Source organism: Oncorhynchus mykiss, chromosome 7 (genome assembly GCF_013265735.2).
Source record: "Oncorhynchus mykiss isolate Arlee chromosome 7, USDA_OmykA_1.1, whole genome shotgun sequence".
Classification (NCBI taxonomy): Eukaryota; Metazoa; Chordata; class Actinopteri; order Salmoniformes; family Salmonidae; genus Oncorhynchus; species Oncorhynchus mykiss.
Window position 1 is genome coordinate 53,515,736 of NC_048571.1, and position 288,358 is coordinate 53,804,093.

At 42.7% G+C, this 288,358-nt stretch overlaps 13 protein-coding genes and 1 pseudogene across 52 annotated transcripts in view; 6 read left to right on the forward strand and 8 right to left on the reverse strand.

Moving 5' to 3' along the window:
- Window positions 1-11,112: 11,112 nt before the first annotated feature.
- LOC118965356 lies at window positions 11,113-14,365 on the reverse strand (annotated as a pseudogene).
- A 132-nt stretch (window positions 14,366-14,497) lies between these two features.
- Window positions 14,498-30,456, forward strand: LOC110527990 (putative homeodomain transcription factor 2). 2 transcript variants are annotated; one of them, XM_021609710.2, is made up of 18 exons: window positions 14,498-15,481; window positions 15,783-15,853; window positions 16,079-16,192; window positions 17,881-17,937; window positions 18,021-18,090; window positions 18,199-18,357; window positions 18,549-18,723; window positions 18,844-18,961; window positions 26,824-26,979; window positions 27,067-27,306; window positions 27,386-27,514; window positions 27,719-27,988; window positions 28,096-28,227; window positions 28,354-28,440; window positions 28,614-28,769; window positions 28,857-28,952; window positions 29,085-29,210; window positions 29,950-30,456. In XM_021609710.2, exons 3-18 carry the CDS (start codon window positions 16,163-16,165, stop codon window positions 29,968-29,970), a joined length of 2,022 nt encoding a protein of 673 aa, XP_021465385.2. In that variant the 5' UTR covers window positions 14,498-15,481; window positions 15,783-15,853; window positions 16,079-16,162; the 3' UTR covers window positions 29,971-30,456. The 2 variants fall into 2 exon arrangements, with proteins under 2 accessions (XP_021465385.2, XP_021465384.2); XM_021609709.2 differs by having other exon boundaries at window positions 15,786-15,853.
- Window positions 30,457-36,572: 6,116 nt separating this feature from the next.
- On the forward strand, window positions 36,573-47,456 carry LOC110527992 (6-phosphofructo-2-kinase/fructose-2,6-bisphosphatase 2). Of its 8 annotated transcripts, XM_021609718.2 has the most exons (17): window positions 36,575-36,756; window positions 37,404-37,531; window positions 38,255-38,380; window positions 38,727-38,823; window positions 41,253-41,319; window positions 41,418-41,492; window positions 41,680-41,736; window positions 41,888-42,012; window positions 43,028-43,235; window positions 43,546-43,692; window positions 43,918-44,022; window positions 44,118-44,247; window positions 44,334-44,396; window positions 44,553-44,617; window positions 45,134-45,289; window positions 45,920-45,942; window positions 46,604-47,456. In XM_021609718.2, exons 2-17 carry the CDS (start codon window positions 37,444-37,446, stop codon window positions 46,668-46,670), a joined length of 1,599 nt encoding a protein of 532 aa, XP_021465393.2. In that variant the 5' UTR covers window positions 36,575-36,756; window positions 37,404-37,443; the 3' UTR covers window positions 46,671-47,456. The 8 variants fall into 8 exon arrangements, 6 of the variants coding, with proteins under 6 accessions (XP_036839421.1, XP_036839420.1, XP_021465393.2 ...); XR_005052609.1 differs by having other exon boundaries at window positions 45,134-45,942; XR_002474178.2 differs by lacking the exon at window positions 45,920-45,942 and having other exon boundaries at window positions 36,576-36,756; window positions 44,516-44,617.
- Window positions 47,457-53,773: 6,317 nt separating this feature from the next.
- On the forward strand, window positions 53,774-58,672 carry LOC110527995 (ubiquitin thioesterase OTU1). Of its 3 annotated transcripts, none has more exons than XM_021609729.2 (3): window positions 53,774-53,924; window positions 54,736-54,959; window positions 55,080-58,672. In XM_021609729.2, the coding sequence occupies exons 2-3, from the start codon at window positions 54,752-54,754 to the stop codon at window positions 55,778-55,780; spliced, it is 909 nt and encodes a 302-aa protein (XP_021465404.1). In that variant the 5' UTR covers window positions 53,774-53,924; window positions 54,736-54,751; the 3' UTR covers window positions 55,781-58,672. The 3 variants fall into 3 exon arrangements, with proteins under 3 accessions (XP_021465404.1, XP_036839423.1, XP_036839422.1); XM_036983528.1 differs by lacking the exon at window positions 53,774-53,924 and adding an exon at window positions 53,940-54,032; XM_036983527.1 differs by lacking the exon at window positions 53,774-53,924 and adding an exon at window positions 54,074-54,615.
- A 7,527-nt stretch (window positions 58,673-66,199) lies between these two features.
- On the forward strand, window positions 66,200-73,735 carry LOC110527993 (specifically androgen-regulated gene protein). Its single transcript, XM_021609723.2, has 4 exons — window positions 66,200-66,285; window positions 68,888-69,059; window positions 69,320-69,515; window positions 70,972-73,735. Exons 2-4 carry the CDS (start codon window positions 68,955-68,957, stop codon window positions 72,159-72,161), a joined length of 1,491 nt encoding a protein of 496 aa, XP_021465398.2. The 5' UTR covers window positions 66,200-66,285; window positions 68,888-68,954; the 3' UTR covers window positions 72,162-73,735.
- Window positions 73,736-74,102: 367 nt separating this feature from the next.
- Window positions 74,103-86,418, reverse strand: kif17 (kinesin family member 17). Of its 2 annotated transcripts, none has more exons than XM_021609706.2 (14): window positions 85,575-86,418; window positions 85,098-85,244; window positions 84,761-84,862; window positions 84,303-84,492; window positions 77,577-78,029; window positions 77,351-77,445; window positions 77,097-77,262; window positions 76,810-76,913; window positions 76,567-76,691; window positions 76,248-76,476; window positions 75,803-76,061; window positions 75,592-75,659; window positions 75,375-75,495; window positions 74,103-74,692 (listed from the first exon to the last, which is right to left on the reverse strand). In XM_021609706.2, the coding sequence occupies exons 1-14, from the start codon at window positions 85,962-85,964 to the stop codon at window positions 74,502-74,504; spliced, it is 2,640 nt and encodes an 879-aa protein (XP_021465381.2). In that variant the 5' UTR covers window positions 85,965-86,418; the 3' UTR covers window positions 74,103-74,501. The 2 variants fall into 2 exon arrangements, with proteins under 2 accessions (XP_021465381.2, XP_021465380.2); XM_021609705.2 differs by having other exon boundaries at window positions 75,592-75,662.
- Window positions 86,419-97,831: 11,413 nt separating this feature from the next.
- On the reverse strand, window positions 97,832-108,171 carry LOC110527994 (SH2 domain-containing protein 5). Of its 4 annotated transcripts, XM_036983529.1 has the most exons (11): window positions 107,857-108,170; window positions 104,583-105,295; window positions 104,125-104,239; window positions 102,769-102,849; window positions 102,537-102,611; window positions 102,306-102,452; window positions 101,981-102,181; window positions 101,642-101,837; window positions 101,399-101,504; window positions 98,854-99,013; window positions 97,834-98,751 (listed from the first exon to the last, which is right to left on the reverse strand). In XM_036983529.1, exons 3-11 carry the CDS (start codon window positions 104,176-104,178, stop codon window positions 98,545-98,547), a joined length of 1,227 nt encoding a protein of 408 aa, XP_036839424.1. In that variant the 5' UTR covers window positions 104,179-104,239; window positions 104,583-105,295; window positions 107,857-108,170; the 3' UTR covers window positions 97,834-98,544. The 4 variants fall into 4 exon arrangements, with proteins under 4 accessions (XP_021465402.1, XP_036839424.1, XP_036839425.1 ...); XM_036983530.1 differs by lacking the exon at window positions 104,583-105,295 and having other exon boundaries at window positions 104,125-104,265; window positions 107,857-108,171; XM_021609724.2 differs by lacking the exon at window positions 104,583-105,295 and having other exon boundaries at window positions 97,835-98,751; window positions 107,857-108,169.
- A 357-nt stretch (window positions 108,172-108,528) lies between these two features.
- Window positions 108,529-120,543, reverse strand: LOC110527991 (heterochromatin protein 1-binding protein 3). Of its 4 annotated transcripts, none has more exons than XM_021609712.2 (12): window positions 120,443-120,543; window positions 113,555-113,630; window positions 112,554-112,749; window positions 112,302-112,461; window positions 112,069-112,206; window positions 111,819-111,890; window positions 111,392-111,543; window positions 111,074-111,164; window positions 110,807-110,966; window positions 110,546-110,657; window positions 110,140-110,301; window positions 108,529-110,022 (listed from the first exon to the last, which is right to left on the reverse strand). In XM_021609712.2, exons 1-12 carry the CDS (start codon window positions 120,500-120,502, stop codon window positions 109,599-109,601), a joined length of 1,803 nt encoding a protein of 600 aa, XP_021465387.2. In that variant the 5' UTR covers window positions 120,503-120,543; the 3' UTR covers window positions 108,529-109,598. The 4 variants fall into 4 exon arrangements, with proteins under 4 accessions (XP_021465387.2, XP_021465386.2, XP_021465389.2 ...); XM_021609711.2 differs by having other exon boundaries at window positions 111,392-111,546; XM_021609714.2 differs by lacking the exon at window positions 120,443-120,543 and adding an exon at window positions 114,159-114,615 and having other exon boundaries at window positions 111,392-111,546.
- A 504-nt stretch (window positions 120,544-121,047) lies between these two features.
- On the reverse strand, window positions 121,048-188,222 carry LOC110527996 (eukaryotic translation initiation factor 4 gamma 3). Of its 18 annotated transcripts, none has more exons than XM_021609735.2 (36): window positions 187,669-188,222; window positions 171,008-171,080; window positions 147,238-147,405; window positions 144,666-144,758; window positions 144,254-144,310; window positions 144,006-144,038; window positions 141,601-141,621; window positions 138,925-139,104; window positions 138,703-138,814; window positions 138,378-138,484; window positions 136,441-136,575; window positions 133,900-134,077; window positions 132,980-133,750; window positions 132,559-132,647; window positions 131,993-132,254; window positions 131,757-131,878; window positions 130,525-130,674; window positions 130,039-130,203; window positions 129,644-129,841; window positions 129,229-129,372; window positions 128,814-129,050; window positions 128,215-128,319; window positions 127,726-127,864; window positions 127,348-127,490; window positions 126,281-126,371; window positions 124,924-125,050; window positions 124,617-124,819; window positions 124,389-124,504; window positions 124,102-124,274; window positions 123,877-124,002; window positions 123,456-123,537; window positions 123,144-123,242; window positions 122,885-123,031; window positions 122,602-122,683; window positions 122,350-122,496; window positions 121,048-122,070 (listed from the first exon to the last, which is right to left on the reverse strand). In XM_021609735.2, exons 1-36 carry the CDS (start codon window positions 187,830-187,832, stop codon window positions 121,889-121,891), a joined length of 5,421 nt encoding a protein of 1,806 aa, XP_021465410.2. In that variant the 5' UTR covers window positions 187,833-188,222; the 3' UTR covers window positions 121,048-121,888. The 18 variants fall into 18 exon arrangements, with proteins under 18 accessions (XP_021465410.2, XP_021465416.2, XP_036839427.1 ...); XM_021609741.2 differs by having other exon boundaries at window positions 147,298-147,405; window positions 171,008-171,107; XM_036983532.1 differs by having other exon boundaries at window positions 133,900-134,026; window positions 136,441-136,566; window positions 171,008-171,107.
- Window positions 188,223-188,988: 766 nt separating this feature from the next.
- On the reverse strand, window positions 188,989-217,053 carry LOC110527997 (endothelin-converting enzyme 1). Of its 3 annotated transcripts, none has more exons than XM_021609749.2 (19): window positions 216,899-217,053; window positions 203,108-203,194; window positions 201,519-201,657; window positions 200,024-200,236; window positions 199,713-199,837; window positions 199,347-199,493; window positions 198,920-198,985; window positions 198,334-198,522; window positions 197,887-198,029; window positions 194,606-194,720; window positions 193,396-193,506; window positions 193,199-193,297; window positions 192,594-192,671; window positions 192,172-192,275; window positions 191,732-191,842; window positions 191,460-191,527; window positions 190,927-191,117; window positions 190,300-190,395; window positions 188,989-190,119 (listed from the first exon to the last, which is right to left on the reverse strand). In XM_021609749.2, exons 2-19 carry the CDS (start codon window positions 203,192-203,194, stop codon window positions 189,943-189,945), a joined length of 2,259 nt encoding a protein of 752 aa, XP_021465424.1. In that variant the 5' UTR covers window positions 216,899-217,053; the 3' UTR covers window positions 188,989-189,942. The 3 variants fall into 3 exon arrangements, with proteins under 3 accessions (XP_021465424.1, XP_036839429.1, XP_021465423.1); XM_036983534.1 differs by lacking the exon at window positions 216,899-217,053 and adding an exon at window positions 203,503-203,715; XM_021609748.2 differs by lacking the exon at window positions 216,899-217,053 and having other exon boundaries at window positions 203,108-203,715.
- LOC110527998 (alkaline phosphatase) lies at window positions 216,220-234,704 on the forward strand. Of its 4 annotated transcripts, XM_021609751.2 has the most exons (13): window positions 218,173-218,296; window positions 218,539-218,616; window positions 220,748-220,870; window positions 222,002-222,121; window positions 223,020-223,135; window positions 224,582-224,756; window positions 225,225-225,400; window positions 225,610-225,750; window positions 225,936-226,005; window positions 232,129-232,263; window positions 232,429-232,620; window positions 233,306-233,425; window positions 233,575-234,704. In XM_021609751.2, the coding sequence occupies exons 3-13, from the start codon at window positions 220,765-220,767 to the stop codon at window positions 233,838-233,840; spliced, it is 1,617 nt and encodes a 538-aa protein (XP_021465426.1). In that variant the 5' UTR covers window positions 218,173-218,296; window positions 218,539-218,616; window positions 220,748-220,764; the 3' UTR covers window positions 233,841-234,704. The 4 variants fall into 4 exon arrangements, with proteins under 4 accessions (XP_021465428.1, XP_021465425.1, XP_021465426.1 ...); XM_021609753.2 differs by lacking the exons at window positions 218,173-218,296; window positions 218,539-218,616 and adding an exon at window positions 216,220-216,326; XM_021609750.2 differs by lacking the exon at window positions 218,539-218,616 and having other exon boundaries at window positions 218,144-218,296.
- Window positions 234,705-250,330: 15,626 nt separating this feature from the next.
- LOC110527999 (guanylin) lies at window positions 250,331-256,145 on the reverse strand. The gene is made up of 3 exons (XM_021609754.2): window positions 256,002-256,145; window positions 255,209-255,395; window positions 250,331-250,736 (listed from the first exon to the last, which is right to left on the reverse strand). The coding sequence occupies exons 1-3, from the start codon at window positions 256,071-256,073 to the stop codon at window positions 250,666-250,668; spliced, it is 330 nt and encodes a 109-aa protein (XP_021465429.2). The 5' UTR covers window positions 256,074-256,145; the 3' UTR covers window positions 250,331-250,665.
- A 2,474-nt stretch (window positions 256,146-258,619) lies between these two features.
- On the reverse strand, window positions 258,620-259,776 carry LOC110527121 (guanylin). The gene is made up of 3 exons (XM_021608275.2): window positions 259,569-259,776; window positions 259,057-259,252; window positions 258,620-258,840 (listed from the first exon to the last, which is right to left on the reverse strand). Exons 1-3 carry the CDS (start codon window positions 259,650-259,652, stop codon window positions 258,782-258,784), a joined length of 339 nt encoding a protein of 112 aa, XP_021463950.2. The 5' UTR covers window positions 259,653-259,776; the 3' UTR covers window positions 258,620-258,781.
- Window positions 259,777-285,582: 25,806 nt separating this feature from the next.
- LOC110527122 (neuromedin-U receptor 2-like) overlaps window positions 285,583-288,358 on the forward strand; it is a 14,602-nt gene continuing 11,826 nt past the window's right edge. Inside the window, exon 1 of the mRNA XM_021608276.2 lies at window positions 285,583-286,441. Coding sequence (XP_021463951.2) covers window positions 285,583-286,441 — 859 coding nt within the window. The remainder of the gene's footprint in view (window positions 286,442-288,358) is intronic.

The window sequence follows — 288,358 nt, forward strand, 5'->3', positions numbered from 1 at the left end:
TAAAATGCACATAGAAATGTGAGATATAGATCTGTAATTCTCATTGAAAGCAAGTCTAAGAAGCGGTAGATCTGTTCTATGTGCTTCAGAAGTTTAGTTTTTGCATCTTTTACATTCGGTACATTCGCTTACATTCGGTGTACACCAGCTTAAAACAGCTTAAAATGATATATTTTTGGTTGTTGAAAAGATATCTCACAGCTGTTCAGATGGTACAATGATTCTCTACACTTGTTTTGTCACATAAACTTAAATTAGTTGAACTATTCTAATTTTATCATATTTCAGTGATTTCTGCATATTGCACCTTTACTCAACATTAGAGCACATGGCATGTATGTGCTACACATTAAACTGCTGTGTTGTCTTGAAAACTGATGCTGTTTCATTCTTATGCTCCAGGGGATCACAGGAGGTTGGTGGCACCTTAATTGGGGATAATGGGCTCGTGGTAATGACTGGAGTGGAATAAAGGGAATGGTATCAAATAGACCAAACACATGGTTTCCAGGTGTTTGATGCCATTCCATTTGCTCCATTCTGACCGTTACTATGAGACGGTCACCCCTCAGCAGCTTCCTGTGCAGGGGATGTAATATAATGTGCGACTGAGGACCCATCAGATATCCATTATTCAGGTTTGAGTGGGCAGAGTTGGCTCCTCTTGCTCTGGGACAACACTAGCAGATTCACTTTTCCATAATATCTTCATGTAAAGCTGTGTGAGGCTCTCAATCTCACCTACTCCTGGTGTGTTAATGTAGCCTAAAGTACCTGTACCAGTGATTACTGTGTATTTGTGTTAGAGAGCTGTGATTTAAAACACTTTCTTTGAAGAATCAAAGCTTCATATTACTTATGCTGGTCTAGTTCCACACTGTGTGTATATGCAACAGTAATATCTGAGTGGCACAGCAGTCTAAGGCTCTGCATCTCAGTGCTTGAGAAGTCACTACAGACCCTGGTTCGTTTCCAGGCTGTATCACAACCAGCTGTGATTGCGAGTCCTATAGGGCGGAGCTCAATTGGCCCAGTGTTGTCCAGGTTAGGGTTTGGCCAGGGTAGGCTGTCATTGTAAATAAGAATTTGTTCTTGATTAAGGATCCACCCCTTTTTTTCAATTTTCACCTAAAATGACATACCCAAATCTAACCGCCTGAAGCTCAGGCCCAGAAGCAAGGATATGAATACTCTTGGTACCATTTGAAAGGAAACACTTTGAGTTTTGTGTAAATGCAAGAGAAAGGTCCAAATGTATTATTCCAGCCCAGGTGCAGTTTAGATTTTGGCCGCTAGATGTCAGCAGTGTTTATGCAAAGTAACAGACTGATTCAATGAACAATTGCATTTCTGTTCAAAATGTTGTTTTCAAGACTGTCCAAATGTGCCTACTTTGTTTATTAATAACTTTTCATGTTCAAAATTGTGAACTCTCCTCAAACAATAGCATGGTATTATTTCACTGTAATAGCTACTGTAAATTGGACAGTGCAGTTAGATTAACAAGAATGTAAGCTTTCTGCCAATATAAGATATGTCTATGTCCTGGGAAATGTTCTTGTTACTTACAACCTCATGCTAATCGCATTAGCCTACATTAGCTCAACTGTCCCATGGAAGGGACACCTATCCCAAAGAATTTCAACTGACTTGCCTAGTTAAATAAAGGAGCAATAAAATCACCACCCCCATGGGAGCAGCCTTACGGATGTACCGCTATGCCATCCTGACAATGCTTTACATAAAGCACTTTGCCATTTTTGTTTGGCAGTGGTGGAAAAAGTACTCAATAGAAAATGAAAAAAGTGAAAGTCACCCAGTAAAATACTACTTAAGTAAAGTGTAAAAGTATCTGGTTTTAAATGTACTTAAGTACAGTGGTGGAAAAACTACTAAATTGTCATACTTGGATAAAAGTTCAAAGTAACGTTAAATGCTAGACATCAAATTCCTTATTTTAAGCAAACCAGACTACATGATTCTCTTGTTTTTTTTAATTATTTACAGACAGCTAGGGGCTCACTCCAACACTCAGACGTAATTTACAAACGCAGTATTTGTGTTTAGTGAGTCCGCAAGACCAGAGGCAGTAGGGATGACAGCGCGTTATATTGATGAGTGCATGAAATAGACCATATTGCTGTCCTGCCTGAGTATTCGAAATGTAACAAATACTTTAGGGTGTATAGGAGTAAAATGTACATATTTTCTTAAGGAATGCAGTGAAGTAAAAGTAAAAAATAAATTACAGATACTCCAAAAAACTACTTGAGTAGTTCTCAGAGTATCTAACTGGAGGAAAATGTAATAGTCAAGATAGATATTCCAGCTGCAGCATACTTTTAGTGCCTCATGTTTTACATTTTGGCAAGTATGGTCTTGTTGTGCCACATTTCAGTCTGTTTAGGGGAAATAGTTGAGAATCTGTGATTCTGCTGCTTCTTTAAGGTCTCGACCTTTCCTTAAGGTCTTCCCTTTATTTACCTATAGGGGTGGTAGAGGAGGGGAGAGAGCGATGTGGTTTTTAAATGTATCAAATGTATTAAATGTATTATTCCAATCCAAGACACTCCATTTAGTATGACATGTTACGTTCCGCGTGGCATGTATTAATTTGTGGATGTCGATCATCCATTTCATATGATATGTCACGAATTGCAATTTGTACAATATGTTATGAATTTTTTCAAAAACAACAATATGTTACGAATTTGCAAAATGTATGACATGTTAGAAAAAAAATTATAAGTAGTTGTAAAGTTGATAATTAGCTAAAATGCTAAGGTTGTCCGTGATGAGGTTCAAACACACAACCTTTGGGTTGCTAGACATTCACGTTATATACACCCACCCATCCACCCCGACCAACCACCTTCCTAACCTTCTGTCTTATATAACCATACCAAACTTAACATATCATACTAATTTGAGTGTCCTGGAGTTACGTTTACTATGTCATGTCTAGTCTATGAGACCAGTCTGGAGAGAGATAGAGAGAGTTGTGAGGCTGTTGCTATGTCTGCACATGCCCTGCCCATGATGTATAACTTTACAAGTTCAGATTTTTTGCTCCAAGGCGAATATTACCATCTCTGACTGTTCATAGCGGAATCGTAAATGTCTGTATCAGCTCTGTACGTCAGCATATGTGTAGTGTAAAGACATCCTCTCATCTGTGTTTTCATGGTATTTGCAAGACCAATTCCTTGTGGTAAAAAAATGCTCCTCAGCAACTTGTTTTAACTAATATGGTACAGTAGTTGACTGCTGTAAGACCCTCTGGGCAACAAGTCAGTAGCCCCAGTGACTAGTGGATGTAGCCTACATTCTGAGTAATTGACCACCCCTTTGGAAAAGGATTCCCCTTTATCAGGCACTGGATATGATGTGCACAAGTAAAGTACTACACGTACTTTCGTGTTCCATCTTGTCTACATTCCACACCGGTCTATGGAGCTCCCATGGTGGAAAATTCCACCTCGGTGGATTGAAAGAGAAGAAGGGGTGGCCAAGGGACCACAATAACTCAACCTAGTACTGTGTGGAATAACCTGTTTCTGTACAACTGGCCTCTATAAAAGTTTTAGTTTCAAGAACATGCTGTATTTTATGGCTATTCCTCTCTTCTCACCACATTTGTTGCCATGGTGAAACACTATGTAGCCAATGTTATACATTTTGAACTTTATTTTTGTATTTTTCCACCTTTTTTGATCGTGTCTCATCGCTGCAACTCCCCAACAGGCTCGGGAGGCAAAGGACGAGTCATGTTTCCTGCAAAACATGACACACCAAACCATGCTTCTTAACACCCACCTGCCCGCTTAACCCGGAAGCCAGCAGCACCAGTGTGTCAGAGGAACACCGTTCACCTGTGACTGAGGTCAGCCTGCAAGCTCGCAATCTGCCACAAGGAGTCACTAGAGCGCGATGAGCCAAGTAAAGCCGTGCGCCGCCTTATGGGACTCCCGATCACGGCCGGTTGTGATACAGCCCGGGATCGAACCCAGGTCTGCAGTGACGCCTCTTGCACTGCGACGGAGGGCCTTAGACCGCCGCGCCTTAGACCGATCCTACATTTTGAACTTCTGACCATGCTGCCAGGCTGTGTCTCTTCTGTGTAATTGCTGGAAGACAGATGAGGTGACATCCTAATCCCAAATAAAATAAACTTCAATCAGGGCCAGACTCAGGGTCCCTCAGGAGTTACAATCAACCCTCCCCAAGCTTCAGCCCTTCAGCCTTCAGCTCTTAACCACAATCATTAAATGAGATTAGAATCTTGGAGCTAGGATTTTGTATTCAAGGAGCACACAGCACGCCACAGTCACCCCCAAGGGAGAACACTGGATTGGCTCATTGGTTTTCATCAAAATAATTGATCTCTGTAAACTGACACCCTAATGTAGATCAGCCCTTCCAGATATTGATTAATTTCACTTCCCGGTTCCAAATAAACTGACCAAAAATGTTCCATACTCACAAGAAGCTTATTTCTCTCAAATTTAGTGCACAAATTTGTTTACATCCCTGTTAGTGAGCGTTTCTCCTGTGACAAGATAATCCATCCACCTGACAGTTGTGGCATATCAAGAAGCTACAAGCATTTCGCTACACCCGCAATAACATCTGCTAAATATGTGTATGTGACCCCTGTTACGTTCCCCAGTTTATGTGTTGTAGTTTGTTTGTGCATGTGTTTATTTCAGGAAATGGCTTCCTGAAATTCCTCAAGCAGCTGATTGGTCGACTCCAGGGCTAATTGGAGAGCTGACCCCGCCCCCTCGTCAAGACACAGCTGTCTCCAATTACCCATTCAATCTGAAGCTATATAAAAGCCAGTGTCCTGTTCAGAAGAGTGAGATTTTGGAGGTAGGGATTGCTGAGAGAGATTTTGCTAGAGAGATTTTTGGAGGTAGGGATTGCTGAGAGAGATTTTGCTAGAGAGATTTTTGGAGGTAGGGATTGCTGAGAGAGATTTTGCTAGTGAGATTTTAGAGGTAGAGATTTTTGCTAGAGTGAGATTTTGGAGGTAGGGATTGCTGAGAGAGATTTTGCTAGAGATTTGCTCTGAGGTCATTGCAGAGCGATTGTTTGTGATAGAGATTTTTTTTTGCTGGAGATTGATTGTGCTGGGAGTTCATTGCTGGGAAGTGGTATGTTCTATGAGTTTGTTGCTCAGATGGAGCTTATTTGATGTCCTTTGTTAGTTTGAAATTGCTTAATATCCTGTTTCATTTGTTCCCAGTGGGGAAGGGGAAGGCACCTTGGGAGTGTTTAGGTAAGAGGCCCGCGGGCATACATATACCCGTAGTATATTCACTGTCTAGGCACACTAGGTAAGACCTGGGCGGACCACCCCCTGTATTTTGGTTAGGGCACCAGGTGGTGCTAAAATAGGTAAGTAGTGGGTAGGCAGGTAAGATAGGAGAGGGGGGCTTTGAGATTTACTTTCTTTGCTTTGGTTCCGTCCAGCCCCTTTTCCCCATATTACCGTGTACAGGAATGAAGTCCTTGTAAAACGGTACCACATTCTGTCTGTCATCCTTACTCACACCTACAGTCCATACCTCTTTCACTTCACAGAGAGTTTAGTTGTAGCAGGGTGTTGCGTTCCCTCTTCATAGAGGCGTGCGTAACATAATAAATGATATAAATAAAATATTTGATTAAACAGCATGATCATTACATAGGTACACATTGTGCTGGGGACAATAAATGGCCACTCCTCACAGGTGCAGTTTTGTCACACAAAACAATGCCACAAAAATCTCAAGTTTTGAGGGAGAGTGCAATTGGCATGCTGACTGCAGGAATGTCCACCAGAGCTGTTGCCAGAGAATTGATTGTTAATTTCTCCGCCATAAGCTGCCTCCAACGTAGTTTTAGAGAATTTGTCAGTACGTCCAACCAGCCTCACAACCAGAGAGCTTGTGTAACCACGCCAGCTCAGGACCTCCACATCCGGCTTCTTCACCTGAGGGATCTGAGGAGTATTTCTGTCTGTAATAAGCCCTTTTATGGGGGAAAAGTCATTCTGATTGGCTGGGCCTGGCTCCCCAGTGGGTGGGCCTGGCTGCCAAGTGGGTGGGCCTATGCCTTCAAAGGCCCACCCATGGCTGCACCCCTGCCCAGTCATGTGAAATCCATAGATTAGGGCCTAATTAATTAATTAAAATTAACTGATTTCCTTATATGGACTGTGTGTTCATCTACTGTACTGCCAGGTGGGCTTGTCACAAATTTTCACAAAGTGTCTTCTTGCCTTGTGATTGGGTTCTGCTTTGCTTCCCCGCCTTCCCCTTCTATTTTGTCTCTGCTTGTACAATATTTGGCATTGAGTAATGTGTTGGCTAAAGGTGAAACTCAGAGCTGCACTCTCTCTGATCCAAAGCGTTTCTGGGGAAGATTACAGCCAGCCTTGAATGTTGTGCAAGTCCAGACAGAGCAGCACATATCTCACCTGAAAGTATAGGCTGGGAGGAGACTGGCTGTGGCTGGCCCCGGGCCCTCAGAGGGCTCTTGCAACTCCACATCCCTCTATCGACTGTGTGGCCTGTTTCACCCAGGGGCTCATCTGATATTCAGTCTCCTCAACTGGATCAGAGTAATATGCTCTCACCACATGGTTGCATTAAGACATTTGTCAATATCACTATTGTTTAGAGAATCCTGCATGATAGACCTCAATGCGTTATTCGGGACTCTGGAATAGTCCTGTTAATATATTCAAACAGGGCATGAAGTCAAGATAGAGACAGCAATTTCTTTACACATTACATGAGAACACACCAAATAGAATAAACTGGCATTGCAAAAACTGTGCATTCATGTTGATGTGATATCTACTATCACAGAATTGAAACATGTTCTCATTCAGGCAGGAAGCAGAATATAGAGGTGTTGCTGTATTCCTTTCCCGCATTGCAGCATTCCAGGCATGTTGAAACATTGTCCTCTCCTCTCCCTCTGGAACTGGGGAAGTGGAAATAGAGCTATGGGCCACATACGTACATTGGGGTCCAAAATTGTTGACACTCTTGATTAAGATGAGCAAAAATGACTGTGTGAAATATTGTAAATAATTCAAACACTGAGCTATATTGTATGGTCAATATTTTTTATTTTTTTATTTTAGACTAACACAATTGCTCGGAGAAAGATATTTTGTTTAACAAGTGATACAATTTTTCTCAAAAAATGTAGGGGTCAATGGCACTGAGCCTCTTTCTAAAATGTTTTATGAGTTGGACAATACATTGGGAGGGATCTTAGACCATTCCTCCATACTTGTATTTATTTTATTTAACCTTTATTTAACTAGGCAAGTCAGTTAAGAACAAATTCTTATTAACAATGACGGCCTATCCCAGCCAAACCCGGACAATGCTGGGCCAATTGTGCGCCACCCTATGGGATACCCAAATATACAGAATCCTTCCAGATCCTTGATATCCTTTGTCTGTGCATATGGACTGCCATCTTCAATTCAAATCACATGGCCATTGCAAAATGTTGATTTTATGGTCAATTAACTATTTATTGGTGGACTTTAATGTGTTTTTGAGGTTATTTTCTTGCTGGAAGATCCACTTGCGGCCAAGGCAACTAGGTTTTTGGCACAACATTTCCTGGTACTGGGTAAAGTTCATGATGCCGTTTACCTTAGCAAAGGCCCCAAAACCAGTGGATGCAAAATAGCCCCACAACATTAAAGTTCCACCACCATATTTTGCAGTAGTTATGGGGTTATTTTCTGTTCATGCGTTCTCATTTCGACGCCAAACCCACCACTGGTGTGAGTGGCCAAAGAGCTCTATTTTCATGTCATCTGATCAAAGCACCTATTCCAATCAAAGTACCAATGCCGTTTAGCAAACACCAGACAATTACAATTGTTGGATGACATGAAAAAAGAGCTCTTTGGCCACGCACTCTTTAAGGGGCTACCTGTGTCTATTAAATTACTGTTATTTTGCATATAAGTTTGATGCATGCAGTTTCATTTTTTATCTCCATGTTCTCTCCCCTAGTTGCAGTCCTTCAGTAAACCAGTAAATTCCATTGTCAACCTGTCCAGACAGGTTCCACTCTGGTGAGAAGGTAAGGAAGGTAAGGGAGGGGAGGAGGGGTAGTTGAGGGATGAGAGGGAGGAGTGACGGGCTGGGTAGATGATATCACACACATTTCCATAGAATTTCTGACCAAGGATGCACAACTTACATCTATAGATGCACTGTTGTCAAGCATAAACAGTCAAAGACAAAGCTATTGAACAATCTACTGTATTGACCTATAATAGTAATAGAATAAAGCCAAAATGGTCTATCCATTTCAACAGTTTATGATTGTTAATGCTTTGAGTATGATAATGTGTTATTATAATTTCTTATACTGTATTGTACAAATGGATGTGGAAGGAACGATACTATTAACTAATGTTAGGTGTTTGTTGGTGGGATAGTTTGTTTCTCAAGGGAGGGGGATACATTTTATTCGGTCATTAGAATTTGTCCAGGAGGGCTATATTAGGGCATTGGCGAGTTTTAAAATAGAGGGGGCGAGGCTTGCCCTTTTTGCTGCAATGCCATTGGTCCATGCTGTAAGCTAAAATGCCTCTACATAGGGCAGGTAAAAAGACAGTGAGACTGACATTAGGCACTGCAGAAAAAGGATTCATCTGGATTACTTCATTTTATTTATCTTTCAATGCAAATTTACAGAAAACTCTCAGACACATCTTGACTTTTTTTTGTCTTCAATGATTACTCTTAAATCAGTCCTCAAATATTTGTAACAATCTTTTGATGAAACTTGCTCATAGTGTTTGATGACTGTTGTTTGATGTTTTGTATTTGTATTTGTATTGTGTTTTGTTTTTAGGAATGGATCAAACAAGAACCAAGAGTTGAAAAGTCAATCTCCAGTAAGGTGAGTCAGATTTGAGATGTACAGTATCGATGTAAAGGGAGAGTATGCAGTGACCCAGACATTCAACCCGTTGATTGACAGGTAGCAGTCTTGATATTGAAATGTTATATTCTACTCAGTATTGCAAAAATAAAAAGACAATGTTCCTAGTCCAGGATTACATACAAAACTATGTGATTATGTACCATAGAAGCATCAGTGCTGTCTCTACATGTCTAGCAGGGCTAAGGCATTCACCTGGGCCTGGAACACACTGGAGGAATGGAACAGAACAGGAGCAGGTCTCATCTTGTGCAGGGAGAGGCTGGCACACCCTTTACACACGCACAATTAACAGATACTTGGAGTCAACTGGCTCTTGCACCCTCTATAAGTATGTCATTCTTCTCTCCTCAGTGTTTCCTCAGTGTTTAATGTTCCATTTTGACTCATTTTGTGTTTTGTTTTCTGATAAGGTTCCAAGGAGTACTCAGCTATGAATTGGGGCAAAGGAAAGGACTCATAGGCTGACTGGAATTAGCCATGCATTCTATCCTTCATTCCACCGGAGTCTGTGTCATGAACCATTCAGATTTCAGTGGTGTGAAGAGTAAGAAACATGGACTTTATCGTCAATAGAAAAGATTGGAGAATTGAATTCTCTACTCTGTGACTATGGACTCAAATCAGTAACTGAATTTAGTATTGTTTCCAGCATTGTACTGCAGACATACTGTATATTAAAAAACATTAGGAGTATTTTTTTTATACATAGATCAATAAAGAATCAAAGCCTGACGGAGCGGTGCAAACATGAATAAAGTGTTACTACCTGCATTAGATTTCATTTATATTTCTGTTTATGGTTTGGTGTATGACACAGTTGCAATCTCTACAAGAACATGGTGGGTCAGATTCTTGGTCATTAATATTTGCAACTCATGACCATTTCTGTGACCTATGACCTACCAGGTCATAGGTCAGTTCAGGTTCATCAAAGCTGGGCCTGAGAGACTGAAAAACAGCTTCTATCTCAAAGCGATCAGACTGTTAAATAGCCATCACTAGCCGGCTTCCACCTGGTTACGCAACCCTGCACCTTAGAGGCTGCTGCCCTATGTACATAGACTTGGAATTACTGGCCACTTTAACAGTGGAACACTAGTCACTTTAATAATGTTACATACTGCTTTACTCATCTCATATGTATATACTGTAGTCTATTCTACTGTATTTTAGTCAATGCCACTCTGACATTGCTCAATCTAATATTTACATATTTCTTTATTCCTTTCTTTTACTTCTAGATGTGTGTATTGTTGTGAATTGTTAGATACTACTGCACTGTTGGAGCTAGGAACACAAGCATATCACTACACCCACAATAACATCTGCTAAATATGTGTATATGACCAATACAATTTCATTTTATTTGATTTTTGATTTGCCATGCAGTACCTCCACTGATGTAATGCATCTAAAAAACAAGTTGCATCTAAAATGAAAATATATGTGGCCAGGCACATAATACAAAGCCCTTTAAGAATACTACAAATGTTTGTTGTATTTGCCATATAAAACTAATCACTCACTCTTTGTACATAAATGAGGTTGTGAAATCACAAGTTGTCATTCAGACACTCTTAACCCCACCCCTCCAGGTCCCTTTTACTCAGCCCTGGATTTTCCTGAAGTAGAATACAACTACATGCAAATGGGAATATCACCCATAGTGAATAACTTTATCAAGGGCATATCTTTCCTCATGCAACTTCTTCTAACTTGATATGGCTTCATCTAAGTAGATACAAATGTCTACATGTATAATATCAACCAATCAGATACTTTTATCTTAGCCTTTAGTCTTTAGTATTTGGCCTTAATTGAAAACCATCCCTCTCTCACATTTCCATCAGATATTTCTATTCAGAGATTGAATGTATCATTCTTGTTCTAAAGATAGCTGGCTTTCCCATGAGACCATACCTGGGTCTCTGTGGGGCAATTAACTATCTTCATTAGCAATGAGACATTTTGCAGACCCTATTCAAAGTGTTAATTGCTTCGAAAGAGACTGCTGGAAGTCACTTGACAGCTATTGTCTGCTTTAGTCATCCAGTTATAATTCTTCCACCCAATTAAGATGAAGGAGCATAATGAATGAACAAACAAAACAATAACAGGACAAATCTGGAATGATTAATATCCTGGTAATTTCACTAATTGGATCGTGTGACAAAAAAGGCTCAAACTCCGCTTCGATGCATCTTTTTTTATTTTCTACGCACGTTCATTTCTAGCAACATATTGGTTTCATGACCTTCCAGTTCTGTAATTCCAAGCATGCCATCAACTTTGGGACATAAGTCAAAACAGCTCAAACAATAATGTTATATGCTGAAAAATATTAACCAGGATAAAAATCTAATTTAAAAACTAGAGTACATGAGTTCAAGATACTTTTGCCACACATTTCACATTGTACAATGTTAGCTCTATATGTTTTATGATCCATATTCTAATAGCAACATAATTCATTAATAATCAACATTCCTCATCTTTGTAACCATATCTGACCACAATAATGTCCCTCACTCACACAGTAGATAGTGTAGTGGCGCTGTCCTGAACAGGCCTCTCCTGCACCACACACCTCAGCCTGCTGTTCATCTTCCTGTTGGTGGTTATGATCAGCAGGGGGCTGAGTTCTGCATACAGCGACAAGAATAATATGTGCACAGTCCATTATCCACCCCATAGAGGAACATGTACAGGGTCACCAAGGCCACTACAGCCTTAGCTGTCCGCTGCTCTGCCCCACCACTGGCCCCAAATCTGCTGCAGAGTCCCTTCACCTGCTGGCTGTGGCAGTACAGAAACACAAGGATAACCAGACTGGCCATCAGGGCCATGGGCACCACGTCCCTCCCCACCTGGACAGCCCCGTTCACCTGCGTGGACTGCATAGAAGGGAAGCGAACAAATTAATGCTGTGCTGCATGAGGCCCGAGTTGTTCCAGGAGCCCAGGGACAAGGCTATGGCTGCAGGAAGCTCGCCAGGGTCTCTAGCGGGCAGCACTCACCAACCACAGGCAGGTTGGCACAGGCCAGGTACAGCATGATTGCATCAGCAGGAAGGAGCAAGTGCTCCTGGTACAGTGCCAGGAGGAATGCCAAGACGACAGCAGTGTTTCTTGGGACATCAACCACAGTGACAGGTACAGCACTCCCCAGACCACCTCCTCTGATTCTGTGGTTGCAGAGATAAAGGATATGAAAATATATGTCAAATCAGTATTTGTCAATATATACAATCATCTCAGATGGCCGTTGCATACATCAGTTCTTTTACCTGAGAGGAATTCTGTATGTTGGAGTCTGATCACTAGTGTGTTTGTAAACCAGACCAAAGTCCCCTTGGCTAGTGAGTTTCCTTGTGTACTTATACTCTCAGAGAGATTCAGTAACTGTAGGTGGTGATCAGCATGGTCCACTGACTTTAGGCTCCTCTTTCATCTCCCTCCAATTACCTGAGATCAATACAGATGACTGCATCTGTTCCAGCTGTGGCTATATGGCACCAGAACATGTAATCAGGACTGAGGACAGAATGACACCAAATAAAAGGAAATTGAGGTCTCAAGAAGTATCTATATGTCAAGTTATTGTGCAAAGAAAGCATTCGAATTGGGACAAAACCCTTTGTCTAATGCTCAATGTATTCCCAGCCATAATTATCACTTTAAATTCTCATAGACTAGGCATACTGTTCTATTTCGTTCTTTTTCTATGGTTTCTTTGAATCGCTTTCTGCTACAGTCCAGGTAAGGACTAACAACAAGCCTACAGTGCCCCCCTCTGGAGAATGATGTGACAAGACAAGTGTATCATTTTTGCCATTCAAAAAGGTCTGACATAGGAGTAAAATAGTTACCCCAAACTGAAAAATGAAGTATGAGCAATGTGTGTTTGTTTTACTTTGTGAATGATGTTTTATAATGAGATGCATAACAAGTCAGATAGACTTGAGCTTGTTTGATGTCATTGATGTGAAACACGCCTCACTGTCACGCTGGCTCCTCTGTCGGAGATAAAAGTGCTGAAGCAAAGACCTTGGTCCATAAAAACAGACTGGAATTCCACTGAAAGGTATATTTACTCCTGGGAGAGTATACTTATTTAGATGTTCAACAGTCGTCAGTAGTTTTTGACAACCTGTTTGAGGCATTGAAATGAAAAATAAATCTATAAAGAAATTCGAAAGGGGAAAAAACAAGTCTAGTCTTTGGAGGAAACTTATTAAAAACCCTCTGCTTACTATGTAGAATACATGATAGAATCCCTAGAGAAGAACATGCATGAGCTTGTGCTCTAATTAGTCCTGTACTCGTGTCAACATATTGATACTAACATGGGGAAATTACACCACTTCAATTTATTGATCTCATAGTGGGTTGAAAATGAGTAGCAAGTGAAATTCAAATGTCACCTTAGCCTATATCAAGGATCCTTCAGCATGAGTCGACTTTATTCCAAGTTCGACTTATAGTTAAGGGTGCTGTCTAAAATACACTGTTATGTCTTAAGCACAGCTAAACCACGACATTACCATCTTTCATTCATATGTTGAGAATGGAGCAACGCTGGGTTAGAAATGTACACTGTCAGGATTGTTACTCCCCACTGTGCAGCAGAGGTTTTGCGAAACAGGATGATTGTTCTTGTAGGTTAATAAAGAAGTGTGAAGAGTGGATATCAGAATAGAAGGCTACTTTCCCAGTGCTCCGATTTAGACTAAACATGCGTTATTGCTAGATAATGACCTTTGCTGCTGTGGCCCTGAAGACATACTCCCAGGACAGGAGAGAACAGAAGTGAGCAGTGCAAGGCGCCAGCTGTGCACGTTGAATGACTAAATCAAGCTGCTTTTACATCAACAATAACAAAAACCACTGCTGGGTTATGGGTGCACTAATAATGAATATTACCCCATTGAACAGGCCATCCTAAAACATTACTGTTTGTTGCGTTATGCCATAGATTTTTTAATTGAGGTTTCTGTTGAATATGGCCATTATTGACATTAATGCTGTCATCTGAAAATAAAAAAACTCTTACTCTTGGTTACATTTTGTAGTGAGTCTTAGGAGGGGTGAAGTGAGTGTTCTAATGTTGTGCCCTAATAATCCCTACAGAGTACAACATGCTTTATACTGTAATTAACCACACTGAATGACCAATACTGTGTTCACGTTTCTTTATTAATAGTCACAGGTAAGGATATGCTTTCTGCAATCATTGTCCAATAACTAAGAGAGTGCAAGGTGGTCATTTACCCCTACTGCATCGCCCGGGCCCTGTCCACTTTCATCACTTGTATGCTCAGTGTGTTCCAGGCGGTGACCATCGCCCCTGCAGCTTTGTCCAGGCTTAAGTCCTGTCTTCCCAGCCTCATTTTGTGCCCACCTTAGCACGGCTGTGGCTCCTCAACATGGATGCATCACAGCAAGAATTTTCTCTATTGGCCCGCGCAATGGCACCATGCCTGCCTTCACCCTGAATGTTATATTCTTCCGCATAGACAATGTCATCTGGATTTACATGCTGACGGTAGCCAAGTTGTCTCCAATGGTGGCTGACAAGAGGGTCTTCTTCTCCTCCTGTTATGCCTCTCTCAGTCCCATCTTCATCATCAGCTCCAATAAGAAGGTCAAGAGCAAGTTGGTGTGTGCTGCAGCCGACCAAGAACAACCATCAGCCAACACCCAGGACTTCAGTGACAATATCTCAATTGTAACCCAAGCTCTGGATAAACGTTATTTCCTTCTGGGGCTATTATACCACATGGATGGTCTTCTTGTGATTATTTTGTGTAATTATGCCTGTGTAGTCTACTTGTTATAGGCCTTCTATTTATTTGTGTAAATCATTGCAGTTTTCAGGATTTTAGATTGAACTAATTTTAGATTTAACTCATTTAACTAGTGTGACATGGTGTTTGAAACAGTAAGGGATTTATCATTCTATTGGACAAGCAGGAACTGTGAGGATAGATGACAAATACAGTACAATACAATAATGTGGACAAAAAACAACAGTGACAAAAAATGTAAATAGTTATAAGTAATGCTATGGAAATCAACATAATGTAAAAATCTTTATTTTACTATGCATTGATGTTTATTCTACAAGTCTAGAGTGGTAAGGCCTACACTCTAGCCGAGCTGTAACAAGTTATTTATTATAATGTGTATTTTCCACAGACCACACGCGGCACAGATTTGACAGTTCTGAAAATTGTCAACAAGCAGGCTGAAATGAATCGGATTAACCCGGAAAAAAAATAATCGCAAGAGCCATGTCGGTGTGCATTCCTATGAATTCGACTTGAAATGCAACTGACAACGAAGTTTGCATTTGGAAAATCGTTTAAATAACTGAAATAAAATAAATTGCTCATAAATCTTTGCGATTCCCGCAGTCGAGATGCTGCTAGCTAGCTAGTTTACCCCGTCGAGCTACGCGCCACTCCTGGGCTGAAGAAAAGCTGGCGAGCTAACTTTGCTTAATGGTAGCTAGCTAGCTTCTATTGCTAATATAGCACTACTGTACTGGTTTCTAGATTAGCTAAATGTGCCGCGAATCTGTTTACCTATTTTGAATGGTGGCAAATGTAGAAGTTGAAACGTGTTTTGTTCGAGTTGAAAAGTATAGCCTAGCTGAGGTTGCTTGAATGATGATGATGATGGCGGGGCAGAGCTAGCTAGTTTGCAATCCTACAACGTTACTGCGCCATCCCACTTGATACTGCTCCTGGATGATGGTTCTAAGAGGAATGATTGATCTTTTAATGTTTTTGGAATGATCTCTAGTAGAGTTTCACCCGAATACAGTAGGATCATTGTATCACCTATCTTCAACCACATTATCCTTTGGCTTTGGGGTAAGTTTTAGTCAGTTGACTTTCTGTAGCCTATACAGCTAACAGTAGTTTTGTATTGAGTATAACAAATGTACATGCAGCACAATTAAAAACAGTAAACTACAGTTATCAGTGATTATTTCTGGTATTGAGTGAACATGATATGTGTGAATGCTCTTTGTACTCCACAATGGCTTTGTTTTTGCTTTATCTCTAATGTTCTTTCCTTTCCTTTGTTTTGACAAGCCTGGGTTGCAGTCAGATCTTATCTGCCACTGTGGCCCCTGCAAAATGACCTGACACAATCTTCATCACAGTCATAAAACAACAATGGCAAGAATAGCTTGGTATCAAGAGAAGGTAAGGGCCTCTTTACACTACACTACTTTGACAACACAAGCTAGGTCCAGGAGAGATACTTGTGTAGTGTAAAGAGACAGATCTAGATTCAAATCTCTTTAAGAGATGTCCCACATTACCACAACCGGCTGTGATTTGAGAGTCCCATAGGGCGGAGCACAATTGGCCCAGCGTCGTCCAGGTTTGGCCGGTGTAGGCCGTCATTGTAAATATGAATGTGTTCTTAACTGACTTGCCAAAATAAAACCTCCGGAGGTATGTAAAACCAGTAGATGATATGCCATGTTCAAAACATCTGGGAACTGGTAACTCGGAAATCTCAGACTTTTGACTTGAGTGCGTTCAAGACAACTGGGAACTCAAAAAAAAAACTTGCTCCGACTGAGGAAAAATCCTTTTGAACAGTCATCCAACTCGGAATTCCAACTCGGGAACTTGGGCCTCTTTCTAGAGCTCCGACTTTCCCATCTGTAGATCATGACGTCATGATTTGACCTCGTATTATTCTGAGTTACCAGTTGTCTTGAATGCACCAATAGTGATAGCGCTGACGTCATCCACGTATTCCTATGGAAAACTCCCAATGGCGCCTGAAGTATTTGAATTTGAAGCTTGCCGTATTGGCAAAGATATTTATAACTAACCTAAGATGGTTCATCTGTGTTGTTTACAGTGGGCGCAAATGAAGCATAGTGGGCAGATAAAACAAGGGGGTGGGCAAAGCCAAGCACGAGCTAGCGAGATCCTGTTGGCTCGTTGTAGCATATATTTGCATATTTCCATTTGGGAACGCCTCTTCTGTGAAGTGCGCGTGTGCACAAACTCAATTCAACCTTGCACTTTTTCTAAACAATGCCATTTTTTAAAACTTTGGCAAAGTGTCAAGTTTATAAAGCTCAATGGGGAATTCAAACTTACACCGCAAGTGGCAGTAGATGTCAGGAACTCGCCGCCTTACCACTGTGAGCTAACTGTGCAGAGATGTATTTTCTCACGATGCACATTATTTTATTATCAGAGTGCCAGTGGACTTCTGGTAAGTAAGCTTTAGTGAGAACATGGTGGGATCAGGTACAACTATGTTTACCCACCCCCAAAATGAATATTCATGAGATATTCCCCCCGCCCACAACATCTCACCTGAATTAATATTTGTTAAATTTGAACAGGTCGGGCAAAGGCTGAAATTGGGGTTGAGAGTTACCCTTTAAGAAAAAGTCTCTCCCACACCACATGTCCCTGCCCGAATTACCGTAATTGCCTTAATACAAGTACACAGCTTTCTTTCTCTGTTAGACAAATTGAAAATGAAAGGCTTTTAAAATATCCATATATGTGTGAATCATTGCATTAATCAAGTGTGCAACACTATGTGCAATATGGTTTAGATGAGAAGCTCCCGTATAGTTTCAATTTCTAGCCTTATTTTGATTGTCTAAATACTATGGTATTTACGATATGCTAATAGTTGCACTCACATGACGCAGGAATGTGGCTTTGGCCACACTACATCCCAGGCTGGTGTAAATAGAAAAGTTGCAAATCTGATGTTGAAGAGAGATCTCACTAGACATATTTTACTAATGTAAATGGCCCCTAAGACATGCTAGACTTACTGACAATGTAATGAGGGTCTAAAATCCCCTACATGAGATGATACAAACTGAAGTGTGTGCATGTGTCAACAGATTGGTGCATATGATCAGCAGGTCTGGGAGAAATCTCTGGAGCAAGCAGAATTTAATGTAAGTTCATGACATTTGGCCTAATATGCACACAATTCTTATATGATCAGCATTTGTCACTAAGATAAGTGTCACCCCCACAGGGTATTGACAGTAAACCAAAGAGGTCTGGCCACATCAAGACAGACCTCATTGATGTTGACTTAGTAAGAGGTGAGTATCCATTTATTACAAGGTGTTATATCTTATATCTTACACAATGTCGCTTATTGGATGGATATGGTGCATGCAACGCTATTGATTGGCTCTCTTCTATTCCAGGATCCACATTCAGCAAGGCAAAGCCAGATAGTCCATGGACAGCATTGACTCGTAAGGGTCTTGTCAGGGTGCTCCTCTTCCCCTTCTTTTTCCAATGGTGGATCCAGGTGACCTCCAGGTCCATCTCCACCTGTATCCTGGTGCTCTACTTGATGCAAGGTAAACTCGCATCTCACATTAACATTGCTTTAGGCATGGGTCAGATCATGCTTGTTGTCTACTGTTAAGAAGTCATACGATATACTATTTATCGACTTAAAGTAAATAATTCTGTCATTCACTAACTCTCTAAAGAGCAGGTTTCTACCATTTTTGGGTGGCCTGTTAACTTAATGGCTTTCTCTCTGCAGTGGCAGCATCAGTGTTGTACATGGAAGTTCCTGCAGCCAGTGCTAGTGAGCTATTTGGGCCCATGTGTCTGATGTTGTTGCTGGGGACAGTGCACTGCCAGATAGTGTCCACTGAGTCCAACCGGAGCCCCTCAGACAGCCCTGTGAGCAGCACCAGCCCTGCACGAAGGAGGAGGTTGGGCTCTTACAGCATGTAACACACACACACACAGCTGTGTGCTCACCCTTTTATACACTCTTGCAAACTGCTCTCACACTGTATAACATGTTCCCTCATTTCTCAACATTCATTCAGGCCAAGGAAGGGTAGAGGATTGAAGAGAACAGAAGGACAGGGGAACGATGGGGACACTGAGCTGCAGCCTTGGCAGCTGGAGGAAAACCAGAGGTTATACAGATCAGAGGAGAGAAGGGTAAGGCCATACAGACAATGACCAGATCCTCTACCTGAACATATAGCAATAATTCATGTTTGTGAGTCAAGCAGTCGTTAACCCTTTACACTCTAGGAATTGTCCTGTATGGATGGGGCTAAATTGAATTGTTTCTTACAGAAGAAATATGAAATGCATAACCATGGAAGCAATAGAAAGGGAATAGTTTGAAGATAATGGGAAAATTATTACACCAAATTTGAGGACACAACAGTTCACCTGACACAAGACTGAATCCAAACATTACACTGTTGATTTTATGTGCATTTTACATTTACTGTACTTTTCGCCACATTTGTTGATAGCAAAGTCTGAAAATACTCTTGATACATTCAGTAACATGATAAGAATATTCCTGCAAAATGTGTGGTAGGTGCAACATAAGATAACAAAAATGACAAGGGTTTGAATGAGAGGACTAACTGGTGTCTCCAAGTGGTCACACACCTCTCCAAAGTTCCTTAATTTAAATGCACTTTTATGACTCAAAGAAGAGTCTTCAACTACAAGGTGCTTTTTTGAGCTCTCCTAGCTGTGCCGTTGAGGAACTAGAACAAGCACACTTGTAGTTGTTTTGTTTGGAGCACAACGCTGCATCCCTGCCATCACACAATCACTGTTGTTGTTTCATGCAATACAAAAACGGCCCATTTTATAAATCGCAGTCTGGTTCAGTTGGGCATCATTTCAAAACGTGTTTTATTGCCAACGTGACTAGCTAAGTTGTAAAATACGATCTTACAGTGTTAGACTTTCACAAGGCATTTCAGATAAATAGATCGTAATTTTGGTCCCCATAGAAAGGAGTAATGAGTGCATTCAGGTGCATCTCTTCACAATAGACAAACAGGCTCATTCTGTTCAGAACAACCCAGGGTATGACGCCATGTCATCTTGTAACTGAACACCAAACATAGTGATCATAAACGTTGACACTGTATTAGGGCTGACCCCATTTAGTCGACTGGTTGAATGTTTGGTCGATAGGCTGTTGGTCGACCGAGATTTCTTTAGTCGAGCGTTTGCAATTGTATTTGTTTTCAATGTGCACAAAACACCTGTCTAATTCATGCCTGTCTCAGTTGACTAATCCACTGCGGTGGTCGCACGGATGGCACAATCCATCATTCTAAGACGTGATACTGAAATTGTATATGATTATGTAAGAATAATGGAGCCACACTAATAAATCTAATTTTAGTCCTGTCCAAATCTGCCATGTCAATAATTTGTACATGACAGGGAAAGTAACAATTCCAGCCACAATAACCGACTGTTTTTTGGTGAACTCCAAGGTCCTCTGACAATACTAGTCCCGTGCAAATCGGCATCCCTGTGTTTTGAGAGAAATGTTTGAGTTTGACAGGTGTTGCTCACGGTTTGAGCAAGAAAACAATAACTGTGCATAGGCTAAAAATGAAGGGCCTACATGTATCAACTTTCACAGTGAATACTTTTGTTCATATGTTTTGTGCGTATGAATTGAATATTGCCAAATGTACCTGTGAAAAATATTGCACCTATTTAATGTAACCCTTGTGGTTAATAGATCGCAAAGCAGCATACAACTGACCTAAAAATTTGAGAATGATAAGTTCACTTTTACATCCATAGCCTTAAAACACATCTACAGTGCAAGTGCACTGTTCAGCTCACATCTGAAGGCTGGGGGGCATTTAGGAGGTCTACTGCAGATCGCTAAAATATCCTAATGATTATCACACTTCCTCAATTCAAATATTATGGCGACACTGTTATCACCTGGACTTGTTGAAATATCTTTGTGTAGAAAAAAAACACTCCAGGCTTCTGTCATAACTGTCATTTTTTTTGAAAAGAATAAAGAATTACAGGGGGCAGTTTGGAAAAAATTAATCCCGTCCTAATCGTCCTCTGGAATAACAGACATTCTGAGGTAATTATTACATAACCAACGTTCTCTAGTAATACTAGTCCTGTGCGAAATAGGGCTTAACCTAATTGTCTAAGAAAATTGACGAGCCAGCAAACCCCAACTTAATTAGGTCAATAATCAACAGCCTAACTGTTAAATGTGCCAGGCTTTATACATCATCCATATACAGGATGAGACCCAGATGCAGACCGTTCGAATCACAGATGTTTATTAACAAAACAGGGGGCAGGCAGACGACAGCTCAAGGGCAGGCAGAGGTTGGTAATCCAGGGCAGAGTCAGACTGGTACAGAACAGCAGGCGGGTTCAGGGCAGGCAGAGTAGTCAAAACTGGAAAAACTAGAAAAGGGCTAGAGAGAAAAGTGAGTATGGAAAAACATGCTGGTAGGCTTGATGAGACCAGACAAACTGGCAACAGACAAACAGAAAACTCGGGTATAAATGCACAGGGGATAATGGGGAAAATGAGCGACACCTGGAGGGGAGTGGAGACAAGCACAAGACCGGTGAAACGGATCAGGGTGTGACAGTACCAGTCAAACGTTTGGACACACCTACTCATTCAAGGGTTTTTCTTTATTCTTACTGTTTTCAACATTGTAGAATAATAGTGAAGACATCAAAACTATGAACTTACACATATGGAGTCATATAGTAACCGGCAATGTTAAGCAAATCGAAATACATTTTATATTAGAGATTCTTCAAAGTAGCCACCGTTTGCCTTGAAAGCTTTACACACTCTTGGCATTCTCTCAACCAGCTTCACCTTGAATGCTTTTCCAACAGTCTTGAAGGAGTTCCCACATATGCTGAGCACTTGTTGGCTGCTTTTCCTTTACTCTGCGGTCCAACTCATCCCAAACCATCTCAATTGGGTTGAGGTCAGGTGATTGTGGAGGCCAGGTCATCTGATGCAGCACTTCATCACTCTCCTTCTTGGTCAAATAGCCCTTACACACCTACTCTGTTTCACAACGTCATGACTGTTGTAACCAAAAATATCCAATTTGGATTTACCAGACCAAAAGACTGGTGGAAATCTGTCCAATGTCCATTACTCGTGTTTCTTGGCCCAAGCAGGTCTCTTCTTATTATTGGTGTCCTTTAGTAGTGGTTTCTTTTCAGCAATTTGACCATGAAGGCCTGATTCACGTAGTCTCCTCTGAACAGTTGATGTTGAGATGTGTCTGTTACTTGAACTTTGTGAAGCATTTATTTGGGCTGTAGTCAGAGGTGCAGTTAACTAATGAACTTACCCTCTGCAGCAGAGGTAAATCTGGGTCTTCCTTTCCTGTGGTGGTCCTCATTAGAGCCAGTTTCATCATAGTGCTTGATGGTTTTTGCGGCTGCACTTGAAGAAACTTTCAAAGTTCTTGAAATTTTACATATTGACTGACCTTCATGTCTTAAAGTAATTATTATTTTTTGCTTAATTGAGCGGTTCTTGCCATAATATGGACTTGGTCTTTTACCAAGTAGGGCTATCTTCTGTATACCACCTCTACCTTGTCACAACACAACTGATTGGCTCAAATGCATTGAGAAGAAAATACATTCCACAGATTAACTTTTAACAGGGCACACCTGTTAATTGAAATACATTCATGAAGCTGGTTGAGAGAATGCCATGAGTGTGCAGAGCTGTCATCAAGGCAAATGGTGGCTGCTTTTTTGATTACTACATGATTCCAGATGTGTTATTTCATAGTTTTGATGTCTTCACTATTATTCTACAATGTAGAAAATAGGAAAAATAAAGAAAAACCCTTGAATGAGTAGGTGTATTCAAACTTCTGACTGGTACTGTATATCTACAGAAATAAGGCAGATCTTTCTTCTGTTTGAGTGTTTGTTTAATAGCCTACTGATTCCGTGAGCACCAAGCCTCATACAACGGCAAAATGACGGATAAAGAAATTTCACAGATTTGGCTGTTTTTAATAATTGCCATGCCGTAATAAAGGCTTTACAATTGTTTTCCGTTAGAACAGACTGGTATTACTTATAATTTATTTAGTGTTGTTTACACTGTTCCAACAGGCAGAAAATTAATATTGTAATCTAACAGCACCTGATTGTCACACACAATATCCACGCAGCTCTTGCTCCTATACCCTCCTTTTTCTTGATTTCCTTCTAATTGTTATTATTACAATTATTATTATGATCATCTTTATAATAATAACTAATGTCGTTATCATTAGTAGGCTTTGTAAAGTAGCCTTGTATACTCAGCCATCTAGCTGTAGGCCTAAGACTGTGTCCGGTTCAGTCTTAATAGCGTAATTTACTTAGGCCTATATTTCAATACAGCCTACTGTATCAATCAGTCATGCTGTGTGATGACATGAACAAATTAATATGAGACATTCATGCTTTGAAATGCAATCAAGCATTTTAGTTTTAAAATTGAATAACAAAGGGAGCTTTGAATAATTAGCATATGCAATAAATAAACCGCAATTCACGAATGCATGCAACTGTTTTTAGTCTGCTGTAATAAAGGCTTTGTATATCTTTTTTTCCTTAGAACAGACTCTCTGGTACACTTATTCATTTAGTGTTGTTTACATTGTTCCAAATGGTCAGAAAAAATATTGTAATCTAACAGCAACTTTTTGGCAATCCTAATACTCATGCAGCACTTGCTTCTATACCCTCCTTTTTCTTGATCTCCAGTAGTTTACATAACTACGTCAAATGTCTTCCACAGATCTGACTTCCCCTTTCCCTCCTGAGCAACCAGTAAACATTTGCTCGTTTCGAGTTTCTTTTTCACATTCTCTGCATCCATTTTGCTGTCGACATTACTGTGTTCAGAGTTTATAACCAATTTATTGATGTGATTATGATAGGCTATAGGTCAGGCACTATTGGTCACACGCATGTGATGCTTACATGTTTCATGTAAAGAGAGCAAGGATCCTAAACAAATTGGGATTTCGGGAAAGGACATTTTAATTCAGAAACAAGTAAGAAACTAACACTTGCTGTGTTGTGGTGCCAGATTATTTCACTTATAATTCACTGTATCATAATTCCAGTGGGTCAGAAGTTTACATACACTAAGTTGACTGCCTTTAAACAGCTTGGAAAATTCCATGATGCCATGGCTTTAGAAGCTTCTAATTGACATCATTTGAGTCAATTGGAGGAGTACCTGTGGATATATTTCAAGGCCAACCTTCAAACTCAGTGCCTCTGCTTGACATTATGGAAAACTCCAAAGAAATTAGCAAAAACCTCAGAAAAAAATTGTAGACCTCCACAAGTATGGATCATCCTTGGGAGCAATTTCCAAATGCCTGAAGGTACCACATTCATCTGTACAAACAATAGTATGCAAGTATAAACACCATGGGACCACACAGCCGTCATACCGCTCAGGAAGGAGACGTGTTCTGTCTCCTAGAGATGAATGTACTTTGGTGCGAAAAGTGCAAATCAATCCCAAAACAACAGCAAAGGACCCTGTGAAGATTCTGGAGGAAACAGGTACAAAAGTATCTATATCCACAGTAAAACGAGTCCTTTATCGACATAACCTAAAACGCCACTCAGCAAGGAAGAAGCCACTGCTCCAAAACCGCCATTAAAAAAAAGCCAGACTACGGTTTGCAACTGCACATGGGGACAAAGATGGTACTTTTTGGAGAAATGTCCTCTGGTCTGATGAAACAAAAATAGAACTGTTTGGCCATAATGACCATCGTTATGTTTGGAAGAAAAAGGAGGAGGCTTGCAAGCCGAAGAACACCATCCCAACCGTGAAGCACAGGGGTGGCAGCATCATGTTGTGGGAGTGCTTTGCTGCAGGAGGGACTGGTTTACTTCACAAAATAGATGGATCATGAGGAAGGAAAATGTGGAAAATGATGTGGATATATTGAAGCAACAGCTCAGGAAGTTAAAGCTTGGTCGCAAATGGGTCTTCCAAATGGACAATGACCACAAGCATACTTCCAAAGTTGTGGCAAATGGCTTAAGGACAACAAAGTCAAGGTATTGGAGTGGCCATCACAAAGCCCTGACCTCATCCTATAGAACATTTGTGGGCAGAACTGAAAAAGCGTGTGCGACCAAGGAGGCCTACAAACCTGACTCCGTTACACCAGCTCTGTCAGGAGGAATGTTCACCCAATTTATTGTGGAAGGCTGCCCGAAACGTTTAACCCAAGTGAAACAATTTAAAGGCAATGCTACCAAATACTAATTGAGTGTATGTAAACTTCTGACACACTGGGAATGTGATGAAAGAAATTAAATCTGAAATAAATAATTCTCTCTGCTATTATTCTGACATTTCACATTCTTAAAATAAAGTGGTGATCCTAACTGACCTAAGACAGGGAATTTTTACTAGGATTAAATGTCAGGAATTGTGAACAACTGAGTTTAAATGTATTTGGCTAAGGTGTATGTAAACTTCCGACTTCAACTGTATGTAGATGGTTTTAAAAAGAGTGGGAGGCCCCGGTGCACAACTGAGCAAGAGGACAAGTACATTCGAGTGTCTAGTTTGAGAAACAGACGCCTCACAAGTCCTCAACTGGCAGCTTCATTAAATAGTACCCGCAAACACCAGTCTCAACGTCAACAGTGAAGAGGTGACTCCGGGATGCTGGCCTTCTAGGCAGAGTTGCAAAGAAAAAGCCATATCTCAGACTGGCCAATAAAAATAAAAGATTAAGATGGACAAAAGAACACAGACACTGGACAGCATCCCAGAGTCGCCTCTTCACTGTTGACATTGAGACTGGTGTTTTGCGGGTAGTTTCTTGGCAAGTTCTCGCATGGAATAGCCTTTATTTCTCGGAACAAGAATAGAGTGACGAGTTTCCGAAGAAAGCTCTTTGTTTCTGGCCAATTTGAGCTTCAAACCCACAAATGCTGATGCTCCAGATACTCAACTAGTCTAGAGAAGGCCAGTTTCATTGCTTCTTTAATCAGCACAACACTTTTCAGCTGTGCTAACATAACTGCAAAAGCGTTTTCAAATGATCAATTAGCCTTTTAAAATGATCAACTTGGATTAGGTAACACAACATGCCATTGGAACACAGGAGTGATGTTTGCTGATAATGGGCCTCTGTATGCCTATGTAGATATTCCATTAAAAATCAGCTGTTTCCAGCTACAATTGTCATTAATAATGTCTACACTGTATTTCTGATCAATTTGATATTATTTTATTGGACAAAAAATGTGCTTTTCTTTCAAAAACAAGGACATTTCTAAGTAATCCCAAACCTTTGAACAGTAGTGTATATGGAAATATAAATTTAAAACATTTTCAACCAATCGATTGGTCGAAAGAACAGGACGACTCTCGGGGACAGCCTTACACTGTATATGACATGAGTTTAAATTAAATGTAAATGTGAAGTGCACATTTGGATTCACGGGTGTTTGGCTTGCTTGTATGACATCAAAGCGGTATTAATGTAATTTATTAACATCTCATCAAGTCCTCTTAATTTACAGCGTTTCCCTCACTCAGCAGGGAGGGATGTGTGCAACTTTTTGATGCACTAGGTGCTCAAGTTCAGAACAGCTGTCAGTCAAAACCTATAAAGCACTGTGAAGTGCAGAGCCTGAGCTCTGACATAATGTATAGCATGTTACTGTACAGCCACTGCATTAAAATTAAGGTGCTTATCACTGCCTAAATCTGCTATTTTTACCCGTATAAGGTTCAAGTGTTAAGGGCTACCAGAGTTCCAAAAGTTCCTATTTTCATGTGTGTGGGGAATCTCAGAATGCATTTGTTACCTTTTGGGTTGCCTGAGCAAATTTGTTTAGCGGGTTGTAAGGCTGGGCGGGGCTTTTAAGATGGGGCTTTGTCTGTGATTGACATTTTGGCTACCAAGGTTGTGTTGCTGTTTATCCTGCGGATTCTATTGTTGATTGTGATGCTGTTCCAGAACCACCAGAGAAAGTCAGGCTTTGGGGCCTCTGACGAACTTTCAAGTGAGGAGGATGAGAAAGAAAAACTACCTACTGGTGTAGCTGGAACTATACCTGCCTCTGTCCTCAGGAAGAGACGCCTTCACTCCTTCTCTAACCCCTCATCACCTCAGGTAAACCTGAAGAGGCAGTGAGTTCTGTTCTGTTTATTGTAGCCAGAGTGAAAGGGGGGCATTTAGTTTGACCTATTATTTGCACAGGAGGAAAGTAGTGGAGGTGCCATGGACACTAAGGTGAAACCTCATGACGTGGAGCGCCTTAGGACCGAACTGGAGCGCCCGGCTTCTGACACAGATGACACAATATGGGAGGAGCTTCTTCAGGGGCCTGACACCGCCTCCACTGGCAGTAGTGACAGTGAGGGGGACGGGCGATACGGCCCTGGCCTGACCCTCCCCCCGTTCACCACTCTCAGCAGTGATGATGAGACCCTGCTGCAGGTTGGTCCGTCCACAAGGACTCACTTTAATCACAGAAAGGGTAAGTATATATCGGCTCACCAGCTTTCTCTCCCCACAGGGCCATCTATCGTGGCTGCAGGCGTGCCACCCATCCAGAGACCGGGTCAGTGTCATCATCTGGGAGCAGGGGGAGTGCAAGAAAGCAGATATGTCAGTACTGGAGATCAGTGGGATCATCCTCACACGGGTACACCTCCTATGACCACTTCATTACACACTGATGCCTTTTTGGTAGAATTAACACACATCCAATACAGAGGGAATGCAGGTCTGTAATCTTTAGGACTGGAAAGGGGTTCTGTCTGATTATATTTATAGAAACACTATTAGGGCTGTGTACTCTGTGCTCCATGCCACTGTCCTCCTAACAGAGGTAATTTCTTCTGTGTAGGTGAAGGTGGTGGAGCAAGGCATGGGTTACCTAGCCCTGGGGGGGTTGTTCACTGCCACACTGGCACTGCTTCCTTTTGTCTTCCGCCTGGCACAGCAGCTGGACATGAAGCGCCTGAGCTCCCTGTCTCTGGTAGAGCTGGCTGTCATGGTGGTGGGGCCGCCCAACACCCAGATCTACGCCTTCTTCTTCATCACCACCGTGGAGAGGCTTTGCCTCACCGGACTCTTCTTCTTCATGATGTGTGTGGCAGAGAGGACCTACAAACAGGTCAGCATGTTAGTCCCACTGTACTGGAGTAGACATACCACTACAAAACAAACATGCTGGAAATGGTGTGGTTGACATGTTTTTGCGTGGTTCTCTTTCAACAACAGCGGCTTGTTTTCGCCAAACTCTTCAACCACATCACCTCAGCACGAAAGGCTAAGAAGTGGGAAATCCCCCATTTCAGGCTGAAGAATGTGCAGAACATAAAGATGTGGCTGTCGCTCCGCTCCTTCCTCAAGGTCTGACTTACTCTCACTACTCCTATGACTTTTTTAGGTATACTTCAGTGTATGGCTTTGACCAGTAGGGGGTGATTAATTTCTTACCCTCATTGATTAATGTCTTACCCTTTTTTTTCCCATCAGAGACGTGGGCCCCAGCGTTCCGTTGATGTCATCGTCTCCTCCATCTTCCTCCTGGCCCTCTCCATCGCCTTCATCTTGTGTACACAGGTCAGACATATCTATAAGAAAGAGTGTCTGTATCTCTGATAAATACACAGGATTCCAGGAAACACCATGATTTACCTTCCCCTTGTTATGAATGGGCATTGGTTAAGGTCCAACCTGTAGAAACTCAATCGATGAAAGATTGAGTACTCTTTTTTTCTATCTCTAACTCCCAGCTCCTGAACAGTCACCACACCTTCCTGGACTCTGAGACCAACTGGGAGCTCATGGTGTGGGGTTCCTCTCTCATCCTCTTCCTGCTCCGCCTGGCCACCTTGGGCTCCGAGACCAACTGTAAATACAGCAACGTGTCAGTGCTGCTGACGGAACAGGTGAGGCTCCCTACAACACACACACACGTGCACACGCAGACAGACCACTTTAATACTTTCAGTAATGCATCTCCTCAATTCTTTCAGATCAACTTGTATCTTAAGATGGAAAAGAAGCCCAACAAGAAAGAAATGTTGAACATAGTGAACAATGTTCTGAAGCTTGCAACAAAATTAATGAAAGTAAGCATGTCTTTAAACTTTAGCCACATTATGAATATTTGGATTTAGTCTCGTCTTCTGGGCTGGTGGTAGTTTATTCAGCATAACGTGCAGTGAAAGCATCTCTAACTTTTCATGCCAACCCTTTTACAGGAGCTTGACACCCCCTTCCGACTGCTGGGTCTGACTGTGAACCCTCTTATCTACAACATCACACGTGTGGTCATCCTGTCTGCAGTCTCCGCTGTGGTCAGCGATCTGCTCGGCTTCAACATCAGAGTGAGTGGAGACACTTCTAATACCACAGTGCTGTAGCAGAACACTGAAATGTGGTGGAGCACAATTGGCCCAGCGTCGTCTGGTTTTGGCCGGGGTAGGCCGTCATTGTAAAAAATAACTTGTTGGGAGTCTCCCGGGGGCGCAGTGGTTAATGGCGCTGTACTGCAGCGCCAGCTGTGCCACCAGAGACTCTGGGTTCGCGCCCAGGCTCTGTCGTAACCGGCAGCGACCGGGAGGTCCGTGGGGCGACGCACAATTGGCCTAGCGTTGTCCGGGTTAGGGAGGGGTTGGTCGGTAGGGATATCCTTGTCTCATCGCGCACCAGCGACTCCTGTGGCGGGCCGGGCACAGTGCGCGCTAACCAAGGTTGCCAGGTGCCCGGTGTTTCCTCCAACACATTGGTGCGGCTGGCTTCCGGGTTGGATGCGCGCTGTGTTAAGAAGCAGTGCGGCTTGGTTGGGTTGTGTATCGGAGGACGCATGACTTTCAACCTTCGTCTCTCCCAAGCCCGTACGGGAGTTTTAGCGATGAGACAAGATAGTAGCTACTAAAACAATTGGATACCACGAAATTGGGGTAAAATTCCAACCCCAAAAAATAAATAAATAAAAAATAAAAAAATCTTAATTGACTTGCCTCTGTCAGAGTTGTTTTCCTCCTAGTACATTTGTATTAACTTCCAAAAGTGAGTATATGTGCTGTGTTTTTAAATGCACCCTCCTTGTTGTCTCTTCTACAGCTGTGGAAGATCAAGCCTTAATGCTAAACCACTAACTGTTGGACAATGGAGACTGCCAACTCCTACCATCCACAGCTTGCTATCTGTGCAAAGTGTGCAATTCTACTGAGTGATCGCCTATGCATTTCAGTGCCTTCCCTCCCAGGAACATTGAACTTTCAATCACACAATACCATTGTGGTCATACACAAGCATGAACTCTTGACAATGAATGATATACACATCCTTGACTACTACATCTGCTGCAGCAGTTCCAGTAACCCAGTGCCTGAATCTGGAATGTCCCTGGACCTGACCACTTCCTGGCTCTCACATGGAGAAACAGTAGCCAATGGGTGCCTTCTGAACACTGAGAAATTTGCTGGACATTTGAATGTAAACCATTTTAAGACATGGAGAAACTATGGAATAGGAAACGAAAATTAACTAATTCTTATAAAATAATTGGACATTCCAGTGTGGTTTGATATGTACATGGAACAAAAATATAAACGCAACATGCAACAATTTCAAAGATATTACTGAGTTACAGTTCATATAAGGAAATCAGTCAATTGAAATAAATTCATTAGGCCCTAATCAATGGATTTCACATGACTGAGAATAGAGATATGCATCTGTTGGTCACAGTTACCTTAAAAAAAGGTTGGGGTGTGGATCAGAAAACCAGTCAGTATCAGGTGTGACCACCATTTGCCTCATGCAGCACGACACATCTCCTTCGCATAAGAGTTGATCAGGCTGTTGATTGTGGCCTGTGGAATGTTGTCCCACTCCTCTTCAATGTCTGTGCGAAGTTGCTGGATATTGGCAGGAACTGGAACATGCTGTCGTACATGTCGATCCAGAGCATCCCAAACATGCTCAATGGGTGAAATGTCTGGTGAGTATGCATGCCATGGAAGAACTGGGACATTTTTAGCTTCCAGGAATTGTGTACAGATCCTTGCGGCATGGGCCATGCATTATAACTCTGAAACACGAGGTGATGGCAGTGGATGAATGGCATGACAATGGGCCTCAGGATCTCATCATGGTATCTCTGTGCATTCAAATTGCCATTGATAATGTGCAATTGTGTTCGTTGTCCATAGCTTATACCTGTCCATACCATAACCCCACCGCCACCATGGATTTCACATGGTTTTCTCTCTGTTCACAACGTTGACATCAGCAAGAAACTCACCCACACAATACACGCTGTCTGCCATCTGCCCGGTACAGTTTAAACCGGGATTCATCTGTGAAGAGTACACTTTCCCAGTGTGCCAGTGGCCATCGAAAGTGAGCATTTGTCCACTGAAGTTGGTTAGGACGCCAAACTGCAATCAGGTCAAGACCCTGGTGAGGACGACGAGTTGTACAACTGATTGCATTCAACTAAAACGTCTTCCGCATTTAACCCAACCCTTCTGAATCAGCGCTTCCGTGATACGGTTTCTGACAGTTTGTGCAGAAATTCTTTGGTTATGCAAACCCACAGTTTCATCAGCTGTCCAGGTGGCTAGTGTCAGACGATCCCGCAGGTGAAGAAACTGGATGTGGAGGTCCTGGGCTGGTGTGGTAATACATGGTTTACAGTTGGGAGGCCGGTTGGACATACTGCCAAACTCTCTAAAACGGCATTGGAGGCTTCTTATGGTAGAGGAATGAACATTAAATTCTCTGGCACCAGCTCTGGTGGACTTTCCTGCAGTCAGCATGACATTTCCTGGTCTTTATATTGTCCCCAGCACAAGGTGTGTAATGATCATGCTGTTTAATCAGCTTCTTGATATGCCACACGTGTCAGGTGGATGGATTGTCTAGTTAAAGGAAAAATACTTACTAACAGGGATGTAAACAAATTTGTGCTAAAAATTTGAGAGAAATAAGCTTTTTGTGTTTTTTTTATTTCAGATCATGAAACATGGGACCAACACTTTTGCGTGTTGCATATTTTTGTTTAGCATACATGTACTCTCTCAAACATAGCTGTTAGATTATATAGAATACTTTTTCAATGAAAAATGTATAGATTTTAAAAATGGATTACTGAACTAACTTAATTATGTATTTTCTTTTCAATAGGATATATTAAACTCTACTCTAAATGTATTTTTGTGATATTTAAGGGAATTTAATATAGATTTTATGGGGGCTTTATTTATTTATGGGTTTTCAGTGTTTCATTACTGACATACAGTGCATTCAAAAAGTATTCACAGTCTTTGACTTTTTCCACATGTTGTTGTGTAACAGCCTGAATTTAAAATGGTTTAAATTGAGATATTGTCACATTGGCCTACACACAATACCCCATATTGTCAAAGTGTAATTATGTTTGTAAACATTTTTACAAATTAACAAAACATTTAAACACTGGACTGTCTTGAGTACATAAGTATTCAACCCTTTTGTTATGGCAAGCATAAATACAAGGGCACCTATTGATAGATGGGTAAAAACCAAATGAAAAGCAGACATTGAATATCCCTTTGAGCATGGTGAAGTTATTGATTACACTTTGGATGGTGTATTAATACACCCAGTCACTACAAAGATACAGGTGTCCTTCCTAACTCAGTTGCCTGAGAGGAAGGAAACCGCTCAGGGATTTCACCATAAGCCCAATGGTAACTTAAAACCGTAAGTGTTGAATGGCTGCGACAGGACAAAACTGAGGATGGATCAACAACATTGTTTTTTTTAGGATAAAATAAATGGAATAGAGGCTAGTTCAGTCTGCTTTCCACCAGACACTGGGAGACCAATTCACCCTTCAGCAGGACAATAACCTAAAGCACAAGGCCAAACAAACACTGGAGTTGCTTACCAATACCACATTCAGTGTTCTTGAGTGGCCTAGTTACAGTTTTGACTTAAATCGGCTTGAAAATCTATGGCAAGATTTGAAAATGGTTGTCTTGCAATGATCAACAACCAACTTGACAGTGTTTGAAGAAATGTAAAAATAATAATGTGCAAATATTCTACGATCCAGGTGTGCAAAGCTCTTAGAGACTTACCCAGAAAGACACAACTATAATTGCTGCCAAAGGTGATTCTAACATGTATTGACTCAGGCAGTTGAATGCTTATGATGTAATCAAGTTACTTTTATATATCTAGTGTATGTAGACACGCCTTCAAATTAGTGGATTCGGCTATTTCAGCCACACCCGTTGCTGACAGGTGTAAAATTGAGCATGAGCCATGCAATCTACATAGACACACATTGGCAGTAAAATGGCCGTACTAAAGAGCTCCGTAACTTTCAACATGGCACCGTCATGGGATGCCCCGGTAAACTCGAAGTGCTGTTTTTGTGAAGTGGAAAGGTCTAGGAGCAATAACTGCTCAGCCGTGAAGTGGTAGGCCACACAAGCTCACAGAACGGGACCACTGAGTGCTGAAGCGCGTTGGGCATAAAAATAGTCTGTCCTCGGTTGCAACATTCATTACCGAGTTCCAAACTGCCTCTGGAAGCAACGTCAGCACAAGAACTGTTGATCGGGAGCTTCATAAAATGGGTTTCCATGGCCAAGCAGCCGCACACAAGCCCAGATCACCATGCGTTGGCTGGAGTGGTGTAAATCTTGCCGCCATTGAATTCTGGAGCAGTGGACGCTTTCTCTGGAGTGATGAATCCCTTCACCTTCTGCATAGTATCAACTGTAAAGTTGTGTGGTGGAGGAATAATGGTCTGGGGTTGTTTTTCATGGTTCGGGCTAGGCCCCTTAGTTCCAGTGAAGGGAAATCTTAACGCTACAGCATACAATGACATTCTGGACAATTCTGTGCTTCCAACTTTGTATCAACAGTTTGGGGAAGGCCCTTTCTTGTTTCAGCATGACAATGCCCCCATGCACAAAGCGAGGTCCACACACAAATGGTTTGTCGAGATCAGTGTGGAAGAAATTGACTGGCCTGCACAGAGCCCTGACTTCAACCCCTTTGGGATGAATTGGAACGCCGACTGCGAGCCAGGCCTAATCGCCAGACATCTGTGCCCGACCTCACTAATGCTCTTGTGGCTGAGTATTTTTATTTTATTGTATTTAACTTTATTTAACTAGGCAACTAGATGCAAGTCCCTGCAGCAATGTTCCAACATCTAGTGGAAAACCATCCCAGAAGAGTGGAGACTGTTATAGAAGCAACGGGGGAACAACTCCATATTAATGCTCATGATTTTGGAATGAGATGTTTGACGAGCAGGTGTCCACATACTTTTGGTCATGCAGTGTATCTTTCCTCATGCAACTTCATCTAACTTGATATGGTTTCAAAATGGATTCAAATGTCCACATGTATAATATCAACCAATCAGATACTTTTATCTTAGCAGTCTCATCTTTAGTATTTGTCCTATAATTGAAAACCATCCCTCTCACATTTCCATCAGATATTTCTAGTCAGAGAAGGAATGTATCATTCTTGTTCTAAAGAGAGCTGATTATCCCATGAGACTGTACTTGGATACTTTTGGTCATGTAGTGAATATTAGTTTTTAATTTTTCAATAATGTTTTGCAAATGTTAGAATTTTTCTTCCACTCTGACATTACAGAGTAGTTTGTGTAGATCAGTGATCATCCCACCTTATGAACAACAAAATGTAAAGTCAAGGGGTTTTAATGTCTAGGAATGGTACCCATAGATTGTACCCTTTGGACCACCATCATCAGCAGTGTGCAACTGCAGCCCGCAATTCGGGGTGTTCCTGCATGTGGACATTCCTGCACAGTGGCGGTCAGTGCCGTGTGTGACGAGGGAGACCAATTTTTTTTTTACATGAGCATGACCTTATTTCTATTACAACATGTTGGATGACTGTCGTTCATATTCCATTAACCCTGTTCAATATAACATTGATAGGTTTAGGCTACTACATGATACTTACATTTTTCCTACACCCATCATGAGGTTGCTACAACCTAGCCTATGAATGAAAGTTTACAACGTAGGTGCACACAGGTCGAGAGAGAAATTTGAGATGACAGACAGTGACACATTCAATACTGGTTTGCACACTCTTGCCTACATTTAGTTTATATAGGGTGTAATAATTAGTCCAACAGTTGCAAACGAGAATTTCTATTGGACAATTTAATTTTTATCCGTTTTGTTTGCTTCCGTATAAGAAACGTTTTTTCAACAGAATTGGCGGAATGAATACACACCTGATCACCATAAACACAGTTCACTTTCATAGCAGCCACATTGTATTCCTTCTCGCCTCTATGCACTCTCCTCCTCTCACCTTTTCCCTTCGTTTTGTGGACTTCCATGAACAACTCATCAGCTGTATGTGACCAGGTGAAATAAACCTTTCCAAGCCAAACCATGTCATAACCGCTACACACAGCCTACATCGTTGTCCCCATATTAGATAAAGTAACATCCTAGTCAACATAGCTAATAGAACTAATACATTAGTAAACCTGCTACAATCATTCAGTAAAGTTAGTGTATAGTCAGTAAGCAGTTACACCGGCGGCCCCTGGTGGCAGTACATTAATAAAACCAAAAGCTTACCTTGACTTGGTAGAGTTCCAGTGTTGTGTTGGATAGACATAGCCAGTTAGCTAACATAGCATCCCGCTGTTTGAGCAGTGTTTGAGTAACTAAACTAGCCAGCTGCCTTTGCTAGCTAAGTAGGTGAAAATGAAAAAATGTACTCTCTCTCTCTCTTGCTTCTTCATTTTTGAAGAAATTAATTTGTTGAAAACTGTTCAACTACTGTCTTTCTCTCTTTGAGTCAACTACTCACCACATTTTATGCATTGCAGGGCTAGCTAGCTGTAGCTTATGCGTTCAGTACTAGATTCATTCTCTGATCCTTTGATTGGATGGACAACATGTCAGTTCATGCTGCAAGAGCTCTGATAGGTTGGAGGATGTCCTCCGGAACCTGTCATAATTACTATGTAAGTCTATGGAAGGGGGTGAGAACCAAGAGCCTACTAGGTTTTGTATTGAAGTCAATGTACCAAGAAGAGATTGGAAGCTAGCCTTCCCCTGGCTACACCAAGGTGCTACCCAAGAGTGCTGTTGAGGCTACTGTAGACCTTTATTGCAAAACGGTGTGTTTTAATCATTTATTTGGTGACATGAATATGTTTAGTATAGTTTTATCTAACTTGTTCAATGTTTTACCATTTTTATAAAATTCACTGAGGAGGATAGTCCTCCCATTCCTCTGAGGAGCCTCCACTGTTCCTGCAGGAACTCCCCCCTCGAGCATCCCATGTTCTACTAAGCAAATGCACAAATAGTATAGTTTGATAAAGACCTTCAATAGGCTGATGATTGTATTATTACTGCTATCTGGTCAATGCATATAATCAGATTTGTACTGCCTATGCGCTTCAGAGGTCTGTATATTATGAAGATTACGGTAAGGAAATTGTGACTCAGGCACACCTCATGCTTTTCTGGTTTGGAAGGTGTAGTCAATAGTTACCACAGCCACAAAGTAATAAACCCCGTTTATTTCTACAATGTATCTTAAAATGTGATTTCAAACCTAATGTTAACGACACTTCTAGTCTTTTTCCTAACTCTATCTTTAAATTAATACCAAAAAGCACATTTTTGTTTACATGAATTACAATATATTCGAACTGTGTGGCTGTGGTAATTAGTGGAGGGGCATCAACCGGGTCCGCGCCACCAACATACGAAGGACAGCGTCGACCTCGACCAGACCTTCGCAACAACGCAGGCTGTAGTGGGACAGAAACCTCGTAGAGCCAAAGATCGCGTATCCGTCGTCAGATTAAAATTTTCAGTTCTAATTGCCTCATCGTCTCGTACATTGCAGGTAAATTGCAATAGCTTTGGTGAGTGTATGTGTGCGAAACAACCAATAAGCCTATTATCAGTGTTCCAGACAGACATTTTAAGACCCCGGCCCGAGACTACCATTGCACTACAGTAGTGTCGTCGCTTAATAATATTGCATAACGTGCTGCGGTAAATGGCTTCCTTTAGCATCATTTAGTGATGTCCGTTTTTAGTGCGTGCCCTATTTTTGATGATAGCCTCAGATATGGTCGCCCAGTAGGCTACATACAGTGCAGTGGCTGTGAAAATCAGATGTCAGTCTCCCTCACTTTGCTGTGTTACTATGTTCTTGAAGGCTGTGGGCAGAATATAAAAGTAGCCTATATTACAGCAATATGTCAAGTCGTATACCATTACTTTGTCATATATTTGAAAGTTAATATCAAACTCATATTACTTAATGTATTTAAGTGCTTTTACATTTTATACCAGTACATCAACTTTAATTGAATTTAATATTGTTCAGATAGTGAATATATTAGTAATTCTTATTCAGGGAATAGACATGAAAATGTTATGAGTTACTAAGAAATGAAATACTAAAATACTCAGTTACTAGCCTAGACCTACTGCTACAATAAATCAACCTTCTGTTTCTGATTGTCTGGGGTGATGCTCCTCTAGAGCCTTTGGAAACCTGGCTCAACAAGGACACAACTTCACCATGTCAGCAACCATTCAGAGAAAGACTGGCTTGGCCGACTCTGTTGAAGCCAAGAAAACAGAGCTCAGAATTAATGAGAAGAAATGCTGTAAGTACTGATAAGTCTCCCAGAGAAAAATCTTCAATGCAGAAGAGCTGTGCACAGGCAAGGTCATGAGCAGGACGGGCATCAATTCCTCTGCAGTCTGTGTGATTGCCTCAGGTTGTTTTGACCGGCACAGAATGAGTCTGCAGGTGTTGTTTTGGCTTTATCTCTGAAAGCTGTCCCTATGCCTGACATGCAACACATGTAGCTGATGCACACATTCTCAAGCAAATGAGTTTCAAAGAAATACAAGTGCATCAATAATATTGTGAGATTAGCCTTCTCTGAAAATGATTCCTTTGGCATATTTTGGACAAATTATTCATTCTCTTTCCACAACATATTTGTATAATGCATATTATAGTGAAATATGATTATAATTAGCCCATATTCTGAACAGTATTCAGGCCATCTGCAGTCCTGTTGTGTTCGTAATTGATATGAGAATAGCAAACTATGGCTTGCCAGTGCACTTTGATCTATCCCTTTTCATCTGAGTATACAGTACATGGGAAATCAAGGACAAGAAATGAATCCAGTGATGTTTGATCACACCAACCAACCACTTTGATAGTTCAATTGTTCTGCCTTATCTACTGTATCTCATTTCATTGTAAGGGATGTGTATCATTTGTAGGTATACTGTATAGACAGTATACAGTAGTATCTGATTTAGTCCAATGTGAATACACTATAGTATGTATGTCTGTCTGTCTTTTTGTTCAGCATGGGCATCCTACATGACAAACTCTCCCACAGTGATTGTAATGATCGGCCTACCTGCCAGGGGAAAGACCTACATGTCTAAGAAACTGACACGGTACCTCAACTGGATAGGGGTGCCAACCAAAGGTGAGTGGGGAAAGAGCCTCTCTACAACGTTACTTTTGAAGACATTAGACATGTCCATTTAAGTCTTCCATTATGACAGCCTATTGACTATTAACCCTCTGGTTTTTGAGAGATCTTTAAATAAGCACATGACTCAACTTTAAATCACACGTGTATTGTGGCCTACGAAGTAAGGTACTTTCATTAGTTAGGCAAATGTAAAATTTTAAAGCTCCTGAGAACTGAGACGCCCCATGTTGAAAAGGATTCTACTTTAAACCAGTCCCATTTCTATGAAAGGAGACAGTAGACACTGATAAAAGCTAGTCATAACTCTATTGTTGATGCCATTTTGTTTGTTTTGCAGTGTTTAACTTGGGTGTCTACCGCCGAGAGGCCGTCAAAGCTTACAAGTCCTACGACTTCTTCAGGCACGACAACAAGGAAGCCATGGAAATAAGGAAGTAAGTTACATTTGTTTTATTCATATGCATGAGTCATAATGAAAAAGCAGTCAGAACTGTGTTGCACACTTTAGTTCACAGATGAGAGCCAAAGTTTTGTATAAATGGTCAAATGTCAGGAAGAAAATCATTAATCAAGTATTGTGTCTCCATCAGCATGGTCAGATCTGAGTCAATCTCATTACTCCAGCAGTACACCAGGTTCTCTCATGCTTGATTTCACCCATTTACTTTGCAGCGTTGGCTGCTGCGTCAATGGCTAATGCGTTTCTGAATCAACACACTGTCTGCTGTGCAAGCAGTTATTCAGTGTACAAAATACTCATATTCTATTAACAGAATACAGTGGACTCAAAGTATTCAGACCCCTTCCTTTTTTCCACATTTGTTACAGCCTTATTCTAAAATTGATTTATGAGGAAAAAATGTATTCAATGTATCAAATACCCCATAAAAACAAAGCAAAAACACATTTTTAGATTTTTTTTTGCAAATTTATTGCAAATAAAAACAGAAATACCTTAAATAAGTATTCAGACCCTTTGCTATGAGACTTGAAATTGAGCTCAGATGCATCCTTTTTTCATTGATTATTCTTGAGATGTTTCTACAACTTGATTGGAGTCCACAAGGGGGGAAATTCAATTGATTGGACATGATTGGACATGACCTCTATATAAGGTCCCACAGTTGATAGTGCATGTCAAAGCAAAGACCAAGCCATGAGGTCATAGGAGTTGCCCGTAGAGCTCAGAGACAGGATTGTGTATAGATAGGCACATATCCAGGGAAGGGTACCAAACAAATTCTGCAGCATTGAAGTTCCCCAAGAACACAGTGGCCTCCATCATTCTTAAAAGGAAGAAGTTTGAAACCACCAAGACTCTTCCTAGAGCTGACCACCAGGCCAAACTGAGCAATCGGGGGAGAAGGGCCTTGGTCAGGGCCTCGATGGTCACTCTGACAGAGCTCCAGAGTTCCTCTGTGGAGATGGAAGAATCTTCCAGAAGGACAACCATCTCTGCAGCACTCCACCAATCAGGCCTTTATGGTAGAGTGGCTAGATGGAAGCCACTCCTCAGTAAAAGGCACATGCCAACCTGCTTGGAGTTTTCCAAAAGGCACCTAAAGGACTCTCAGACCATGAGAAACAATATTCTCTGATCTGATAAAACCAAGATTGAACTCTTTGGCCTGAATGCCAATGTGGAGGAAACCAGGCACCATCCCTATAGTGAAGCATGGTGGTGGCAGCATCATGCTGTGGGGATGTTTTTCAGTGGCAGGGACTGTGAGACTTGTCATGATCGAGGGAAAGATGAAGGGCGCAAAGCACAGAGAGATCCTTGAAAACCTTCTCCAGAGCGCACAGGACCTCAGACTAGGGCGAAGGTTCACCTTCTAACAGGACACCGACGCTAAACACACAGCCAAGACAACGCAGGAGTGGCTTCGGGACAAGTTTCATTGTCCTTGAGTGGCCCAGCAGAGCCCAGACTTGTACCGATCGAAACGTCTCTGGACAGACCTGAAAATAGCTGTGCAGCAACGCTCCCCATCCAACCTGACAGAGCTTGAGAGGATATGCAAAGAAGAATGGGAGAAACTCCCCAAATACAGCTGTGCCAAACTTGTAGCGTCATACCCAAGAAGATTCGAGGCTGTAATCGCTGCCAAAGGTCCTTCAACAAAGTACTGAGTAATTGTGATGTTTGTTTTTTTTATACATTTGCAAACATTTCTAAAAACCTGTTTTTGCTTTGTCATTATGGGGTATTGTGTGTAGATCCATGAGGGGGGGAAAAAACAATTCAATCCATTTTAGAATAAGGCTGTAACAAAATGTGGAAAAAGTCAAGGGGTCTGAATACACACACACACCAGCTGCAGGATTCAAACTGAAATTTGCTTCGTTTTTCATAGTAATTTGTGATGGATTACTATTTTCCAACTAGCTGAATGTTTTCTAAGCAAGCACAAAAATGTATCCAGTATAATCACTGAATGAGAACAGCATCCAAATAGGCTCATAAAGTGAATGTAGTTGTCTGTGTAGAGAATTGCCCTTTATGGACCTGTAAACGGCTGTACTGTTCTTGACATCACAGAATGCTGATCTAAAATATACTGCTGCTGCTGTCACTCTTCTGCTCGTATGAGCCTTGCAAAATGTTGAATCGGTATTTTCTGTCACTGTTCCGTCAGTGTTACTATTCAGGTGTCGGTACAGAAGAAAGATAGGCATACAGTAGATCACTCTGGTCTTCTGGCCCGCTTCCCTTACAATCAAACACGAAATGAGCAAATAAATGATACAGGGGCCGTTAGGATAAAGTATCTAAATAAATAAAAAAGTATAGTAGTTTGGATTGCATACCTGCCCCCTTTGCCTCAGACAACTGTAACTGTATTTCCCTCCTCTCCCACAGACAGTGTGCCCTGGTAGCCCTGGAGGATGTGAAGGGATATCTAACTGAAGAAGGTGGACAAATCGCTGTACGGCATTTACTCTCTCATTTTGGTTATTTTTTTGTCTGCTCAATATATTTGACATTTATCCACCAGTTTTGTGATGTTTGCTTTGCTTTGATTAGGTATTTGATGCAACAAACACAACAAGGGAGAGGAGAGACCTCATTCTTGATTTTGGGAAAGAGAATGCATTCAAGGTAACGTGCAATGTGCTAAATTGCCAAATATAGTTTTGTGTTTGAATTGTATCTCCATATAACATTACTGTATTATGGACCGGCATTTAATATTGAGAATCTGATAGTTTGTGGTCATGGGACTCTGCATCTAGCCCTGTGGTGAGACAGTATATTGTTGTAGTCTGAGCTATTTTCTTTCCAACAGGTGTTCTTTGTGGAGTCAGTGTGTGACGACCCAGAAGTCATTGCTGCTAATATTCTGGTATGTTCCGATGTGAGATTGTAATGCTTTACTATGACCCCACGCCACGGTCAAAACTATAACCTATTTATACACTGACTATATCCCTGCTATGTGACTGACGACTTTCATTGTTTCTTTGCCCACATTCTAATGTGTTATCTCTATACAGGAAGTGAAGGTATCCAGTCCAGACTACCCAGAGAGGCACAGAGAGAGAGTGATGGATGACTTTCTCAAACGCATAGAGTGCTATAAGGTTACATACCAACCTTTGGATCCCGATGATTATGACAAGTAAGAATGACCAAAGCATATTGTCTATCTCAGTGTTTTGCATTTGAATAGGAGTTTGCCAGGGGGGCTCCGTAGCCTTTTTTGTTTGGGGTCCCCCCACCTCGTGGCAACAAAATATAGCTGCTCCCCCTCTTGATGGTGGAGAGATAAATGTACTATTTAAAGGTAATTTCCTACAATTCTACCCATTTTGCCTTGGGTGGAGAGAATTGTTTGCAATTGTATAACACATTTAATCTAATTATACTCTTCTTTTTTTTTAATGGGGCAGAGAGAAAAACAATGCAGTTTTAAAGCTAATAGCCTGCAATTCTACACATTTTGCCATGATTTATGCCATGTTAATATATCTGAGTGGGAGTGACTAACAAAATCAATGAGTGCCCCCTGGCGGTCAGGGCACGTGCCCTGCGTGGTATTCGGCCATGATTACTGCAAGTTTAGATTGCTGTCTATGTAACCGATGTGAAATGGCTAGCTAGTCACTCACTCGCTCTGAGACCTTGAAGTAGTGGTTCCCCTTGCTCTGCTCTGCTCGGCTTTTGTGGAGTGATGGGTAACGATGCTTCGTGGGTGACTGTTGTCTGTGTGCAGAGGGTCCCTGGTTCGAGCCCGGGTATGGGCGAAGGGACGGATGTAAAGTTATACTGTACTATACTAGACTAACTACAAATTCAAAAATTGATAGCTGACATGGCTGAGTGACGTAAGAGAGAAACTGCTGATGCATAACCAATTTTATATATTTCACCTGGTGTTTTTCTACAATTTCTCTCAGTTGAAACCATAACCAAGTTTTTTTTTGTTTTTTGAGTTAGGGCCCACTAGCGGCCGGGCCCCTAAGCGACCTCTTGCCTCAATTAGAGGCAAGAACTGTTCATACGGATAATTTGTTATACCTAGTAGGCGTTAACAGTAATTCTCCAGAATTCCTGTAAATTTGCTGCAACAGTTCAGATGTAAGCCGCCAGGTGGATACAGAATACAGACAATTGTGTTACTGTGTATCCCGTAGGGACCTATCCTTCATCAAGGTGGAGAACGTGGGCCGGCGTTTCCTGGTGAACCGGGTGCAGGACTACATCCAGAGTAAGATAGTGTACTACCTCATGAACATCCAAGTGCACTCTCACTCCCTCTACCTGTGCCGGCATGGAGAGAGCAATCACAACATGGAGGGCCGTATCGGAGGTGACTCGGAGCTCTCCCCAGGAGGAAAACAGGTATGTGTCCTGTCTGCCATAACGGTTAGGCCCGCTCTGGAGAACAGTCAGCATGACACTGACCCCTGTATTTGAGTCAGTGGACCCTACCAGTTTCTATTTCGATTTAGTTACAGCTAATGGAAAATACTAATTAAAGCTCCTGTACTTTGAATTTGAGTAAACACTGGTAATCTGATCATGTAATTATGATGTACTCTTAAATAGTTAATGTACAGTAAATCATACCCTGATGGATGGGCTTGTTATTGAAACTAATCTCTCTTCACTAGTTTTACTGTATCTTTCTCATTTGCCCCCTCTGGTCCAGTTTGCTCATGCCTTGCACAGCTTCATTGAGGAGCACAAACTGTCTGACTTGAAGGTATGGACTAGCCAGCTGAGACGCACCATCCAGACTGCTGAGGAGCTGATTGTGCCGTACGAACAGTGGAAGATCCTCAATGAGATTGATGCTGTCAGTGCTGACTTCACCTCTGATCTCTCACTTATCACTGGTCTAACATAATTAATACCATGGGGGTTTCATTTAGGTAGACACCTTTTGTGATGAAAACGAACTTGTTCTGTGATAAAGGACTTGTAATATTCCATGTTTGTATAATAATGAATGATTTATCATTACCTGTCAACTCAACTGACAAGGCACATTTTCCAGAGTTTTCTCTTTCCTGTTTGTTAGGGTGTGTGTGAGGAGATGACCTATGATGTGATCCAGAAATCCTTCCCAGAGGAGTTTGCCCTGAGGGACCAGGACAAGTACCACTACCGCTACCCAGGGGGAGAGGTAAAGTCCTACCCTCTTACCACTTTTCTGGGGCCCTGTTCTTGGCAGGCTGAGGAATCACTAAGGCTCAGTGTGTCCCCTCTCCCTCCCTGTAGTCCTACCAGGACCTGGTGCAGCGGTTAGAGCCTGTCATCATGGAGCTAGAGAGACAGGGCAACGTGCTGGTTATCTGTCACCAGGCTGTCATGCGCTGCCTGCTGGCCTACTTCTTGGATAAAAGTGCAGGTGGGTGAGCACACACCGCACAGTACACTTTTACTGACAGTTTCACAAACACCAGAGGTAATGACACTTTATTTTGTCTTTCATAGATGACCTGCCCTACCTGAAATGTCCACTGCACACAGTGCTCAAACTCACTCCTGTTGCGTATGGTAAGTCTTTGTGTTCATTAGACTAAATGCTGAACAAATTGTTCTGACAATTATTTTATGCATGTTCACATCTGAGTTCCTGTTCCTCTATCACCACGTGTCGTTTGTATTGCAATTAGGAACGGGTCACATCAATTTCTCTGCAACTTTCCCCAGGCTGTAAAGTGGAAATGTTTTATCTTAATGTCAAGGCAGTGAACACACATCGCGACCGACCACTTGTGAGTAACATTGCACGTTATCCTCAGTGGCAAGGCTCTGCTCTGTTCTGCTCACATATCACATGCTTCACTGAACATATTTTTTGTTATTTTTCCTCTTTAACCAAACTAGCTCAAGCTACAGTATGTCTGGTTAAATGAGTAGTTAGTGTGACTTTATATTTAACTTGGAGGCAGTTATAACTGATCACATTTCCCTGCTTGCAAACACCACCACCAATGCTCTGGTCCCCTTTAATAACTGACTTGTATTGATTGGTATACAGCACAGTGTGGTGCAAAGGACAACAGTCTTTGCACCATAATCTTTGCCCCCTGAAGTTGCTTTTAGCTTGTATTTTTTTTGCAGAATCACCTTTTTCTTGTCTAATAGCATTATTTTTTTTGTGTGTGTGTGGTGGTTGGTCAAGGAAAACTATCGTTTGATTGCTGTGTTTTGGGGAATTGTCCCAGTAACGCTGGGTGTGCCCGGGTCTCTTTCTTTAATGCACCTGGTGTTTCCCCATCTCCAACCAGGATAATGTCCCTAGGGACCCAGCTCCCATGCTGCTCCGACGGAATAGTTATACTCCCCTGTCCAGTCTCGACCAGTTCAAGCGGCCCAGGCTCTACAGTGCCGGCAACCGGCCCTGGCTTCCTGAGATGCCAGAGGGGATGCTGCAGCAAAGCCAAGTTAGTGTCAAAAATTGGCGCCCACTTAATGAATCACTCTTAATTCAACTCGGTCACCTCCCTCTTCCCACCTGCCACCCCCACCCCAAGCCAATCCCTCTTTATCCTTAGCATCCCCTCACCCTTAAATCCCCTTGATAATCCAGACATGTTGTGGTCTTGTTGGTGGCTTCTCCTCTTTATTATTATGTCTGTCTCTCCTCCAACATCAGCTGTTTGTCTTGCATGGTCTCCCCTTTTCTTCATAGGCTGTATGTCTCCAGCTTGAATATGCATAGCACTATTCCTATCCCAAACAAACTGCACCTCTTATACTCATTTACGTCTTCTGAATACCATTCCAGAAGATACACAGTTAAAACGTCTTCCAGTAAGCAGGTGTTATACATTAGTCAGTTAAATCCAGCTGGTGATCCTAGGAGAAGCATGCTCTGTACAACAATTAGCTTCAGAGCTCAATACCACACAAGGACAGTAAATATAGACATGTTGATGTTTTGAGATGCATATTCAACGTTTCTTGTTGTGGTGCAAGTGTGTTGTTTCAATTTGGTTTGTTGCGAGTTCAGTACTATAGCTAGTCCCCCCATTTGTGTCTCTTCCTTTTGTCCTGTCTATCTTTCATTACAGCCTCGTATAGGAAGCTGTTTTCTGTGAGTATTTTAGATATATTCCTGCAGAAGGTTTCTGTTTAAGCAATCGGGCCCAAGGGGGTGTGGTATATGGCCAATATACCGCAGTTAAGGGCTGTTCTTAAGCACGACGCAACGTAGAGTGCCTGGATATATCACTTAGCCATATATTGGCCATATATCACAAACCCCAGAGGTGCCTTATTGCTATTATATACTGGGTAGCAACATAATTATAACAGTAGACAAGTCATTTTGCTTCTACGCATGGTATATTGTCTGATATACCACAGCTTTTAGCCAATCAGCATTCAGGGTGCTAATTACCCAGTTTATAATTTCATTTATTCACAAGACGTAATCTCAAACAATGGATTATGTATCACCTTTAAATAATATCGGCATATAGTATGATGGGATGCTGTATCAAAATGTTCAGTTACTGATAGTACTAATCATTTTGTTCCCTATTTGTAGTATAATGATAATGGTGTATCATGAGAGAATTTCCCTAGCAGAGATCTCTGTGCGTTGGTTTTTCTGAAGCAAACCTCTAGTAGTAATGGAAGACCTGTCTTTTCTTTTTAAGACAATGATTAATCAGACTGCTCTGAAACGCGTTAAGACAGTGATAGAAAAGAGACCAGGAATATTATATGAGTCATGTCTGTTCTGTTTGAAGGACTCCCTGTGTGAAGGAGTCGACTATGACAGCCCAGAAACTAGTGGCTGTTTCCGCTTCTGAGTGACTACGAAGTCACCTTCATGTTCAGCTGGTGCCTCAGGTTCTCCCTGTGACCTGAAGCTCATCATCATCCTCTCCTCCATTTCTCTGCATGCCAAACCTCTGGAACAACTGGTGGAATACTGTAACAAAAAAAAAGCAGTTGTAGAAACATCTCACGGATGATCATTGGAAACAGGATGCACCTGAGCTCAATTTCGATTCTCATAGCAAAGGGTCTGAATACTTATGTAAATAAGATGTTTCAACCTGTTTTCGCTTTGTCATTATGGGGTATTGTGTGTAGATTGCTGAGGATTATTTATTTATTTAATTCATTTTAGAATAAGGCTGTAACAAAACGTGGGAAAAAATCTAGTGGGTTGAATAATTTCCAAAGGCACTGTGTGTATATATATAATATATATATCATTTTAGATTAGAAGTTAGTCCAGTGCTCTTTAAAAATTAAATTATTGTATACTGAAATGGTCACATTTCTTAATGTTGCAAGTTATTTCCTGTGCCTTTTGGGGCATGCTGCCTAATAAATATGTGTATAATCATACACATGAAGGTTCCAAATAAATGTCAAGAGGTGTGACTATATATTTGATAGTTTTCCAAGGATAGCCTGCTCTGCTCAAGAATGTACTGTATTCAATACACGTCTGCGTGAATTTTAACATGCCAAATGTTGCCTGTTGATATGGACTTCATTGCATCAATCAGCTAGTTTAGCATTGTTGAATTGTATTTAAGACGTTTCTCCAGTAATTGTATTAAAGAATCAATGAAGATATAAAACAGATGTAATTGTTCTCCTTTTTGTGTGTGAGTTTAGGGGAAGGAGGTATCAGGTTTCAAGTTAATTTCCTACTCGTTGTAGGACTCAAGATAACTATCAAGCACTACACACAAAACTCATGTCATGTCACTTCAAATACATTATCAGAATATTAACTATATGAGGCTTTAGTATTTCACTGTACTTTGTATTTGACAGATGTACAGTGCCTTGCGAAAGTATTTGGCCCCCTTGAACTTTGCGACCTTTTGCCACATTTCAGGCTTCAAACATAAAGATATAAAACTGTATTTTTTGTGAAGAATCAACAACAAGTGGGACACAATCATGAAGTGGAACTACATTTATTGGATATTTCAAACTTTTTTAACAAATCAAAAACAGAAAAATTGGGCGTGCAAAATTATTCAGCCCCCTTAAGTTAATACTTTGTAGCGCCACCTTTTGCTGCGATTACAGCTGTAAGTCGCTTGGGGTATGTCTCTATCAGTTTTGCACATTGAGAGACTGAAATTTTTTCCCATTCCTCCTTGCAAAACAGCTCGAGCTCAGTGAGGTAGGATGGAGAGCATTTGTGAACAGCAGTTTTCAGTTCTTTCCACAGATTCTCGATTGGATTCAGGTCTGGACTTTGACTTGGCCATTCTAACACCTGGATATGTTTATTTTTGAACCATTCCATTGTAGATTTTGCTTTATGTTTTGGATCATTGTCTTGTTGGAAGACAAATCTCCGTCCCAGTCTCAGGTCTTTTGCAGACTCCATCAGGTTTTCCTCCAGAATGGTCCTGTATTTGGCTCCATCCATCTTCCCATCAATTTTAACCATCTTCCCTGTCCCTGCTGAAGAAAAGCAGGCCCAAACCATGATGCTGCCACCACCATGTTTGACAGTGGGGATGATGTGTTCAGGGTGATGAGCTGTGTTGCTTTTACGCCAAACATAACGTTTTGCATTGTTGCCAAAAAGTTCAATTTTGGTTTCATCTGACCAGAGCACCTTCTTCCACATGTTTGGTGTGTCTCCCAGGTGGCTTGTGGCAAACTTTAAACAACACTTTTTATGGATATCTTTAAGAAATGGCTTTCTTCTTGCCACTCTTCCATAAAGGCCAGATTTGTGCAATATACGACTGATTGTTGTCCTATGGACAGAGTCTCCCACCTCAGCTGTAGTTCTCTGCAGTTCATCCAGAGTGATCATGGGCCTCTTGGCTGCATCTCTGATCAGTCTTCTCCTTGTATGAGCTGAAAGTTTAGAGGGACGGCCAGGTCTTGGTAGATTTGCAGTGGTCTGATACTCCTTCCATTTCAATATTATCGCTTGCACAGTGCTCCTTGGGATGTTTAAAGCTTGGGAAATCTTTTTGTATCCAAATCCGGCTTTAAACTTCTTCACAACAGTATCTCGGACCTGCCTGGTGTGTTCCTTGTTCTTCATGATGCTCTCTGCGCTTTTAACGGACCTCTGAGACTATCACAGTGCAGGTGCATTTATACGGAGACTTGATTACACACAGGTGGAATGTATTTATCATCATTAGTCATTTAGGTCAACATTGGATCATTCAGAGATCCTCACTGAACTTCTGGAGAGAGTTTGCTGCACTGAAAGTAAAGGGGCTGAATAATTTTGCACGCCCAATTTTTCAGTTTTTGATTTGTTAAAAAGGTTTGAAATATCCAATAAATTTCGGTCCACTTCATGATTGTGTCCCACTTGTTGTTGATTCTTCACCAAAAAATACAGTTTAAATCTTTGTTTGAAGCCTGAAATGTGGCAAAAAGTCGCAAAGTTCAAGGTGGCCGAATACTTTCGCAAGGCACTGTATGTACTTGACATACAGACTGTACAGACAGTGAGTCACGTGGCCGTGGCTTGCTGTATAAAGCAGGCAGACAGGCATCGGGGCATACAGTTACTGTTCGATCGAACTTTAGAATGGTCAAAATTAGTGATCTAGGCAATTTTGAGTGTGGTATGAGTGTCGGTGCCAGGCGTCCAGGTTCCAGTATCTCAGAAACGCACGGCCTGCTGGGCTTTTCACGCATGACAGTGTCTAGGGTTTACCGAGAATGTTGTGACAAACAAAAAACATCCAGTCAGCAGCAGTCCTGTGGGCGAAAACGGCTTGATGAGAGAGGTCGAAGAAGAACGCTAACAGCGGGCTGCAAATAGGCAAATAACATCTCAGTACAACAGTGCTTTGCAGAACGGAATCTCAGAATGCACAACTCGTTGGTCCATCTCACGGATGGGCTATTGCAGCAAATCAAATACAATTTTATTTGTCACATGGGCCGAGTACAACAGGTGTAGTTTAAGGGTAGACCTTACCGTTAAATGCTTACTTACAAGCCCTTAACCAACAACGTAGTTCAAGAAATAGACTTAAGAAAATATTTAATAAATAAACTAAAGTCCAAAAATACAATTAAAAAGTAACAAAGTTACATAACAATAACGAGGCTATATAAAGGGGGTACCGGTACAGAGTCAATGTGTGTGGGTACAGGTTCGTCGAGGTCATTTGTAAAGGGACTATGCATATAGTAGCAGCAGTGTAATAACAAAGGGGGTGGGGGTCAATGTAAATAGTCTGGGTGGCTATTTGATTAATTGTTCAGCAGTCTTATGGCTTGGGGGTAGAAGCTGTGAAGGATACTTTTGGTCCAAGACTTGGCGCTACTGTACCACTTGCCGTGCGGTATCAGAGAGAACAGTCTATGACTTGGGTGACTGGAGTCATTGACAATTTTTTGGGGCCTTCCTCTGACACCACCAGGTCTATAGGTCCTGAATATCAGGAATCTTGTTCCCAGGATGTACTGGGAGATACGCACTACCCTCTGTAGCACCTTACGGTCAGATGCCGAGCAGTTGCCATACCAGGCGTGGTGCAACCGGTCAGGATGGTTCATCTGTTTGAAACATGTAGGTATTACAGACTCGTCAGGGAGAGGTTGAAAATGTCATTGAAGACACTTGCCAGTTGGTCCGTGCATGCTTTGAGCACACGTCCTGGTAATCCGTCTGGACCCGCGGCTTTGTGAATGTTGACCTGCTTAAAGGTCTTGCTCACATCGGCTACAGAGAACGTGATCACTCAGTCATCCGGAACAGTTGGTGCTCTCATGCATGCTTTACTGTTTCTTGCCTTGAAGCTAGCATGAAAGGCATTTAGCTCGTCTGGTAGGCTCTCTTCACTGGGCAGCTCGTGGCTGAGTTTCCCTCTGTAGTCCGTAAAAATGTTCAAGCCCTGCCACATCCAACGAGCGTCAGAGCCGTGTAGTAGAATTCAATCTTAGTCCTATATTGACACTTTGCCTGTTTGATGGTTCGTCTGCGGTCATAGCGAGATTTCTAATAAGCGTACGGAATAGTGTCCCGCTCCTTGAAAGCGGAAGCTCTAGCCTTTAGCTCGGTGCGGATTTACCTGTAATCCATGATGACCAGTCCTATCAGCTAAAAACAAGAAGTAGTTACAGTGGGCAGGCAATCGAGGAGTGGAAAAACATTGCCTGGTCCGACCAATCCTGGTTCATGATGCATAACACTGATGGCAGAGTCAGGATTTGTCTTAAACAGCACGAGCCCATGGCCCCATCCTGCCTAGTGTCAATGGTACAGGCTGGTGGCGATGTAATGGTAATGGTGTGTGGAATGTTTTCCTGGCACATGTTAGGTCCCTTGATACTAATTGTGCAACATTACTATTCCTTGAAAAACTCAGGCTGTTCTGGAGGCGAAGGGGGTTCCGACCTGGTACTAGATGGGTGTACCTAATAAACAGTCACAGTTAATGTCACAGTTTATGTCTATGTCACAGTTAACATTTATTTTTAAAAGAGACTTGGTATCATAGCTGTATCCATCCACAATGGAAACAAGTCTCTGACTTTGAAGTGATATCCCTGCCACGTTTTAGAAATGTTAAACTGTGTGAATACTTTTTTTTTCTCACTAATTGGTCTTATGACGAATCAGATCAGCTCTGAAAAAGTGAAAAGATCTGATATGATTGTTCAAAAGACTAATTAGTGGAACAAATATCAGAATTGGTCTGCCTGTGTTATCGCAGCCTGTGTTCTCAATGTCAACACAACTAAAGAGCTGATCGTGGACTTCAGGAGACAACAGAGAGAGCACGCCCCCAATGGGGCTGCAGTGGAGAAGATTAAACTTTCCTCGGCGTACGAATCACTAACAATCTGAAATGGAACGGAGTCTTATCAACCGCAAGAGGCTGAAGAAATTTGGCTTGGTCCCTAGACCCTCACTTGCTTCTACAAAACCACCATTGAGAGCATTCTGTGAGGCAGTATCACCGCCTGATATGGCAACTGCACTGTCCGCAACGGCAGGGCTCTCCAGAGGGTGGTGCGGTCTGCCCAACGCATCCCCGGGGGCACACTGCATGCCCTCCAGGACATCTACAACACCTGGTGTCACAGGAAGGCCAAGAAGATCATCAAGGGCCTCAGCCACCCAAGCCACAGCCTGTTTACCCCGCTACCATTGAGAAGGCGAGGTCAGTACGGATGCATCAAAGCTGGGACTGAGAGACTGAAAAACAGCTTCCATCTCAAGGACATCAGACTGTTAAATCGTTACCACTAGCCGGTCTCCGCCCAGTATCCTGCCCTGAACTTTAGTCACTGTCACTAGCCAGCTACCACCCAGTTACTCAACCCTGCACCTTCGAAGCTGCTGCCCTATGAACAAAGTAATGGAATACTTTAATAATGGAACACTGGTGACTTTAGTAATGTCTACATACTGTTTTACCCACTTAATATGTACTGTATGTACTGTATATTCAGATTTCTAGTCGAGGCCTATCCTATTTAACTATTGCTGTATACTATTCTACTCTACGTATTCTTCAGATATACTACATATTCTATCCATATACTGTCTATAATGTCTATAAATCCCATCATATACTGTGTATATATACAGTACCAGTCAAAAGTTTGGACACACCTACTAATTCAAGGGTTTTTCATTATTTTTTAAACTATTTTGTACATTGTAGAATAATAGTGAAGACATCAAAACTATGAAATAACACATGGAATCATGTAGTAACCAAAAAAGTGTTAAACAAATCCAAATATATTTAATATTTGAGCTTCTTCAAAGTAGCCAGCCTTTGCCTTAATGACAGCTTCACACACTCTTGGCATTCTCTCAACCAGCTTCACCTGGAATGCTTTTCCAACAGTCTTGAAGGAGTTCCCACATATGCTGAGTACTTGTTGGCTGCCTTACCTTCACTCTGCAGTTCAACTCATCCCAAACCATCTCAATTGGGTTGAGGTCAGGTGATTGTGGAGGCCAGGTCATCTGATACAGCACTCCATCACTCTCTTTCTTGGTCAAATAGCCCTTACAGAGCCTGGAGGTGTTTTGGATCATCATCCTGTTGAAAAACAAATGATAGTCCCACTAAGTGCAAACCAGATGGGATGGCGTATCGCTGCAGAATGCTGTGGTAGCCATGCTGGTTAAGTGTGCCTTGAATTCTAATTAAATCACAGACCGTGTAACCAGCAAAGCACCCCCACACCATCACAACTCCTTCTCCATGCTTTACAGTGGGAACAACACATGCGGAGATCATCTGTTCACCTACTCTGCGTCTCACAAAGACATGGCGGTTGGAACCAAAAATCTCAAATTTGGACTCATCAGACCAAAGGACAGATTTCCACCGGTTTAATGTCTATTGATTGTCTTTCTTGGCCCAAGCAAGTCTCTTCTTATTATTGGTGTCCTTTAGTAGTTTTTTTTGCAGAAATTTCAACCATGAAGACCTGATTCACGCAGTCTCATCTGAACAGTTGATGTTGAGATGTGTCTGTTACTTGAACTCTGTGAAGCATTTATTTGGGCTGCAATCTGAGGTGCAGTTGAACTAATGAACGTTTTTGCGACTGCAATTGAAGAAACTTTCTTGAAAGTTCTTGAAATGTTTCCGTATTGACTGACCTTCATGTCTTAAAGTAATGATGGACTGTAATTTCTCTTTGCTTATTTGAGCTGTTCTTGCCATAATATGGACTTGGTATTTTACCAAATAAGGCTATCTTCTGTATACCACCATTACCTTCTATATTTCTTAGTTCCATTATTTTTATTTTTAGATTTGTGTGTATTGTTGTGTGTTGTTAGATATGATTACACTGTTGGAGCTAGGAGCACAAGCATGTCCCTACTCCCGCAACAACATCTACTAAATACTGTATATGTGTATGCGTCCAATACGATTTGATTTGATTATATTTTAATTGATAATAAAATGAATCAATAATCTCTTCATGCCAAAAGAAAACAAGCTTGTGTATACGTCATATTTGGGTAGAGTAACAACGTTACGAACGACACAGTTGTGACGTTGTACACAATTAGAGACTGTCATTGGATATTGATTGTTCGCGACGCCGCAGGGTAACACTTTTCATCAGGTAAGCAAATAAATAAAGGTCCAATTATTAATTAAACAGGTTCATTACGTAGCATTGGTATCTATGAAGCTAGTTATGTAAAGCAAGGCTGCAATGTCGTTAGTTAGTGTAAAGTACCATATTTATATATTTCTTAATTCCATTATTTTACTTGTAGATAGATGTGTGTGTATTGTTGTGAGTTGTAGATACTTCACCGTTGAAGCTAGGAACACAAGCATTTCGCTACACCCACAATAACATCTGATAAATATATGTGACCAATACAATTTGATTTGAACAGTTTAGCCAGCTAGCTTAGTAACGTTAGCTGTTTATGGTAGCTAGTTGTCAAGCTAGCTAGCTAACTACCAATCAGTTCATCAATGATATTGCTCATTCATAAATATTTGTGCTTGTGTGTAGCTAGACAGTTTGAGTTTACCATTTTAATTGAAGCCAGATAGCCAGCTCGTCTAGTATTGTAGCTAGCAGAAGAAGAAGGTGTCCATAACATGCTAGCTAGCTTGCTAACTGGTGACTGCTGCTAAAACAGAAATACTCTTGGGAGTGGCAGGACAAAGAAATTGTTGCAGTCAGTTGTTTTGCTCTCACTGCTGTGATCAGCAGTTTAGCATAGCCACTTGTTTAGTTCCACCAAAGTGTCATCAGCATGGTGTGATCTGAAACAAATAACTTTTTCATTAGAAATGTAAGTAAGTCTAGCTTTAAGGTTCCTTGGCCTGAATAAACTAGCATACACTTCACAGGCTTGTAGGTGACTAACAACTGAAGATGATCCCTTGTTGAATGGTGTTTTTTCCTCCCACAGTTTAAGGACCCCCAGGATGTTGCGTCTGCGTTGTAAGACCAAAAATGGGAGCCACATAATGCAGGGCCTGACCCACCAGTCCAGTGTGCAGGAGCTGAAGAGCAAGGTAGAGGAGCTGACTGGTATTCCCTGTGATGTACAGAAGATCATGATTGGCTACCCTCCCTCCAGCTTGGACCTCCGAAACGGAGATGCTCACCTAAGGGACTACCCTATCAAATCAGGTAGGCTATGGTGTCTCTTCTTACTTGAATAAATCAAATGTTACTTTCACACAGCTGGATAGACTTCACCCTGCTATGTCATGGCTGCATTTGATTAAAAGAATGACACATTTGTTGCAGGAGACACTCTCATTGTTGAGGAGGAGAAGAACAAGATGAAGACCCAGACCACAAATTCAGCTGTAACCAAGGGACCTCGTCTGGAGTTTCCCCCGGTGCTGGCCAGACGGGTCGTTCCAGCAGACAACTCCTGCCTGTTCACCAGTGTCTCCTACGTGGTAGAGGGAGGGGTATACGACCCAGCTTGTGCCCCCGAGATGCGAGGCCTCATCACCCAGATTGTGTCCAGCAACCCCATGGCTTACTCTGAGGCGGTGTTGGGAAAGACCAACGAGGAGTACTGCACCTGGATCAGACGTGACGACACCTGGGGTGGAGCCATTGAGGTGTCCATCCTGTCTAAGTTCCACCAATGTGAGATCTGTGTAGTGGACACGCAGACTGTGCGTGTGGATCGATTTGGTGAGGACGCTGGCTACCACAAACGCGTGCTGCTCATCTACGACGGCATCCACTACGACCCACTGCAAAAGGAGACGCCCGGCTCCGACGCTCCACCCCAGACCATCTTCTCCACCACAGACGACATCATCCTGGCCCAGGCCCTGGAGCTGGCGGATGAGGCGCGAAGGAAGCGGCAGTTTACGGACGTCAACCGCTTTGCCCTGCGCTGCCTGGTGTGTCAGACAGGCCTAGTAGGACAGAAGGAGGCCCGGGAACATGCCAAGGAGACGGGCCATGCCAACTTTGGAGAGGTGTGAGTCAGAGCACTACCTCACAACCACCACAAACCCCCATATCTTACAACGCTGTGTGTCTGTATGATCCTCTACCTCACTTGATCCAGCATCAGACACTGTGTTCAGTCTTACCCATTCAGTATTACAACTACAGCTGTCAGCTCACAGGCTACTTTACTGCAAGGTTATGAACTCATGAAAAATATTCTGTACAATTGTTTTGGGGACATTTTTAGTCTCACCCAATACACAATGGGTGATTGTTCGTTGAAGTGTTGTTGCTCAGCAATGTAGCATGTGTTCAGTTTGTCGACACTAATGGAGCAGAAAGCTTTCTTAACAGAACTGGAGATGCCTGAAAATGCCTTACTTTGACAGTTGACTTGTGGCATAAAAGGTTTAGTATGGCTAGAGTCTTCAGTACTACCACAGAAATCAGAAATCTTTTTCTGGGGCCATTGTGGCATGATACACGTTTGGTTTTACACATCAATAACAATATTCATTTAAAAGGTTTTGTTTGTAGATGCCTCACCAGTACTTGAAAAAAGTGAAAATGGCAAAAGATCAAATATAAACCCAGTTACTTGGTAGAAAAGGTGTTCTTTCATTGTTTTACAGTGGCAATGTCTTTAATATTAGATAATAGCGGAGTTTAGCTAGATTCCTTATAGGTCAATACAACCCTAAATTCTTCAATGGTGCTGTGACAAGCTTATTTTCCAAATGTAGGCTATTGCTGAATTAGTTATTTTATACAGTGTGAGGTGTCTGCATCTTGGTGTGAAACATAAATATTTAATGCAATTATTATTATGCCATGACACTCTGCCATTAAAAGGCCTTGGCATTACCTATAGTGAGATTGGTTTTTCTTTATTTTTTTGTGTATTTTATATGGTGTAATTCTTTTTAATGAACATAACCTTTGAATTGTTGTATTTTGGAGCTTTTAATCTTGAAATTGATAGATGAATAGACTTTATGATGTATAATGTAAATCTAAGGGATGAATCCTCTTACATTTGCAGTTCAGGTACTGTCTACACAATGTGCTTTGCATCTCAACATTCACTTCATGATTGTGTTGTTTGTTTTTTATCCCCCATTACCCTCACTCATATTGTTGGACTATTGTGAGGACCACCAAGTGTTGTCATGTTGAACTATGTATGTTAAATCTAAATGCATGTCAGAGGAAGACTGAGACTATTATACTTTCACCAATGAAAGCCACCACGGCCTTGCTCTTGCCTGGAAACCCGATGTTGAGTTGAATTGAATTCTACGTTGGGCAGAAATTACTGTTTTAATCAGGAATGTTTCTTCCCACGACCTCTACCAGCCAGAATGTTGAATAAGATGATATTTTTACATACTTTACTGGTTGTCCATGCGGTTGGTCCTTTTGGCGGTAGGAATGTGAGACTATATTCCACAGTAAAGTATAATTACATAAACTTTTCAAAGCACTGGTAGTGGGTTCAGATTTCTATCACCTGAAGCATGCGCACAAAATAAAAATGCATGTACAAGATGCATGCATACTTGCCAAGCTCATGCATGTGTTTACATGGTTCTGTGCATGCTTCAGGTGATAGATATCTGAACCCACTACCAGTGCTTTGAAAAGCTTATGTAATAATACAGTCCTGTGGATATATATTGTCTCACATTCCTACCACCAAAGAACAAATCGCACCGACAACCGGTAAAGTACGTTAAAATATCATTTTATTCAACATTCTGGCTTGTAGATGTCGTGAGAGGAAACTTTCCTGATTCAAATGCTCATTTTTGCCCGACGTAGAATTCATTGCAATTCAATGTTGGGTTTCTTGGCAACCCTTGCTATTGAAACGGAGTGTAGAAGACGTTGATATAGATAATTGAACCCTTTAAACATGAATTCTGACTTTTCTTCAAGTGGTTGGTAATGTTACTGGCAAAAAGATTCATCCCATTATTTTTGTTGGCAGAGACCAGTGTAATGGTGAAATGCTGGTGATTTGGGTTTTTTCCCCCATCAGACTACTAATACAGTCTAAAAGCTCTCACACATCTATTCCCATTTTTCTAAACAAAATTGTAAAAAATTTGCTTTTGTCAGCTGGTCATAAATAGATACCAAAGTGTCCCTTTCAGAAAACGTGTGACTTGTTATTTATAGAAAATGTATCAGCACTAGAAATCTTGTCTTACAATGAAATACTCTGGGTCAGGGCCGAGTTTGTGTGGTAGCCTATACTGCCCTACAAAGGCAAAATGCAGTAACTACGAAGTTGGTCAAAAATCTTTGATCTATTGTAATGGCCAGGTATGTTTTCTGATTAATGTGGTATTTCGTTTCCTGACACAAGAACAAGTCAATTGATCAGAATATATAATGGTGTATCAGAAATTGCTGTCTCTAGACAGAAAAAGACTGAAGACAGATTTTGCAGTAAGAAAAATACATAGTTTCTGCATTTTTCCTTTGTAGGGCAGTATATGTTGCCTGTTCTTGCTGGGACTTTCCAAAGCCTTTGACATGTAAGAGGTATGGGTCTGGGGCATGGTTTTAGTGCAGAGCTCTCCAACCCTGTTCCAGGAGAGCTACCTTCCTGTAGGTTTTCACTCCAACCCCAGTTGTAACCCACCTGATTCAGTTTATCAACCAGCTAATTATTAAAATTAGATTAGGTATGGAGTGAAAACCTACAGGACAGTAAGTAGCTCTCCATGAACAGGGTTGGAGAGCCCTGTTCTATTGGGTGTTGATGTGACTAAAATATGACTTCTCCCACGTTCCATTACATGGATGTTCAAGGACACTTTCAATGAATGTTGCACACAAAGCACTACAGAGAAACTGGGTTTACTTGATTTTTCACAATAAAAGTCACCATTTAGGAGATTATTTGAGTGAATGTGTTTTTGTATTTAGTTTCAGATTCTAATGTGCTTTGAGCCCTGCAAATTGATACCATGTTGTCAACCAATGAATGATCTCTCTTAGCAACAGTACCGCTGCCATTCACTGTTAACCTTTTGCGATGTAGGCTACTCTGTTCTAACAGTGTATGAGGATCTCTGTTAGGCTTTAGTTTCATGTTTAAAGCATATCTCTCTGATGGGAGAATGTAATGTGGAGCTATATGACAGTAACCCGAGACACCATCAGTAACTGAATACAGTAATGCATATATCTGTTTTCCTTATGATAAACTGCAATATACAGATGGGATTTATTTGCAGGATGTCAGCAAAAAGACCTAGCCTAGGCCACCTCTAGTGGGCGTTAGATATCGGAGAACTAGTGGCTGCCTAGGGAACAAAAATGGTAATGCTATTGTAGTATACTTAAAAAATATATATTACACAATTTAGGGCTCTATTCACTCTGTAAAATTGAAGCGTCACAGATTCTGCGATATAAATTTAAAGGTAATTTCAAATTGAGCCAACATATGCCGTGTTTACCGTGAATACTGTCTCTGCTAAAGCTGAAACATTGCCTTTAAATTTCAATCACGTAAAGCTGAATTTCTGCAATGCGGATTGAATAGAGCCCTAAATCTTGCTCAATTTAGTTAGTAGACTAACTTTATAATTATACAAAACAAAAATATAAATGCAACAATTTCAATGATTTTCATATAAGGAAATCAGTCAATTCAAAAAAATGATATGGATTTGGGACTTAAGGTTCACGTGACTGGGCAGGGGCGCAAACCTGGGAAGGCATAGGCCCACCCACTGGGGAACCAGGCCCAGCCAATTATAATGTAGTTTTTCCCCACAAAAAGGCTTCATTACAGACAGAAATAGTCCTCTTTTTCATCAGCTGTACGGGTGGCTGGTCTCAGACGATCCTGCAGGTGACGAAGCCGGATGTGGAGGTCCTGGGCTGGCATGGTTACACGTGGTCTGCGGTTGTGAGGCTGGTCGGACGTACTGCCAAATTCTCTAAAGTGATGTTGGAGGTGGCTTATGGTAGAGAAATTAACATTCAATTATCTGGCAATAGCTCTGGTAGACATTCCTGCAGTCAGCATTCCAATTGCACACTCCCTCAACCTGAGACATGTGGCATTGTGTTGTGTGACAAAACTGCATATTTTAGAGTGGCCTTTTATTGTCCTAAGCACAAGGTGCACCTATGTAATGATCATGCTGTTTAATCAACTTCTTGATATGCCACACCTGTCAGGTGGATTGATTATCTTGGCAAAGGAGAAATGCTGACTAACAGGGATGTAAACAAATTTGTACACACCATTTGAGAGAAATAATATTTTTGTGCCTGTGGAACATTTTGGGGATATTTTATTTCAGCTCATGAAACATGGGGCCAGGGTTCAGTGACCAAAAGCAGCTATAATGAATCCCAATCCTGCAAACAGGATTAAATCAATTTAATCATTGCCAATTTGCTGGATTAGACATGTTATTTTAAAAGAACCTTCAACCTCCAATAATAGGATTGGAAACCTGTGCATGACTACAGTGACACACGTCTACACTCATTTTCAAACAGGTATTCTGTGAATATAAGACATTAGTGGTAGGCATTATTTTAAATACTGTAACAAAATTGCTTACTGCTTCCAGGATCAAGGTTAGCAGCCCTAAAACATGTAGTACACCCAGTGAAGGAAGAGAAAGTGATGCACCCCACTCGCTGTTCAATTAATGTCAATGGGCTTCTTCGTCATTGCAGGTGACTGCCTACTGACTGATCTACAAATCAACTTCCATCATCAATAATGTTAGGGTTGCGTCAATTCGAATCTGGTATCAGGATAAGTATGACACTGAGTCACCGATTGTATACTATGTATTTTTTATTAGCTAAGCAATAAGTGGTAAATGCAATTTTCGTATATACTCTGTCCCACCTCGCAGGGCAAACAGAGAACTGACTTGTTCTTGACAAAGATATTATAAATATACTCTGACAGAAATAGTTCCTGCTTCCGAGCCGGCCTGTCAGAGTAGAGACTGGGGTGGTTTAGACTCACCCAGCCTATCGTTGATTGTTGGCGCAGAGCTGGTCCCGGCCTCCGGGCGCTCCAGTTGATAGATGTAACTGTTGCTGTGAAGAATATCTATGCGCTCATGCTTGATACCGTTATCTCGCACCTGGCTCCTGTTATCTAACAAAAGACTGTTTGTTCTCGCAACGCTACGTTCTGAATGTGCCCCCCCCCCCCAACTCATTGCACAGTTCCTGTCTTGATGTTATTCTGTATTTTTCTATCATGAGACAGGCCCATGGCCCTGAAACTGTTAACAATGTTTCAAGTCAGCTATGTTCCATAACACATACACACATCCACACAAGCCAACAGCAGATAATATTCAATCACATATATGGTAACGGGCAATAGTGCACAACACAGAATCCTCATAATCCCCCTTTTTGCACCCCTGTGTGGTGTAACCACACCATCCGATATACTAGGTTGCTGATGAACCCAGGAACTTTAAACCTTTATTTTGTGAATATATGAAGTGATGCACATCCCTTTGTTGATTAACATATATATAAAATTGAGTTTTTGATTCCCCCTTTTGACACCCACAAGGGTGTCACTCATTATCCTTTATTTCAGTGGTCCCAACATAGTTATATGTTAATAGCATTTCATGAAAATAATACAAAGTGTATTATTAATAAAACTTTATTTTTTTTACATTTTACAGAAGAAAAGAAAAATCAACCAAGAAAAAGAGAAGAAAAAAAAATCAACATGTGATATATGCTTTTGTCTCCCCCTTTTGACACCCATAAGGGTGTCACTTATCAAAAACAGGATAAAACTTTACTGTTTATTGACATGTAAGATATAGGATAAAACTTTGGTCATGGAAAACAGAGTAAAGCAGAGCAAAGCATTATTATAAACCATCTGGTCCTCTCAGCTACTCCTATCCTGTACCAGGTGGGCTCCATGCCATCCAGGGACTCCAAACCTTCACAACAGGGAGAACAAACATACTGGAAAGAAAACTTATCATAAAGCAAAAATGTAAAAGAAGGAACTGTGGTGGTGTAATATTTATTCTACTACCTCACCCACAGCATACCATGGGTCATCCTCAGTCAGTCCCATCCGCCCCTGAAAGCTTGATTCAGTATCAGCATCTCCAACTGGAGCATCAAGCAAAGGCATCATGCCTGAAACCTTCACCACATCTGTAACAGACTTCTTAAAACACGATATGACGCAAGCAGCACAACACATCAATAATAAAAGTACAAGAATTAGGGTCAGAAATCCAGTAACCACCATACCAGTGTACTTACCAAACCAGGCTCCCAACCAAGAGAACAGTCCAGACTCCTCCACCCCCGCCATGGTCCTCATCTCAGCAGATAGTGCATCAAGCCCACTAAGGGCCTTAGATATACTACCATCAGGACTGGTGTTATTAGGAATAAACGTGCAACATTGTTCACCGAACATCTTACAAACACCCCTCTTACTGGCAAGAAGCATATCGAAAGCAGGTCTATTCTGGCTGGCAACCCTAGATGTGGCCTCCAGCTGTTCAGACATACCAGTGAGTGCATCATGAGTGTCATTCACAAAACGCTGTTGATTATAGTATATATAATTAATCCATGCAGTCTGTCTTGCATCCACTATGGCTGGACCTATAATAGGTAGTAAGTGCCAGAGTCCGTCATTCCTACCCAAGGCCTGAAACTCATGAGGAACCCCCACTGGCACACCCAACAGATTAGTGTGTATGTCAACTACATCCTCCGTCCATGGAGCACTACGTCTATGTGTCCCATGGGATGGAATGTTTTCAGGCCCCCTGGATACAGAACCCAACAGCTGTTCAGCAGCAACATCAACAATGGTCAGTGGAATTATCAGACTGGTCAGAGCACACATACCTTGCCAGTCTCCTCTAAGAATGGGTCTCAGTATTCTTTTGGGTCCACATATCCACCACACATCGGCCAGACCACTAGTTTGGTTTAGGCCTGCAACTGGCCAAGTGGCATTGATGGTCATGTTACTACTGCAATCAGCTTCAGGCAATCTCCCATAGTCTATGCCATTACCTGTACCAGTGATGCAACTGTAATTGCTTCCATATGCCTTAACACCCCAAGGGGCCCGATGAGGAGGTATTGTAGGAAACACAAGGCTCAAAGAAGAACAGAGGGTTGAATTGGGCTTAACCTGGTAAAAACTTCTCAGAATACACAACCACCCCTCTCCTCCTATAGCAAATGGGTGTGTATCCAGAACAGGTCTAGCATGACCACATATTATGCAGTCCTTTCTTTTCAGGGTCTTAGCTGTATACCTCATATAAGACAGCCACAAATTGTCCCTACCATCAAAACCAGTCTCAGTGCCTAATTGATCAATAGCTGAATAGTCTCTAACGTTAATTACCTGAATGGGATTTGACACAGTGGTGGTGGGTGGCAGGCTCGGTCCAGGGGTGGTAGAGGAGTGTGTCTGGCTCTGGTTCGTCTGGGACCTCTGTGGTTTTGGCAGCACCTTCATAGAAAACACACCCATCGTGTCTGTCCCGGTCCTTTGTAGTCCGAGGGTGTAAGTGTCTGCATCAGAGAGCTTAATGGTTTTGATGGTTAGTAGGATTTCATCACCTTTACAGAGTTCAACAGTGCTCCCAGGTTTCCCCCAAATCATGGAAAACCTATCCACCTTTGTGGGATCCCCTATGCTATAAGGATACCCACTTCTCCAATCCCAGAACTGTCCCAAGTTGGTTATCATGTAATTCCCATATGGACACCCTCCCCCATTACACAGGTACACTGGCACTCCTGTACACAGGTGTTAAAACCAAACACAAATATCTCAATTTCTTCCCTGCCCTGTTGGCTCAAAATATGTCCCAAATACTTAACATGAGTCTACCATAATTAAAACATATCCTAGCTAATTTTCACACCACATTCATCAGAGAAAATATAATGACACTATAATGTAAATTTCACTGCCTTTTTGTATTAAATTACCTTAATATCAGTATTACAAATGACCCTAGATTCTCCATCCAAATGGTTAATGAGGCTGATCAGACCACAAAGGAAAGTTACAATGGAGGTCATAAGTCATACCACCCCTCCAAAGAAGTGTTTCTTACTATATTAAACAACATTCCTTTATCAAAAGATTTCACCTATTTAATTAAGACTCAGAAAATAAAAACGTATAATATTTCACGTGAGTGTACCCCTTTAAGATATCATGTCTCTGGGAAAATGGAAATGTACTCCCTCCAATCATTAGTTTTAAATTTACTCGATGTTTCATGTAACTCATTCAATCTTTCTCCAAATTGTCTCCCCAAAATACTTCTTAAAAACCCTGCCATTAGACACACACAACTGTGATAAATGTGCACTGTCCCTTTAACATAAAATAAACTCAGCCTGCAATCCACTTTGCGGGCCTTTCATTGTTCCCCATGATGCAAAACCTATAAATATTTGAATTACAATCAGAATGAATTTTAGTCTATGGTTTTCGTTATGTCACCAGTATTTAAGCAGGCTCCCCGTCACTGGGAGCCCGTTGGGCGCGGCATGCCCTCTTCTATCCATCGTCTGTATAATTTCTCCTTTCTTTCTCCATCTTTTCCCTCTTTTCCTCCATTGGTCTCCAATACTGATTTCAATGTTTTCAACACATTCTCTGCCTCCTGATTAGCCATTGTCTAATGTATTTCAATTACTTGTTTAATTTGAATACAATATAAATTATCAGGTTCAATTGTGTGCTGCCTTAGAGTGTGTCCCAATCTAGCCACTGTCTAGTAAACACCGTGCACTTCTCCTTTACCGTTTCAAAACATAACCTAGGTCTCACACCTGTTATTTACCCGAAGGTCATACAAACTTGGTATTAGTACATCGACTTAATACCTAATGTACCACAATCATACGGTTCGACTCTCTCAAACCTTCAAACACACATCAGTTCGAATCACTCAAACTTGCAAACATACATCAGTTCGAATCACTCCAACCTGTAAACATATACGGTTGAATCACTCCAACCTGCAAACATATACGGTTGAATCACTCCAACCTGCAAACATATACGGTTGAATCACTCCAACCTGCAAACATACACGGTTGAATCACTCCAACCTGCAAACATATACGGTTGAATCACTCCAACCTGCAAACATACACGGTTGAATCACTCAAACATACAACAGTTCGAATCACTCAAACCTGCAAATATATACGGTTGAATCACTCAAACATACGTCAGTTCGAATCACTCAATTTAAATAATACAAATGCGCAGTTATTTATCCTCCCTTACTCTTATGCAATATAACCAGGTACTATAACCCTTATAAGAATCTATAAACCTTTCATTCAAACTTGATACCAGCTACAACTGAAATATCTAATGTACTACATATGCTTCAGCAACCATCCAATGTAACACAGGTCTTTTTAATTTGTTGGCCTGCAAATTCTATCCGTAGATCATTCACTCTGATACAGCGCGCCCACTTATATCCCAGTTTTACTGCACTCACTCTAAATTTACCCAAAGTAAATATCCATTTATACTAGAAACATTTCCTCATGCATACCAGTACACAGCATTCATTGTTACATTGCGATCCTGCTCACACACACACACACTAGTGAATTCCTTTAACCAATCCGATTCACCGTCATTCAAACAACTGGGTACGCGTTACACCAACCGACCCATTTAGTATTACATTCGTTGTTATACCATAAGAGCGATCGATCAGTTCAAAATTGCATTTACCACTATGTATTCCTCATGATCCTTTAACGATATTAATTAATAGAATTTGGTTACTTACATCAAACAGGTGTCTCACAAAACTAAATTCAGCTATGTTGCATAACACATACATACATCCACACAAGCCAACAGCAGATAATATTCAATCACATATATGGTAACGGGCTATAGTGCATAACACAGAATCCTCATAATAACTACTTGTTAAAATTCGTAGATCAGTCAGTCCTTTACAATTGACCAATAATACATACGGTTTTGATCCTCTCGAATTTGGCAATTTAACTAACAAGACCAGCCTCGATGTATCTATGGAAGACACACCAGTTAAGTAGACCAGAACTGACCATTTTTTTTCAACGGTAAACGGCATCAGTGAACTATCTTCATTTATCCACCATCTTTGGTAGACCTACAACTAAACTGGCTGCATTTAGGCAGCAACAAATATTATTATTATTTATTTATTTTTACACTAATTGGTCTACACTAATTGGTCTAAAATACCAATATCAGAATTGGGTTGCCTGTCTAAACGCAGCCATAGATGTGCAGCCTGAACGAAGCCTTAACGGCTAGGTGTACTGTGCTCTGATTGGTTAATAATGTGTGGCACATGGTATATTTTCACCTGTAGTAGCGAGGTTCTGAACAGAAGCACAGACGGAACAGGCAACAGGTCAGATGGACTAGACCTGCGCGATTAACGGAATGTGGTGTTACTAGCACAAGCCTGTAAAATTACAGGTAAGCGAAATTATAAAACAATAGTGAATAGATTACTTGTATATTTTATTTGATATTAAACTGAATGATTCTTGAAATTAAAACAAATGTATAGCCTTCATATTTTGCTGTAAACTATTTGCATGGCTGCTGTATTTTGCCAAGATTGTATGGCTACTGTTAATAAGACACAATGCCATCATTTACTCATATGAGCTATATCCTCATTACAATTGCCTTTGTTAAAACATAACTGAAATAGTCCTATGGGAGTGGCAAGATCAGAAAAATACTTTGACCCTGGTGTTGAATATCAGTTAGCAAATCTTAACCTGCCTTATGACAATGAAGTGTTATTGCCCATGTTACTTTAATGCCCCCAGCGTATGTGTATGTCTGAACAATTCCTGCAACAATGTTTACAGTGCAGTTTGTCCTAAATGGATTGGGAATGACACATTTGTTTTTCATTGTGTGTCAGGTGACTCACCATCAAAGTCATACTTCTATGTCAGAAGTGGTGAGCTGAAGTAATGATTAACTAGATGATCTGTGGTCTGTCATTCTGAGGAAATGTCAGCAGGTTTTTACCCCACCGGCACAATAGCTATTAAAGCTTTGTACACGCAGTACAGCAACTGAATATACTGTGTGGTGATAACCTGCATAGATTTATTTTCCCTTCTTGTGAACCCTCAAACAATATTTTCCAAGACTTTGCTTTCAGCCATAGAGCAGGCGGATCACACACATTGGCATGCTAGGGGTATGAGGGTTCAAGTATTTTGTGTCTCTTAGTTAAACATCTGTGAAATACATAGTACAAGACACAATGGAGGTTATTAATTTAATATATCAAGCGCTTGGGACTGGAAGGTTCTATCTGCAAAAAGCAGATTCTGAGATAAGATAATTGACTTAAAAGTGGCGGCCGGTAGCCTAGCAGTTAGAGCCAGTAACCGAATGGTTTCTGGTTCAAATACCCGAGTTGACAAGATGAAAAATCGACCGATGTGCCATTGAGCAAGGCACTTAACAATAATTTGCTCCAGGGGTGCCATACTACTATGGCTGACCCTGTAAAACAACACATTTCAGTACACCTATCCGGTGTATGTGACAAAAATATTTTTGCCAGTAAAGTAACTGAGTGGTTAAAAGTGTTGGGCTTGTAACCGCAAGGTTGCTGGTTCAAATCCCCTAGCTGACTAGGTGAAAAAAGTCTGTGCCCTTGAGCAAGGCACTTAACCCTAATTGCTCCTGTATGTTGCTCTGGATGAGAGTGTCTGCTAAATGACGTAAATGTAAAAGGTTCTGTATCCTCATTGGTTTGAATGGTGTCAGCAATTTTTATATGGTATTTCTTTGAATTTAACATGAATTGGGGGTATTTACAGTATCATATACTGTAGGTGACAAATATGCAGTTAGAATCTTAAGTCCTAATCTCTCGATATTGTGCATATCTCACATCTAGTGAATCATGCATTGGAACATGCTATACAGTAGGAGACTGATAACCACTGATAAGGCATTTTATTACTTTTCTATCCAGTATCGACTGTATTGTTATTCCCCTTTAGAACACTTGTCTTTTGAACCAGAATAGATGGTGTCGTGTACTATCCATTGTCTGAATGGCCTGCTACTGCCCTGCTATTTGCATGAGATCAGTCTAGATTGTGCCAGGTTGAAAGACAACAAACGTTATCACGAACTTCACATTCAAATTCAGAGCTCAAGAGCTGAAGATTGCAGGTTGGATGTATACTTTACATAAATGCTTGTGGATAGGGGACTTAACTTCCACAGGGAAATGGCCTGGTCAGGATGGAGCACTGTAACGTGACAAATCCTCAGCAGTGAACAGAACAGGACTGCTATTGTGTATACTGACCTACTTAGTAGCCCCACTCAGGTGTTGAAACCAGAGTAGAGGCATTTCTTATAAATCAGGTATTACTTTATTATGGTCTCAGTCAAAACACCACAAGAGCTACTTCAATATAATATTTGAGGTTTTTATCTCACATTTGTTTGTTAGTTGTGCATTCATTCACACAATATGGAAAAAGGTGTGAAGAGGGATGTTCAACAACATCGTTACCTACATTATTCTACATTTTTCAAAGACATACAGGAGAGGCTACTCTATCTATACCAACGGGTATATGGTTCAGTAGGATGCAGCGTTAAGGAGGGATATCATTTGTATTGTCTATTATTCTCGCTGAAATTGATCCTGCTGACGGAGATTAGAGTAGCGTGCTGTAATCTGAGTCACGTGTGGCCAGGAGAGTAGTTAGCTAAGATATCGCACAGAACATTACTTAGCTACGATACCCTGTTATTCTCCACTAGCTCTGCTACCCATTCATCAGGTCCGTGTGAATCTGACAGTCATATAAAAAGGTTTAGAAAAGTGTGTGTGTGTGTGTGTGTGTGTGTGTGTGTGTGTGTGTGTGGGGGGGGGGGGGAATCAAATTCTATTTGATTAGCTAAGTTTTATTTGTGGACAATTAGATATAGTAATTAGAAATAGTAATGAATGATATATTCAAAGTTCCAAGTTTAGTTAATGATTTTATTCATACATCAAGTTGTTTGTATTTCTTTTTGACAGGGAAAGAACGGTTCTCCACTACCAACTTCTTTTATTACCTTGGACTTGAGAAACCTTCATCTTTACAATGCCAAAGAGTGACACATGGCCCGGTGGCGTCACCATAGGGACGATCACTGGCATGGACAGTGTGGGCAGCTGTGACAGTGTTTTCAGTATGAACTCTGGATTTGTAAGTACATTTGGTCATCCTCACATTTCTCAAGTTGTATTCCTGAACCTGCATAGGAAAGCAAGCTGTCCCAACAAGATAATAGATTTTGTGACAAATGACTGTATCTCAGAATGAACTGAATTGACAATAGCTTCAGGGATTTGTGGGGGACAGTTTGACATTTTGGCAATGAAGCCCCTTTTTCTACTCACTCAGAGTCAGATGAACTCATGGCAACGATTTGTTTGTCTTTTAAGTTGGTCTGGTGTATCTTACAGAGTGACAATAGCCTCAAGCACCTGTCTGCTGAGGAGAGGGCATGTCTCATGTTCTTGGAGGAGACCATAGAGTCCCTAGAGACTGAGGAGGACAATGGACTGTCCAATGATGAGCCTGACTGCCTGCCCACCACCGGCAACGTGGCCACCAAGATGGCCCACCTCTCTGCCTCCATGGGCCAAAACAAGCTCAACAGTGAGTGACCTGCCCAGGAGGGAATTACATCCTCTTAAATATCAACATACTGTATTTTAGTGGTGTGCATTCATGGATGCCAAAGGAAGCCAGTCTTTCCTAAAAAATTGACCAAGAAAAAGATCTACAAATATTTATCTTTCATCTCTCTGTGTTTTCATAATTTCCTTTAATTCGGAAGAGGCTGAATGTACACTATATATACAAAAGTATGTGGACACCACTTCATATTAGTAGATTCGGCTATTTCAGCCACACCCATTGCTGACAGGTGTATAACGTTGAGCACACAGCCATGCAACCTTCATAGGTTGACTTTCAACGTGGCACCGTCATAGGATGCCACCTTTCCAACAACAATTTCTGCCCTGCTAGAGCAGCCCCAGTCAACTGTAAGTACTTTTATTGTGAAGTGGAAACGTCTATGAGCAACAACGGCTCAGCCACAAAGTGGTAGGCCACACAAGCTCAAAAAACGGGACCACCGAGTGCTGATGCCCATAGCGGGTAAAAATTGTCTGTCCTCGTTTGCAAGACTAACTACCGAGTAACAAACTGCCTCTGAAAGCAATGTCAGCACAATAACTGTTGGTCAGGATGAAATGGGTTTCCATGGTCGAGCAGCCGCACACAAGCCTAAGATCACCATGTGCTATGCTGGAGTGATGTAAGGCTTTGGCGGATGCCAGGAGAGCGTTGCCTGCCCCAAAGCATAGTGCCAACTGTAAAGTTTGGTGGAGGAGGAATAATGGTCTGGGGATGCTTTTCCTGATTCGGGTTAGGCCCCTTAGTGGCAGTGAAGAGAAATCTTAACGTTACAGCATACAATGACATTCTAGATGATTCTGTGCTTCCAACTTTGTGGCAACCGTTTGGGGAAGGCCCTTTCCTGTTTCAGCATGACAATGCCCCTGTGCACAAAGCGAGGTCCATACAGGAATGGTTTGTCGAGATCGGTGTGGAAGAACTTGACTGGCCTGCACAGAGTCCTGACCTCAACCCCATCGAACACCTTTGGGCTGAATTGGAACACCGACTGCAACCCAGGCCTAATCGCCAAACATCAGTGTCCAACCTCACTAATGCTCTTGTGGCTGAATGGAAGCAAGTCCCCGCAGCAATGTTCCAACATCTAGTGGAACGTTTTCCCAGAAGAGTGGAGGCTGTTATAGCAGCAAAGGGGGACCAACTCCATATTAGTAATCATGATTTTGGAATGAGATGTTCAATGAGCCGTTGTCCACATACTTTTGGTCATGTATTGTATCACGGTCACTAGGCAAATTAACTAACAGGTTATAGAGCAAACAACACAATTATCACAAGACACAGGTTGTGATATGGCTTTTTTTCCTGGCTTCCATAGTGATTTTTACCCACACACCGCTACTGTAGTACATTCATCCATTTCAGCAGGGGAAAAAAGCATCTAATGATCATTTTGTTTGTCTTTTAGATGTATCAAAATATCCCAGTGATGAGTACGGTTACCTTGTTCCTACTCCGTTCATCCTGGCCAACAGCACCTCCTGCATCCTGTCCAAGCCCAGGCCAGGAATACCCCCAAATAATGAGAACTCTCACCCAAAGCCCCAGGTCATTGCCTTGGACAACACGCCATCTCAGAGCCATCCCCCTTGTGTACCCCCTGAGGTCAATGTTGTGGTGATACCCCCTCCATCAAAGCCCAAAGACTACCCTTGTCAGAGACCACCCCCTTCACCCAGGGGCCCTCTGTCCTATGAGGCCCTAGTGCAGCTGAGGAAGAGTGCGTCCATGAAGAGAACCCTTCAAAGTGCCACAGCTGAGACCAGAGACTGGAACAGGCAGCCCTCTTCATCAGCCGTTCCCATTGACCTGCACCATGGGAGCACACCCAGAGACCCGTCAGTCACCCCAGCCCAGGTCACACTCCCCCAAGAGCCCAGCAAGCAGAATGATAGTCCTCCAGTAGTGTTCCCAAAACCCCCCAAAATACCCTCCCACATTGCCCTGAATACCCAAAAGGTTACAGCCAACCCCACCACAGACTCCAGTGCCCCTTCCTTGAGCTCATCACCCACTGACAGGCATTTGTCGGACTCCCAAAAGGTGAGAAAGGAGGCCCTGCAGAAGCTGGGGCTCCTGAGAGACAATAATGAGTCCCAACCTAAGTCTGTTACGCCACTGTGCTCCTCCAAATTTCACTCCACCTGTGACCCAACTTCAGCCAGTGTTGGAGTTAAAGCTCAACCCCACGGTAACTCAACAAGAAGCCAGCCCTCATCCACCTCCCAAGGACCCAGAGAACCTAGCAGCAGGCCGGTACAAAGCAGCAGCTTCCTCCATCGCTCTAGGAGTGAGGAGCAGCCCCCCATACCACCCTCACACCTGACCAAACCCAGTGGGGTCAAAGCTGTCACCCTAGAGCGTTCTGAGGTGGGGCTTGGGACCTACGTGGCCGACCACCGGAAACCTCCCCAGGGTGGACGTTGCACCCCACCTGCTCCCCCCAAAGCCCCAGAGCAGGAGAAAACAACCCTCACTGCCCAGCCAGTGTCCACCCACAAGACCCCGCACTGCCCGGGCTTCAGTGTGGTGATGGTGCCCAGCATGGGAGAAGACAGACGAGAGGCTCTTAGGAAGCTGGGGCTGCTGAAAGACTAGGCCCGGAGAGAAGGTATCTCTTCCCAGTGGTTAAATGGATATATAAAAGGGGTATCAAATGGAACAGACTTCCACCACCGTAGGCAGAGAAGCAGCATAAAGAGGGAATTGAATGGATTTCTGTACATATTTTTTAGCACTGAATGTGCTGGTTTATCAGGAAAATACCTTCTTTCTTCCTTTTCTGTCTGTAAAACCTCTTACTGCAGTTTAGTTTTCATGTCAGTTGTTTGTTAACATGATATTTGCAAATTGTTTTTAAAGGATTTTGCTGTTACAGAATCAGTCACTGCACACTCATACAGTAGATCAGAGAAATGAATGCAACAGGCTTATTCAGAGAGGTTGGGTTAAATGCGGAAGACACATTTCAGTTGAATGCATTCAGTTGTACAACTGACTGGGTATCCCCCTTTCCTATTCATCATATTTTTGGTATAATTGCTGTGCAACAGACTGCGTTCATGGTATGCTTGAGATGAGAACATGTATTTGACCATACATATTTTGTCTTCTCTAATGCATATTTGTTTTTGGTCCATATCTCTAAAGGCCATACATGCAATTGTGTTAGGGCCCATTGTACCTTTGAGAGGACATTCTGGGCTTTTCAATGATATCACTTGTGGGGGTGTGACTTGATTTTTTTTCTGCCTGGTTCTTCAAAAATGGCAACCATCACAATTAGCACATTTTATAGTAAGGGTAGCATTTTTGTGATTTTGATATTCAAATAGTTTCTAATAGGTAAATATAATTTCTTCACATTAAATAAGATATTGTTAATAAAGTGGACATCAAGATGCGCTGTTTTTCACGTTCTGTCCCCATTTACTGTAATTGACTATAAACAGAGTCCCAAAGAAACATTTATTCACCCAAAACACCTTTCCACCTGCCTTACCTTTCTCCCCCTCGATGCACCCTCCTCTCTTACAGACTACTCATTTTACACATGCCACTTTCGCAATGAGAAAGCCTACTCAGCTATCTGTGTGTTATCAGATTATCTTGGACTGCACCTCTATGAACTTGTCCTACTGAACAGACCGACCAGTGCTTTCTTTTCTGTGCTGGTCATTCTTGATGTCCAAAGAACTCTTTCTTTTCATTTAACGGTATAAGAGAAAGGTCAGTGTCTTATATATTGTTGGAATGCTCTCTGGTAATTGTCATATCATCAGTAGTACCACTGCAGTTCTCTCTCAGTGAGGTATTATTATAGTGGAGCCGTATCCATGTCTGAGCTGAGTACTTTGCATACGATGGTGTCACGTCTCGCAACTGAAAGAACCGCGGTCAGTCAAGTCGTATTGAACAATAGATGAAAAAAATCTAGCCATTGCCTAAGTGGGAAACACGATACGGAGATTCATCGATATTCAGATGAAAGGGACACACAACCCTGAATGATTTTCCATTGTGATGGTAATGTACGTGGTTAGGGACATTAACTTAAATGTCATATTCAGAATTGTCAGAGGTACTGGAATTTGTCTTTTTCTGGAATGCTAAATAAAAAAAATTGCCGAGGAAGCCGGGCTCAGATTGCTTGTAAAAACCAATTCAAGTTGGCTGTGTCACTCAGCTCCCTGGAGATCACAAGGTCGCTCCACACTTGTCTTTTTTGCAGACAACAGGGAGGTTTGTCTTTGACACATCTTTTCAGAGGCCAGGAAACCGGAGGCTAACCTACACGGTCATCTGTGGCCTGTTAACACTCTGCTAATATGACAACACCACCCTGGCCGCAGAGCACTCCTTGAGTCATCCATCTGATGTCACATTGAAACTGGTCTAACATGTTTGGCTCTCGGATCTAATTTCTTCCCTGATGGTGAAGATTACCTTCCTATTACTGATGCTCACAGCTAAATATTTTACAACCAGACGCATTCTGTGAAGTGATTGAGAACTAGACATGAAATGAACAAGATCTACAGAAAATATATTGTATTAACAGTTCATCCAAAAACCACAACAGTGATAAATAATACATTCAGGGTTGGATAAACCATATCACAGCATTAAGAGTCAGTGCAAGCACTATGGTGTGTGGCATTAGGTAGTAGCATAATGTTAGCTAACATTTAAAAAGGTACTAAAAAACAAACACACCAGTAACATCACATTGCCAGACCAAGTGTCCATGTAAATGTGACATTATATTGCTGGTTAGCAAAAGTTCAATAGTTCACCAACACCACAGGGTCAATCACAGTGAATTAACGAGATACTCTACCTAAACAAGTCAACAAATAGTGTGGTCTCTAGGAGTCAAAAAGGGTGGCAGGTAAAAATTGAGAGGTTGCAGAAGAGTTCCCCTCTAGCCCAGCTCTCTCAGTTCCCCTCATAGGGGATGTGCGTTTTGCTTTTCTTCCTCTTCACCTTGCCATTGGATGGGGTGATCCCCAGTGACTCGAGGCGGAAGGGGCGAGGGAGGAGGGATTCAGTGCTGAGTGAGGGGCCGATGTTGGAGCCGCTGGAGGTCAGGTGAGGCGTCCCGTTCCCCTGGGGTGCTGAGTGAACTGCTGCAGGGGAAGAGGTCATCAGTGGGACAACAGCAAATATAGAGCAAAGGATCTGTTGAAGTTAAGTGGGTAGCAGGCTAGATCTTTTTAATGTTTCCAGTAACTGACTTGGACCCTTATAAAACAATTGTATACTAGCAAGCAGTACGTTGGTATTATATGTGGTGCTATAATTGTCACATTTTATTTGAATGTTCATTCCAAAAGTATCTGAGTTGTATTATTTTCTTATAATTTCAGGCACCTCCCCCTTCGACCTGCACACCTTATTAAATACCAATTCATAGTTTGCCTGTTTTTATGTTAACATTAACTACACCTCAGTCACAGTTGTGCTTCTACATCTGCATTGCTTGCTGTTTGGGGTTTTAGACTGGGTTTCTGTATAAGCACTTTATGACATCTGCTGATGTAAAAAAGGGCTTTATAAATACATTTGATTTGAGTTGTAACTCCAGTGACAGTTGAACTCAGATAAGAGTGCCCTCTGCAGTTTTCCGTAAGAAAAAAACCCTATCCATGTATAACATTTACAGTAAGAGCAGTGAAAATGCACTGGGCTGGGCGAGGCTAACATAGTTTATTTGTGTAAATACAGTACATTTTTAGTGAGCAGATCTGCTCTCCCTCCTGTAGCCTGGGCTGTGGGGTCAGGGGAAGGGCCTGTAGCGCCTGGTCTTACCCAGTCCCTTCAGTGGCTCACCGCCCAGCAGCTGGTTGGCTCTCTTAGGCTTGAAGTAGTTGCTGGCAAAGTTCTCGCTGTCGCTGCGGTTCAACATCTCCTTATATCGGTCCTCGTCATCCTGCACAAAACATAGGCAACAATGAGGGACAATAGACATTTTATGTTTTAATTCTCATATCCCATATGGAACGTTTTTAAAAAGATGAGTACCCACCTGAAAGGACTCTCCTGTGTCAGCCACTGAGCTCCTGCATACAGAGAGCCTCTGAGCTGAAGGAGCTACTGCTGAAAGAGAGACGGGACAGAGGATCCACGCAATCTCAACATATAAATCTACACAAAAAGTCCATCCACTAAAAATGTGAACATTAATCCTATCTTCAAAGAAATCCTCACAACATAATTTCTCCCGGTCCTACACTCACCTGATGGCAAGGCCATTTTCTGCACCACCACCTCAGGCAGCCTCCAGGTGGCACCGTCTTCATCCCAGGTGGCCTCCTTTCGCAGGCGGTCCAGGTTGCTGTAGTTGCAGTCACGGCGGACCAGAGGGGCCATGCGCTCCAGCAGTGCCTGCAGCAAATGGCCCTCCCTCTCCAGCCTGCGGACGGTGGCCAGGTAGTCGTTTCTCTCTAGTTCAAACTCCGCCTGCAGGTCCCGGATCTCCAGCTTGGCCGCCTTCAGCTGTGAAATCACATCAGGAGAACACCACTTAAAACTAGACCATACAGGCCTAGGTTTACTCTTAAATCTTATATCTATATCACAGTTCATAATGTATTCTTAACAGAATCAGCAATCAGAATCAATAATAAAAATGTGCAGTAGATAAAGTATTAATCTGGCATTTATTTGCCATGAAGATCCCACCTTGCCCTGGGTGTTCTCTAGGAGCCGACTCTTAGCATGGACCTCTTCCTGGATGGAGTCATAGACATTGAGCATCACATTGTCACTCTCCTCACGGTTCTCTGCCAGAGCCTCAATCAGCTGCTTCTTCCTCTGGTCTGCCAGGGTCTTCCTCTGTCGGTGTCTCTGCTGTAACTCCTTGTTCCGAGCCTGCTCCCCTCCCACCACTTCCTGCTCCAACTGCTGCAGCCTGGAGACAGGACAGGGCACCAAGTCACACTATCTCACCACTGGACATGATGTTATACAAAGGGTATATTGTGGGTGTGTGGTCACTCACCTCTCGAGGACATGCTTCTGGTCCAGAGGGCCTGGGGTGCCAATGGGAGGGGAGTCTGCATTCTCCTCCCCCTCAGACTCTGTCTGAACACTGGTTACCTGGCGAGATGTCTGTGTCTGGCTCACCTACAAGAAGAGAAGTTACACACGTCATTAAAGGGACCGCTCCATTCTGATGTGTACTACTACAAAATGCATGCATAACCTGTTATCCACAAGTACTGGGAACTTGAGGCATGTGTACCTTGGCCAGGGCTGGTTCCAAATCCGCATGCTCATGTGGGGCAGCAGTGACACAGCATGATTCCTCCTCAAGAGCTTGTTTCATTAGAATGGGGATCTCTGACTCTAGGCAATGAGAAAACAAGGCATAGTATCATGTAAAGTACTAGAGCAACATCTATACACTTGAGTGCTAAAGGTATTTATCTTAATAAAATATATTATTAAAATCCTTGGCTATGGTTGTCTAACTGTGTGATAATGAATTGGTTGGTTATTCTAATGTAGACAGGAATGTTGTAACGGTACCAGCCGTGGTAATATTGTGCCCTCTGCTGGCCCTAGACTTCTCTAGACTGGACAGCTTGGTCTCATATGAAGAGCGCAGAACAGCTATGTCTTCCTGTAGCTTGGCCTTGGACTCCTGCTCAGCGTTATACTCAGCCTGAAGCCTGGCCAGCTTCTCCTCGTATTCCTGGAGGTCACAATTAGGTCAGTTCATCTACCCCTCCCACTCAACAGCCTCTCAGTCAACTAACCCAGTGGAAGAGTACCCTACCCACCTCTTTAATCTTCTCCTTCTCCCCCTCAGTACTGCTAGACTGTGGCCTTGATGGACCAGCAGAAGTCCCCGCAGACAACTGACCAGCCAGAAGCGCTGATGAAAATGGTACAATTGAGAATAATCAAATTTTAGACTAGACATAATAACCTAGCAGTTTGATCTTCTATGTGAAAACTCTTACTCTCAATGGTAAGACAAAGTGTGGAGAAAAACATGGTTCTCACATGACAGGTTGCCACTGCCCAGCTGGCCAGAGATGAGGGCGCGTAGTTGCTTGATTTCTTCCTGATACTCTCGGAGCAGGGCATCCTTGGGGTCCTCATTGATGCGGGGCCTGTTCTGGATGTTCTTGGCCCTGTTGGCGTAGCGCAGGGTGCTCAGGCTCTCCTCATAGTTGTTGTCTGCAGGCGAGAGGCAGGCCACCATCAGGGTGCGCGTGTTCCCTCCCAGGGAGTCTTGCAGCAGCCGGGTCAGCTTGGAGTCTCGGTAGGGGATGTGTTTGGAGCGGCCATCCACCAGGGCAGAGATGACGTTGCCCAGAGCCGACAGGGACAGATTGATCTTGGTGGCCTCACGGAGCCGCTCCCCGGTGGCACCAGTCTTAGACTGCCTCTCACTGCCTGCCAGGTCCACCAGGTTCAGTTTTCCAGCACGCAGGTGGTCCTCGCCAGCTGAATCTGAGACCACAGGACACAGACAGTGAATGTTTGGCCTCAAAGCCAAGTGCTAACACAGACAAGAACACGCATTATGGTTGAGTTAGCTGTCATAATCTGCCATACTAGTTCCTCTCCCTTCTTTTGGACCCTGAGATCTAGTGCAGTGCATTCGGAAAGTATTCAGACCCCTTCTCCTTTTCCACCTTTTGTTACATTACAGCCTTATTCTAAATTTGATTAAATTAACTTTTTTCCTCATCAATCTACACACAATGCGCCATAATGACAAAGCAAAAACAGTTTTTTTGGAATTCTTGCAAATGTTATAAAATAAAAAACAGAAATACCTTATTTACATTAGTATTCAGACCCTTTGCTATGAGGCTCAAAATTGAGCTCAGGTGCATCCTGTTTCCATTGATCACCCTTGAGATGTTTCCACAACTTGATTGGCGTCCGTCCACCTGTGGTAAATTCCATTGATTGGACATGATTTGGAATGGCACAAACCTGTCTATATACGCCCCCACAGTTGACAGTGCATGTCAAAGCAAAAACTATGCCATGAGGATGAAGGAATTGTCCAAAGACCCCCGAGACAGGAGTGTGTCAAGGCACAGATCTGGGGAAGGATACTGGAGCACTGAAGGTCCCCAAGAACACAGTGGCCTCCATCATTCTTAAATGGAAGAAGTTTGGAACCACCGAGACTCTTCCTTGAGCTGGCTGCCCAGCCAAACTGAGCAATCAGGGGAGAAGGGCCTGAGTCAGGGAGGTGACCAAGAACCCGATGGTCACTCTGACAGTGCTCCAGAGGGACAACCATCTCTGCAGCAGTTCACCAATCAGGCCTTTATGGAGAGTGACCAAACGGAAGCCACTCCTCAGTAAAATCGCTGGCAAAGGGGCGTCAACAAAGCACTGAGTAAAGGGTCTGAATACTTATGTAAATGTGAAATTTCAGTTTTGTATTTTTTATAAGTTTGCAAAAATGTCTAAAAACATGTTTTTGCTTTGTCACTAAAGGGTATTTATTGTATGTCGATTGATGAGGGGGAAAAACTATTTCATAAATTTTAGAATAAGTCTTTAACATAACAAAATGTTGAAAAAGTCAAGGGGACTGAATACTTTCCAAATGCACTGTATATAAGGTTTAGCTTGTCAATCATTGTGTACAACATTGGCAGCTAACAGCTGAATTGCAGCCCATAGGGTGGAAGTCGGAAGTTTACAAACACTTATTTTGGAGTCATTAAAATTTGTTTTCAACCACTCCACAAATTTCTTGTTAACAAACAATAGTTATGGCAAGTCGGTTAGGACATCTACTTCGTGCATGACACAGGTAATTTTTCCAACAACTGTTTACAGACAGATTATTTCACTTATAATTCACTGTATCACAATTCCAGTGGGTCAGACGTTTACATACATTAAGTTGACTGTGCCTTTAAACAGCTTGGAAAATTCCAGAAAATTATGTCATGGCTTTAGAAGCTTCTGATAGGCTAATTGACATCATTTGAGTCATTTGGAGGTGTACCTGTGGATGCATTTCAAGGCCTACCTTAAAACTCTGTGCCTCTTTGCTTGACATCATGGGAAAATCAAAAGAAATCAGCCAAGACCTCAGAAAAATAACTGTAGACCTCCACAAGTCTGGTTCATCCTTGGGAGCAATTTCCAAACGCCTGAAGGTACCATGTTCATCTGTACAAACAATAGTATTGAAGTATAAACACCATGGGACCACGCAATCGTCATACCACTCAGGAAGGAGACGTGTTCTGTCTCCTAGAGATGAACGTACTTTGGTGTGAAAAGTGCAAATCAATCCCAGAATAACAGCAAAGAACCTTCTGAAGACGCTCGAGGAAACAGGTACAAAAGTATCTATATCCACAGTAAAACGAGTCCTATATCAACATAACTTGAAAGGCCGCTCAGCAAGGAAGAAGACACTGCTCCAAAACCGCCATAAAAAAGGGGGAGGCTTGCAAGCCGAAGAACACCATCCAAACCGTGAAGCACGGGGGGTGGCAGCATCATGTTGTGGGTGTGCTTTGCTGCAGGAGGGATTGGTGCACTTCACAAAATAGATGGCATCATGAGGAAAGAAAATGATGTGGATATATTGAAGCAACATCTCAAGACATCAGTCAGGAAGGTAAAGCTTAGTCGCAAATGTGTCTTCCAAATGGACAATGACGACAGGCATACTTCCAAAGTTGTGGCAAAATGGCTTAAGGACAACAAAGTCAAGGTATTGGAGTGGCCATCACAAAGCTCTGAACTCAATCCTATAGAAAATGTGTGGGGAGAACTGAAAAAGCTTGTGCGAGCAAGAAGGCCTACAAACCTGACTCAGTTACAGCTCTGTCAGGAGGAATGGGCCAAAATTCACCCAACTTATTGTGGGAAGCTTGTGGAAGGCTACCCGAAACGTTTGACCCAAGTTAAACAATTTAAAGGCAATGCTACCAAATTCTAATTGAGTTTATGTAAACTTCTGACCCACTGGGAATGTGATGACAGAAATAAAGCTGAAATAGATCATTCTCTCTAATATTATTTCATTTCACATTCTTAAAATAAAGTGGTGATCCTAACTGACCTAAGCCAGGGACTTTTTACTAGGATTAAATGTCAGGAATTGTGAAAAACTGAGTTTAAATGTATTTGGCTAAGGTGTATGTAAACTTCCGACTTCAACTGTATGTAAATATACAGTACCAGTCAAAAGTTTGGACACACCTACTCATTCCAGGGTTTTTCTTTATTTTTACTATTTTCTACATTGTAGAATAATAGTGAAGACATCAAAACTATGAAATAACACATTTGGAATCATGTAGTAATCAAAAAAGTGTTAATCAAACCAAACGTCAATCTAGAAAATGTCAATAACTTTTAAAGTTTCTTCAAGTTCAGTCGCAAAAACCATCAGGCGCAACGATGAAACTGGCTCCCATGAGGACCGCCACAGGAAAGGAAGACCCAGAGTTACCTCTGTCGCATAGGATAAGTTAGAGTTAACTGTACTTCAGACTGCAGCCCAAATACATGCTTCACAGCATTCAAGTAACAGACACATCTCAACATACACTGTTCAGAGGAGACTGCGTGAATCAGGCCTTCATGGTCAAATTGCTGGAAAGAAACCACTACTAAAGGACAGCAATAATAAGAAGAGACTTGCTTGGGCCAAGAAACACAAGCAATGGACATTAGACCGGTGGAAATCTGTCCTTTAGTCTGATGAGTCTGAATAAGAGATTTTTGGTTCCAACCGCCATGTCTTTGTGAGATGCAGAGAAGGTGAGCGGATGACCTCCGTGTGTGTGGTTCCCACCATGAAGCATAGAGGAGGAGGTGTGATGGTGCTTTGCTGGTGACACTGTCTGTGATGTATTTAGAATTCAAGGCACACTTAACCAGCATGGCTACCACTGCATTCTGCAGCGATACGCCATCCCATCTGGTTTGCGCTTTGTAGGACTATCCTTTGTTTTTCAACAGGAAAATGATCCAACACACCTCCAGGCTGTGTAAGGGCTATTTGACCAAGAAGGAGAGTGATGGAGTGCTCCATCAGATGACCTGGTCTCCACAAACGACCGACCTCAACCCAATTGAGATGGTTTGGGATGAGTTGGACCGCAGAGTGAAGGAAAAGCAGCCAACATGTGCTCAGCATATGTGGGAACTCCTTCAAGACGGTTGGAAAAGCGTTCCAGGTGAAGCTGGTTGAGAGAATGCCAAAAGTGCAAAGCTTTTATCAGCAAAGGGTGGCTACTTTGAAAAATCTAAAACATAAAATATATTTGGATATATTTAACACTTTTTTGGTTAGTACATGATTCCATCTGTGTTATTTTATAGTTTTGATGTCATCACTATTATTCTACAATGTAGAAAATAGTAAAGAATAAAGAAAAACCCTTGAATGAGTAGGTGTGTCCAAACTTTTGATTGGTACTGTAGCTAAATTAAGAAATTAAGAAATGTGATAGTTAATAGTCATTGAGAGAGGGAGGGAATATGATGTCACATCCAGGGGGAAGCCTTTGAGACTAGGTCAGAGTAAAATACATGTCCTCTGAGAGTAATTGAACAAGGCACCTTGCAGCAACTGGTCTCCATTGGTAGTACGCCAGCTACTCCACGATCACAACCAATATGCAGAATAGTATGTTATGTACACTGAGTGTACAAAACATTAGGAACACCTTCCTAATTTTGAGTTGCATCCCCTTTTGCACTCAGAACAACCTCAATTCGTCAGGGCATGGACTCCACAAGGTGTCGAAAGAATTCGACATGGATGCTGCTCCATGTTGATGCCGATGCTTCCCACAGTTGTGTCAAGTTGGCTGGCGGTCCTTTGGGTGGTGGACCATTCTTGACACACATGGGAAACTGTTGAGCATGAAAAACCTACCAGCTTTGCAGTTCTTGACACTATGAAACCGGCGTGCCTGGCAGCTGCTACCATACCTGTTCAAAGGCGCTTAAATCTTTTGTCTTGCCCTTTCACCCTCTGAATGGCACATATACACAATCCATGTCTCAATTGTCTTAAGACTTATACATCCTTCTTTAACTGGTCTCCTCCCCTTCATCTACACTGATTGAAGTGGATTTAACAAGTGATTTAAGAGATCATAGGTTTCACCTGTTCAGTCTCATGGAAAGAGCCAATGTTCCTAATGTTTCACTCACTGAACAGTTTATTAGGTACACTAATCTAGTACTGGGTCGGACCCTCCTTAACTCATAACAGGATGCAGCCACCACTATGCTTGAAAATATGGAGAGTGGTACTCAGTAATGTGTTGTATTGGAATTGCCCCAAACATAACACTTGTTATACCATGAAATTGTTGAATACTCCTTTCTGATTAGCTTGAAGGGCATTCTAGGGCGTGCATTATTTCCCACAGTAGAATTGAATGGCTATAGTTCATTTTTACATGTTTTGTTTGAGCTGCTTTTGAAAGTAAGTCGGATTGAAAACAGTATTGTTGAATTCGGATTTTCATAATAGCAAGCTAGGACTGATGATTTGTTTAGCTAAACTAACAAGTCTCTTTGTTTGGTTACCACAGCAACTAGTACTTTAGCTATCTAGTAAACTTGCTAGCTACTTCAATGGACTTTGAACACATTTCTACAGGCAAATTAACACATTTCTAGTGGCAAATGTGTTAATAGTATAAAAGGGATAATCAACTCGGGGCTCTATGCGTTCCCTGGAAAATAATGCAACTCCTTGGAAGCTCAGTTCCTCTCCGCTTGCGCGTCATGGAACACACCTTCCACATCGTTCATTCTTTTCCATAGAACGCATAGGTTAGTATTGTGGAGTAACTACAACGTCGTTGAGACATCCTCAGTTTTTTCCTATCACAGCCATTAAACTCTGTAATGGTTTTAAAGTCACCATTAGCAACATGGTGAAATCCCTGAGACGTTTTCTTCCTCTCCGGCACCTGAGTTAAGAAAGACACCCTGTATCTTTGTAGTGACTGGGTGTATTGAGACACCATCTAAAGTGTAAATAATAACTTCACAATGCTCAAAGGGACATTCAATGTCAGCTTATTTTACCAATCTACCAATAGGTGCCCTTCTTTGTGAGGCATTGGAAAACCTCCCTGGTCTTTGTGGTTGAATATGTGTTTGAAATTCACTGCTTGACTGAGGAACCTTACAGATAATTGTATGTGTGGGGTACAGAGATTAGGTACTCATTAAAAAAATAATGTTAAACACTATTATTGCACACAGAGTGAGTCCATGCAACTTATTGTTACTTGTTTTGCAAATGTTTACTGCTGAATTTATTGAGGATTGCCATAACAAAGGGGTTGAATACTTATTGACTCAAGACATTTCATCTTTTCATTTGTTATTCATTTGTAAAAATGTGTGTACATTTTTTCCCCACTATGACATTATGGGGTATTGTGTGTAGGCCAGTGACCAAAAATCTAAATTGGATCCATTTTAAATTCAGGCTGTAACAACAAAATGTGGAAAAAGTCAAGGGGTGTGAATACTTTCTGAAGGCTCTGTATATGGTTTTTGAGGTTATTTATGCAGCTGATAGGTCTGTTTTAGTTCCATGGATCGCAAAGAGACAGAAATATGACTCAACATTCCAGCCTCCTCACTAGTTTCTGTTTAACTCACTGAATATGTGTGTATTAGTGGCACATCTGTAGAGGCAGGTTGTGAATGACTGAGTTTGTGTGTGTTGATGCACAGACAGAGGGGTGATCTCACCTGTGTTGCAGATCTCCATGTGAATGGTAAAGATTGAGTGGGAGCGGGAGGAGTCCTTGTTCATCAGGGTGTAGCCCACAGATCGATTCCCCCAGCCCTGCACCATAATGCGCTCACACTCCCCCACGCTGTGCACTGTGTGCAAGGAGAGGTCTCGCACATATACACCATGCTCTGGGTGCTCCTTCAGCTGACATCCGACAACAAGCACATGCACACAAACAACAAACCTGTCATCATATGAGGACACATTAACAAACTCACAAACAGGCACACACTTCGCTGTCCTGTCCCCATGGTAACAACCATTGTGCCGGAAATACAAATGCCCACTGCACAATGAAGCGGTTCCTTTCCTATCATCCCATGGCAAGAAACAACCTCTATGTCAGAAACATAAATGTGCACTACTTAAAAAATGAATACCCCTCTAATATTCTGGTACTATGCTTTCTTACCTCCATTTTCTGTTTGGTGTCATTTCCCAAAAGGTCTCGGATTTCTTCATTGTAGATCTCTAAGTAGGAAGCCCTCACCAGGAACTTTGTATTTTCTGCACACTATCTTACACAGAAGACAACTAATGAATAAGAACCTATTCTTGAGAGGAAACACTTGATAATGAAGCACATTCATGTGACCTACAGTAATACAACCTGGCCACTCAAATAGGCCCTGCCAGTCATACAAAGGCCTTGTCTGAGGTCAGCTTTTCCAACCACAGCAATTCTAAAAATAATGATCCCCACCAACTTATCCTTGGTGGCATTACAATATTGAAGGTGAAGACTGTACCTGAATGCTCTCGAAGATGTGCTCAAAGGCCCTTGGGATGACCCCTCTCTGGGCTGCTGGCTCAGATACCCCCTGCATGGTGAAGGACTTGCCACTTCCAGTCTGGCCATATGCAAAAATTGTTCCATTGTACCCTTCAGTCACACCCTGTCAGTAGAAAGAACAGTCTGTTTGCATCAACCATCACATTTTCATCACATTCAGTGCAAAGACAAATGTACATGCTTGTAGACTTTTTTAAGCAATATATGCCGATATGCTTACAATTAATTTCAGCAGTAGATTGATAGCAGCATCTTCTCTAAATGATGAGCTCCAAGGTCATTAGCAAGGGGATATACTGTAGCTTAGGTGGCAGTGGCACACTTGGTTTCCTAACTGTGACATGTATTTCGTTTCACATCTCTACTGGAGGTGTCCAATAACCTAAACCAAAATCAAGTTGTGGAAATGTAGTAGGATTTATTGTAGGCCTACCTCAACCAAAGGGTAGGCGATCTCGTTGTACATCTGCTCAGTGGTTTGGCCAATGAAGTAGGTTCCATCAAAGGTGAATTGTTTTGGTGGCTCCTCCTTCGCCCCTGGCTTCTTGATCAAACACTGACACCTACTCGTCTCTACTGATACTACCATCTTACAATTCAGGATTTGCTCCCTATCATTCATCGGCCGACACCTGACCACTACCTTCACTGCCTCTGAAGCCATTTTTGCCTCTGTCTTCTTGGTATGTCTGATATCAGGCAAGCACTGGTGACAAGTTAGCAAGGCAGTCTGACACCAATGTTTGTCTATAAGAATTATCTCTTGATATTGGCAACAAACGTCAATATCATCATTGATATTATTGGCTACCAATGTCAACATCAATCATCAGTTGTTGAATCCATTTCAGGCATTGTGCAAGCTAGCGGCAAGAAACAATAATTGTCGTTACAATAGTTTAGATTACTGTTCATTTGTAGCTAAACAATTAATCTCACTGGCAGCTATGACATACTTCATGCAGCTGACATACTATCTGATCAAAATAGTAAAGTCTAACATCAACCTGTTGATCTGGTCACAGAAGCAGGATAGCAAATCAGCATGATATAGTCAGTCGCTAAACTAGCTATTTCACATTGACCAAGTATCAAAGCAAACACAACCTGTAACATTACCGACGTTAGCTAACATATCAGGCCGCTTATCGGTTGGATTGGCAGATGACATGTCCTTCAATGAATACAATCCGTGCACAAAAACAAAACAAAACTGCTAAACAGAGACTATTAGATCGCCCGCTCGCTCTGTCTGCCTGTCTTCCCACGGCGTTCCAAGTTGCTAGGCAACCACACACTTCTGCGATCAAACCACGTCATGTTATAAGTGCCCAGAAGAATCGTCCAATCTTCCAAATCTACCCAAAACAACAGATTTAGATCAAGTTCATAGAAATATGTGTTCATTTATGCATATGTACAGTACCCGTCACACCTACGTTCTACATTGTAAAAAAAAATTGTGAATACATCAAAACTATAAAATAGCACATATGGAATCATGTACCAACCGAACAAGTGTTAAACAAATCCAAATATATTTTAGATTTTAGATTCTTCTAAGTAGCTGCCCTTTGCCTTGATGACAGCTTTGCACACTCTTGGCATTCTCCCAACCAGCTTCATGAGGAATGCTTTTCCAACAGTCTTGAAGGAGTTCTCACATATGCATATGCATATGCTGAGTACTTGTTGGCTGCTTTTCCTTCACTCTGCGGTCCAACTCATCCCAAACCATCATCTCAATTGGGTTGAGGTCGGGTGACTGTGGAGGCCAAGTCATCTGATGCAGCACTCCATCACTCTCCTTGTTGATTATATAGCCCTTACACAGACTGGAGGTGGGTTTTTGGTCATTGTCCTGTTGAAAACAAATGATAGTCCCACTAAGCGCAAACCAGATGGGATGGCGTATCTCTGCAGATTGCTGTGGTAGCCATGCTGGTTAAGTGTACCTTGAATTCTAAGTAACTCACTGACAGTGTCACCCCCACACCATAGTAGTAGTTTATTTGCAGCAATTCAACCATGAAGGCCTGATTCACGCGGTCTCCTCTGAACAGTTGATGTTGAGATATGTCTGTTACTTGAACTCTGTGAAGTATATATTTGGGCTGTATTCTGAGGTGCAGTTAACTCTAATGATATCCTCTGCTGCGGGAGGTAACTCTGGGTCTTCCTTTTCTGTGACAGTCCTTATGAAAGCCAGTTTCATCATAATGCTTGATGGTTTTTGCGACTACACTTGAAGAAACTTTAAAAGTACTTGACATTTTCTGGATTGACTGACATTCATGTCTTAAAGTAATGATGGGCTGTCGTTTCTCTTTGCTTATTTGAGCTTTTCTTGCCATAATATGGTCTTGGTCTTTTCCCAAATAGGGCTATCTTCTGTATACCACCCCGTCCTTGTCACAACACAATTTATTGGCTCAAACGCATTAAGAAGGAAAGAAATTCCACAAATGTACTTTTAACAGGGCACACCTGTTAATTGAAATGCATTCCAGATGACTACCTCATGAAGCTGGTTGAGAGAATGCCAAGAGTGTGCAAAGCTGTCATCAAGGCAAAGGGTGGCTACTTTGAATAATCTCAAATCTAAATATATTTGGATTTGTTTAACACTTTTTTCATTACTATATGATTCCATGTGTTATTTCATAGTTTTGATGTCTTCACTATTATTCTACAATGTAGAAAATAGTCAAATAAAGAAAAACCCTGGAATGAGTGCTACTGTATACAATAGTGGTTCCCAAAACTTTTTATAGTCCAGTACTGTTACGGTGAGTGAATGAGGACCCAAAAGCGAACTAACTTAAACAGAGCTTCTTTAATAACCAAACATAGGTAGGCTCAGATAGACCGGCAGATTCCGACAGGACAGGACAAGGTTACAGCAAACATGACGATAGTCTGGCTCAGGCATGAAACACAACAAACAAGAATCCGACAAGGACAGGAACAAAAACAGAGAGAGATATAGGGGACTAATCAGAGGGAAAAAGGGAACAGGTGGGAAACGGGGTGACGAGGTAGTCAGGAGGAGACAAGGAACAGCTGGGGGAAAGCGGGGGAGAAAAGGTAACCTAATACGACCAGCAGAGGGAGACAGGGTGAAAGGAAAGGACAGAGACACAACATGACAATACATGACAGTACCCCCCCACTCACCGAGCGCCTCCTGGCGCACTCGAGGAGGAAACCTGGCGGCAACGGAGGAAATCCTCGATCAGCGCACGGTCCAGCACGTCCCGAGAGGGAACCCAACTCCTCTCCTCAGGACCGTACCCCTCCCAATCAACGAGGTACTGGTGACCACGGCCCCGAGGACGCATGTCCAAAATCCTGCGGACCCTGTAGATGGGTGCGCCCTCGACAAGGATGGGGGGGGGGGGGGAGACGAGCGGGGGCGCGAAGAACGGGCTTAATACAGGAGACATGGAAGACCGGGTGGACGCGACGAAGGTATCGCGGAAGAAGAAGTCGAACTGCGACAGGATTAATGACCCGAGAAATACGGAACGGACCAATGAACCGCGGGGTCAACTTGCGAGAAGCCGTCTTAAGGGGAAGGTTCTGAGTGGAGAGCCAAACTCTCTGACCGCGACAATATCTAGGACTCTTAGTTCTACGCTTATTAGCAGCCCTCACAGTCTGCGTCCTATAACGGCAAAGTGCAGACCTGACCCTCTTCCAGGTGCGCTCGCAACGTTGGACAAAAGCCTGAGCGGAGGGGACGCTGGACTCGGCGAACTGAGATGAGAACAGCGGAGGCTGGTACCCGAGGCTACTCTGAAAAGGAGATAGCCCGGTCGCAGACGAAGGAAGCGAGTTGTGGGCGTATTCTGCCCAGGGGAGCTGTTCTGACCAAGACGCAGGGTTGCGAAAAGAAAGACTGCGTAAGATGCGACCAATAGTCTGATTGGCCCGTTCTGCTTGACCGTTAGACTGGGGGTGAAAGCCGGAAGAGAGACTGACGGAAGCCCCAATCAAACGGCAAAACTCCCTCCAAAATTGAGACGTGAATTGCGGACCTCTGTCCGAAACGACGTCTGACGGAAGGCCATGAATTCTGAAAACATTCTCGATGATGATTTGTGCCGTCTCTTTAGCAGAAGGAAGCTTAGCAAGGGGAATGAAATGAGCCGCCTTAGAGAACCTATCGACAACCGTAAGAATAACAGTCTTCCCCGCTGACGAAGGCAGTCCGGTGACAAAATCTAAGGCGATGTGAGACCACGGTCGAGAGGGAATGGGCAGCGGCCTGAGACGGCCGGCAGGAGGGGAGTTACCGGACTTAGTCTGCGCGCAGACCGAACAAGCAGCCACGAAACGACGCGTGTCATGCTCCCGGGTGGGCCACCAAAAACGCTGGCGAATGGAAGCAAGCGTACCCCGAACGCCAGGGTGGCCGGCTAACTTGGCAGAGTGAGCCCACTGAAGAACGGCCAGACGAGTAGGAACGGGAACGAAAAGAAGGTTCCTGGGACAAGCGCGCGGCGACGGAGTGTGAGTGAGCGCTTGCTTTACCTGCCTCTCAATTCCCCAGACAGTCAACCCGACAACACGCCCCTCAGGGAGAATCCCCTCGGGGTCAGTGGAGGCTACTGAAGAACTGAAGAGACGAGATAAAGCATCAGGCTTGGTGTTCTTAGAGCCCGGACGATAAGAAATCACGAACTCGAAACGAGCGAAAAACAGCGCCCAACGCGCCTGACGCGCATTAAGTCGTTTGGCAGAACGGATGTACTCAAGGTTCCTATGGTCAGTCCAAACGACAAAAGGAACGGTCGCCCCCTCCAACCACTGTCGCCATTCGCCTAGGGCTAACCGGATGGCGAGCAGTTCGCGGTTTCCCACATCATAGTTACGTTCCGACGGGGACAGGCGATGAGAAAAATACGCGCATGGGTGGACCTTGTCGTCAGAGAGGGAGCGCTGAGAAAGAATGGCTCCCACGCCCACCTCTGACGCGTCAACCTCGACAACGAACTGTCTAGAGACGTCAGGTGTAACAAGGATAGGAGCGGATGTAAAACGATTCTTGAGGAGATCAAAAGCTCCCTGGGCGGAAACGGACCACTTAAAGCACGTCTTGACAGAAGTAAGGGCTGTGAGAGGAGCTGCCACCTGACCGAAATTACGGATGAAACGACGATAGAAGTTCGCGAAGCCGAGAAAGCGCTGCAGCTCGACGCGTGACTTAGGGGCGGGCCAATCAATGACAGCTTGGACCTTAGCGGGATCCATCTTAATGCCTTCAGCGGAAATAACAGAACCGAGAAATGTGACGGAGGAGGCATGAAAAGTGCACTTCTCAGCCTTCACAAAAAGACAATTCTCTAAAAGGCGCTGGAGGACACGTCGAACGTGCTGAAGATGAATCTGGAGTGACGGTGAAAAAATCAGGATATCGTCAAGGTAAACGAAAACAAAGATGTTCAGCATGTCTCTCAGGACATCATTGACTAATGCCTGAAAGACAGCTGGAGCGTTAGCGAGGCCGAAAGGAAGAACCCGGTATTCAAAGTGCCCTAACGGAGTGTTAAACGCCGTCTTCCACTCGTCCCCCTCCCTGATGCGCACGAGATGGTAAGCGTTACGAAGGTCCAACTTAGTGAAAAACCTGGCTCCCTGCAGGATCTCGAAGGCTGAAGACATAAGAGGAAGCGGATAACGATTCTTCACTGTTATGTCATTCAGCCCTCGATAATCTATGCAGGGGCGCAGAGACCCGTCCTTCTTCTTGACAAAAAAAACCCCCGCTCCGGCGGGAGAGGAGGAGGGGACTATGGTACCGGCGTCAAGAGCTACAGACAAATAATCCTTGAGAGCCTTACGTTCGGGAGCCGACAGAGAGTATAGTCTACCCCAGGGGGGAGTGGTTCCCGGAAGGAGATCAATACTACAATCATACGACCGGTGTGGAGGAAGAGAGGTGGCCCTGGACCGACTGAACACCGTGCGCAGATCGTGATATTCCTCCGGCACCCCTGTCAAATCACCAGGCTCCTCCTGTGAAGAAGAGACAGAGGAAACAGGAGGGATAGCAGACATTAAACATTTCACATGACAAGAGACGTTCCAGGAGAGGATAGAATTACTAGACCAATTAATGGAAGGATTATGACAAACTAGCCAGGGATGGCCCAAAACAACAGGTGTAAAAGGTGAACGAAAAATCAAAAAAGAAATGGTTTCGCTATGATTACCAGAAACAGTGAGGGTTAAAGGTAGCGTCTCACGCTGAATCCTGGGGAGAGGACTACCATCCAGGGCGCACAAGGCCGTGGACTCCCTTAACTGTCTGAGAGGAATGTCATGTTCCCGAGCCCAGGTCTCGTCCATAAAACAGCCCTCCGCCCCAGAGTCTATTAAGGCACTGCAGGAAGCTGACGAACCGGTCCAGCGTAGATGGACCGACAAGGTAGTGCAGGATCTTGAAGGAGAGACAGGAGTAGTAGCGCTCACCAGTAGCCCTCCGCTTACTGATGAGCTCTGGCTTTTACTGGACATGAAGTGACAAAATGACCAGCAGAACCGCAATAGAGACAGAGGCGGTTGGTGATTCTCCGTTCCCTCTCCTTAGTCGAGATGCGGATACCTCCCAGCTGCATAGGCTCAGCTCCCGAGCCGGCAGAGGAAGATGGTAGTGATGCGGAGAGGGGGGCAACGGAGAACACGAGCTCCTTTCCACGAGCTCGGTGACGAAGATCAACCCGTCGCTCAATGCGAATAGCGAGTTCAATCAAGGAATCCACGCTGGAAGGGACCTCCCGGGAGAGAATCTCATCCTTTACCTCTGCGCGGAGACCCTCCAGAAGACGAGCGAGCAAAGCCGGCTCGTTCCAGCCACTGGAGGCAGCAAGAGTGCGAAACTCAATAGAGTAGTCTGTTATGGATCGATTACCCTGACATAGGGAAGACAGGGCCCTGGAAGCCTCCTCCCCAAAAACAGATCGATCAAAAACCCGTCTCATCTCCTCCTTAAAGTCCTGATACTGGTTAGTACACTCAGCCCTTGCCTCCCAGATTGCCGTGCCCCACTCACGAGCCCGTCCAGTAAGGAGAGATATGACGTAGGCGACACGAGCAGTGCTCCTGGCGTAAGTGTTGGGCTGGAGAGAAAACACAATATCACACTGGGTGAGGAACGAGCGGCATTCAGTGGGCTCCCCAGAGTAACACGGCGGGTTATTGATTCTGGGCTCCGGAGATTCGAAAGCCCTGGAAGTGGCCGGTGGATCGAGGCGGAGATGGTGAACCTGTTCTGTGAGGTTGGAGACTTGGGTGGCCAGGGTCTCAACGGCATGTCGAGCAGCAGACAATTCCTGCTCGTGTCTGCCTAGCATCGCCCCCTGGATCTCGACGGCTGAGTGGAGAGGATCCGAAGTCGCTGGGTCCATTCTTGGTCGGATTCTTCTGTTACGGTGAGTGAATGAGGACCCAAAAGCGAACTAACTTAAACAGAGCTTCTTTAATAACCAAACATAGGTAGGCTCAGATAGACCGGCAGATTCCGACAGGACAGGACAAGGTTACAGCAAACATGACGATAGTCTGGCTCAGGCATGAAACACAACAAACAAGAATCCGACAAGGACAGGAACAAAAACAGAGAGAGATATAGGGGACTAATCAGAGGGAAAAAGGGAACAGGTGGTGGAAAGCGGAGGAGAAAAGGTAACCTAATGACGAGGTGACGAGGTAGTCAGGAGGAGACAAGGAACAGCTGGGGGAAAGCGGGGGAGAAAAGGTAACCTAATACGACCAGCAGAGGGAGACAGGGTGAAAGGAAAGGACAGAGACACAACATGACAATACATGACAAGTACCCCTTCAAACATTCAACCTCCAGCTGCGTACCCCCTCTTGCACCAGTGTCAGCGCACTCTCAAATGTAGTTTTTTTGCCACCGTTGTAAGCCTGCCACACACACACACTATACGATACCTTTATTAAACATAAGAATGTGTGTGTTTTTTTCACAACCCGGCTCGTGGGAAGTGGCTCTTATAGGACCAGGGCATCAATAATAATCATTAATAATTTCTATTTATTTAACAATCTTACATATAAAACCTTATTTGTTCATCGAAAATTGTGAATAACTCACCACAGGTTAATGAGAAGAGTGTGCTTGAAAGGATGCACATAACTCTGGAATGTTGGGTTGTATTCGAGAGAGTCTCACACTTAAATCATTTTCCACACACAGTCTGTGCCTGTATTTAGTTTTCATGCTAGTGAGGGCCGAGAATCCACTCTCACATACAGTGCCTTGCGAAAGTATTCGGCCCCCTTGAACTTTGCGACCTTTTGCCACATTTCAGGCTTCAAACATTAAGATATAAAACTGTATTTTTTTGTGAAGAATCAACAACAAGTGGGACACAATCATGAAGTGGAACGACATTTATTGGATATTTCAAACTTTTTTAACAAATCAAAAACTGAAAAATTGGGTGTGCAAAATTATTCAGCCCCCTTAAGTTAATACTTTGTAGCGCCACCTTTTGCTGCGATTACAGCTGTAAGTCGCTTGGGGTATGTCTCTATCAGTTTTGCACATCGAGAGACTGACATTTTCTCCCATTCCTCCTTGCAAAACAGCTCGAGCTCAGTGAGGTTGGATGGAGAGCATTTGTGAACAGCAGTTTTCAGTTCATTCCACAGATTCTCGATTGGATTCAGGTCTGGACTTTGACTTGGCCATTCTAACACCTGGATATGTTTATTTTTGAACCATTCCATTGTAGATTTTGCTTTATGTTTTGGATCATTGTCTTGTTGGAAGACAAATCTCCGTCCCAGGTCTTTTGCAGACTACATCAGGTTTTCTTCCAGAATGGTCCTGTATTTGGCTCCATCCATCTTCCCATCAATTTTAACCATCTTCCCTGTCCCTGCTGAAGAAAAGCAGGCCCAAACCATGATGCTGCCACCACCATGTTTGACAGTGGGGATGGTGTGTTCAGGGTGTTGCTTTTATGCCAAACATAACATTTTGCATTGTTGCTGAAAAGTTCAATTTTGGTTTCATCTGACCAGAGCACCTTCTTCCATATGTTTGGTGTGTCTCCCAGGTGGCTTGTGGTAAACTTTAAACAACACTTTTTATGGATATCTTTAAGAAATGGCTTTCTTCTTGCCACTCTTCCATAAAGGCCAGATTTGTGCAATATACGACTGATTGTTGTCCTATGGACAGAGTCTCCCACCTCAGCTGTAGATCTCTGCAGTTCATCCAGAGTGATCATGGGCCTCTTGGCTGCATCTCTGATCAGTCTTCTCCTTGTATGAGCTGAAAGTTTAGAGGGACGGCCAGGTCTTGGTAGATTTGCAGTGGTCTGATACTCCTTCCATTTCAATATTATCGCTTGCACAGTGCTCCTTGGGATGTTTAAAGCTTGGGAAATCTTTTTGTATCCAAATCCGGCTTTAAACTTCTTCACAACAGTATCTCGGACCTGCCTGGTGTGTTTCTTGTTCTTCATGATGCTCTCTGCGCTTTTAACGGACCTCTGAGACTATCACAGTGCAGGTACATTTATACGGAGACTTGATTACACACAGGTGGAATGTATTTATCATCATTAGTCATTTAGGTCAACATTGGATCATTCAGAGATCCTCACTGAACTTCTGGAGAGAGTTTGCTGCACTGAAAGTAAAGGGGCTGAATAATTTTGCACACCCAATTTTTCAGTTTTTGATTTGTTAAAAAAGTTTGAAATATCCAATAAATGTCGTTCCACTTCATGATTGTGTCCCACTTGTTGTTGATTCTTCACAAAAAAATAGTTTTATATCTTTATGTTTGAAGCCTGAAATGTGGCAAAAGGTCGCAAAGTTCAAGGGGGCCGAATACTTTCGCAAGGCACTGTAGGTACATGGTTGCAAAGGGAATTAGCGACTTAACAGCGCGGTTTTCCAAAGCAGGATACTCTGAGCACAGCCCGATCCATAAATCTGTCAGTGGCTTCTGATTAAAAAACATTTTCACAGAACTGCTTGTTGCAATTTTGATGAGGCTCCCTTGTTCAGATATCGGTAAGTGGACTTGAGGCAGGGGATGAAAGGGATAACGAATCCAGTTGTTTGTGTAATTAACTGACTCAGGTGCATCACTGTATCACATTTGACATTGTCTGTAAGCTTGAGTTAATTTGCGCACAACAAATCATACAACGATGGAAAGACCTGTGTGTTGTGCAGACAAAGAGCTCCAACTTCTTAATCATAGCCTCAGTTTTGTCCCGCACAGTTGCGGAGCGTCACTGTAATCCTAGATTCAGATCCTTCAGGCGAGAAAAAACATCACCCAGGTAGGCCAGTCGTGTGAGAAACTCATCTTGCAAACGGTCAGACAAATGAAAATGATTGTAACGGCTGTCTTGGGTGGAAGAAGGAAAGGACCAAAGCGCAGCGTGGTTAGTGTTCATCTTTTTAATAAACAACTGAACACTTCAAAACAACAGTGACAACCAAAACAGTTCTATCTGGTGCAGCCACACAAAGACTGAAAATAACCACCCACAAAACACAATAGAAAACAGGCTACCTAAATATGGTTCTCAATCAGGGACCACGATTGACAGCTGCCTCTGATTGAGAACCATATCAGGCCAAACACAGAAATAGAAAATCATAGAAAAACTAACATAGACAACCCACCCAACTCACGCCCTGACCATACTAAAACATAAGACAAAACAAAGGAACTAAGGTCAGAACGTGACAATGATGGTCAGTAAAGAAAACTTTAAGCTTTTCTCTAAATAAAAAAAAAATGGGTCAATGTCACGCCCTGGCCATAGAGAGGCTTTTTATTCTCTATTTTGGTTAGGCCAGGGTGTGACTAGGGTGGGCATTCTATGCTATTTTGTCTATGTTTTTCTTCTATGTTTTGTATTTCTGGTTTTGGCCTGGTGTGGTTCCCAATCAGAGGCAGCTGTCAATCGTTGTCTCTGATTGAGAACCATACTTAGGCAGCCTGTTTTCCCACTATGCGTTGTGGGTAGTTATTTTCTGTTTAGTGTGTTTTGCACCTGACAGAGCTGGTTCGGGTGTTCGTTTGTTGCTTGTTTGATAGTGTTCAGTTTTACCATTAAAATGATGAACACTTACCACGCTGCACCTTGGTCCTAACCTTCTTCCACCAATGAAAATCATTACAGTCAATACTTTGCCCCTTGACAACCAGCGTACTTCTGATTGTTGTAAAAGCGTTACATGGTCGCTGCCCATATCATTGCATAGTGCAGAAAATACATGAGAGTTCAGGGACCTTGCTTTAACAAAGTTAACCATTTTCACTGTAGTGTCTCCAAAACATCTTTCAAGCTGTCAGGCCATTCCCTTGGCAGCAAGAGCCTCTTGGTGGATGCTGCAGTGTACTCACCAAGTGGTGTCGGGAGCAACTGCTTGCACGCGCATTACCACTCAACTATGTCTCCCTGTCATGGCTTTTGCGCCATCAGTACAGATACCCAACACATCTTGACCACCAAAGTCCATTTGATGTCACAAAGCTGTCCAGTATTTAAAAAGTATCCTCTCCTGTTGTCCTGGTTTCCAGTAGTTTGCAGAAGAGGATGGCTTCCTTAATTGACCCCCCACAAACATAACGGACATATACCAGGAGCTGTGCCAGGCCCAACACATCTGTTGACTCATCCAGCTATAACGCATAGAATTCACTGGCTTGTATGCGAAGCAGTAATTGTTTCAAAACATCTCCTGTGTCATGAAACAGTGTTTGATGAAAACATAATCTGTATAGTTTTTTTTGCCTTTTCCAACCAGCATTGTCCCAGCCATATCCGCAGCAACAGTAAGAATTAAGTCCTCCACAATAGCATGGGGCTTGCCTGTCCTAGCCACTTGGTAGCTCACCATTAATGGTATCTGTTATTTTTATACATGTCTTACTACTCGAAAGTTGTCTTAATTCTCTCTCAAAAAACTCCCGTGGCTTATTTTTCAAATTGGCATGTTTTGTTTCTAAATATCTGCACAAGAGTGAAGGTTTCATTGAGTTGTGGGATAGTACTTTTGCACATATAACACACTGTGGCTGAGGAAAGGCACTACTCCCAATATAAGTGAACCCCAAATCAATGTAGTTCTCATCATATTTGTGCCTCTTCAATGGTCCAACGTCCCGGTCTGTTGTTTGATGCTTTCCCGGGTAAGGGGGCAGTAGCTCTTCGGCTGCATCAGATTCACAACTGCAAGTGTCCATGCTAGCTGGGCTAACAACAAATGTAGAATTACTGATGCTAGCATTGGAGGTTCTCGTGGAAGCAGAACAACTTGTGTAGTCAACTTTTGCAGGTGTATAACTGCTGGTAGTAGCAGTACTACCTGTAGAGCTGATATGTGTCTCTATGGACGCGGGCCTTGCTTTTTATTTGTATTTTTTACCATTTATCAATTTTCAAACAAACTAAATGAGCAGCAGATACGTTAAGGTTAGCTAGAATTCCCACGAGAGAGTAACGGTTAATGTGATTGGATGTTAATTATTTGACTGGACTACCTGTATTTGACATTGTGTTGTTATTTCACTGAACACTAGATGGTTTCATTTTATTTTTGGCAGTGAAACGAGGCTACTCAGGTGAGAAAAAGAGTTCACCCAAATGTATAGCCCTGTTGGAAAATATAAATGGACTGTTTGAAAATTTGAAGATATATATATATATATATATATTTTAAAAATATGTGAATCACATTTTTATTTGGCGTACCCCAGTTTGGGAATACCTGGTATACAGTATACAATATGGCAATGCATTATGCTTACAAATATAAAACACAACAATACCCTTTAATTCAGGAAGTACATTTATCTGTAATCAAAATGAAGAAATACTGCTAGTTCTCACAGAACACTTTAAAAGACAGCAGTGAAAAACACAAATTCAAAAAGACAGCTTAACATGAGTCAGAGTTAATGTACAAAAAAACCTTAGTCTGCTTAATCTATAAAAAAATGTCCCTATATAGTCTATACAAACACACACATAATATTCCTACGTTTTAAAATAATGTAATTAAAATGTATTAAAATAATTTAATTGAAACGTAGGTGAAGTAAGGTAGGTGCAGCTAAAACATAGAAGAATATACTCAAACACACAGCTTTTTGACATTAAAACAACCCTACATCCCAGAGGCTAAGTGTCAAAATGTTACTCTACTCATCACAATTCACCTGCTGGAAGTAAATTTGATAGTTAGAGTTGTGTTTCTATCAGAAATCTGAAAACAATAACAAAAGTGAAGCATGCAAGTTAATGAATTATATATTTAAGGTGTCAGTGTAACATATGGTCAGTGTCTTTTAGAAAATGAGATACATCGATCAATCCAATGATCAGAAATTACTTTTAAACCCATTGTTTCCTCTGGGTGTATTTTGCATTCTTTCTTTTGAGGCCTTGGTGTAAGGCTAAAGGCAGTGCCTTAGCAACGTTCTCCTCCCACTCATAGCAGTGGTTCACACGGGCACAACTCAGCGGACAGTCCAGCTCCCCCTTGATATCGGTGCAGTGCTCTATCAAGGCAGCAATGGTGCTAAATTCTATGTGGCAGTTCTAGTATAACAACATAAAAAAATACAAATTACTACATTGCTAGTGGAAAATACATTAAACTTAAAAGCAAGTCAAATCTGAATAACTGTCAAGACTGCTCACCTCAAGCAGGTATTTCCCGTTGGAGGTGTTGTTTATTAGGTGGGTGACCAGTCCAGAAGAGAAACGAATTATGAGAGAGCCACAGCCAGTTCTCTTAGGATGGGGGCACAGCAGGTACGACCCCAGGACATCCTCTGCAAGCAGGGAGGAGCTGCTGTCACTGCAACACATGATAAGGATTTAGAGACCACTGACAGTTCAGATGAGTTCTCATCAAGTGACAGTGGTGGAAAAAGTACTCAATTGTCATAATTGAGTAAAAGTAAAGATACCTTAATAGACAATGACTCAATAAAAAGTGAGTCACCCAGTAAAATACTACTTACAGTGGCAAGAAAAAGTATGTGAACCCTTTGGATTTACCTGGATTTTTGCATAAATTGGTCATAGCATTTGGTCATAGCATTTCATCTGATCTTCATCTTCAACCACAATAGACAAACACAGTGTGCTTAAACTAATAGCACACAAATTATTGTATTTTTCTTGTCTATATTGAATACATCATATAAACATTCACAGTGTTGGTTGGGAAAAGTATTTGAACCCCTAGGCAAATTACCTCCAAAAGTGAATTGGAGTCAGGAGTCAGCTAACCTGGAGTCCAAACAACGAGACGAGATTGGAGATGTTGGTTAGAGCTGCCTTGCCTTATAAAAAACACTGACAAAATGTAAGTTTGCTATTCACAAGAATCATTGCCTGATGTGAATCATGCCTCGAACAAAAGAGATCCCAGAAGACCTAAGATTAAGAATTGTTGACTTGCATAAAGCTGGAAAGGGTTACAAAAGTATCTCTAAAAGCCCTGATTTTCATCAGTCCACGGTAAGACAAAATGTCTATAAATGGAGAAAGTTCATCACTGTTGCTACTCTCCCTATGAGTGGCCATCCTGCAAAGATGACTGCAAGATCACAGCGCATCATTCTCAATGAGGTTAAAAAAATCTTAGTGTCAGCTAAAGACTTACATAAATCTATGGAACATGCTAACATCTCTGTTGACGAGTCTACGATATGTAAAACACTAAACAAGAATGGTGTTCATGGGATGACACCATGGAAGAATCCACTGCTGTACAACAAAAAAAACATTGCTGCATGCCTGAAGTTCGCATAAGAGCACCTGGATGTTCCACAGCACTACTGACAAAATATTCTGTGGACAGATGAAACTACAGTTAAGTTGTTTGGAAGGAACACACATCACTATGTGTGGAGAAAAGAAGGCCCCAACTGTAAAGTATGGTGGAGGGAGCACATGGTTTGTGGCTGATTTGCTGCCTCAGGGCCTGGACAGCTTGCTATCATTGATGGAAAAATGAATTCTCAAGTTTATCAATACATTTTGCAGGAGAATGTTAGACTATCCGTCTGCCAATTGAAGCTCAACAGAAGTTGGGTGATGCAGGACAGGACAACGACCCAAAACACAGAGGTAAATCAACAACAGAATGGCTTCAACTGAAGAAAATACACCTTCTGGAGTAGCCCAGAAGGTGAGTCCTGACCTCAACCAGATTGGGATGCTGTGGCATGACCTCAAGAGAATGGTTCACACCAGACATCCCAAGAATATTGCTGAACTGAAACAGTTTTGTAAAGAGGAATGGTACAAAATTCCTCATGACCATTGTGCAGGTCTGATCCACAACTACAGAAAACGTTTGGTTGAAGTTATTGCTGCCAAAGGAGGGTCAACCAGTTATTATATCCAATGATTCACATACTTTTCCCACCCTGCACTGTGAATGTTTACGCGGTGTGTTCAATAAAGACATGAAAACGTATAATTATTTGTGTGTTATTAGATTAAGTAGACTGTTTGTCTATTGTTGTGACTTGTCTATTGTTGTGACTTGTCTATTGTTGTGACTGAAGATCAGATCAGATTTGATGACCAATTCATACAGAAATCCAGGTAATTCCAAAGGGTTTACATACTTTTTCTTGCCACTGTAAGTAAAAGTCTAAAAGTATTTGGTTGTAAACATATTTAAGTATCAAAAGTAAATGGAATTGCTCAAATATAAAAGTATAAATCATTTCATTTATCATTTCATTCATTTCATCATTTCAAATTCCTTATTTTAAGCAAACCAGAAGGCCCAATAATAATTATATATATTTTAATTTACATTTAGCCAGGAGCACATTCCAACACTCAGACATAATTTACAAACAAAGCATTTGTGTTTAGTGAGTCCACCAGATCAAAAGCATTATGGATGACCAGGGAAGTTCTCCTGATAAGTGCGTGAATTGGACCATTTTCCTGTCAAAATGTAACGCGTACTTTTGGGTGTCAGGGAAAATGTATGGAGTAAACTGTACATTAATTTCTTTAGGAATGTAGTGAAGTAAAAATTGGCAATAATATAAATAGTAAAGTAAAGTACAGATACCCCCCCCCAAAATACTTTAGTAGTACTTTAAAGTATTTTTACTTAAGTACTTTACACCACTGTCAATTGAACACTCCATAAAATACACTAGGAACTAGCATCAGTGTGAGTGAGGTAAATGCAAGAGAGAGGACTCACGTGGCAATGCCAGCCCAACACCACACTGCTTGAGCCAGAGCTTCTTCTGTTTCAGCAAGGCTCGGGGCCCGGGCTCTCCTCACTGGCATTTTGTCCTGCCCCTTCCCTGTTTCACACATAAGAAGAGAGATTCCTTAGCATCTTGTGATGATCCCATTCCAAGTGGTCCCTCTAGGGAATGATTTCAACATTACCTAATGAATTGTTTCACTCTTGAAAGTGCTCTCTGCACATTTAGCCCACCTTCTGGAGAGTTTAGCTGATCCTGAAGGTGACGTTGTTTGTGAGGGCTGTAAGTGAAGGAGCGATAGGCTCCTGAGCGCAGTACTTTGTTGCGGATGGCTCTCTTGCGCACCAGGGAAGGAGAGGAGTTGAAGACCTCCTCTTGGCTGCTCGGTTGTTCCTCAGTTGTTGTTCCGTTGTTCTTCAATGGGAAGACCTACAATAAAGACCCATAGGAAGTATTAACTGGCCAACTGCTAAGCCAGCAAAATGTACGGGCTCAGCAAAGCAAATAAAAATAGCACAGTGAAATAATACTTTCACAATTCAGTTAAAACATAATCACAAGTTTGTCCTGACCTTTTCCCCTGGGAGTAAGCCCTGAGTGGGGGCCCTTCGGAATGACACAAGGGCACTGACACAGAGAGGGAAGCCCTGGTTGAGGAGGGAGGGGGCACGGCTGGGCAGTGGGCCGACAGACTCATCCTGCGCCTCCTCTGGGTGCTTTGCCAGGTAGGACAGCTGGAAACAGCGGCACAGCAACAGGTTCAGGAACTGGGCCTGGGAGAAAACAACATACCAACAGAGAGACAAATCAGATACAAGAAACTGCAGCTTAACAGACACACAGAGGGATTTTGTTGACAATCATCTTGGGAGATAAAGATCCAATACAGGTTCTTACTGCTCTGGCATGCCTAGCCTTGAAAAGGTGGCAGTATAGCTGGGCATCAGGGCTGCCGGGGTTGTGGGAAACAAAGGCAAACTGGGCGTCCGAGGGGCGGGCAGTGGAAAGGGAGACCCTTCGTAGAGCATGGGCCATGAGGAGGGTCTACAGACAAGGAAGAGGAAAGTAATTCACAAAAGGAAAGAAATTATGTTGATGACTTTTAAGACTGGGAATTTCAACTCTTACCGTCTCATCTTCATCATACATCTTCACCCCTTTGATGGAAAATTTAAGGGACACAGGCCTCCTTTTCTTGCATGTCTGTGAAAAAGACATTTCAACACCTCAGGCAAAGCTTTTCGTGTTTGCCTTTGCATTCGGGCTGTCTACAAATTCTCCACCATAATAAGTTGTGAACAGTCAAAATGTGTTTTAATGTACTGCTGCTGCTTTCTAGCCTGTCACTACCAGCACCTACTTTGAGAGACTTTAGCTGTGTGTGCAACTGCTGCATCTGATCGTCCAAACAGCAGTCGTCCACATGAAAAGACCCAACATACTATATAAACAAGAAAGACTATGTTACACATACTATCAATTGTTGATTATAGATAAACACGTAATGTAACTAATTAACAAGGTCTTAAAAGGGAAGTAGAGTCCACTCAGATTTCATCCTCTTAGGATACATTTAAAAAATTAAAAAATAATATACTGAACAAAAAAATAAACGCAACACGCAACAATTTCAAAGATTTTAGTGAGTTACTGTTCATATACGGAAATTAGACAATTTAAATAAATTAGTTAGGACCTAATCTATGGATTTCACATGACTTGGAACACAGATGTGTTGGTTACGGATAACTTATTTTTTTTAAAGGTAGGGGCATGGATCAGAAAACCAGTCAGCATATGGTGTGACATCTCCTTCGCATAGAGTTTATCAGACTGTTGATTGTGGCCTGTGAAATGTTGTCCCACTCCTCTTCAATGGCTGTGAGAAGTTGTTGGATATTTTCAGGGACTGGAACACGATGTCATACACATTGATCCAGAGCATCCTAAACATGCTCAATGGGAGACATGTCTGGTGAGTATGCAGGGCATGGAAGAACTGGGACATTTTCAGCTGCCAGGAATTGTGTACATATCCTTGCGACATGTGGCTGTGGCTGTGCATTACCATGCTGAAACATGAAGTGATGGTGGCGGATGAATGGCACGACAATGAGCCTCAGGATCTCGTCGTGGTATCTCTGTGCATTCAAATTGCCATCGATAAAATGCAATTGTGTTCGTTGTCCGTAACTTATGCCTGCCCATACCATAATCCCACCACCGCCATGGGGCACTCTGTTCACAACGTTGAAGTCAGCAATACGCTCGCAAACACGACACCATACACGTGGGCTGTGGTTGTGAGGCTGGATGGACGTACTGCCAAATTCTCTGAAACAGCGTTGGAGGCAGCTTATGGTACAAAGTGCCCTAAAAAGTACATTATTTTAGAGTGCACATTACACAGGTGCCCCACATATTAGTGGTGCATCTGAGTAATGATCATGCTGTGTAATCAGCTTCCTGTCAGGTGAATGAATTATCTTGGCAAAGGAGAAATGCACACTAATAGGGATTTAAATAAATGTGTGCACAGAATTTGAGAGAAATAAGCTTTTTGTGCGTATGGAACATTTCTGGGGTCTTTTCTTTCAGCTCATGAAACACAGGACCAGCACTTTACATGTTGTTTATATTTTTGTTCAGTGTAGTAACCAACTCCTATATGGGGAGGAGGAAGATGTGTTTTGCTATGTCAGTGGATATGGCTTACCTCAGCTGACCTTGTAACTGTGCCATCCTCCCTGACCGGTATCTCACCCATCATTTTCACTCCTGAGTTAGCCTACTTCTTTATGCTGCTGTTTCTGGAGGAGTTCCCCTGAGTTCTGCAGAATCAGAATATAGCAGAGAGCTTTACAGCACCCAGTATGATGAACATTAGACATGTGAATGATGTGTCATATGCACTAGCCGGTAGTGTTATTTTCCCAATGTAAAAAAAATGCTTTTGTAGGCAGGTAGAAGTGCTAAAATGAGCTGTGAACAATTCAAACATTTTAATTTTAAGCTAGAAACAGGTATGTTTGGTGAAATGGTGTAAAGTACTTAAGTAAAAATACTTTAAAGTACTAATTAAGTACTTTTACTTTACTACAATCCTAAAGAAAATAATATACAGTACTTTTTACTCCATACATTTCCCCCTCACACCCAAAAAGTATTTCTTACATTTTGAATGCTTAGCAGGACTGGAAAGTTGCAGGGGTCCTGCTGCAACATCATCTCTCAGAGCAGTCATCCCTCAGGGTCTACAATGTCATCTCTCAGAGCAGTCATCCCTCAGGGTCTACAATGTCATCTCTCAGAGCAGTCATCCCTCAGGGTCTACAATGTCATCTCTCAGGAAAAGTGGGGGTTTCGAAAGGAGTGGACATTTTGAAAGGAACCATATAAGGAGAAGTGTGGGTTTTGAAAGGTGCCACTCAAGATGTCAGTCATGTTCTGCAGAGATGACAGTTAGGAATGTTAGTTATCCCCAAAAATGTCTATTCACTATTCCTTTCAAAATTCCCACTTCTCCTTATATGGTTCCTTTCAAAATCCCCACTTCTCCTTATATGGTTCCTTTCAAAATCCCCACTTCTCCTTATATGGTTCCTTTCAAAATCCCCACTTCTCCTTATATGGTTCCTTTCAAAATCCCCACTTCTCTTTATATGGTTCCTTTCAAAATCCCCACTTCTCCTTATATGGTTCCTTTCAAAATCCCCACTTCTCCTTATATGGTTCCTTTCAAAATCCCCACTTCTCCTTATATGGTTCCTTTCGACACCTCCACTTTTCCTGAGCGACACACTGCACTGAGAGATGACATATCAGTAGATGGCAGCATAGAGACCCTGAGGGATGACTGCTCTGAGAGATGATGTCGCAGCTGGATCCTAATGGAAAATTGTCCAATTCATGCACTTATCAAGAGAATATCGCTGGTCGTCCCTACTGCCTCTGACCTAGCAGAGGTCACTAAACACAAATTATGTCTGAGTGTTGAAGTGTGCCCTTGGCTATCCATTGAAAAAAAGGAAGGAAATTGTGCCGTCTGATTTCCTTAATACAAGGATTTTGAAATGATTTATACTTTTGATACTTAAGTATATTTGAGCAATTATATTTACTTTGAAACTTAAGTACATTTGAAACCAAACTATTTTAGACTTTTGCTCAAGTAGTATTTTACTGGGTGACTTTCACTTTTACTTGAGTCATTTTCTATAAAAGGTATCTTTACTTTTACTCAAGTATGACAATTGGGTACTTTTTCCACCACTAGTGTGGTGGTAGATAGGAAGGCTTCAGCAATTTCCAAAACTCGAGTCTGTCAGGTTATTATCTGCCCCTTCTCCTCTTGGCCATATTATGAAAAGGCTATATGCACCTGCAATCTGATAGGTTGTTGCATTGTTGTGTTTGAATCTTCTAATTACTTACACGCCACACATTTTGAGTAGCATACAAATCACTATTACTGGTATGGATTTAACCAGATGTAAAAATGTATTCCATAACCTACATCATTCAGAGCATGCAGGTATCACCCATTAGTCTGCAGGGATGGGTAGGTTACTTTCTAAATGTAATCAGTTACAGTTACTAGTTGGCTTTCCATAATTGTAATCAGTAAAGTTACTTTTGGATTAACCAAACTCAGTAACGTAATCTGATTACATTCAGTTACTTTTAGATTACTTTCCCCTTAAAATGCATTAGAAGAAGACAAAAATGTATGTTACCAATTGAACTACATCTATTGCAGGATAAATCAATGTTAAAGTTTACATAGCTGTCCATATGGATGTTAAATGTTACTTTATGGGTTGGTTATGTAGGCTTCTTCTAACCAATCTCTTCCCCACTACATATAATAAATAATACAATTAAATTATATATTTACATTAAAAACCAAAGTCTATCAGAATTCCAGTCATTCCAATAAATGTTATACCCCTTGGTCTTCAAGAATAGGATTTGGAAATATGGAAGTAAAGATTAGCCAAATGATTTTGCTTGAGCATAATCCCAAAACTAAGGATTTATTAGCCAGCCCTACTCTGTTGTTTATGATTTTGTTGTCATGGAGGACTGGTTGGGCTCATTGATTCGAGTTGAAAAAGAAATGCTGCGCTCATGGAATGGCATGCTGTGAGCACTACTGAAAAGTGCTATTTACATGTGAAAAATTAATGCCATATGCTGAATTTGCTATAGGCCTATTTTTGTTGGTGACACTTTGATATCTTGATAGCAGTTTAAAGGGCAAATCCACCGATGAAACAAGAACAACATCGTTTCGCCGCCTCTGTTTTGGTAGGCTGAGGGATGGGCCTGGAGAAATGTAACCACTCTCAGACTAATAGACAGAGCTATGGATGCAAGGACTGACCATCCATGATATCAAAATGATTGTTTTAACCATATTATGAGGCTATACAGTGTTTGTTTACATTTACAATGTTTACAAACATTGGATAAAAACAAGGTTATATTTTGGGTTCTCATGGAGTGTGAAAGTTGAATTAAACTCATGAGCTCATCATTTATAAGTCAAAAATTGGATGTAGCAACAACATATTGCCCCTTTAAGTATGTCAAAAGTGTGCGAGTTTGAACATGTGTCCATTAGGCCTATGGGGGAAAACAACTATTTTTATTCCATAGGCTGGGATCCGCACTATGCAGCTGTTGCAAGAGCGCGTTTTTCACTGGCAGTCCACTGGTTTCAAAAACAATGATTAACGGGCAGTTTAAACTTCTTGAATTCAACCATTATCGGGTTCAAATACACGTTTGGATTTGTGAACAGCCATCCACAACAACCACATTCCGTAAGGCACAAATAGCTAAATGAGAGAGCAGCAGTGTGATTCACATCAATGCGCTGTGTAGATATCAATAAGAAGTGATATCCGTATCGCCGTAGACTACACTGCTGTCATCCTTAGCTCCAAGCGTTGATTCAAATTAGATAATCTTTGGATACTGACATCAGTCGCACCATTGGAAGACATACCTTGGACTGTAGCCTACAAAAGCCTATTCCTGCGCTTTTCCCGCAATCGATCAAACACATTTCGTGTGTCATCATAGTGGTCTCTGACTTGTGGTCAGACTCGCTCAGGTGGAACTAACTTAAATGTGTGCCTTTTTTTCAATGCTAATTTGAGTGTCATTTACAAAACAGAGAAGTGTCACAAAGATTGTTTTTGCAAACATCCTTTCTGAATTTAAAAGTAATCGTTGAAGTAATGATCTAGTTTTTCAAAAGTATCTAGTTAAAATATTTTTGCTGGTAATATATTACAAGGATCGTTTTTGTAATCCGTTACTCCCAAACCTGTTAGTCTGTTCTATGAGCGCAAACATTTATGCAGGGATTCAGTTAAACGCATGTACAGCTTTGGCAAAGTAAACATGTCAATAAATCAATGCTAATCAAATATCTTACTTTAGGGCCACAACAACGCTCTTTTCACTTCCGCACTCTTGTACTCCGGACCCCGTTCCACTGTTCCAAACTCTGAATTCCTCTCCCAGTCAGTTACCTCATCGTCAAATTGACGCCCGCCCCGACTCAATTCAGAGTTGGCTATTCACCGGTGTGTTTGGGCGGGACTAGAAACGTTTTACCTTTCGAGACATATTTGAGATGAAAAAAAAACCGTTTAAACGCACGATGCGCCGATATAAATCAGGCCATACTTAAAAGGCATTTCTGCAGCCCATATTGATGGTCCATACACTCATTGCGCAACATAGGTGTAGACCTAGATATGGGAAGTATTCATTACGCGACTTCTGTTGCAAAACTTTTTTTTTAACGGAAGCAAACGGAACGAAATGGAGTGACATACCTGCAGTTGTCTGAAAGACACTAGTTTTAACTAATGATTAATACACCCTTCACTGATTTGCAGCAGCCCATCCATCCTGAATTTAAATGTATGTTAATTTCATAATTTCCCCCTTGTTCATCAACATGCTCAACATTTGAAAAGTAAACAGTTGTTGCATCTCTCTGAATGAGAGGATCCACTTAATGCACCAAATAATGATTTATAAACTGTATGGACATAGGCCTAATAAATTGTAACGTTCTAGTCTATTTAATAACCCTTTACTCAAACTATCCAGCACTTTATTCATGAGTGAACCAAATTGACATTATGGATTTGTATTGTGTAGTATTTAAAATATATACTTCAGCTCCACCAGCAGACACACTATTTCGTGTTTGTCTCCCTTGAGACCATGACAGAATGAAGGAAGTACAAATATAGCCATTTTAATAATGACTTGGGAAAAAGCATACAATAAAGAGTACACGCATGCATGCAGGGTATGAGCTACGCTCCTTCAAAACAAAGTGTGTTATTCACAATCTTTCACTATTACACAGAATGTAGAAGATTGTATTGGTCTGTTTTCTTTTCGCTTTATAGGACACAACCAATTCACTTTGATTAGCTTGTTTGTTTACACACACAAAAAAAATCCCCTAATACTATGCAGTAGTACTGAAAATCACAATGACAAACAGTGCTTCCTGATCAGTTAGTCTCCAATCATATTAACTATTTTAACCACAGGCCCAGCGATGGATATGTTTCACTCATACGATCATTTAAATAACAGAATTCGTAATAAACAATAATTCATTACATGAAAAGTTGGCTGTCATTATGCTCTCAAATTCACTTAACACAAATCTCAATATCCTTTAAGATGAGTTCACTCCAGATTAAATGTAGAGAAATCAAAAATGTTGTAGAGGAAGAAAGTTTCCAAAATGCTAAACAAATGATTTGATAAAAGGAATGTGTCCAGGTAAAACATGGTAGAGTGGACTGGGACAAAATGCAAAAGTCACTGATTCTGGATCTCTGCCTATACATTATCAAAATTAAGTGTGATGGAAATTTCACAATTCTTTACCTAGGCAGTTTTACATATTTTAAGAGGCCATTCTACACAATGGAGATTAAAACTTGGGTTCACAGAAATAGAACAGTTCCCAAGTACAGTAAATTGACATGAACTAATAACTGCCACATCCCAATCCTACAGAGAAAATAATTCTATAGCCCCAAACTGGAGGAAAACAATGATGCGAAAGAGAGCATGGAGAGAGGCAGAGCACCACTGTCTTCAGAGCTACAGTTAAACTTCCACTGCTGGGCAATAGGAAACTCACTTCTTCCCCCTCAGGGACTTGCGAGCTGCTGGCTTGGCCTTCACTGCAGAATTGGCTGCTGCCTTCTTTGCAGGAGGTGACTTTTTGGGCGTTGGCCGCTTAGATGCCTTGCTCATCAGCTTTTTGATGATGGGCGTTTTGGGCTTGCTCGCAGGTGCAGCTTTCTTGACTGGTGGGGGTGCCTTGACTGGTGGGGATACCTTGACTGGTGGGGGCGCAGACCTCTTTGCTGGGGGCGCAGACCTCTTTGCTGGGGGCGCAGACCTCTTTGCTGGGGGCGCAGACCTCTTTGCTGGGGGCGCAGACCTCTTTGCTGGGGCAGCTCTTTTTTTGCCCTTAGCCCTTGACTGACTTGCCGGCCGAGACTTCTTGCTGGGGGGGGGACGACGCGCTTTAGGTGGTGGCCTCTTCCCAGCTTTCCTAAGGATCGTATTGAACAAATACACTGTTAGTGAGTTACAAATGGTTCACTGCTATGTATGACAATATCAACCAAAATATTCTCATTGGATTTTATCCACTTGACCTTTGACTCACCTCTTAGGAGGGGGTTCATCATCTGAGTCCTCTTCCTCGGACGAGTCCTCTTCCTCCTCATCAGAGTCCTCATCAGACAAGTCAACCCTCTTTCTGCGTTTGTCCTTCTCCGCCACTTTCTGCTCCTTCACGTTCTGTTTTTCAGGGAACAGAATGGCTGGGCTGTGGAATAAGAAGAGACAGTCTGATCTTTAACCTTTCGGTTCCAGGTGAGTGAACTTCAGGAAATACTGTTCCTGGTATAGCACATGCAATGCAATGATGTAGAGGGCAACAATATACGTCACATAGTAGCAATGCAATGATGTACAGAGGGTAGCAATATACGTCGCATAGCAGCAATGCAATGATGTACAGAGGGTAGCAATGTACATCACATATTAACCTTCCTATAGTGGTGTTCTACCTGGGGTAGTAAGGGTAGCAGAGCTGGTAGGTTCCGTTTAGCCCATTCCCAGTGATCTGATCCATCCAGCCCATCATTTTGCACTTCTGCAGGGTCCTCTTCAGGTTGTTCACTGAGGGAAGAATAGTGCCTGGGTTCAATAAAGCATCTTTACATCTCTGATTTAACCTAGCTAACGAGAGCGCTCCTGCAGTTGAAGGTCGGTATTCACATCTTGCCAAAGCAGTGTTTCTCTTAAGAGAGTCAGGGAGCAGGTCTTACCCACACGGTACTCCATGCTGTCCTGGTTTGTCTCTAACAGGAATTTGCGGAGTGTGGTGGTGCTGCAAGTCTTGGGTTCGTTCATTGCCACAATGGATGTCATGATAGCGTCCTCCAGGGGCCCGCCTTTAAGCAGGAACTTGCCCCCTTCCCGCTTCAGCTGTAAGAGAGTAAGAGGGGCTGAGATAAACACCTCATACAACAGAGATCCAACATCAGACTTCATGAAGTACACTGAATTGTGCATTCCTTTAGTATAAGGCTAACCTGAAATGTTCCAGAGGCTCCTTTTCCAGTGATCTGCTCCAGGTGACCCTTGTCCACAGCTCTCACCAGGGCACTCTTTAGGATATCTGGCCTAGGAATGAAATAGTGACTGCATTGGAAATTCTATTTAACCTACACCAATACACACCACGAACATCCCATAGTTCAAAGGTACTGCATTAAACATTCTGTAGATTTGGGTTGTGCACAGGGTTGCATTGCTATGTCAAGTAATACTGTAAGTTAGCATGTTAAACATGCTCCAAACAGAATAAGAGACCCCACCCATCCCAATATAACAGTAAAACAGGTATTTACCTATGCTCCACGTTGAGTTGAGGGAAGTGCTGCTCCACATATTTCTTGATCAGGATATAAGACGCCTCTTTGGGCTCACATAGCCGTGTGATGATCAGGGGCAGAGCATCCCCAAGGGTCTCTGCCTTCAACCCAGGTGCCACGACGATCGGCTTCTAGCACCAAACCATCACAATCAGAATCACTGTCAAACAAAGTGGTGCTCTGTAGCTCAGTTGGTAGAGCATGGCGCTGGCAACGCCAGGATAGTGGGTTCAGTTCCAGTAAACAAAAAAAAATGTATGCAAGCATGATTTCACATAAGTGTCTGCTAAATGGCATATATTATCCAAACTCTGCCTACTCAAAGCCAATGGAACAATCACATAATAGTCAATTGTAATTGTTAGTGTTGAAGTTTGTAGATCGGCGACTGAAAATTACCTACCCCTTTAGCAGTTGGTTTATTAGAGGACTGCTTCCCAATGGTAAAGCTCCCAGAAAGGCCTTTACCTTTTAGCTGTGAGAGTGAATAAAAAGGTAAAGCAACAGTAGTACACAGGCAGGTAAAACACCAGACAAACAGGATGTAGGGCACCACAACAAGTAACCCACAGATCAAAAACACCAAGACTGCTGCCTACCATTTGCAATTCATGTTAATACATGGTAAGCTTTGGTCCGTGATAAGGACTCACCTGTTTGACGGTGCCCTTCTCCAGCTGCCTCTTGAGAGCCTTCTTAAGGAGGAATTTCCTCTTCTCTAGGTTAGGGTATTTCTTCACAATGTACTTCATGACAGAATGGGCTGAGGCCCCAGTCTTCTCCTTGCAGGACTGCAGAGGAAATATGATGAGTTGCAGGTGTTGCATTCGTGGGGAATAAGGGAGAACTACATAATACAAAGGTAAGTGTTTTGTGGTGTACAGACCTCAATGGCCTCGATGAGGATGTCGTCCATCTTAGGCAGCTGCATGGTGGAGGTGCTCTTATTAGTGAGAGTTGCACGTTTGCTGGCAGACATGGTTGCCCAGGCGGGAATGGCCCTTTTCACTGGCTTCTTCACTTTCTCTTTCACGCCATCCTTCTCTCTGCAACAAACCAACAAAACAAAGAGCAATTAAACATTTATCTGCACCAATATGGAAGCAACAACCACAGGGCATGAGCACAAGCAACTCACTCTTTCTTCTCAGACTCTTCCCCCTCAGCAGTCTTCTCTCCAGTCGATTCATCACCTTTCTCTCCCTCAGGTTTCTCACCATTCTCTTTGGTCTCTCCTTCACCTGTGCCCTCCCCCTCCTTGGCTACTAGGGCAGCGGATGCCATCTCCTGCTCCTCCTCAACAGAGGCAGACTCCTCAGAACTGGCATCAGGCTCTGGAGAGAGATGTGGGGGAGGGAGAATGACATAAGTTTGAATAGGTTAATTCAGCAAGCAGATGTCATGCTTTATTCACATACCACTCAACAAGAACTCATTGTCAAATATTTGGGAAGTCCGATTCCACTCTTAAACCACTAATATGAAAGGATTCGATAAGTGACTATGACAAATGGGACTCAATTGGGGGAAAGAACCAAGTCCTGCCAAGTGGTTACCATATTCACCCCTAGCTTGTCAATGCTGGGTACATATGAACCAATGATAGATAAATAGATCTATATATCTATCAATCACACACACTAGATGACACATGGGGGCGCTGTGTTGAAGCCACCTTGACTCCATCATCTTGGCACTCCCCCACAATTTTAAATAATAGTTTGGAAGCCATAGCAATAAAATGTATTATTGTCAACATTCATTTTTGCCACATTTATTCTATTACAGACATTGCCAATCCCCAGTAGTGGGGGCAGTAACATTAGTAATCTTAAAACACATATACTATAGATTTTTCTATGTTTAGCTCACATAATATAATAAGTAAGCATTATGGTGAATGTGAGCTAAATATATATATATATATATATATTTGGTAATCTCTAAAAATATATATATATATTTTTTTTAGAGATTACCAAATTGTACCGTTTCCACTACTGTGGAGCCCCAATATGATCCACCATTTGCTTCAAACCTCTCAAATGCCAATACATAGCATCAGCAATCCAGGGTTTATATACATCATTGATATGAACACCATAGAGTTCCTGTTCATGTTGAGATTATTGAACTCACCTCCCTCTGGTGCAGCCGAGGGGGGCATCTCCTGGGGTGGTGTCCTAGCTGCACGACGTATAGGCATGACTCCAAACTGGTGACCAGAAATAGGAATTAAAACATTTCCTTTGCATGTTCAGATAAGTTATTAACTCTATTATTAAAATCACAATACAGTTTGATACAAAGCAACTTAGCAAGACCCAATGGTAACATCATGCAGTCGTAAAAGTCACCCACTGCTTCTGATATCCATGTGCGAGGCAACATTAATCATGGCCTGTGCACTCATCAAATGCAAGTTACTGCCCTTTGCAAAAGTACATTATCGACCAGAATAAATCAAAATCAAAATAAATAAGGAGTGTGTATGAAGTTTTGGAATGGTGGGGGGCATGGAAATAGTTAGCAAAAATTCATAACGAGGAAGATGCACGTCCTCAGTAATAATATGGCCATTTTGTTCATTTACCCTACACAGTAATGGCGCTGCAAAGAGCTGATGGTAAATGCATCGAAATTGCATTGGCAAAGGAGAAAACGGTGCATGCATTTATGCCAGAGCTCTATAGTCAAACACTTTTTGCAGGAACTAATAATGTACAATTATTAATATTCTTACCTTTCGACTCTCTACAAAGATGTTGAAATAAAAACTGATTCGCTCTCCTTTGTTTAGAATTCTGTTTACGTGCCCCTCCCCCTTGAACGTACACGTAGCGTCGTGGTAAGGTATTGGGCGCGTTCCAAAATAAGTGCAGTCATCCTGCGCAGATTTTGGGCGCGTTCCTCTGCCCAGGCGTTGCTGACGCCTGCCAGATCTTACAACGCCTCCATAGGTATTTTACGTATCAGCTAAAGGCTCAGACACACCGGTACGTTTGACGTTCACCGGTACATCGAATGTTTCTGAACAGTGTTGGTAGTCAAACTTTTTTTCCTTCCAGACGGCAGATCACCGTCCGTCAGCCTTGTTAAAATAGTCCAAACCAGAAGGTGGCAGTAGCGTCGCTTTCTTAAGCTTTATTGGGAATGTCCCTCGGCGTAACGCTAGTGGTAGCCAGAAGAATTAGCCAATGTATTGAAGTGTGAAGCATCCGGTTGGCGGTTCCACTCATGACCAAATATGGTCATGAGAGGAAGCCTACTGGCCAGAAGCGGGAGTAGATGAAGCTAGTTGCATTTTGGCCAACATTATGCTAACTTTCTCATCGATGAAACGTTTGATCTCAATACAGTTTTCGGTTACCAAAATCTCTTAAACATTGGACAAAGTTTTGTGGATTTTACTCTGCGTTGTTTAGGAGCGCAAGGGTGAATTGAGTTATTGCACACGCACACTTCAGGGTAGGCCTTCTCTAAAGAAAATATGCAAATACGTGCTACATCGCGCCAATAGGATCTCACTGGCCCATGCTTGCCTCTGCCCCCCTCCTTGCTTGTTCTGCCCACTTATGACTGATTTGATCCCACTGGAAACGACAGGCTGTGGTCTATCTTGGTTTAGTTATAAATATATTTGTTCTGAGTCAGCCACATCTGTAGCCGCATCATTTGGCTTTGTTCACCTAAAAGAGCTCCTCATTCAAAATGCTTGAAAATCGACCTGGAAACACAAAGAAAATGCATATCTATTGTAAAGTCCGAACAGTATGCTACCAGTATGTCAGCTTGTGATAAGCACCTTAAAATACAATGTTTGTTAGATAGCCAGCAATATGTATTATTTACTGTCTTCAGAGAAGAATTTTGTAATTTATTTGCAGATAGTTGTTTGAAGCTCAAAAAGTAGTAGCAGCAGTTTCTAAACCCAGATGCGCATCGCGATACTTCCTGGAACGCTCGCGAAACAGACCAGTCCGGGGTTTGAGGAGTCAATGAGAAGTGAAAAATAGTTCCTTAGTTGTTAACTTTCTTTAAATCCAAAGGCACAACCTGGATTCGAGCCAATGTCTTAAGTAGTTGAATATGTTATTACTCCAACCTCATGAGTGACAAGCTAACGCGCTTTTATTTTCAGCAAAAACAACTATATCGGAGTGCCTTTGATTTGACACATGCGCAGTTCGGCCTGAGATGACCGTTAGACCTAATTTCGTGTTTCTGCACATGAGTTTAGCTAGCCAACGTCTTCATGACATCGCCTACAAGCGTTATCCGGGATTCATATCGGGAAAAGCAGTTTCTGCATATCTTCATACTGTACTGTCTTTGGTAGCAGTATGCAAATCATGAAGGCAAATAAATGGATCTTTCACCGATGCGATTCCCAATATTCAAATTCGCGAAAGACTTATCACTAGTAGCCAGTTAATTAACAAACTAGTTGCGCTAATGCGGCTACTGTTGTACAAAGCCCTTTTTATAACTAGCCAGATTGTATTTCTATTAATTTAACCTTTATTTTATCAGGGAGTCATACTGAGACCAAGGTCTATTTTACAGATGAGCCCTAAATTACAGAAAATACACACATCAATATATAAATACAGAATGCAAGCAGAAACAATAACATGGTCATAAAAAACAAACATCAGTAATACGATCCTCAATCAGCTTTCTGAATTGTCCTAGAGGCACCAGAACATCAAATTTAAGAACATGTTGAAGATTGGTCCACAAATAAGGTGAAAGAAAACTAAAAGCTGATTTACCTAACAGTAGAGACCAAATACGTTTCCAGTGTTAGCCATCCCTGAGACCGGTTGTGGTAACTCATCTGTCTAGTGATGATGTTTAGTAATGATGTTAAGTATAGTGGGACTTTTTGTTAAAGGGCTTTACAAATTAAAACAAAGCAATGTATCAACCCATGTGACATGGAAGAGGGACAACAAACTTTCTGGTAGAGAACGCAGTGATAAAACGGGTACTATGACTAACTGAATCTAAGGCTAAATGAATGAGGCTGCCACTTCATTATACAGTGCATTTGGAAAGTATTCAGACTCCTTGACTTTTTCAACATTTTGTTACGTTAGACTTATTTAAAAATCCATCAAACCAAAAACAAATCCCTCAATCTAGACACAATGACAAAGCAAAAACAGGTAATTTTCTGGTGCAAATGTATTAAAATAAAAAACGCAAAAATCACATTTACATAAGTATTCAGACCTATTACTCAGTACTTTGTTGAAGCACCTTAGGCAGCGATTACAGACTTGAGTCTAGGGTATGACGCTACAAGCTTGGCACACCTGTATTTCTGGAGTTTCTCTCATTCGTCTCTGCAGATCCTCTCAAACTCTGTCCGGTCGAAGGGGGGGCGTCGCTGCACAGCTATTTTCAGGTCTCTCCAAAGATGTTTGATCGGGTTCAAGTCCGGGCCACTCAAGGGCATTCAGAGACTTGTCCCGAAGCCACTCATGCGTTGTCTTGGCTATGTGCTTAGGGTTGTTTTCCTGTTGTAAGGTAAACCAGTTTGAGGTCCTGAGATCAAGGATCTCTCTGTACTTTGCTCTGTTCATATTTCCCCCCCCAAAAAAAATATCCCCACAGCATGATGATGCCACCACCATGCTTCACCGTAGGGTTGGTGCCAGGTTTCCTCCAGATGTGACACTTGGCATTCAGGCTTAAGAGTTCATTCTTTGTTTCATCAGACCAGAGAATCTTGTTTTCCATGGTCTGAAAGTCTTTGGGTGCCTTTTGGAAAACTCCAAGTGGGCTGTTATGTGCCTTTTACTGAGGAGTGGCTTCCGTCTCGCCACTCTACCATTAAGGCCTGATTAGTGGAGTGCTGCAGAGATGGTTGTCCTTCTGGAAGGTTATCCCATCTATATAGAGGAACTCTGGAGCTCTGTCAGAGTGACCATCGGTTTCTTGGTCACCTCCCTGACCAAGGCCCTTCTCCCCTGATTGCTTAGTTTGGCCGGGCGGCCAGCTCTAGTAAGAGTCTTGGTGGTTCCAAACTGATTCCATTTAAGAATGATGGAGGCCACTGTGTTCATGGGGATCTTCAATTCTGCATACATTTTTTGGTACCCTTCCCCAGAGCTGTGGCTCGACACAATCCTGTCTCAGAGCTCTACAGACAATTCCTTCGACCTCATGGCTTAGTTTTTGCTTTGAGATGCACAGTCAACTGTGGAATCTTATATAGAAAGATGTGTGCCTTTCCAAATCATGTCCAAACAATTGAATTTACCACAGGTGGACTCCAATCAAGTTGTAGAAACAATGATCGATGGAAACAGGATGCACCCAAGCTCAATTTCGAGTCTCATAGCAAAGGGTCTGAATACTTGTGTAAATAAGGTATCTTTATTTTTAATAAAATTACCAACATTTCAAAAAAATATGTTTTCACTGTTATTATGGTGTACTGTGTGTAGATTGATGAGGGAAAAAAAGCTATTTAATGGGGTCTAAATACTTTCCGAATGTACTGTAGATGGTTACCATAGGACCAATAGGAATGTCGACTGAATAATCTGCTTTCTACCATTTAGCGAGAGGCAGGACCTATTTCTATAGAATAAGCCGATTTTTATTAACTAATGAATATGCTTTTAAATAGTTGAACATATTACTCCAACTTCGTGAAAGTGACAAACCGACACATTTACAATTTGATGATATGGCCTCACATGCGCAGTTCGTCGCGAGACGACCTAGACTCAATGACCTGTTTCTACGCATGAGTTTAGCCACAGATAGAACAATGAGCGGTTTTGTTGTAAAACTCGTTTGTTTAGCTAGCCTGTGTCGCCATGCCATCGCCTACAAGCGTCACCGGGAATTTCTACTGAAGAAGCAGTTTATACCCATCTTCATATTGTACTGTCTTTGCTAATTCCTGATGATTTAATAATAATGTTACTAGCTGCAGCTAGCGAACTAATATGCAAGTGCCCATTATCAAATTTAACAAAAATGCTTCTAGAAGCACGAAACTCCCTTATCTAACAGATGTAAAAGTTGTAAAGACTTGCTCTACAAAAAAAGATGTAGCTATTATCCAGTTAAATTGTTTTAGTTAGCAATTCCTATGAAAAAGGTGTGGAATAAACAGTGAAAAGGCCCTATTTTTTAAATTGTTTTTGCAGAGGTCTGTGCTCTCTGATTGGCTAATCTCTACTGACAACCGAGTGGGCCAAAACATTCTACTAGTAGCAAAAAAACAAACAGCCGAAAGTCGGAAGCTAACTGGTTTTCCAACAGCAAGGTTTAGATCAACATGGCAGTGTTGTTTATTAACTTTTTGGGGGTGGGGTTTCCAACCCCAATATCATTAACTCTCAAACTGAAATCCTGTGTGTACATTGTAAAATCAATGAATGAAAGCGCCTCAAATATGGCATCCATTTGTTTTTATCCACTAGCCTGCTATATACAAAAGATCCTCCCACAATGCAGGCGATGTAGGGATATCTGTAGGGATCACCTGTTTCAATGTGACACTTAGTCTGACCAATTTTTGCTGGTATCTTGACTCTCTTGGTAGGAAAGACGATTATCCCATCTCCAAATTTGAAAGCTCTGTTTGGTGTCAATCATATTTTGTATGACATAGCCATCAAGGCATTTTGTGCCACACACTGTGCATGTAAATGCAGTATCATTCACAGCAGATCCTAAGGATTCAACTATAAAGATCTCAGAAGCAGATGTTTGAAAGCAGTGTAATGTTACACTGCTCTCTCTCTGTTTACATTTTCCTCTGTTAGTTAAACGTGCTCATTTTTATGAAGAGTCTTTAACCCAATGCTAAGTGCTTTGACAAATAGCACATTTTGATCTCCATCCATACCTGTCCAGTGGATTTGTGCCGGGCAATGGCGCCCTCGTCTGGTTATCTTGAGAACGTGACTTGTTGGCGCCTTTTCTCTGACGCGCAGTGTAACATGCTGCGTCACTCACTTGCATTCCTTCTGTTATTGTCGCGAGACGACTTTTCACCAAAGTATTTTTAGTGCCGAATTCATTGCCTGAAGTCAGCACAGTACAAGCAGTCAAAGCCAACCGTATCACTCTACCATCCAGGCAGGATCGAGCAATTTGAAAGCTGCATCCAGGAGAACCATGTCGTACTTGCGCATCCTTTTGTACCGCTATTCGAAATAAATTATGTAGTCCGTCAACGCAACCGAAATGTCTCTAGTAACGTTAACTGTCAGTTCGAATATGCCTCGTAGGCAGTCTTTCGCTTTAAGAAACACAGAAACCAGTGCTCTGATCAAAGTTCCCATACCATCATCCTTGTTCAAATCCTCAGAGGGATAATACCACTTGCGGTGGTATTATTCATCGAGCGATAATACCACACGTGCTTGCTTTTTCTCGTCCAGATTAGTAAATAATCAGTGTCCAGATTCCAAGTAAATTTTTCCAACTTTCATACGACCTCTCCTCGACGAAGCGAGGTGGCACATTGTAGTTATTAGCCATCTTCTGCTACTAACGTTAATTTAAAATGACAACGACTAGGTTCCAGATTAACAACGTTCACTGAACACTATTTCCACAGTACATGGTTGCCATTGCCCTCGGGCCAGGTCCATCAGCAGACTTCCTCACATGCGTACTAATAACAGAGTGATAGCACCGTAATAACATAATATAGGAATAGTTAAAACATTAATTTAACAGTTATTTGCGATCCAATATGATTTTTAAACCAGTGATTTTGCACTGCGATGTGCTTAACCGGTTCCCATAGAATGCCAAATGTTGAAAATTCTTCTGAACTCCTGAAAGTGACAACGTAGCAATTCTAATTGAAATGTTGCAGTATAGTATCTGGGATATTGCGCTCCCAGATATGCTTACCGGTCACCAACCTTTGTCCTGCAGAAGCAAGACTGTAGACCACAGGTCCAATACCATACTGGTTTCCGGTCTGTCAGAAGGTGAAATTGTCTGAAATGTGATCAAAGAATGGTGTGATACAGGCTCTCTTACCCTCCTACATTTCTGCAGGCTGTATGCGAATGCTTTCTGCAGATGTTTGTGCTCATCCATTAGTTGACTGTCACTTCATTGACTCTACACCTGAATCACAGGTCAAAGATACAAGAGCATTACATAGGAATTCTGGCAAACATCCTAAGGCAATTTAAGACATGCAAGATATGACTTGTCCTACATCATTCATGCCGCATCAGGCTCAGCTAGTTCGTTACAATATTTCCTCACTCGTCTACGGGGTATAACATAAGATGTAGGGTACATTCCTGTGGAGGAAAAGATACTGTCGATACTTCACTTTTCAACCAAGACGCACTAATAAAAAGGAACAAACTGGCAACTCTTGGAAGACAATGGAAGTTGACTCAAATGCTTTGTATTTATTAGAAAATAATTGTTCTAGTTAACTTCCATTGTCCTACAAGAGTTACTCAATATCTTTCAGAATCCCTATACTGTAGCCTCATTTTAGAGATAAATGCTTGACACTGCCACAACTTTCATCTTCAGACTGTATCGCCAGCAATGCTAAAACACAGTAACAAATCTTCACATTGCAGTGCAGACATCACACTCCACAAAATCACCATTGCATTTGCAATATTTTTTAAATACTTTTTTTGTCTTTAATGTATTTACAAGCTTTTCATTTGCTCGGTAGGTCTTAAGTATTACAAGCACTTCATGTTTAGCAACCTTGGCATTTTCTTTTTAATCTTGCATTTTATCCATTGTTCATTGTTGTTTATTCACGTTCATTTAAATGTTATTTTGTGGACTGATTTGCATTGCTTCTTGAATGCATATCTCTTCCTCTTGGGAGGTTTATGTACATATCACAGAGTGCACTCCCTGTGGTTATTTACTGATAACCTTTGACCTCTGATGTCTTACAATGTCAATTGTCTCTGTGCATCCACCCTTTCTCTGCCTTCCCCTTCATCCCAAAATAACTTTTTACCCTGTTTTCAACCAAACATGGAATCCAGGGAGGCTATTTATTTCACAATTTTATTATTGTTATTATAATTAATAATATTGTTATTTCTATTCGTCATCAATGTTCTCCTCATTATGAGCATCTGCAAATGTTAAATAAACTTCCATATTTGCAGTCCTTTAAAAAAATAATAAATTAAAGAGTCTGGAACCTATGTATCTTTAAGTCTCTTCTTAAAAAGTAACAAAAGAAAAGTTAAAATTTAAAACAAAAATATTTTCTATGTATAATACAGGTATTTAGTGCTTCAGCCGTTGGAATTCAAACTCAAAATAGTCTCAGAACCGTACCGCAGAAAAAATTCCAGCCGTAAACATGTCGTCCTGCCCGCGCTCATTTTGTAGGTTTGTCTGTTTGTTTTGCTATGAAGATGCAGTTATTCTATGTAGCAACAGCTGGCCTCTTGTCCTGGGGGCTTACAGCGGCCGCCTGCTCCCTTGTCAATTATCCTCCGACTCCTCCTCGGCTTCCCTCAGCCAGGTGAAGAAAGCCGTTACAGACTTGAGAGCCACACCCTTGCCCAGCTCCTCTGCTGGGTCTTTGCTGGTCTCCCACTTGTAAAAAGCATCCTCCGAGATGACGTCCTCATCATACAGACAATCAAAGAACATCCGGAGCAGGTCTGGAGAAAGAGAGACAAGAGGGGAAAAGTGCTATGATAACCATCAAATCCCATGGCTTAAATTAAATTAGTCTCTGCTTTCAGAGTGTGTGAGGGTATAGATATGCATGTAGGTTAATGAATAAACTTTTTTTTTATATATAATAGCATGAGATAAAACCACGAAAGGATGTCTGCTGTCAAGAATAAAAAAGTAAAATGCAGAGCAGGAGACAGAACCGTGCTTATATCTTTATCGTGAATATTGAGGTTGAAGGGTCTGATTGGGATGCTACTTACTAGGAGGCTGATCCAAAGTGACTATCAGCGCCTGCAGTGCATAAAGTGCTTGAAGCTGTCGCTCAGTGTCTGAGTTAAGGTACTTGAGTAATACGGGCAATCTCCTCTGAATGATGGCTACGTCCACTCGACAGGAAGCACTTTCATCTACACAAGAAACAAAAGATGGAAAGAATTGTTGAATTCCTCTAGCTATATAATATATAAAAAACAACATTGATCTGTTCCTAGCTAAAGGAATGGAGAGCTTACCTTTCACCGCTGCCTTACACACAGCCGTCATCAGAGCTCTCAGGAACGGAGAGGAGCTCATCTGAGATTCATCTAGATTTGCCTGGGATGTGGATGATAACAGAGGAGCACAAAGGAGCTCCGCTTAGACAGAGGTGAAAGCTTCTCGATATCACTGCCTGCATCTGTGACACTTCACTTGAAATATGCAACACTATGCATGTATAAACACAACATGCGTATGACATGAAGTCAAACGTGGCTGTGCTGAGCTGTGTGGCGGGCGTAATACTACAGTCCGTACCTCTACCCAGTCAAAGATCTGCTCATCACTGGCCATGTCCTCCAGCAGCAGTCTCTCTAGCTGCTGGTTGAGCACCACAAGGGACAGTGCTGTCGTGGCGAGGGCTGCCTCATGGCTGGAGCAGTCCGCCTCAGTGAACTGGAGCTTCTGACAGGAGGAGGACATGGAGAGGAGGGGAAATTAAGAGGGTTAGGTTTCTGTGAACCTGTTTCTGTTGGGATGCCTCCATGTCGTAATACAGAGGGTTTATCTCACTAACCTGCTCTGAGATGAAATCCTGGACATCCTCTCCCTCTGGCAAGAAGTCACTCCAGCTGAGGCCCGACTCTCTCCACAAGGTGCCCACTTTCCTATGGCTCTGTGTAGGAGACAGACAGTTAATGGGTTTGTTGACTTGTTTACTTGATATGCACTATAACGCACTCACACCCAACTCGTTTATACCTCTCGTCTAAATCACACAAAAGTCATGCAACAATATCTGACAGCTATGTTAACTGTTCTCTGTGAGGGACATGTTGTTTGAAAGCAGTAAAGGGGCTAGGAGTAAAACCGACAAAATGTCACTTACCATTTGTTTGCATAGTATGTGCAGTATTTCAGAAAATAAGATCCCAGCTCTTCCCACAGGAAGTAAAGGTTTGCTTAATTCACTGTGGACAAACAGAGAAAACGATTAGATGTCTCCAGCGGTTCCATCCCACCCAACTGTTTTTCTTCATATCTCAGTTTACAGAAAGCCACAGCAGGGAATGGAGGTGTGAGAGCCAACATCAACACTCCATAATGAGAACTGAGATAGCCAGTCAGTAATATTTGAGAGAAAACGAAATGGAGTATATTTGTCATCCTGTGAGATCTTAATAAATTTGGGTTGCATGTGGACTGATCTGATAAGCTCTGTTGATGCAATAGTAACCCCCTCTTGATCTCCATAACTTTACAGGGAGATAACAATACAATATTGTGGTGCTGTAGAGTAGCAGTGTTACCTAAAGAGCTCTCTCATAGAGAAGCCCCTGTCTCTCAGCACAGGGCTGAGCAGCTCGGCCAGATACAGCCAGATATGGGGAATGTCAATGGCCATGTCATCCGCCAGCTCAAGGGTGTCAGCAAACCTGGGAAAGATAATCTGATGAGACGGCCATTTTAGATACAGGACAGTTGTTATATGACACATGTTGAATGAGAGCAGATGGATATGTAGGCAGGCTGACCCTTTGAAGAATTGGGACCTGGCCAGGATGTCCTGCTGCACCAACTGGAAGAGGAGCTTGCCCATGTGGTCCCGTGTGATCTGACTGCGCTCCAGAGTGGACTCCACCCCCACACGCACAAACACATGGAGCTGAGAGGACATGTCCAGCTCATCCACACACTGTACAGCCTCCTACAGAGAATACAACAAACACATATCTTTGTTTTACAAACTTCCTTTCGAGAGTAAAACACAAAGGCATTCACATACAGTATGCAATATAATAGCATTATTAAATGACTGCACCTTATAATCGTTGATGTGCAAGAACTCGTCAATGATAGCTCTGGACTTCCTCTCCATCTCCTCCTCAGAGAGGGCAGGTCTGTCTGGAGACTGGGCCACCACAGGCTCTGCTTTCACTGTAGGGGAAAGACCACCATTACAAGAGTGCTCCCATTATAGAGTGTGTGAGTGAGTGTCCACTGACTCCGTATGTTTAGTCAGTCTAGAACTGTCCTCCTGTTCCCTCACCAGGCTCCCTGGCACTGCTGCGCTCTGGCCCAGTTTTGTCCTCGCTTACGCTGGGGCTCTCCAGCTCTCTGCGGGGCTCCTCAGGGCTCAGGGCCGGGCTCTCCAGAAGCTCCTTGGCACTCCCGCCTCGGACGAAGGAACCGGGCCTCGACGGAGCTGGGCTCAGGGGCTTCTCACTTCGCTCTCTCCCTGCACTGCTTCGACTGGGAGGAGAACACACACACGAGAGAATGTTTTGCCCTGAAATGGGACGTTCAGAGTTTGAGACCAAATCCATAATACAAAAGTTTCAAAATGTGATCATTACCTGCCCAAGGTTCTTCTAGTGTCATACTCTAGGTTCTGTGCCGGTGGGGTGGTTTGATGAGATTGAGTGGACTGGAGTGCAGAGTACCGGTTTAAACTGGCACCACCACCACCAGACCGGGATAATTCTGATAGGAGACATAATGAAGCTGCAGAAATTACATTTCAACCAGGACACGAGTATGACTAGTTCACCTGCATCACCAGTGTGTGTGTGACGGTTAGCCAAGCAGGCCTGAACCTCTGTGGCATATCTAAAGCTATAGCTTGTGTCTGAGGTCGAGCAGATGGTACATAGACAATACAGTACAACATTTAACCAACCTTTACTTGGTGGTGTCTTAAAAACACCTGTTACTAGTTGCAGGTGGAACTCCAAAAACCAGAGAATATTCAGAAAAATATAAAATTCACTTTTTTGCACCGAGTGAGGTTTTTTGCATCCTTGCAATTTTAGCTGCTGAACTTCTCGCATTTCTTGACATCTTTGCAGGAAATATTCAATTTTAAGCGACGACGCTGCAGCCACATATAGAAGATGACAGTGATTCACACAGGATGACCAAAACAACTATCTACACAAATGCAAGAGGCACTCGGTACAGAAAGTGAATGAAGTCTGAGTATTTCCTCGTTATCGAAGTTCCACCAACAACTGGAAACAGACGTTTAAAAGACACCGGTGCTTTCCAAATGGAGAATGAAGGAAGTGTCGTCAAGGAAAGGTAGATTGAAAGAACGTCCCCGATCCATAACCCATCCTATGCTAGAACCCTGTACAGAGTAAATGGATATATGTGTGTGTGCGTCCATGTGTGTGTGTTAACTATTTAACTGTACTAGAATGCTTAAAGGCCCCTAAAATGTTAAATATCGGTTATCGTATCAGCCAAAAATGTCACATCACTATCATTATAAAATACACTGCATTTCAAATAGTCAGCAATAATCTAATGAATTCAGGTATCGTCAGAAAGGTTAAGTTCTCATGTATTACAGTTAAATGATGTCTTAATGTGTTTCAGAGTCAATATGACCGATTCTGTTGGACCAAACCACAAATAGCGAGTTGAAACAGCCTGTTGTCAGAGAGGAAACAGTTATTTTCCATCTTTGTTGTTGTGAGTGGCAGGGGGAGGGCTTATTGTGCATAAATGGGAAGGTGCACAGTCACAGCAGAATGAGCGAAGGAGATGAGACCAAAAGACAACACGAGAACAGGATGTACAGTACAGAAGTGCTCATAAAAACAAGAAAAATAATAAACGTGATTATTGCGATACAGGCATTTGGAATATCGCGCTAAAATAAACAAAACAATATTCTATACATCGCCCAGCCCTAATATGTCTCCTCACCGGAGTCACTAGCCTTGGCCCCTCCGCTGCTGCCCTTCATCCAGTTGAGTGAGGCTCGTGGTCCTAGTTGGATCTTCTCATCCATCTGAGGCTAAACAGGATGATAACAGACAGAAACAGTTTTCCTTCCAATACTCATATCATGTGATCTGGGCCTACAACGCTATAATGACCAACAGTCTCCGAGGAGAATGGAGAGCTGCCTAATACATCATTGGTACTGACACACAGATGTGGGTTTATAACAGCTCTGTATGGCATGGGGAGCCATGCTCCAGTATACAAGGCTGGGTGTGCTTGTACACCAACTATCTGGCATTTGGACCTGTATCATTTCAATACTACATTTACATTTTAGTCATTTAGCAGAAGCTCTTATCCAGAGTGACTTACAGTTTGTGCATTCATCTTTAGATAGCTAGGTGAGACAACCACATATCACAGTCATAGGAGGCACATTTATTTTCCACAAAAAAAACTCAAATGGGAGTGTTAGGCTTTTTGTGTGTGTGTGTGTGTGTGTGTGTTTGGGGGGAGGGGTATTTTTAAAATACCTCTTTGAAGAGATAGGGATTGGGACTATCAGTATCATTTGAGGACAGGGATGAAGAACCACAGGAATCCTGTGCGTGATGCGATGCCTAATGCAGTATATACATTACAACACAGTAGTTTAATCTACTATACTGAGCTGAAATAAAATATACTAGAAATTTTCCATACACACAAGGGTGGGCCTGGCTCCCCAGTGGGTGATGTGAAATCCATAGATTAAGGCTGAATGAATTTATTTAAATTGACTGATTTCCTTATATGAACTAAAACTCAGTAATCATTTTGAATGTTAAGTTGATATTTGTCCATAAAGACTTGTGCTTATAGACCAATGAGAACATAACTCTTGTCATCCAACTTCTACAGACTTGAAGGAAGCAAACATAAATTATTGACAAATGCCATTTTGTAATTAAAATTGAGTACACTTAAAAACACCAGTGAACCTCCATCGTAAAACACCCAAACGAGTCAGTCAAAAGATGAGGTCTACAGGTGCTTTAGTGGCTGACCTTGGAGATCTTGGGGATCTTGGTGGGGTCGATTGTCCTGCTGTTCTTGGTCATGGGCACAGTGTTCCAGGTCTCATCTCTCTGTTGCACACGCTGCTCCCTTTGCTGCTCCCTTTGCTGTTCTCTCTGCTGCTGTTGTTGCTCTGGAGGACAGAGGAAACACACACAGGAGGGATGACATGTCAACAGGTTTATTAAAGACAAATCAAATAGTGCCCCAGGTTTAAGAGAATACTGTGGGGTGAGTTGACAGATTGGATAGTAGGGGAACTTTCTGACCACTGTGGGCCACTGTAGTGTCTCCGTCTGCAGGCTATGGGGAGGGAATGCCAGTGTAGCTCTAAGCCTTAGAGGATGTAGCCCATGGGCCTGGCTGACCTGGCCTTCTCTTGGTGTCCTTGGAGAGCAGCTGCTGGTGCACCTTCCTCTGCTCCTCCTGCTCCTCAATCTTGGCCTCTTTGTGGATCTGCTCGATGGTCTTAGGGCCCTGGTCAGCTCTCCTGGACACCCAGTTGTGCTGTTGGAACGAGCAGTGTTAGACTTACGCAGGGAGTTTCCAATTACTGAACTGCGTACAACACAATTAGCCTACAGTCAAGGAGCCCCTATGGCACAGCAGTATTTTGTTGATGGCTATTCATGCATTTTTTTTTATTCTATGCTCAAATTTAACTGATTACAGTCTGTTGTTTTCTTCCTTAGAGTGAATTACTGGTCTGCTCAAGGAGCCTGCGTGAAGAACTGAAAATTAGAATGTTTTCTCCTATTTATTGTAATAATAATTTTAAAAAAAAAGAACCCTCACTGGTGGGCTGAGCTGCACAGACAGCACACAACCACAAGGCTCGAGTATGTACACACACTTACCAATCGGAGGTCTATCACGTCCTGCAGCATAAACCGTATCCGAGATGATGTCTTCCGCTCCTTAACAATTTTCTCCATCTGGTTGAAATACTGATCCATGCGAGGCTATGACAAGAAAGAGAGAGATGAAGGGTCATTGCAAAGTGACGTATGAATACAAAATTCTCACTATTCCCTCCAGTGGACAGCCAGACACTCATGTCATTTCATTCCACTCCATTTTACAATTCAGTGTGATATAGTATTGCCTCAAAGTAAACTGAGCAGTTTGGGAGCAGGTACAACAAAAACATTTTTTCTTAGCCTATAAAACACAGACTACTAAATGTGATTTCCTGTCTCAGTGTTAATCATGCCAGATATACACCATTACAGTATTTGTAAATATGAGGACCACAGAGTCGTAAAACTCTGGTAGAGCCCAAAGAGGGTGTACACTGGTACGTGTGTAGGAGTCTTTCCTTTGGCCAGCAGCAGGTTAAAACAGGTCAGACAACAGCAGGCGCGAGGGAGCAGTGAGATGTCTCCTCACCCATGTCCTCCCAGGCCTCCTCATACGACCAGCTGGAAGTAATTTAAGCTCCCTCCCCATTGCTCACCTTGGCCTTCTCAAAGTCCAGGTCCTTGCCGATGGTGGTGAGCAGCCTGCAAAGGCACTCCAGCGATTCCTCGTCATGGTTCTTCAGCAGCTTGACCACGCAGTCGTGCATGATGGCCTCTGTCAGCATCTTGAGCTTGAACAGCTCCCCGATGAACTTGATGTTACCTATGGAGCGCCGGCGGGCCTTGTCCTTGGCCTCCTCCAGCTCTAACCGTAGTCTCTCTTGATCACTGGACTAGAAAGGAAATGGAGAGTAGATTGTCAGAACTAAGTAACTAGCAACAGCTAACAATGAGCCCCCACTAACTCTTCACAATACATCAGTCCCATACAATTCTCTGCTCTGTATTCCCCTAATACAAGGTGACAGACAGATTAGTGACCTGAGCAGTGTGTGTGTGGGGTTTAGGTACCTGTGCAGAGTCAAGTTCCTTCTGTTTCCTTTCAAACACCACATCATCCACCTTGTCCCGCTCAAACTCCTTCTGACAACGGTTGAGCAGCAGTTTGCGGAAGTTCACTGTGGTTCCGGGTTTGTCCGTCATGGGCACTTTGAGCTGGAGAATAACAGAAGTAGTAACAAGCTATTTGGTTAGAGGTACAGAGATATAGGGGAAAGAGTAGAGTAAAGAAAAACTGAGAATTGAACGGAAGATGTCTAGAAAGAGTGAAAGGGGGGCAGAAAAATATACCTTTAGGGACATTTTGCTGAATGTTTATGGGGCTTAAGAGGACCCATGTACAGTTCATATTTTGATGTTGACTAGCAGCATTCAGAGGAACCACAGATAATCATGTCCGAACAATAGTGAGCTGAGCTTAACATACCGTGGTGAGGCAGCGACACATGTTCCCGTAGGCCACAGAGAAGCCGGGCTCGTCGATGGCCTTCTCAAAGACCAGGTCGATGACGCCCTTGAGGCGCTCCTCCGTGTCGATGGTGAGGTCTGTCACCTGCTTCATCAGCTGGTTGAACATCTGAGGCGTCAGTTTGTTGAGGATACTGCGCACCTTCCGGAAGAGCTCCTGGCACGGCAACAACATCCTCATCATTTATTGATGTGAGAATTCACTCACTTCATTTGATCTTCGGTCTCTTGACAACTCCTTGGTCACAATATTTCTTTCCTGTGTGGAGTCACTGCTGAAAAAACTCATCATCGTTTTTGATTTCACTGTGTGGGTGTGTCTGGGTGTCAGATGAAAGGTTTGGCTCCTCCTACCTGTGTTGTAATGACCTCAGGGTCATCTGATGGCCCCGCCCTCTTCATGCCGGGTTTCCAGGCATTCTCAGCCTTCTTCAGTTGCACCTCTTCATTCGCTGACACGTTCAGGATAATCTTCCTGGGCGGGGGCCGCCGGGCACCCCCCCCCATGTTCATCATCTGCTGGAGGAGACAGAACAACATGTCACTTCTACAGCTCGCCACCAACACCAAACACATCGCCAAGACTTGTGTGCTGAAGTCTAATTCACAACTTTCCTTGAATGACTTTGGGAAATGAGTCATCCCTAGTAAACAAACCCGATGCAAATCATTCCCCATGATTCATTTATCTCACTATGATACCAGTAATATTCTGTGAGTGTGTGCGCGAGCGAGAGCCAGAGAGAGAGCGTGAGTCCGTGAGCAAGAGAGAAGTAACAAAAAGAAGAGACATTATTTGAGAAAGAGATTGGTGTTTGTGTCGGGAGGGGTAGTAATTACGTGAGCCTGGGAGTGAGTGTGACTCACTGCAGCTCCGCCGCGTCCTCCACTCATCTGTCTGCCAAAGTCAGCAAAGGCCGGTGTGAAGTCAGGGCCTCGGGAGATCACCCTGGATTCTACCGCCCGGGTTGGCAGCTTGTTTTGGTTTATCTGCAGAGAAACACAGGGAGAGAGAGCGATGGACAGTGAGACAGCTGACCAGCAGGGGGAGCAGTGATCCTTTAACACTGTGGGCCTAGCCATATGGGGAGAGCTGTGGCCTGGTCCAGAAACAACACCCTACTAGCCCTGATTCCCTAAGCACTTGTGGAGATCTGAAAGGATGATCGGTATAATCAATATGGTGAAAGTTTTACCAAGCCATTCAGAGGGTAAGGTAGGGGGGTACTACCATATTGCGTAGATATATCACCTCAGATCTACATGAAGTGCCTGAGGTATGGGCTGGAATCGGGCCTACCACTGGGGCGAAAGAGACAGGTCAGACCCAGCTCCTTTCAGGTCCATCCTACTGTTGTTCACTGAGAGGTGGTGGATTCCCAATCCTAGTCTTAGTTCGCCACTGTGTATGCTGTTTTATGTGTATCAGCTATGCATTTGATAAATTCTGTTTCACTAATTTTGTGACTGGCGCAGTGAGTGAAGTCCGAACCACATGTGGAAGGAGGACTGAAGGGAACATTGTGAGGGAAGGGGGATAACAACTCCAGCACTCCCAGCTGTCGTTGACTTCCCTTAGTGCTCTCCACTAGTGAACATTTTCTCAGGGAGAAAAATATGACTCCCAGGGACTGTACATCAATCGTTGCCAGTCTCTATTGCTCCTTTTCTGGGGCTGAATTATCAACACTGCCAAGTGTGACATAATAGCTATGTGATTTTAATCAAAACAGGATGTCTATGGGCTAGCCGCTATTGGCTCGGTCAGAGTGCAGTAGAGGGAGATGAACTTACCAGAAGCATATCATTTCATAATGAATAGCTACTTTTTTTTTTTAAATGACATTGGGCCATGTATTTACTAAAGGGATCAAATAAGGCTACTCACACTGTTTGCTCCATTCAAATAATCCCTTCGCTTGAGAGCTTTTTTCAAAAGCAACTTACTTTGCTAACATCTTACACTATCCATTTATAGTCATGAATATTTATTGTGGGATTTAGGGCCTTGCTCACAGCTAACTCATTCTGACCACTAGGTTGAAGCTCTGCTCAGCCCACTCTTCACACACCTTGTCCAGCACAACGTCACTGATCTGAGGCAGCCCGTCTGGCTTCTGTGTACATGCAGCCATGAACTGAAAGCCCAGCAGGAAGTCCCGTTTGTATTGACGCTTCCCATTAGTCTCCAGATCTGGGGAAACAACAAGAGAGAGGTGAGGAAAACAGCCCTGCTCATTTCATACTGTGCAAAGGTTGATAGTGAAAACTAAGCGAGAGACACTAATGAATAATAACCACCACCTACCGTCCTGGAAGAGGTCTGGGGGGGCTCCTGTGGAGCCCTCATTGTCCCCAGGGGTGGCCCCGCTGTCACTGCTCTCAGTCTCCGAGGTGTGTCCTGCTCCGTTCCTCATGGGCTCAGCCTCCCCGTTTTCCTCAGGGGCTGGGGGCCTCTCCTCTGCCTCCAGGGCTGAGGGAGCTGCTGAGGGTGGGGGAGAGGTGCTGCAGCTCCTGGCGGGTGGCAGGGCCTGGTCTCCAGCAGCCTCTTCCAAAGGCTTGAGCTCCTCCTGGGGGAGGGAGGGGAAGCAGAGGGGGTTAGATAGAGGGACAGAGCTGCCTTCAAAGAGTCGGCTGGGAACACTGATCATGATGGATAACTCCTTGCCAACGTACTCTGACGATAACACCACTTCAAGTCATTCATGTCTGTGTTCCACCGCCACACATGTGGAAACATTTTCCATTTGAACTATTCCCCATATAATCTCTCTCCCTCTCCCTTTTCTCTGTCTACTCTGTTTATGCTTCCCCCCCCTCCATCTCCTCCTCCTGTTCCCCCGCAGTGAGTGAATAAGAAGGGTTGTTGCTTACCTCAGTCTCCCTCTGTTGGGCATCTCCAACAGGACTCTCTTCATTTGGTTTCTTCCAGGTCTTTGGTGCATCAGGAGCAGCCTGACATCCTGCAGCGAAAACAATAGAAAATACATTTTAAAGTCGGCTGTAGGCTAACGATTTACCCAAAATTGTACCCACTAAAAATCTATGACTAGATACTTTTACTAGCAGAAAATAGTGGCCTTCCTCTCAGAATAATCATGAACTCCAGCTGTTAGTGTAAGCACTGATGAGCTCAGCACTGATCCTGTTTGAAACAGATTCTATAACCGTGGACAGTCTTAGTTGTGTCCAGCAGCAACATTTAACAGTTTATATATAGTATACACGCAGGCATCCATGTGACATTCATCTGTACCCATGGTTATGTCATCTGTACCCATGGTTATGTACATACCTGTAGTGGGACTCTTTCTGGAGAGGGCTTGTAGCTGTGGTTCAGGCTTGTTGTCTGGTGTTATGAATGCCTCTGTCCCTGCTTTGAGAGGGACGTCTTTAGTGTCGGCGGGCTTGCTGGCCTCCGCTGTGGCCTGCACTAGTGGTGGAAGGCCAGGGGGAGGTGCTGGAAAAGCAGGCGCAGGTTTGGAGGTCAGAGTGACTGGCACTACAGTGATGGGTGCGATAGAGCCCGTGACAGCAGGGGGAATCTCTGCTCTCACCTCACTGGGCACAGCCTCACTACAGTCTTCTCTGAAGGCCGGGGTTGAAGCCTGGGGCTGGGGTGGGGAGGGAGAGGGATCTAGGGGGGAGGGCTCCTGGGCCTGGGTGTCCAGCTCAGCCCCAGTGTCAGCATGGCCATTCAAAGCTTTTGGGGTTAGGGTGGGGGAAGCAGCCAGGGTGTGTGGGGCTTCTGGAAGAGGCTCCACTGTGTTTGGGGTCTGGGAATGAGTCGTGGGAGGCAGGGTCTTGGGCTCAGCTGCAGAGGGAGTGGGAGTAGCAGGCTCCACTGCAGAGGGCTGCTCAATGGGGTTGGGGCTGGCAACAGGACGAGGGGCAGTGATGGGCGCCACCATCACTGGGGCAGGAGAGGGAAGCTCTTTTTCTACAGGGGGAGATGGGGCAGTTACAGGTGCACTGGCCTCTTGCCACGCCATAGAAGGTTCTGGTTGTCCAATCCCGGGAGAGGAAGGCTTCCGGATAACCGGCTCCAATTTTGGCTTATCATATACTGAAAAAGGCGAAGAGATAACACTGACATTAAACACAAAAGAGAAAATTATTTGTGCTATCTCTTTACTGAGTCAACGTCTTGCTCAGGGCTCTGCTCTCAGAGCAGAGCTGTATTGTGCCTGGAGGGTGGAGGGGTGAGGGTCAGACCTGGCCCTGGTTTGCTGTCTGCAGCCCCAGGCGTGGGCTGCTGCTGCTTGGGGGGCTCCAGGCTGTAGGCTGGGTGGGCCTGGCCTTGGCCCTGCTCCGGAGTCTGGCTGCCGCTCGGCTGCTGCTGCTGCGATTTGAGGTAGAAAATGTGAGGATAATGAGGGTGCGGCCATAAAAACTAGCAACATGGAAAGACAGCCAAATAAGCACAAACGAGCACAAAAATAGAATTAAGCGGAAACAAGGAAACCAGTGGGTGTGGTTAGAAATATTGGCAACGGAAAAGACAGGGGAAGACAAGGAGAGACAGCAACCAAGGAAAGCAGGCAAAAAGGGGAAAGGAGAAGAGCGCAAGAGTAGGAGAGAATGACAGGGAAATGGAGGCACGTAAGGTAAAACAAAGCAACAAAAAAAAGGGGAGTGTAAAAAGGACAAAAGACAGAAAGAGAGGAAAGACACACTGTTAACGTCCAAGGAGAGGACAGGAAGGAAGTGTCACAACAAAAGACTTCCCTCCACAAAATCCAGAACAAGAACTGTCATTTAAGATGATTTCCCCTTTCTATTAGAATGCATTCAGCAATGACTGCTTTTTAAAAAAATAAATATATATTATAATATTATAATTAATATTATTTCTGGATTCTTCATGGAGGGACAGAAAGCAGAAACGACATGTTCCATAAGAACATTTACTGTACCATAAGAGAGGGAGGAGATACACTGATACATGTAGATACAGTGCATTGCGAAAGTATTCGGCCCCCTTGAACTTTGCGACCTTTTGCCACATTTCAGGCTTCAAACATAAAGATATAAAACTGTATTTTTTTGTGAAGAATCAACAACAAGTGGGACACAATCATGAAGTGGAACGACATTTATTGGATATTTCAAACTTTTTTAACAAATCAAAAACTGAAAAATTGGGCGTGCAAAATTATTCAGCCCCTTTACTTTCAGTGCAGCAAACTCTCTCCAGAAGTTCAGTGAGGATCTCTGAATGATCCAATGTTGACCTAAATGACTAATGATGATAAATACAATCCACCTGTGTGTAATCAAGTCTCCGTATACATGCACCTGCACTGTGATAGTCTCAGAGGTCCGTTAAAAGCGCAGAGAGCATCATGAAGAACAAGGAACACACCAGGCAGGTCCGAGATACTGTTGTGAAGAAGTTTAAAGCCGGATTTGGATACAAAAAGATTTCCCAAGCTTTAAACATCCCAAGGAGCACTGTGCAAGCGATAATATTGAAATGGAAGGAGTATCAGACCACTGCAAATCTACCAAGACCTGGCCGTCCCTCTAAACTTTCAGCTCATACAAGGAGAAGACTGATCAGAGATGCAGCCAAGAGGCCCATGATCACTCTGGATGAACTGCAGAGATCTACAGCTGAGGTGGGAGACTCTGTCCATAGGACAACAATCAGTCGTATATTGCACAAATCTGGCCTATTTGGAAGAGTGGCAAGAAGAAAGCCATTTCTTAAAGATATCCATAAAAAGTGTTGTTTAAAGTTTGCCACAAGCCACCTGGGAGACACACCAAACATGTGGAAGAAGGTGCTCTGGTCAGATGAAACCAAAATTCAACTTTTTGGCAACAATGCAAAACGTTATGTTTGGCGTAAAAGCAACACAGCTCATCACCCTGAACACACCATCCCCACTGTCAAACATGGTGGTGGCAGCATCATGGTTTGGGCCTGCTTATCTTCAGCAGGGACAGGGAAGATGGTTAAAATTGATGGGAAGATGGATGGAGCCAAATACAGGACCATTCTGGGAACTGAATAATTTTGCACGCCCAATTTTTCAGTTTTTGATTTGTTAAAAAAGTTTGAAATATCCAATAAATGTCGTTCCACTTCATGATTGTGTCCCACTTGTTGTTGAGTTTTATATCTTTATGTTTGAAGCCTGAAATGTGGCAAAAGGTCGCAAAGTTCAAGGGGTCCGAATACTTTCGCAATGCACTGTAGGTACTAGTAGGTATAGATGTGTAAGCCATAGATCTGTGTCCAAGATTAACGTGATAACCAACTATGACCAATGAAATACAGTGTGTTTAGGTCACTGTTGTAAAATAGCCATGCCTTCCTGTTACTCAAATTGAATAGCAAAGATTGTGAACCTAAGGCCAGGTTAGTGTGCTAGGTGCAGATCAGTGGGTCAGGGACAGTGGCTGAAGTCTATGTGGCTGGCTGTGTCTAACGCAGTATATGGCAGAGGATGGATTAGACACAGACTGAGGAAAATGTTTCTGGTCTGGTGCATGGCTCTCTGTATGTTGTGGTGTCCAGGCCCTGGTGGTCTGGCCTAATTGCCCGCTCCCTCCTAACACCCAGCAGTTTGTCCTAAGCACAGGTTTAACACAGCCATGAATGAGAGGCTAATAGCTCAGCTCAGTTCAGTGGGTCAGTGGCACACCATGGCACCCTTTGTGTGTGTGTGTGTGTGTGTGTGTGTGTGTAAGTGAGTGAGAGAGCATTAAGCCTAAGAGCAGGAAGCATGAGAGTAGATGTGTACTTACCTGCGGAGGGGTGGGGGTGGAGGAGGGTCGTCCGACAGGGGGAGTTGGATTCCGGCTCCCTGTGCCCCCTGCCATGATCTCCTCTGTGATGTCCCTGCCTCCCTGATTGGGGTCACGGATACGGATCTGGGAGGACAATGACACAAAAGGAACGCCGTCTCACTAAAGCACCAGTGTCTCAGAGCAACCCTCCCCCAGCCATTTAAAACAGTGGAGCGCGTAATGTACAGGAGTACTGACTGAGTCTAAAGAAGCATTAATGTGACCAAACGTTTCAGACATTCTTATTAATCTTGTGCAAATGGAGAGAAAAAGCTTAACACTTGACTTTTTACAATATCTAATTTCAGTTAAGGCATTTAAAAGGGTTTCTGAAAAGATAATGTATTATCCGACTCCGGATTGAAGCCATTTTTAAAGTCATCGCCCTTCCGTCCTTGACTTTTCCAAAATAAGTATATTTAACACACGTATGTTGTTAGAATTTCGATATCACAAACATAATGTGTGTATTAAGCAGCTTTATGAAGCCATTTTCCCCCTCATTCATCGCCAGTCAGCCTGTGCAGCTGATGGCACATCAAACTACAGTTAACTGCCAAAATAAAGAAAACACCAACAAAAGTGTCTTAACAGCCACCAGAACAGCTTCAATGCACCTTGGCATAGATTCTACAAGTGTCGGGAACTCTATTGGAGGGATGCAACACCATTCTTGCGCGAGAAATTCGATCATTTGGTGTTTTGTTGAAAGTGGTGGAAAACGCAGTCCCAGCCGCTGCTCCAGAATCTCTCATAAGAGTTCAATCCTCCCAACTGTCACGCAGGTAAGACGTTTTGATTTATATAAAATGTGCAACCCAAGCAGGGATGGTGTTAGACGGGTGATGAGCTGTGCCTGGTTTTCTCCAGACATAGAGCATAGCATTCTCATCAGACCACAGAATGTTTTGCTACTCTGCCATAAAGCCCAGATTGGTGAAGTGCTGTAGAGACTGTTGTCCTTCTGGCAGGTTCCTTCATCTCAGCCAATGAAGTCTATAGTTCTGTCATTGGGTTCTTGGTCACCTCCCTGATCAAGGTCCTTCTTGCCAGGTTGCTCAGACTGGTCGGACGGCCAGCTCTCGAATATGGGTAGTTACATTTTTTGTTAATTTCCCAATGATTGAGACCACTGTGCTCTTAGAAACTTTCAACACTCTCAAAATGGTTTAACACCCTTCCCAAGATATGCCTCAAGTCAATTCTCTCTCCCAGATCTACGAACAGATCCTTGGACTTCATGGTATAGTTTCGGCTCTGATGCACTGTCAACTGTGGCACCTTATATAGACAGGTGGGTCCAGCTTTCTGGTGTTAAAGAGCTAGATTAAGGCCTGGCATACATTAAGGCTAGGGCTCCCGAGTGGCGCAGCAGTCGAAGGCACTGCAACTTAGTGCTAAAGACGTCACTACAGTCCCTGGTTCGAATCCAGGCTGAATCACATCCGGCCGTGATTGGGAGTCCCATAGGGAGGCGCACAATTGGCCTAGCGTCGTCCGGGTTTGGCCGTGGTAGGCCCTCACTGTAAATAAGAATTTTTTCTTAATTGACTTGCCTAGTTAAATAAAACAATTCAAACAAACCGTGCTTCTACACAGAAAAACTCTACTGTCAACCTAGATCTAAATTAAACCATGTCATCCCTCATATACCTTCTCTGTAAAATAAATATTCTGTTTCAAAATGCAAGTTAAAGGGGCTCATGGATCCAGACACATCTATTCATCAGGGATCATTTCTCATATCCTCTCACAGTATGCATGTGGAAACAGAAGATCTGGTGCCTAACTGAGCACAGATGGCCTACGCTAGTGTGTATCCGTATGTGTAATGCTTACATACATAGGGAGCGTGTGATGTCTGTGTTGAGATGGCAGCTTGCTGAGATACTCACTGGTTTCTTCTCACGCTTGGCTGGTGGAGGTTGCTGCGGTGTAGGCACTATGATGGGGGGTGAGGGGGGGTACACCTGCTGTCCTGGATAGAATTGAGGTCCGGGAGCTGAGTCAGGAAGGAGGAAGAAAAGCTGAGTATAGTGTGTGTCACTCTCTGTGTGTGTAGCTGAGGAACAAACAGAATTGATGGGGTCTGTACAATAATATAATTGCGCTAGAAAGGACAGATGTGTGCTTTGTGGAAGGAGACAGCTATTTTAAATCAGACTGGTGGGGTTTGAAGTGGTGTGTGTGTGTGTGTGTGTGTGTTTGGCGGAGACTCACCATACTGAGCAGGGTACTCCCCCGGCCCAGGGCCAGGATAGAAGGTGCCAGACCCCGGCGGCTGCACTGAAAACGGCTGGGGCGGCCCCACATAGGGCGTACTGTGGCGATACTGTAGAGGGAGAAATAGAGGGCATAGAAGAAAGGGTTAAAAGCTGCGTGGGGGAAGTGGTAGAGGAATGCCTACTGGAGAGCAGCAGCAGCCTGGTCAGTCAGTCCCACCTGTGGGATGTAGTACTGGGCAGCCTGTGGGGAGGGGAAGGGCATGGGGGCCATCATCATCATGGTGGGCTGGTTGGGGGGGTATACCGCCGCTGTGGGGTTCTGAGAGCCGGGCCGCAGAGATGAAGTGTTGGTGGGGATGGTTGGCCGCGCTGTCTGCATCTGAGCCCTCTGGAAAAACTGAGAGGCGAGAGACACACACACAGAGATCGATATTACATGTGAGAGAACTTAGTCCCAGAGAAGCAAGAGAGGATCCACAACTTTCTCAACAGCAGTTGCAGTCTTCATGTGTGTCCTGTGCAGTCTCATTTCAGCTTTGTGGACGCAGGAGCTCAGAGAGATGAAGCCAAGGAGACCTCAGAGACAGAGAGCATTATCTCAGAGGACCAGGTGGATGGCACTTCCACTCCATTGCGCTCAAACAACACACATTTCCCCAAGCAGCATAAACAAACCCACAGGACACAGGCCTGCAGGGTGAGTCCTGACTCCTCCAGCTGGGTTCCCTCTGCCCTCATCAGAGAGAGATCAAGGTTGTGAAAGGTCTCAGAACACAGCGGTCTACCAGCAGCCTCCGCCACCCAACCTGCTGTGCTGTTACAACAGGGCTTAGAGAGCACGGTTCCATGCTGCCAGAGTCAACCACCAACCAGCGCACAGCAACACATGCTGTTACACGCCACACACGCTGACTTTATATGCAACCACATTAGTTTACAATGCAGTGTGCACAAATTTGTAAAGTGCTCATGTTTATGCTATATAGTAGCGGTTCCCAAACTATGGGTCACTAGTAATTGTGTCTCCCTCTGCCATATGGACGCAATGTATCATATACAGAAAGCAACTGGCAGCAAAAAATATCCAAAGAGACATACTGCAGCAACTCCGATTGTAAAATACATCAAACCACATCGACTGCGTGCACGCCTGTTCGCAAACTGTGTGGAGATATGGGATCAGAGCATGACAACTTGCTATTTCACACAGAGGCTTGGTGGTTATCAACGGGGAGAATATTGGAAAGATTTTTCTAAATGAGAAACGAACTGGATGTAAAAAAAAAAAGGTTTAAAAAAAAAGACGACTTTCTTTGTGATGAAAAGAAAATGGTGTCTCCTTGCCGATGTAACAGACATAGGCTATTTTGAAAACTGAATGCAAGCATGCAGGGGAAATACAAAAACGTGCTACAGATGTGTATTCAGAGGAAATATTTCTTATACATAAGCGAAACCATGCCCCCTTTCCTTGGCTGTGGAAGTTTCTAACAGACAACAGCAGAAGTGAGTGTCCCACAGGAGTGGCGACTGCTCACCTCCAACGCTTTGAAGAGCACTTTGGGACCTACTTCCCGGACTTGGACATGACGTTTGACTGGGTGTAAAATCCGTTTGACTGTGATCCTGGCTCAGTTGGCATGCCAGCAAGTGAAATCACAGCTGATTGAGCTGTCATGTGACTGAATGCTGCAGACAACGCATTCACAGGTCATGAGTTTTGGTTCCTGACTCAAAGGGAATACCTTGCCATTTCCCCCCGAGCATTACAACTCATGGTACCCTTCGCCAGCTCATATCTGTGTGAAGCTGGATTCTGTGATCCCGTCTGAATTAAAATAAAATATTGATCCAGGACAGCAGATATGAGGTGCGTTCTGTCGACCACGTACCCTGACTTTGAGAAGCTCCGACGTGACATGACACCCATCTCATTAGTGGTGGTGAAATAAGAGAATCAGAAATGATGTCAGACTGATTTGCAATTGACTGCCATAGCTAGCTAGCCAGCTAGCCAGCCAGCCCCCCCCCCCAGCCATTGTTAATTTCAACAACAAAACATTTACATGGTTGGGGTCATGAGAATTTTCTAATTGGATCATGGGCCAAACAGTTTGGGAACTCTTGCTACATAACTGGGGCCACAATGTATTATAGGGCTGTTCTGTGTTGTTTTGTTAAATGAAGTGAGGTTTTATTTACAATGTGGAAACAGAGCTCTTCTTCATGCGTCATAAAACACAGAATCATAAAAAATGTTCTCATGACTGCAGAAGTTATGTTTGCAGGAAACTAAATATCACAATCAATGGGGTGCTCAGTGCTGCCAAGCTTTTTCTGGGGAGCTCATAAAATGTTATGCAGCAATCAATGTACTCCAAGCAAGATGAAAGACTCCACACAACAGCTGTGGCCTACATCCTTATGACTAGAGCTCAAGGTTACCACAAGCAGTTGACTCGGGTTCAATAATTCTTCAGCGATCAGATACCCTGAAGTATACACAATCTTTATTTAAAATGCAGTTCATTTCATAAAAATGAAAAACACTTTTGGAAAGAAGTTAACAGTTCTAATATTCTGCATGCTGTTCATCCAAACTAAGCAAACATGGGATTTTAAGAATGGTGAAGAAGAATGAAGGGAAATGATTGAATGATTGCAAAAAGACAGGTTAAAAAGAGAGAAAATTAGTGAGTGTGGTGTTCAGGCAGTATTATATTGTTATGTTGGAGGGAGAGAGAGGGGTTTTCTACTGAGCATACTTTGGTTAAGATGATGGCCACTGGAGGGCTCTGGGGTTAGAGGTTAAAGGTAAAGGGTTAGGACCGGTAGGTAGGGGTGTTCCTCATGCCATGCATCTGCAGAGAGTTCTGACAAGAGTCATTATTACCTGGATGGGCCTGAATCCTCCCTTGAGTATTGAAGCAGGAAAGAGAGAAAAGCCAAATGGGAGACTGCACTGATGAGTGTGGAGCCCAACACGAACACAGTGAGCGGGCAATCATTCACAACACACTCGGGTTGGGCGATATTTGGGGAGACCTCTCCTACGATATGCTACTCCAAATATCGCGATATTCGATATAGTTTTGCGCAGTTAATGACTGGATAATTCTAGACTATGCAATTGTTGTGCTTATTTAGATATTATAGTCGCAGTGTAATTAAATAACCTTATTATGGTGAAACTTCATTTTCAACTGCTCCGTTTTGATTTGTAAAGTTCACATAGAGTATTGTCTTGCACCTCACGACATATCGTCTTGCACGTCACAATATCAAATATCACGATATTCGATTTATATATTGGCCCAACCCTTCAACACACACAAATACACAAGGGTATATATCATAAGGCTTTCCACCTGTCACAATATTGTGCAGCCTGTGGGCCCTTTTGCAGGTTGAGCTGTTCTCAGTCCCAGCGTGGAGCCGGCTGTATTCCCACAGAGGTGACTTAGCAACACAGACAGAGTGTGGAGGGCTGTGAGTCTGCGCCACCCTCTGGAGGGAGTTATGTGACATCACCGAGCTCTGTCTATCTAGCTGCTACCATTCACCAAGGACTAAACTCAGCCAGGCTCACTGGTGGTGTCATCACAGTGGTATTCCCAACACCTCAGGGTACAGACAGAGGGCGGGAGTCTGAGTCAGTCCTGATTGGAACGCTCTTCTCTCCCCTTTCACTTTGCTTTTCTCTGGCAACATGCACGGTAGAATAATTAAGACTTTGCTCCACTTTGGCAGTCAGACATGAGCTTGTTGTTAGTATCAGGGAACACCAACAATGCTAGCTCTGCTCATTTCAAACAGAGTATAAAGTTATGGAATCAACTGCTTAAGTTAAATCTTAACTCAAAATGTTAATATGATGCTTATATCTGGCTGACATTTGAACTCTTACTGGAAACCTGCTGCTCACAGGTTTCTGCTGCTGCTCAACTGCTCACAGTAAACACGCTCAAAAACAAAACACTTATTATTTTTGATGTCTACACTGGACGTATAGGCTACAACTAACATTGTCAAATCAAAAAACAACTATCCTTTGTTTGACCTCTTGGTTTGCAGCCCTAAAACAGTGAAAGACTGAAGTTGCTTTCGCAATGAGAAATCAAGATAACATGGAGAGGGTCGGCTGACGTCAGCAGGCTGAATAAAGAGAGGTTTTCGGCAGATGAATGAATTTCCAGATCACTATGTTGCCCCCTTTGTGCGGGGGCGATTGCAACTTATGTCAGAGACGAGGCTCATTTTCTCTGGATGTATAATAGCCCTTTTGTTCTGCTTCATCTGCTTTCCAACTCCACTTCCGTGGCGGCACAAGAGAGGCCAGCACCAGGACAGAGCAGAGCCCGTATGTGACAGTGCATGTACTGTGTACTCTGTGCCAGTAAACAGTTCAGATTCTGACACACTGAGCCTGACTGACCTAGGAGGCTGCCTATTAATAGTCTGTCAAAATGGTCAACACAGAATCATCCAGAAGGATGTTGGACAACAAGTTATGGATGGGGTGGGGTGGGGGGTGCATGTCTGCCTGTGTGACCCAGTGTCTTCAAAGGGCATCTGATTCTCATTACGACAGAGAAATAAACTATTTCAACAGGGAGGCGCTGGGGGATTCTCGTCTCTGTGCCCAGGCTCATCTCAGCAGTCACATAGTTATGTTCAATCACAAACAATCAAAAACACAAACAATTCAAACAAAACAACATGCAATCATATTTATACAAAACAATTATTCATCAGATAATCTAAAACACAAATTGACTCGGAATAACCCTTTCAAAAAGGAGAAGCATCGAGAACATTGTGTATGCCAATGTCCGATAAACATCTGAGCAACAGGGCATTAGATGTTCCTAAAATGTTGGAGCAGTGCCATCAGCACCACACTTGTTAACACCAAGTCTGACCAACAGTGTGACAAGCAAGTCCACAACAATGCAACATGAGAAGAGAGTCATCACTATAGTATGGTAAACATCTAGCATCGTTGTCTGACTGGCAGTCAGGCAACTGTCATCTTAGATATGCCTTTAACGACTATGTGGAAAAAATCTCAGACAATGGCTGTTGACAAACAAATCACTGTTGTGTGCCTGGGTGGAAAGCAGGCTGAAGGGGAGACATTATCATTAACTTAGGGGACACATTTCTGTATAAACGGGGCCAATTTCCACTGAGAGCAGAAGCTCTTTGCCGACCAATAACAGTGGTGTGATGATGTGCACAAAGCAGCTCTAGCTGAGGGAGCAGAAGGGAGAGGACAGAGGAAATGGGGTTTAATACCTGATGGTGGGTTGGTCGAGGGCCCGTCGCAAACTGATTGGGTAGAGAGTGTGAGGTCCGGCAGAAAGAGATAGGGTAGCAATGTCAAAGCAGAGACAGGAAGAGAGTGATAGAGAGAGAGAGAGAGATACAGAGAGACAAGATGAGCAATGAGGGGCACACTGAGGCATGGTAATACAAAACCACAGAGAGAGCAGTGGAGCTGCCACGTTGTCATGTTTACTGCCATTAGAGGAGATGATGCAGACCTGGTGGTTCCATATGACAGGGGGGCTGGGGCTGGGGCTGGGGCTGGGCATGGATGACTACATTGAAAGTGCAGATAGAACAGTAAAGTACTTTAAGTATATCATCTTGAAGTCATGGGCATACTGAATCCACACATTATGAATGGGTGACATTTTAACATTAGGTAACACACAATTATCACACTTAACTTGAACGGCTATCTACAACTTTTAGATAACTCAAAGACTGGAAAGCATCACAGACGTCCAAGTGTGTACAGGACTGCCTGGCAGACACATCAGGGCTAATCATTACTGAACAATCACTACCTCCGATGACATTGTACCCCTCTAGGCCAATCAAAATGTCTGGATTTCCAAAAGCACAGCAGTCCTAATACATACGCATGACACAGAGAAAGCGGGCACTTACCGGGCGACTCTGTGGTTGTGCATTCATTTGCTGGGTCTGAGGAGAATACACTAGAGGTGTGGAGCCAGCATTCTGTCCAGTGGTGTATGGAGACTGTCATAGGGGGAGGGACAGTGGCGTGAACGTAGGAGAGAGAGGGATAGAGAGGGGGATGTATGAAGGACAGAGAGAAAGGGGGGATAAACGGAAATGGTGGTTAAGAACAGGTCGAGGAGAGATTTGATGAATTACAGCGGTTTGAACATCTTACCTGGGTCAAAATCATTTAGACCAACCAAACTGTTGCTCTCCTCACCAATTAAGAATAATGGACAGCGTGTGTGTTAGCATCGTAATCTAGAGTAGTAGTTTAGTGAAACACCATTGTCTTACGTCATATAGATTGGTGCAGAAGGCCATTGGGCTATATGATGACTTGCAAACACTCATGGGATAGATTTTTTAAAGTATTGTGTCTACAATACGCAGTCATAACATAAAAAAATGTTACCAAGGTGACATTGTCTACTGAACCTCCATCCTCAGAGTCAAAAATCAGTCAAAAATCAGTCAAAAATCTGCAGCTAATTTTTATGTTTTTATCACGAGCAAGTCTTAACTACCTAATTATATATCTAGCTAATAAGTATTGTGGTTGTAGAATCAGTATTATAAATTGCTTGCTAGCTAAGCTAGTTTGCTTGCTAGCTAAGGCAGTGAGTCTCATCAATCCATACAAAACGAAAGCGATGCTAACCCAGCGCCAGTAAACACACTCAATGCTTAATAAATACTCCCTCAAGGTAGCTAGCTAGTGTAGTACAATTATATCTAATAGCACAATGAATATGTTTTCATGATAAGAGTCAAATACATACTTCGGTGCAGTACAACTTCAGCAGGAAACTGGTAAACTAGCTACGGTAATGGCCATTCCAACTAGCACTAGCTAGCTGCTAACAAGTTTGCTCCGCTGATCGACTATAGCTCAGCGTTCAACTGCTCTCAAAGCTCATCACAAAGCTAAGAACCCTGGGACAAACACACCTCCCTCTGCAACTGAATCCTGGACACATCTACCAGGCTGATCCACAACACAGGGGGGCCTCAGGGGCCCCCTCCTGAACTCCCTGTTCACCCATGACTCTATGGCCAAGCAAGACTCCAACGCCATCATTAAGTTTGCCGACTACACAACGGTGAAAGGCCTGATCACCAACAACGACGACGAGACAGCCTATAGGGAGGAGGTCAGAGAGCTGGCAGTGTGGTGCCAGGACAACAACCTCTCCCTCAACATGATCAAGACAAAGGAGATGGTCGTGGACTACAGGAAAAGGAGGGCCGAGCACGCCTTCATTCTCATCGACGGGGCTGAAGTGGAGCAGGTCGAGAGCTTCAAGTTCCTTGGTGTCCACAACACCAACAAACTATCATGGTCCAAACACACCAACACAGTCATGAAGAGGGCACAACAAAGCCTATTCCCCCCCAGAGCGCCAAGTCTAGGTCCAAAAGGCTCCTTAACAGCTTAACAGACTATTTGCATTGACCCCCCGCTCCTCCCTTTAAATGTATTTGTATTTTTTAAATGCTGTTGCTACTCGCTGTTTATCATCTATGCATAGTCACTTTCCCCCTACCTACATGTACAAATTACCTCGACTAACCTGTACCCCCGCACATTGACTCAGAACTGGTACCCCCTGTAAATATAGCCTCGTTACTGTTATTTTACTGTGCTACTTCTTTCCCCTTTATTTATACAATAAAAAATGTCTTAACTGCATTATGGGTTAAGGGCTCGTAGGTAAGCATCTCACGCTATGGTCTACACATGTTGTATTCGGCGCATGTGAGAAATAAAAATGTCATGAATATTTATGAGTCTCGGCATAATCCGTTGGGTGATTGGTTGAGCCTTCTTGAGTGTGTGTGACGTCACACAGATAGATGCTTTACAAAGAGCCGTGGTGTGGCTATATAGTTGGGATAATTCAAGTTGTGCCACCGGCTGCAGACACTATTAATAGGCCAGAAAGAGCAGCTGAACACAGTGGGATATGGGAACCCTTTCATCACACACACACTTTATGCAAAGGCTGACTCATTCTGGAATCGACAATAAGTGTTTTTTTTTGTTTGTGTGTGCGTGCACTTCAAGGCAGTAGGAGAAACTAGCAAATCCCAGGAGCAGCAATGTAATTGACTTGCTGTACCAGTGACTAATACATTAACCCTTTAGCAGGCTCTTATGGAGAGCAGAGAGAACGCGCCGCAGCAGTTTAGAAGTTGCTGATGTCCTGTGGAACTCTATCATTAAAACAAATGTCCTTCTCTTGGACTATTTATTGACAGGCAGCACACAGGACATACAGAACTACAAAAACACTATTTGACCAATCAACAGGCCACTGTGCATTTAATTCATTAAGAAATTAATGCAAACAAAGCATGCAGCAACAGGCATTTTGATAAAGATGTTACAGAAAAACAGGAGGAGAAAGAATGAGAGAGAGAGCGAGAGACAAAAATAAAAATAGACAGACAGACCAAAAGGTCATACGCAGAGAGGATGGCGGCAGAGACTCACCCCTCCGCCTGCCTCCCAGCCCTTAGGGTAGCGATATGGGGAAGCTGTGGGTACTGATACCTGAGAGAGCGCCGGTGAGTGGGCATGCCCTGGCGGTGTGCCCGCCAAGTTAGGGTGTCCCTTTGTGATGTCATGAGCCGTGTAGGGAGGACCAGGGTGCCTCGGTACCTACAGCACACAAAGAGAAAAAGATAGAGGACATCAGATAATTACAACATGAAAAGACAAAGGCAGTCGAGTATAGTGCATTCAGAAACTATTTAGACCCCTCAACTTTTTCCACATTGTTACGTTACAGCTTTATTCTAAAATTGATAAAATAGTTTTTTCCTCAATCTACACACAATACCCCATAATGACAAAGCAAAAACAGGTCTAGAGATTTTTGCAAATTTATGAAACAAAATAATTTAAATATAATATTTACAAAAGTATTCAGACCCTTTACTCAGTGCTTTGCTGAAGCACCTTTGGCAGCGATTACAGCCTTGAGTCTTCTTGGGTATGACATTACAAGCTCGGCACACCTGTATTTGGGGAGTTTCTCCCATTCTTCTCTGCAGATCCTCTCAAGCTCTGTCAGGTTGGATGGGGAGGGGCACTGGACAACTATTTTCAGGTATCTCCAGAGATGTTCGATCGGGTTCAAGTCCGGGCTCCGGCTGGGCCACTCAAGGACATTCAGAGACTGAAGCCACTCCTGCGTTGTCTTGGCTGTGTGCTTAGGGTTGTTGTCCTGTTGGAAGGTGAACCTTCGCCCCAGTCTGCAGGCCCGAGCGCTCTGGAGCAGGTTCTTTAAGGATCTCTGTACTTTGCTCTGTTAATCTTTCCCTCGATCATGACTACTCTCCCAGTCCCTGCCGCTGTAAAACATCCCCACACCATGATGATGCCACCCGCATGCTTCACCGTAGGTATGGTGCCAGGTTTCCTCCAGACGTGACGCTTGGCATTCAGGCCAAAGAGTTCAATCTTGGTTTCATCAGACCAGAGAATCTTGTTTCTCAAGGTCTGAGTGGCTTTTGGCAAACTCCAAGCGGGCTGTCATGTGCCTTTTACTGAGTGGCTTCCGTCAGGCCACTCCACCATAAAGGCCTGATTGGTGGAGAGCTGCAGAGATGCTTGTCCTTCTGGAAGGTTCTCTCATCTCCACAGAGGAACTCTGGAGCTCTGTCAGAGTGACCATCAGGTTCTTGGTCACCTCCCCGACCAAGGCCCTTCTCCCCAGATTGCTTTGGTAGGCGGCCAGCTCTAGGAAGAGTCTTGGTGGTTCCACATTTTCTTCCATTTAAGAATGATGAGGCCACTGTGTTCTTGGGGACCTTCAATGCTGCAGACATTTTTTGGCAACCATACCCAGATCTGTGCCAAAAACACAAACCTGTCTCGGAGCTCTACAGACAATTCCTTCAACATCATGGCTTGGTTTTTGCTCTGACATGCACTGTCAAATGTGGGATCTTATATAGACAGGTGTGTGCCTTTCCAAATAATGTCCAATCAGTTGAATTTACCACAGGTGGACTTCAAACAAGTTGTAGAAACATCTCAAGGATGATGAATGGAAACAAGATACACCTGATCTCAATTTCAAGTCTCATAGCAAATGGTCTGAATACTTATGTAAATAAGGTGTGTGTTCTTTATTTTTAATAAATGTGAAACATTTTCTAAAAACCCGTTTTCGCTTTGTCATGGGGTATTGTGTGTAGATTGATAAGGGAAAAAATATATATTTAATCCATTTTACAATAAGGCTGAAATGTAACAAATTGTGGGAAAACTCAAGGCGTCTGAATACTTTCCGAATGCACTGTATATGCTTGTGCGTGTTTTGAGTTATATTATATCCTGTATTTGTTAGTGTGCTGAAGCTGTAACATTTTGGCAAAGAATTGCCAAGAGAATGTACACATTAGGGTTGCAAAAGGAGGGAATGTAACTCAGAACTTCAGAAATTTACCAGTAATCTACTAGAATTTTGGAAACAACCAAAGACTAAGTTCACATGTAGGAGAGATAAAATAATAAAATATGACGTTTTGAAAATGAAATATAAAATGACAAAATCTGTAAAACATTATCCTAAATATAACCCATAAATTTAGGGAATAACGTTGATGTTATATGAGGGTATCAGCCTGGAATATAATTTATTCTTGTGCATCTTTCTCTTTCAAGACTTACACAAAAACAAACAACATGCAGCAATTTGAAAGATTTTACTGAGTTACAGTTCATATAAGGAAACCAGCCAATGGAAATAAATTCATCAGGCCCTAATCTATGGATTTCAATTTCAGTCAATTTCTAATGTGACCACCATTCATGCAGCGCGACATCTCTGTCACGTTGAGTTGATCAGGCTGTTGATTGTGGCCTGTGGAATGTGGTCCCACGCCTCTTCAATGGCTGTTTGAACTGGAACGCACGGTCATACACGTCGATTCAGAGCATCCCAGACATGGTCAACATGTCTGATGAGTATGCAGGCCATGGAAGAACTGGGACATTTTCAGCTTCCAGGAATTGTGTACAAACATATGACGGCGGCGGATGAATGGCATGGCAATGGGCCTCAGGTTCTCACCACAGTATTTTTGTGCATTCAAATTGCCATCGATAAAATGCAACTGTGTTCGTTGTCCGTAGCTTTTGCCTGTACATACCATAACCCCAATGTAGCCTGTTTTTTGTCCCCCCCACTATGGTTCTGAAATCACACACTACTTGATTTGTCATTTTTGCAGATTAAGTGTTAACTAGTATTGTAACAATATTTCTTGTTTACAAATTAGCTATGACATAGCCAATTCATATATAGTAGAACTTTTGATTTCTTTGGTCAGCACGCAAAGCTGGGCACAGTGCACAGTTTGACTTGGCTTCTGATATTAACTAGGGTTTTTATCCAAGCAAAATTAGATGCTTAGTTCGACACTGAAGGAGAGGACACATCAGTTGTCAAAGCCTGTAAGTAAGCATTTCACTGTTGTATTCGGCGCACGTGACAAATAAACTTTGATTTGACACAAAGTATGAGGTATTTTGAGAAGGAATAGAAAATATGAGCAAAACATTTGAGTGAATCTGTGATTCGTTACATTTTAATAGATTTTCTGACCGATGCATGCTACATTTGGATCGGTTTGGGGTCTGCAAACCTATGCAGTCTTATCTTAAAGATTTTAATCGGGAACAATGTGTATCGTTACATCCTTATTTTACACATTTGATTTATTTTACTAAGTCAATATGTCTGTTGTAAATGTATTGGGGTTGAACTGGTGGCAGTTGTGAAAAATAGTTGTAAGATGTCATTATTGATTAGATGCTTTTTTTCAGAAGGCTATTTTCTCTTGAACCAGTCTTTCCACAAGAAACTCATGGACAATTAGGGCTGGGCTATTTTTCTAATTTATTTGATTCATTCAAATGTATGTATGTTTTAGCACGTCATTACCTGTATTGCAAGAATCCAGGTATTTTGTGTTTTTATGAGCGTTTATGTCCGCTTCTTCTCATGTCTTTTTGGTCTAGTCCCCTTCTATGCTATGTGCATCTTATTCTCTCTCACACACGAGAGATAATTTCTTCCTCTCTGACGAGAAGTTTCAAGTCGCTATTGCATTTGATATGGACACAGAAGCACAGAGACATTTTACTGTAATACGGAAGTAAAAATGTCGAAAAATGCCCTTTTTATGTTTCAACTCCTCTCAAATTGAACGCAGCGCAGACAACTGAAACAGAAGTATTAATGAACATTGATTCTGGAAAAGTAATGCTCAGTTTGTCGCGCGGCATTTAACTACCACTTTAAAGACTTATACTATCTGTCTAGTCTGTTTGATAAATGTGCAATAAGCATAAAACACAAAAAGGAATTGGTAACTCGTTCTCATTCTGAGAAATAAAAGTAGGCCACTTGATTTCAACATCTGAACAAAGTGGACTGGCTAGCGTGCTGTTCAAACAGTTGGAGACAGACAGAAGGGTGGGTTCATAACAATTAAACGGTTCTAACTTGTTACCTAGCAAATAGATCCAAGTTGGAAGTAAAGATTAACTGGCTATTCACTAGCACATGGGCTTGTGTTTGAAAGATTGTTTACGAGACCTTTTCTATAATTCCGGCTACAAGAAGTATTAGTGAATGTGCATTATGCATGGTTCTGGTTCAATTTGAAACAATTATTAGTGGGTCTTATGGTTGTGGGAGGCTCATATTTAGCCTAGGTATAATTTCACAAGCCCTGAATTCATTAGATTATTGCTGACTGTTTGAAATTCGGCGTATTTCTCCTTTAATTGTACAACAAAGCTTATTTAGAGATGTTTTTTCTTTAATCAAGACGTAGGGGCCTCCCGTGTGGTGCAGTAGTCTAAGGCACTGCATCGCAGTGCTTGAGGCGTCACAACAGACCTGGGATCGATCCCAGGCTATCACAACAGACCCGGGAATCCCATAGGGCGGCACACAATTGGCCGAGCGTTGTCTGGGTGAGAAGAGAGTTTTGTCGGGGAGGTTTAATTGTCTCATCGCGCTCTAGCGACTCTTTGTGGTCAACTGGGCGCTTGTAGGCTGACTTCATCATCAGTTGAACAATGTTTCCTCCGACACATTGGTGCAACTGGCTTCCGGGTTAAGCGGACGGTGTTAAGAAGCATGGTTTGGCAGGTCATGTTTAGGAGGATTGCATGAGTCAATTTTCGCCTCTCCCGAGCCTGTTGGGGAGTTGCAGCAATGAGACAAGATCGTAATTGGATATCCTGAAATTGGGGAGAAAAGGGGGGTAAAATACAAAAAAAAGGAACAGATAATAATTTAAAACATTTTATTTTAAATTAAGACATACAGTGGGGTGAACAAGTATTTGATAACCTGCAAAATCGTCAGTGTTTCCTACTTACAAAGCATGTAGAGGTCTGTAATCTTTATCATAGGTACACTTCACTGTGAGAAACAAAAATCCAGAAAATCACATTGTATGATTTTTAAGTAATGTAACGTGAACCACCCATAAAAGGTTAAAAGAAAAATCAAGATATGATTTTTAGGCTATATCGCCAAGCCCTATGGACAAATATTATTATTATATTTTTTTTAAGTATAAAGAAAAATCCGGTAACTGAAACTGGTAGTTTTGCAACCCTAGCACACACACACAGAACTCCACAGGTCATTAGACTTGCTCCTGCTGAGGAATGTAAATTAACCACTTTAAGGTAGGGATCAACTCCTGTCTGGCTCTGTGCAGAGGAGCAGAGGACCTATGCTGTACATGAAGCGGGTTGTGCCTTGCTGTGCAGACTTAGGCTCTGCCCTGGGCTGTGCTGCCCGGTCTGTCCCTTTGCAGTGCTGGGCATGCAGTGTGATTCGTGCTGTATCCCTTTCCCTGACACTGTCCTACACTGTGAGCTGTAAAACACTGCAGGTGCTGCTGTAGTAGCAGGCCTGGCACAGCAGAGATAATGCAGGCTGGCCGGCTCACCTCTGCTCCCCTGGGCTTTCAGCTGTCCACACACCTGTTGCTGCTGCACATGAGCCTCTGTGAGGTAATGGTAACTCTCCCTCTCTCTCTCTCTCTCCTACGATTGTCTTCTGACAAAATTCTCTCTCAACAACCCTGGTTCACTCTTAATCCCTAACATATCTCGGTTTGGCCCACTTTCTCTGGTTGACAGGATAAGGCAGCTAATCGGACTGCTGTTGCCAGGGGATGAGTCTCTGCCGGTGACTGATTCCACTGACAGGCAGAATGACAGGAAGGGTGGGGGAGGGGCAGGACCTGCACAGCCGAGCATAGGGAAAGGAAGGGAAGGGAGAGTCCAGAAAGCAGTCCTCTCCTCGGCCACAGAGCAGACCAAAGCCTTCCAGGAACATAGTTTCCATTGATGTCATGCCTGCAGACCGCCAACAAACCCACACAGTCATTTGAAACTGACACTACTCAATACTGTGTATACATGTACCTATCAACCAGAATGATGTGATAGGTCAATTACATAAAACAAATCACATCTGTTCAACATAATAAAAACATGTTAAGTCCCCTATTTAGGGGACTTTGAGCGGTTCTGGACCGGTTTCGGCTGACGTGTTTACAGATGTTGTAACATCAATTGCTGTGTACTCGGTTAAACCTCTGGTAGTCCTGCTTCACATGCCGTGAAATCTGACACTAGGCTTGGATGGTATACCGTATATATACACACACACCATACACCGGGGTATTTGGAAATAGTCACGGGATGGTTTTTCTAATACCGTGAACGGAAACTATTTCTTTATTTAAAAAACAAAAAGTGAATATTTGTAGCTACTTTTTATGTAAATATCTGCAGTCAACTTCTGCAATACTTTAGGAGATAAAGCAGATCACGTTCTACATTTCATCGGTCACAATTTTCATTATGAAGCTTACCGGTAGTATAGTCCCATGATTTTTGTTTACAAGCACATATCCACAAGAGACCGGAACCTTGTGAAACATTCATTGTTGTGCAGCTCCTGCCACATGATCTACTTACAGTATGGAATTCACAACTAAATGTTTGGCAGCTTATAACTATTAAGTTAACTGTGCTAAAAAGTCCTGCAGTTTTGATTTGGTTTGCTAATTTAGTAGCATGTTATCTAGCTAAGCGGTTAGCTTCTTGACCAAGCTTCTTTTCATAACAGCAGAGAACCCCCCCCCCCCGCACCAAGAGCCTTGCTGTCTAATATTTGTGAGTAGCTTGTCAAATAGTTTGTCAAATAGTTTGCACCGGTTATAATTTAGCTAGCATTCCCTATGGGAATTTACATGTACAGTGGGGCAAAAAAGTATTTAGTCAGCCACCAATTGTGCAAGTTCTCCCACTTAAAAAGCAACAGCCCCAAAACATCACTGCTCTAGAGGAAATCTGCATGGAGGAATGGGCCAACATACCAGCAACAGTGTGTGAAAAACTTGAAGACTTACAGAAAACGTTTGACCTCTGTCATTGCCAACAAAGGGTATATAACAAAGTATTGAGATACACTTTTGTTATTGACCAAATACTTATTTTCCACCATAATTTGCAAATAAATTCATTAAAAATCCTACAATGTGATTTTCTGGATTTTTTCTCCCATTTTGTCTGTCATAGTTGAAGTGTACCTATGATGAAAATTACAGGCCTCTCATCTTTTTAAGTGGGAGAACTTGCACAATTGGTGGCTGATTAAATACTTTTTTGCCCCAATGTAATTGTTAGTCTCGTTAACCTTCGGATTACAGGGGCTTGAAAAAAAGAATCACTTGTGTTCAATATCGGTATTAGCGAATATCCCGGGATGTGTCGAAGTCGGTATGAAGATACGAAGGTAAGACAATCTGCATAGGGAGCGATACGTCACATTTTCTGGCCTATTCAGACAAAGGATCAATTTCCTCTGGCTGTGAACCTCAGTGCTCCGCTTTCAACACGGTATATGAAATAGGAGAGTATAGTAATTGCAGCAATAAGTGTAATCTTGCTGTGATGTTCTCTGATGGATTTAGAGCTCTCAATGTGAAAACAATTGGGCTGTCAAAGTTAAGTCAGAGTTAAAACGTGTTAACTGTAAAAAAATGCAGTGGTTAATCGAGTCACTATTTCTTCACCGCACAGAAACTTTGAAGTCCATGTGTTTTTGACAGACCCTTTTAAGCGCAGAACACAACACCAAAACACAGCTACAGTCAATGCTTGTGCCTTTACACTGATGAAGGCTGTGTGCTTCCAGCCAAAACCATTATGTTATGCCCAATATTACCGTAGCCGTTTTTTTCTTTCTACCGGATTCGTGTGCATGTCGCAGACGGTTTTAAACTACTTGCGAGTTGCTATTTTTTGGTTAGAAAACTATGTTTAGCCAGCTAGTCATGTTACCTACCGAGCTAGCAATCTGAACTTGACCACTGACTAGGCTATGCACAAATTTGGATGGCACAGGAAAAACTGAAAAGGAATAGGCTATTCAAAGAGATGCTTCAAAGGTAGGTTGCATATGCAAGAGTGGGGTGTGTATGATTGTGTGTGAGAGTGGGAGTAAGTGAGCGAGAAAGAGGATGTGGGAGGAAGAGTGTGTAGGCCTACTTGTGCAAAGTTATCTGAACAGTACAGATGGTTACATTGTTTTCGTAACATTGTTAGACAAGTTAAAAAGCTCTTTGTTCACTGTATACATAGAGCCTGTTCTTTTTTTCTAAAGTCACACTCATTTAGACTGAGGCTTTAACAGCACTTAAAGCTGTGCGTGTGTGAAAGAGAGAGACTAGTGTGTGTGTGTGTGTGTGCCAGTGGAGGCTACTCCGAGGATAAATGTTTAACATTAAATTATACTTTAGATAAAACTACACTAAATATATTTAAATGGTCACCAAATAATTGATTAAAACACAATGTTTTGCAGTGAAGGTCTACAATAGCCTCAGGGGCACTCTGTAAGTCAGCACCCTGGTGTAGCCGGAGGACAGTCAGCTTCTGTCCTCCTCTGTGAACATTGACTTCAATACAAAAGGCTCAAGGTTCTCACCCCCTTCAATGGATTTACACAGTAATTATGACAATTTCCGGAGGACGTCTTCCAACCTATCAGAGCTCTTGCAGCATGAACTGACATGTCCGCCCAATCAAAGGGTCAGAGAATTAATCTAATACTGAAAGCAAAAGCTACAGCTATTTAGCACTGCAGTGCATAAAATGTGGGAAATAGTTGACTCAGAGAGAGACAATAGTTGAACAGTAGTGAACAAATTAATTTCCACAAAATTAAGGATAAGCGATAGAACTAGCTTTATTTGGTTGTATCTTTCATTTTGCTAGAGAATGCAGCTACCTAGTTTAGCCTACACAAACACCCGGCTCAAACAGAGAGGGATGCTATGTTGTTAGCTAGCTGGCTATGGCTATCCACCATTGGAACTCTTCCAAGTCAAGATAAGCATTTGGTTTCATTAATTTACTGCCACTGGGGCCCACCGGTGAAACTGCTAAACTGTAGCTAGCGAGTTTACTAGAGCGTTAGTTCTAGTAGCAATGCTAACAATCAAATCACATTTTTATGTGTCACATGCGCCAAATAAAACCGCTGTAGACCATAAAATGAAATGTTTACTTACAAGCCCTTAACGAACAATGCAGTTAAGAAAATACCTAAAAAAATTGACAATTTTTAGGGCCTTGTTGTTTTGGCAAATTGGTTAGGACATCTACGTTGTGCATGACAAGTAATTTTTCCAACAATTGTTTACATTACTTCACTTATAATTCACTGTATCTTTCCAGTGGGTCAGAAGTTAACATACACTAAGTTGACTATGCCTTTAAACAGTACCTGTGGATGTATTTCAAGGCCTACCTTCAAACTCAGTGTCTCTTTGCTTGACATCATGGGAAAATGAAAATAAATCAGTCAAGACTGCAGGAAAAAAATTCTGTACCCCCACTAGGCTGGTTCATCCTTGGGAGCAATTTTCAAACGCCTGAAGGTAACACATTCATTTATACAAACAATAGTACGCAAGTATTAACACCATGGGACCACGCAGCCGTCATACCGCTCAGGAAGGAGACGCGTTCTGTCTCCTAGAAATGAACGTACTTTGGTGTGAAAAGTGCAAATCAATCCCAGAACAACAGCAAAGGACCATGTGAAGATGCTGGAGGAAACCGGTACAAAAGTATCTATATCCACAGTAAAACGAGTCCTGTATTGACATAACCTGAAAGGCCGCTCAGCAAGGAAGAAGCCACTGCTCCAAAATCGCCATAAAAAAGCCAGACCACGGTTTGCAACTGCATATGGGGACAAAGACTGTATTTTTTTGAGAAATGTCCTCTGGTCTGATGAAACAAAAATAACTGTTTGACCATAATGACCATTGTTATGTTTGGAGGAAAAAGGGGGAGGCTTGCAAGCCGAAGAACACCATCCCAACCGTGAAGCACAGTGGTGGCAGCATCATGTTGTGGGGGTGCTTTGCTGCAGGAGGGACTGGTGCACTTCACAAAATAGATGGCATCATGAGGTAGGAAAATTATGTGGATATATTGAGGCAACATCTCAAGACACCAGCCAGGAAGGTAAAGCTTGGTCGCAAATGGGTCTTCCAAATGGACAATGACCCCAAGCATACTTCCAAAGTTGTGGCAAAATGGCTTAGGGACAACAAAGTCAAGTTATTGGAGAAGCCATCACAAAGCCCTGACCTCATCCTATAGAAAGTTTGTGGGCAGAACTGAAAAAGCATGTGCGAGCAACGAGGCCAACAAACTTGACTCAGTTACACCAGCAAAATTCACCCAACTTATTGTGGGAAGTTTGTGGAAGACTACCTGAAACGTTTGACCCAAGTTAAACAATTTAAAGGGTATGCTACCAAATACTAAATTGAGTGTATGTAAACTTCTGACCCATTGGGAATGCGATGAAAGAAATAAAAGCTGAAATAAATCACTTCTATTATTCTGACATTTCACATTCTTAAAATAAAGAGGTGAGTCTAACTGACCTAAGAGAGTTAATTATTACTTGGATTAAATGTCAGGAATTGTCAAAAATTGAGTTTAAATGTATTTGGCTAAGGTGTATGTAAACTTCCAACTTCAACTGCACGTGCTTTCAGTCCGTCCCATTTATTTTCCAGCAATTGAACGTTAGCTAAAAGTACGGATGGCAAAGGCAGATTAGCCACTCGTCACCTGATCCTCAGAAGGCGCCCAGATCTCATTCCGCAAAATCTCTTTCTTTCTCCAGTGAATTATGGGGATGAAGGCCTGTTCGAGTGTTTGGAGTATATCCTTCCCATCAGACTCATTAAAGAAAATTCATTGTCCAATTTGAGGTGAGTAATCGCTGTTCTGATGTCCAGAAGCTCTTTTTGGTCATAAGAGACGGTAGCAGCAACATTATGTACAAAATAAGTTACAAACAATGCAAAAAAAACTAACAAAATAGCACAGTTGGTTGAGAGCCAATAAAAAGGCAGCCATCTTTCATACCATGATGTGACAATGCAGGTTGTGTGTAGCGGTTACAGGAGTCATAATATGAATGTTTGGCTTGGAAAGGGTTTTTTCACCTGGTCACAGACAGCTGAAAGTGAACTGTATTTGCGTGTGACCAGGGGTGTATTCATTCCATCGATTCTATTGAAAAAAAAATCTTAAATGGAAGCAAATCGAACGGAGATACAAATACCAGAATTTGCCCAATAGAAATTCACATTTGCATCTGTTGGACTAATGATTACTCCCTATATCAGATAGATGCAGCCAAGAGTGTGCAAGGTGGTACTTAATGTGTCACTCACTGTCACCTTGATTACTCAAAATTCCCTGTTGTAAACGTTCATAGGCTATTTCACAGGCTAGGTTGTAGCAACCTCATGATAGGTACAGAGAACATTTGAGTGTCAAGAAGTAGCCTAAGCCTATCGATGTTACATTGAGCTGGGTGACTGGAATATGAATGACAGTCATCCAATATGACATAATAGAAATAAGGCCATGCTGATAAAAATGTAATTAAAATAACTTCCCGCATCTTAAATGGCACCGACCACCACTGCTGTGCACAAGTGTTAAACTTCAAGAAGATTGATAAGAGGGAGTACTTAAACATTGGGATAATTAATGGATGTATGTTAGTGACTTTTGTGTTTATGGTGAAAATGCCATTAAAACGTTTTGATGTATATCATTTTGTGTTTTTGTTGTTACAATCAAAGCATAGTATGCCTGTAACTCAATTGCACTGTTTTCCTTTGGGGCCAAATTTGAGCAAAAATAAATAAAAAATGATTAACTAATGCCATTATCACGATAAATTATTTTTATCATTTGACAGCCCTTGAAAAAAAATACTAAACAATTGCATCGAATTTAAACAATACCACTCTTTTGGTCACAGAGGAACGAAATCACTTCATGCTTAAAGATAGTTTTAACGAGATAGCAGGCATTTGAATGGTGTCTCCACGTCGCTCAGAGAATGCTGGGCAGAACATTGTCATCAATGATATGAACTGGTACCAATTTTGTACTTTCGCCAAGTATGATCATATTTATTTAACAGTTAAAGTGAAATATTATTGTAAGTCATTTATAATTTGATTGTTACTATATTTATAAAGCATTCAAATAATTTCAAGCACCAATCCCCCACTTTTGTTGAATAGGAAAGAAATCGTGATTTTTCATATACAGCACATTCAGAAAATATTCAGACCCCTTGCCCACACTGTTACGTTACAGCCTTATTTTAAAATGTATTAACTAATTTCCCCCCCTTAATCTACACACAATATATCCCATAATGACAAAGCGAAGACTGTTTTATAGACACAAAACAGAAATACCTTAATTACATAGTGGGGCAAAAAAGTATTTAGTCAGCTACCAATTGTGCAAGTTCTCCCACTTAAAAAGATGAGGCCTGTAATTTTCATCATAGGTACACTTCAACGATGACAGACAAAATGAGAAAAAAAATCCAGAAAATCACATTGTAGGATTTTTAATGAATTTATTTGCAAATTGGCTTAGGGACAACTACCACGCATGCGCGCGAGCAGGAAAGAATATGTACATAAACATAAATGGATGAGCGATGGCCGAACAGCATAGGCAAGATGCAGTAGATGGTATAGAGGACAGTATATACATATGAGATGAGTAATGTAGGGTAGGTAAACATTATATAAAGCGGTATTGTTTAAAGTGACTAGTGATATTTATTACATCCAATTTTTTATTATTAAAGTGGCTAGAGATTTGAGTCAGTGTGTTGGCAGCAGCCGCTCAATGTTAATGATGGCTGTTTAACAGTCTGATGGCCTTGTGATTGAAAAACAGCTTCTGTCTCTAGGTCCCAGTTTTGATGCACCTGTACTGACCTTGCCATCTAGATGATAGTAGGGTGAGCAGGCAGTGGCTCGGGGTGGTTGTTGTCCTTGATGATATTTTTGGCCTTCCTGTGACACCGGGTGGTGTAGGTGTCCTGGAGAGCAGGTAGTTTGCCCCCAGTAATGCATTGTGCAGACCTCACTACCCTCTCGAGAGCCTTACGGTTGTGGGCGGAGCAGTTGCCGTACCAGGAGGTAATACAGAATAAACAGGATGCTCTCGATTGTGCATCTGTAAAAAAGTGAGAGTGTTTTTGGTGACAAGCCAAATTTCAGGAGGTTAAAGAGGCGCTATTGCACCTTCTTCACCACGCTGTCTGTGTGGGTGGACCATTTCAGTTTGTCCGCAATGTGTAGGCCAAGGAACTTAAAACATTCCACCTTCTCCACTACTGTCCCGTCAATGTGGATGCTCCCTATGCTGTTTCCTGAACAGCCCACGATCATCTCCTTTGTTTTGTTGACGTTGAGTGAGGTTATTTTCCTGACACCACACTCCGAGGGCCCTCACATCCTCCCTGTAGGCCTTCTCGTCGTTGTTCGTAATCAAGCCTACCACTGTAGTGTCATCTGAAAACTTGATGATTGAGTTGGAGGCGTGCATGGCCATGCAGTCATGGGTGAACAGGGAGTACAGGAGAGGGCTGAGAAAGCACCATTGTGGGGCCCCAGTGTTGAGGATCAGCGGGGTGGAGATGTTGTTTCCTACCTTCACCACCTGGGGGTGGCCCGTCAGAAAGTCCAGGACCCAGTTACACATGGCGGGGTCGAGACCCAGTTTGGAGGGTACTATAGTGTTAAATGCTGAGCTGTAATCGATGAACAGCATAGGAATTATGTATATACATAGGTATTCATCTTGTCCAGCAGTGTGCAGTGTGATTGCGTCATCTGTGGACCTATTGGGGCAGTAAGCAATTTGGAGTGGGTTTAGGGTGTCAGGTAGGGTGGAGGTGATCTGATCCTTGACTAGTCTCTCAAAGCACTTCATGATGACGGAAGTGAGTGCTACGGGGCGATAGATGTTTAGCTCAGTTACCTTAGCTTTCTTGGGAACAGGAACAATGCTGGCCCTCTTGAAGCAAATGGGAACAGCAGACTGGGATAGGGATTGGTTGAAAATGTCCGTAAACACACCAGCCAGCTGAGTAAAGGGTCTGTTTTTGCTGTCATTATGGGGTATAGTGTGAAGATTGATGAGGGAAATAAAACAACTTAATTTTAGAATAACGCCAAAAACCTAACAAAATGTGGAAAAAGTCAATGGGTCTGAATAATTTCCGAATGCACTGTATGTGTCTGGATTGCAAGCAGAGGTTCTGAATTTTTTTCCTATTTTTCATATGTTCTAAATTAATCCACAGCAGAAGCATCTCCAGAGAGCGGAGCTCCACTGTATGAGAGGCTCCTGTACTGTGTCTCCTCCCCCGCACAGACCCTTGCCTCCAGGCAGACAGCACGGCTCAGCACAGCAGTGGCTCTGACACACCACACACACCGCAGTGGAGAGGGGGTCAACTCAGGCATCAGAGTAAGTAGACTGGGAGAAGCAGGGTAACGGAGTGTGGGCAACACACACGGCAGCGGGTAGGTGGGGGGTGAAGCTGACAGTTATGATGAATCATGTGGCAGTGAGCCCTAAAGGTGACAGCCACATCTTCCCAGATGTAGACTGAGCTCAGTGATATGCCCTATGTTTCTGTCATACATTACACACACTTCGTTTTTAAGCTGTAAAGAATGTGTAAACTAAACAGACAGTGCAGGGCTCTAGACTAACATTTCCCCCTGGTGGCATTGGTGCCACTAAGTTAAGTTGATGGCACCAGCCCATTATTTGGTGTCATCAATTGTTTTCCACAGCATCACACAATAGGAAATCGAGTATTGTCTTATAAAGTAAAATGTATTGATAGACGAGTGGTCCCCAAATTATTTATAGTCCCGTACCCCTTCAAAACATTCAACCTCAAGATGCCTACCCCATCTAGCACCAGGGTCAACACACTCTCAAATATTGTTTTTTGCCATCATTGTAAGCCTGCCAAACACTATATGATATGCGTAATAAACATAAGAATGAGTGTGAGTTTGTCACAACCCTGCTTGTGGGAAGTGACAAATAGCTCTTATAGGACCACGGCACAAATAATAATATAATAAATCAACCATTTTGCTCTTCATTTAACCGTATCAAACCTTTTGTTAATCGAAAACTGTGAATAACTCACCACAGGTTAATGAGAAGAGTGTGCTTGAAAGGATGCACATAACTCTGCAATGTTGGGTTGTATTGGAGAGAGTCTCACACTTAAATAATTTTCCACACACAGTCTGTGCCTGTATTTAGTTTTAATGCTAGTGAGGGCCGAGAATCCACTCTCACATGGGTACGTGGTTGCAAAGGGAATTAGTGTCTTAACAGCGCGATTTGCCAAGGCAGGATACTCTGAGGGCAGCCCGAACCAGAAATCTGTCAGTGGCTTCTGATTAAATTACATTTTCACAGAACTGCTTATTGCTATTTTCGACAAGGCTCTCTTGTTTAGATATCGACTGGAGGCAGGGCATGAAAGGGATAACGAATCCAGTCGTTTGTGTCATCCGTTTAGGGAAAGTACCTGCGTAATTGCGCACCCAACTCACTCAGGTGCTTCGCTAGATCACATTTGACATTGTCTGTAAACTGGAGTTCATTTGCACACAAAAAAAATCATACAATGATGGAAAGACCTGTGTGTTGTCTTTGTTAATGCAGACAGAGAAGAGCTCCAACTTCTTAACCTCTTGAAGCTAGGGGTCACTATTTTTATTTTTGGAAAAATAAAGTTCCCAAAGTAAACTGCTTATTTCTCAGGACCAGATGCTATAATATGCATATAATTGACAGCTTAGGATAGAAAACTTTAAAGTTTACAAAACTGTAAAAATATTATCTGTGAGTATAACATTACTGATATTGCAGGCGAAATCCTGAGAAAAATCCAATCAGGAAGTTACTTTTTTTTTTAAACCCCTGTCTTTCTATGCATCCCTATTGCCCATTGAAAGGGATATCAACCAGATTCCTTTTTCTGTGGCTTCCCTAAGGTGTCTACAGCCTTTAGACGTAGTTTCAGGCATTTATTTTGACGAATGAGCGTATACGTCCACATTGCATAAGTGGTCAGTTGTTGGCTCTCAGTGTGATTTTTGCGGTCCTAGTGAAAAGCCAACTGTCCCGGTTGATACAGTATTATCGAATAGATATTTGAAAAACACCTTGAGGATTGATTATAAAAAACGTTTGCCATGTTTGTCGATATTATGGATATAATTTGGAATTTTTGTCTGCGTTGTCATGACCGCTATCTCCGGTGGATTCCTAGGCATAACGCATCAAACTAACCGAGGTATTTGGATATAAAAAATATCTTTATGGAAGAAAACAAACATTTTCTGTCTAACTGGGAGTCTCGTGAGTGAAAACATCCGAAGCTCATCAAAAGGTAAATTATTAATTTGATTGCGTTTCTGATTTTCGTGACCAAGTTACCTGCCGCTAGGTGTACATAATGTTTTACTAGTATATCGATAAACTTACGCAAACGCTTGTATTGTTTCCGCTGTAAAGATTAACCCTGAGACGACAGGGTGATTAACAAAAGGCTAAGCTGTGTTTCGCTATATTTCACTTGTGATTTTCTAGTAAGATTATTTTACCGTTGCGCTATGCTATTGTTGATGACAATTATCCCGGATCCGGGGGGGGGGGGGGGGGGGGGGGGGGGGGGTGGGGGGTGGAAACCAAACCATATCGCGCTGCGGCTTGGTCCGATATTTATTTTAAAGAACGTGACAGTTTTACTGTGGATATAGACACTTTTGTACCTGTTTCCTCCACCATCTTCACAAGGTCCTTTGCTGTTGTTCTGGGATTCATTTGCACTTTTCACACCAAAGTACGGTTGTCTCTAGGAGACAGAACGCATCTCCTTCCTGAGCAATATGACAGCTGCGTGGTCCTGTGGTGTTTATACTTGCGTACTATTGTTTGTACAAATGAATGTGGTACCTTCAGGCATTTGAAAATTTCTCCCAAGGATGAACCAGACTTGTGGAGGTCTACAATGTTGGCTGAGTTCTTTTCATTTTCCCATGATGTCAAGCAAACAGGCACTGAGTGATGGTAGACCTTGAAATACATTCACAGGTACACCTCCAATGATGGACTCAAATGATGTCAATTAGCCTATCAGAAGCTTCTAAAGCCATGACATCATTTTCTGGAATTTTCCAAGCTGTTTAAAGGCACCGTCAACTTAGTGTAAATGAACTTCTGACCCACTGAAATTGTGATTCAGGGAATTATAAGTGAAATAATCTGTCTGTAAACAATTGTTGGAAAAATTACTTGTGTCATGCACAAAGTAGATGTCCTAACCGACTTGCCAAAACTATAGTTTGTTAACAAGAAATTTGTGGAGTGGTTGAAAAACTAGTTTTAATGACTCCAACCTAAGTGTATGTAAACTTCCGTCTTCAACTGTGTGTGTGTGTGTGTGTGTGTGTGTGTGTGTGTGTGTGTGTGTATATATATATATATACACACACACACATATACATACATACATACAGTGCCTTGCGAAAGTATTCAGCCCCCTTGAACTTTGCGACCTTTTGCCACATTTCAGGCTTCAAACATAAAGATATAAAACTGTATTTTTTTGTGAAGAATCAACAACAAGTGGGACACAATCATGAAGTGGAACGACATGTATTGGATATTTCAAACTTTTTGAACAAATCAAAAACTGAAAAATTGGGCGTGCTAAATTTAGCCCCCTTAAGTTAATACTTTGTAGCGCCACCTTTTGCTGCGATTACAGCTGTAAGTCGCTTGGGGTATGTCTCTATCAGTTTTGCACATCGAGAGACTGAATTTTTTTACCATTCCTCCTTGTAAAACAGCTCGAGCTCAGTGAGGTTGGATGGAGAGCATTTGTGAACAGCAGTTTTCAGTTCTTTCCACAGATTCTCGATTGGATTCAGGTCTGGACTTTGACTTGGCCATTCTAACACCTGGATATGTTTATTTTTGAACCATTCCATTGTAGATTTTGCTTTATGTTTTGGATCATTGTCTTGTTGGAAGACAAATCTCTGTCCCAGTCTCAGGTCTTTTGCAGACTACATCAGGTTTTCTTCCAGAATGGTCCTGTATTTGGCTCCATCCATCTTCCCATCAATTTTAACCATCTTCCCTGTCCCTGCTGAAGAAAAGCAGGCCCAAACCATGATGCTGCCACCACCATGTTTGACAGTGGGGATGGTGTGTTCAGGGTGATGAGCTGTGTTGCTTTTACGCCAAACATAACGTTTTGACTGATTGTTGTCCTATGGACAGAGTCTCCCACCTCAGCTGTAGATCTCTGCAGTTCATCCAGAGTGATCATGGGCCTCTTGGCTGCATCTCTGATCAGTCTTCTCCTTGTATGAGCTGAAAGTTTAGAGGGACGGCCAGGTCTTGGTAGATTTGCAGTGGTCTGATACTCCTTCCATTTCAATATTATCGCTTGCACAGTGCTCCTTGGGATGTTTAAAGCTTGGGAAATATTTTTATATCCAAATCCGGCTTTAAACTTCTTCACAACAGTATCTCGGACCTGCCTGGTGTGTTCCTTGTTCTTCATGATGCTCTCTGCGCTTTTAACGGACCTCTGAGACTATCACAGTGCAGGTGCATTTATACGGAGACTTGATTACACACAGGTGGATTGTATTTATCATCATTAGTCATTTAGGTCAACATTGGATCATTCAGAGATCCTCACTGAACTTCTGGAGAGAGTTTGCTGCACTGAAAGTAGGGACTGAATAATTCTGCACGCCCAATTTTTCAGTTTTTGATTTGGTAAAAAAGTTTGAAATATCCAATAAATGTCGTTCCACTTCATGATTGTGTCCCACTTGTTGTTGATTCTTCACAAAAAAATACAGTTTTATATCTTTATGTTTGAAGCCTGAAATGTGGCAAAAGGTCGCAAAGTTCAAGGGGGCCGAATACTTTCGCAAGGCACTGTATATATAAAAATATGCCGATTGATCGGTATCTGCATTTTTTCGTCCTCCAAAAATCGGTATCGGCGTTGAAAAATCATAATCGGTCGACCACCATTCGTAGCCTATAGAAAGCTGATGGGATCCTCTTTAAAAAAAGAAAAAAAAGAAGATGCCATCACTGTTTTCTCACGCAATTACATAGCCTATAGAAATGTTGCGCAACATGAGCTCATGGGCTCTCATGAAGTGTTTGATTCGAATTTTGAATACATTTGCATTGATGTCAGAGTGATTGGAGGGACAACAGAGTGCTGCGTACCAGGCAGTTAGCAAGTTTGGTAGGCTACTAATGACCTTCAGCAACATCAGAGCTTGGAGAAGCCTAATTACCGTGACTAAACGGTCACAAGCATTCATGACTCACAAGTGCAATATTGCAAAACACACCTTAGCCTTCTGTTAATCCACCTGTCGTCTCAGATTTTGAAATTATGCTTTACAGTGAAAGCAATCCAAGCGTTTGTGTAAGTTTATCAATCGCATGACAAATATTAGGTACATTTAGCATCAGGTAGCTTTGTCACGAAAACCAGAAAAGCAATCAAATTAATCGTTTACCTTTGATGATCTTTGGATGTTTTCACTCAAGAGACTCCCAGTTACACAACAAATGTTCCTTTTGTTCCATAAAGATTATTTTTATATCCAAAATACCTCTGTTTGGCGCATTATGTTCAGAAATCCACAGGAAAGAGCGGTCACGACAACGCAGACAAATTCCAAGTAATATCCGTAATGTCCACAGAAACATGTCAAACGTTTTTTATAAACAATCCTCAGGTTGTTTTTAAAATATATAATCGATAATATATCAACCGCAAATGTCTTTCACAGTAGGAGAGGGAAAAACAATAGCTGTCCAAATTCTGTGACCACTTGACACAATGTTATCGTTCTGGCTCATTTTTTCAAAATAAAAGCCTGAAACTATGTCTGAAGACTGTTGACACATTAAGGAAGCGATAGGAAAAAGAATCTGGTTGATATCCCTTTAAATGGAGCAATGGGAGGCTATGGAACATGGAGTTTTCAAAATAGAAGCCACTTTGATTTTTCTCAGGGTTTCGCCTGCAATATCAGTTCTGTTATACTCACAGACGATATTTTGACAGTTTTGGAAACTTTAGAATGTTTTCTATCCTAATCTGTCAATTATATGCATATTCTTGCATCTGGTCCTGAGAAATAGGCAGTTTACTTTGGGAACGTTATTTTTCAAACAAAAATAGTGCCCCCTAGCTTCAAGAGGTTAACAGCACATGGCCCAACATAACAATCCTGTTACAACAGTCAATGCCAGGAACATTGTGAATGCTTATTTTGTACATAATGTTGCTGCTACCTTCTCTTATGACTGAAAATAACTTCTGGACATCAGAACAACGATTACTCTCCACAAACTGAAAGAAGCTTTTTCCATTAACGAGTTCGACGAGAAAGATATACTGCTCTCCCGGGAACAGGCCCAGATCCCAGTCATTTGCGTCAAGAAAAGACAGAGGAAAAGAGGACGCATATCGGGCTGCCTTCTGAGAAGCCGTAGGAGAGCAAGTAAACTCCCACTGCCATCAATTCCACTTGCTAACATGCAATCATTGGAAAATAAAATTGATGATGACCTACAATTATCTTACCAACGGGACATTAAGAAGTGTAATATCTTGTTTCACGGGGTGTGGCTGAACGACGACACGGATAATATAGAGCTGGCGGGATTGTCCATGCACCGGCAGAACAGAGAAGCTATGTCTGGTAAGACGAGGGGTGGGGGTGTGTTTTGTTGTCGTTGTTAATAACAGCTGGTGCGCAAAGTCTAATATTAAAGAGGTCTTTAGGTATTGCTCACCTGAGGTAGAGTACCACATAAGCTGTAGACCACCCTATCTATATTATTACTCGTAGCCGTCTATTTACAACCACAGACTGATGCTGGCACTAAGACCGCACCCAAACAACTCAATAAGGCCATACGCAAACAAGAAAATGCTCATCCAGAGGCTGCACTCTTAGTGGCCGGGGACATTAATGCAGGCAAACTTAAAATCGGTTTTACCAGAAAAAAAAACCTATAGAACACCTTTACTCCACACACAGAGATGCATAATAAGCTCTCCCCCATCCTCCATTTGGCAAAACCGACCATAATTATATCCTCCCGATTCCTACTTACAAGCAAAAAAACTGAAGCCGGAAGGACCAGTGACTTGCTCAATATGGAGGTGGTCAGATGAGGATGCTACACTACAGGACTGTTTTGCTAGCACAGACTGGAATATGTTCCGGGATTCATCCAATGGCATTGAGGAGTATATCACCTCAATCATCGGCATCATCGACAACGTCGTCCCCACAATGACCGTATGTACATATCCAAACCAGAAGCCATGGATTACAGGCAACATCTACATCAAGCTAAAGGCTCAAGGAGCTGGAAACTAATCCGGATGCTTATAAGAAATCCTGCAATGCCCTCAGACGAACCATCAAACAAGCAAAGTGTCAATACAGGATTAAGATTGAATCCTCCTACACCGGCTCTGACACTCGTCAGATGTGCAAGGGCTTGAAAACTATTATGGACTACAAAGGGAAACCAAGAAGCGAGCTGCCCAGTGATGGAAGCCTACCAGACAAGCTAAATGCCTTTTCTCTCTTTGAGGCAAGCAGCACTGAAGCATGCACGAGAGCACCAGCTGTTCTGGATGACTGTGTGATAACGTTCTCGGTAGCCGATGTGAGCAAAACCTTTAAACAGGTCAACATTCACAAAGCCGCATGGCCAAATGGATTACCAGGATGTGTACTCAAAGCATGCGCGGACCAACTAGCAAGTGTCTTCACTGACATCTTCAACCTCTCCCTGACGGAGTCTGTAAAAACGACATGTTTCAAGCAGACCACCATAGTCCCTGTGCCCAAGGAAGCAAGGTAACCTGCCTAAATGACTACCGCCCCGTACCACTCACGTCAGTAGCCATGAAGTGCTTTGAAAGGCTGGCCATGGCTCACATCAACAGCATCCTCCTGGATACCCTAGACCCACTCCAATTTGTATACCGCCACAACAGATCCAGAGATTACGCAATCTCAATCGCACTCCACACGGTTCTTTCCTACCTGGACAAAAGGAGCACCTATGTGAGAATGCTATTCATTGACTACAGCCCAGAGTTCAACACCATAGGGCCTACAAAGCTCAACACTAAGCTAAGGACCCTGGGACTAAACACCTCCCTCTGCAACTGGATCCTAGACTTGCTGACGGGCAGCCCCCAGGAGGTAATGGTAGGCAACAACACGTCTGCCACACGGATGCTCAACACTGGGGCCCCTCAGGGGTGGGTACTTAGTCCCCTCCTGTACTCCCTGTTCACACACAACTGCATGGCCAAACAACTCCAACATTGAGTTTGCCGATGACTAAACAGCGGTAGGTAGACCTGATCACGACAACAATGAGACAGCCTATAGGGAGGTCAGAGAACTGGCAGTGTGGTGTCAGGACAACAACCTCTCCCTCAATGTGAGCAAGACAAAGCAGCTGATCGTGGACTACAGGAAAAGGCGGGCCGAACAGGCCCCCTTTTACATCAACGGGGCTGTCGTGGAGCAGATCGAGAGTTTCAAGTTCCTTGGTGTCCACATCACCAACAAACTATCATGGTCCAAACACACCAAGACAGTCATGAAGAGGGCAAGACAAAACCTTTCCCTCCCCTCAGGAGACTGAAAAGATTTGGTGTGGGTCCTCAGATACTCAAAAGGTTCTACAGCTGCACCATCGAGAGCATCCTGACCGGTTGCAACACCGCCTGGTATGGCAACTGCTTGGCATCTGACCGTAAGGCGCTTCAGAGGGTAGTGTGTACGGCCCAGTACATCACTGGGGTCAAGCTTCCTACCATCCAGGACCTATATAATATGTGGTGTCAGAGGAAAACCCATAATATTGTAAGAGATTCCAGTCACCATAGGCTGTTTTCTCTGCTACCACGCGGCAAGCGGTACCGGAGTGCCAAGTCTAGGACCAAAAGGCTCCTTAACAGCTTTTACCCCTGAGCCATAAGACTGTTGAACAATTCATCAAATGGCCACCAGACTATTACATTGACTCCCCTCTATTTGTTTGTACACTGCTGCTACTCACTGTTTATTATCTATGCATAGTCACTTCACCCCTACCTACATGTACAAATTACTAACTAATCTGTACCCCCGCACATAGACTCGGGACCCCCTGTATATAGCCTCGTTGTTGTTATGTTACTTTTTATTATTTTTTACTTTAGTTTATTTGGTAAATATTCTCTTAACTCTTCTTGAATTGGCTAAGGGCTTGTAAGTAAGCATTTCACGGTAAGGTTGTATTCGGCGCATGTGACAAATAGAGTTTGATTTTTACATTGTTAATTGCATAAAATTTTCCTGCTGCACCGAAACCGACCCGTGACCCCAAAACCACAATAAGTATCAAATGGTGGTTTTGGTGAACTGCTACACCCCTAGTGACCATGTAGAATATGCAGCTAGCACCGATGCAACCAATTAAACATTTTACTCGCATGACCAAGTCAAAGGGTTGAAAAATGTCACAAAATGGCCGAGTCTGGCGCCCTGCAGTGTCAGACTTGAGATATGTGGTTGGAATATGCTTGCTAGGGTTCACAACCAGCATGTGTGGTATGAGCATATGTATCTGTGGTAGAGCATGAATGTGTGTGTGTGTGTGTGTGTGTGTGTGTACTCACGCTGTAGACGGCAGTGACGCCGGGCTGTGTGGGGAAGATGCGGTCATCCAGGGATGGCTGAACCCGAGGGATCCTGGGACGCGTCATATTAAGGAAAATTCTGGAAAAGGATCAACTTAAGGCCAAAACGGGTCAAAGGTGGAGGCATCAACAAGCTCAACAGCAGGGACACATTAACATGCTTTGGAACATTACTGTTCTGTACTAAACAACAATTTCTTACATCTGGTAAAAACACAATTCTTCCAATTCAAATTTTCGTACAATACAAGTTTATCACATCTTTGTACGCAAGTTCTCTAGTTCCTAGGCGGGGTTTTAGCCAATGTTTCCCAATACCCGACACCGCTTGCCCCCCTCCCTAAATGCTCAATCTCCAAGAGTACACTGTGTTCCTTTACCAGGGAGCGTGTGTGTCAAAGGGAAATCCCGACATGGATTTCCAAAACTCCCACTAAGAACGTTAGCGTTCCAGATAGACGATTCCTATTTTATTCAAGAAATTATGTTAATTCAAGGTACCAAATTCAAAAGGTAATTTTAGAATCTCTTAACTCAATAGGTCAATCATGACTGCTGAAAATAAATGCATTAAATGTACTGTCTCACATCTAGGACTAGTCTACATAAAGACCCCCTTAACCAGGGACAGGCTTTCTATTTCCAGATAGGGTTGTTGACATGTGATCATGAGTCAGGACTCTCTGTTTATCAGTGACTGCTATGAAAGAGTGACGAGACTGATGAAGGGGTGGGGGTTCCAGACAGAGGAGAGGACCTCAGTAACCTGTTCAGGCAGTTCATTGGGACTTACAGGCAGAGGCACACAACACACACACCAGTCACATGATTACAAGGAAATGAGAGCGTTTGGCTTTCTTGCTTTCCCCTCTGACACTTTTTGTCCATTCCCAAAATCCCACCCTCCTCCCCCAATCCCCCTCTCACTCACTCTTTCCTTGCCTGTATGGGCCCTCATCTCCATTGGCTTCCCGCCAAGAACACCACTCCTCCCAAAAGAAAGAGAATACGTTTTATAACAGTGGAACTGAAGACAGCAGCTATACAGCATAAAGAGGGCCTGGAAAAGGAGGAAACACAGGATACAGTTGATGTCTTAAATAAAGCCAAACAAACAGAGTCAGAGTGGAGATCCCTGTTGTGAGTGTGTCTTCACTCTAACCTTTAACATAGCCAGGGAACAGCCATAGTCACAGTCTGGGGATAAAACAGCAGGGAGTGAATATTGGTGCAGTGTTGTCTTGTGTGGTGTGTCTGTGCTTGTGTGAGGGGGCCTGGAGGGGAGCGGGTAGTGACACTAAGAGAATCTGATACGTCTGTCCGTATGGGCCCAGAACCGGTTGGCAGGGCTGTCTGTGTTGTGGAATGCAAACAGAGAGTGAGAGGGCGCTCTGTGCTGAGCATGTGAAACCAGCGAGGGGGTGGGCAGCAGGGATGTTTCCGCCATGGGTCAGAGGTTAGCAGGCTGCATGACTGCAGAGGGGAAAATGATCAGGTGAGATGAGACAGCTGACACCCCCGGGGATTTGGCAGGAGGGACCGCATGACTCTTACTGGAATTACAATCTGATCCGATTGCTGCAATTGCTATTTAGCTCGGAATTGCATAACCAAATCCCTTTGCATGTGCAAAGCAAAACTTTGTTAAAACAAAATGATTCATAAAAAATTGTGAATCCATCAATTTATTTGGCAACATGTGGCTTGTGTGGTAACATCTGGCTTAGAAAAAACTGGTGTCAACAAAAGCCAGTGTCCTAGCTACCATATTTTGTTATGAAAGCCAAATTCCACTGGGACTTAGTGACATACCTACCTACATATTACCCTCAGAGGCACTGGCACTACCCACTCAACCCTGCGAGCACAAGCCACTCAGAGTCACTGACCACACTAATCAGTCATTAGTCAAAGATTAATTTAGTTTCTGCAGCAACAGAGGAGGAAAATATATAATCTATTAGAGTAACAAAAAGGCAAAGATATCAGACAAAATAAAATAAATGCCTATACACATAGCAAAATGTGGCCAATAGGGACTAGACAAGTGGGCTAGAGCAACTGTAGTGAACATAGGCTACTTTATTACAAAACATGTCAGGTTTTGATGCAGCAGGCAGAACACAGTGAAACCAGGAAAAGGAAAGCCTGGTTTGCCCCAGACAGCAACCTTTTTACATACAGTGCATTCGTTAAGTATGCAGACCCCTCGACTTTTTCCAAATTATGTTACGTTTACAGCCTTATTCTAAAGTTAATTTTTTCTTTGGTTTCTTTCCCTCAATCTACACACAATACTCCATAATGACAAAGCAAAACCAGGTTTAGAAACTTATATATAAAAAGGAAATATCACATTTACATAATTATTCAGACCCTTCACTCAGTATTTTGTTGAAGAACCTTTGGCAGTGACAACAGCGTCAAGTCTTCTTGGGTATGACGCTACAAGCTTGGCATAACTGTATTTGGGGAGATTCGCCCCATCATTCTCTGCAGATCAGATGTCAGGTTGGATGGGGAGCGTCACTGCACAGCTATTTACAGGTCCCTCCAGAGATGTTAGATCTGGTTCAAGTCTGAGCTCTGGCCGGGCCACTCATAGACATTCAGAAGCAACAGTTGTTCTGAAGCAACTCCTGCATCGTCTTGCCTGTGTGCTTAGGGTCATTGTCCTGTTGGAAGGTGAACCTTCGCCTCAGTCTGAGGTCCTGAGAGCTCTGGAGCAGGTTATCAAGGATCTCTGTACTTTGCTCCATTTATCTTTCGCTCGATCCTGACTAGTCTCCCAGTCCGTGCCGCTGAAAAACATCCCCAAAGCATGATGCTGCCACCACCATGCTTTACCGTAGGGATGGTGCCAGGTTTCCTTCAGATGTGACGCTTGGCATTAAGGCCAAAGTGTTCAATCTTGGTTTCATTAGACCAGAGAATCTTGTTTCTCCTGGTCAGAGTCCTTTAGGTGCCTTTTGGCAAACTCAAAGCAGGCTGTTATGTTCCTTTCACTGAGGAGTGGCTTCCGTCTGACCAATACCATAAAGGCTTGATTGGTGGAGTGCTGCAGAGATGGTTGTCCTTCTGGAAGGTTCCCCCATCTACACAGAGAAACTCTAGAGCTCCTTCAGAGCGGACAATCGGATTCTTGGTCACCTCCCTGACCAAGACCCTTCTCCCCCGATTCTTCAGTTCGGCTAGGAGGACAGCTCTAGGAATAGTCTTGGTGGTTCCAAACTTATTCCATTTAAGAATTATGGAGGCCACTGTGTTCTTGGGGAACTTCAACGCTGCAAACATTCTTTGGTACCCTTCCCCAGATCTGTGCCTCAACACAATCCTGTATTGGAGCTCTACGGACAATTCCTTCGACCTTATGGCTTGGTTTTTGCTCTGACATGCACCGTCAACTGTGGGACCTTACATAGATTGGAGTTTGACAGATTAATCGGCATGGCTTATTAATTAGGTCCGATTTAAAGTTTTCATAACAATCGGTAAATCTGCATTTTTGGACGTTGTTTATTGCCGTTTACATTGCACTCCACGAGGAGACTGCATGGCAGGCTGACCACCTGTTACGTGAGTGCAGCAAGGAGCCACGGTAAGTTGCTAGCTAGCATTAAACTTATCTTATGAAAAAAAATCAATCTTAACATAATCACTAGTTAACTACAATTGTTGATGATATTACTAGTTTATCTAGCTTGTCCTGCGCTGCATATAATCAGTGCAGTGCCTTTTAATTTATCATCGAATCACAGCCTACTTTGCCAATCGGGTGATGATGTAACAAGCGTATTCGCGAAAAAAGCCCTGTTGTTGCACCAATGTACCTAACCATAAACATCAATGCCTTTCTTAAAATCAATACACAAGTATATATTTTTAAACCTGCATATTTAGTTAAGAAATTCATGTTGGCAGGAAATACTAACTAGGGAAATTGTGCCACTTCTCTTATGTTCTATGCAAGCAGAGTCAGGGTATATGCAGCAGTTTGGGCCGCCTGGCTCGTTGCGAACTGTGTGATGACAATTTCTTCCTAACAAAGACCGTAATTAATTTGCCAGAATTTTACATAATTATGACATAACATTGAAGGTTGTGCAATGTAACAGCAATATTTAGACTTAGGGATGTCACCCGCTCTATAAAATACGGAACAGTTCCGTATTTCACTGAAAGAATAGAATTTCAAAAACATAAAGTTTATTTTCCGGATTTGACAATATTAATGACCTAAGGCTCGTATTTGTGTGTTTATTATAATTAAGTCTATGATTTGATATTTGATAGAACAATCTGACTGAGGAGCGACAGGCTCGTAAGCATTCATTCAAACAGCACTTTCCTGCGTTTGCCAGCAGCTCTTCGCAATGCTTCAAGCACAGCGCAGTTTATGACTTCAAGCCTTATCAGCTCCCGAGATTAGGCTGGCAATACTATTAGGGCCTATAAGAACATTCAATAGTCAAAGGTATATGAAATACAAATGGTATAGAGAGAAATAGTCCTATAATAGCTACAACCTAAACTGGGAATATTGAAGACTCGTGCTAAAATGAACCACCAGCTCATGTTCTAAGCAAGGAACATAGCACATATAAAACTTTTACTTCTCCAACACTGTGTTTTTGCATTATTTAAACCAAATTGAACGTGTCATTATTTGAGACTAAATTGATTTATTTTTGTATTATATTAAGTTAAAATAAAAGTGTTCATTCAGTGTGTAATATATATATATATATATATTGTTGATTCTTCACAAAAAAAATACAGTTTTATATCTTTATGTTTGAAGCCTGAAATGTGGCAAAAGGTCGCAAAGTTCAAGGGGGCCGAATACTTTCGCAAGGCACTGTACGTAGAGAAGGTATTTCTGCTGTTCTTTATTTGTAATAAATTTGGCAACATTTCTAAAAACATGATTTCGCTTTGTTATTATGGGGTAGTGTGTGTAGATTAACGAGGAAGAACAAAATAATAATAATACATTTTAGAATAAGGCTGTAACTTAACAAAATGTGGAAAAAGTCAAGGGGTTTGAATACTTTCCGAAATACATGTAAAACACTGATCTGTGAAGGGCACCTATCACAGCTCAGTAGACACAGGCACTGCACACTGATGCTAACACAGACAAATAAAAAAAACTACCTTCTGAGCCAATCTGTTCCTTGGCCTCCATGCCAGGACAGCCCTGATTCTAAATTCTAAACATAACCCCGAAGTCCATCTCAAGTACATGTTTCCAGGCTCTGATATAGATCACCACGTTCTGCAACAGTTTGATAATGAACTATCACTCTGGGGCCACTGCAAGCCCCTCACACCTGTACACTGACCTGCTCCATTTAGAGCCAGCAAAAGAGGAAAAGCAGCTGGTGTCCCTGCATCATCATTAGCTTAATGTAAAGCCACTTATATATATATTTCACCTTTATTTAACCAGGTAGGCAAGTTGAGAACAAGTTCTCATTTACAATTGCGACCTGGCCAAGATAAAGCAAAGCAGTTCGACACATACAACAACACAGAGTTACACATGGAGTAAAACAAACATACTAGAGGTCGACCGATTAATCGGAATGTTTTCATAACAAATCGGTAATGAGTATTTTTGGGCGTCATTTTTTTTATACCTTTATTTAACTAGGCAAGTCAGTTAAGAACACATTCTTATTTTCAATGACGGCCTAGGAACGGTGGGTTAACTGCCTTGTTCAGGGGCAGAACGACAGATTTCACATTGTCAGCTCGGGGGATCCAATCTTGGCAACTTACATCTAACTAGTCCAACACTCTAACCACCTGCCTCTCATTGCACTCCACGAGGAGCCTGCCTGTTACGCGAATGCAGTAGAAGCCAAGGTAAGTTGCTAGCTAGCATTAAAAACAATCAATCATAATCACTAGTTATAACTACACATGGTTGATGATATTGATGATATTACTTGTTTATCTAGCCTGCCCTGCGTTGCATATAATCGATGCAACGCTGGGGGATGATTTATGAAAAAAGCACAATCGTTGGACGACTGTACCTAACAAAAAACACCAATGCCTTTCTTAAAATCAATACACAGATGTATATATTTTTAATCCTGCATATTTAGCTAAAAGAAATCCAGGTTAGCAGGCAATATTAACCAGGTGAAATTGTGTCATTTCTCATGCGTTCATTGCACGCAGAGTCAGGATATATGCAACAGTTTGGGCAGCCTGGCTCATTGCAAACTAATTTGCCAGAATTTTACGTAATTATGACATAACATTGAAGGTTGTGCAATGTAACAAGAATATTCAGACTTTGGTATTTTATCTCATGGGTGGCATCCCTAACGGTTCCGTATTTCACTGAAATAATAAACGTTTTGTTTTCGAAATGATAGTTTCTAGATTCGACCATATTAATGAACAAAGGCTCGTATTTCTGTGTGTTATTATGTTATAATTAAGTATATGATTTGATAGAGCAGTCTGAGCGATGGTAGGCAGCAGCATTCCTTCAAACAGCACTTTAGTGCGTTTTGCCAGCAGCTCTTCGCAAGCTCAGCGCTGTTTATGACTTCAAGCCTATCAGTCTAATGGCTGGTGTAACCGATGTGAAATGGCTAGCTAGTTAGCTGGAAGTGCGCTAATAGCGTTTCAAACGTCACTCACTCTGAGACTTGGAGTAGTTATTCCCCTTGACCTGCAAGGGCCGCAGCTTCTGTGGAGCGATGGGTAACGCTGCTTCGAGGGTGGCTGTTGTCGATGTGTTCCTGATTCGAGCCCAGATAGGTGCGAGGAGAGGGACGGAAGCTATACTGTTACACTGGCAATACTATAGTGCCTATAAGAACATCCAATAGTCAAAGGTATATGAAATACAAATGGTATAGAGAGAAATAGTTCTATAAGTACTATATTAACTACAACCTAAAACCTCTTACCTTGGAATATTGAATTATGTTAAAAGGAACCACCTACTTTCATATGTTCTCATGTTCTGAGCAAGGAACTCAAACGTTACCTTTTTTACATGGCACATATTGCACTTTTACTTCTCCAACACTTTGTTTTTGCATTATTTAAACCAAATTGAACATGTTTCATTATTTCTTTGAGCCTAAATGGATTTTTATTGATGTATTATATTAAGTTAAAATAAGTGTTCATTCAGTATTGTTGTAATTGTCATTATTACAAATAAAAAAATTGTCCGATTAATCATTATGGGCTTTTTAGGTACTCCAATAAATCGGTATCGGCGTTGAAAAATCATAATCGGTCGACCTCTAAAACATACAGTCAATAATACAGTAGAAAAAATAAGTTTATATACAATGTGAGCAAATGAGGTGAGATAAGGGAGGTAAAGGCAGAAAAAAAAGGCCATGGTGGCAAAGTATATACAATATAGCAATTAAAACACTGGAATGGTAGATTTGCAGTGGAAGAATGTGCAAGGTAGAGATAGAAGTAATGGGGTGCAAAGGAGCTAAATAAATACAGTAGGGGGAGAGGTAGTTGTTTGGGCTAAATTATAGATGGGCTATGTACAGTTGCAGTAATCTGTCAGCTGCTCTGATAGCTGGTGCTTAAAGCTAGTGAGGGAGATAAGTGTTTCCAGTTTCAGAGATTTTTGTAGTTTGTTCCAGTCAATGGCAGCAGAGAACTGGAAGGAGAGGCGGCCAAAGGAAGAAATGGTTTTGGCGGTGACCAGAGAGATTTACCTGCTAGAGCTCGTGCTACAGGTGGGTGCTGCTATGGTGACCAGCGAGCTGAGATAAGGGTGACTTTACCTAGCAGGGTCTTGTAGATGACCTGGAGCCAGTGGGTTTGGCGATGAGTATGAAGCGAGGGCCAGCCAACGAGAGCGTACAGGTCGCAGTGGTGGGTAGTATATGGGGCTTTGGTGACAAAACGGATGGCACTGCGATAGACTGCATCCAATTTATTGAGTAGGGTATCGGAGGCTACTTTGTAAATGACATCGCCGAAGTCTAGGATCGGTAGGATGGTCAGTTTTACAAGGGTATGTTTGTCAGCATCACTGAAGGATGCTTTTTTGCAAAATAGGAAGCCAATTCTAGATTTAACATTGGATTGGAGATGTTTGATATGAGTCTGGAAGGAGAGTTTACAGTCTAACCAGACACCTAAGTATTTGTAGTTGTTTGTTATCGATTGCAGTTAAGATATCGTTTAGGACCTTGAGAGTGGCTGAGGTGCACCCATGACCAGCTCTGAAACCAGATTGCATAGCGGAGAAGGTATGGTGGGATTCGAAATGGTCGGTAATCTGTTTGTCGACTTGGCTTTCGAAGACCTTAGAAAGGCAGGGTAGTATAGATATAGGTCTGTAGCAGTTTGGGTCAAGAGTGTCCCCCCCTTTGAAGAGGGGGATGACTGCAGCTGCTTTCCAATCTTTGGGAATCTCAGACGACACGAAAGAGAGGTTGAACAGGCTAGTAATAGGGGTGGCAACAATTTCGGCAGATCATTTTAGAAAGAAAGGGTCCAGATTGTCTAGCCCGGCTGATTTGTAGGGGTCCAGATTTTGCAGCTCTTTCAGAACATCAGCTGACTGAATTTGGGAGAAGGAGAAATGGAGAAGGCTTGGGCGAGTTGCTGTGGGGGGTGTAGTGCTGTTGACCGGGGTAGGGGTAGCCAGGTGGAAAGCATGGCCAGCCGTAGAAAAATGCTTATTGAAATTCTCAATTATAGTGGATTTATCGGTGGTGACAGTGTTTTCTATCCTTAGTGCAGTGGGCAGCTGGGAGGAGGTGTTCTTATTCTCCATGGACTTTACAGTGTCCCAGAACTTTTGAGTTTGTGTTGCAGGAAGCAAATTACTGCTTGAAAAAGCTAGCCTTGGCTTTTCTAACTGCCTGTGTATATTGGTTTCTAGCTTCCCTGAAAAGTTGCGGGGGGGCATGTGGGAAAGAGACAGAGATAGAGGTGCTGATAGAACAAGAGAAAGTGAGAAGGAGTAGTTCAGAGTTAGTAAGTCAAATAGGATTTTCTGCTGTCTTGACTCCACCACAAAACAAATGACAAACTAAAAAAGTGTTGCTGTAAGAACCCAAATTCCAGACAAAATGTTGGCAGAAATCTCTATCCCAGTCAAGTCAATGATTTGTCCGTTCCATTCCTATGCATTTAATCGTATCCGATAGGTGAATCCAGATATCTTTTGAAAACTATTTAACAAAAAAATTCCACCCAACTACCTCCGAGACACCCTCTCGGAGAGTGGCAGGATCTGCCATTATCAACAGTGACCCTGGAGCAATTATGGTTTAGTGCCTTACTACAGTCTTCTCTACCCGTCTATTAGCACAGTGACTAAACCTGAGGCTCTCTCACTACAGTTGGCCTACAACTGACATTGCTTATTCAGACCCCTTTAGCAGATCTTGGAGCAAGATTCTTGAGAAAATGTACAGTTGACTATAAATTTAATAAAACATCCATCTTTAGTAACAGCCATCAAAGAGTACCATAGGCTTTTAAATCAGTGCGAGGACCCTATCCCTCCATAACATACAGAAGAAGTTGAGGACGCCTGAAAGCACTGCAAAATTATTCTCGAGGCTAAATGTTGGGGTTCAAATGACTGCACTCTGGCATACCTATAAACTAATAGCCAGAATATAATCTAACATTCACAGTGCAAAATAGCACTAGGTCTCTCGTCTGTAAATTAAAAAATATTTATGTACAAGAATCAGCTTGAAAAGCTAGAAAAGGGGGTTGAGGAGTGAGACACTCCCAGCCTGCAAGGCATAGGCTAGACCTGAGCCATCTGAATGCTAGCTCAGAACTACTCAACAGTTTATTTTATCTACAACAGTGAGTGGGCTTATGAGAACATTTCAACATGAATACGCGACGCACCTGTCCTAAACTCTAACGGCTGATATATGGCCCTACGTGACTATTATGCTTTATTTGGATCCCTATTAGCATTTGCAGAAGCTACTCTTCCTGGGGTCCACACAAAAACAAGACAAGTAAGAAAGCACTGATATACAAGGACAGTCACACAAATTTAAAACAACGATATACAAACAATGAAAGAATTACACAAACAATACGACAAAAAAATGGTGTGTGTTAGAGGGTACTCCACTCTGTGTTTGTCCCCTCACAGTCCCCACCACTCCATGAGATATTGTTTAATCTGTTTTTTAAAAGGTAATTTTGCTGTTTGCTTGAGTAATTGGAGATGGGAGTTACACACAATCATGGCTCTGTATAATAATGTGCGCTGCCGTGAATTCGTTTTGGACTTGGGGACTGAAGAGACCCCTGGTGACATGGGTGTCTGAGCTGAATGTTATTTGATTATGCAGACAATCTGGCATTTTCATCACAGTAATATTTCTCATAAAAACATCCAACCAGGAAAAAAATGGTTATGCATGTTGTTGATGTTAGTTCCAGGGGTTGGAACCAAGATTCTTTTCCCATTGTTTTGTTCTGAATAGAATCATATTTTTGGGGGTTCTGTTCCATTGTTCCGACCAGCAAAATAAAGTTTTGAATCGGTTCTAACAAAAAAGTAACAGTTTATTAAGTTCCTTTCTTGTCCTTTTTAAACCTCTGAATTTGTATTTAGCACAACAATAAATTACTTCACCAATGGATTGTACAGCTTGCTTTGGAGGGGGCAAAGCAATATACATGCATTGGACAGACAAGTGCAGTGCAGTGTAGGGTGCGACTGAAATTTTGCAGGTGAGGAGAGGGCTGACATGTTGTTATGACGTTATCTGAACTAGGCCCACAGAATTATACCTATGGAGGAGTGGATTCTATGAAGGATGTTTTTGAACTTCAGAGATTTGGCTGAACTAATGTTGGACCAGTGCTAGCCCTTGATCATGATTCTAAGTTCCATTACATTACACATAATGCAGCTAGCGAACAAGCTTGAGTGTGCAGAGCGGCAAGAGAATTTAAAATAAAAACACATCTTACATTTTTGTAGTTAATAAATCCAACATGAAACGTGATAGCTATAGTATCCTTAACTAGCATTGAAAAAGTGAATCCATTCTTCTCTAATAAAAAAAATCTCAGAAATCTAATTTCTGAATCACGCCTGTAGCTACAGTAGACTGTGCATGCCTAGGAGGGAGGGGGAGGAAGCCTACACACACAGGCAAAGATTTTCTATGCAAAATTCCAGTTGCGGTTTAGGTCTGAGAATGTTTTTGAATCAAATACAACGCTTAAAATGTTTAATGTACTGTATTTAAGACCAGTTTATTATTAAATCACCCATTCTGATACTGACTAACTCCTTATTTAGAATTTCAGTGAGTTTACTGGCTTTGAGTGTTGACGTACAGTGTGGACATATCCACATACATAGTCATTCTAGCGTCGTTTAAGACCAGTGGCAAACCAACATAGAGAAGAGTTGCCGCCCTGAGGGACACTGCACACATTTAAGTCAAACCATGCCAATATATCCTCCAAACACCAGCTTCGAGGGCATTATACTTTTATATAACGGGTTACCAGCATATTTCAATATTTTTATTAAACATTTTGATGAATTTATTCATAATATTTCATCCTTCCACAAGATATAGACCCGACACAAATCTAGGGTTGCTACCCAAGCCAGCTGGTTGTTTGTTCTATTGGTTTGGTTGCGAGAGACACGACCCAGTCGTTCAGACCTTTTGCTCTGCATCTATGGACGCGACCCAGCAGTTCATTCTAAATGTTCCATTGCCATACTGGCTGGCAACATTCTTATCCCTTGCTTGCTAGCTAGCCAACTACAACTAACTTAAGTCACTTCAAACAGTGCAGCCAGAATAACAGCAAAGTAGCTGCATTTGCGTTTGTTTAAGCTGTTTTCTAGTGACATTTGGATACATCCATAACAATGAGATAATGATTTGCGATTTCACCTGGCGTAGAAAATGTGCTCTCTCGTCAGGACACGTGTTCAGAGGAGCTAGCCAATAACACAGCTAACACAATCACTTCAAACTGAAGCTGGAAACCTATTCCCCCTCAGGAGACTGAAAAGATTTGGTAATGGTCCTCAGATCTGCAAAACGTTCTACAGATGCACCATCGAGAGCATCCTGACTGGTTGTATCACTGCCTGGCATGGCAACTGCTCAGCCTCCGACCGTAAGGCACTACAGAGGGTAGTGCGAACGGCCCAGTACATCACCGTGGCCAAGCTTCCTGCCATCCAGGACCTCAATACCAAGCGGTGTCAGGGGAAGGCCCTAAAAATTGTCAGACTCCAGCCACCCTAGTCATAGACTGTTCTCTCTGCTACTGCACGGCAAGCGGTACCGGAGCGCCAAGTCTAGGTCCAAGAGGCTTCTAAACAGCTTCTACCCCCAAGCCATAAGCCTCCTGAACATCTAATCAAATGGCTACCCATACTATTTGCATCCCCCCCCCCCCCCCCCCTTCACACTACTGCTACTCTCTGTTGTCACGTATGTATAGTCACTTTAAAAACTCTACCTACATGTACATACTACCTCAACTAACCAGTGCCCCCGCACATTGTATCGGTACCCCCCTGTATATAGTCTTGCTATTGTTACTTTACTGCTGCTCTTTAATTACTTGTTACTTTTCTCTTATACGTATTTCTTTTTTTAACTGCATTGTTGGTTAGTAAGAATTTCACTGTAAGGTCTACTGGTTGTATTCGGCACATGTGACTAATAAAATTTGAGTTGAAAGACAGAAAACTAGTTGCACTTAGTTTTGTTTGACCCGTTTTCTATTGATAGGTTCTTTGTATATATCCATAAAAATTACACTGATTCATGATTTTCGACTGGCTGAGAAAAGCTGCCTCCCTGTCTCATCCTGACACATTAATTACTATGGGATATCTGGATCGAATTTGAATATTAAAACAATGTCGCAAATGTCGGAGAAACAGAAAGATTTACACAAATCTCCACTGTTGAAAACTAAATAGTTAGTCTGAAAGAAATGTGAGATAATGTCTAAATGCTTTTTATAGTGGAGATCAAGTTCATGAAGTGGCTGGGCTGATGAGACAGTGGATTGCACAGTCAGATGGAACAGAGTCAATTTTAACGTCATAGATTTAGCCGGTGGTAACTTGTGGAATAGACACCGGCTTTAATGCGGTTTTATATCAGACTGTATACAACGGGTATGACAAAAAATGTATTGTTACTGCTCTGATTACGTTTGTAACCAGTTTATAGTAGGAATAAGGCACCTCAGAGGTTTGTGATATATGGCCAATATATCACGGCTAAGGACTATGTCCAGGCACTCAGCGTTGTGTCGTACTTAAGAACAGCCCTTAGCAGTGGTATGTTGGTCATATACTGCATACCCTCGGGCCTTATTGTTTAATTAGAGAAGCTTCCATTGAAGAACACTCTCGGGGTTATATTGGATAAATAACTCCAACCATGTGATGGCAGGTGATGTAAAGCTATAGCAAGTGAGTTTCTTCAATAACAACTTACGATCAATAACATCAAAGGCTGCACTGAACAATAACCTTGCGGTTCCATGCTGTTTCTAATTAGTGGAACACACCCATAATGTCCCATTCATTCACTTTAACAAGTTAATTTGCTCATGATAAGAAACTATCAAAAATAAGCATGACAAAATAATGCTAGAAAATTAAAGTGAAAGACAAGAATTAAGTGATGATGGTAGAAAGAGAAAGAAAAAATAAAGAGTGAGTGAGGCCTTTAGTTCCCGGCCCAGCCAGGGCTGCTGTAGTAGGGCACTATAAAAATCGGTTTTACTTTTTGCCGGAATCTGTTTTTACCCCAAATTCTGTTTACTTGGTTTCTGTTCACCTAGGTAATTGCTCTCAAATCACACTTTATTTTAATAGAAAAACAACTAAATTCAATGTTCTAAGTCCACAACAACACTTCAACCACTTCATGTCCGGGGAAAAATGCTAAGACATTTTGATTTTGGGCACCAGCCAGAGACCATTGTTAGGTTAGCAATATTTCTATAGAGCGTTTGAGAGTTTATAGCGTTATAGAGAGTTTGCAAAACAAATTGATATCATTCTACCAGGTAGGCATAGGCTACTTTGTAGATAACAATTAATTGAGAAAGCCTTTCCATCTCGACCAGAAGATGATCATCATTACCATCATCGCTAAAGTGTACACATACATACCACACACACTCATGTTCCGTTTCAGAAAATTGCAGGAAAATACGAATCACTGATGCATTTTGTTAATGTCTTATGTTTAACTTTGACAAATTAATGCATTTTCTTCATTATTTTATATTGTTGAATTATGTCTGAATGTCTAGATTCTGTGATTGAGTCCACACCGCAGATTTTTATAAGGGCACTACTGTAGGCTGACCTGGGTCTTTGTTGTCAGACGGTGGGAAGCGCCGCCTTGGCCTCTCGTGCTGAATGCTAAGCAGCACTGCCATTGTCTGGGGAGTGCAGCAGTAGCCGCATGCACCGGGTTTCTCTCTTGCAAACAGGAGTAGCAACTAGCCCCGCCTACCCACCATCTCAGCCTACACACACACACACACACACAAATCCCTTCCATTGGGAGCAGAGGGCAGACAGAGAATAACATGTTCCCACACTCTTGACCTCAGGGAGGCAGAGGGGCAGACACCAGGAGGGTCAGTGAGTTTAATGACATTGTTTTTCTATAGACAGAGAGGAATCTGCATAGTTTGATGCATCTTATCTGTCACCTCGCAGTTGTAGCCTAAACTTTTCTTTGCTCAACCTATAACAATAATGCCTAAGTGGTGGTTATATGGCAGAATTAAGTTATGGAACCTGTTAGGTACCCAGTTGACATACAAACAAATATAGTATAAAATTGAAATATAGAAATGAAAGCTGCAAAAGGCCTGAAGAATCTTCCATTATCAGACTGTGGAACAGTCCCACCTGAGCGCCCCGGGGCATGAAGGAGACACAGTTGACCAAGATGAAAGACTAATGAATATGAATCTAGACAACAAGCAATGCAGAGATCACTGAGACACAGAGCACCATTGAACAGAGCTTGTAAATCCAACATCCTACAATGTGAATGAAGCGGTGTAGATACACTAATTAAGATCCTTGGAACACCCTGGATACCACATAAATCCTGGACTGAAGAACACCATCACTGTTATGGGCAGAAGCAGGAAGCTAATTCAACCCAATCCTCAAACCACCTCCATAAATAAAACAGGAGGTGACAGTACGACTTCACAGATTAGCATGAATAACAACCACAAAACAGCAGCATGTGCACTCTGTACACAATACTTCCATTATGACTGGACATTAGATTAAAACATCTTATGATTTCAATCATAAAAAGCCACTAGGATAGATGCTAACTTAAAAAAAATGACCATTAGCAAGTATCCATCTCAAATGGATTAGGACTCAAAGTTGATATTCACAAAGTCCGTGAAGATCAAGTAAGGAATTGTTTTTAGGAGGTCATATTTGGAAGAATAATTCCACTGGGATCAAAAGTGTTGACAGGGACCAAGGGTTTCTGAAGTGAGGGAAATGTTCTTGATCCATTTGTTTACAAAAATTATATTTGAATCATGCCACATTATGTTGAAGCTACGCAAACTGGACAGAAAGGTAGCTGTCAAAAGAATCCAAAAGCCACGAGTCTCAGTACGCAGTGATTTGAAATAGCTAGCTGGGCTTACTGAATATAATTCATACAACCATGAAATATGCACAATTAAACATATCCCTTCCTACAAATAAAATAGGTATAAAGCAAACTGGATCAGACTCGTTACACTAGTACTACCGTGCTACAGTAACGTAGCATACATTGCTACCAACAACCATATGCCTGGCGACACTCCCCTGTCAAGATGGGCATACCGGTGTTGCACCGGCTGTCATCTACTACCCGGTGCAACTACCTCCAACATAGATAAATAACAACCGGTGTTAGTATCCCTTCTATGGAAACCGGGGAGGGGATCCTAGGCCCATGTAACTTACTACTAGCTAACATTCACTCATTCTTGCTAGCAAGAATAACTCATGTTACAGTTTTAGGGTGATGGCTACATTTGGTTAGCTGGTCCACCCAAAACATTCATCTCTCACAAAGACTGCCCCCAATACTATAGTTAGCCAATAGGCTAGCGGATTAGTTAGCCGCTGCTACGTGTTTTCAGTTGCAAATGAACCTACCTCTCTAATATGAAAGTGGCTGGCTAGCTAGCTACCGCCGGTAAACGAAACAAAGCCGGTGGCCCTCTAGCAGTTAGTTGAGCCTACGCCACCTCGTCAAATTGAGTGTGATGTTAGTTAGCCAGCAGTTTCTGATCCACATATGCACACGTTCAAATTACATTGCAATTGGCCAACAAAATGCATCAAAATCAATTATGTGCAGTTTAGCTACGTTGCCTAGCTAGTTTAGCAAGTAACGTTAGTCAACAAGCTACTAATCTGTTAACTAGCTAACATTAGCCAACTACCTAGCTAGCTAATTGTTCCCTCCTGCTCTTCGAAACATCAGTCATCAACCCGCACCCAACCAATAACGTTACTAGCTAGATACCTAAATGTGTTTCCCCCGAATACCTGACCAAGAGACGCCAGGGGCATTCTTGCCGATGAAGGATACTGAGGTGGCGGCACGGCGTTCGACTGAGGAGCACCTGGGGCTCCCGGTGGTAAAGACACGGAGGTCAGGGTAGCCCGCAGTTGGCTCGACGGAGACGGGACAGTTCCAGGTCCACTTACTGCGACAGTGGCGGGTTTTTGGACTATTTTCGTCGGCAAACTCATTGCAAAAAAACAAAACAATACACTAATAAATACTGATACAAAATATATCTAGCTTGCATAAATATAGCTAGCAAGCGTTTGATATTATTGAAGCAGGCCGCAAATCCTTTTCCCGACAGGGCTAGCTATTAGCAACGCAGAAAAGCTTTTTTTCATGGAAAGTCGCTGTTCGGGTCTATGGTGTTATTCATGGGGACGGTGGGAGGTTTGCCTCCCTTGCCCGTCCAGGACCTCTGCAGATCCGGTTCAGTTCTTCCGAGCACTGTCACCGGTGTCTTTCCTCCTTCGATAATTTAACATTTGTTATCAACAACTGATTTTTCTATAGCTAGCTAATCATTTTTCCACGGAGATGAGAGACTTCGTTAACATGGCGTTGTGGCCACTTCCAGTCCGGCAGGACAGACGATTCGACAATTCTCGTCCAATTACGGGTATGTTCGGCTTACCTAGAGCGATCGAAAATGACGCTTAATTTGTTGCATCCATGTGGCCAAAAATCATCTAGTCTACTATACTGATGAGCACTGCATTATTCTTGTTCTAATAAATAACTATGCTTGGTGCTATTTTTAAAGAATGCATGGTATTTATTATTTTAACTGCAGTGTCTGTCTTGAAGTGTGTGTGTAAAATAAATCATTTTAGTAACGAGGCAAGTCGGTTAAGAACAAATTCTTATTTACAATGACGGCCTACCGGGGAACAGTGGGTTCAGGGGCAGAACGACAGCCCGGATATTCGATCCAGCAACCTTTCGGTTACTGGCCCAACGCTCTAACAACTAGTCTACCTGCCGCCCCATGCTACGTTTATGGGGTCGTTCTCAAGAACCGCTCAATAATGTATACAAATGTAATCAGGTTCAGGTACTGTAATATGTACACATAATGATAATGGTGTATTTACATTCAAAGACCGTGAAGTCAAAACTTTCTGGTGGATTGTCCTGTACTCAGTACTGCATTGTTTGTGTGCAGCGACATCTGTCGTTAATAACCATACATTTACGTACTTTTTTCTTTCTAAGTAAAAATACATAATTTTTTTTTTTGTTGATATATGGATAGTTTTTATTTGTTTTGGAATCAACAACTATAAAAAGTCCCTTTGAAGCATCAGACGAGTCAAAGAAAAAGATGGGCATACAAAAGAATGCTGACAATATTTTTATTAGATTAGAAAAATAGTTTTATGACACAAAAGCCTTGTCATGCATGAGCAGCTCCAGAATGCGAAAACACTTTGTTATGTGACTTGTTCGATGGTCAATACATCCTTCACAAGTTTCAGGAATTCTCTGATTGAAAACTATTCAAATAATATGTCCCTTATCATATCAGGCAATCAGCAATTCGGAGTATCACTTCTTTACAACATCACTACTGTATAAACTGGAGACATTAAGCAATCAGACTTTACACAAATGATGATGTTGTGTTAGGTTTGTTGATGCAGAAATTACATACACATAGCTTATTGAATCGGGTCAATCATGGGCAATAATAAAATATGACTTTTACAATCTACTTGACTTGTATTCTAGATGTGATTGACGGTTTCCTCTGGATTATATTGTTTCAGTCCAAATCCAGTAATTGCAACTCGTCATTCTTTTGCAGTCTAAAAATATACAATAAGTGAAGACAACATATGGAGGGGGATTGATCAGATACAAATTGTAACAGTTAAAAAAGAAACCGACAGAAAATAAATATCACTTCCTGTTGAAAAATAAGGCATATGACAACTCCACATAAAACCTGATTGAGAGAAGTTCCATTAGTTTTCCCTTTTTTATAACAATTTCTTCGGTTTCCAGTGTTAAAATTGTTCCTCCTTTATATAAACATAAAGGCACATTTTCATAGAGTTTAATTGGGAGAAAAGGCAGCTTTCTAAAACAAATTGTCTTTATGAAGAGAGTTGGTGCTGGTTCAACCTACAGCCCTCATAAAGACCCTGAGAAGGGTAAAGTGGGTAAAACAGATGGATTTTTAGTGGTATCAAGACAAATGCTCTCCTTCCTTAGAGACTTTGCCTCTATTTTGCTCCAAATCCCCAATGCCCATTTTGCCACCTGCCGTACCGACAAATGGGTAGCAAAGCATCACCAAAGCTCACACTTGTGTTTAGGGTTCATGGGGGAATCTGCCTTGCAGCCAAAGTGCTCAGAGAACTCATGGGAATTGGAGATGGTGCCAATAACTCGAAATCTTGATGGACTGTGTGGATCTGTGATGACGCCCTCATGCGAGCTTTCCGGAGTCCGAACTGAGCACCATACCTACATATAGCAGGATGCACAGACACACATATTAAGCATTTCAGAGTGAAAAGTCCTTAATTTACATTATCAATGTAATAGGTCATTATAATTAATACATAACACTGTTTAAGGTAGGCATGCTAGAGAATGCATTACTAAATTTGCCACAGACATGGATATACTTTAAGTGGCACAAACCTGGGCAAATCCAACAAAAAATAATTGATGATTGGTCATCCCCAGGGCAGGCAGGGTGGCCTCCTCTCCATTCTTTGCAATCCAGTTCATATAAGCCTTCAAAGCAGACAAGGGTCATATTACTGACAGCATGCATTATCCTCCTCTCGCCATAGAGAACAGTATGAGAAAAAAAACTGTAGAGACTTTCTGCTCGCCCTCAGCTTTATTTCCTCCTCAGTCCTCACTAACAGACAGCGCTCATGCAGGTCCCCCTTTCTGCCATATGATTGGCTCATCTGCTCCATAACCTATGACTTTCAGTTGACGGAAAGAATGTTTGAGAGCTCGCTCTGAGGCTGACCAAGCCACCTGTTGCATTTCCAGGCTTTGCTGTGATGTAGGCAACCCCGTTTTTTCCACCACAGAGTAAAGACGCGACCCACAATGACCCAATCAAGTGAACAAGAAAACATGAAACGTGTGTCATAGTTCTGACCTTCCAAATACTGCATCTCACATTGATGATTCCGAAATGTCTGCACATTTACAGTACGTGTGTGTATAAGTTGAATTGCTCTTGCTCTTCATATTGTCAACTCTACTTTCTTCTATCCCACCCTAACAACACCTCTCTATCATACACACCTTGTAGGCAGCCTTCAGTCCACCATTGTCAGCTATGTTCTCTCCCAGGGTGTGTTTTCCATTGAGGGGTTCTTTGTTGATGCTGTAGTTACTGTACTGCTCCACCATACACTGGGTCTGCTTCTTAAAGGCCTCCACAGACGAGTTTTTCCACCAGGAGCGGAGGTTCCCATCCTTGTCGTACTCCCTCCCTTTAACATAAAATAAAAATATGCCGTAGAACTAGATTACTCATTTAATATCGTAATGTATCACGTTCGGTGGGATGTTTTTTGGTGGGATGTTTACAACAGACTATAATATTTTTTCATTCTTTTTTTTAAGAGAAAGGGCAGACAAGATTATGCAGTCGAGATTCTGGTGAATTTGCAGGGGTCAGCTCGCCCTGTAATCAAAGTGTCTCCCCTGCCATGTAAGTATACAGCCTTTATTTAAAAAAAATAGTATTTTAGTTTGTAGCAAAACTTCTTATTTCCCATATAAAGTTATAAGAATTAAGACAATACAACTTGTATTAAAATAAAAGATCTTACCTTGGTCATCAAAAGCGTGTGTCAACTCATGTCCCATAACTACACCAATTCCCCCAAAGTTCAGGGCCCTGGAAATAGATTCAAAATCCTTTCAAGTAAATAAAAGCATTAACTTGCAATTAAATTCTTGGCTATGTGAAGACACTCAAGGAGACACACATACTGTATACAATTGATGAAGTATGGCGTGCACATGTGGTGTACCTGTATTTGTGCCTGAAATGGGGACGTATTAGGGAACTGTATAGGCTGAAGAGGGAAGAGGGACCTACTTTGGCCAAGAGCGGCTGTAAAAAGGAGCTTGGAGGATTCCTGCTGGGAGCACCATCTCATTCTTGGTGGGATTGTAGTATGCATTCACCGTAGGAGGGGTCATGCTCCACCTGTGTATGCAAGACATAGGATATAACACCAACTGAGCACAAAAGTCTGAGATCAGGGTGGTAAAAACCAGTATTTGACTCTCCCCTATCCCCTTCGCTAGGCTGTTGACTTCAGATCAGTGTGAAAGAATGAGAACCCTGAGCTACTCGGCTATGTAGTGAGAGAAAAGGATCAGTACAGCTGAGGGATATTGGTTCCCGGGGAACGTTTCTGGATGCCAGCAGTATTCCTTAGAGTCAGAATGGGAATTTGTCCCTGTCAGAGCATTTGACCTCCTCTCTGGAGAGGCGAGCAACAGGAGGGTGAGGGCTGGGTTATAGACACTCACTGGTCTCTGTTGGGGGTTTTCCTCAGCTGGTCCGCAGTCACTCTGGCAGAGAAGTTGTAGTACTGCATGACATTTTGGAAATACAGGTCAGACCCCACCTCAAACTGAGAAAGAGAGAGGAATCAGGTTAGAGAGAGAAAGAGGTTTACACACAAGCAATGCAAACAAGAGATACTGTAAGAGCAAATCAATTTCTATTGGTCACATACACATGGTTAGCAGATGTTATTGCGAGTGTAGCAAAATGCTTGTGCTTCTAGGTCCAACTGCAGCAATATCTAACAAGATTGACAACCCTCCTCAATACTAGGGTTACAGTAAGACAACAAAGAGTTGTGTATTTTTTATCAACATATGATATGACATGGACAACTTCATAAAACAGAAGTATGTATATTTATTTTAATTACATATTTACCTACATCATTGAACACTTTGTCAAGTTCCTTGGGGTCCATGATGAATTTTGGATATCCAACCATGTTGTAAATGGCATCAGCCTATAACAGAGCAGATGAGGTGAATTGAGACAGATGCTAACACCAGATGGCACTGTAGAGTTTGTTTCACGAGCCTTACGCTAAACATGACCATTATAGCAAAAAGGACTATTACATTTACATTTGAGTCATTTAGCAGACAATCTTATCCAGAGCAACTTACAGTTAGTGCATCCATCTTAAGATAGCTAGGTGAGACAACCACATATCACAGTCATAGTAAGTACACTTTTCCTTGATAAAAGTAGCTATCAGCAAAGTCAGTGCTGGCAGGAAAAGACAAGTGTTAGTGCAAACAAGGCAAGGGTGTTCTTTTTTTCTTTTTTTGTGGACAATGCTTTATGTGTCCTGCCGGGCAATCTCTTATGGAATACAATTGAAATGCTATAGCTGTAACAGACACAGCATGTTAATTATGAGGCAAGAAACATTTCCATAGTTTGAAGGTCAGTGTAATGACAATTCCTTCACTCTAACAGTGGAAAACATATTTCTGGCAGTTATTCAAAGCAACTTGTCTCGCCCACCTTCTCTTTGGCTGCCTTTTTGGTCTCCTGGTCCATCCAGCCCACATACTTCAGACTATCCTCAAATGCCCATTTGATCTCAGAGACCATATCCTCTGCCTGACAGACAGGGAAAAGGAAAGGCATGTCAGAATCTCACCCAGGGGCAGCTCACAGTGGAGGTAGTGTGTGAGTGGGTGATACCTTGAAACACTTACAATGGCCTTGCTGTCCTCGTCAAAGGTGGCTTTGACAAACATGGCCCCGAGAGCAAAGCCGAGGGCACTGTCCGTGTCGCTGACGCACAGCTTCCAGCGTGGAGTGCAGCTCTGAAACATCACACTGAACACATGAGAACTATGACACCACACTACCGGAAACAATTACACCACCTACACACAAAAACACTGACATCGCCTAAACACACAAGATAGCACTGTCTCTCAGACTATACAAAGTATATACAAATACTTGAAAACACTGCATGATCCTAACACAGCATCAGTCTTTAACTGTATTAGATTTTATAATGCCCCTCAAGCATGAAGTAGTAGTGTTGGTTTTGCAAATGAAGCAAACAATCTTTCCTTGGAATCCTTTACCTCAAGGCGAAGCCAGGCCTTTATCAGAGTGTGTAGGGAGACAGCACATAGCCCTCTAAAAGGGATGACTGTTGTTTTTGTGAGATTCTCAGAGATTGGCAATGACAGAACACTCCCCTCGCCCCCCAACTTCCCCTCTCCTACTATAGATATTAGAATCCAAACTGAGACTATGCAGCCAGGGGGAAAGGAAGAGGCCAACAGAGTGGAAACGGGTGAGCAAGAGACAAATAGGTGTAGATAAAGGGGAAATAATGACAGAGGGAGTGATAGAGGTAGAAAGGGAAGGGTGCTAATAGTGTAGTGTGGATGGTCTCAGGAATTGTGCACACACATTTGCAAACACGCACACACAGGACGAGAAAGCACTTGGTATGTTTTAATAGTGTGACCCCAACGGAAATCTAGCTCAGATAAGGGTTTGGATAGCTGGGACCCCGACAGCACAACACAACACAGCAGATAGCTGTTAGCAGCAGACAGCTAAGGAAAAAAGCTGTCCGGTCAATTGAATGTGTGTCTAGTGATGACAGTGATAGCTACTAAAGTATTTTCTTATCAGCTCCTTGTTTAATTAAGTTCGCTACTGACAAGTGCACATCTTAATACCTTCTATCTATGCAAATTTCCGTTTACAGTGTACTTTATAGTCACATAGTTTCAGCCACTCATTTATTTTTTATCTGTGCTATAAGCAAATATAGCTTAACTCTGTTGACTGAAGCAGCAGGAAAAGTCAGTCCCCTTGAGTACTCTTATCTGAGGTCTGTTGCCTATTTACCTGCCAGCTTAAAGCACTGACATTATCTCCATCTCTCTCTCTCACCTTCTTGGTTCCATACATGACTTCAAAGAAGCGCTGCTCAGCATCCTGGAACTTCTGGTCCAGGATGGACACCATCTTCCTCAGCACCTTCATGATCATGTAGTTGTTCAGGATGCTGCACAGGTAGGAGTATATTCATTCATTACATCATTCATCACATTAACATTTCAGGAAAGGAAGCAAAATATTATATTATATATGTACAGTGGCAAGAAAAATTGTGTGAACCCTTTGGAAATACCTGGATTTCTGCATAAATTAGTCATAAAATTCAATCTGATCTTCATCTAGGTCACAATAATAGACAAACAGTCTGTTTATACTAATAACACACACAAAATTACACGTTTTCATGTCTTTATTGAACACACCGTGTGAACATTCACAGGGCAGGGTGGAAAAGTATGTGAACCCTTAGATTTAATAACTGGTTGACCCTCCTTTGGCAGCAATAACCTCAACAAAACGTTTCTGTAGTTGCGGATCAGACCTGCACCGCGGTCAGGAGGAATTTTGGACCATTCCTCTTTACAAAACTGTTTCAGTTCAGCAATATTCTTGGGATATCTGGTGTGAACTGCTCTCTTGAGGTCAGGACTCTGACTGGGCCACTCCAATAGGCGTATTTTCTTCTGTTGAAGCTATTCTGTTGTTGATTTACTTTTGTGTTTTGGTTCGTTGTCCTGTTGCATCACCCAACTTCTGTTGAGCTTCAATTTGAGGACAGATAGCCTTACATTATCCTGCAAAATGTCTTGATAAACTTGGGAATTAATTTTTCCGTCGATGATAGCAAACTGTCCAGGCCCTGAGGCAGCAAAGAAGCCCGAAACCATGATGCCTCCTCCACCATACTTTACAGTTGGGATGAGGTTTTGATGTTGGTGAGCCTTTTTTCCTCCACATATGTGTGTTCTTTCCAAACAATTTAACTGTAGTTTCATGTCCACAGAATATTTTGACAGTAGCATTGTGGAACATCCAGCTGCACTTTTGCAAACTTCAGACGTGCAGCAATGTTTTTTTTTGACACTTCTTCCGTGGTGTCCTCCAATTAACACCATTCTTGTTTAGTGTTTACGTGTTGTAGACTTCCAGAGATTTATGTAAGTCTTTAGCTGACACTCTAGGATTCTCCTTAACCTCATTGAGCATGCTGCGTGGTGCTCTTGAAGTCAACTTTGCAGGACGGCCACTCCTAGGGAGAGTAGCAACAGTGCTGAACTTTCTTTATTTATGGACTATTTGTCATACTGTGGACTGATGAACATCAAGGCTTTTATAGATACTTTCCAATTAGCTTTTGGAGAAGTCATTGGCGTAGTGTCACGCCCTGACCTTAGATATCTCTGTTTTCTATATATTTTGGTTCAGGGTGTAACTAGGGTGGGTACTCTAGTTTTTTTTGTATGTCTAGGGTTTTTGTATGTCCAGGGTTTTTGTAGGTCTAGGGTTTTTTGTATATCTATGTTGGCATGATATGGTTCCCAATCAGAGACAGCTGTTTATCGTTGTCTCTGATTGGGGATCATATTTTAGGCAGGCCTTTTTCCCACTTTCTGGTGTGGGATCTTGTCTATGTGTAGTTGCCTGTCAGCACTATATTGTATAGCTTCACGTTTCGGTTGTTATTTTGTTAATTTGTTCGGTGTTCATTCTTTTAATTAAGAGAATGTACGCATACCACGCTGCGCCTTGGTCTGATCCTTTCAACGAACGTGACACCTAAGGGTTCACATACTTTTTTCAATCTACACTGTGAATGTTAAAATTATGTATTCAATATAGACAAGAGCAATTCAATAATTGGTGTGTTATTCGTTTAAAACCTGTCTAGGACTGGGGTTCCGCTAGCAGAACCAACAGCCAATGAAATTGCAGGGCGCCAAATTCAATCAACAGAAATCTCATAATTCAATTTTCTCAAACATACAAGTATTAGGCACCATTTTAAAGATATAATTCTCGTTAATCCAACCACCGTGTCCGATTTAAAAAAAGCTTTTCGGCGAAAGCAGAAAATATCATTATGTTAGGTCAGCAACTAGTCACAGAAAGCATACAGTGATTTTCCAAGCAAAGAGAGGAGTCACAAAAAGCAGAAATATTGATAAAATTAATCACTAACCTTTGATATTCTTCATCAGATGACACTCAGATGACACATATCCGACCATGTTGGAGTCAACATAAGTCCGAAATAGCATTATGAATATAAATATTCACTTACCTTTGATGATCTTCGTCAGAATGCACTCCCACGAATCCCAGTTCCACAATAAATGTTTGATTTGTTCCATAAAGTCCATAATTTATGTCCAAATTCCTCTTTTTGTTAGGACGTTTAGTAAACAAATCGAAACTCACGAGGCGCGGGCATGTCCAGCGGAAATGTCGGACGAAAATTCCAAAAAGTCATATTACTGTTCGTAGAAACAAATCAAACGATGTATAGAATCAATCTTTAGGATGTTTTTTTATCATAAATGTTCAATAATGTTCCAACCGGAGAATTCATTTGTCTGTAGAAAAGCAATGGAACGAGAGGTAACTTTGTCATGACCGCGCATCACGAGACCGAGGCTGCTGGCAGACCTCTGACTCATTCCCCTCTCATTCAGCCCCCCTTCACAGTAGAAGCCTGAAACAATGTTCTAAAGACTGTTGACATCTAATGGAAGCCTTAGGAAGTGCAAGATTACCCATCTCCCACTGTATATTCAATAAGGGCGGAGTTGAAAACCTAAAAACCTCAGATTTCCCACTTCCTGGTTAGATTTCTTCTCAGGTTTTTGCCTGCCATATGAGTTCTGTTATACTCACAGACATCATTCAAACAGTTTTAGAAACTTCAGAGTGTTTTCTGTCCAATACTACTAATAATATGCATATATTAGCATCTATGACTGAGTAGGAGGCAGTTTACTCTGGGCACGCTTTTCATCCAAACGTGAAAATGCTGCCCCCTATCCATAAGAAGTGTTAAGCACACTATGTGTGTCTAGTGTTGTGACTTAGATGAAGATCAGGTCAAATTGTATGACCAATTTATGCAGAAATCCAGGTAATTCCAAAATGGTTTACATACTTTTTCTTGCCACTTCAGTTTGCATAATGTTTTATAATGTCACCTGTGCTGCTCAAATAATATCACTGCTGGACCGATATGAAATCTTACATAAACCATATCATCCCAATGGTTACCTTAATTACATAGTGCTGTCCATCACCATTCAAATATGAATAATGAGTGGAAGGCAGGGCTAGAAAGTGGTTTTAACCTCTTGTTAGTGCTGGCAATGAGGTCAGAGACCTTCTGGAGGTAGTCCTTGGCGTACACCACCACAGGCTCTGAGTCATTGAGGGGTACAGGAGCAAACACATCTGTGAGATAGGGCATCCAGTCCACCGCAGGAGCCAAGGTCTACAGAAACACAAAGAAACAATGATACTGTCAACATATCTACTGGTGCACCTGTCCTATCAGATATATATATATATATATATTTAGATTTTTTAATCAGCAGGTATGAATAGAAAGCAGTAAGAAAGACTTTGCGGAAAGCACTGTTAAACCAAAATACAATCTATGCGAATTGCACTTTCATTAACACATCTCAATCTGGGAGTCATCTACTGTAGGTTTGTATCTAGTGATACTGCAGGTGGATATCTGGTGTTGACATGATGCTTGGATCAGCTGAAGCAATAGAGAGATGGGTACTGACCGCCAGATCCTTTGCCTGGATCTTATGGTAGATGAGCTCCTCGTCCCTCCTCTCCTCCTGGGGTACGGTGATGTTGGCCAGGGTGGTCTCAAAGTCCACAATCTCCTGCATCAGCGATCTGGACGTCTCCTCTGAGCCCCCCAACAGGACCCCTAACTCCACCAGGAAGTCTAGGTACGCATTCAGATACTGCCGAGATCAAGTGGGAAGCACAGGGGGAGAAATGTTGGTTAAATTCATTTAAAAACACAATCCAGCGCTAGGAAAATACTGACTACTACAGGCACAGAGTTATCCCCTGAGCTATACATTCTTTCTATATTATTTATACATGGTCTGTCCAAGTGGGGTACTGTAGGGTTTGTACTGCCGCTTTGGATATTTTCTATTCCTAATGAAACACATATCTAGCGAGATAAGTTTCTCAGTATAGTGTACAAATTTATAAAGTTAAGTTTCCTAATTTAATCAGGCCTCTGCATCAAGGCACTGATCTATTTCATGTCCTCCCTTACCCTGTCTGTCATCATGCTACAATCCTTAAGCATATTCACCACAGTGCCATAGTGCGGCCGCCTGTCAGTACCTTTGCATTGGCCGTTTTGTTAAGGTAGTAATCCCGTGAGGGGAGCCCCAGCCCGGATTGATCCACCTGTAGGTACGAGGAACAGTTCATGACTACCATCTCACACTTCATTAAAACATTTCAGCACTCTCAGCAGTGAGCCTCTTTCTTTGATAGTATAGTATTGCAGGATCTACTCTACAGTATACTGCAGCTTCGATTAACCTTACAATTTCTAATGTCCCTCTGCACATCTTTTTTTTTTAAATAGCATGTAAATGTATATGTCAATCCTCTCGGAGCAGATCTGGGGATAAGTGATGTTTGATGATATTTCTGACAAATGTAAATAGAATCAAAAGCTAAAGGAGTGAGGAGGCCTGTGGGAGTAACTGGGCCTACAGCCACTGAGCCTTTGAGCCACTGGGGCCACTGGCTCTTCTCTCACCTGGATAATATTGCTGTTGGAGCTTTTGGAGTCAGTGCTGACAAACACAGTGAAGAATGGGGAGCAGCGGTAGTTGGCCGACACTGTGCGTAGAACCTCCTGGAAATTGTTCTTGTCCCAGGAGCCGGTTAGGGCCCACCCCCCCGTCTGAAAGAAAAAATGTATGACCTCCTTCAGAGAGAGGCTCACTTAAAACCTGAGAGGTGGTCATCCTTTATATCAGGGCATTGGATACATTTAGGGTAATTAACTGTATAACATAAAGAACATTTTACACATCTATTAGCACATCATAAACATAGCTTCTATGTGCATAGCGCTATGGCAGAAGACTGGATGGGGATGCCTCTTGATGAGCGAACTCACCTGATTAATGAGCTCTTGTAGAGGCTGAGCCCCTAACTCCTCAATCTTAGTCTCATTCATACAGGCTTTGTAATACCTCTGGGCCTTTTTCTCAGCCTTGCTCAGCCCCTTCATGGTGGTGTTCTCTGCCAAACACAACAGGTTTCACAGTTAAGTCTTCAACAAACATATCTTACATTACAATGGGATAACAAAAATATAGAGAACAGTGGGCCAATAAGAACTAGCTAACTGTTTGTTTATATTTCTCTAGGCTGTTAAGGGTGAGAGGGGCAGCTAAGGTCACCCCACCCCGTGAGGAGAAACCTTACCCAGCAGGTGCTTCATGACGGCCATGTTGCGCTCCCATAGGTTGCTGAAGGGACCCCAGCGGGACTTTCCCTCAGGGAGGGGGTTGTTCCTCACCCATCCCCCACAGGCAAAATTGTAGAAGTCATGGCAGGGGTCCACCGAGTGGTCCAGGGCTCCCATCACAGCACTGGCCACAGTAATGCATGGCTCCGTCAGACACATACCAGGGTGAGCTGCCAACAGGGAGTGGGACAAGACAACTAAACATACTGTATCAGATACCTCTTATAGGCACTGTGCTACTTCAGCCTCAACATGGACAACACTATTTATTTTCTTAAACAGCCAGTATATTTCAAGGTCCTTCAATAAATAATTCAAAATATGTCACGACATGGATGGAAATCATTATTTTCAACGGGTTACTGAAAAAAATATATAACCTCAAAGAAAAATTACTTTTCCTTCTCTAAACTCCTACAGAAATAAACAGTGAAATTGAAGAGAGAAGGGCTCGAGAGGTTGTGCCACAGACGAGGTTACTGTCAGCCATTGTCCCACAGTTCCAACAACTGGTCCTGATGCACTGCTCTTGCCCCTGGCCTGCACCTGTCACACCTGAATGTTCTCCACAGGTGCAGCGTATCAATCACCCAGCCAGGCCCATCTCTCTGGGTTCCCTGTCTCATAGACAATGTTGAGGCACGGTTGTATAAATTCTCAGCAGGCCATTGTCCGATGCTGCCATTGGTTCTAAGATGGGCATTCGTTGGCTTTGACGTGATTGCCATACATTAACTGGCTGTAAAAGCTGAAGTGTAAACGGATGTTCATGGAGTATTCTTTCTCTTTCACTGGACTGAATAAGGAGATGGATAATACAGTATTTTATTAGAAAGTGCTCTGGAATTTTTAAGGGCTTAGTTGCAAAAGCTGATTTACAGCCAAGGGGCATTTGGCAAATCCCTTTATGTTATTTTGGGAGAAGATGTGGAAAACATCTTTATATCTTTAGAGGCATAATAATTAATGACCCAAAGTCTAGTTGGTGCATTCTCATTCTGTCTCGTGTCTATGTTTGAGGCTATGTTGTACATAAGTGTAGGTTTCTTTAAGGACAATAAGTTTAAAACGTTTTAATCAATGATCAACATAGACATAAGACAGAATGAGAATGCACTAACTGGACTTTGGGTCATGAATAACAGGAGCTGAATAAAAGGAGTGGAAAGTGAATGGTGTAGTAAAAGCACATTCTTGTGTCGGTTCTCATAACAGACAGCGGGGGATTTGTCATGTGGGCTGATAGGTGGTTGAATAGGAGGAAGAGGCATTTGCTTCCCTTCTCAAAATACAAGGAAACTAATACTGAGCCGAGAAAATCTTTCAGTTAAGATTTGTACCCAGGAACATTTTGTCAGATTATATGAACATAAAAGAGAAAACCTAGATTGTTTGGTCAATTCTTCTCAGGATTATTTAGCCAAATCAGGCTTAACAATCTTAGCCACTCACTCTCTTTGTAGAAGATCCCGACAGTGATGAGTGAGAAGAACAAGGCAACAGACAGAGCACACACTAAGACCAACAGCCTCCTTTCAGTGTGTGTCTTCTCAGCCCAACACCTGGGACCAGGGCCATGTCGCAGTGTCACCTGTACAGAAACACACACACACAGCAATGAGCACCCCAGTGTCATCTCCATAGACACACATACACTGGTTACTGTGTGTAATGGTTACAATGATTGGTATACAACCCTTAACCACAGTACTCATGCAAACAAACCACTCTATGTTCTATGATCCTATGATGAATGGTTTCTTCTTTCTGGTCATAGATGATACACTGAACACCAGAGGCAGAAGTGCTAATACTGTGTGACTAAAATGTATTGGTTATGGTTGAAATGACTCACATGATATATTACAATAGATAATGGCTTCCACACAATAATGCCTTTCAACACCCCTCTATATAAAGGTCATGAATTCATATTTTGTTTATTTCTTTATAGTTCTTCAGCCGGCATCATTCAAATGCATTGTGCCTCTGTCCCAGATAAGGGGAAGGCAGAGCACTAACCACAATGGATGAACTAGGACATGGTCATGTTTTTTTAAATGTCAGCCTGACTGCGTTTACTGAAAGCTCACTTGAGTTTTAGATCTGCTCAATTACTATAGCAATTAATGTGGCTTCGCATCACTGAGCTTTACACACACCGCAAAAACCATTTATCCTAGACCTGTTAAAGAATTAGATTTAGTCCCATTAACTAAGGCAAAGTTCAAATGTCACACTGAATGTGAGCAGCCCGTGTGACAAAGCCGCCACAGGCTTCCCAATCCTCCAGACTTTGAGGTTCGGGTGGGTTTGAACTTGTAATCTGTATTGATGTGTGCAATTGAGAAGACTTGTAGTTAGACATGTGTGAAGCCACTGACTCAGACAGCGCAGGTCCATTGTAAAAACCTGTTTTGGTTTCAGGTACATAGCTACTGTTGTTGTAGCCTCTAAAATGTTTGCCAACAGTGTCTTCAGTATACCTTTCTCTATCTATTGATATGTTTGTTTCTATGATAATCCCAAAAAAACATTAATCCACAGTATGTGTATGTTGTTCTGCATTCTCCTACTTAATCAGTTGAAGGATCCTGCACAGGGGTTATTTCAGAGTTATAAGACTGTTGTATTCTGCTGGGCTCTGCAACTGATTATACAGGATTTTTGAAGCACCCAGAAATGCAGATACTATATGGGCCGCTGTAAAGGGTAGTTTGTTTTATAAAAGGGTTCCTCCTGAGACTGAAGTCTTTCTCTTCAAGTAGCCCTTAATGTTAAACGTAGCACATGGCTGACAGAGAATAGCAGGCTGTCAGGAAATAGCATGGCGCTCATAGTCCTCACAAAGACAATAGAAAATCTGGAATTTGATTAGCTCAATGGTTATGAATTTCTTTGGAATGGAATGTAATTTGTCATTCAATGTAAGCAGATCATCACATAACAACAAAAGAAGCAGAATGAGTGCATCTCTAGACAGGCTTGGCATTTGTCAGAGTTTGTCGAAAATGTTTATACAAAGGAATGGTTGTGCCTACCTGCATGGCAGAGGAGGGGTAGATCTCATCTCCGGTGGAGTCCACCAGGTCATCCTCGTCCAGAGTGGCCCTCTTGTACGTGGACATCTGAAAGGTCAAATGCAGAAAAGACTCCCTCAGTGCTTCCATGCTCCTCCAGGCCCTTCTCCTTTCCTTTGTCAGGATGTGTGTGACGTTTACTCTTTAACAGTCTTTGGGAATTCTAGGTATGGTTTCACCCTCAGATCCATCAGGAAGAGTCTCTGTCTGTCTGCTTTGGGTTGCTCCAGTCCAGGGGAAGGAATATTAAATTCTCTCTTCACCTCTCAGGCACACACTCACCTCCTCCCTTCCCCCTAACCCCCTACTCAACAACCCCCCTGGGGGCTGATCTCATGGGCACCGTCAAAACTCACCCACTCAAAAAGTCCTTTAAAGGTTTACAAAGAGCCCTTCCTCTCAAGCAGCTATGTTGTTCTGCTCAGCCTTCTGTCAGTACACTCTCCTCAGGAGCTCTCACTAAGCCCAATTTAGCCAAACGAGACAATACAGAGGGAACTCGCAAAAAACAGGAAGCAGCATTGACTTGATCGACGGGCATGACTGAGTGTGAGGGTGTGTAAGAGGGAGTGTATGTGCATTCCACAGTGGTTTCATTTCGATTTAGGGAGGGAACTTTTGTAGGTTAGTTCACTCCCACTCTCCAATCCATAGGGCTAGACCAGAGGGTGGAGTCTGGATAGAAACACTCTTCCACTGCATGCTTTCAGTTGTTGCCTGGGTTACCGTCACCTGATAGGCATGACAGTTGATTGTTCTTACCCTGTCTAACCCTTCACCCAGAAGGATAATGCACTATTTATTTAAAAAATTGTATTTTACTACTGAGGTAAACAGCTGTAATTTAAGAGTGTAGTACTAGTTCTTCTCATTTTACATTTGAGTCATTTAGCAGACGCTCTTATCCAGAGTGACTTATATTTCTCCTGTTATCAATCTATCCATGACACTTTCCCCTAGCCTACAACAAGCGTAGTTACTTTCTCCTATAACTCCTGCCAATGGCTCTGCATCTTCAGCCTCCATGGACAGCAAATAGGCAGCTCTAACTACTAGACCAGCCAAGCCAAACCCCGCTTTCTAGTACATGGACAGTGCCAGTCAACCCAACTGGCAGTATCACAGGTCAACCCTACTGGCAGTATCACAAGTCAACCCTACTGGCAGTATCACAAGTCAACCCTACTGGCAGTATCACAAGTCAACCCTACTGGCTGTATCACAAGTCAACCCTACTGGCAGTATCACAAGTCAACCCTACTGGCTGTATCACAAGTCAACCCTACTGGCAGTATCACAGGTCAACCCTACTGGCAGTATCACAAGTCAACCCTACTGGCAGTATCACAAGTCAACCCAACTGGCTGTATCACAAGTCAACCCTACTGACTGTATCACAAGTCAACCCTACTGGCAGTATCACAAGTCAACCCTACTGGCACTATCACAAGTCAACCCAACTGGCAGTATCACAAGTCAACCCTACTGGCAGTATCACAAGTCAACCCTACTGGCAGTATCACAAGTCAACCCTACTGGCAGTATCACAAGTCAACCCTACTGGCACTATCACAAGTCAACCCTACTGGCACTATCACAAGTCCCTAACAGCGCAGCGGACAGCCACTAGTGTTGTCTTAACCTCCACAAGGCCACTCATGCAAAATTCCCCACCGATATCCACACTGATATACTTGGCTCTCCCTAACGAGGTCCTGCCTAGACCCATCATCACCCTGTGGAGGGACCGTTCTGATGAGTGAGAGATGGTGAGAGAGACACAGAGGGGATGAAAGAGGTTAGAAAAAGACTGGGAGAATACTTGTGGCCACCACTTTTTTCAGTGATTTCTAAACTACATTTCCAGACTAAAGTGGGCTTCAGTTCTCAACATCATAATGTCTACTCCACTGTATATGCATAGCTGAGGACTGAGATTTGAATGACTGAGACATTTTCTTCTCCTTTTCAGTTTATTAATATGGCTGTCCCTAAGCCTCCTTTTATGCAGCGAATGCATTTTACACACAAACAAAATAATGCGACTCTTTAGTCACAATCTACATTCCTTTTAAAACGACTACATTATAAAGGTAACACATGTAGTGGAATAGCCCAGGCACCATGTTACTAATCACAGTCCTCGGCCTTCATAAGTTGTGGTATTCGCCGGCACAAACCCATCCATGGCACGTACTCATTCCTGAGAACACACACTCATATTTAGACACTTTCTTGGCACTGATGTGTGTGCAGATGTGCCTCAGAGCATTCTTGCATGTTGCCACAGATCGCCGTCGTTAACAACACTGAATTTCAGACCAATGGTGACGCAGACTCCCTTTTCCTGCTGTTGAGAGGTGTAGGAGAGACGAATGTAAAGCTAATGGTAGGAAGTTTGTTGTGACTCACCAGGAACACCTGTGTAAGTGTGTATCCTGTCAATAGGCTTTTGTCAATGAAAACACCTCTATACTGTAGGAGACGGATGCTACCGAGGCCACACATAGTTGTAGCGTGAGGTCATAGGCATTCCATAACATAGTAATTCTATGAGATCCTAACAGGAAGATAGGACACATTCACTCTGATTTCATAAGACTTGTCTGGGTCTGGTGCATAGAATGATTTGCTGCACCCAAAGTTGATTATTTATAAAACTTACTGTGATACACAAACAACATTTCGACCAAAATGGTCTTCATCAGGTAAATTAACCCTACATGACCCACAACAACCATATTACCTCAGTTACCTCGACTAAGCACATTGACTCTTTAACGGTACCACCTGTGTATAGCCTCCCTACTGTTATTTTATTGTTGCTTCTATTTTTCTTCTTTATTTTTTTTTTACTTCAGTTAATTTTAGTAAATACTTTCTTAACACTTATTTTTCTTAAAACTGCATTGTTGGTTAAGGGCTTGTAAATAAGCATTTCACTGTAAGGTCCACACCTGTTGTATTCGGCACATGTGACCATTTTTCTTTAAAAAAATTTTTTGCACAGGATCCCTTGGTGTTCTCATGGTCTGGGTCTGTGACATGACTCTGGCTCTACAGTGTCTTTGTTTGTGTTCCTCCAAAGCATGTGGGGATGTTTCTCACAGAGCAGCAGATGGCTATGAGAGGTCAATATTCCAGGATTCTTGAACCCTAGTGAGGCCATGGCCTCTGAGAGAGGATAGAAACCACATGCATGCGTCAGTAATTCGTCACAGATCCTGCAAACCAGACAATTATTTGTATAAGGGGAGTGTGTGTTTGTGCATGTATTTGGGTGTGTGTTTCTGGGATATGGGCAATGGACATGCATGGCTAGGAACACAATTTATACAAAAGAAAGAGGTATAGGCTGTGATTCCGAAGGTAACCGCCCTGTGGTGCATATGGTTGAGTTTTGGCCGCATGAGAGAAAAATGCAACCATTTGCACAATCATCCTAAAATCTCATAAGAAATTAAGTGTTTTTTTTTGTCTTATAGTAAAGTTATACTCTGTTATTATATTATGTTTGGTAAAATACTATCATTATGTGATCTTGCAGACATTGATTCAGCTTTGATCTAACTTTATTAAAGTAGAGAATCTCGCACATGAGCAGAAGCTTCAGGCCTTTAGCTATTGGGAAGAGGGTTCCAGAGAATTCGGACCCGCAGTCACTCCAAAAATAATATCAGTTTCACAAGGATTAATGTCTATGGTAAATGAGATCATATGGTTATGTGGTTTTGGCCCACGACTGACAACATTGGCCTCTTGTTCATTTGGCGTAAACATAGCTATCCTTGGATTGCTAAATGACATAGAAGATTATCCTCTCCTTCTATTAAATTATTTTCCTGACTGGCAAGTGAGTAACAGATCTCATTCAATCTCCTCATGAGGGAAAGAAATTTGAAAATATCTTTAAGATATTTGGAGTTTGGTAACACTGTGATATTTTTTAACATACAGAAGGCAAATCATTTCAGCAAAAATAAATATAAATGTTGATATTAGTTGGCAGGGGTCTTTACTTCTGTTGAGATAATGGGCATCATGCCAACCCAGAGATGGAGCTAGTAGGCCGCCTATCTATGATAGATATACAGGTGCATTATCAGTACCTGATTAGGATGTCGGACATGACTTACTACCGGAGTAAATGATTATGCTAGCACCTTATCTAACTCTCTGATGTGAGTCATTCACATACACCAACAAATACTTGGGTACTATGACCACTCCAAAGGAAGTGATGCTACAATGTGATGCAAGTGACAAAGGTCTAGGGGCAGAGCCACTGCAGAAGGGGCAGCCCATTGCATTTGCTTCAAGCACATTGACACCCATAGAGGAGGGATATGCCCAAATTGAAAACAAGTGTCTAGCCATTGTGTTCGCTTGTGACCGTTTTGACTAATACCTTCATGGCAGGGAGTCTGTCACGGTGCACACTGACCACAAGCCACTGGAGGTTATCTTCTGTCTGCCTCAAAGCGACTACAAAGGATGATGCTAAAGCTTCAGCGTTATCAATTAGAGGTAGTTTACTAAAATCCACATTGCAGATTTCTTGACCAGGCCAACACTACTAACAACTAGTCACCCGCAATATCGGACAAATGAGACTGTATGCGCTACAAGTTGAGTTTGAAGATGTTTTGTCAATTAGAATGGTTCACATTTCCCTGCCAACATGGGATGCTATCAAAGCTCATTCAGCTGAGGGCAAGACATCTCGAACGCTGCAGTCTTTTATCCTAAGAGGCTGGCCAGACACAAGGAAGGGTACTGGTTAGGGACTATTGGACGTACAGAGACGAACTCACAGTGCAGGAAGAGGTCGTCTACCAAGGCGACAGGGTCGTTGTGCCAGAAACTCTATGCCCCTCTCTCGTATCATGCATGGCAGTCAGGGGTAGAAAAGCCTCAGGAAATCCAGAGACTCATTATTCTGGCCCAAGAAAGGTCAAACTTTGTGGCCGCGTGCAGCATATGCAATGCTAATTTGTATTTTCCTTTATTTAACTAGGCAAGTCAGTTAAGAACAAATTCTTATTTTCAATGACGGCCTAGGAACAGTGGGTTAACTGCCTGTTCAGGGGCAGAACGACAGATTTGTACCTTGTCAGCTCGGGGATTTGAACTTGCAACCTTCCGGTTACTAGTACAACGCTCTAGCCACTAGACTACCCTGCCGACCCAATCTACCCAAGCAGCAAAAGGAAACGCTGCGCCCTTAGCCTAAAGTGTGAATGGATCTGTTCACAGTCAAAAATGTACATTTTGTTATTATAGTGGACTACTATTCAGATTTTTGGGAGGTAGAGAAAGTGGTTGACACAACAGCGGCTTGCATCAACGACTGTTGTAAGTAGCAGTTCAGCAGATATGGCATACCTGACAGTGGTGTAGTTACAGATAATGTCCCCCAGTTCACGAGTCAAGACTTTGTTAGTGAAAGCCTGGGAATTCCATCATGTGACCTCTTCAACCGACCACAGTCAGAGTAATGGGAAAGCTGAGTCAGCTGTGAAAATAGCAAGGCTTTCATCACAAAGGCTATGCAGGACGGCAAAGATGTGAAGCAAGCTATTTTGGCATAGAGAAATACTTCCACCGAAGCGTTCAGTAGCAGTCCTGCACAGCGTTTAATGTCTAGACGCACTTGCTCTCTGCTGCAAACAGCTCCCAAGCTCCTCACACCAAAGGTCATTAGGGATGTGCAGGCACATGTGTGCACATCAGGAGACGTCAAAACAGTACTATGACCAACATGCTAAAAATATGCCTGTAATAAAAAAATGCCATCTCTCTCTCGGCCATGCGCTTGGAAACACTACAGCGAAAATGGGAGCCTCTTAGAAAAACTCCAACTTCTCCCTAATTTGTCCAAAAACCAGCCTGAAACTCTTTCTAAAGACTGTTGACATCTAGTGGAAGCCCTAGGAACTGCAATCGGGGACGATTTCGCCCTATAAGTGCCAGGCATTGAAATCAGTGGTATGCTGATTTTTATTTTATTTTTATGGTTTGTCCTCAGGGTTTCACCTGCCATTTCAGTTCTGTTATACTCGCAGACATTACTTTAAAGGTTTTAGACACTTTAAAGTGTTTTCTATCCAAATCTACCAATTATGTGCATATCCTAGCTTCTGGGCCTGAGTAACAGGCAGTTTACTTTGGGCACGCTTTTCATCCGGATGTCAAAATACCGCCCCCTATCCTAAAGAAGTTAAGAAATGGACTAGAGGTCGACGGATTAATCGGAATGGCCGGTTAATTAGGGCTGGTTTCAAGTTTTCATAACAATCGGAAATCTGTGTTTCTGGACAGCGACATTATTTAATGAGGCAAGTCAGTTAAGAACACATTCTTATTTTCAATGACGTTGGGTTAACTGCCTTGTTCAGGGGCAGAATGACAGATTTTTACCTTGTCAGCTCGGGGATTCAATCTTGCAACCTTACGGTTACTAGTCCAACGCTCTAACCACCTGCCTCACGAGAAGCCTGCCTGTTACGCGAATGCAGTAAGAAGCCAAGGTAAGTTGCTAGCCAGCATTAAACTTATCTTATAAAAAACAATCAATCAATCATAATCACTAGTTATAACTACACATGGTTGATGATATTACTAGTTTATCTAGTGTGTCCTGCGTTGCATATAATCGATGCGGTAATGCATTCGCGAAAAAGGACTGTCGTTGCTCCAACGTGTACCTAACCATAAACATCAATGCCTTTCTTAAAATCAATACACAGACGTATATATTGTAAACCTGCATATTTAGCTAAAAGAAAGGTTAGCAGGCAATATTAACCAGGTGAAATTGTGTCACTTCTCTTGCGTTCATTGCACGCAGAGTCCGGGTATATGCAACAGTTTGGGCAGCCTGGCTCATTGTGAACTAATTTCCCAGAATTTTACGTAATTATGACATAACATTGAAGGTTGTGCAATGTAACAGCAATATTTAGACTTATGGATGCCACCCGTTAGATAAAATACGGAACGGTTCCGTATTTCACTGAAATAATACATTTTTTGTTTTCGAAATGATAGTTTCCGGATTTGACCATATTAATGACCTACGGCTTGTATTTCTGTGTGTTATTATGTTATAATTAAGTCTATGATTTGATAGAGCAGTCTGACTGAGCGGTGGTAGGCAGCAGCAGGCTCGTAAGCATTCAGTCAAACAGCACTTTCGTGCGTTTTGCCAGCAGCTCTTCGCAATGCTTCAAGCATTGCGCTGGTCATGCCTTCTAGCCTATCAACTCCCGAGATTAGGCTGGTGTAACTGATGTGGCTAGCTAGTTAGCGGGGTGCGCGCTAATAGCGTTTCAAACGTCACTCGCTCTGAGACTTGGTGTCACGACTTCCGCTGAAGTTGGCTCCCCTGCCTGTTCGGGGCGGTGCTCGGCGGTCGTCGTCCTACTAGCCGCTACCGATCCCTTTTTCGTTTGTCTGTTGGTTTTGTCTTATTAGTTTCACCTGTGTGTATTTTGGTTTAATTAGCTTCCCTATATGTAGTAGTTTGACCCGCCCTTGTTTTGTCCGGGATTGTCTTTATGTTACGTGTGTGCATGTTAGGTAGTGGTGTATTTTCTTTTCTTTACTTGACACCCTGTGGTTTTTGGGTTGTCTTGTATAGTGTCCTGCGCCCTGTATTGTGTTGGGCTTATTATTTTGGTGTGCAAGATTAAAGCACTTTACTCAGTTACTCTCTCTCTCTGCATCTGATTCCTGCACCCACCTAGTCCCGCGTGACACTTGGAGTAGTTGTTCCCCTTGCTCTGCAAGGGCCGTGGCTTTTGTGGAGTGATGGGTAACGCTGCTTCGAGGGTGGCTGTTGTCGATGTGTTCCTGGTTCGAGCCCAGGTAGGGGCGAGGAGAGGGACGGAAGCTATACTGTTACACTGGCAATACTAAAGTGCCTATAAGAACATCCAATAGTCAAAGGTATATGAAATACAAATCGTATAGAGAGAAATACTCCTATAATTCATATAATAACTACAACCTAAAACTTCTTACCTGGGAAAATTGAAGACTCATGTTAAAAGGAACCACCAGCTTTCATATGTTCTCATGTTCTGAGCAAGGAACTTAAACGTTAGCTTTTTTACATGGCACATATTGCACTTTTACTTTCTTCTCCAACACTTTGTTTTTGCATTATTTAAACCAAATTGAACATGTTTCATTATTTATTTGAGGCTAAATTGATTTTATTGATGTATTATATTAAGTTAAAATAAGTGTTCATTCAGTATTTTTGTAATTGTCATTATTACAAATAGAAAATTAAAAAATTGGCCGATTAATCTGCCTTTTTTGGTCCTCCAATAATCGGTATCGGCGTCGAAAAATCATATTCGGTCGACCTCTAAAATGGACAATGAACTGATGTTTGTTAATTATAAAAAATAAAGATGATAATAATGTTGTAAATACGTATATTCATAAGGGTTGGTGTTAAAATTGTATGAAGTCTCAAGTTAATTCTATATGAAAAGGAGGATGTTGAGATAATGGGCCAACCCAGAGATGGTACTCGTAGGCCGCCTATCAATGATAGATATACAAGTGCATTATCAGTACCTGATTAGGATGTCACGACCTGTAACATGACTTACTACCAGAGTAAATGATTATGATAGCACCTTATATAACTCTGCGACGCGAGTCATTCACGTACACTTTTTAACAACTTCAACATTATTGTGTTTTGGTGTATTTTTTTTACACCTTTTAAGCAAAGCCTTTGCTTATTTCTAATTTTAGGATGGAAATTGGTTGAAAGATTGACGTGCCTTCATTTAAAAAAAACATAGACTCGTAGCTTTCATTTGACACCAAATTTTATGTGCTCCTATGAACTTCACGTTAGTGCCCAGCACTAGAGACTGCCCCCCAGGAGTCAAACAAATGTTAACCCTTTAGTATAACCTAGGGAGAAGAGCTGTAGCTAGGAACACATTCCAAAGATTCCAACTTTAGGCACTCAAACGGATACAAACACAGCCATGTAAAAATGTGTTCAAGGTGATTAGACACAGTAGTCACAGCCAGCCTACAACACAAACCAGTCCAAAATATCACATAGGCCCAACACAAGGTCTAATGTTTTACTACCCCGGGCTGCTTGAAGGACATAGATAAAGACAGACTGCACGGCTGAACACTGCAGCTCATGACCTGTGACGTCAAACAGGCCCTGGTGTTAAATGTCTTCCCCTGCATGCTTCCTTTGGAGAAAACACCCTGATACTGTGAGGTGGCGGGTAAAAACAACTGTATCCAGGCCAATATAAGCATAAGAGTAACACGAGATAAACATACAAAAACTAAAGGCTTACCCTTCTTAGCCTGGAGCATTAATTTATTAAGACTCTGAGAGGTTCTGCAAATTCTGACACCCAGGTGGGTCCTCTCATACACTGTTCTCTCTCTATAGGCATACACAACGTCCATTATCATCATATAAATACCACATGAATTACTCCAATGACATGTTTTATATCCAAGTAATTCATAAAAAACAATGATGAAACTATTAGTACAGTTTGTTAATGCAAGTGTTAATAAAGCAATGTTTGTAGAGTTACTTATACCTTTATACTACTTCAACCCCACCCATCCCATCCATAAACCAGCACCAAACACTTAATAATGTAATTCGCACATCCTTGTCAAAGGACACTATGAACTTGGTGTCCCTCCTGAGGTGCTGACTTGCTGCACCCTCGACAACTACTGTGATTATTATTATTTGACCATGCTGGTCATTTATGAACATTTGAACATCTTGGCCATGCTTTGTTCTAATCTCCACCCGGCACAGCCAGAAGAGGACTGGCCACCCCTCATAGCCTGGTTCCTCTCTAGGTTTCTTCCTAGGTTTTGGCCTTTCTAGGGAGTTTTTCCTAGCCACCATGCTTCTACACCTGCATTGCTTGCTGTTTGGGGTTTTAGGCTGGGTTTCTGTACAGCACTTTGAGATATCAGCTGATGAAAGAAGGGCTTTACAAATACATTTGATTTGATTTGATTAACGATCTTCATTACGTAACCCTTATACAGTCATGTGTACAATACTGCAGTTCATCATTCTGTATCTGATATGATGTCAGTCAGTGACATAACCTGAAACACAAAAAAACGTCCCTCAAAAAAACAGTAAAGACTACTGCACAATGAATGGGAGGCACCTTGTAGGCTAACGTCCAGGTGTAACATGAGAATACCTTTGGAGAATATGTTATCTGCATGATGTGGGATTTACAGCTCAGGTAGGCCTAGATAACATTAGATTACCTGTGTCTGCTGCTGCATGTGGCCTAATATTGACTTCCAAGAAACTCTCAAGCTCACCCCTGGGCCCTAGGTAGGCTAATGAATAACCACTATGCAAACAAGGATGACAACAACAAGTGACAACCCAATTATGGATTAAAATTATTATTTTTCCTTTTTCAATGAAAAAGTATGTTCAATAGTGTTTTCAAACCATCTTTGCTGTAGTAGTAGGGTATACAGTATCTGATCATAAGGCAAACACTTTTATTTAAGTCAGTGAGTAGGCTTGACTAAAATTCAGGGATGACTTGTTTTGGTAATGCAGAAACCGGTTCCCGCTGGGAATTATGCAAAACACACTAGGGTGACCACATGTCCCTGACAGTGGCCTTTTCTTCCGCAACCAAACAATCATGTCCTGCATTTTATCAACAAATTCAAACACCACTAATTTGGAAAGAAAAAAGGTTGGTTCCTCCTGTATTTCATTCACACATTCCAACCTGTCTTTTGCAGTCATGTTGCGTTTATGAAAATATGTAGGCCTATATCATCAGGATGTGGCACTGATGTTAAACACTTCTCCAATTGTTGTTGAGATCTGATATTCTGAGCAAGACAAGCATAGCAATGTCATAGGCCTATCGTCAACCAATCACATTTCCCAAATCCTTTCGGGAAAATACCAGCTAAACTTTTGAGAGGACAGTTAGGCCTAGCTACTTACAAAGCTGGTTTGTGACGAAGAGCTACAAAAGTCAGTAAATAGCCACATTAGACTGAAAGGCTTGGGACAATTTCAAGGATTTTACTGGGTTACAGTTCATATAAGGAAATCAGTCAATTTAAATAAATAAATTAGGCCCTAATCTATGGATTTCACATAACTGGACAGGGGTGAAGCCATGAGGGGGCTTGGAGGGCATAGGCCCACCCACTGGGGAGCCAGGACCAGCCAATCAGAATGAGTTTTTCCCCACATAAATACTCCTCTGCACTACCCCCATCAGAAGAACCCGCAGGTGAAGAAGCTGGATGTGGAGGTCCTGGAATGGCGTGGTTACACGTGATCTGCTGTTATGAGGCCGGTTGGCAACTGCTCTGGTGGACATTCCTGCAGGCAGCATGCCAATTGCATGCACCCTCAAAACTTGAGACATCTTTGGCATTGCTTACAAAACTGCACATTTTAAAGTGGCCTTTTATTGTCCCCAGCACACAGTGCACCTGTGTAATGATCATGCTGTTTAATCAACTTCTTGACAAGCCAAACCTGTCAGGTGAATGGATTATCTAGGCAAAGGAGAAATGCTGTCACGTCCTGACCTTAGTTCCTTTTGTATGTCTCTGTTTTAGGTTGGTCAGGGTGTGAGTTGGGGTGGGCATTCTATGTTTTATTCTATGTTGTATGTCTAGGTGTTGTGTTTCTATGTTTAGGCCTGGTATGGTTACCAATCAGAGACAGCTGGTTATCGTTGTCTCTGATTGAGAACCATACTTAGGCAGCCTGTCTTCCCACTATGGGTGTGGGTAGTTATTTTCTGTTTAATGTGTTGTTTCACCTGACAGGACTGTTTCGGTTTTGTTCGTTCACGTTGTTGTTTTTGTATTTTTCAGTGTTCTATTAAAATAATTATGAACACGTACCACGCTGCACCTTGGTCCTCACCTTCTTCCACCTACGACAATTGTTACAAATGCTCACTAACATGGATATAAACACATTTGTATAGAACAGTTGAGTGAAATAAGCTTTTTGTGCTCATGGAAAATGTCTGTGATGTTTTTATTTCAGCTCATGAAACATGGGACCAACACTTTACATGTTGCGTTTATATTTTAGTTCAGAGTAGCTCGTTCAGGAAGCGGGAGCTGTAGGTGCTCATTTAGTAAAGTTAGACGAAAGCTGAAGCAATTTCTTGGAAGATCACATACTGATGAATTAGTATTCTACATAACAGAACCAAATATACCTATAATAGCAAAGGATGATTACAAAGATTGGACCAGCCAGAGCCAAGAGGTTGTTAACTTCTACATAACCATTAGGCCTAGTAGCATGGCACTCAAGGCTAACTATCACAAATTTCCTGGGGAACTGTGAAAATGAGGGCATTATAATAATTATAATCCCATTGATCCTCCCATTGATCCTATTAGGCACTTGTTTACTTCAGAAGCTTATTGTAGTTGTATTTTCTTTGATCTCCACACCTTAAGTGATTGCGCTACATGTTAAGACCGTAACGAAATACCCAGTCAACAATTCAAGTTCCTTAATCCTTCAACACTTGAGAAAATTGTGTAGGCCTGTGTGCACAAATTTACATGAATTGCAGCTAAACCACCCCTTATTGCGTTAGATAAATTATCTATCGCTTTATTTGCAAATCCTTGAAAATTGCATAAACCAAAACAGGTAGCATTTGTAACCTAATTAGGGTCAATATACTTTAATAATGTACCTGGCTGTACCTACATGTAGGCTAAACTATCATGCACTGTAAACAATGAGGCATATTGTTTTGGTTCCTTAGTAAATTGGGACCCTTTTTTCCGCAGGATAACTTTTTGCACATTAATTGCAACCACAAATCAAGTAAAACGTTCTAAGAAAAGGTAACAAAACATTTTTATTAAGACTCGCCCATTTCTCAAATCCTGTTGTTAGAATGATAGATAACCGTCGCTTCTCACCCTGCTATTGTTCGGGAAAATTCCTTTTCAAGGGTAATTTGTAAACTCAATATTTACAGTGAAGCTTTCGCCTTGTGTGGTGACACAACTGAAAATATAGTTAATGTCGTGTGTAGTGTCTATGCAAACCAACAGCTGTCCGCTGAAGGCATATGAGAGGACTGCGTAGACAGATTGAGCTGAAATAATGGTGGTAAGAACCTGTTCCGTTTAAAATGTTTATTAATTACATACCATATGTTTATTACAATGCATGTTTTGGCTGCCGTTGATGTAAACAAGTACTCTACATTTGGAACATTTGACCATCTCTGTGCGATGACCCGATGCGTAAAAAATGTATGGTGCTCAATTACAATTTTCACTGTTTACCACCATGACATGAGGTAGTGTTCAGTTGACCACATTTTAAAATACCCAAATGTGGGACAACAGGATGATTTTGCTGGACATTCGCAGTTTTGGCCGCATGATAAAATATGTTTTATTTCAGTTAAACCTCGTAAGAAATGCGGTGCTGTTTTTGATGTGAAAGTAACGTTATACTATGCTATAATAGTTTTTTGTTCGTACACAAAAAAAAAATATTGGAATAAAACTAGGAATGGGAATAGCAGATGGACTCAGATGGTGCCTATACTAAGTAGGCCTACTATTATTCAGTTAATTATTTTATCCAAGCAATTATTTCTACTTAATTGAAATATACTGTTCAAATGTTGTAGCCTCAGTGCAGGTGAGGCCCTGCGGTAATAGCGTACTTACCTCAAACGTAAATTCAAGTCTTGCTATGTCTATTCCCCCTCTACAGTGTTGGCAGTGGAGAGATAATCCCAGTAGTGTTTGCCGGTTCACACTGGGGTTTGTTTGTGGGGGATACTTGGAGAGAGAGGGTAGGTAGTGTTGCCTTCCTGTATGAGAGTGAGCCAAGGAGGGGATTCGATTAAGCTGTCCCCGGTGCCCGGATGAGCGGAGTTAACATTGGGTGAAAAGTGATCACATTCGTTTTGAAACCAGACTGCTCCCAGGGTTTGTCGGGTGCCCCGTTCAAAACAAACTAAAGTATGTCATGAACATGGAATAATGACTTAGGATTCTGAGGTTTCATATGCTAAAATGTTGTTTGTTCTTCATAAGAATGTCTATGTTATCTGAAATCCCAAGCAAAACTACATTTAAAAATCAAGCATATGCCTATCCTATGGAAAATATGTGTGTTTTTGAATGATGCATCGTGCTGCCTGGTTGATATTGACAATATGACCAGGAGGTGCAGAGTACTGTTCGAGCAGAACAACATGAGTTTCCAATAACTCTAATAAACACCACTTGTTGATATGTAAAGGACGCTCCAACCTAAGCGCTTTTGCCCGGTCTAATGACGGGCCATAACCCGGTGCAACTCGGTTCATTCTAATCGAACTCCCTCAATGGTAGCGTGGATCACGTTACCATTTTGTTAATGGTCACTGGTCTCTAGTGACATCTAAAGGACACAAAATGAACAGCAAAAATCACCGAGGAAAAATTGGTAATTTAAATCATCTAGTTTATAAACTGCTAATTATTAATTCATAGTTTATAATTATGTAATAAACAGTTATAATACATTTGTTGAAATTGTGTGCTTATTTAGCTGCTTGCCACATAGTTACTGAGTTTATATGGCTGTACTGCAATAGACTAATAATTGTAAAAGTCAGTATAGTGCATTAAGCGCAGTCATATAATATCACAATTTGTCAAGCAACTGTTTTCACACATTTATAAACTAGGCTATAAATAAACTAATGACAGTTTATATGCTATTTATAAACCTCTATATTACGTATGTAGGCCTATAATATGTTTCAGTTCTTCACAAGCTGACAATGAACTCGGCTGATTTAAATGAACGTGAAGCTTGAATTACAATTCATTTTGAGTAGCCTAGATGCAACAGTGAAACAGGTCGACAGGCGGCACTCAAGATCCAGCTCTTCATATTATGGTGCCATTTCACCATCGAGGTGAAATACCGACCGCTGTTCTCAGCCGCCCAGACAGAGCAGATAGGCTTATAAAAGGATGGTCAAAAGATCCTCAAGAACACACAGGAAAAGGTGAACGTGCTTTGTCAACGGACAGAAGTGTTTTTGCTACAGAGCTTAAATAGATCCCGCAGTAAGTTTATTCCTTTAACTTTTTGCACTAATAGACTTTGGAATATCAGGAGATGTCAATTGTTATTCGCGTACAGGCTATTTAGAAAATATGAAAATACAATATTGCAATTGGCTGCATTGTCAGGAAAATCGCTGCAATAAACAATCCGCTACATAGTTTCATGGCGTGTATCGCTTTCCATCTTCTTAAAGCCATATTACGCTATAATGTAGCTGTTCTGTACGTTTTTGTGATTGCAGATTCTTGTAGGTAGAACTCAACTTTCCAACACGTGATTGAGCATCAACATAACAATAGCAATACGTTCCTTCCTTTTGGTAAAAACAGTTTTTTATTAGCGTTTGCACCAATATCTGATTTCGGGATTTTAGAGATTGTGATGATTGTTTGCAAGTTTTCACATCACCAGACGAAATCACGTATCTAGATATACAGACAATTTAATTCATTTTGGTTGGTATCTTATGCTGTTGGATGTTCATTTTCAACATTATAAAGGTCAACTAGTAGTGAGTGCTCAACAATAGTAAAATACATGTCAGAATTCACAACAGATACTATTTCTCTAGAAAATAACTAATACACTGTGCACAATACTTGCACAATACATCAATTGGTTGGACACGCTCACCTTTTACAGGTAAACAGAAAAAAATAAAATACATGGCAAGCCTTTGCTCTTTTCAGGTTTTATTTTAACCAATTGCAAATATTAGACAGTCATTGCTCCCTAGACATGGCCATACTTATCTTCCAAGGTGATTTATGTTTGAGCTGACACCAATGGAGTGGAATGTGTAGCATATGCTTAGGAGAGGATGATATCATCTCATCTACAATTTCTCCTGTACATGCCTTATCTAATGACTGAATTAATAACTCATTGTATGGTCTTATGCAGATATTCATGGGGCCTTTATAAGCTATACAGGCATTACATAATAATAATAAATAATAATAAATAATATAAATAATGCCAATGCTAGAGACACTGAGACATTAACAATATCACCATAGATATTCTGTATTTTATTTTTATTGAACCTTTATTTAACTAGGCAAGTCAGTTAAGAAGAAATTGTTATTTACAATGACGGCCTACCCCGGCTAAACCCTCCCCTAACCCAGACAACACTGGGCCAATTGTGCGCCGTCCTATGGGACTCCCGATCACGGCCTGTTGTGATTCATCCCGGGATCGAACCAGTAGCAGTGTACAGCATACCCTAGGATAATGCCAGAACCTAGAGTTTTTGAAAGAAAACGATAAAAACATGCCATTTGGAACACAACATTGATTGAACTGGATTTATTAATTCTTCTTCTATCACATTTTGGAGGGCTAAAGTCATCTGTTTGGGAGAATGTGTCTGAGGTCAGTGTTATCCCAGAATGGAGGAGCCTGTGTCACTGAGCCCTGAGCTCACCAACATTATTAAACCTAATCCCAGATCCACTCAAACAGATTGAACCCTGTACAGGGACTCACCCCCTAGAGCTCAGGTACTGAGCTGGCAGGTGAAACTGGAAACATCTGTCTTTCTTTTTATATACGAATTCCAACCTGGACACTTTTTCTCCTTGACACCATGGGCCGAGATGGACTCTCGATGGCGGTGACCCTCTTTTTCTCTGGCATTCTCCTGGTGGCCATCCTGGCACTGCTCTGCTATTTCACCTGCAGGCTGGCTAGTGTGATGCCGATTGGTGGGCCCAACCACTTCTGAGCTTCACTCAGAGGATAGACCTGCGTCTGTGGCACGGTAAAACCTCTCCTCTCCGTAGAGACCAGCTAGCAGATTTGTATGAGCTCAACTTCAGCATATTTTACACACATTTTGTAGGCCTTGCGTTGTCTGCGTTGTCAGTTTTAATATCAAAGTAACAGGACTCAATCGCACACAGTTTCAAGACTTTGTGAAATACCATTTTCTTTCAAGCACATAATGCTTATTTAGAGCATGTGTAAAAATTATTTTTTCAAACTCTCTTCTTTATAAACTCTAAACCTAATTTAATAATATTCTTTCATTTACTTATGGGTGGAAGTGTCCAGTCAATCATTTGGTGTTAATCGGCTTTGTTATGGCTGTTAAGTCTCTCTGTGCTATGGCCCACAATCCCATTAAAGTGACCTTGACCACAGCACAAAAGAGGGACAGGAGAGGGACAGGGGAGGGACTGGGGAGGGACTGGGGAGGGACTGGGGAAGGAAGGGGGGGGGGTATAATAATATATTAAAGGCTGTCTAACTAGAGCCTTTGGGGTCAGGTTGGGACTACATTTCCACAATACCACTGTTTATTTTCACTGTGAAGGCCTAAGTTGAAACTTACCTGCTCCCCCCTTCTTTGTTGCACTTTACAGCAAATTCCTCAACTTTATTTTTGTGAATCAACATAATTTTGTGTGTTCTTTCATCAGCGCTGATTTCTCCTTATTTTCCAGACTCACTCTAGTTTGGGATGTGGTATGTGACGGTAATCCCAGGTAACACTACGACCATGACATTTTTTCTCATCATCTGCTCATGTCTGGCCCTGGGAGGCCTGGGGAAGCCTCAGTTTCCTGGTGAGACACAAACCCGTCAGTAAATGTAATGTCTTGTAACAGCATCCAACTGTTTGACTGAAATCCTTCAGAAAGAGCTAAGAGGGAACGCATACTAACTGTTTCTCTCCCCCTTCTACCTGAAGTGTGCACTTGTTAAATCCTGCTCATTGATTTGAAAGGAAATGGATTCGTTTAGGAAATGGGGTGAAGACTCACTCTAGCGCATGCTTATACCAATCCAATGTTTGAGGAGTGAATGAGTGCACACTTCAGGGAGAAGGAAGAGAAACAAAATTGGGCTTTGATTTATTGGAGATGTGCAGAAGTCTCCAAATGCTCTTATGAAGGAAGTGCTACTTTTCTGTGGTTTATTGCGTCTTGTTTAGAATAACACGGCTCGTTAGGGTTATAACTGTCAGTCTATTTACCCAGCTGAACAAAGTTCACACTGTATTTACAGTATGGCAAGTGAACCTCTGTTTTCTTAGTCCTCCTACAAAATGACCAGAATATTTTAGCTCCTGAAAGACTATGTACAGATCAGGAGAGGTTCACAAAATGGATTCCAGATGTATAATATTTCTACCCAAACAGTAAGAAAATGATGTTCCGTCTTGTTGTAACATCATACATGTGTGTGCAGTTCTAGGCTATAGTAGGCAACATGTGATTTCAGAAATAAGAAGCCTATGGAGTTGTCAGAGCTTCTATGGTTGCCAGAGCCTACAGAAGTGTCATTATTAATACAGACAGTACATGTGTATGTGCTTATAGTCATCCTGTTGGTTCTTTGTTTTTATTGTCCATACTTAGTCATATTACATGTCATGCTGAGACTTGAAAACAGTAAAGCAATAAGTTACTCACGAAGGAATTTTGTCATCTTCTGGGGGTAAAACATTAATTAGAAAGGTTATAACTAGGTTATTAAAATACAAGTTAATAAGTTATAGATTGCTTCTATCTTTTCTGTGTTTATCAAATTTTTGTCCATCAAAAAATGCTTCTATGGATAAACCTCAAAGTGTATTGTATTTAATTTGAGCATATTCTGTCCCACTTGTCCCATTACTTTCACAGTTGTTACAGATCACTTCCACTGGCCTCTTTACCTCCTCATTTAAAAATAAAACTACCTCCGTGTTGCAGACCAAGAGAAAGATCCCCTGTTCTGGAACACATGGGCCCAGCATACTTTGAAGAATGCCCTCACACTTCAGAAGCTCAACCAAAACACTGCAAAGAACCTCATCCTCTTCCTTGGTGATGGTAAGCCATGATTGCAGGAGCCTATTTCAATCCATGAGTATGTGCCATACTGTATGATAAAGTGAAGTCTTAACGCAATGTAATACACTCAAAGAGCTTATGTGCCGCATACTGATTTAATATTTTTATGCAGTTCTAGATTATCTTTCCTGTTGGTTGTAGTAGAAAACGAGTATATCCTCCTCATCAATCCATAGCCGTTTTTATCAAAACATTCTGGTGGACTGAGACAGTATAATCCAGTCAACAAAAAAAATAGAATGTCACACTTTCAAAATCTGTTAGCCATCAAGCATTTCACAAACATGCTGCCAATGCCAATAGATAACTTGGCTGCTGCTTTGTGTTATGTTGCGGTATGTAGTGACCCATTAAACTGTGTACCCCAAAGGACCTTAACTGTCTATGTTTTTAGATGCAGCAGTATACAGTGCACATTTCTCTGTCATGTATGACTACCATGCTGAACAAGAATAGACTGATGAGTTTCAGTAGAAAGTTAATACTTTCTGTCCATTTTGAGCCTGTAATCGAACCCACAAATGCTGATGCTCCAGATACTCAACTATTCTAAAGAAGGCCAGTTTAATTGCTTCTTTAATAAGAACAACAATTTTCCGCTGTGGTAACATACAATGTCTACACTGCATTTCTGATCAATTTGACATTATTTTAATAGACAAAAAGATAGCTTTTCTTTTCAAAAACAAGGACATTTTCACCAAATGTATAGGTGTCTGTTTAGTGGAAAGAGCAGCTGCTGTGAAAAGCGAGCACAGAGCAATGTTAACCAGATGGAAAACTAAAAGGTGTTAATGCATGAGATGGAAAGGCTCTGAGTCTCTTAAATAGATTGACACCCTAACAGAGAGAGCGCCACTTTGCTTTTGTTGTGTAGGAATGGGCATTCCCACAGTGACTGCAGCACGAATACTGAAGGGGCAGCTGAGCGGACAGAGTGGAGAGGAGACCCAGCTGGAGATGGACAAGTTCCCCTTTGTGGCGCTTTCCAAGGTCTGACCTGGTTTGTTATCATATAGAAGCGCTAGAAAATAGCATGCAACATTGATCTGTAAGTAAAGGGACAGTTCACCCAAATTACACAATGACAGATTGGTTTCCTTACCCTCTAAGCAGTCTATGGAAAAGTTATGACAGAAAGCCATGCTTTGGTTTAGCTTTCTTGGCACTGTTTCCACATGTTAACATTTTAGCATTTGTGGCACCAACCCCATTCAAGTCATGGGACCGATATTAGCATTTTTTTTGCGCATAATTTCCAAATCAGCCAAAATAATTAAAAATGTATTTTGAAGTTCAACAAAGTCTCTTATAGATTATTTTAACATAGATTTGAATATCGGTCCCATGACTTGAATGGGATTTGCGCCACAAATGCTAAAACGTTAGCATGTAGAAGCAGTGACAGGGAAACTAAACTAAAGCATGGATTGAATTTGGGTGAACTATCCCTCAATGAATTCTGCACCAGCAGCAAGAGACAAGGCCACATATGGTCTACGTCAGTGGTCCAACCGGTCAATCGTAATCGACTTGTCGATCTCCAAGGCCTTCCTCATCGATCACCAAACATGTCTGTAAAAAACAAAACAATGATAAAGCCTTGCTTTCCAATTTTTAATCATATTTTTTTGTGCTGTTGGCTGTAGGTGCACTTGATTCAGCAGTGCTAGTGCCAGGAAGGCAAAGTGTTCTCATTTTGAACCAGTTCAGAAAGTAGAACTCTGCCTACCCGACAGGCTCAGAGAGCAAATCAAGTGTACCTACAGGCCTACCGCTGGCCAATCAGATAGCTCCGATTATGATTCAGTTCATGTTTAAATTGTTATTCAGCACTGTGAATGCTTTGTTCAACACTTTTATAAGCCCTAATATGCATGTTCTCCCTACTTCTAGTCACGCTACAACCAGCACTGCAGCCGCAATGAATGACAATAGAAAAGTGTTTCGATGAGCTTGCATCGGCTTGTCTCTCGAGTAATATTTCACTTTATCTGGGCATTGGGTTAACAACATGAATTGTTGCATGAGGCCGAAATAATTCAGTGCAACTTGAGTTTCACAATCAGCTGGTTAATGTTGCATACATAGGCTTACGCTTTATAAGTCATGTTTAAAAATCTGAACGGTAGATCTCGGCTTGCATTTTATTTTGACTCGGAAAGTGAGCTTGGTTGGTGACCACTAGTGTATGGTGTACGATATGATGTGTTATTATGTTACATACTTGTCAAGAAGCCAGACATAATGTAACTACTACTGTATCTGCACTGTTAATGGAGCAGCAAATTCCACACATTATTTATCATGTAATTACACAACAGTGCATTTAGTATGAAGATGTTTGGAGGGGGTGTATAACACCAACACGTCATGCACAGCAATGACTCCTACTACAATTCTATGTAATTGACACGTGGTACTGCCCTGTCTCTGCAGACGTATAACACCAATGCCCAGGTAGCAGATAGTGCAGGCACGGCCACAGCATACCTCTGTGGGGTGAAGGCCAACGAGGGCACTGTGGGCGTGAGTGCAGCTGCTGTCCGTTCCCAGTGCAACACCACACAGGGTAATGAGGTCACCTCCATCCTAAAATGGGCCAAGGAAGCAGGTACAGTGTCATCATAACATGTTTATTCACAGTACCTCTCCACACCAGATCTACTAAGGTTTATTTTGCCATCCTGGGATAAGCAGTAGACACAGCATGATAACATTGTAAACGTACTGTAGGCATGCATTGATGTCAATGGGGAGTTTATAGCTACAGAATTATCAGGGATCCAATCATTTCCCAGAGACCAGACCAGGCAGGCTGTGACCTTATGACCTGAGCTCTTCACATAACACAGAAATAGATACTTCACATAATCACCTCAGGAACAGACATTAGCTCTTTAGTTGCTGACCCACTGATTCTCAGTGGAGATATTTATACACCACAATTATCTGTCTGATATAGTAATTACTTTTAGAATTTCCAGATTCTTTGGATCAATTGGTTGACTTCTGATGTAGCAGACTATTGCACAGAATCCAAGCAACACGTTCGAAAACTGTTTGTGTGTTTGTCACCCAGGCAAGTCGGTGGGAATAGTCACAACAACGCGTGTGAACCATGCCACCCCCAGCGCAGCCTACGCTCACTGTGTGGACAGGGACTGGTTCTCTGATGGCGAGATGCCCGCTGAGGCAGTACAGGCGGGCTGCAAGGACATCGCCAGGCAGCTCTTTGAGAACATTCCCAACATCGATGTGAGTCACAGCGTATAATATGGATCCTGATATTACAGAAAACATCCAGTAATCCTGCATGCAAACTGTGTCCATTGTTCAGCCAGTAATATTGAGCAACTTTCACCTGTAATGTTACGACTCACAGATAGTAAATCCTCTCCTAATTATTCTTGCTTTGTATTCCATAGAGATAAATCAAATGTTTTATCTCTATAATGTATGTCTAGGTGATTATGGGAGGAGGGAGGAAGTACATGTTCCCCAAAAACCAGTCAGATGTGGAGTATCCTGGAGATAAGAAACATTTTGGTACCCGCAAAGATGGAAGGAACTTGGTGGAGGAGTGGACTAACAGAATGAAAAACAAGGTCAACTGCTCCGTCTTAGTCTGTCTTTCACTCCTCTTTACCATGTCCTGCTGCTTCCTCCATGTTCGTCTCTCAGTCCTCCTCCTTTCTCTTTTTTCTTATCAAGGACATTTGAATAGTTTTAAGTTGTCGCATGTTTAGATCAATCCCATATGATATATTGTTTTCTTTTTTTAAATGATCAGAAAGCCCAGTATGTATGGAACAAGAGAGAACTTCTATCAGTAAATCCTAATAATGTGGATTACATTTTGGGTGAGTTCTTTTTTTATTATTATTGTTGGTTGTACATTAAACAAAATATCAACGCTTATTTCTCTCAAATGTTTTGCACAAATTTGTTTACATCCCTGTTGTTAGTGAGCATTTCTCCTTTGCCAAGATAATCCATCCACCTGACAGGTGTGGCATATCAAGAATCTGATTAAACAGCATTATCATTACACAGGTGCACCGTGTGCTGGGGACAACAAAAGGCCACTCTAAAATGTGCAGTTTTGTCACACAACACAATGCCACAGATGTCTCAAGTTTTGAGAGTGCGTGCAATTTGAATGTCCACCAGAGTTGTTGCCAGAGAATTCAATGATCATTTCTCTTCCATTCATCCTCCGTCATCACCTCATGTTTCAGCATGATAGGATCTGTACACAATTCCTGGAAGCTGAAAATGTTCCAGTTCTTCCATGGCCTGCATACTCACCAGACATATATATACAGTGCCTTGCGAAAGTATTCGGCCCCCTTGAACTTTGCGACCTTTTGCCTCATTTCAGGCTTCAAACATAAAGATATAAAACTGTATTTTTTGAGAAGAATCAACAACAAGTGGGACACAATCATGAAGTGGAACGACATTTATTGGATATTTCAGAATTTTTTAACAAATCAAAAACTGAAAAATTGGGCGTGCAAAATTATTCAGCCCCCTTAAGTTAATACTTTGTAGCGCCACCTTTTGCTGCGATTACAGCTGTAAGTCGCTTGGGGTATGTCTATCAGTTTTGCACATCGAGAGACTGAAATGTTTTCCCATTCCTCCTTGCAAAACAGCTCGAGCTCAGTGAGGTTGGATGGAGAGCATTTGTGAACAGCAGTTTTCAGTTCTTTCCACATATTCTCGATTGGATTCAGGTCTGGACTTTGACTTGGCCATTCTAACACCTGGATATGTTTATTTTTGAACCATTCCATTGTAGATTTTGCTTTATGTTTTGGATCATTGTCTTGTTGGAAGACAAATCTCCGTCCCAGTCTCAGGTCTTTTGCAGACTCCATCAGGTTTTCTTCCAGAATGGTCCTGTATTTGGCTCCATCCATCTTCCCATCAATTTTAACCATCTTCCCTGTCCCTGCTGAAGAAAAGCAGGCCCAAACCATGATGCTGCCACCACCATGTTTGACAGTGGGGATGGTGTGTTCAGCTGTGTTGCTTTTACGCCAAACATAACCTTTTGCATTGTTGCCAAAAAGTTCAATTTTGGTTTCATCTGACCAGAGCACCTTCTTCCACATGTTTGGTGTGTCTCCCAGGTGGCTTGTGGCAAACTTTAAACGACACTTTTTATGGATATCTTTAAGAAATGGCTTTCATCTTGCCACTCTTCCATAAAGGCCAGATTTGTGCAATATACGACTGACTGATTGTTGTCCTATGGACAGAGTCTCCCACCTCAGCTGTAGATCTCTGCAGTTCATCCAGAGTGATCATGGGCCTCTTGGCTGCATCTCTGATCAGTCTTCTCCTTGTAAGAGCTGAAAGTTTAGAGGGACGGCCAGGTCTTGGTAGATTTGCAGTGGTCTGATATTCCTTCCATTTCAATATTATCGCTTGCAAAGTGCTCCTTGGGATGTTTAAAGCTTGGGAAATCTTTTTGTATCCAAATCCGGCTTTAAACTTCTTCACAACAGTATCTCGGACCTCCCTGGTGTGTTCCTTGTTCTTCATGATGCTCTCTGCGCTTTTAACGGACCTCTGAGACTATCACGGTGCAGGTGCATTTATACGGAGACTTGATTACACACAGGTGGATTGTATTTATCATCATTAGTCATTTAGGTCAACATTGGATCATTCAGAGATCCTCACTGAACTTCTGGAGAGAGTTTGCTGCACTGAAAGTGCATATATATATTAACCTTTATTTAACTAGACAAGTCAGTTAATTAAGAACAAATTCTTATATACAATGACGGCCTACACCGGTATCTGTGGTATCTGTGACCAACAAATGCATACACTACCGGTCAAAAGTTTTAGAACACCTCCAGGCTGTGTAAGGGTTATTTTATCAAGAAGGAGAGTGATGGAGTGCTGTATCAGATGACCTGGCCTCCACAATCCCCCGACCTCAACCAAATTGAGATGGTTTGAGATGAGTCGGACCTCAGAGTGAAGGAAAAGCAGTCAACAAGTGCTCAGCATATGTAGAACTTCTTCAAGACAGTTGGAAAAGCATTCCAGGTGAAGCTGGTTGAGAGAATGCCAAGAGTGTGCTAAAGACGTTCCATGAACGCCCTCCAGACTCTCGAAGTGAACTGGGGACCTCGATCAGACACTATATCCTCGTAACCCCGTATTGCCGGAAGACGTGTGTAACAAGGCCTCCGCAGTCTGTAGGGCCGTAGGGAGACCGGGCAGAGGGAGGAGACTCAGGACTTAGAGAAACGATCCACAATGACCAGGATCGTGGTGTTTCCCTGTGAGGGAGTAAGATCGGTCAGAAAATCCACCGACAGGTGTGACCAAGGCCGTTGTGGAACGGGTAAGGGATGTAGCTTACCTCTGGGCAGGTGTGTAGGAGCCTTACACTGGGCACACACCGAGCAGGAGGAAACATAAACCCTCACGTCCTTTGCCAAGGGAGGCCACCAGTACTTCCCACTCAGACAGACAGCGCACCGTCCGACCGATCCCCGGATGACCAGAGGAGGGTGACGTGTGGGCCCAATAGATCAACTGAGCACGGACAGCAGACGGAACGTACAGATGTCCAACGGGACACTGGAGGGGAGCGAGCTCTGTACGTAAACGCCTGCTCAATGTCCGCGTCCAGCTCCCACACGACCGGCACTACCAGGCAGGAGGACGGGAGAATGGGAGTCTGATCCATGGGCCGCTCCTATATGTCATACAGTCGGGACAGTGCGTCTGCCTTCACATTTTGGGAACCTGGTCTGTAGGACAGGGTCAACACAAAACAGGTAAAAAACATGGCCCACCTTGCCTGACGAGGATTCAGTCTCCTCGCTGCCCGGATGTACTCCAGAATGCGGTTGTCAGTCCAGATGAGAAAAGGGTGTTTAGCCCCCTGAAGCCAATGTCTCCACGCCTTCAAAGCCTTAACCACTGCCAACAGCTCCTGGTCCCCCACATCATAGTTCCGCTCCGCCGGGCTGAGCTTCTTCGAGAAGAAAGCACAGGGGCGGAGCTTCGGTGGCGTACCCGAGCGCTGAGAGAGCACGGCTCCTATCCCAGCCTCGGACGCGTCCACCTCCACTATGAACGCTAAAGAGGGATCCGGATGGGCCAGCACGGGAGCAGAAGTAAACAGAGCCCTTAAGTGCCCAAAAGCCCTGTCCACCTCAGCTGACCACTGCAAACATACAGGACCCCCCTTCAGCAGTGAGGTAATGGGAGCCGCCATCTGGCCAAAACCTCAGATAAATCTCTGGTAGTAATGGGCAAACCCTAAAAACGTCTGCACCTCCTTTACCGTGTTGAGAGTTGGCCAATTACGCACGGCTGAAATGCGGTCACTCTCCATCTCCACCCCTGAGGTGGAAATGCGATAGCCTAGGAAGGAGACAGCCTGCTGAAAGAACAGGCATTTCTCAGCCTTGACGTACAGGTCATGCTCCAACAGTCGTCCAAGCACCCTGCGCACCAGGGACAGATCTGCGCGTGTAGCGGAGTATATCAGAATGTCATCGATATACACCACTACACCCTACCCGTGCAGGTCCCTGTAAACCTCGTCTACAAAGGATTGGAAGACTGATGGAGCATTCGACAACCCGTACAGCATGACGAGGTACTCATAATGCCCTGAGGTGGTACTGAACGGCGTCTTCCACTCGTCTCCCTCCCAGATACGCACCAGGTTGTAAGCGCTCCTGAGATCAAATTTAGTGAAAAAGCACGCCCTGTGCATTGACTCAATCGCCATGGTGATGAGAGGTAGCGGGTAACTGTACCTCACCGTGATTTGATTTAGACCTTGATAGTCAGTACACAGGCGCAGACCTCCCTCCTTCTTCTTCACCAAAAAAAACTTGAGGAGGCAGGTGAAGTGGAGGACCAAATGTACCCCTGACGCAGGGATTCAGAGACAGACGTCTCCATAGCCACCGTCTCTGCTTGTGACCGGTCGATACACGTGACTCCTGGGAAGTGCGGCGTTTACCAGGAGATTTATCGCACAGTCCCCCAGTCAATGGGGTGGTAATTTAGTCGCCTTCCTTTTGGAGACGGCGAGAGCCAAATTGGCATATTCAGGGGGGATGCGCACGGTGGAGACCTGGTCTGGACTTCCCACCATGGTAACACCAACGGAAACCCTTACACACCTCCCCGAGCACTCTCGCGACCAGCCCGTGAGAGCCTTCTGTTGCCATGAAATAGTGGGGTCATGACGAGCTAACCAGGGAAGGCCTAGTACCACAGGAAACGCAGGAGAGTCAATGAGTAAGAGACTGATTCTCTCCTCGTGACCCCCCTGCGTCACCATGCCCAGGGAGATGGTGGCTTCCCTAATTAACCCGAACCCTAATGGTCGACTATCCAGAGCGTGTACCGGGAAGGGTCTAACCACAGGAACAATAGGGATCCCTAACCTATGGGCGAATGCTCTGTCGATATCATTCCCAGCCATGCCTGAATCGACGAGCGCCTTATGCTGGTAATGCGGGGAGAATTCATGAAAAAAAAACATGCACAAACAGGTGGACAACAGAGGGCTCTGGATGAGAGTGGTGCAGACTCACCTGGGGTGACGCCAGAGAGCCCTGCCTGCTGCCTCAACTCCCAGAGGCACCAATCCGTCAGTGTGCCCTCTGCAGCCACGATGGTGCACGCGAGGGCCCCTCCTCCGGCCTCCCTGAGCGCAGCCCCTCCCAGCTCCATTGGTACCGGAGCGATGGTACTGGAAGATGGAACTGACAGAGCCCTCTCTGGACATCCGCGGGTGACCAGCAGGTTTTTCAACCGAACGGACAGATCCACCAACCCTCGCGCAGGCTGCATCAGTAGTGGTCCGAAATTTCGGCCAAGGTCCGAAATTCCAGGGCGAACTCCTGGGCGCTCCTCGTCCCCTGCCTCAGGTGGAAGAGACGTTCATCCGCCGCTCTATCCTCGGGCGGATGGTCTAAGACTTCCCGGAAGCAGCGGGTGAACGCATCGAAGTGGCCCAACGCCGCATCTCCTTCTCCCCACACGGCGTTTGCCCACTCCAGAGCTCTCCCCGAGAGGCACGAGACGAGGGAGGACACCCTTTCTCTTCCTGAGGGAGCTGGGTGAACGGTGGCCAGGTATAGGTCCAGCTGTAATAGGAACCCCTGGCACCGTGCTGCCGTCCCATCATACTCCCTGGGAAGGGCAAGACGCATCCCACTGGGACCGGATACAGGAGGGACGGGTAGAGGTAACCCCGGTTGTGCTGGTCGAGGCGCTGGAGAGACTCCCTGTCTCTCCCAGCAGTCCATGTTCTGGACGACGCGACCCATCGTGGCGCCGAGATGTTGCAGCATCGCCGAGTGTTCTCGGACACAGCTCATTGGCAGCTACCTACTGTAATCAAAATGCAGTATCAAAGCAGTACTGTAGAATTGACTCTATTATAATGTAAAAAAATAAATGCTACCGTAATCATAATGAATGAATGAAATTCATTGAGGGGACATAGGATTTACATTTCACAGTATTTTACTGTAATTACATGGGATTGGTGCTAGCAGGTTGGCTGCTAAGTAATGTGTTTACACATACAGCATATCAATTCATATTTTGAGTTTGCACAAACTGGCAGCGATTACATGGCAAAACAGAGCAAAAATATATGGCAAAATGCTCAACCATAAAGGTTTAAGACTTGCTGCCACTCCAATCTGTCCCCTATACATTTTTAATTAATGTCACACTACTACCGCATACCAGTTAAATTGGTACAGCATTCTCACTAACAGGTGCAACAAATATAACCTCTTACAAGGTAAGCCTCAAAATATGTTAATGAGCTAGAAACAACAATACCATGTACACACCAGTTGATAATACCCAATTAGAGTTACAGTATAGATAGACCGTTTTCTGATACAGTGCATGTTGATCACTGTTAATCATCTTCTCAGTGTTAAACCGAGCTTCCTGTGTTAAAACAGGTCTGTTTGAGCCGGGAGATCTGCCCTACAACCTGGAGAGAAACACTGAGACAGATCCTTCCCTGACAGAGATGGTGGAGGTGGCCATCAAGATCCTGAGGAAAAACCCCAGGGGATTCTACCTGCTGGTGGAGGGTGAGTGTTTTGTCACATTTACTCTGTAAATATGTGTTGCATCAGGTGAATCATTTATATAATGTGAATGTAACATTTGCACAGCTGAGGCTGCTTTGCCAATGCTGATGCTAGATTTTCTCATCTGCGTGAGAGAGAGAGGTTAACCAGGCTGTGCGTTGGCAGGGGGGCGCATCGACCACGGACATCATGAGGGCAAAGCCAAGCAGGCCCTACATGAGGCAGTGGAGATGGACCGGGCCATCGGCCGTGCCGGCCTCATAACCAGCATCTATGACACAATGACTGTCGTCACTGCTGACCACTCTCACATGTTCAACTTCGGCGGCTACACACCAAGAGGGAACACCATTTTTGGTGAGTAATGAATGATTTTACAACCATGGATTGTTTGTAGACACACTGTATCAGTCATCTGGGTATGATTCTATGCATAGTGACTTTAATAGCTCTACCTACATGTACATTCTACCTCAATTACCTTGACTAACCGGTGTCCCCGCACATTGACTCTGTACTGGTACCCCCCTGTATATAGTCTCCACTTTGACTCTGTACTGTTACCCCCCTGTATATAGTCTCCACATTGACTCTGTACTGGTACCCCATGTATATAGTCTCCACATTGACTCTGTACTGGTACCCCATGTATATAGTCTCCACATTGACTCTGTACTGGTACCCCATGTATATAGTCTCCACATTGACTCTGTACTGGTACCCCATGTATATAGTCTCCACATTGGCTCTGTACTGGTACCCCATGTATATAGTCTCCACATTGACTCTGTACTGGTACCCCATGTATATAGTCTCGCTATTGTTATTATACTGCTGTTCTATAACTACTTGTTACTTTTAATTCTTATTCATATTTTTTGAACCGCATTGTTGGTTATGGACTTGTAAGTAAGCAGTTCACTGTAAGGTCTACTACGCCTGTTGTATTCGGTGCATGTGACAAATACAATTTGATTTGATTCACTTTGTTTCACAATGGATCGTGATGGAGGTGGGGTATTATTTTCCTCTCTGTCTACAGGACTGGCTCCCATGTTGAGTGATGTGGACCAGAAACCCTTTACCGCTATCTTATATGGGAACGGACCAGGGTTCAAAGTTATCAACGGTCTGAGAGAGAACGTCTCCACCCTTGACTATCGTAAGTGAAGTCTTACCGTCATTGACATAGTGCCATTTTGACAGTCCTCTGTCATAGAGAACACCACTTGGTCTTTGGTATGCCAAAAATCATCCATCTGATCTATTTCTACTTCCCTTTCTCTCTCTCCACCCCGCCCCTCTCTCCAGAGGGAACTAACTACCAGGCCCAGTCTGCAGTGCCGCTGCGTATGGAGACTCATGGAGGAGAGGATGTGGCTGTGTTTGCTAAGGGCCCCATGGCTCATCTGCTGCACGGTGTCCACGAGCAGAACTACATTCCCCATGTCATGGCCTATGCTGCCTGCATCGGCCAGAACAGAGACCATTGCATGTCATCCGGTGGAGCCTCTAGTCTCAGCCCTGCTCTGCCCAGCCTGGCAGCTCTCCTCACGCTCACCCGCCTCCTCTGCTGACCTTTCACCCCAACCCCCCTCCTGCACCCCACAGCCCCCTTATCTCCTTATACATGTAATACTCCCACACCCTTTTTCCTGTTGTAATGTGGATCTTTTTGTGTGGGGATTTTCTGTTGTTGATTTAAAAATAATAATGTCCAGTTGAATGACTTTGGGACCACTGTAATTGCATTTAAAGATGAGTGTTTTGAGCGTTGGTGACGTTCAACCAGATTCAGTTTTAGAATAAATAGGGGGATATCACTTTCACTCTACTGTAACATATAGGATAGGTTGTGTTACTCAACTTTGGCATTGTTCATCATTCTGGTAACACCAAAACTATTTCAAGAGTTATGTCATATCAGTGGGTTTAAGAGAAGGGTATCACTCTGAATTGATTTAAATTATTGTATGGAAAACATTTCCTCCCAGTATTAATGATAAAGCAATGTTGCTGCCCACCTATTTGTTTTCTGTCAATTGTATGACTTTGGATTAATCAACTTTTTAAAGAAACCATTACTTTTTAGAAACCTACTGTAAAGGGATCGATTTTTATATGAATATTTTATTTCATCCGCTCCCTCGACCTAAACAGAAGACAAACAGTAAACAGAATCTACCTCATCATTTTTTTGGGGGGGGAGAAGTGAAAACATTGCAATGAGGAAAGTAGAGGCTATATTTGAATGTATAGTTTTAACTTTTTTTATTATTGAAATGGTATGTAATTCCATGTTCTTTGTACATACTTCCCGAAGGCATTGAATGAAAAGAGTCAGAAACACACCCACCAGTATTTCCAAAAACAGTTGTTGTGGCAAGATCCCTTAGCCAATAAAGGAAGTCCTGTTGGTTTTTCATAAGATGTTGTCATAACATTATTGGTGTGTGTACTTGGTGTGTGTACTTGGTGTGAAAAAATGTATGTCAATGGGAAGGAAAAGGGGATACGTGTAGTTGCCAGTTGCAGAACTGAATGCATTCAACCAAAATGTGTCTTCTACATTTTACCCAACCCCTCTGAAATAGTAGAGATAATGTCAGTTTGCTTAGAACTGATTGTGGTTGCACTTTGCATTCTGGAAACCATTTGGAATGGAATAGAACAAATTTGTAATTTCATTAAGAAATGTGTAATGGAACACAAATGAATTGATTCAATGTTTATATATATATATATATATATATATATATATATATATATATATATATATATATATATATATATATTCATATATCTTATCAAAAGTAGGATTTATGAAAATAGTTGGAAATTATTTGAAATTAGATCTCTGTAAATAGTTGGAAATTATTTGAAATTAGACAATCTAGAATAAAATCTAGAAACAATCTAGAATAAATGGAATGTAAAGTCGAAACAAACCGATATTCAGCATTTGAGGTTTCCTGCATTTCGTGTAACTTGTCAACAGCATGCACTGCTGTGGCTTGTGTGGTATGTGAATGGACACTAGCCACAGAGTCCTTGGCATGGTATGGTAGTTGAAAAAACAGAGAAGGACTCATGTTGGCTGGAGCATGAAAATTGAGGTTTAGCTCAGATGGGTATGTAGTCCACACTCTGGAACATCATTAAATGGGTGCCTGCTTGGAATCTGGGCCCTGGGGGTCTGTGTCTGGTGTGTTCTCCCTACATAAACCTCACTGCAGTAGAGGCTTTACTCTGCTCATCTCCCACCATGCAGCCAATATAAGACAGCAATCTATCTGATGCAGTGGCGATTTTGACATGTAAATCTTGGTGGGGCAAACTCCCATTTTTTTTGTTGTTGTTGCATGCCAGCAAAGCCACAACACAACACTAAACAATACATTCATTGCACAATAATGGTGACAAACGGTGCCCACAAACTGTTTTGGCCTTCAGCAGTCCCAAAACCTTACCTCTGCTACACCTGGCTATCAGCGGAGCCGTGTCTGGCAGCAAAACAGTTCATTCAGCCTCATTTACTGCCTTTTAAAAAAACATAGCTGATATGGCTGACTTGCTTAAACAAATGTGGTTTGTACTGACGATTGAGATGTACAAACTATGGCATAAGGGGACGATGTGCGGATAAGAGGCAATTCATAATTTCGATTGAGACATTAATGAGAGAGCTAGGATGAGCGAAGGTAAAATATAACTATTTGTAAGGCACTTTTGAAATGTACAACGACAGAATTCAGAACATGGGCCGTTCTTACAGTATTCTCCCTGTACACCAAGTCAGAACTGTAGGATAAATAAAGGGGTTATATAAGCAGACAATGAAAGCTCTTACAATATTCGTTGATGACATTTCTCTAAAACAGGCTAAAGGCTACATGTGCACCACCTAGTCTGAACAGTGGGCTAAGTTATGAAGGGAAAAGGGAGCATATTATTAGGGTGAGGCACATGGACTACTAACAGCTTACTACACAACATACACTTGATATTACTTTCTTAGCTACAGTATACATTTCTCCCTGGCATAATACATCATTTATGCAGCAGCATACAATACATTTTTGGACTCACCTTGTTGTGCTGTCCTCACTCGAACAGGAAGGTGGCGTGGAGGTCCTTCGTGGCAAATTTTGTCATCAAACCTTGTCATCAAAGTCTGGCATTCTCTGGATTTATGGTGCTTTCAAGACAACTGTAAAAAACAAGGTTTAATCATGACGTCAGTGATCTTCAGGTCAGAGCTCTAGAAAGATGCCAGAGTTCCCGACTTGAATTCCGAGTTGGATGACCATTCAAAATGTATTTTCCCAGTCGGAGCTCGTTTTTTTCTGAGTTCCCAGTTGTCTTGAACTCACTGAAGTCTGAGATTTCCCAGTTCAGTTTCCAGTTGTTTAGAATGTGGCAGAAGTCATGCTACATTGACAGCATGGCCAATGTTGAATGTTTATCCTTTTTAGCTTGGAAAAGCTTGGAAAAGAGATCCTGAAACCCAGACCGACCACACACCCACTCCACTGAATAGCAGGCCAGTGATTGCTTTGCAATTCTTGCAGTTAGCCACTGATTCCTTTCAAACCACTCAATGCTGAATTTGCGATTTCCAACTTGTTGTGTAATGGCCGATGTACACCTATACATTTTATTAAAATGAATCTTCATATGACAAGGATTGAAACGGATTTGCCAGTAGATTGTCAACTTGATTCAAGATGACTTCTAGCTTGCAAACTAAGATTGTGGAAGTATGATGTTGACATGATCAGTCCAATCAAAGCTATGGTTGTCATGCTCTGACCTGAGAGAGCCTTTTTATGTCTCTATAATGGTTTGGTCAGGGTGTGATTTGGGTGGGCATTCTATGTTTTTTTTTCTATGTTTCTTTATTTCTATGTTTTGGCCGGGTATGGTTCTCAATCAGGGACAGCTGTCTATCTTTGTCTCTGATTGGGAATCATACTTAGGTAGCCCTTTTTCCCTCCTTCAGTGTGGGTAGTTAACTTTGTTAGAGGCATCATAGCCCTGTTAAGCTTCACGGTAATTTTTTATTGTTTATTGTTTTGTTGGCGACATTCCAATAAAAAGGAATATGTACGCTCACCACGCTGCACCTTGGTCCACTTCTTACGATGCCGGTGACAGAACTACCCACCACAAAAGGACCAAGCAGCGTGGTAAAAAGGAGGACTAGACATGGGATGACATCCTGGACGGCAAAGGATCCTGGACATGGGAGGAGATCCTGGCCGGAAGGGATTGCCTTCCATGGGAACAGGTGGAAGCAGCCAGGAAGGCGGAGGCAGCTGGTAAAGGGGCCCATCGTTACGAGGGAACACGGCTAGCAAGGAATCCCGAGAGGCAGCCCCAAAAAAATGTTTTGGGGGGCACACAGGGAGTTTGGCTGAGTCAGGTTGGAGACCTGAGCCAACTCTCCGTGCTTACCGTGGCGAGCGTCGTAGTGGTCAGGCACCGTGTCATGCGGTGGAGCGCACAGTGTCTCCAGTGCGTGTTCACAGCCCGGTGCGTTACCTTCCAGCTCCCAGAATCGGCCGGGCTAGAGTGGGCATCCAGCCAGGTCGGAAGGTGCCGGCTCAGCACATCTCGCCGCCAGTACGTCTCTATGGCCCAGGATATCCTGCGTCGGCTCTGCGCACTGTGTCTCCGGTGCGTCTGCACAGCCCAGTGCAGCTAGGACGGGTTGTGCAGGCTCTACGCTCAAAACCTCCAGTGCGCCTCCACAGCCCCGTGTATCTTGTGCCCGCTCTCAGAACCAGGCCTCCTGGTTTTCTCTCCAGCCCAGTGATGATCCATGGCAAGAAGCCTCCAGTGATGATCCATGGCAAGAAGCCTCCAGTGATGATCCATGGCAAGATGCCTCCAGTGATGATCTATGACACGAAGCCTCCAGTGATGATCCATGGCACGAAGCCTCCAGTGATGATCCATGGCACGAAGCCTCCAGTGATGATCCATGGCAAGAAGCCTCCAGTGATGATCCATGGCAAGAAGCCTCCAGTGATGATCCATGGCACGAAGCCTCCAGTGATGATCCATGGCAAGAAGCCTCCAGTGATGATCCATGACACGAAGCCTCCAGTGATGATCTATGACACGAAGCCTCCAGTGATGATCCATGGCACAAAGCCTCCAGGGATGATCCATGGCACGAAGCCTCCAGTGATGATCCATGGCAAGAAGCCTCCAGTGATGATCCATGGCACGAAGCCTTCAGAGAGGAGTCATGGCATGGAGCCTCCAGAGATGGCCTCCAGTTCGGAGCCTCCAGCGATGGCCTCCAGTCCGGAGCCTCCAGCGACGGCCTCCAGTCCGGGGCTCGCACCGAGGGTGTCCAGTCCGGGGCCCTCAACGAGGTAGCCCAGTCCGGGGCCCACAACGAGGGTGCTCAGTCCGGGGCCCACAACGAGGGTGCTCAGTCCGGGGCCTGCAGCGAGGGTTCCCAGTCCGGGGCCCACAGCGAGGGCACACCAGAGCTGCCACCGTGGATAGATGCCCACCCGGACTCTCCCCTATAGGTTCACCTTTGATGATGATATATTTGTAATCAAATGTTGTCTTTTGTATTCATTTTTGGGTGAATTTAACAGATTCAACCTTGATAACATATACACTGCTCAAAAAATAAAGGGAACACTAAAATAACACATCCTAGATCTGAATGAATGAAATATTCTTATTAAATACTTTTTTCTTTACATAGTTGAATGTGCTGACAACAAAATCACACAAAAATTGTCAATGTAAATCAAATTTATCAACTCATGGAGGTCTGGATTTGGAGTCACACTCAAAATTAAAGTGGAAAACCACACTTTGATGTAATGTCCTTAAAACAAGTCAAAATGAGGCTCAGTAGTGTGTGTGGCCTCCACGTGCCTGTATGACCGCCCTACAACGCCTGGGCATGCTCCTGATGGCGGATGGTCTCCTGAGGGATCTCCTCCCAGACCTGGACTAAAGCATCCTCCAACTCCTGGACAGTCTGTGGTGCAACGTGGCGTTGGTGGATGGAGCGAGACATGATGTCCCAGATGTGCTCAATTGGATTCAGGTCTGGGGAACGGGCGGGCCAGTCCATAGCATCAATGCCTTCCTCTTGCAGGAACTGCTGACACACTCCAGCCACATGAGGTCTAGCATTGTCTTGCATTAGGAGGAACCCAGGGCCAACCGCACCAGCATATGGCCTCACAAGGGGTCTGAGGATCTCATCTCGGTACCTAATGGCAGTCCGGCTACTTCTGGCGAGCACATTGAGGGCTGTGCGGCCCCCCAAAGAAATGGGTCATGCTGGAGGATGTTGCAGGCAGCAGAACGTTCTACACGGCGTCTCCAGACTCTGTCATGTCTGTCACATGTGCTCAGTGTGAACCTGCTTTCATCTGTGAAGAGCACAGGGCGCCAGTGGCGAATTTGCCAATCTTGTTGTTCTCTTGCAAATGCCAAACGTCCTGCACGATGTTGGGCTGTAAGCACAACCCCCACCTGTGGACGTCGGGCCCTCATACCACCCTCATGGAGTCTGTTTCTGACCGTTTGAGTTGACACATGCACATTTGTGGCTTGCTGGAGGTAATTTTGCAGGGCTCTGGCAGTGCTCCTCCTGCTCCTCCTTGCACAAAGGCGGAGGTAGCGGTCCTGTTGCAGGGTTGTTGCCCTCCTACAGCCTCCTCCATGTCTCCTGATGTACTGGCCTGTCTCCTGGTAGCGCCTCCATGCTCTGGACACTACACTGACAGACACAGCAAACCTTCTTGCCACAGCTCGCATTGATGTGCCATCCTGGATTAGCTGCACTACCTGAGCCACGTGTGTGGGTTGTAGACTCCGTCTCATGCTACCACTAGAGTGAAAGCACCTCCAGCATTCAAAAGTGACCAAAACATCAGCCAGGAAGCATAGGAACTGAGAAGTGGTCTGTGGTCACCAACTGCAGAACCACTCCTTTATTGGGGGTGTCTTGCTAATTGCCTATAATTTCCACCTGTTGTCTATTCCATTTGCACAACAGCATGTGAAATGTATTGTCAATCAGTGTTGCTTCCTAAGTGGACAGTTTGATTTCACAGAAGTGTGATTGACTTGGAGTTACATTGTGTTGTTTAAGTGTTCCCTTTATTTTTTTGAGCAGTGTATATTCAAGTATACTTTTAACTGTCTTCCCTATTCACTGATATATTGTTTTAAATTACTGTAATATAAGAAAAAGTTAGCCTTGAATGTATGGCTTCTTCTGTAATACACATATGTACGTACTTTACCTTCAATGAAAGAGGCCAATATCGCCAACTGTTTTCATCTCCTGCTCCATCACTAACAATGCTAATCAGAAACCAACTAGGCTGATAGTAGAGATGTCGATCTTCTTTACATTGTTATTCATACTGTACATCCCCCACCCATCACGGCACTACCACTGTCTTCCCAACAGGAGAGGATAACTTTTCTCAGTAATTACCAAAGGAGACTACGGTAGTCCTGCAGTCAGTCCTTTGATGAATCTGGCATGTGAAATGTGGGTTTTGGATTCTCAATAATATTTTGGAGCTGGTGCATTCCAGCATTGTAGTTTTGGATTCTCATTGTTTCCCTGAACACAGCTCACAGCCCCTCTCCTGGAAATAACAATTTTGTTTGCTCTTTAGAAAGTCATTGGCATGGTACACATCTTATATAAGTTGTGAGTTACTTTTGAGTTGTGGATTGTGCACCAGATGTCAAAATTCCACTACACTGCAGAGAAACAGGGTTATGATTGGTCCTGAAAAAGATCTGATTGTATCATCAAAGCATCTCACACTTCAACATGATTTTGGCATCAAACGCCCATCAGCTGCACTGACTCATGCTGTCAGGTTCAGATAATGCTACCAATGTGTGAAATCGCTCTTACTCTCCACAATCTGTCTTTCTTTCTTTCTCTCCATCATCCTCCCTCTTACTGATTCTCAATATTGCTCCATCTCCCTTTCTCCATCTGTATCTCTCCTTCTATCTTTCCATATCTCTGTGATCTTCAGTTCCACCCGGCTGCTGATCCCCAGCCCTAGAGTGGCTCTGTGGGCCTGTGTACCACAGCTGAATAATTGAAAAAAGTGAGGGTGTGGTGAGCCAGGCAGGGGCTGTCAGATCAAACCGAGACAGCAGGAGCAGGCTGACAGCTACGGGCCTACTGTATAAAAGGATCAGTGAGGCTGCAAGAAGACGCTAATGCTCTCTTTTTCAAAGCAGAGATCCTCCTCTTACCCCCTCTGGGCCAGCCAACCCCCATGACCCTGCTCCCCAGTGATTGCGCTCAGTTGAGCGCCATTATTAATCAGATTCACAATGCTTCACAAAGCCACATCTCCAATCCTTTCTTCCATACATGCAAATGCCACAGCCAATCACACAGTCAATTAAATCTGCACAGTCAGAGACGTACTGCATACAGTAAAATATGGTATGGTGGTTGTTAAGGTCAACGGCATCATGAACTTTAGCAAGTACCAGGACATTTAAGCCCAAACCTGGTTGCCTCTGCCAGGAGGCTGACACTCATCAGCAAGACAATAACTGCAAGCACAAATCAAAATCCACAAAGAAATGGTTAATTGACCACAAAATCAAAAAATTTCATGGACCATCTCAGTCGCTAGAATTGAACCCCATTGAAAACGTGCGGTTTGAATTGAAGAGGGCAGTCCATAAGAGTAGACGAAGGATATCAAGGATCTGGAAAGATTCTGTGTGGAGGAATGGTCTAAGATCCCTCCCAAACATTTGAGAAAAAGGATGTGTCGAGATTGAAATAAGTGATTAAATATATATTTTTTCAGCAAACGAAACCCATTCAAAATAGTGAAGAAAATCTGTATTGTGAGTTTATGGTAAGTTCTGTCTCCAGTCCCACATGTACCCAGCCATTTTCTTTAATGTAATCTGGTGTCATGAATGTTTATTGGATCTCAGGTCTTTGAAACATCTTTGTGACTCCTAACTATTATATGGGGATTTCAGTTGATGATTGAAGGCTTTTCCAACCCTTCCATTCTATATATTTTTTATGTGTCAATTCAGTTGATTTCACACAATGTGCCCCCCCCCCCACCTTACAGTAGTAAAAAAAAAAGCGTCTGTCTTTTGTTTCCTTCCCAGTTATTCATTTATGTGGTGTAGTTCATACATATGCATAGGGATGTTGTGATGGATACAGTACAGAAATAAAACATATATTTACTTTAGTGAACCAAGTGAATTCTGGGAGATGGAAGTACACCGTACTAATGGAAGAACAAACCTCTTTGGTGGTCTGAATATTCCTGTTTATGTATGCTCTGTTTTATGCTGTGTATTTATACACAGGATATGTTGAAAGGCTTATTAAACAAAGTAAAATATTTATTCAACTCTATTTATGAACCAGACGCAGACTGGACGAGCAGAATGAACGGTAGATTTACAGAATATTGTTTTCACAGGGTGATGCTGTTCATAGGTTCCTGCCGGCCAGAAGGAACACAGGCTACACTGTAGAAGAACCAGCCACAGCCTACACCCTGTGTATCCCAGACCACACATATCAAGTACCCGAGAGAGAGAGACTCAACATGCAACCTCCTGAGTCCTGATTCTCCCACAGTCTTTCTCCTCCCATAGGGAGTTCCTTGTTTCCCAGTATTCAACAACTGGAAGCGTCTTAAACATGTCTTTATATAGTTATCAAACTATGGGTGTTGTTCAAGAAACTTTGATAAATGCACAGGTCTCAATGTCGCACTTAGTATTTTAGTCACATAACTGTGAATGTTAATAGTTCACACAGCAGGAAAATTATTCCCCCAGAATCCAAGCAGCCATAGGTTTTAAATAACATTTTGTGAGAGAGAGGCTTTGATGTGGGAGAGCTACCAGACTACTCCTATGATCCCTGCCTGCGTCTCCCTGGGTCTCCCTGCCTACCTTCCCAGTGTGTTGGCTCTTTCTCACAGCTGCAAGCTCTTACAGTTGATCCACATGGGAGTGAAGACCATCCCCCAATCCCTTCAAACCCCACAGAGAGAGAGGCCCAGTCTGATTTTAATGAGCCTCTCAAGCCAAAGCTGAGTCGCTACACAGTAGTTTAACCTGAGAGATAGCGATTTAGTGAGCATACATATTATGTGGAGCAACAGTTGGCCACAATAACAACAACATAGTCACATTTAGCTAGACAATTGCAGAAGGCTGATTTTGCTGAATCATATGTTATCAAAAACAAACAAATACACCAGGAATAAAATCACACTATGTGTGTCACATGCATCATGCAGTACTCTGGTCAGTTTCGTAGTCCTGAACTACACTATGACTGGCTATACTGTTGTGTCTCTGTTCTAGTAGTACATGTCTGGTTGGTTATAGATGTTTATTATAAAAATACAAATCTTTGAAAGTACAGCCATTTGTGGCTCTGTAATTTCATCACACAAGGACTATTTGAACCTTGAACTCTTACTGCTCTCAGGCTTTGTCACCCCTGGGGTGTTGCAGCTGATTTACTGAAGAGGATAAACCAAGAGCAACACAGCGGACAAGTCAATCATTATGTTGAAAGGAGGATGCATTTGTAATATTTGACTTCTTGAATCTGTGGGGTTTTGAAGATGAGCATGATGGTGAAAGTGTCTGATCTGGCCACAGAAAAACGGCACATGATGAAGCCAACAGATTGAGCATTTCCCAAACCGGAGAAAGAGTCCCTTGAGCCTAGCGAGGACAGAAAACGAATCAACCAGCCCTTTTTGAACATTCCTTTTGCACTTGAGTAACCACTCATGTCTCTGCACAGATCTGTGGATCAGCAGCTTCTCTTTGCTGCAGCTAATCATATCTGTGCTGCGTTCATAGACGGCATATTCATCTGATTATCTCCAAAGAGAATGACTTGCCAAGTATTGTTAAAATCCAATTAACCTGATTTCTGAACTTGAAGCTCTCCTCCCACATGGGTGCCACTCTTGATAATGTGCCCAATTACTACACATGTTAAAATACTTTGCATCATTATATTGTAATTATCAAAACGGGAGTTGTTACAGCTCGTTAGTCTAAAGGCATCTAATTTTCTCATTCAAACTGACAGCATGTGATTGAATGTTTGACATTCTTTTGAAACAGGGAACCCTTTTGGTCTTGATGAGTGCGTGGTGGAAGGCTCCAATACTCGAATTCATCCATTGATTCTACAGCTAAATTGCTACACAGTGTATTACTGCAACTTGCTAAATCTGACTTGTAAAGGGCCTATAGGAAATTGTTACCTCATGACTGAAAAAAGACAAAACATGTCACATTAAAATGTCTGTTCAATGTTCACTTCCTGAAGGGACATAGCCAGGGTCTGAGTCCCTGGCCAAGGCCCAGACTGGCTTTGAAGTGTTGTAAGATCTCATATCTTACCCTAACTGACTGAGCTTAATTTTTAACACCCAAACACAAACATGCAGGCATAAGCACACAAGCACACATGTGTAACCACACGTGCGCACACACACACACCTCACGGGCAAATCATTTTTTGATGATGGGCAAACCTCTTGAAGGCGGAGGAAAAAACTATGTTTATTTCCTGCAATTCTACATATTTTGCCATGGGGCAGAGAGAAACAATTTCAGTTTAACAACTCATTTCCTGCAATTCTGTACATTTTGCCATGACATGTTAATATGATATCTGAGTGAGAGTTACTAACAAAATCAATGGATCAAAGATAAAAGTCTAAAATAAATTCCCTGCCCAAAAGAAGTTGTTACATCCAATGCCTGTTTGCCTGAGACTGATGCCACGCAAGCGCTTGTACACGCGTGCACATGCATACACACACACACAATTGCATTCTAACACACACACACACACACACACACACACACACACACACACACACACACACACACACACACACACACACACACACACACACACACACACATACGGTTGGCCTTGATGTTTTGATTTTTGTTGTCCTTGGCATTGTTGTTTTCTGTTGTTGTTTTCCTTTGTTGTTGTCTTTTCTCTCTTTAGTTCTTTCTGTTGGTTGTTGGTGTATTGGGTGGTGGTTTTGGTCGGGTTGGAGGGGGACAGTGGCTTGGGGGGTGGGGAGTAGATGGGGAGGTTTTTCAGAGGGGACTGTGGGGGGTCTTGGATGGTTGAGGGGCCTGTCGGTTGGGAGCTTGGGCTGGTGCCCTGAGAGGTTGCTGGTTCGGGTCCCTGATTCGAATGGGTAGGGATCTGTCCTTGTGAACTTGGGCGGGGCGCTTGACCCTGGTTGCTCCTGTCATGACGTTGGCCTGGGGGTAGGTTTATGACAGTCATAAATACCTCTCCCCCCTTTTTCCTCTCTCTACCCTACTGATGTGACATTTGAAAATCCCTTGGTTAACATAGAGATTCTGCGAACATAAGCGGTGGTACTTAATGAATATTATGCCAGTTTGGTTGTCATCTGAGACATTCTCATCAATGATAGGATGACATAAACTATACAGTGGAAAGTCTGCACATTGTAGTTATCGGATTCACATGGAATTGTTGTTCAATTTAAATGTTTGAATATAAAATTATTGGTGAAAAGATTAAATGTAATTTTAGCTTCCAAGTGAGAGATTTGGGTTTTCATAAGGTTAGGGCTCTGCTCAATCAGTGATCCGCCCCTGTGAAGAGACATGGGCTGTAAACTATGAAAACACACCCTTCTCCCTCCACCACGCCTTGACGGAAATGTAACCTCCCGCTGATGTGCAACCGAGTTTTGAATTTGAGACTTGTGTGTTCTAGTATTCTACTCTCAACAGTGTCTTCATATGTAGCTACGGCCCTGACTTCCTGCTATGTCGTAAACATCCGTTTATACATCTAAACATCAGGCCAAGCCACAACTAATTTTGTCCTACTTGCTGTCATTTTATGTAACTGTTAGATGATAAGCTTCTGCCAAGTTTACCAGATTTCTCTGCCGCTCTTCCTCTTCGTTACTCTTTAACAGAGAAGGCATTAATTCAAGGACTTCCACTAGTACTCTAAACTCCATAGCTTATTTCAAAGGGGAGACTGAGAGTGTTGGGAAGTGTGTCATTGAACAAACAGGCTGTTCTCAGTTGGTAATTATCAGCATCTAATCCCTGCTCTTTCCCCTATCTGGCTATGAAATGGGATTATTAACTAATTCCAGTGAGAGGAGGCAGGCAGCTCACCTCAGAGGAAACTCAGCTTCAGAATGAAAGCGTACCCCTCATTCCCACTGCTGAGGAGAACCACAGACAGACAGACAGCCAGCAGCAACCTCAGTTCAGCTCAGGTCATGCACTGCTGTGCTGTGTTCACACACCTACCAGGAGAACATAACTCTGCAGTAATCAAAGGTCCATTTGTCCACTGGGCCTCCAAAAGAGAGTTAGTTTGAGGTCAGATAGGACATTGTGAGTAAATTGTACACAGAGAAACTGCTTGATAAATTATTGTGTAGATGGATGTTTTTGTTTGAGCTGAGGACAAACTTCCCTTGTGTTGTGGTTTTGGATCTGATGTTGCCGCTCATCTCAACAAGCCAAATTAATACTTTGATTAAAGGGAATGCACACAAATAAAATTACACTCTTTGGATTTCATAAATGTTTTCCATTGACATTCAAATGTTTATTTTTGTGTTATGTGTTCCATGCTGTTAACTTCGTTGGGATGATTTGATGTGAATTATCTTATTCCCCTTTGTGCCATGAATTATTTATTTTTGAAACACCATGGGTATTGGTAAAACTGGATTGAGCCTCTGTAGTTTTAAATGGGGCAATTTAAAACTACAACATTTACATAATCTAACACATTTTCATTTTTTTTGGGAAACACCTAGCCCAATAATGGACTAATGGACCCAAACGTTACTCCTTACAGTCCAAGGGCCTTACATGTTCTGTTTAGAGAAGAATTGGCAGCCAAAACATTCAAATACTCCATGTACACACAGGTGTTTGGAGACACAGATAGCTAATTAGCATAGGCAGTCAACTCTGTCTTCCATCTGTTTTCTGGAAACAAGGACTGTAACATGGAAATATGGTATTGTGAGAACCCTAACCTTATACAGGTGTGTAGTAATTTAAACGTAAAAAAAAGTTATTTAAAATCAAATTTCAATAAAAATTGTGTTTGTCACATGCGCCGAATACAACAGTGAAATACTTACAGTACTTACAAGCTCTTAACCAACAATGCAGTTTTAAGAAAAATAAGTGTTAAGTAAAAAATAGTAAAAACAGTAGCGAGGCTATAGAAAGCGGGTACTGGTACAGAGTCAATGTGCAGGAGCACATGTTAGTCAAGGTAATTGAGGTAATATGTACATGTAGGTAGAGTTAACGTGACTATGCATAGATAATAAACAGAGAGTAGCATCAGCGTAAAAGAGGAGAGGGGAGTGGGGGGTGGTGGACAATGCAAACAGTCTGGGTAGCCATTTGATTAGCTGTTCAGGAGTCATCCTTTCTCGATGATATGAAAGATACGTTCCTTATATTTCCAAAATCCACACTGCAAGCGATGTGTGTTAACATTTAGAGCAAGCGTCAGGGCTCAAAAAACAGGAGCTAAAGGTAGTTAGCGTCTATGAATGGGCTAGGTAGGAAACACCAGAGAAGGTACAAAATGACCCCATTTGAGCCATGTTAGCATCATGCGCTCTCCTGATTATTACCATGTTATTATGACTTTATTCTCTGCTGTGATGTTAAGAGACTCCCAGTCATTGCGCCAATGCTAGTTAGTATTGACACACACAACTGTCTCTAACTTCCTTTCTACTGCAGGTAGAGACATACAAATGGTGTCCACAAGTTCATCTGACTCTAGGTATGAATCTCGCAGTGTCGCTTTAAGTGAAAATGTCTTTCATACAGTTTCATTTATTTTTATGTCATGCTGTTGTTTCCATTGGTAGTATTATCATTGGCCATCTTGAAAAGCTGTGAATGTCTTCAAAGCTTCACCAAAGGAGCTGAGTCAAACACGGTACAAGCTAACACAGCCAGTAATGGGGTTTAATTCATAATACTGTTCACCTTTTCCACAGTCAGATGTCTCTGCCTGCCTGCTGTGATAAATGTCCATAGAGGGAGTCAGTCAAAGCAATACTGACTTGTTTTTATTTGGGTTTCCCCTCTTCCATGTAAAACAACTGTTGAAAAGGATTTTGTGACCCCCCCACTGTGCTCTGTACAATCATGTTTCTTCTCAAGCCCTCTTTTTCATGTCACTGGGCCGGAGTTGATCCTTACTGCACGTCAAAACATCCTCTAGAAATACTAACATTACTATAAATGTTTTTTTTTGGAATGATGGTTCTTTGAAGTGATGCTGTTATCTATTTGCATTTTGTGACACATTATTTATTGTACAATCGCTGTTATGAACCATCCCCACCCACCAATCAGAGTTATAATCATGGTTAGTTTCAAAAGAATGACTTGATAAGAAATCCAAAAAACATAAATGACCTTTGTCAAAGCTCAGTTGGGCACGATACACAGCATTAGGGGTAGTGTAAGGTAAAGGAGGAACCTGGAGTAACACTGTATTTGATAGACCATCTGTAGATGCGCTCAGTAACATCTCAACTAACCACCTACTAACCCTAGCTCTAACCCTAACCTTAACCCTTATCCTAAACCTGAATGTAACCCTTAGCCTAGCCCTAACCCCAACCTTAACCTTTATTCTCAACCTAACCCTAACTGTAACCTTAGCAAGCAGTTGCTTATCAAAATATAGTTTGTTGATAGTATCACCAGCTGTAGAGCATCTACAGATGGACTATCCAAATACAAAGTGTAACCTAACCTGGTGCTAGGTGGTCTCATGTGGCTCGGTTGGTAGAGCATAGTGCTTGCAATGCCAGGGTTGTGGGTTTGATTCCCACTGGGGACCATTGTGAAAAATGCATGCACTCATGACCATGAGTCACTCTGCATAAGAGTGTCTTCTAAATCAGTGGTTCTCAAATTGGGGACACCCAGATGTTTCAGAGCTTTGTTGTAGCCCTGAGCTAGCTCACCTGATTCACGTAGTCAAGGGCTTGATGATTAGTTGACAAGAATCAGATCTGCCACCTCTGAAATAGTTGAAATGCGTGGTTCCTGAGGAGAGGTTTGAGAACCACTGTGCTAAATTACTTAAATGTAAGGTGATATTTACATGGTAAGGTCTGACCCCTGCTGGTTTAACAATATTTTGCTAAAATTAAATGTATAAAATTGTAAATGTGGACACCTGCTCGTTGAACATCTCATTCCACAATCATGGGCATTAATATGGAGTTGGTCCGCCCTTTCTTGCTATATCAGCCTCCACTCTTCTGGGAAGACTTTCCACTAGATGTTGGAACATTGCTGCGGGGACTTGCTCCCATTCAGCCACAAGAGCATTAGTGAGATCGAACACTGATGTTGGGTGATTAGGACTGGCTCGTAGTTGCCGTTCCAATTCATCCCAAAGGTTTTCGATAGGCTTTGAGGTCAGGGCTCTGTGCTGGCCAGTCAAGTTTTTCCACACCGATCTCGACAAACCATTTCTGTATGGACCTCGCTTTGTGCAAGGGGGCATCGTCATGCTGAAACAGGAAAGGGCCTTCCCCAAAGGGCAGAAATTTGATGAACTGACTGGTTGGAAAGGTGGCATCCTATGATGGTACCACTTTGAAACTCACTGAGCTCTTCAGTAAAGCCATTCTACTGCCAATGTTTGTCTATGGAGATTGCATGGCTGTGTGCTTGATTTTATACACCTGTCAGCAACGGGTGTGGCTGAAATAGCCGAATCCACTAATTTGAAGAGATGTCCACATACTTTTGCATATATAGTGTATGAATAATTTTAGCTGTTTCACTTTCAATCTATATTGAAACAAATGAACAGTGTCAATAAAGTAGATATAATTTGAAATATTTACAGAATCAGTCCATTTTACAGTAAATGTATAAACACATTCAGTCTGGTGGAAAAAATGGGACAACAGATTAGACACAATTTGATTAGCAATATAAATTTATGATTCACAGTTTCTACAGTGAATTTATCACATATTCCATGGTAATCCATGGAAATGTCATGAACATCTGGACATTACTGTTCATTTAAAGCCTTTTGCTGAATTATAAATAACTTGATTTTGGCCGTACAGCTCAAACAACATCAAACACATAACATTCCTCAAGTGTATGTAATATGTCAATCAATGGCTCCTGGCACATGGATAGGATGGGCTTATTCATGCCCTGGCTTCATATGCGATGCAGATCTGAAGAAGATGTGTGGTGTAGATAGGAAAGCTTCAGAGGACTGTGTAACAGATGGTGGCAGTCTTACGGTAGACACCCAAAGCAGGCGGGGTGGGCACAGATCTCACACAGATCTGGAGACGTGATGGCATCCACTGGAGAGAGACAACAGACACAGAAGGTTAATATATGCCTATGGCTGCTATAGTGTCAGATAGAATGCTAATATTGACAATGGGAGGAAGTTAATCAGCCTCGTTAAAGGGCTTGCAGAGCAATAGAGAGGCATGGGAGTGCTCTTTGTCTTGCACACTTTATTGCACTCAAATGCTGTTTGTTCTGTATTAATTGGGCTCTTGTGAGTAGAAATTGGGCTCTTGTGAGTAGAATCACTCGTGAGCAACACACATAAATCATGTCATTAAGTGGAAGTAGAAGGATATATTATACTTCAGGCAGCAGGATTGGCTGTGTCCAGGCCAACATCTCCTGCTTGTTGTAGCAAGCCGCCTACTGCTACAGCCTGCGTATGTGGTACAGCTCTCTGGTAGAGCTAACAACAGGTGCTATGAGGACGCGTGCCTCGGTCTCCGAGAATCGCTTTCCTGGGTTTACCATGTGTGCTCATGTGGAATAAAATAGGAAATATGTCAATACTGTCACATCTGTGATCTGGATCTCTGATCTCACAGCTTTGCTCAAGTATTTATGGGGGATCATGTTGTTGATTGTATAAAAACGATGAATGATATGGGATGGTTGTATTGTCTCTAAAATTCAGTAAATCCTGTCAGGTTACAGAGCACTTTGGCTGCTGCTATTGGTGGTTAGAGGTCATGTCAGCTGATAACAAGGCAGATGTTAATCAGTGTTTCACTGAAACCACTCAATGTGCTAATGACTACCAATGTATGCTGAACCCTTCAGAGTCAATCCCTTGAGGATGGATTAGGTTTCCATTATCATTGACTTCAAACACCTTTCAATCTGCATACACCCTTCCCTGAGTACACAACACAAATTCAGTTCAGAACAGGCCCCATAGGGAGGTTGTGGGGTCTTTAAAGGAGTAGTTCACTATTTTACAACTTGATGTTAGATGACCCTGAAAGTAGACTATGGGCCAGGAAAAACTGTAATCAATGGTTCAGATTCCTTTAAACAGCTATTACAACCTTCAGCTAACTTTAGCCACTGCTAGCTAAAACTCTATGGAATTGATGGGGACATGTGAACATGTTTTTTTATGGCCAAATTACATTGAAGGAACATCAAACCAAATATGGAGTTGATTTCACCTACATTGATTCTTAGCTAGTGATGAAAGTTTGTAATGGCTGTTTAAAGAAAACTGAACCATGGATTACAGTTTCTCCTGGCCCATAGACTACTTTCAGGATGAGCAACCATCCAACAAGTTGTTAAATAATGAATTACTACTAATTCTTTAAAGTGGGTCTTAAATAAATCCCATGGTTCCCCCCGCCTGGAAAATAACAAAAACATAAATACAAACATCAATAAAAAAATGAAATGGGGCCTTCCGAGTGGCACAGCGGTCTAAGGCACTGCATCATTGTGCTTGAGGCATCACTACAAACCGGAGTTCAATCCCAGGCTGTGTCACAACCGGCCGTGGCCAGGAGTCCCACAGGGCGGTGCACAATTGGCCCAGCTTTGTCCAGGTTATGGGAGGGTTTGGTCGGTGGGCTTTACTTGGCTCATTGCCCTCTAGTGACTCCTTGTGGCAGGCCAGGCACCTGCAAGCTGACTGCAGTCATCAGTTGAACTGTGTTTCCTCCGACACATTAGTGCGGCTGGCTTCCATGTTAAGTGGGTGGGTGTTAAGAAGCGGATTGGTGGGTCAAGTTTCTGAGGACACATGATGCAACCTTTGCCTCTCCTGAGCTCATTGGGAAGTTGCAGTGATGAGACAAGACTGCAATTGTATTTCATGAAATTAGGGAGAAAAATGGGATAAACTGCAACAATAAAAAATGAATGCGCTTGTCTTTTTTTAATAGCACTGACATTGCTGATTACTTTGTTGAGGGAAAATGTACTTGCTACGATTGTGATGTGTTGTTGTCTCACCTAGCTATCTTAAGATGAATGTCTCTGGATAAGAGCGTCTGCTAAATTACTAAAATGTAATTGTAAACATTTTGTGAAAACAGGTCACCTTCCCCACGAACTTCAGCAACTTAAAAAAATGCTGAAGCAGGTAATAGCCTACAAATCAAATCAAATCCAATTTGATTTGTCACACACACATAATTAGTTAATGCAAGTGTAGCGAAATGCTTGTGCTTCCAGTTCCGACAGTGCAGTAATATCTAACAAGTAATCTAACAATCCCCAACAACTACCTAATACACACAAATCTAAAGGGGGAGGAGAATATGTACATGTAAGTATATGAATGGGCGAGCGGCATAGGCAAGGTGCAATAGATTATATAAAATACAGTATATACATGTGATATGAATAATGTAAGACATGTAAACATTATAAATAAAATACAGTATATACATGTGATATGAGTAATGTAGGATATGTAAACATTATTAAAGTGGCATTATTTAAAGTTGCATTGTATAAAGTGACTAGTGATCCATTTATTAAAGTGGCCCATGATTGGGTCTCAATGTAGGCAGCAGCCTCTGAGTTAGTGATTGCTGTTTAGCAGTCTCACGGCCTTGAGATAGAAGCTGTTCATCAGTCTCTTGGTCCCAGCTTCGATGCAACTTTACTGACCTTGTCTTCTGGGTGGTAACGATGTGAACAGGCAGTGGCTTGGGTGGTTGATGTCCTTGATGATCTTTTTGGCCTTCCTGTGACATTGGGTGCTATAGGTGTCATGGAGGGCAGGTAGTTTGCCCCCGGTGATGCATTGTGCAGACTGGAGAGCCTTGTGGTTGAGGGCAGTGCAGTTGCCGTACCAGGCTGTGATATGGCCCAACAGGATGCTCTCGATTGTGCATCTGTAAAGGTTTGTCAGCTTCCTGAGGTTGAAGAGACGCTGTTGCACACTGTCTGTGTGGGTGGACCATTTCAGTTTGTCTGTGATGTGTATGCCGAGGAACTTAAAACTTTCCACCTTCTCTACTGCTGTCCCTTCGATGGGGATAGGGGGGTGCTCTCTCTACTGTTTCCTGAAGTCCACAATCACCTCCTTTGTTTTGTTGACGTTGAGTGAGAGGCTGTTTTCCTGACACCACACTCCGAGTGCCCTCACCTCTTCCCTGTAGGCTGTCTCGCCGTTGTTGGTAATCAAGCCCAACTACTGTTGTGTTGTCTGCAAACTTGAAGATTGAATTGGATTCGTGCAGGGCCACGCAGTTGTGGATGAACAGGGAGTACAGGAGGGTGCTGAGCACACACCCTTGTGGGGCCCCAGTGTTGAGGGTCAGCGAAGTGGAGATGTAGTTTCCTACCTTCACCACCTGGGGGCAGCCCGTCAGAAAGTCCAGGATCCAATTGCACAGGGTGGTGTTGAGACCCAGGGCCTCCAGCTTGATGATGATCTTGGAGGGTACAATGGTGTTGAATGCTGAGCTGTAGTCAATGAACAGCATTCTGACATAGGTATTCCTTTTGTCCAGATGGGATAGGGCAGTGTACAGTGTGATGGCGATTGCGTCATCTGTGGACCTGTTGGGGCGGTATGCAAACTGGGTCTAGGGTGGCCGGTAAGAAGGTGATTTGATCCTTGACAAGTCTCTCAAAGCACTTCATAATGACAGAAGTGAGTGCTACGTGGCGGTAGTCATTTAGTTCAGTTATATTTGCCTTCTTGGGCACAGGAACAATGGTCGCCATCTTGAAGCATGTGGGGACAACAGACTGGAATAGGGAGTGATTGAATATGTCCGTAAACACACCAGCCAGTTGATCTGCGCATGCTCAGAGGATATGGCTAGGGATGCTGTCCGGGCCAGCAGCCTTGCGAGGGTTAACACGTTTAAAGGTTTTACTCACATGAGCGACAGAGAAGGAGAGGGGGGGTGCAGTCCTTATTAGCGGGCCGCAACGTTTGCATTTTATTATCCACAAAGCGGGCAAAGAAGGTGTTTAGTTTGTCTGAAAGTGTGACGTCGGTGTCTGTGACGTGGCTGGTTTTCTTTTTGTGGTCCGTGATTTCCTGTAGACTCTGCCACATACGTCTCGTGTCTGAGCTCCACCTTGTCCCTGTACTGGCATTTTGCTTGTTTGATTGCCTTGTGGAGGGAATAACTACACTGTTTATATTCAGTCATATTCCCAGACCTCTTTCCATGTTTAAATGTGATGGATTGAGCTTTCAGTTTTGCGCACATGCCGCCATCCATCCACGGTTTCTGGTTAGGGTAGGTTGTGGGTACAACATCTCCAATGTACTTCTTTATAAACGCACTCACCCGAGTCAGCGTATAGGTCGATGTTGTTCTCTGAGGCTGACCAGAACATATTCAATTGCGCAGGATCTAAACAGTCTTGTGTTTGAATGCTAAAATATGCAGTTGATCATTTTTTACAACATATAAGGTGGATAGGGGCAATAAGACAAACCATTTTTAAAGTCATATACCGATATTGAATTACAATATTTCAGTCTACCCACTATTTGTTTATGGTACAGCCTTACCTAGCCTGGAGAAGACCATGGCTGCCTCTTTGCCCTGGCACACTGGATAGAAGGCCTGTGGCAAGACACGGTTGTTACAGACAGAGACCATGTTGGTGTTGATCAACCACGGGTTAACAATGGCCTCTGTGTCGATCAGCTCCTTCAACGCTTTCACAGCCTCTAGGGGATAGCTCCTTTCTCCATCCTGGACACAGTGAAACACATGGATGAGATGGTAAATTCTCTTGTTTACCCTTACATAACCCTTGATTTTTCACCTTAGATTGTCATTATTAGACAACCTAATGTGTTGTTCCACTATTAAGGTGACAGGTTTACAGAGGTGATTCTCATAGTGTAATAGATTATTATACAGTTAATAACCTTGTCAATGAGTTCAAAAGAAGTATGACAGTGTGTGGATTCCAAACAATAATGAATAAACCCCAACAGAATTTATTGCTATATGATAATTAAAACCAAAGAACAAGAAGCTAGCTTTTTAATGCTCTATACAATTAAAGGACAGTCAGTCATAGGCTGGCAGTCATTGGAAATTATAATGACATTATTTATTTATCAGTGTGTTGTTGAAAGTGATCTATTTCTCTAGTTCCACTAAATTATCTCACACGTCTGAACCAGTATCTCTAAACTCCAGACACTTACAGGTATTGTTAATCAAGTAACAAACCCTATACACCTCCAGAAGAATGTCCTTATCCCATGTCAAAGACAACAAAGAGTTACAGCACTAGTCACACAACTCTAAACATTTCTGACCATGGACATAAAGAAGAGATATACTCACCCTAATCTCCACACTCAGTGAGCCCCAGAGGATGCAAGAGGTCAACACGAGACCAACACTCAGTGATTTCATTTTCAGATTAGCCCGGATGTCTCAGAGAGCCTTGAGATGCAGAGAGAGGAGCCTACAGCTTGAATTGAGGTGTGCCTCTGTTCTGCCCTTTATAAACCCATTGCTGGACAGATTATTAAGTCACTTATTAACACGGGGCTGGAGCCCTCTTTACCCTGGGTACCTGATAACAAAACACAACCGGGTTATGCCACAGGATCCTCTTTTTCAACGTCTGTAGATGCCCCTGTCACCATGATGTTTGTATGCTTTTATTGTTGACATATTGTTCCACATCGACATCCTTAGTGCCAATTAAACAGCCTATAAATCGAATTTCTCCCATCTCACCCACAGTCATTTATCATTAAACCCTGATAACAAAGCAACAGGCTATCTGTCCAGTTGTATAGTGGTTGTTTGCATTGTAGGTATGATAGTGACTTTGTCAACTTTGTTTGGATAGGTCTGTCTAATATTTGTGGCATTTGCAATCTGCAAACAAGGAGGCTGAGACTGTAATTCATTCAAATCTGCCACAGCAATGCATTTGCTGTGACTTCATTTACAATCTACCCATGACGTGCATACACTTCCTTTGGCTGGGAACTGGAAGCATCTACCTATGATGAATATACCTGATAGTACTAGAGGTACCATGGGAAAAAAGAGATTCTGCTTAATGGGGCAGTATGCAGTTCAAACAACAACAAAGTGGGAACCTGACACTGTTTTTGGTCAACAGCTGAGGGATGGGTTTGGGAAATGTAACCACTGTCAAATTCATAGACAGAGATATGGATGCAAGGACAAAACAGACATGACATCAAAATTCTAGTTTAACCATGCTTTGAGGCTATACAGTGTTTACAATTACATTGTTTTCAAACAATGGTGTAAAAGAAGCTTATATTTTGGCCGTACGACAGTTGAACTAAGCTCATGAGGCATTTATAACTTATATTCTTCAATAATCAATGGGTACATATCATTAACTTAAAAGTTCAATACTTATAATACTGAAATGTACATTTGATTGAATTTAGTTATTTTGCTACATGTTGATTATTTTTGACCCACTAGCGAAAGGGATATTGTAAAAGTTGTCTCTTTGCTTGTCAGTCAGCATTACAAAGAGAAGGTTGGCCGAATACATACTTTCAATTTTCTAGCACATACAGTCTGGCTCTTAGAGTAAAAATGGTAGAATGGCCTAAAAACACTGAAGGTTGCTAGTGATTGTCTCTTTGTGCTTGTAAACTGTCTCATTATTTTTCTTTAATGCCAATAATAATACTTAACTACACATCTAAAAAACAAATAACATTGGGAGCATCAACTACATTAGGGACAGGCACTTGGGATTCTAAATTAAAGACTGTAATATGTAGATTTTCTGAGACAGGTATGTTTGGTATTTGGTATTTTATTAGGATCCCTATTAGCTGTTGCAGAAGCAGCAGCTACTCTTCCTGGGGTCCACACAAAACATGAAAGATGACATAATATAGAACATCAATAGACAACAACAGCTCAAGAACAGAACTACATACATTTTTTTTAAAGGCACACGTAGCCTACATATCGATGCATACACACAAACTATCTAGATCAAATAAGGGAGAGGCATTGTGCCGTGAGGTCTTGCTTTATCTGTTTTTTTAAAACCAGGTTTGCTGTTTATTTGAGCAATATGAGATAGAAGGAAGTTCTATGCAAAAAGGGCTCAGAATTTATTCTGGATTTGGGGACTGTAAAAAGACCCCTGGTGGCATGTCTGGTGGGGTAAGTGTGTGTGTGTCAGAGCTGTGTGTAAGTTGACTATGCAAACAATTTGAGATTTCCAACAGAAGAAGCCACCGTGCTTCTACACCTGCATTGCTTGCTGTTTGGGGTTTTAGGCTAGGTTTCTATACAGCACTTTGAGATATCAGCTGATGTAAGAAGGGCTATATAAATACATTTGATTTGATTTCATTTGATTTCATTTGATCAATGTCTAGGTAATGAAGCAAAAGCACAGTGACAATAGAATACATTGTGGGATGTAAGTTGTGCACTGGGGCAGCAGTTAGCCTTAAGATGAACTATTAACCTCTCAATGTGTCTGTGTGTGTGTGTGTGCGTGTGCGAGTGTGTTTATGCATGTGTGTGTGTGTTTGTGTATGTGTTGGGGAAAGACAGAAATTTCAAGTATCAACCAAAAGTGAATAAAGTGTTATTCTTTGTGTTGTGCCAATATCAGCCAGTTTATCAGGTATGTTCTATTCAAGGTTTTCTGATGCAGTTGGTAGATCACTCACTGAAACAAAATGACATGTTCTTCAATTGTTTTTTTATTAAACATGAGGCATTTATAAACATACAAAAGAATGCAAAACCCCCAAAACAAAAATACATCTCTACATTAAATAAGTACAACGACTGGTAAGATAGAACTGTAACAAATCAACATTTCCAAAATAAAAGTCAAGTGATAAAAGGAAAAGAAAATATGTAGACAAATAAGTGCTGAATATGCTCCAAATAACATTTTCTAGAAAATGAGCCTCCATCATTTAATCTTCTTTTTTTTTTTTTTTTTTCTACATTTCTGGTCCAGTTATCTTTTGGGCCAATCATGTCTGAGGATGGCAATTTGAAGACATGAAATCCACATTGTTGTCATAATATGCAGAATGATAATGTGGGTGGCTTGTCTTCTGCTGGCAGTCAGGTTGATATCTTGCCTAACAGCCTGTGCAGGCAACAAAGGCACATATCTCACAGATGTCTATAGGCATAGTAGCTGGAAGAAAGAAGAGAAAGGTACTGTGTTAAAACATGTTTCAAAATCACTCAATCACTTCAAACGTCAACCACATATTGCAGAGACAAACTAGCATAAAAGAGATTCTGATCAATGACTCGCCATCAGCAAATTATAACGGTCTTATCACAATCTGGTCTGTTCCACCAAGTTGGACTGTAGAGGATATTATTCTATAGTGTGGCCTTTTCTTACCAAGTCTTGAGAGAGACATGCTGGCCCCTCTCTGCATGCACAGGGGCATGAACTCCTGTGGCAGGGAGGGGTTAGCACAGACGGAAGCAAAGCTGGTGCTGGCGAGATGAGGATTCTGCTTCCCGTTTACACTGCTGCTCTCTGTCAGCTCTTGGAGCTTCTTCACTGATTCCAGTGAGAAAACAAAGTCGCCCTCCTAGAGAGAAGAGAAGAGAGGAGAGAGACACGGTTAGAGAGAGCACCACATCAGTGAGTCATATTGGGGACCCGGCCAATCATAAAGATGCTTTACGCATTCTATAGGTGACAAGGATGCCCATAGAGTTGTAATGATAGCTTACACCAAGTATGCACTTTGTTTTAAAAAATCCACTCTGAATTTTGTCTGTTTCATTAGTTTACAATTTTTGTCCAATTGAGTATGAGTTTGAATCTGATATTACTGTAGTCTATAGTCTTCATAGTATAATGCATTATAGTAAGGTAAACCTTGCTGTAGGAGGAGCCCTTACCTGCACTTTGACTTGGACTGCATGGGCTTCAGAGACCAGATAGAGAGCCAAGAGCACAAGAGCAATGGAGAGAATGGTTTTCATCTTGTATTTTGACAGGTTTGCTTTGAGCCTTTAGTCTTGCTGTTGTTGGTGTGTTTGGAAGGTTGTCTCACCTCATTCTCTGCTCTCCATTCATCTCCCTTCTGCCTTTTAAAGGGTTGACTTTCAACTCAGCTCAGCCTTGCTGGCCTGGGATTGGCTAAGCTGCACATGGGAGAAAAGTATTTCTCACGGTTTAATGAGTAGTGATGGTGGATTTTAAAAGGTCATAAAGGGAGATTCATAAATCCTCTCTGACCTCATCCAGTGTGATGTTTTTATGGACCGTTACTTGCTGACTCCACAAGTAATCCGTGTACAGTCCCACAAACGGTCTTTATTCTGATTCTGAACAAACTTTGCATAGTTTACACAAGCCACACTTTTTTGGTGTCTGAAAAATATTTTTGTTACAATTTATCTGTCGTCTGCAAGGATGGTAAAACATTTATAAAATTAATTGAAAACATAATACTGCTGCATATATTATAATTTGATTATTATAATTACACAGTCAGACATTTTAGGAGCCTCATTTATCAGTCAAAACCAGACACATCCATAAGGCCATTAAGGTTGACCAAAACCATTTGTTACTGGGTTATACACTAAAATGATTTGTCAAACAGAAAACATGCTCTGTCCTCCATAACATGCCATAACTCATTTTAAAACATTGAAGTATAGATTGATTATATACTGAACAAAAATATAAACTCAACACACAACAATTTCAAAGATTTTACTGAGTTATGGTTCAACCATAGAAGGCTACATGGAGGGAGAATGCTTAACACAGACAGTTTGAGATAAAAATAATATCATTTTTTAAAACCTTCATTTAACTAGGCAAGTCAGTTAATTAAGAACACTTTCTTATTTACAATGATGGCCTACCCTGGCCAAACTCTCCCCTAACCCGGACGACGCTGTGCCTGTGAGATAAGGCCATTAGTCAGTATCCTCTCCATAAGGTCGAAACTCAGCAGTATGGACCAATGGTATGAGGGTAGGGCATGTCATGCTCCGTCACTGGAATACCAAATCTACCTGTATTTTATAGGACACACCTGAGTAATTGAGGGATACAAAGTATATTGAAAACAGGTGCTTCCACACAGGTGTGGTTCCTGAGTTAATTAAGCAATTAATATCCCATCATGTAAAAAAATGCCCAATTGCCCATTATTTTGGCTACCATGGCTAGAAGAAGAAATCTCAGTAACTTTGATAGAGGGGTTTCAAAGGAGCATAGGGAGTTTAAAAGTGTGTGTGTGTGTGTGTCAGTCACCAGATCTCAACCCAATTGAACACTTATGGGAGATTCTGGAACAGTGCCTGAGACTGCATTTTCCCCCACCATCAACAATTTATCATTGAAGAATGGAGTCATATCCCTCCAATAAAGTTCCAGACACTATGCCACAGTACATTGAAGCTGCTCTGGCAGCCCAACACTTTATAATGGTGTTTCCTCTATTTTGGCAGTTTTTTATTAACGAGGCAAGTCAGTTAAGAACAAATTCTTATTTACAATGACGGCCTACCAGGGAACAGTGGGTTAACTGCCTTGTTCAGGGGTAGAACGACAGATTTTTACCTTGTCAGTTTAGGGATTCAATCCAGAAACCTTTCGGTTACTGGCCCAACACTCTAACCACTAGGCTACCTGCCGCCCCAATTGCAGTTCCCTGTATTATAACTGATAGGCTAGTGGCAAGGCCCCCACATTTTTTATGATACCCCTACCCAAGGTAGAACAAAACACAACCATATTTTTTCACATCTTTAATGTCTCCCATTAATGAAATGGATGGTTGTGTATAAATATTTTACTGCAAAAGTGGTTAAATTGATAGATATTGTGAATGCCTAGCTGAAGCTCATATAACCCAATATTACAAGCTCTGATATTGCAAAAATTTGGAAAACAAGTAGTCAGTTGTCTACTCTACGTACACAAACAAACAGCATTAGGATATCTTAATGCATCTTGGAAATATAGACCTGTAAACATATATTTGGTTCCCGAGTGGCGCAGCGGTCTAAGGCACTGCATCTCAGTATCACAACCAGCCGTGATCGAGAGTCCCATAGGGCGGCGCACAATTGGCCAAGCATCGTCCAGGTTTGGCCGGGGTAGGCAGTCATTGTAAAATGAGAATTTGTTTTTTACTGACTTGCCTAGTTAAATAAAGGTTAAATAAAAAATTAAAAATGTAAATAGAGATAAAATAGTTGGAAATGTTAACTATGAATGTAAGCTTTACTTTTTGGTTGCTAATGTATAGACACATTTCCAAGTCAACTGGGTGAGGAGACAAAGTAGCCAGTGGTGGTTGTAGTTCTGTGGTTTGACCATCTAGCACAGCTAACTGGTCATTCTGGGCAAGCTGCTGCAACAAGGCCAGGATCCTTGCTGTATGACTGGCGGGGCATTGGGATTTTGGGATTACTGCACAGTTTCCAAGACCAATGCATGAGTCACCCCAACATGGGAGCTCATTCTTTACATGCAAGTCCAGTTCAGGGATCACATGGGCTGGCCAGCCATGGTTGGTAGCAAAATATGTACACGCGATGTCAATACACGCCAGCACTTTCCAGATGGAATTTTGGCTGTTTAATGGCCTCCTGACATGTGGCAGCCCAGTTCCATAATGTCTCTGTCTGTACTAACTGCCAGAAGGGAGGGCTGATGGTGGAGTAGGCCTATCCAGGACAGTTCTGGGAGAATCAGGATGGCATTGACTTTAGACAGGTGCAATTCCTATTGTATATGTGAAAGCCCAGTAAATTGATGGGATTTACTTGTCAATGAGTGCTTGCCACCATTATGTGTGGTTGCATTCTCCCCATGCATCATAATTAGGGCCCTGTGTTTTGGTTTATCAAGTCACATGACCTGGATTTGTACCTTTATTTAAAGCTTTTTCATTCAACTGTCCTATTTTCTTTTTTTTATGTCAGACGGCCCAGCACCACCCTCAGACATGAGCTCTCATGTTGGGGTGACTCATTTAATTCTCATTTCGGGAAAATAAAGGTTGAAATAAAGGTTCAAATCCAGGTCATTTGACATGATTAACCAAAACATTGGGCCCTAACAATAATGTCACTAGATCACAGCAACTCCAGGGCAGACAAACATGATGTTGGACATGATTTTATGGAAAAAGCAATGTGCCTTCTCAACCTGAACAGCATAAGAGTGCACCCGAACATCCCAATTTGCATCACGAATGCAGTGAGCCAGCAGAAATACATCTTGGATTCAGGTAGCCATATTTGACTAGCCATGAATCAAAGCTCACTTCTAAATGATAAGGAGGTGAATTAAGAGCCTAATCCTGGAGGCACAAGTTATACCACAGTGGTGGCAAGTTGTAGAGCTAGGGAGAGGGTGTCAGAGTCCAGGGTAGGATTCTCTTTCCTTTCGTTGGAGAATCCCACTTACCTCAATGATCCTCAAAAAGGTTTGTGACTTGGAATACTTGGTGTTGTCATGCCAAGCAGTCTGCTGCCTTTTCTATATCTAGACAAAGGTGCTTGAGTGTAGTTATGGCAAGCATATTAGATTCCCAACCTAGTTGAATTGCACAAAAATAGCATTGAGTACAGGTCATAAGAACAGTACACAAATCTGAATAATGTCTCTCATTTAAAACATGTATGGACTGACACAGATGTGAAGCGAGAGCGCTATGTCTGCCCAAAATCACTCCACTTTTAAGCACTGTCCACTTTTGGGCTCCTGAGTGACACAGCAGTCTAAGGCAATGCATCTCGGTGCTAGAGACTTCACTACAGACCCTGGTTCCATTCCAGGCTGTATCACAACCGACCGTGATTGGGAGTCCCATAGGGCGGTGCACAATTGGCCAAGTGTCGTCTGGGTTAGGTAGGAATAAGAACTTGTTCTTAACTGACTTGCCTAGTTAAATAAAGGTTAAATAAATAAATAAAAATAAGCAGATCCGAAATTACTAAGCAGGTGAGTAGTTTTTGTATGAGAGATAATGAAAGAGTGTCAGATTTAGTGTAGATAAACATTAATTGCTATTTTGATGTCAGGTTTATTTGATCTAATAGTTTTGTAATGCTTAGGTTGTTATGAGTGTACTGATAGAAGTGTGACACACGTGACATCCTGGCAACTTTGAGAGAAAACACTTTATACTGGATTTGTCCCTGTTGAAATTTGAGAGAATCTGCATATTCATGAGGCTAGCATAGCATCTTTCTCTCCATTGAATACAGCCGGTTGACGTCAGCACCCACATCAAATATTGGAAAAATAATTATAATAATGAGATGTATCCACCAATCGAAAGAGAGGCATAGGCGGGAGCTTGACAGGCCGCTGTTCCGCTCTGTGGACAACGAATCTTTGTTAGGGCAGAGACAGAAGTTTCTGATCATTATATCCATATCTCTGTATACATACAGGCGGATAAACCACCATTTAATGGAATTGTGGCAGCCATATTGGATTTTGGACACCATATTAGATCTGGAGTCAAATCTAGGTGGTGGGGGCTAATGTAATTGCAAGAGTAGGGGCTGAACAAATAAAATCCACAGAGAAACCTTTTCAGTGTCTGAGGCAACTTGTTTTCCATACAATAGCCACAATATTTAAAACAACATGTGTAACTGTATGTATTTTGTCAGACAAGACCATACAGCACTGAATGAGACCACATTAGACTTGGAAAGTTGTCAATTAATCAGCTACCAAAAAACTAAGCTTACATTCATCATAAATATTTATAGTTGATATTTCCGCCTATTTTACCTCTGTTTTTACAGGTCTATATGTCCAAGATGCATTAATATATCCTAATGATGTTTCTTAGCGTATGTACAGTAGTGCAGACAACTGACTACTTGAAATGAATGCCAAACTCTCCAAACTGAGATACCTGTCTCTATTTTGAAGCGCCAGTAATGATGTTGTTGCACAGTCACATCTGGTCCTAAAGTATGAATAATCAAACAACCCTTGACTAGAGAGTTTCCCATCCCGGTGGAGTAGATCAGCTACACAACTGCCAGATCGCTCAGATTCTCTAGAATTCAAGCTGAGGGAGGGATAACTGAGACTGTTGATGTGTTGCTGTGAATAAATTAACGTGTGTTCACCTGTATTCTATTAGCTGAATATGAATCATTACACTATTCCCGTACATTTCTATTGCTTTGAGCTACACACTGAACAAAAATATAAACGCAACATGTAAAGTGTTGGTCCCATGTTTCATGAGCTGAAATAAAATATCCAAGACATTTTCCATACGCACAAAATGCTTAGTTTATATCCCTGTTAGTGAGCATTTCTCCTTTGCCAAAATAATCCTCTGACAGCTGTTTTAACAGCATGATCATTACACAGGTGCATCTTGTGTTGGGGTCAATAAAAGGCCCCCCTAAAATGTGCAGTTTTGTCACAACACAATGCCACAGATGTCTCAAGTTTTAAGGTTGTATGCTATAAGGGCACAGGGCAACACTCAGATGCAGACACGAGAGGCAGATGGTTCAAGTCTCTGATATTTATTAGTATCCAAGGGGCAGGCAAGTGAATGGTCGTGGACAGGCAAAAGATCATAACAAGGTCAGAGTCCAGGAGGTACAGAGAGGCAGGCAGGCTCGAGGTCAGGGCAGGCAGTATGGTCAGGCAGGCGAGTTCAGAGTCAAGGCAGGTAAGGGTCAAAACTGGGAGGACTAGCAAGAACAGAGAAAAGGAACAGCAGGAGCACGGAGTAACACACTGGTTGACTTGACAAAACAAGACGAATTGGTACAGACAGACAGAAAACACAGGTATAAATACCCAGGGGATAATGGGGAAGATGGGTGACACTTGGAGGGGGTGGAGACAAGCACAAGGACAGGTGAAACAGATCAGGGTATGACAGTATACTACTGGTATGCTGACTGCAGAAATGTCCACCAGAGCTGTTGCCAGAGACTTTAATGTTAATTTCTCTATCATAAGCTGCCTCAAATATTGTTTTAGAGAATTTGGCAGTATGTCCAACCGGCCTCACAACAGCAGACCACGTATAACCACGCCAGCCCAGGGCCTCCACATCTGGCTTCTTCACCTGCGGGATCATCTGAGACCAGCCACCCGGACAGCTGATAAAACTATGGGTTTGCCCAACAAACTGTCAGAAACCCTCTCAGGGAAGTTTATCCTCACCAGGGTCTTGATCTGACTGCAGTTTGGCATCGTAACTGACTACAGTGGGCAAATGCTTACCTTCGATGGCCACTAGCATGCTCGAGAAGTGTGCTCTTCAAGGATGAATCATGGTTTCAACAGTACCGGGCAGATGGCCGTGTGGGCAAGCGGTTTGCTGATGTCAACGTTGTGAACAGAGTGCCCCATGGTGGCAGTGGGGATATGGTATGGGCAGGCATAAGCTACGGACAATGAACACAATTGCATTTTTATTGATGGCAATTTGAATGCACAGAGATACTGTAACGAGATCCTGAGGCCCAATGTCGTGCCATTCATCCGCCACCATCACCTCATGTTTCAGCATGATAATGCACAGCCCCATGTCACAAGGATCTATACACAATTCCTGGAAGCTGAAAATGTCCCAGTTCTTGCCTATATACTCACTAGAAATGTTTGGGATGCTCTGGATCAACATGTACGACAGCGTGCTCCAGTTCCCGCCACAATCCAACAACTTCGCACAGCCCTTGAAGAGGAGTGGGACAACATTCGAAGGCCACAATCAACAACCGGATCAACTCTATGCGAAGGAGATGTGTCGCGCTGCATGAGGCAAATGGTGTTCAAACCAGCTACATGCTGGTTTTCTGATCCATGCCCCTACTTTTTTATTAAGGTATCTGTGACCAACGTATGCATATCTGCATTCCCAGTCACGGGCCTGAAGCATTTATTTTTATTTAATGATTTCCTTATATGACCTATAGCTCAGTAAAATGTTTGAAGTTCTTGCATGTTAAATTAATATTTTTGTTCAGTGTATATTTAGCTGCATCGCTATACTAAGGCGACTACATGTGTTTTAACACACAGACCACTGCTGGCCAAACCCTCGTAAAGGGTAGATAGCGATCATTTTGATGAGTTTTTCTCTGAAGACCATTTGACATTTGAATCATCATAAAAATGCACATTTATTTATCCACTACTGCAAAGCAGGCCTTCTATCAGTTTTGACAGAGCTGCCATATAAATGGATCATTAATGTCGATGGTGAGTGAAATGAATGGTGAAACTATTGCCATTGATACATATTAGGCTTCCATTTCCAGGACTCAATTGTTGTGGAGGAAGTGTGTGTGTGTGTGTGAAAGAGAGTATTATGTGGCTAATTTAGAGGCAATATAACAATTCCAACCGAACACGCATACTGTACCTTAATCACATGCGCCTTCACAACAACAACTTTGGCAAAGTTACAAATCTTCAGAACAAATGAACAATGTTATCAATCTGTCTGAAAGTGATAAAGTAATAACACAAAGCAGGACAAGGATTCTTGACTCGTCTGTTGTTTACATCAAGGTTTCCCTAACTCGTTCATGGGCCCTAGCACTACACAGCTGATTCAATTAACCAACTCATCATCAAGCCCAGGACCGACTATGGGAAACCCCGGTTTACATTATTCATATCACCTCCAAATAATCAGTGATTCAACACATTTTCAAAAACAATAACAAGTTTATATTTCCATAATCATCAAATAGGTATCTAGTTCAGTATACTGCACATGATATACTGCAAGTTTTCCAGGTGTCAGACTTTTTGCGTATGCCACCTTATCGCTTATCGCAGCCTATGGTCAGATGAGCAGACTATATACCATCATGTCTGGGCTGTAAACTGAACAAGTCCTCCATGTCCAACAGGCTTACGTCATAGGACAGCCAATAAAGGGAAGTTGGTGGTCGTACTAGTCAGCTGCTGATGACACTTTTGATATTGTTATATACAGTATTTACTAGGTTTACTATCAATTACCTTACAGTTATCACATGAGATATTCCTCATAGAAATATATTATGTTACAATAACTATATTGTAGTGCACAAAGTGTTTGTACGGAAACCTTCATTGATTGCACATTTGAAATAGCGGTCAATCTGCACAATCCTCTTTTAGAACATTTTTTTTCTGCTCGCTTCTGCTTTGTTTGCTGTCACTGTAAAGCTCTTTGTGACAACTGCTGATGTAAAAAGGGCTTTATAAAATGAATGTGATTGATTGAATGAATTTGATTGATTGAATCTTCTTCTCAATGACACTTGCAAATAGTAGGACTAGGACCTGTCCAGTGCCCCGTGGGTTGATTAGCGTGGAGCGTTGCAGATGGAATGCATCAAGATAGAGATGTATTGTGTCAAACATTCTATCTGAATGTTTTGTGATTGCATTGATGCCTGCTTTGGCAGAGCACAACAGTATAATAACTTGATGACTAACTGGTTTAAGGCTTTAGCAAAACAGATCACATTGTAATGTAGCATCATGATGAAATGGATAAAATCTCCAAATAAGCACAACAACAACTGAATATTCACTTCAAGCTCTGACGACCTTTTGATGAGAGACACTGACAGACAGTTTTCACGAGAAAGCTATGTAGATATCATTTTTATTGGCACTGTAACGGTTTTCTGTATGAGAAGGAGAGTCGGACCAAAATGCAGCGTGTGGTTTACGATCCATGTTTATTAATAATACGAAACACGAATCTCCAATACAATACTACAAAACAAAACGTAACGAAAACCTAAACAGCCTATCTGGTGAAAAAAACACATAGACAGGAACAATCACCCACAAACACACAGTGAAACCCAGGCTACCTAAATATGGTTCCCAATCAGAGACAATGACGAACACCTGCCTCTGACTGAGAACCATATCAGGCTGAACATAGAAATAGACAAACAAGACATGAAACATAGAATACCCACTCAGATCACACCCTGACCAATCAAAACATAGAAAATACAAAGTAAACTATGGTCAGGGCGTGACAGTACCCCCCCCCCCAAGGTGCGGACTCCGGCCGCAAAACCTGAACCTATAGGGGAGGGTCTGGGTGGGCATCTGTCCGCGGTGGCGGCTCTGGCGCTGGACGTGGACCCCACTCCATGACAGTTTTAATCCCCCTCCTAAACATCCCTAAATAGGTTACCCACCACAATGATAACATGGGACAGAGGGACAGCTCGGGACAGAGGTAACTCAGGACAGATAGGTAGCTCAGCACTGAGAGGAAGCTCAGCACTGAGAAGAAGCTCAGCACTGAGAGGAAGCCCAGGCAGGTAGTAGAAACTACCAGAACCTGGCTGGCTGGCGGTTTCAGCAGATCCTGGTCGACTAGCAGATCTGGGAGAATCTGGTCGACTGGCGGATCTGGGAGAATCTGGTCGACTGGCGGATCTGGGAGAATCTGGTCGACTGGCGGATCTGGGAGAATCTGGTCGACTGGCGGATCTGGGAGAATCTGGTCGACTGGCGGATCTGGGAGAATCTGGTCGACTGGCGGATCTGGGAGAATCTGGTCGACTGGCGGATCTGGGAGAATCTGGTCGACTGGCAGATCTGGAAGAGTCTGGTCGACTGGCAGATCTGGAAGAGTCTGGTCGACTGGCAGATCTGGAAGAGTCTGGTCGACTGGCAGATCTGGAAGAGTCTGGACGACTGGCAGATCTGGAAGAGTCTGGTCGACTGGCAGATCTGGAAGAGTCTGGTCGACTGGCAGATCTGGAAGAGTCTGGTCGACTGGCAGATCTGGAAGAGTCTGGTCGACTGGCAGATCTGAGAGAGTCTGGTCGACTGGCAGATCTGGAAGAGTCTGGTCGACTGGCAGATCTGGAAGAGTCTGGTCGACTGGCAGATCTGGAAGAGTCTGGTCGACTGGCAGATCTGGAAGAGTCTGGTCGACTGGCAGATCTGGAAGAGTCTGGACGACTGGCAGATCTGGAAGAGTCTGGACGACTGGCAGATCTGGAAGAGTCTGGACGACTGGCAGATCTGGAAGAGTCTGGACGACTGGCAGATCTGGAAGAGTCTGGACGACTGGCAGATCTGGAAGAGTCTGGTCGACTGGCAGCTCTGTCTGCTCCATGCTGACTGGCTGCTCCATGCTGACTGGCAGCTCTGGCTGCTCCATGCTGACTGGCTGCTCCATGCTGACTGGCAGCTCTGGCTGCTCCATGCTGACTGGCTGCTCTGGCTGCTCCATGCTGACTGGCTGCTCTGGCTGCTCCATGCTGACTGGCTGCTCCATGCTGACTGGCTGCTCCATGCTGACTGGCGGCCCTGGCTGCTCCATGCTGACTGGCGGCCCTGGCTGCTCCATGCTGACTGGCGGCCCTGGCTGCTCCATGCTAACTGGCGGCCCTGGCTGCTCCATGCTAACTGGCAGCTCTGGCGGCTCCTTGCAGACTGGCAGCTCTGGCGGCTCCTTGCAGACTGGCAGCTTTGGCGGCATCCTGCAGACAGGCAGCTCCTTGCAGACTGGCAGCTCCATGCAGACTGGCAGCTCTATGCAGACTGGCAGCTCCATGCAGACTGGCAGCTCCTTGCAGACTGGCAGCTCCTTGCAGACTGGCAGCTCCTTGCTAACTGGCAGCTCTAAGCTAACTGGCAGCTCTATGCTAACTGGCAGTTCTGAACAGGCGGGAGACTCCGGCAGCGCTGTAGAGGCGGAAAGCTCTGACAGCGCTAAACAGGCGGGAGACTCCGACAGCGCTGGAGAGGAGGAGGGCTCCGACAGCGCTGGACAGGCGAGGCGCACTGTAGGCCTGATGCGTGGTACTGGCACTGGTGGTACTGGGCCAAGGACACGCACAGGAAGCCTGGTGCGGGGAGCTGCTACCGGAGGGCTGGGGTGTGGAGGTGGTACTGGAAAAACCGGACCGTGCAGGCGCACTGGAGCTCTTGAGCACCGAGCCTGCCCAACCTTACCTGGTTGAATGCTCACGGTCGCCCTGCCAGTGCGGCGAGGTGGAATAGCCCGCACTGGGCTATGCAGGCGAACCGGAGACACCTAGCGCAAGGCTGGTGCCATGTAAGCCGGCCCAAGGAGACGCACTGGGGACCAGCTGCGTAGAGCCGGCTTCATGGCATTAGGCTCGACGCTCAATCTAGCCCGGCAGACACGCGGAGCTGGAATATACCGCACCGGGCTATGCACCCGCACTGGAGACACCGTGCGCACCACTGCATAACACGGTGCCTGTCCGGTCTCTCTAGCCCCCCGGTAAGCACAGGGAGTCTGCTCAGGTCTCCTACCTGGCATAGCCATACTCCCTGTTAGCCCCCCCCCCAAGAAATTTTTGGGGCTGCCTCTCAGGCTTCCATCCGCGTCGCCGTGCTGCCTTCTCATACCAGCGCCTCTCTGCTTTCACCGCCTCCATTCTACGGTAACCCTCCTCGCACTGCTCCAGCGAATCCCAGGCGGGCTCCGGCACTCTCCCTGGGTCGGCCGCCCACCTGTCGATCTCCTCCCAAGTAGTATACTCCATACTGTACTCCTCCTTGGGCTGTTCCTGTTGTTTCTTCTCCCGCTGCACCTTAGTGCGGCTACACTCCCCTGGTTTAGCCCAGGGTCCTCTCCCGTCGAGGATTTCCTCCCATGTCCAGAAATCCTTATTGCGCTTCTCCTCGCGCTGCTCCTGCCTGTTGACACGCTGCTTGGTCCTTTTGTGGTGGGTGATTCTGTAACGGTTTTCTGTATGAGAAGGAGAGTCGGACCAAAATGCAGCGTGTGGTTTACGATCCATGTTTATTAATAATACGAAACACGAATCTCCAATACAATACTACAAAACAAAACGTAACGAAAACCTAAACAGCCTATCTGGTGAAAAAAACACATAGACAGGAACAATCACCCACAAACACACAGTGAAACCCAGGCTACCTAAATATGGTTCCCAATCAGAGACAATGACGAACACCTGCCTCTGACTGAGAACCATATCAGGCTGAACATAGAAATAGACAAACAAGACATGAAACATAGAATACCCACTCAGATCACACCCTGACCAATCAAAACATAGAAAATACAAAGTAAACTATGGTCAGGGCGTGACAGGCACGATGGCTCAAAGTCAGTTACTTTATATTGCATGTCATTCTAGCAAACGATTGGAGACTTTAGATATACTGTATCTAAAGTCCTAAAGATAAATCAGTGTTTATGTTTCCTAGAGAAGATTGATGCCCTAGTTTTATTCATATATTCATATCTTGGATAAGACCCCATGGGTCATATCACAGTGTCGTCCATCCACCTGTCCTTAGTGTGAGTAGAGGGAGAAGTAGTGAGCTTGCGGATAGGGACTCACTACTTATACACTCCCTATTTAATTTGATGAGTGTTAAACCAATTTACAGATGGTTAATGAATATCATTTTCTCTCGCTACCTATTTTTTAAATCAGGTGACAGATGTAGGGTCCTGACCCCAAGTAGCTCATTCATGCATTCAAAGCTGAGTGGGACCTGATGACCAGCGCAAGAACAAGCCTTTTTGCACCTGTAAGGTGTGACAGTGTGAAATGTAATAGGATGTGTGTTCACTCATAGGCTTAATGGTGAGTCAGCCCAGGGAAGGTAGACAGACTCTTTATAGGGGAGAGCCATTTTTTACATTCAGCATCAATCTGTCAAGAGGAATATAGTATTATTTCTAACAAGGATATCTATATATATTTAAGGATGTTGTGTATCCCTGGAAATAATCAGCCGCCTACAAATATCTATTTTCAAACCATGTCTATCTTTATTTCCAAAACACAATTCAACATAATCACAATTGTTTTTTACCCCCTTTTCTCCCCAATTTTGTGGTATCCAATTGTTAGTAGTTACTATCTTGTCTCATCGCTACAACTCCAGTACGGGCTCGGGAGAGACAAAGGTCGAAAGCCATGCGTCCTCCGAAACACAACCCAACCAAGCCTTAACACAGCGCGCATCCAACCCAGAAGCAAGCCGCACCAATGTGTCGGAGGAAACACTGTGAACCTGGTGACCTGGTCAGCGTGCACTGCACTCGGCCTGCCACAGGAGTTGCTAGTGCGCGATGAGACAAGGACATCCCTACCGGCCAAACCCTCCCTAACCCGGACGATGCTATGCCAATTGTGCGTCGCCCCCACGGACTTCCCGGTCGCGGCCGGCTGCGACAGAGCCTGTGCTCGAACCCAGAGTCTCTGGTGGCACAGCTAGCACTGCGATGCAGTGCCCTAGACCACTGCGCCACCCGGGAGGCTCTTGTTTTTTGTCTTTTAATATATTTTTTTGCATCTTTTAACACAGGCGTAACATCTAACAAAGACCATGTACTTTTAAAAAACACTTTTAACATAGGCTAGGCCCTGTTGTTACCTCTCATCCCAGTGATGAAGCCTTGCATTGTACCTGGGAAGAAAACACTTCAATTAGCTCAACTTACCACTGGCTCAACCATTGGCTCAACTGACACCAAGGCAAACTTTTTGAATATATTAGCCCACCCAGCTACAAGGATGCACTTTCATTCCATGTCTAGAACCTCATATTGGAGATTATAGATACCCCACCTGTAAAGAAAACATTGTCTGATGTCTACATGGCCTGTTGTTTATTCACACCTTTATTACAGTCATATTGGATGAAGCTGGCAGCACTGAATACAGAGATGATGATCGAGTAAACATGTGGTGCTGCTGCCCTCATCAGCAACCCAGAACTAAAATATTGCGCCAGCTACTCGATTAGTTTCTGGAGGGAGAGGTATGAGATACCATTTATATTATGTGAGCCTGTCCATGAGAGATTAATGCTCCCACAATCTTTCAGATCATATTGCTTCCTCACACAATGCTGCAGCTATACCTCTAATCTACCACTGTCATTCCACATGCAAAGTGTATGTACAGTAGCTGCACCCAACAATGCACGCTATATGAGGAATCGTCTATTCAAATTAATTCTAATGACGTCCTGTTTAGATACATATAGGCCTACTGTAACTCCCCAATTGGCTGGTGTCAAACAAGCTAAAGTTGTAACACTCTCAAGCGCATCTTACCTACGTATTCATGACCTCTCCTCCACAGCGGTGAGCATTATTTAAACAGTGACGCTAAGCATTATTTAAACTTACTCTGCCCTCTATTGTTAAGCTATGTCTTTGGACAATGTTTATATTGCAGCAGCTCAGTACACAGCTGCTCATTGGAAAGAATGCTACAAACACATCATAGGAAATTACATTTGTGTATCTTATTAGACATCTGTTTACTGAAAAAACAAGGGTGATAAATAGCTTATACTGAGTAGCAGTGATGGCCACATTTAAAATCTTACTATATAATCAATGTAACATGACTCATGTACTGGAGACAGCTCTTCAGAGTGGTCACAAGCTGGCACAGCCACAAAGTCATAAAATCTGATTTTAAACCTTAACCCTTACCTTTACCAACACAAACCGATGAAGGTACTAAGACTGCACTCAATTAGCTGTATAGGGCCATAAGTGTCACATGTGCTCCCGATCCGGTCTCTAGGTCACCAGGCTGCTCGATATGGCGCACACCTGTCACCATCGTTACGTGCACCTGGGTGTCTTCAAACTCACCTGGACTCCATCACCTCCCTGATTACCTTCCCTATATATGTCTCTCACTTTGGTTCCTTCCCCAGGGGTTATTGTTTCTGTTTCAGTTTCATGTCTGTCTGCTGTTAGTGTTTCTTGTTTTGTATTATGTTCTATTTATTTTATTAAAATACTCACTCCCTTAACTTGCTTCCCTGCTCTCAGTACACTTGTTACAGAATAACGGCTCACCTATGGGAAGCACCAGGGAGTGTTTCTTTTTTTGTGTCAGTGGGAATGACGTCAGGTCTGGGAGCCGCTACAGGCTCCCCTGCCTCCGACGGCTCGTCAAGCTCTCATGCCTCAGCCGGATCTCCAGGCTCCCCTGCCTCAGTCGGATTGTCAGGCTTTCGTGCTTCCACCGGCTCGTCAGGCTCTCATGCCTTAGCCGGATCGCCAGGCTCCCCTGCCTCACCCGGTCTGTTTGGTTCCCATGCCCCAGCTGGCGACAGGTTCCCGCGCATCAGCAGGGGTGACTGGTCCACTCTTAATCCCTGGGATCGTCCCTTTGGTTGGCGTCCTGCGGCTGGAACCGAACACGCTAGGGAGGGGGTACTGTCAAGTATGCTCTCTCTCCGGCGCTCTAGGTCGCAATGCTCCCGCGTCTCAGCCGGATTAAAATGTTTCCTGCGCCTCAGCAGAGGTGACCGGTCCGCTCCTGGTCCCCGGGATCGTCATTTTGGACGGTGTTCTGCGCGTCAGGGAGGGGGTACTGTCATGCGTGCTCCCTCTCCGGCCTCTAGGTCACCAGGCTGCTCGATATGGCACACGCCTGTCACCATCGTTACGTGCACCTGAGCGTCTTCAAACTCACCTGGACTCCATCACCTCCCTGATTACCTTCCCTATATATGTCTCTCACTTTGGTTCCTTCCCCAGGGGTTATTGTTTCTGTTTCAGTTTCATGTCTGTGTGCTGTTAGTGTTTCTTGTTTTGTATTATGTTCCATTTATTTTATTAAAACTCATTCCCTGAACTTGATTACCAACTCTCACCGCACTCGTTACAATAAGCAAACTAGTGAATGTTCACAAAGAGGCGGCACTCCTAGTGGCCGGTGACTTTAATGCAGGAAAACTGAAATCCGTTTGACCTAATTTCTACCAGCATGTCACCTGTGCCACTAAAGGTAAGGAAACTCTTGATCATGTTTATTACACACACACACACACACACACACACACACACACACACACACACACACACACACACACACACACACACACAAATCTGACCATAGCTCTATCCTCCTGATTCCTGCTTACAAGACAAAACTCAAACAGGAAGTAACAGTGACGCGGTCAATACGGAAGTGGTCTGATGAAGTGGATGCTAAGCTTCAGGACTTTTTTGCTAACACAGACTGGAATATGTTCCCGGAAATTATCCTAGGGCATTCAGGAGTTCACCACATCAGTCACCGGCTTCATTAATACGATGTTTTGACCATACACATCCGCTATGCTGAACCTCATCAAGGGGGCCCATCAGGAGTGCATGCTTGGTCCCCTCCTGTAGTCCCTGTTCACCCATGACAGCGTGGCCACGCACGACTCCAACACTATTTTTACATTTGCAGATGACAGAACGGCGGTAGGCCTGATCACTGACAATGATGAGAAGGAGGAGGTGAGAGACCTGGCAGTGTTGTGCCAGGACAACAACCTATACCTCAACGTCAGCAAGAGAAAGGAGCTTATCGTGGATAATAGGAAACGGAGGGCCGAGCACACCCCCATCCACTTCAACGGGGCTGTTGTGGAACAGGTTGAGAGCTTCAAGTTCCTCAGTGTTCACATCACTAAGGAACTCTCATGGTCCACACACATCAACACAGTCATGAATGCCTCTTCCCCCTCAGGAGGCTCACAAAGTTCTACAGCTGCACCATTGAGAGCATCTTGACTGGCTGCATCATCACTTGGTATGGCAACTGTTTGGCATCCGACCGCAAGGAGCTACAGAGGGTAGTGCATACGCCCCAGTACATCACTAAGGCCAAGCTCCCTGCCAACCAGGATCTCTATACCAGGCGGTGTCAGAGTAAGCCCCTAAAAATTGTCAAAGACTCCGACCATCCAAGTCATAGACTGTTCTCTCTGCTACCACATTGCAAGCGGTACTGATGCACCAAGTCTGGAACTAACAGGACCCTGAACAGCTAAGCTATATGACTGCTAAATAGTTAAAACTCTTTTTTCAACCACTACACAAATTTCTTGTTAACAAACTATAGTTTTGGCAAGTCGGTTAGGACATCTACTTTGTGCATAACACAAGTAATTTAATTTACAATAGTTTACAGACAGATTATTTAACTTATAATTCACTGTATCACAATTCCAATGGGTCAGAAGTTTACATACACTAAGTTGACTGTGCCTTTAAACAGCTTGGAAAATTCCATAAAATTATGTAATGGCTTTAGAAGCTTCTGATAGGCTAATTGACATAATTTGAGTAAATTGGAGGTGTACCTGTGGATGCATTTCAAGGCCTACCTTCAAACACAGTGCCTCTTTGCTTGACATCATGGAAAAAATTAAAAGTACTCAGCCAAGACCTCAGGAAAAACATTGTAGATATCCACAAGTCTGGTTCATCCTTGGGAGCCATTTCCAAACTCCTGAAGGTACCACGTTCATCTGTACAACAATAGTACGCAAGTATTAACACCATGGGACAGTCATACCACTCAGGAAGGAGATGCGTTCTGTCTCCTAGAGATGAACGTACTTTGGTGTGAAAAGTACAAATCAATCCCAGAACAACAGCAAAGGACCATGTGAAGATGCTGGAGGAAACAGGTACAAAAATATCTATATCCACAGTAAAATGAGTCCTGTATCGACATAACCTGAAAGGCCGCTCAGCAAAGAAGAAGCCACTGCTCCAAAACCGCCATAATATAGCCAGACTACGGTTTGCAACTGCACATGGGGACACAGACTGTACTTTTTGGAGAAATGTTCTCTGGTCTGATGAAGCAAAAATAGAACTGTTTGGCCATAATGACCATCGTTATGTTTGCAGGAAAAAGGGGGAGGCTTGCAAGCCGAAGAACACCATCACAACCGTGAAGCACGGGGGTGGAAGCATTATGTTGTGGGAGTGCTTTGCTGCAACACTTCTTTCACACATTCCGTCAGTTATTTTAGTAAGTATTTTCTATGTTGCCTAGCCTACATTGCTAGAGAATGCTCCCTGAGAAGGTGTATGATCCCAATCAAAAACACACACTTTCTACCACTTGTTCTAATGGAATCTGAATTTGAATGGTGGAATGTGCATTTTGGCTTTGTGTACCTTCTATTCATCTTTGTCAAAGAGTATGTTCAGCTACTTTCTCTGTTGCCATATCAACAGGATTTCCTTTAAAAAATATTGGTAGCCTACAATTTTTTTCTGAATCAAATAGTTGAATGAACAACAAAACACAGATTGTGTGTGGTCTCCCACAAGAAATGTGGGGCTCAATTGACTTTAAGTTTTGCAATTCTATACTTATGGAAAACAGCAAACGGAACAATCTGTGGTGTCAACAAAGCAACGCTATTGAATTGTCTGAGTGGTATTACATAAGCTTTCATCTTCTGAATCATCAGTAAACAACATGTTTTCCCACCAAATGTCTTGACAACTTGAACAGATGTAGAGTACACCTGGTGAAATACTTCTAGGGGAGGGGGAGGGTTTGGCCGGGGTAGGCCGTTATTGTAAAATTAGAATTTGTTCTTAACTGACTTGCCTAGTTAAATAAAGGTTCAATTTAAAAAAAGTAAAAACAATTCAGCAGGCTCCCATGAGTTTGTCTTACTGGAAACAGCAGGGGACTGGGAAATAAGAGCTGACATCATCTTCCCCAAGGACGTTATCAAATAAAATAAAAAGTATTTGTCACATGGTTTTAATACAAAAGGTGTAGAATTTACTGTAAAATGCTTACTTACATGCCTTTTCCCAACAATCCAGAGTTAAGAAGTCAAATAAAAATAGAAAACAGTAGTACATTAAATACAAATATTGAGGCTATATACAAGGAGTATCAGTACCGAGACAATGTGCAGGGGTACTAGGTAGTTGATGTAATATGTACATGTAGGAAGGGTTAAACGTGACTAGGCAATCAGGATAGATAATAAACTGAGTAGCTGTGTGTGTGTGTGTGTGTGTGTGTGTGTGTGTGTGTGTGTGTGTGTGTGTGTGTGTGCATGCGTGCATGCATAGATTCAGTGTCATAGAGTCAGTTTAAAAAATGGTCAATGCAAAAGACATGGTAGCCATTTGATTAACTGTTCAGCAGTCTTATGGCCTGGGGGTAGAAGCTGTTCAGGTGCCTTATGGTCCCAGACTTGGTGCTCTGGCACCGCTTGCCATGCAGTAGCAGAGTGAACAGTCTATTTCTTAGGTGACTGGAGTCTTTGACAATTTTCCAGGCTTTCCTCTGACACTGTAAGGTATGCGGGAATGGCTGTAAGGGAGTCAGGCGCAGGAGAGCAGATATTGGGTAGCAAACAGAGCCTTTTATTTAGGCGAACAAAAACACATGGCACAGCGAACACGAAATGCAATACGGGTTGACATAACCCAGCACAACCAGCCTAACGTGCACAAACATCAAACAATAAACAATCCCACAAAAATACATGGGGGGGGACAGAGGGTTAAATACGAGGTTTGTTATAGGTTACAGCTTCCCCCCGATTACCGTATTAACCCCTCGTTCCATCTGTCTCTCCTCAGGCCGGTGGTGGTAAGCCCGCTCCAGGAGTCTGAGGTGCGGGAGGTTCCTCCGCCCCCTCTGGACATCGAGGGGGCCCCGGCGTACTCCGTTCGCCCTATACTGGATTCGAGGCGTAGATCAGTAAGAAAATCCACCGACAGGTGCGACCAAGGCCGCTGTGGGTAAGAGGTGTAGCTTCCCTTTGGGCAGGTGCCTAGGAGCCTTACACTCTGCGCACACCGAGCCGGAGGAAACATAAACCCTCACGTCCTTGGCCAAAGTAGGCCACCAGTACTTCCCAGCCAAACAGTGCACCATCCGACTGATTCCAGGATGACCAGAGGAGGGTGACGTGTGGGCCCAATAGATCAACTGGTCACGAACAACAGACGGAACGTACAGACACCCAGGGGGACACTGGTGGGGAGCGGGCTCTGCATGCAACGCCTGCTCAATGTCCGCATCCAGCTCCCACACTACCGGTGCCACCAGGCAGGAGGCCGGGAGTATGAGAGTGGGATCCATGGGCCGCTCCTCTGTGTCATACAGTTGGGACAGTGCGTATGCCTTAACGTTTTGGGAACCTGGTCTGTAGGAACGGTAAAAAACAAAACGGGTGAAAGAGGGATCAGTCTCCTCGCTGCCATGATGCACTCCAGATTGCGGTGGTCAGTCCAGATTAGAAAAGGGTGTTTAGCCCCCTCAAGCAAATGTCTCCACGCCTTCAGAGCTTTGACAACAGCCAACAGCTCCCTGTCCCCTGTCACATTATAGTTTCGCTCCGCCGGGCTGAGCTTCTTCGAGAAGAAGGCACAGAGGCGGAGCTTCGGTGGCGTACCCGAGCGCTGAGCGCTGAGAGAGCACGGCTCCTATCCCAGCCTCGGACGCTTCCACCTCGACTATGAACGCCAAAGAGGGATCCGGATGGGCCAGCACGGAAGCCGAGGTAAACCAAAAGCCCTGTCCGCCTCAGCCGACCACTGCAAACGTAGCGGGCCCCCCTTGAGCAGTGAGGTAATGGGAGCTGCTACCTGACCAAAACCCCGGATAAACCTCCGGTAGTAATTGGCTAAGCCTTGCAACGGCTGCACTTCCTTTACCGTGGTGGGAGTCGACCAATTACACACGGCTGAAATGCGATCACTCTCCCTCTCCACCCCCGAGGTGGAATTGCGGTATTTCTCAGCCTTGACGTACAGGTCATGTTCCAACAGTCGACCAAGCACCCTGTGCACCAGGGACACATGCTCGGCACGTGTAGCGGAGTATATTAGAATGTAATCAATATACACCACTACACCCTGCCCATGCAGGTCCCTGAAAATCTTGTCTACAAAGGCTTGGAAGACTGATGGAGCATTACGGCATAACGTGGTACTCATAATGCCCTGAGGTGGTACTGAACGCCGTCTTCCACTCGTCTCCCTCCCGGATACGCACCAGGTTGTAAGCGCTCCTGAGATCTAATTTGGTGAAGAAGCGGGCCCCATGCATTGACTCAATTACTGTGGCGATGAGCGGTAGCGGGTAACTATACCTCACAGTGATCTGGTTTAGACCTCGATAGGCAATACACAGGCGCAGACCTCCCTCCTTCTTCACAAAAAATAAACTCGAGGAGGCTGGTGAAGGACCGAATGTTCCCCTGACGCAGGGATTCGGAGACATTTGTTTCCATAGCCTCTGTCTCCGCCTCACACGTGACTCCTGGGAAGTGCAGCGTCTACCAGGAGATTTATTGCACAATCGCCCCGTCGATGGGGTGGCAATTGAGTCGCCTTCTTTCTGGAGAAGACGAGAGCCAAATGGGCATTTTCGGGGGGAATGCGCATCGTGGAGACCTGGTCTGGACTTTCCACCGTAGTAGCACCAACGGAAACTCCTAAACACCTCCCTGATTACTCTCGCGACCACCCCGTGAGAGCCCTCTGTTGCCATGAAATGGTGGGGTCATGACGAGCTAACCAGGGAAGGCCTAGTACCACGGGAAACGCAGGAGAGTCAATGAGGAAGAGACTGATTCTCTCCTCGTGACCCCCCTGTGTCACCATGCCCAGGGGGATGGTAGCTTCCCTAATTAACCCGGACCCTAATGGTCGATTATCCAGAACGTGAACTGGGAAAGGCCTAACCACTGGAACAATAGGGATCCCTAACCTATGGGCGAATGCTCTGTCGATAAAATTCCCAGCCGCGCCTGAATCGACGAGCGCCTTATGCTGGGAATGCAGGGAAAAGTAATATAAACATGCAAAAACAGGTGTACAACAGAGGGAGAAGTGGATCGATGATGGCTAGAAGACCGGCGACACCGACTGCCGAGTGCCGCCCGCCGAGCGGCGCCCGAACAAGGAGAGGACCCTACTTTGGCGGAAGTCGTAACAGACACAGCCTTGTATAGAGGGCCTAGATGACAGGGTGCTCTGCCACAGTGATGTACTAGGCCGTATGCACTACCCTCTGTAGAGCCTGTAGTGCATGGACAAGGGATGGAAGGTTAATTGCTTCATAGTGGAAGGTGGGTCAAGAGGTTATGACAGGTGTCTCTTATGACAGGTGCCCCAGGTCAATCACTGTGAAGGGCACATATGTTTCTGGGAATAACAGCAGCTCAGTGAAAGAAGATCTGCAGTGGCTGTGTCTGAAGATGGAGAAGCAGTGGACAAGCCACTTGGCTCAGGCCTGGTCAACCTGAAATCCACACCCTGCAGAGGGCACAGTAAGCAGCGCCAAAACACCCAAGGAAGTTGGGACCTGAACTGAAGATAACCTGAACTTTTGACCAGTTCTGTGCATGCAGTGTACATACTGGCTTTGTACACCTCAAACAACTCTCCCCACATAAAACCAGACGACGTGATTAAGGTCATTGGCAAGAAAACACCATGTAACTCCTGTTGCCACAGCTCATGCATACAGATATGACATGGGCATAAAGCTAAAGTGCTCTCTGAGAGACTTGACTTAAGGCAAGAAATCTCTCAAAACACTGCATCTTAAAAAATCTCAGAAATGGAGCAGTGATTACATTAAATTGTGATTAATTAATGCACCACCAACGGGCACTGAAATGTCTTAAATGGTCCAAAGATACAGGATGGTCCAAATGGAGAAAAGCACAAATGATGTCCATAAACACAAAATAACATTCTGTAAAACCACTTACTCACAGTGCAAATACCTTTTAAAGTGTTTTTTTTGTCATCATGAGGTAAAATATTTAATTCTTAAATACTGCAAGTTCTCCATAGGAGAACACTTTAGCCAACTTGAAGGGCATATAGTCTAGGCATTATGTGTTTTTAGGTTTTTTTGTACTGCAAAACATTTTCAAGTGCTGTTACCAAACCATTTTAGGTCACAACGGTTGATCTAACCATGTCCCTCTTCAGACATGCTGCCACTGCACAGTTCCAATGTTATTAGCAGGTGTCATCATTAGCACATTCATAAATGACAACATGTTCTCAAATTACCTATCTGGTAAGAGGCACATATAGCATACATACACGGTTGCGTAAGTAAATGAATAAACAAAAAGTATGGCTACAGACACCCACTGAACACCCTCCCTCCCCTCTCTCTCTATCTCTCTATCGCGTGCTGCATACATCAGCCCCTTTGCTTCAGGTACCCAAGGAGCAGTTTTCCTACAGGCGCACCTCCGTATCGACGCCTTCAGTCAAGTTTTCTTGCAGGGGATGACTTATCTCATTTCCATTCACCACCTGCAATTTCTTAAAAGCTTGTCCAGACTTTTTCAAGAGGGACTTCATTTTCTCTGAGAGCAATCTTTAGCAGCTCTGAACAGGCATCAAAGGTGAGTGTTAAAATTCTACTGAGCTACAAACATTTCTCAAATTACATTATACAGTAATGGTAGTCTTGAACAAAGTTGGTTGCTTTTTTTGAGTCGACAATTAAGAACCATTATTTCGAATTAAGTTCAAGAAGTAAGCAATAAGATACAATGAAGAATGCTTTTTATTTTAATTAGCTAACATCATTCACATACACTACATGACCAACAGTATGTAGGGATCTACTTGTCGACCATCTCATTCCAAAATCATGGGCATTAGTATGGAGTTGAACCCCTCTTTGCTATAACAGCCTCCATTCTTCTGGGAAGGCTTTCCACTAGATTTTGGAACATTGCTGCGGGGACTTGCTTCAATTCAGCCACAAGAGCATTAGTGAGGTTGGGCACTGATGTTGGGTGATTAGGCCTGGCTCGCAGTCGGCATTCCAATTCATCACAAAGGTGTTTGATGGGGTTGAGGTCAGGGCTCTGTGCAGGCCAGTCAAGTTCTTCCACACCAGTGGAGGCTGCTGAACGGAGGACGGCTCATACTAATGGCCAGAATACAGTTGTGTAAAGTACTTAAGTACTTTATACTTTAAAGTATTACTTCAGTAGTTTTTTTTAGGGTATCTGTACTTTACTATTAGTATTTTTATATTACTTCACTACATTCCTAAAGACAATTGTCAATACATTTTCCCTGACACCCAAAAGTACTTTTTTTGTCTAATTCACACACTTATCAAGAGAACATCCCTGGTCATCCCTACTGCATCTGATCTGGCGGACTCACTAAACACATGCTTCATTTGTAAATGATGTCTGAGAGTTGGAGCTTGTACCTGGCTATCCATAAATAAATGTTAGAAAGTGTGGCCATCTGCTTTGCTTAATATAAGGAATTTGAAATTATGTATACTTGTACTTGTACTTTTGCTACGTAAGTATATTTCTAGCAATTACATTTACTTTTGCTACTTGAGTATATTTAAAGCCAAATACTTTTACTCAATTAGTATTTTACTGGGTCAATTTAACTTTTAATTGAGTCATTTTCTATTAAGGTGTCTTTACTTTTACTCAATGATGATAATCGAGTACTTTTTTCCACCACTCCCAGAATGGAGTGAATGGAATGGTATCAAACACATGAAAACCCCCCAAAACACGTGTTTCATGCCATTCCACTGAATCCATTCTGGACATTATTATGAGCCTTCCTCCCCTCAGCAGCCTCCACTGTTTCACACCGATCTCAACAAACAATATCTGTATGGACCTTGCTTTGTTTATGGGGGCAATGTCATACTGAAACAGGAAAGTTCCTTCCCCAAACTGTTGCCACAAAGTTGGAAGTACAGAATCATCTAGAATGTCATTGTATGCTGTAGCGTTAAGATTTCCCTTCACTGGAACTAAGGGGCCTAGCCCGGATCAGGAAAAACAGCCCCAGACCATTATTCCTCTTCCACCAAACTTTGAGGTTAGAACCCTACATTGGGGGAGGTAGCGATCTCAGATAAGTCCGTCGGACTGCTAGATTCAACACTCCAGAGAACGCGTTTCCACTGTTCCAGAGTCCAATGGGGACTAGCTTTACATCACTCCAGCCTACGATTGGCATTGCGAATGGTGATTTTAGGCTTGTGAGCGGCTGCTCGGCCATGGAAACCCCTTTCATAAAGCTCCTGGCGATAAGTTCTTGTGCTGACATTGCTTTCAGAGGCAATTTGGAACTCGGTAGTGAGTGTTGCAACTGAGGAAAGACGGCGGTCCCATTCTGTGAGCTTGTGTGGCCTATCACTTCATGGCTGAGGCGTTGTTGCTCCTAGACATTTTCTCTTCACAATAACAGCACTTTCAGTTGAACTGGGCAGCTCTAGTAGGGAATAAATTTGACGAACTGACTTGTTGGAAAGGTGGCATCCATGATGGTGCCACATCGAAATTCACTGAGCTCTTCATTAAGGCCATTCTACTGCCAATGTTTGTCTATGGAGATTGCTTGGCTGTGTGCTCGATTTTATACACTTGTCAGCAATGAGTGTGGCTGAAATACCCAAATCCACTAATTTGAAGTGGTGTCAACATACTTTCGCATATATAGTGTACATGTTTCTGCACAGAACAGAATGCAGTAGATAAATGTGACAAACATGAGAATTGTGGATACACAAGATATTCTACAGCATTCATGTTATACACACAAGATATTCTACAGCACTCATGTTATACACACGGGTGAATCTACCAACGTACTATTACAGTAAGAGCCAAAGTGTGTTTTTGTGATGTTAATTCATAATTGACAGTTATACCTGGTTGAATCTGATCTATGTACTACCCCTTCATTGTATAATATCAGGTAATGAGTGCCTCCATGCACTACATTCATTTGTTTCAAAGTTTCATACCACCAACATAAAAATGTAATTGAATTTATGGCCTTAAGTCAAGACAATCATGCAAAACAGAAATCTCTTGTGAGGCTTTACTGACATGTCTCAGTCATCATTTGAAAGCTTTTTACATCACCTCATGTAGAATTAGGATTATTAGCAAGAAATGATTTAGCAGAAAGTAATATACTGTAATATAAATGGTTGCTGTGTTTCTCTAGGTGTTGTATTTCTATCTGTATGGAATGAAGTCTCTCAGACATATGCAAACGATGTGCCGACATTACCAGTGATCCCGTCCTCTCTACTCCCACTTACTACAAGCCCCTACTCTGAAATGGAGAAGTACTGCCTGGATTCTCTTTCCAACATCTCAGAACAGCATGGCATGTTCTGTAACATCACGTTGCTAAATGTTACAGAAAATGACACTGGAACCAAGTCCATTGAGGACAGACTGCTGGAAGTTCTAGGGCCGAAGCGCTCCCCCGTCTTTCTCCCTATCTCCCTGGTTTACCTGCTCATCTTCCTCCTGGGCGTGTCTGGCAACCTGCTCACATGCACAGTGATATCCAAACACAAGAAGATGTGCACCCCCACCAACCTGTACCTGTTCAGCCTGGCTGTGTCAGACCTCCTGGTGCTCTTCTTTGGGATGCCCCTGGAGATCTACGACCTGTGGCAGAACTACCCCTTCCCCTTCGGAGAGGGAGTCTGCTACTTCAAGATTTTCCTCTTCGAGACTGTATGCTTTGCCTCCATCCTCAATGTGACAGTGCTGAGTGTGGAGAGGTATATCGCAGTGGTCCATCCACTAAAAACACGCTATGTTGCCACCAACAAGCATGCCAAGCGTGTCATCAGTGCTGTATGGGTGCTGTCCCTGGTTTGTGCCATCCCTAACACCTCCCTGCATGGCATCTACTACTTGAATCTCCCGGAGAAGGTGGCAGAGTCAGCCATATGCAGTTTGATAGGTTCCCCGTGGATCTACAACCTGGTGATTCTGATCACCACCGCATGCTTCTACATTGTTCCCGTGACGGTGATCAGCGGGCTGTACCTGGGGATTGGTATCAAGCTGGGCAGGGAGCGACACCTCTCCCGGGGGACGATGAGGAAGAACTGTAGCGCTAACATCAGCTGGAGAATCCATGTGGAGCAAGTGCGCAGGAGACAAGTCACCAAGATGCTTGGTGAGTTCTGCATCCATTTCCATGTCTAACCATTGTCACAGTCACAAGCATCACTACTACGGTAAACATAACTTAGACTTTCAACTGAAAAAAAATTTGAGGGAGGGATTTTTACATCTGTACCCCAGTACAACCTACGTAACCACAGTGAAACGTTACTCTGTGATAAGGTATGTGCTGCTGCCGCAGGAAGGGGGGCATTGCCTAGGCAACCAATGACTTGTTTGCTACAAAAAAGTTTCATCCCGTTGTAAAGAATCCATGTTACCACGGAAACAAACTCAACCGCATGAATGCTTGGCTGTCCCGTCTTCAGTCAGCTGTTCGTTCCACAAAAATTGGTCAGCCAAGTGACCTCGGTCACCGTTATAATCTTTTGAATAGCAAAAGGAACAACATGACTCACATTTTCTCCTCTCCTCCGCTCCTGGCGGCAATGGTCCACATAGGAAGGTGACGTTTTCAACTAAAATCATGGAAGCAGGGTACCAAAGCAATCTTTCCCCACTGAAAGCAGTTCAGCCAAAGCAATGAGAACACACACAATGTCCTTTTTGTTGTATTATAACTGGATTTTAGCTCCCGTCCAAAATTATTGGCACCCTTGATAAAGAAGAGCAAAAAAGACTGTATAAAATGAATAATACAAATACTGAGCTATATTGAGGTATATTGTATGTGTCCAAAGAGCTCTATTTTCATGTCATCTGACCATAGCACTGGCTCCAATCCAAGCGCCAATGCCGTTTAGCAAAATCCAGGCGTTTACATTTGTTGGATGACATGAAAATAGAGCTCTTTGGCCACGTACTCCAGTGGTGGGTCTGACGTCGAAAAGAGGACTCATATACTGTATCAAAAATAACCCCATACCTATTGTAAATTATGGTGGTGGGATCTTTGATGTTATGGGGCTATTTTTTCATCCACTGGTCCCGGGGAACTTGCTCAGGTCAATGGCATCATGAACCTAACCCAGTACCAGGACATTTTAGCCAAAAACCTTGTTGCCTCTGCCAGGAAATTTGGCTCTTCAATCAAGACAATAACCCCAAGCACGTATCAACAGCTACAGAGAATGGTTAGTTGGCCACAAAATCAACATTGTGCAAAGGCCAACTTAGTCTCCAAACTTGAACCCCATTGGAAGCCTATGGTTTGAGTTGAAGAGGGCACCCCATAAGCCCAGAAATTAAGAATCTGAAAAGATTATGTATGGAGGAATGGTCTAAGGTCCCTCCCAATGTATTCTTGCTCAGTGCCGTTATCCTTACACACAGTGGTGTGGCCAGCAAGATCTGTTAGATTATCTCATTTTAATTCAGGGAAATGATTAAGCAAGTCTGATAGTGAGAGGTGGAAATGGATTATACCAGAGGCAGGTAGGCTACAGGTAAGGATTAGGGATGCAGACAGAGAATGATGATGAAGGCCTACAGCCGGAGGGTAACAACATTCACCCCAAATAAGAAGTTATTAATGATTTGCATTATCTCAATTATCATTCTGTCACTGTATGACAATCCACATTTCTTATTGCCTGCAATTGCTTTTGTCTTTGAAGCCAAAAACAGGACCTGTATTTTGGGGAAATTCTCTAAATAGCAAGGTGTTCAGCTGTGTTTATTTCCATACCAATACATAAAACCATCATTTCACTAACCTACTGGGCAAATTAATGAAAAACCTACAGCTAACACAACCAATATTTTAATAGCAATAAAATATATTTTGGTTTCGATATGGTAACCAAAAAGGAGGGCTCCCCCACCTCCCAATTCAATTAACCTGTGGCTATCAGATTACAACAAGGCTTACAAGGCCGAGCTCAAATGCCAACATTACATTCATTCAAAGCAATGGGCACACTGCCTAAAAGGCTGACCGGCAAATTGGCACTGTCTCTGCTTTCTAAAA

Coding starts and splice junctions, on each gene's coding strand:
- LOC110527990 (XM_021609710.2), top strand. CDS start 16,163: ATGGCAAGAATAGCTTGGTATCAAGAGAAG. Junction 27,307..27,385: donor ATGATGAGACCCTGCTGCAG/GTTGGTCCGTCC, acceptor CTCTCCCCACAG/GGCCATCTATCGTGGCTGCA. Junction 28,953..29,084: donor TTGCAACAAAATTAATGAAA/GTAAGCATGTCT, acceptor ACCCTTTTACAG/GAGCTTGACACCCCCTTCCG.
- LOC110527992 (XM_036983525.1), top strand. CDS start 37,444: ATGTCAGCAACCATTCAGAGAAAGACTGGCTTGGCCGACTCTGTTGAA. Junction 37,532..38,254: donor AATTAATGAGAAGAAATGCT/GTAAGTACTGAT, acceptor CTTTTTGTTCAG/CATGGGCATCCTACATGACA. Junction 44,397..44,552: donor ACTCACTCCTGTTGCGTATG/GTAAGTCTTTGT, acceptor AACTTTCCCCAG/GCTGTAAAGTGGAAATGTTT.
- LOC110527995 (XM_021609729.2), top strand. CDS start 54,752: ATGTTGCGTCTGCGTTGTAAGACCAAAAATGGGAGCCACATAATGCAG. Junction 54,960..55,079: donor GGACTACCCTATCAAATCAG/GTAGGCTATGGT, acceptor CATTTGTTGCAG/GAGACACTCTCATTGTTGAG.
- LOC110527993 (XM_021609723.2), top strand. CDS start 68,955: ATGCCAAAGAGTGACACATGGCCCGGTGGCGTCACCATAGGGACGATC. Junction 69,060..69,319: donor TCAGTATGAACTCTGGATTT/GTAAGTACATTT, acceptor TGTATCTTACAG/AGTGACAATAGCCTCAAGCA. Junction 69,516..70,971: donor GGGCCAAAACAAGCTCAACA/GTGAGTGACCTG, acceptor TTTGTCTTTTAG/ATGTATCAAAATATCCCAGT.
- kif17 (XM_021609705.2), bottom strand. CDS start 85,964: ATGTTGACATTGGTAGCCAATAATATCAATGATGATATTGACGTTTGT. Junction 85,245..85,574: donor TCGCCTACCCTTTGGTTGAG/GTAGGCCTACAA, acceptor TTCTACTGACAG/GGTGTGACTGAAGGGTACAA. Junction 76,477..76,566: donor CAGAAGCATGTCCTCGAGAG/GTGAGTGACCAC, acceptor TCCTGTCTCCAG/GCTGCAGCAGTTGGAGCAGG.
- LOC110527994 (XM_036983530.1), bottom strand. CDS start 104,178: ATGATGGGTGAGATACCGGTCAGGGAGGATGGCACAGTTACAAGGTCA. Junction 102,612..102,768: donor CACAGCTAAAGTCTCTCAAA/GTAGGTGCTGGT, acceptor TCTTTTTCACAG/ACATGCAAGAAAAGGAGGCC. Junction 99,014..101,398: donor TGTTGGGCTGGCATTGCCAC/GTGAGTCCTCTC, acceptor CATGTGTTGCAG/TGACAGCAGCTCCTCCCTGC.
- LOC110527991 (XM_021609711.2), bottom strand. CDS start 120,502: ATGGATGAGCACAAACATCTGCAGAAAGCATTCGCATACAGCCTGCAG. Junction 113,631..120,442: donor GCCTGCAGAAATGTAGGAGG/GTAAGAGAGCCT, acceptor TCTGGTCACCAG/TTTGGAGTCATGCCTATACG. Junction 112,207..112,301: donor TCCTCATCGAGGCCATTGAG/GTCTGTACACCA, acceptor TTTCCTCTGCAG/TCCTGCAAGGAGAAGACTGG.
- LOC110527996 (XM_021609730.2), bottom strand. CDS start 187,832: ATGAGTTTGCCGACGAAAATAGTCCAAAAACCCGCCACTGTCGCAGTA. Junction 130,204..130,524: donor ACACTCACTCCCAGGCTCAC/GTAATTACTACC, acceptor TGTCTCCTCCAG/CAGATGATGAACATGGGGGG. Junction 124,003..124,101: donor AGGTCCCAATTCTTCAAAGG/GTCAGCCTGCCT, acceptor TATCTTTCCCAG/GTTTGCTGACACCCTTGAGC.
- LOC110527997 (XM_021609748.2), bottom strand. CDS start 203,236: ATGGAAGCACTGAGGGAGTCTTTTCTGCATTTGACCTTTCAGATGTCC. Junction 201,658..203,107: donor ACCCCTCCTCTGCCATGCAG/GTAGGCACAACC, acceptor GTTTCTGTACAG/GTGACACTGCGACATGGCCC. Junction 191,843..192,171: donor AAAACCCCCAACAGAGACCA/GTGAGTGTCTAT, acceptor TTGCATACACAG/GTGGAGCATGACCCCTCCTA.
- LOC110527998 (XM_021609753.2), top strand. CDS start 220,765: ATGTGGTATGTGACGGTAATCCCAGGTAACACTACGACCATGACATTT. Junction 226,006..232,128: donor TAATGTGGATTACATTTTGG/GTGAGTTCTTTT, acceptor GTGTTAAAACAG/GTCTGTTTGAGCCGGGAGAT. Junction 232,264..232,428: donor ATTCTACCTGCTGGTGGAGG/GTGAGTGTTTTG, acceptor GTGCGTTGGCAG/GGGGGCGCATCGACCACGGA.
- LOC110527999 (XM_021609754.2), bottom strand. CDS start 256,073: ATGAAATCACTGAGTGTTGGTCTCGTGTTGACCTCTTGCATCCTCTGG. Junction 255,396..256,001: donor CACTGAGTGTGGAGATTAGG/GTGAGTATATCT, acceptor CACTGTGTCCAG/GATGGAGAAAGGAGCTATCC. Junction 250,737..255,208: donor CATGGTCTTCTCCAGGCTAG/GTAAGGCTGTAC, acceptor GTCTCTCTCCAG/TGGATGCCATCACGTCTCCA.
- LOC110527121 (XM_021608275.2), bottom strand. CDS start 259,652: ATGAAAACCATTCTCTCCATTGCTCTTGTGCTCTTGGCTCTCTATCTG. Junction 259,253..259,568: donor CAGTCCAAGTCAAAGTGCAG/GTAAGGGCTCCT, acceptor TCTTCTCTCTAG/GAGGGCGACTTTGTTTTCTC. Junction 258,841..259,056: donor CATGTCTCTCTCAAGACTTG/GTAAGAAAAGGC, acceptor TCTTTCTTCCAG/CTACTATGCCTATAGACATC.